The sequence below is a fragment of the Choloepus didactylus genome, chromosome 9, assembly GCF_015220235.1.
Source record: "Choloepus didactylus isolate mChoDid1 chromosome 9, mChoDid1.pri, whole genome shotgun sequence".
NCBI classification, from domain to species: Eukaryota; Metazoa; Chordata; class Mammalia; order Pilosa; family Megalonychidae; genus Choloepus; species Choloepus didactylus.
Genome location: NC_051315.1, coordinates 69,797,049 through 70,085,406, shown reverse-complemented (window position 1 = coordinate 70,085,406; position 288,358 = coordinate 69,797,049). Strand labels below are relative to the sequence as shown.

At 37.1% G+C, this 288,358-nt stretch overlaps 1 protein-coding gene, 1 non-coding gene and 2 pseudogenes across 2 annotated transcripts; 3 read left to right on the top strand and 1 right to left on the bottom strand.

The window, feature by feature from the left end:
• Positions 1 to 104,108: 104,108 nt before the first annotated feature.
• Positions 104,109 to 105,071, top strand: LOC119543762 (annotated as a pseudogene).
• A 48,777-nt stretch (positions 105,072 to 153,848) lies between these two features.
• LOC119543761 lies at positions 153,849 to 166,083 on the bottom strand (annotated as a pseudogene).
• A 218-nt stretch (positions 166,084 to 166,301) lies between these two features.
• On the top strand, positions 166,302 to 264,958 carry CWC22 (CWC22 spliceosome associated protein homolog). Its single transcript, XM_037850050.1, has 20 exons — positions 166,302 to 166,353; positions 191,879 to 192,016; positions 195,421 to 195,488; positions 196,779 to 196,889; positions 210,463 to 210,708; positions 213,811 to 213,939; positions 219,882 to 220,050; positions 220,468 to 220,521; positions 223,672 to 223,807; positions 223,895 to 224,101; positions 224,187 to 224,249; positions 231,136 to 231,240; positions 233,392 to 233,473; positions 249,490 to 249,550; positions 251,770 to 251,847; positions 255,529 to 255,681; positions 257,027 to 257,154; positions 258,878 to 258,979; positions 259,061 to 259,281; positions 264,093 to 264,958. The coding sequence occupies exons 2-20, from the start codon at positions 191,990 to 191,992 to the stop codon at positions 264,677 to 264,679; spliced, it is 2,727 nt and encodes a 908-aa protein (XP_037705978.1). The 5' UTR covers positions 166,302 to 166,353; positions 191,879 to 191,989; the 3' UTR covers positions 264,680 to 264,958.
• A 6,097-nt stretch (positions 264,959 to 271,055) lies between these two features.
• On the top strand, positions 271,056 to 271,158 carry LOC119545092. The gene has a single exon (XR_005219066.1). It is a non-coding gene; the product is annotated as a U6 spliceosomal RNA (small nuclear RNA).
• The last annotated feature ends 17,200 nt before the right edge of the window (positions 271,159 to 288,358 follow it).

Genomic DNA, 288,358 nt, shown 5'->3' with positions numbered 1-288,358 from the left:
CTGGAGGAATGCAAATTAAAACAAATATGAGATATCATCTTATACTTAATAAACTAGTAAACATTAGGAAGCTGGACACTGTCAAGGACTAACAGATATATGGTGACTTACAAATATAGCTATTCTGGGAATAATCCGACTGTCAAAGGAGTTTGCCAGCTTTTCTCTTGTCCATAAGATTTTCCAGGTAGGAGCCACATACCCATTCATTATGTCCCCAAAATTACAAGAAGGCCATATTAAGACTTTGCTTTCTGCTTAAATCATCTCTTTCTTGACTTGAGGATAAGGCAGAAGATTCACAGCACACCTATAACCCTCAGTGAGGACCCAGGGCCTGGGGCCCCTCCCCTCCATAGTGAAAGTGAATGTACAAATGATATCATAAACAAAGCATAAAAACTCTCCTCCCCTGATCACTGTTGATAACAAATCTCCACACCCCTGTGTCACAAGACCCTGCTGAAACTGTTCTCACACCCTTTGGAATCTCTTTGTCCTAACCCTTATAATCCCTTATACTCCCCTGGCTCCCCCTGCTTTTTGCAGAGCACTAACTTCCATCTTCTCCAGCCAGCTGTCACCATGGAACTATCTCTCCTGTCTATAAGTCCCATTAAACTCATGTCTAACTCCATGCCTGGCATGTTCTTTGGTCTTGGGGCTGAGCTGAGTTGGAGCAATTGGCGATCCTGCCTGCCAGGAAACCAAAGAGCCACTGGCTGTAGTGGGCTTGAGTCCTGGAAAGGGAGAATCTGTGGGAAGAATCTCAAATTGGCTTGTGTTGTCCATGTGGGGAGGGGTGGATGCCTTCCTGGATGAATGGAGACAGTGCGAGAGGACGGGCATGCCCTGAAAACCCCAGCGGGGTTGCTAACTGTTTTGAAACAAATAGCAGGACAATTAAGTTTGAGTAAAAAGGAAAGAGATCCCCAAATAGTGGCAGCTATAACATGGTCCCTGTTAGAAGCCTTGCAGATTGCTACTCAGGCAAGCAGCAAAAGCTACTATTTGCCATTTGAGGAGAAAGTGAAACTAGAAAGAGATATGCACCTTGCCCAGGTCTGACTGCCTGCTCTGAGTGGACAGTTAGAAACTCTGTCATGCAGATATGCCTAAATCAAAGGCCATAAGTTGCCTCAGCCTTTATTCCAGAGGATTTTAGCTACTCTGGGATGGGGCCTCAAAGCATGATACCCCACAGAATCCTCCGCAGAAGAGGAAGGGGAGAAAGAATGGGAGGTAGAGAAGGACAAAGAGCACCAACAGGTGTGCCCCATAATACAATAGAAATGAAAGGCATCACAAGATAAACCTCCTGGGATTCAGCAATTCCACCCTCCTGAACAGAAATTAGACATTACTGAGATACTATACCACTGCTGAATTGGACAATTTAGGGCAGCAATAAAGAAAAGGAAAAAAAAACAAAAAACTAGGAAGTCCCTAACCAATTTGCTTCTGAGGTTATGGGACACCAGCACAGAGGGGACATTGCTATCTGTAGTGGAGATGAGCAAATTGGATTCTATTAAAACCCACCCTTCACTATGACAATGCTTGTATGCTACCTCAACTAATGCAAAAACTGCCTCCTTATTGGTGTGGCTGGTTGATGGGTATACAGCTGCATGGCCTAATGAAGGAGATATACTGCACAATACCCTTCACTCGCAAACTTTGCAGCAGCTACAAGATGCTTTAAGGAGGCTAGGAATGAAGCATGCCATTAATGCCACAGCTTTCTTAGGTCTGTACACTGAAGCTTTTACCACAGGATTGAAAGCCATGGTATTGCATACTACCCCCATTCATTACTATGGGCCTCTCATATCTATCCTAAGTCTGCTAGTAGGACAGCCTGTTTCGCTTGCCACTAAGGCTAGAACCAAGCTTGGAGAGTCAGAGAGTCTTCAGAAAAAGGGGATTGGAGTAAGAGCAATGGGAAAGGCTCCCCAGGGGAATGACTGCCCTAATTGGGTACCCACAAGCATGTGGGTGGATCTCATCACTGCAGGCACAGAAATAAAAGCTATAGATAAGCAACCTAAAGCAGTCCTAGTAAAGCTATGGAGCAAACTGCCTAAGGCCAGAGATTTATTAAAGTAAGCTCCCAAGCCTCCAAAGGAGAAAGGAAGTCAGAAAAGAAACTGCCATTCAGAGCCCAAGCCTGGGAACACTCCACTTCCCCATAAGAGGTATGGCAAGTCCCTTTTCCTCTTCAGTAGGGGTGAGGTCGAGATCCCCAGGTGCAAACAATAGCTGGGGATCAGAGGCCACATGTAGAATTGACCATTTATTGGTCCCCTACTAACTAGCAGTAAGTGTTAGCACTTTAGATACAGGAGCTGAATGTACTTTAATCTGTGGGAATGTAGCCTGACTCCATGGGCCAATACTGACTGTAGACGTCTATGAGGGAAAACTATCCAGGCAAAGCAGCACAATCTAACTTTACAGATAGGGAGATTACCACCCCTTCCCCCCCCAAATGTATATGGCATATATTTCCTCTATACTGGAATACATTTTAGGAATTGACCTTGTACAGAATGCTACATTGCAGACCACTATAGGGGAATTCCACCTCTGGTGTAGAGTGATCAAAGCAGTCTTAAAGGGGCAGACAAAATGGTCCTCTGTAAAAGTGCCCTTGCCTAGGAGGGTCATGGCTACAAAACAATGTAAACCTCCAGGAGGGCACTAAGAAATCTCAGCCACTGTTGAAAAGTTGGAGTGGGCAGGGATAATAATACCTATCCATAGCCCTTTCAATAGTTGTATATGGCCAGTATGAGAGCCTGATGGAACATGGTGCATGATGGTACATTATCAAGAGTTAAATTAATACCACTGTTGTATGCTGAAATCCCGAATATCACTGGTTTATTACAAGAAATTAGTACTCAATTGTGTCAATATCATTTTGTATTGGATCTTGCTAATGCTTTCTTTAGTATTTCCCTAGAAAAATCAAGCCAATCCAAATTTGCCTTCTCTTGGGGAGGCCAACAATGGACTTTTACTATACTTCTTCAAGGCTACATACATAGCCCTGCCATCTGCCATGGTCTCATGGCAAAGGATTTGCCTAACTGGAAAAGCCCCTAAAGTGTAACTCTATTTCACTACATCAATGATGTCATGTTAATCAGTAAGGCTCAGAATTAAAAGAAGCCTCAGGCTCATTGCTGTATCATGAGAGTTGGGGATGGGCAGTCAATTATGACAAACTGCAAGGCTCTTGCTGCTCTGTCAAATTCTTGGGTGTTGTATGGTTGGGTAAGACAAAAACTATACCTTCTGCTATAATTGATAAGATGCAACGTTTCCCCATGCTGCAAATGCAAAAACAACTAATGGCTTTCTTGGGGTTGTTGGGGTATTGGAGATATTTTGTTCCTCACTTAGCCCAAATATTAAACCTTCGCAGGTTTTAATTAGGAAAGGCCATCCCTGAGAATGGGATACCTCCCAACAGGCTGTGTGTGAGAAGGCAGAAAGGGCAATAGCACAGAAACAAACCATGAGGGGGTGCATAGATTCAGACATGCCCTGTGAACTGGATGCAGCCAGCCCTGAAATTGGCTTTAGGTAGGGTCTGTGGCAGAGGCAGCATTCTAAATGACTGCCCCTTGGCTTTTGGTCACAGTTATATAAAGGGGATGAACAGATACAGCTCCCTGGAAATGCAATTGAGTGCTGCATATGATACCTTATTGCAAGTGGAGGGATTGTTGCAAAGATGCCCAGTCACCTTGAAAATGGCCATCCCTATTCAAGGGTAGATAACCAACTTTGCTTCTAAGCCATGCTCTGGTAGTGCCCAACTAAGCACACTGATTGTTCTAGTTTGCTAATGCTTCCAGGATGCAAAACACCAGAAATGGATCAGCTTTTATAAAGGGGGTTTATTTGGTTACACGGTTACAATCTTGAGGCCATAAAATGTCCAAGGTAACTGTTCTAGTTTGCTAATGCTGCTGGAATGCAAAACACCAGAGATGGATTGGCTTTTATAAACGGGGGTTTATTTGATTATACAATCACAGTCTTAAGGCCATAAAGTGTCCAAGGTAACACATCAACAATTGGATACCTTCACTGGAGGATGGCCAATGATGTCCGGAAAAACCGTTAGCTGGGAAGGCACGTGGCTGGCGTCTACTCCAAAGTTCTGGTTTCAAAATGGCTTTCTCCCAGGATGTTCCTCTCTAGGCTGCAGTTCCTCAAAAATGCCACTCTTAGTTGCACTTGGGGTATTTGTCCTCTCTTAGCTTCTCCAGAGCAACAGTCTGTTTCCAACAGCCATCTTCAAAATGTCTCTCATCTACAGCCCCTATGCTTTCTTCAAAGTGTCCCTCTTGGCTGTAGTTCCTCTTCAAAACATCACTCACAGCTGCACTGAGTTCCCTCTGCCTGTCAGTTCATTTATATAGCTCCACTGATCAAGGCCCACCCTGAATGGGTGGGGCCATGCCTCCATGGAAATATCTTATCAGAGTTATCACCTACAGTTGGGTGGGGCACATTCCATGGAAACACTCAAAGAATTCCAATCTAATCAGCACTAAAATGTCTGCCCCACAAGATTGCATCAAAGATAATGGCATTTGGGGGACATAATACATTCAAACTGGCACAGTAACACATTAGCAATTGGGTACCTTCACTTGAGGATGGCCAATGGTGTCCAGAAAACCTCTGTTAGCTGGGGAGGCATGTGGCTGGTGTCTGCTCCAAAGTTCTGGTTTCAAAATGGCTTTCTCCCAGGACATTCCTCTCTAGGCTGTAGTTCCTCAAAAATGTCTCTCAGTTGCTCTTGGGGCATTTGTCCTCTCTTAACTTCTCTGGAGCAAGAGTCTGCTTTCAACAGCTATCTTCAAACTGTCTCTCATCTGCAGCTCCTCTCTCAGCTCCTGTGTGTTCTTCAAAGTGTCCCTTTTGGCTGTAGCCAGCTCCTGGGTGTTCTTCAAAGTGTCCCTCTTGGCTGTAGCTCCTCTTCAAAATGTCACTCTCGGCTGCACTGAGATCCTTCTGCTTGTCAGCTCATTTATATGGCACCAGTGATTTAATTTAGACCCATCCTGAATGGGTGGGGTAAAACCTCCATGGAAATTGTCCAATCAGAGTCATCACCCACAGTTGGGTGGGGCACATCTCCATGGAAACACTCAAAGAATTACAATCTAATCAACACTGATACCTCTGTCCACACAATATTACATCAAAGATAATGGAGTTTTGGGGGACATAATACATTCAAACCAGCACACTGACCAAATGGAAAACCTGCTACCATTTCAGCCCTTTGAGTGCAGAAATGCATGAGATTCTCAGACCAGTGTGCTATATAGAGGATTCAATAGCTAAACTTGCTGCACCTGAAATAGCTGTTGAAATGCCCACTATAAAAGGCACAGGTACCATTCCTGAGTCTGCTTGGTCTACTAGTAGGTCCACTAGCAGGCAGCCTCCCACATGGACAGCTATGACAGTGCAAGCCAGTACTGATACCAAATGGTGGGAGACTGGTGCTATGCAAAGCAGTCAGTGGGTTGAGTTAAGAGCAGTGTGGATGGTAATAGTGCATGAGCCAGGAAACACGCTGTCTGTACTGATAGCTGGGCTGTTTACAAAGGCCTTATGACCTGGATGACAACCTGGAAGTGGGAAAAATGGACAGTCATAGGAGGCCCCCTCTGGGGATAAGCATTGTGGAAAGACATCTGGGATGCCTGCCAGTGATGAAAAGTAACTGTTTATCATGTCCCTGCCCACACTCCCAACACATTGCCTGGGAATGTGGAAGTAAATACATGCACATAGGTTTAGAGCAGCACAGCTGAAACAAGAAAAGCAATGGAAAGGCTTCATCGAAAAAGCAGACACTGAAGGTATCAAACCCTATGGCATCTGGCCCAGCAGTTCCAGCTTCCAACCATACACCAGCAGCCAGTGAACATCACTAGAGAGTGCCCTTCATGCTCCCTGTATTGACCACATAGGCTACCACACCAGATGGGATACCTCGGCCAGTCACAAATCTTGATGGACCAGTGGCAAGTGGACTACGTTGGTCCCTTTCCACTCTTGGAGGAGGCGAGGTAAGCTTTTATGCTGTAGACATGGCTACAAGATTTTGCTAGTTTTCCCAGTAGGGAAGGTGAACCAGCGGGCCACCATATGGTATTTGGAAAGAATGAGCACTCTATATGGCATACCTACATAGATAGACAGTGATTGGAGGACCCCTTTCATGGGGCAAATGGTCCAATCCTGGGCCATGGATCAGCATATCATGTGGACATTCCATCTGCCCTACAATCCCATAGGTGCAGTACTTATTGAAAGAATGAATGGTTTATTAAAGAGACAACTAAAAGATGATAAGAGGTCCTTGCAGCAGTGGACTAAAAGGCTTTATCAATAAGCCCTAATCCACCTAAACTCCACTCCATGAGCTGCAGTACAGCTCCTATTGAAATGCTAACAGCAGGACAGATGCAGGCACTGAGAATACAATTTAAAAGGTCAATTGCTTTACAGCCTAAAAGGGGAAATGATAATAATTTGTTGTTGCCTGTGTCTCTGACCTTACAAAACAGAGAAAACAAGGTCAATTGGCCTTGGTGCTGGTCTATGCGATGATGTTGTTTAGGAATCCTAAATCCCCAGGGAATAGGAGTTACCCAAAATATTGTAATAAGACCTCAGTTTATTCAGAAACTGTCTGCTAAAATCATTATTGCCAATCTGGGATTTCCTATTCCCACAGGAACCTTATGCATAACTACGTGAACCCTTCTTATGCCCAGATTAACAACTGATGTAACAGTAGAAGACTCTCAAGATTTGCAGGGGGAAAATATCTGCTATTTAAAACCTCCCATAATATTCCTCTGCCTGGCACCTTGAACCAATGGAACTCTAGCATATATATTGTTAAATCAGCAGGAATTACCCCTTATTGGTCCCCATAAACATCTTTCTTTTTGTCCCTAGCACCCTAGCAAACACCTTCCTTCAGTGGGCCTCAGTGGTAACTCATGCCCACAATCGAACCAAATGTTGGGTTTGCATGGACTTGCCATCTTCAGGTGCTACCAGTCTTCCTTGGACTGTGACCCCTGAGAATTCGACTGCGTGGAATACCCTGCTGGCCTGGCAGAATTCAGAACATACATAATATTGATCAACTATCAGCAGACCCCTTGTCTAAATGGTTTAATTCCGTTTCTTAGCCATGGCAGCATCTCTTTGTGGAGTTGTTATCTCTGTGGGGGGACTCCTAGTGTTCTGCTGTCTCTTATATTGTTGTTGTGGAATATGGGTGTAATGTCTGTCCTACGGTCAATGTAGTCTGCTACGTGGGGGTGGACTGTGGGGACCCAGGGCCCAGGGCCCCTCTCCTCCATAGTGAAAGTAAGTTATTGCACGTAGCCACCTACTTGACAGGGACAGATGTTAAAGGTCATCAGATCTCCCCAGGGGGTGGGGGTGGGGGTGGGAATATACAAGTGGTATCATAAACAAAGCATTAAAACTCCCCTCCCCAATCACTGTTGATAACAAATCTCCACATCCCTATATCTCAAGACCCTGCCAAAACTCTGTTCTCACACCCTATAGAATGTCTTTGTCCTAACCCTTATAAATAACCCCCTGGCACCCCCTGCTCTTTGTGGAGCACTAACTTCTATCTTTCCTGGCCAGCCACTGCCGTGGAACCATTTCCTGTTTGTAAATTCTAATTAAACTCATGTCTAGCACCATACCTAGCATGTTCTTTGGTCTGGGGGCTGAGCTGGGTTGGAACACCCTCTAAAAAGCCCACTTCAAAATCTAACCCCTGACTCTTTTGTACCTCCTAGGCCAGTTAAGGGTTAAGAGACATGCAGTCATCTTCAAGCCATCTGTCTCCCACCATGTCCTTTGAAATTCCTGTATCATGGTCTCATACCTCTTTGGAACGTGGCATCTGTTGCCCTCCTGCTTCATCTAAAATTTCCATATTATCAAACTTTAGCAAGCACATAAAATGGAGTAAAAAGGTTTGCGTTGATTTCTATCTCAGAAGAGGAACAGTCATGACCAAGAGTGGGCCAACTTGTGCACTACACCTGGTTCCTGAATATCTTTAGGGTCCCTTCTAACTCAAAAAGTACACAATTCTAGATATACTAGAATCCAGTCACCTGGTACCTATGTGCAGTGATCACTGAACTTCAAGAGAAAGTTGAGGCATCTATTAATTTAACAAAATATTCGTTATAGTTATGCTTCTGAAAGTATGGTTTAAAAATAATTATGCCTGAAATTTTAACTGATTTTAAAATAAAACTTATGAATAAAGCATAATAATTTACACTTATGGATTTATCCCTCGAAAATTGAGGGAAAGTGTTACATTTCAAGCCTTTATATAACACAGAGTGTCTTTCTCCAAAGAAAAGAGGTTCTTCTAATTTCAGAAAATTAGGTCAATTCCTCTATCTCACCAGTACATTACTTGAGGCTTTTAGAGCAGTTTCTCAAAGTGTGGGCAAGACTACATACCTCAGAATCACCTGGGTTATGTTTAAAATATGCGGATTCCTAAGATCCAGCCCAGACCTATGAAAACAGAATCTCTGTTGATTAGGCCCCAGGATTTTGTAGTTTTAAAGCTCCACACGGTATTGTTGAGCAGTGAACTCTCAAGCTCAAATACTTAATTGTTCATATAAAAATGTGAGAACCACTGTTTTGGAATCTGCTTTGAAAAATTCATTTTTTAATATGGACCAAACAACATCTCTTCTCTAAGTTTATAAGTATCACTTCCTACAAAAAAAAAAAAAAAAAAAAAAAAATCAGCCTGGCTAACTAATGAGGACTTTGGACTAGAATGCAACAAATGTTTTGTTCTCTGTGCCACCATTCCCACCCCTCACCCCCACCTTCGTGAATGCTATCAGTAAATTATTTAAAATTCTCTGTGATAAATTGGATATACAGTAATTCCTTTTTCCTGCCTCAGAGACAAAGCATGAGGTTAATTAACTGCTGCAAAATACTTTTAGCTCCTTAGATAAAGATGTTTTATGTAAGATACTATATTATATATGCAGCATTTTTTCTCTCCTATGAAAATAGGGCTAATTGTTCTTGAGAACTCAGTCCATAGCAGAGAAAACAACCATGACATGGCTTTCACAAGCATTAAATTCACAAGGGCAAAATTTTGTCACAGTTAGTATCAGACACAGTGAATGGTATGCTTTTATTATTTGCACAAATACCACTGCCATCTTGTGGAAAACAGCCATTGTCCTTATCTTGGGTTTCTATTTCATTTGTGTGAAATGGTGACAAGATAATTTAGGTTATCTGCTATGGAAGATTTGTGACTTATAGTCTTAGGCATCCTGGGACCTGTTATCTGTGGTACTCCAGGGCTAAGTGAGAGCACACTGAAGATCAGGTAGAGCTAATGGAAGGAAGGGCTTTATAAACAAGACATCTCCCCAGAGCCTGGAACTATACATATTCCTCAAATGGGGCTTGTGACAAAAATCCTGTTTTTATGTTCCATTTTATTCTGGAATTAGGGTTAAAAAAGAGGGAAAAATTAATCAATGGTGATCATTAAATCCAATGTTTATTGCTCTGGGAAAAATGTCTGTCTGTAAATGTTTGTATTCACTTGTCAAAAGAAAAAGAGGGTTTGCTTACAGAAAATAAATGAAATAAGACCACCAGTCAGCCCTGAATTCTATCACTTGATAAATAATTGTCATATTTTGACAAGCATGGTGAATTTTTAAATCCACTGTACAAAAATAGATTCTCATAGAAGGATGATTCTTTTCTAGTATTTCTCACATTTGTTGAATGGCTTAAAATAGTAATGATGGTTACCTATGGAAAATATGCAAGTGGATTTCATTTATTCCTGAGAAACCTTTGTCCTAAGAAGTAACACTATATGGAACACATATAGTCCTTCTAGTCAGAGATATTTCCTTTACCTCTATAAAACAAGCATTCCTTGAGAAACATACAAGTTTTTTTATTTGTGGGGTTTTTTGCATTTAATTTTTGTGGCTGCATCAGCCTTAGGCAAAACTGTGTATAGATGAAATTTGTCTTTGATACCCTCATCCCCCACTTCTACACTTTTTCTCCACCTCCACTACAAAATATCTTCCTTCAGCTAGGAGTTTTCTCACCTCTGTTTCTGTCCTGGCTTCACCAACCAAGAGAGAACACAATTTAAATCAACATACACAAAAATGTTAGAGACTGAATAAGTCACTCCACTGAGGAAAAGGCACATTTTGGGAGTATTATCAGTCAGTCAGCGTCTAATCCAAAGGATAGAATATCAAAAGATAAATTCTAGGAAACTAGGCAGGGGAAAGAGTTTGGTGATTTTTTTTTTTTTTTAATAAAACCCAAGATGTTATCTAGAAATTTTTTCTAGAAACCAAGACCTCACCCAAATGAACAACCATCTATTCAGCTTATTAACATTTAGAAGTCCAAAAAATACCTGGGCAAGAAGAATATCCTAAGTCCATCAAATAAAATAGTGTCTTCTTACCCCAGCCTCAAATCTTATCTCAGCACAGCATTGCATTCGAACGAAATAAAAATCAGATGCCCCAAAGCCTCAAAGAATCATTGTAACAAAGCTACCACACTAATGAAAAATGTTAGTATTAGGGAAATCTGCGTGTGTGTGTGTGTGTGTGTGTGTGTGTGTGTGTGTGTCTGACAGAAGTATAAGGGAACTCGGTATTTTCTGCATGATTTTTCTGTAAACCTACAACTTCTCTAATAAAAAAATTTAAAATGTAAATAGGAAAGAATAGAATTTGGAAGAAAAAATGCTATCAAGATACTATTTAAGGTGATTTTTTTAAATGATCAATTTAAGCACATATATAATTAATGACATCCCTTATTTCTCAGGTGGGGTTTTCTTCTAATCAACGATCTCTCCTCACACAAAATCCTATGCCAGTGCGAGTTCTGTTCTTATTTTTATTTTCATCAAGATGGTCTTCTGTTGATAGTAGTAAAAACTCTAAATATAGCAAGCTGTAAAAATCTCAGATTCTATCTGTACTTACATATATTCAGTTTCTAATGTTAAAGGCTTCTTAACTGTTGCTATTACCCTTGCTGTCTTATCTTTCATCTCTCTATCTCTTTGCATATCCACATTCTTGCATTGTTCTACACTGCTATGGGGGAGAATCTTCCTGATTAGTCACAAAAACCAAACTCTTCATATGTGTGTTACAATTTGCAAATGCTATAGAGCATCCATCTGGACTGAGAGGGCTGTTTCACCCAATCATTATTCACTCTATGAATATGTTACCCAGATGTCTTCTCCTTTTGCTGTCTGCAAATACTTCTGAAGGCTGCAGTTGAAATACTCCAAGAAACAGTTCTTCTGTCTCAAGATGGTGCTTGACTCCAAAGCATGACTGGTCATATGTTCCTGATCCTTCGACCACTAGTAGCTACTGCCCACTTAAACTTCACAGTTTGCTGGTCAGCTCATGATCTTTCATCTCGTTTTGCCTTTTGGTTTTCCTTGACCCTCAGGTCCCTCTGTTCTCTCTCTTTTCATCAAGTTTGATGTTAGTTAGCCAACCTTTAGAATACAGACATAAAGAATGGCAGCCAGCAGAAGTCTCTCTGGGAATTTCTTCTACTCCATGTCCTTTCCTTTTCCACCCCTACAAGACACACACATACACATTCACACATATCATACATACACACACACACACACACACACCCTCTCTTCATGACCTTTCCCTGTCCTCCTTTAAAAATTTCTCCCTTCTATAACCTCAATGGGACTAGGTTCAAAATGGCCATGCTTATTTTGCAAAAGTTGCAACAGGCATTCAAATTGCTGCTGTCTATACATGCAGAAAGTCATTTTCAATATTTGTTCTTCAATTCCATGCAGTGAATTTTTTATTGTTATGGCATAAGTTTATGTGTATCTCTATATAGCATGCTATACCCTTGTGCTATGCATTTTAACTTATGTCTCTCATCTGTGTCTTGGAGTTTAAAATTAAAGCCCTAGCAATATTGATTGAAAGAGAATCTGAATAAGTTGTTTTGCTTTCTTTTTTAAATAGACAAATCATTACAGATACGACTTCTTTTACATAGAAATTCACATTTTTCTGTGGCTAGGCAGTGCTTATCTTGTCTTTCCATCTGATGAATTGTGTTTCATTTTTGCATTAATGCCATAGAGTTTACTTTAATTGTGAATGTATAATATACTAGATCAGCTATGTAAATATTTTATGACCTCATATAGAAACTATAGCAAAATCATACAGGTACTCGTTTTTCCTCAGCAACCCATATATTATGAGAACCAAATTCTGATAACTCAGCTTTTCTTGCTGCTTTTATATATATAATTGTTCAAACTTATAGCTTTCTTGTTCCATCATTTATTAGCTTGGTTCAAATACTTCCAATTACTAGACTTTACTTAATACAACTCTCTCAATTTTTCCCACTGAATTTAAGGCTTCATTTCTAAAATATCCTCCAAGTTTCATTCATACAGTAGTGCCAATACACTTCAAATTGATTGGCTTCAATCCAAGAAAATAAATGGCAGGAAATTGAAACATGACTTGAGAAACTGTTTGCCAAAACCATTTATCAGATACTTCAAAAAATAAACTGTGGGTCTGATCATTTTTAATTTTCCTTACAATGAACTCAATCTTTGATATGTGTGCTATGTAACAAAGCAAACATTAAATTATTGTTACTTGTTTTTAATTAAAAGGTATGCAAAATATCTCCAGCATGTTCTCTTAAGGCAAATAAAGATGATTGCTCTTTGACATAAAAATGTTTAGGTACATCACACAGTCACAGTTATTTTAACTGTTCCCATATTTTGATTATATGCGTTAAGGTCATTTTCACACTTAAAACACTCTTTAAAGCCAATAAATAAACAAAATAGGCCCATGTCATGGGTGCTTAGTATTACAAGTCAGAGGGGTCAAACTTGAGCCCAGAGAAACAGATTTCAATACTTACAAAAATTTAAAGTGGTGGAATTTGTAGCTGTGAAAGACTATAAAAACCAGTGAAACAGCCTACTTTAAATAATAACTCATTTGAACACATGTATTTTAATTCTGAAATTAAATTGCAAATTAAATTATTTCAGATACAATTTCATTCTTAAATTGAAACCAAATCTAAGAGGGAAGGACGGGGAAGGGTGGTGTTTGATTTTCTAAAGAGGGTACTTTTTAAGTAGCAGGGCCTCTCCCAGACTTGAAAAGGGCATGAGAAAGAAGTGAAAACCATGTACTTTACAGAGATACCAGCTAACTACTGATGGGATGATCAGATCAAGGGCCAAGCTGAAACCATACAAAGGAATAACTGATAAACATATCAAGAAAATAAAGCAGTGGGTTGAAAGGCATAAGCTACTAAATTACAAAGAAAAGTATTAAATGCCTAAATCTGCCTCATTTGTTTTCCACCATGGTAAACTCTCACTTTTGTTTATAGTTTTTAGAATGTTTTAAACAAGTAGGGTAAATTAAAGATACTTTCATCATTGATCATTCCCCCTCCAGATATGCTGACATGTACCAAACACTTTTTCTAATACAAATAAACTCAGTAAAAACATAAAGGAATTTCAAAGTTTCCTTAGATATTGTACATTCTGAGAACAAAAAGGTTCATCCATTTAGTTATTTAATAAACTCATTTATTCATTAAAAAGTATTTAATATATAATTGAAATTTAGTTCCATTAGCAAAAAGTGCCTATATGGCATAAGCTACATGACTCCTTTAATGTAAAACGTTGTATTTATTTGCCATTGTTTTGACTGAAAGCAAGGGGATATGATTTATTTTTCTTTCGATGCTATTGGCTACAGTAAAAATAAGATTATGCTATCTAACAATCTTTCTAAATTTAGTTTTGCTGTGTGTATGTGTGTGTATGTGTACTTTTTGGCAGAGGACTTATATTTTGGATCCTTTCTAATTCCGTTGCCCTCAAAGAACTTTGAAAACACAACTGGGATTTTTGCTGCTTCTTCTTTTAGGAGGAACTACAGTAAAAATTACAGCAAGAAACTCTCCAGTGTTTTTAGTTTCAAACCTCCTACAAAGTACACTTTGACATGTGCCTTTTAAAATGTGCCTTTTAAAAATGCATTTGGCAGCTGAACCTCATTTACCAATATGTACATTATCAGCAGCCTTCCAAAGGAAGAGCATATATTCTAATAAACAAGCATTTATTGGGTACCCTCTCTGTGCCAGACATATTGCTAGGTAAAAAGGATATGGATATGACACCAACCTACCTTAAAGTTGAGAAGCTCATGCCTTTTCCATTGTTTAAAAGTATTACATATCATACACTTACTCATTCACTTATTTAAAAGATATCTAATAATATACTACCAGGTGCCAGTAATGTGTAAAAATGCCTTTTATACATTTCACATAAGCACAGAATAAAGGTGATTAACTTTACCCAGGTGCATCTAAGAAATCCATACAACTATTGGGCATGTTCTAAACAATGCTGTTAGACAAAGAAGGGACTCCTTAATTTTCTCTTATTTGGACATCAAGTTTCTTACTAACATGTCTCAACTCATCCAAAAAAAAAAAAAAACATCAGACCACCCACCAAATGGCTGTCTCTGGGCACAGTTACCACTTGGCATCTGCTGAGATGTGCAGCGAGGGTATTAATTACTGCTCACCATGTGATTAATGTGGCTGATAGTTCTTCAGGAGGTCAGTGTGTTTTGTGGATTTTAGATTAATGATTCCAACTTGACAGAAAACAAGCCACTGAATGGTTACCAGGTGGCAAAAATATTGTATTACCCTAGGCAGAACCAAAGAGGGCAATACAGTAAGAAATCACCTCACAATAGGATTATTTGAAACCCGAGTTCTCTCATATTTTTCCAAACAATCTTAAGCAGAAATCCCAAATGTTTTCCATTTTTATTTTTATGTAACAAACTGACTTTTTACCTGGGCCCTACCAAAAACAAAGAAATGATTTGGAGACAAACACAGATTTGACATCATTGAAACATGGTGAGGGATATCAGCTTAGATTACACAGCATATCTAGCCTTTGGATGGAAGGGGTCGCATAAATGTTAAGTAATTTAACTTTGCTGCTTACATATTTAACTCTTTAAATAGCTTAAGTACATTTATGAGAAGACATTTAGCAGAAGACATTTCCTGAGCTTCCACAGGAAAACCCTAGTAGCATATTGTCTTAAATAAGTACCTACTTTAAAAAAAGAGAGAGAAAATAGTTTGACAGAAGAAAATATAATGGAATATTTTGTTTCCTTTCTCTTGGGGACAGCAACAGCAAAAATCCCAACATATGACCCTCTTACATTTTTCCCAGGTCAAGAGTTCACTGAGGAAGAAGACATTCATTAACTTTTCTTATTTTGCAGCACTTAGCAGAGGGTCCAGTATAATATAGGGACTGAATAATTTTGAGTCCTTTATCAACCAAATCAAAACTATGGTTGCAAATCTGTCCTTTGCATGTATGCTTTTGTGTGTATAGGACCTTGGTCCCCATATTCAGAGTCAGCCAAAAGGCAGACAACAGTTGTACTGAGCATACACAGGCACAACCTGTGAGTCTACAATAAAAACAGAACATACAACCACTTTCCTGAAGGAGTTTAATGTATTTTTTGAGGCAGAATGGTTGTTGGTGGGTAGGAATATTTTGTGTCCTGAGGACTAGAACATTTCATCCCAAAGTGTATCACTCCAAAATGCTGACCTAACTTATGACCCCTCCACTTATGCAACATTTATTATCTTACATAAGATGAATAAAATAACACTAAAATCTCCTATTATAAGTCAGAGTGAGGCTTTTCAGATGTCAGTCTTCTGTGTTATTCTTTAGCTTAAAATGTACAGCTACTTCCACATTTCCCTCAGGGTGAGAGCCAATGTCTGTCCTCTGAGGCCTGTAAGCTCTGGCCTCTGTTACCTTTCTGACCATCCCCCACCCCTTCTTGAACCCTGGCTTTTGCACTGCACTCATTTTTCCCTTTTTCTGGAACCCTCTTCTGACTTCCTCCCAGTGTTCAAGCCTTTGTTCAAAGGTCACTTTTCAAGGAGGCCTAACTCAACCACCCTGTTTAAAATTGGAAACTTCCCATCCCCCAGTCCAGCACTTCCCATACCCTTTATTGTTTTATTTTCTGCACAGCACTTACAAAGTTCTAACATACTAAACATACACTTACTTATCAGGTTTAGGGTTGACCTCCCTCTACTAAAAGGTAAGCTCCACGAGGACAATCTCTTGTTCTCTGCTATATCCTCAGTGTCTAAAGGAGGATTCATTATTGAATGAATGAATCAATCAGTTGTAACCAGTATGGTCTTTGCCCACTGAACCTATCTATGTAAACTGCACATAAGGAGCTAGTAGAGACTGGAGGAAATCAGAGTTAAATATTTTGTTGGGATAGAAGAGTAGGAGATTGCTGAAGAAGTCCCAGTGGGAATGCCCCTTCCCCAGCATTTATTTTATAAAATTTTTATAGGCACCCAACACATTGTATTGGCAAGGAAACACATTTAAATAACAAATGATCCTTATTTTGAAAGCAATTTTAAGTTTTTAAAACAATAATAAATGCCTATGCATACTATAAGGAAACTTACTCGCAAAACAAGACTTTAGTCCGGTCTTCACCAGACGTATTTTTTAAAACCTTTAGGCAGTCTAGTCCTTGCAGAAAAATTCCCCCTCCAGTGTCATATGTATAAGTCAGTGATGTAAAAGTACCACATTTCAGTCACTATTCTAACCTTATATTAAGTGACTAGCTCAGAATCACTTACAGAATAGCTTTTATAAACCCAACAAATATCTGTAAAAGCTACATATATGAAAATTTTATTTATTTTCATAATCAGTTTTGATATTTTATGAATAAAAAGGGATCTCTAGGAACGGAATGTCAAATTATAACCTTATGTTTATAGAAAACAAAGTTCCTATAGAAAGCAGAGTTTCTATAAAAAATAAAGTTTCAAGTTAAGTAGCACTTAACTTGAGAACCTTGTTGAAAACAAATTAAGTGGAAGCAGGAAGCAGTCAGTATCCTCAGCAGTATGCTTAGATTGGATCTAAACTAACATGAATTTCCACTCTATGCTGTTACCCATTTCCTCACACTCCAGATAGCCCAGAATATTCTGGGCTATTAGTGTATAAAAATGGCACAAAAATCTTTACTGCTCAAGTAACTATAAACAGCAAAAGCTGTTTTTCATTCCCTTAGGAAACAAAAAACTGTTAAATCATTGTTAAATCAAACAATATAATTATCATATTTTATGTAAATCTATGATACCATAGATTGTATGATGCATCACTATTCCATTTATCACTAAGAAAGTTTAAAACACTGCCAATTGTAATAATAAGATGCCTTTGATTATAAAGCACATCCTAATTTCAGAGATGTTAAAATGGGGGAAATGTCTGTCTCTGAATCAATTAAATAGTTATTTTCTAGTATTTAAAGGAGATATAACCAGAGTAACCAAGTGTTACCTTTTTCTACCAAGTAAACAGGAAGAGTAAATTAATTACTTGGGTAAGCTACTATTGAGTAATGAAGTTACTGTGATACATAAATTCTGTGATACCTCAGATTATCAAATACTAACTAGATTCAAGAAAATTGTAAAACACCCCAGAATGGAATAATTTGGGCTTAAGTAAGTCATACAATTATTCATGATCCACAAGCTAGCCTGGATCCAAAGGTAAGGAAATTTTAGTTACCAGTCACAAATACAATGCTTCACAAAAAATATAATATTATCATAGGATAATATTGGTCATTTTTTAATGCAATTTTATTAAGATATATTCACATACCATATAATCCATCCAAAGGATACAATCAATGACTCACAGTATCATCATATAGTTGTGCATTCATCGCCACAATCAATTTTAGAACATTTTCTTACTCCCAAATAAAGAAAAAAATAAAAAAGAACACCCAAAACATCCCATACCCCTTATCCCCTCCCGCCTTTATTCATATTTTTTTTTCTTTATTTTATTACTCAACTGCCCATACACTGGGTAAAGGGAGTGTCAGTCACAAGATTTTCACAATCACATGGTCATCATCAAGAATCAAGGATACTGGATTACAGTTCAAAAGATTCAGGTATTTTCTTCTAGCTTTTCTAATACACTATAAACAAAAAAGCGTTCTCTCTATAATGCATAAGAACAACCTCCAGAATGACTTCTCGACGCTATTTGAAATCTCTTGGCCACAAACTTTATTTTGTTTCATTTCTTTTCCCCCTTTTGGTCAAGAAGGCATTCTCAATTCCACATGCCAGGGCCAGGCTCATCCCCAGGAGTCATGACCCATGTTGCCAGAGAGACTTAACACCCCTGGGAGTCATGTCCCATGTAGCGGGGGAAGGTAGTGAGTTTATTTGCAGAGTTGGCTGAGAGAGAAGAGGCCACATCTGAGTAACAAAAGAGGTTCTCTGGGGGTGACTAGTAGGCATAATTATAAGTAGGCTTAACTTTTCCTTTGCAGAAATAGTTTCATTAGGGTAAGCCTCAAGAATGAGAACTTGACTTATTAAATTGGGAGTCCCTAATGCTTGCAAGAGTATCAGGAATTCCCCAGGTGAGGAAGTTTAATGTTTCCACATTTTCCTGCAGTCCCTCAAGGGGACTTTGCATATATATATATATAGCTTTTTTTTTTCCTGCCCAAAATACTATCGGATGTATCAGGGCATTACATTAACTTGTACAGAATTACCAGATCTCATTCCCTGTTCTAGATTCCATGATGTAATTATGTTGTTTAAATAAACTGAATATTGGTCCTGTTTAAGTTCATGTAGTAACTGATATTCTCAAATCATTTTTGTTGGAATTATTAATTTCCACAAAAATGACTTTATCTAATGAAAATATTCACCAATATGATTTTTAATTTCCAATTCTTCTTCATGCTGTGCTCAAATGATAATACTGTCATTTTAAAAATTGTTTTTACAAAGAGCAGGTAAATCACAAAATAAGAAAGATAATGCTTAAAATGGGGAAGGATTTGGCAGCTAAATAGCCAAGTAAGAAAAATGAACATTGCTAGTATGAATACTAAAAGCATTTATGAAATTTCAAGAATGCATGACTAGATCGTTCAAAATGGAAATTATAAACAAGAAATGTCATGCAGCAATTTCATTTTATTCAGAACCATGTAAGTAAATGTACCATTTGATTTAATAATGAAGATATAAAAAAGATAAACTCAAAAAAACAGAGGTTGCAGTAGCTCCTTTCCGTAATGGTGTGTATGTTTTAAAAGAGAGAAAGCCAAAAGATGTAAGATTTAAAAATATTATTCATCTTTTTCTCACAGCAGGGTGGCAGCCGGCTGTCACCAAACATGTTACTTCACTGTTCCCTGATGGAGTACCTTTAAAAGCATGAGATGAATGCAAGTGTTTAATTATTTTAACATATCAACAAAAGAAAACATAAGCAGCTATTGAAACAAATGATCTGACTCCCCGTTAATTGAATATGTTTGTGTCTTTAGACAGAAAGGCACTGATACCTAAAATTTTTATAGTGTCATAGGAATAGAGGCTTACCAATTAAACAACAAATTAGGTTCAATACCAAATTAAGTCTCAAACCCTTTGCCAACACTTCATAGACAAAAGTGTGTAATATCTGCCAGGGACTCAGTGTGTGTTATTTTAAACTAAATCTAAACCATAATTTCAAAAGTTTACTGCTTCTTGATAAATGTTGATTAAATGATGGAGATTACCTAAATTATTAATATATCAACACTGTCTTGGACATGACTTCAGTAACAGAAGAGGTCTCTGGAATGCATGGCACATACCAAACTATAGCATTTTAGGATACCCACAAGCTAACAAGGTATATGAAGTGAACATTAATCCTACAAATGAACCAATTCAAATTGTCCTTAGTTTTAGGCCCTAGCCTATCCCTAAATTGAAATGGAAAATAAAATCCCTTTGATTGCCCATTCTATAATTTGTTTTCCCCAACCTATTTTCTTTCAGTGGACTCTCTTCCCAAGCCTCTTAATTTTCTAACCCTATCTTCCAATTCACAGAAAATGACATGATAAAGTTTTGTAGGGTAAGAACCTCAAAAATTATGTTTTTTAGTAATATTTACATTTCAAAAGGGTATGCCTAGAGAAGGATTAACAATGAATCACTAATAGTGGAATTTCTGGAGATGTTTTTTAGGTCCCCATATGGTTCCAAAAACTAAGTCTTACCTCATTTATAATTTTATATTAAGTAGAACCAGGTTTCATATTTTATATTTCACAACTATGTTTTCCTCCAGCTTTCATTATATCTTTTATTAAGAATTTTACATTGAAACATATAGGACTTTTCAGACTGAATAGAGAAGAAAATATTCACATAGTTTCATGAAGCTCACCTTGTTCAGTACAAAAGTAGTTTTGTATTATAGAATAATTTCCAACTTTTGTTTTCCCCAGTTCTATGGAGTATTTCTGCAGTTTTCAAAGCTATCATTACAGAATATTTTTGTTCTGTCTAATCAATCTGAGCTAATGAGATGAAAATAGCAGCCTTCCATCAAGCTCGATGTTAACTGCATTTTTTTACCATTTGTATCTTTTAAAACAGGGACTGCAGGACTGTAGCCTATGAGCACGTAAGAATATGTAGCCAAAGGCAAAAATGAAAGGCGTTTTTGTGGATCTGAATATTTTAAACTCAGAACACTGACTATATATTTCAGGCTAGAAATTCCTTTTAAATAGCAATAATATGACCATTTTGTAGCCACAGTTTTGGACTGTCAGTCTTAACCTCAAAAAAAAAAAAAAAAAAAGGAAATAAAAAAAAGTGAGGAGAGGGGGAAGGAGAAGAGAAGAAAGGGGAGGTGATGCCTTTCTGTTGTACAACAAAATCTCTTCCTTTTGAATATAAATACTGGCCAAGACAAACCTCCTTTCTTGAAATTCACGTAGGGTATGACACAACCACAAAGATTTCTAAATTGAAACAACTTGGCCACCAATTTAATAATCTAGTGATTCTGAACCCTGGATGTACATTAGAATCACTTGGGAAGATTTTAAAATATACTGATGCCCCAAAGCTACCCCTAGAGATTCTGATGTAATTGGCATATGCAGCCAGAGTATCAGGAGATTTAAAAGCTCCCTAGATGATTTGTATGTGCATGTAGTCAGTTTTAAGCACAAGACAGAAGACAGTGTTATTTCAGACACCTGTTGGAGCTGATTGCACTTGACTGAGCCCCTGCTTAGCGAGACATCTCACCTTAAGCTGAATCTTCCTGGGTTGCCCCACATTTTGCTCGGTGAAATGGAGACAACAGTTGATCACAGTCTTACACAGTACTCTCTGGTCCACTAGTCAAATCCTTTCCTCAGTGGGTTCTGACTCTTGCTGCAGCAGAGAAAGTGATAAACAGCCTAGGCAATAAACCATTGCTGCTATTAGATCGCCTTTGACTACACCAAAGGGCCAGAAACTGCTCCTCAGTACTGCAGAGAAAACATAAGAACAAGGCTGCCATCTTGCTGCCTTCCTGAGCATTTCAATCCTTTTTCTCCAAAAAGAAATGTGTATGCCTAATCATAACCTCCTACTTAATTTACATGTCAGATATGGGCTTAAATATTCTTGTGCAGTGGAGGCCTCGGTGGTGACAGACAAAACCTGAAGGATGAGCAGAGCCAGCCCTCTGTGTTGGTCAAGCCTTCAAAAATTTTCACCCACCTGCCTGCCTTCAAAGCTTTTCATTGAAGGGTTTCAGAACAGAGGTAAGTCAAAATGTGATAAGGCAGTTTCGTTACCAGGTGGGATCTAACCAGTGGTTTTCAAATTGAATATGCATCAGAATCACCTGTAGAGCTTGTGAAACTCTACAATCTTGGGCCCCACTCCCCGAGTTTCTGATTCAGGTGGTCAGGGTTGGAGCCCGAGAATTTGCATTTCTAACAAGTATAAAGGTGATGCTGCTGGTCCAGGGACTGCACTTTGGACAAACTGTTAAAACTGGTTAATTGTTAATAGTTGGTAATCTAATAAATTCATCCAAATTGGTCAGCTGAGGAGGCAGGACTGGTTAAGGTATCTATAGACTAGGACTGTCACAAGGGTCCAAAGAAATTGTCACTACAGAGTTGCCCCTAGATATCTGTGGAGAAGCATGAGGGTATCACAAATGCCAGGTAAGGATGAGAAATGGTTTGGATAAAGATTGGATCATGTATCATCATCTCCCTGGGGACTTCCGTGAGACATGTTATATCTCTTACCAAATACTAAATCATCCCTATCTATTTAGTTTAGGGGGGAGCATACCTGCTTCTCAAGCCAAAATGACATCTGCAATGGATTTTAATCTGAGGATTTTATAAAGACAGTGACTGAAGATAAATTAAATAATTTGCATTCTAATGGCACCATCTAGTGGAAATTCTGGGATTTTGTTGACCATCAAGCTTAGCCCAAAATGGAGGTAATTTGAGTTTTTTGACAAGAAGGAGGTTCCGGTAATTTGTTAATTGTGGTATACTGTAGAAAAGCAAGTAAACAAAAACATTAGATTCTGACTACGAGAAAGACATTTTTGGAATCATACATAATATAATCTATGAAAATAGAGCAAAGCTATTAGCTAAGCAACTTGTATGTGTAGGGAAATGTTCACAAATAGCTTTTCCAGAGTAGACTGTAAAAATAGGCAATAAAAATGGGAAAATGATATATTAAAAACATATTAAACCTGAGCTATGTTTATGTACTCAAGCCTCAAACCTCCTCTCAAAACAACTGATAAATAATTATACAAAAATAAGAGAGCAAAGCTCATGTTCTGAATGAATGTAATAGAATACAAATAACCATGCACCTTATAAATAGTTGAATAAATTGAATTCTCTATTCTCTACTATGGACCCCAGGAAAAGAAAGAGCAAGGACAAAATGAGAGATTCTACTAGGGGTCCTGAAATAGGATCAGAAAGAAAGAAATTCAAGATGTTAAAAATCTACCTCACTGGCCCACGAAGTATTTGTGAAACTCTGCTCTAGGCAAGCTGATAGATAAGGGTAACCATTTCCTTGAGAAGTTTGAACTCAGTGCAATATTAACAGGAAACAACTTTATTTTTTCTAATCACTGCTTCCAAACATGACTGTTTGTCTTCCCTTTCCTGCTTCTAATGATTATCTCAGGCAGATTCCACTGATGTCTGATCACTTTTAGTTATCAGGCTTATGAAACTGGAGACCCAGTGGGGTCTGCACTGACCCTTACCCGTCTCCAACACTGTAAAGCTACCAGTTGTGGAGTGTAGGGAGCCTGGTTGCAGGATATCTGCTCTCTCCCCTCCCATCAAGATCTAGCTTCTTTAATGGATTGAGGTGGGTTACCAGGAGAAGAAAAGAAATAGGGTCTCTTTACTCAACTGCTTTCTGCTGTTGAATGCTGCTAGTTGTTGCCGCTTTACTGGATAACACCACCTAACAACAGAGGTTCTCCTGTGTGGCAGGTGTCCAAATCCTGGTTGTCTAGGAAATAACTGCGTAAGTTCTTCAGAAGGCCCTGAGGGGTCTCCCTGACATGGTAGATCTGACTTATGCAGTCTTTCCTTCCCTCAACTTCCCCCACCAGCTTCCTTCTGCTGGTGCACCCGCAGCCAAGCTGGTAAACAGGACTCAGGTAGAAGTGCTGTCAAGATGACACAAGTCTGGCTACCTTTCTCCACACCCACTCAGACCATGGGGAACATGTCACTCTAAACAGTACAAGTACAGAGTATGCTCTGTTCCATGGCTGCTACCTCTCCAAAGGCTTCTTCACCCTGACTCAGAAAGGCACTTGACTAAACAGACATTCAGGTACGAAAAAGATACAGACTCCCCATCTTTATATCACACAATTCCACTCTCATGGGGCAGGGGGTATGAATCCTCTCTCTCTATGAACAGAGGACTTTCAGCCCCTTTCTCTCCCTAATTATCCCTCCAGAGATTCCCTTATCCTACCCCAAAACTTACCTAGTTGTATTAGTCAAGATCCAACTGTGAAAATAGAAACCTCTCAGCATATATATAAACAGGAAATTTAATGCAGGGAGTTGATCATATAAGACATAAAGAATATGAGAAGCCAAACAATGGACAATATGACAACTAACCCAGAAATTAATGACAGCAAGAAGCCACTGCTTTCCTTAAACTGGAGGGACCCAGGGAGCAGGTAGTATAACTGGGATCTAGGAGCCAGGGGCACTTGCTGGAATCTGGACCAAAGGCAGGCCTGTCCAGCAGGAGCAGGAGCTGCAGAACAGACAGATACAGTAATCTGAGGCAAAGAGGGAGGGGTAGAAATATCCCTCATCCTTCCTCAAGTGCCTTCCATTCTCTAGCTAATGTCTCCCATTGACCAAAACAGTAATAAGCCAACTGCCTGAAGAATCTAAAATGTATGCCCTGCAATGGTCAGCTCCCCTGTGATACAAGGCACAGAAGTGTGAGGAATGGATTGAGTACCACCAGGCCAAGGACTGCACTCCACACTTTAAAAGCAGAAAAACCACTTTGCATTCACACATCCAAATTTTTCTATCTTGTATGGAGGTCACCAGATTTCTTTGAATCTTTATATATACGTTGGAATGGAATGGAGGGACCCTAAAAACACTTAGCCTGGTTTTCATTCCTTGTATTCTAATCACCATTTTTAGGTCAAGAGGAAAAGTCCCTCTCAACATCCTGTCACATGAGAATTGAATGCAGTCTATCCCACTCTATTGCACATTTGTGGTATAATAATACACAAATGCCTTGCTACTACACTGCCACATCCCAAACTGCATCTCATATATATTCATAAATATTGTTGGTAAAATCTTACCTAGCCTATTATTACTTACCCCAAGTGAAATTTTCAATATGTCTAGGATTTTTTAATTACATTTGAGAAAGTACATGTAATCCAGCATAGAATCCCTGAATACATTTCAGTACCTTCAAATAAGGTTTTATTAAATTGTGTTTCTATCTCTTATATAAAGAGTCTCAACACTAATAAATCTTCATTGAATTTTATATGTGTTCAGCACTATGCTTTGAAGGAGAGATAAGTGTCTTAGGATGGGTTCCCAAGAGACAGACTCTGAAATAAAGATGAAGGATGAACAAGTTATTTATTAAGAAGTTGTTCCCTGGAGAAACCAGTCAGGGAGTGGGACAAACAGTACATAGAGGGAAGCTAAGGGTATGTTTCAGAAAGTCATGGAGGGTAGCTTCAGTATGATCCTGCAAGGAACTCTGAAATTTGTAGCAACCTGAAGCAAAGGAGTTGGGTTCTTATACTCCTTAACACATTGTTCATTAGATAAGGAACCTGGGGATGGCTGCCAAAGCTGCATGAGGAGGAACAGAGGGGTAAAAAGGATCCAAGAGATTATGGGTGGAGCACCAACAGTATAATGTGATTTCTTCCATTTACATATTACCCATAGATGACACCGAAATCAACTGGACACCAATATTAGACCACGTATAGCTACTGCATATAGCTTAGTTAGGATACAGACAAAACATACTATCACAGAACAAACATTAAAGTCATTTGGGGATCTTTAAAATCTAATACCTGGCCTCCATCACCAGGCATTCTGATTTATTTGCTATGGGTGCAACCTGGTCTTTGGAATTTTTACAAGCCACCCAACCCTCAGGTGATTGTAATCTTTGGCGAATTTTGTAAACCACTGATCCATGGCAAGAGAGATCAATGTTAACTGAGTTCATTATGGAATCTATCAGGAAGGGAGTGAAGCTTGAAGGGGTTCTTAAAAGATTATTAGAATTGGAATAATAAGAAATAAAAGAGACTGACATTATCAGCAAGAGACGCTGCATAAATTCAAAGGCAAAAATGAGCACAAATGATGAACGAAAATAAGGAAAACAACCTGAAAATTTTTTGGAAAATAAAGTTTTATAGATAAAGTACATTCCTATTGCAGTTGGCCCGGAAATTAAGCAAACTTTTTGGAACTTGACCCAGTGGGCAATCATTGTGGGTTTTTGAATAGAGCACTAAAACGATGAAAGCAGTTTTAAAGAAAAGTATTCTGGCAACAATACAGAAGACAGATCCAAACTGGGAGAGACTTGAGTCAAGGAGTGATGCCAAAAGGCTATTTCAGTCATCTTGGTATTTGATAAGGTCTTCACTAGGGCGGTAGCTGTCAGAATTGAAAGGAAGAGACAAATAAAAGGTTATTTTAAAGAAAAGAAAGGCCTTAGATCTTGGATATAGAAGATACAATAAAGACAAAGGAATTAAAGATAAGTCAAAGCTTAGTAGGCGATGTGAAATATTAACTGATGTGCTTTCTCGACGTGTACTTTAAACCCCTAACCTACCTCCATTTGGACTGGGAGACATGAGGCAGGCTTTGCTCCATTTGGGATGTCAAAAAGGGATGGGAGAAAAAAAAGACAACAAATCCTTTGCTTTAAATTTAAAATAATAATAATAACTGCAGTGTGCATAAAACTCAGAAAGATCTTCAAGGAAAATATGTTTGAAAGCTTTGCTTTTGCCCTCCTTCCACCGTAAACCTTCCCTGGAAAGGAAGAAGGGAATTAGCTGGAAGAAGAGAGCTTAGATACTTAGAGTAAGGACTCTGGACCCTGTCCACCCCCAATCCTTTGCCTAAGTCTTGCGAATCAAAAAGATCCAGAAAAATGTACACCCCCCTTTATTCTTAGGAATCCAAGGATAGAATGGACCAGTTCCCTCCTCTTTGCCCTCCACAATCTCTTTGAGGCCTTTGATGTCACAGGCAAATAGGTCTTGATGACAATCCCGAATCTTGATAGCCCTGGAGTGGGGCCCTCAAGCAAGGAACAGAAATTATCTGAAAGACTGGGTAGCTTAAGGAGGTCAATATCATGGTAAAGAAATATGGCCACAAAATTCCTGTGGTAGGTACCCTCTAAGTATCCAATGATCCTCACCTCCTTAACACTCTTGTGTAATCCTCTCTCCTTGACTATAGGCTAGACTAAGGGACTTGTTTCTAACAAATAAAATACAACAAAAGTGATGGGATGCCACTTCCTAAATGAAGTTACAAAATACTTTGCTTCCATCTGGGCACCTACTCTATTGCTCATTTGCTCTGAGGGAAACCAGCTGCCATGTTGGGAGCTGCCCACATGACAAGGAACTGAGGGAGGCTTCCAGGCCAACAGCTTGCAAGGAACTGAAACCTATCAACAGGCATGTGAGTGAACTTGAAAGCAGATCCTCCTCCAGCAGACCTTTCAGGTGCTACTGAAGCCCCAGCTAACATCTGGATTGCAACCCTGTGGGAGACCATGAGACGGAAGACCTAGCTAAGCCATGCCTTGATTTTGACCCACAGTCTGTGAGATAATAATTGTCTGTTGTTTTAACCCATTAAATATTGGGGGTATTTGTTTCACAGCAATAGATGTCTAATACAATTCCCAACAGTTTAAAGTTGATAAATCAAGAGATGGAGATATTATAGAAGTAATCACCAGAAAAACTAAAAACAGAAAATCCAAAAGTGCTTATCTTAGGAGAATGTCATAGGAGTAAGGCCCAGGGCGGAGGGGAAATGGGGGATATTTTCTTCTCATTTCTTACCCTTCTTTATTTCAATTCTTAAATTTCCATGTGCTATATTGTTTAATGAAAACTATTAAGAAATAAAGGGTCTCAATAACACTGAAATATGAGCTTTACTTGAATAATCAAACAAACATTGAGAAAAATGCCCTAATCAGAGTAAGTATGGGATCATACTAAGAAACCATGTACTGGCAAATACATGCTTTGATCACTACAAAGTGACAGAAGAGCTACACAGGAAGCACTAAGAATGCCCACCCCCCAATTCTCAATAATGTTTCTCTACCTTCAAGTTCCAAGTTGTAAGATCTCTGCTATAGGTCTTGAAACCCCCTCCTACTGAACCATAACTGATGACTGGGACTGGTCAAGAAGTATCTTCCTTAAAGATACAGAATAGAGGGATACTATGATTTTTTAAACAGCTTTTACACCCCCCTTTATTCTTAGGAAGTATAATTGACAGGTAACAAACTGCACATATTTAAAGGATACATTTGTATACAACCATGAAACCATCATATGTATCACCCCAAAAATTTCTTCATGATTCTGTGTAATTCTCCCACTTGAGGTTCCCTGTGAGCCTCCATTGCCCAAACAACCACTGATCTGCCTTATGTCACTAGTTGGCTTTTTTCTTTTCTAATTTTACGTAAATGGAATTACAGTTTGTACTCTTTTTTTTTTCTTTACTCCACATAATTATTTTGAGAATTATCCATTTTCTTGCATGTATGAATAGTTCATTCCTTTTGGTGGCTGAGTAGTGTGCCACTGATTTCATACATGGCAATTTGTTCATACATTCACCTGTGGAAGAACATTTGGGTTATTCTAGTTTGGGACTATTACAAATAAAGCTTCTATGAATACTCGTGTACAAGTTTTTGTGTACATATATGCTTTCATTTCTCTTGGGTAAATACCTATGAGTGGAATGGCAGCCAGGTGATATGGTAGATACAAGTTTAACTTACGAAACTGAAAAACTGTTTTTCAAAGTTGTGATAACATTTTACTTTCCCATCAAAAGAGTATGAGAGTTCCAGTTGTTTCACATCTCACCTACATTTGGTATAAGATTTCTTAATTTTAAACATTCTAAGAAGGATGTAGTAGTATGTCATTGTGATTTTAATTTGCATTTCCCTAATGAACTCAGGTGGTATAAGTTCTCCAAATTTGCTCTTTTATAATATCATTTTTGCTATTTTAGGTCCTTTCCATTTCCATATGAATTTTAGAATTGGCATGTTAATTTCTACTAAAATCCTATGGAGATTCATTGAGATTGAATTAAATCTATAGAACTTGAGAAGAATTACTATCTTAATATTGAGGCTTGCAATTCAGAAAAACAACGAATCTCTCCATTTACTTAACTTTTCTTTAATATCTCTCAGCAACGTTTTGTAGTTTCCAGTATACAGGTCTTGTACATCTTTGGTCAAATTTTTCCCTAAGTATTTCATATTTTTGATGCCATTGAAATATGAAAATGAAACATTTAATTTACAATGTCTGTTCATAGCTAGTACATCCAAATGCAAACAATTTTTGTATTTTGATTTTGTATCCTACAGCCTTGATAAACTCACTAAATAGTTCCAGTAATCTTTTTGTAGATGCCATAAGATTTTCTATTACATGATGATGTTGCCCACATTAAAAAGACAGTTTTATTTGTTCTTTTCAATCTGGGTGTTTTTATTTTTTTCTTCCTTTTTGCACTGGCTAGAGCCTCCAGTACAGTGCACAGAAGTGGTGAGAACAGACATCTTTGACTTTTTCCTACTGTTAGGGAGAAAATACTCTTTTACCATTAAGAATGATATTAGCTGTAAGTTTTTCATAGATGTTTTTCTTTATAAGGTTCCCTACTATTCCAGATTTGCTGAGAGTTTTTATCAGAAATGAACATTGGATTTTCTCAAATGCTTTTTCTGCATTTACAGTTAAGACTTCTTTTCAGTCTCTTAATATGGTGCACTACACTGATAGATTTTCAAACTTTCCTTCCTGGGATAAACCACACAATTATGTTGTATTATCTTTTATATGTGTTTGTTGGATTAGATTTACTAAACTTTTGTTGAGAATTTTTACATCTATGTTTACAAGGGATATTGGTCTGTAGTTTTCTTTACTTGAAGGGTCTTTGTCTGATTTTGGAATCAGCCTAAAGTTGGCATCTAAGGAAGAGTTGAAAAATTTCCCCTTCTCTTCCATATTCTGGAAGAGTTTGTATAGACTTTGTATTATTTCTTCCTTAAATATTTGGTAGAATTCATAAGTTCAGTTGTCTGGGTGTGGAATTTTCTTTGTTGGAAGGTTTTAAACTACAAATTCAATTATTTGTATATTTATTAGGCCACTTAGTTTATATATTTCTTCTTGAGTGAGCTTTAGTAGTTTGGGCCATCCAAGAAATCTGTTCATTGTATCTACATTGTCAAACTTATTGCCATGATGTTCATAATATGTCACCATTCTCCTTTTAGTATCTGGAACATATATAATGATAGCATCCCTCTCATTCCTGATATTGATCATTTGTCTCTTCTCTCTTTTACTCCTTTTTAGTCTTGTTAGAGATTTATCAACATGGATCATCTCAAAGAACCAGCTTTTGGTTTCATTGATTTTTTTTCTCTGTTGTTTTTCTGTTTTCTACTTCACTGATTTCCACTCATATCTTTATTATCTTTATCCTGCTTGATTTAGATTTCATTTGTTCCTCTTTTTCTCATTTTTATTGGAGAAGCTGGAGTCATAGATTTGAGCCATTTCTTCTTTGTAATATAGAGATTTAGTATTTTAAATTTCCTTTTAAGTCTACTTTATCTCTGTATCACAGTATTTGATACATTGTGTTTGCATCTTCATTCAGCTCAAAATACCTTCTAATTTATCTTTTGAGTCCTTTTTTGAACCATGGGTTATTTAGAAGGGTGTTATTTAGTTTCCAGATACTTGGGGATTTTCCAGAGTGTTTCTGTTATTTATTTTAAATTAACTTCTTAAGTGCTCAGAGAATATTATTTGTATGAGGTGAATCATTTTAAATTTATTAAGACTTGCTTTATGGACACAAATATGGTCTATCTTGTTCCATGTGCACATGAAAAGTCTGTGTATTCAGCTTTGTTGAGTGGAATGTTCTATAAACTCAAATAGGACAAGTTGATTGATAGTGTCTTTCAAGTCTTCTACATTCTTACTGATTTTCTGAATACATATCAATTATTGTGAAAGGAATGTTGAAACTTCTGACTAAAATTGTAGATTCATCTATTTCTCCCTGCAATCTATCTGGTTTTGCTCCATGTATTTGGAACTTTTTTTTTAAGTGCATACATTTTTAAGAATATTATATCCTCTTGACAAATTTGCCTGTTATCATTATGAAATAGCCCTTTTTATATATGGTAATATTCTTTGCTCTGATATCTATTTTATCTTATGTTAATATAGCCACTCCAGATTTCTTTTGATTAGTATTAGCATGCTGCATCTTTTTCCACTTTTGTATTTTATGTTTAATATAGATTTCTTATAAGAAGCATATAATTGGATGTAACTTTTTTATCCAATCTGCAAATCTGTGCCTTTTAATTGGAGTATTTAGACCAATCATATTTCATGTGATTACTGACATGGTTAGGTTTAAATCAGGTTTAAATCTATCTACCTTGCTATTTATTTTCCTGTTTCTGCTTCTTTTGGATGAATTAGTTTTTATTTGATTTTATCTCCTCGAATGACTTATTATTTTAACTTTCTTGTATTTTTGTGATTTCATTTATGTTTATAGTATGTATATTTCAGGGTTTATAGTATGCATATTTACTTATCACAGAGTACCTTCAAGTAATATTATACTACTTCATATATAATAATAAAAGCTTCCAAAAGTATACTTCTACTTATAATCTTTCTGGCTTTGTGCTATTGTCGTCATTCATTTTACTTCTACATAGTAACAAACTCTACTATACAAACTCTATTATCTAAATCTCTTTAAAAAATAATTGTTTAAATCAAAAACAATAAAAATGTTGTTTTTTTATTTAAACAATTATTTTTTAAAGAGATTTAGATAATCAAAAAAAAAAAAAGTCTTATATTTACCCATGTGGTAACCATTTCCAGTGGTCTTTATTCCTTTGTGTAGATCAAGATTCTTCTACCTGGTATCATTTTTCTTCTACTTTAAAAGGCATTTCCTATAGTGCAAGGTCTGCTGGTAATGAATTCCTTCAGTTTTGGATGCATAAACAAATAGTTAATTTTCAAATGATAGATATTTTTGTTGAGTGTAGAATTCTAGGTTGACATTGTTTTCTTTTAGTACTTTAACAATGTTACTGTCTTGTAGCTTATATTTTTTCTTTTGAGAAATCTGTGGTCATCTTTATCTTTATTATTCTATATATATTGAGTATTTTGTCTCTAGCTGCTTTTGAGATTTTCTCTTTATTGCTGGTTTAAAGTAATTTTATGATGATGTCTCTGTTGTAGTCATCTTCGTTTCTATTGTGTTTGGAGTTTGTTGGAAATTCTTATAAATTTATAGTTTTCATCAAATTTGAAAAAGTTTTGGCCATTATTTCTGCAATTTTTTTTCTGCAGAACTTCTCTCCTCTCCTTCAGGAACTCTAATTTTGTCACTTGGAAATGTCACACAGTTTGCTCATACATTATTCTTATTTTTGTGGTCTTTTTTTTGTTTCTCCTTTTGGAGGGCTTCTTTTCTAGGTCTTCAAGTTAACTAATTTTCTCTTCCTCAATGTCTAATCTGTCATTAATATCATCAATTTACTCTAGCTTCTTGAACATATGGAATATAATTATAATTATTATTTCAGTGTCTTTGTTTACTAATTGCATCGTCTGTCTCATTTTTGGGTCAGTGCTGTTTGATCTTTCTCATCATAATGGGTTGTATTTTCCTGCTTCATTTCATGCCTAATAATTTTTATTAGATGCTTGATATTATAAATTTTATCTTGTTGGGTGCTTGCTGTGTATTTTTGTATTCCTATAAATATTATTTATCCTTGTTCTGAACACAGTTACCTGGAAACGGATTCTTTATGGCCCTGTTTTTAATATTTGTTAGGGATACCAGAGCAGCATCTTTTTTAAAATTCAGTTTAACTGAGATATAGTCACATCCCATACAATCATCCATGGTGTACTGACAGCTGTTCACAGTACCATCATATAGTTGTGCATTCATCACCCGAATCTATTTTTGAACATTTTCCTTACACCAGAAAGAATGAAAATAGGAATAAAAAATAAAAGTAAAAAAGAACACCCAAATCATCCCCCCCATCCTACCCTATTTTCCATTTAGTTTTTGTCCCAATTTTTCTGCTCATCCATTCATACATTGGATAAAGGAAATGTGATTCATAAGGTTTTCACAATCACACTGTCACCCCATGTAAGCTACATAGTTATACAATCGTTGCAGTTTGATAGTTTCAGGGATTTCCTTCTAGCTATTCCAATACACTAAAACCTAAAAGGGAATATCTATATAGTGTATAAGAATGCCCGCCAGAGTGACCTCTCAACTCCATTTGAAATCTCTCAGCCCCTGAAACTTTATTTTGTTTCATTTCGCATCCCTCTTCTGGTCAAGAACATGTTCTCAGTCCCACGATGCCAGGTTCAGGCTCCTCCCCAGGAGTCATACCAGAGCAGTATTTTGTCTAGCATTAATTTTTCCCCACAACTGAGGAAAGACCCTTCTTAGTATTCTATCTGAACCTTATAAGTCATGAGATATTACACTCTGGATATTGGGATCAGACATTATCTCTAGTTCTGTGAAAACATCAGACATTATTTCCAATAATCCTTTCAATAAGGATTTCTCGCCCTCTAGTAGTTTCCTCACATTCATGCACTAATCAGTTCTGAGATTTGAGTAGGATTCTCTTCAGATCCCCCTAGCTCTCTCTGGGCAGCTCTCTCCTTTGTGGTACATGTGCCTGAAAACGCGAGCCTCCTTACTTCCCTAGAATCTTATCTCTATCTCCTTAGTTCAGGGAGAACATCAGTCTCCATCTTCGTCAGAAGTGAAGGTCTATTAGAGATATAATTTTGGAAATGAGTTTGTTCATGAAAGCAGAAGAATGTTTTAGAAATTCAGTTAATCAGTTTTACAATCACAAATAAATACAAGAAAAAGCAAAATTTTATGGAAAAAAAACATGAAAAAACAAGTGTGAATGCAGGCAGGAAGCTACCTCATGGAAGAAAAGAACACAAAGAGACCAAAAATAGCAATAGAACGTTAAAATATGCATGAGATAAATAAAAACTAGAATCCACACTAAAAATTGAATTAATTTAGAACAAAAACCAGAGAAGCTTTTCAAGAATGATAAAAATCAATAACGCAAAGATAGGCAAAGAACAACAACTCAACTTGAGAAAATAAGTATTAGCAAGGACAAAATGATAAACAGAACCACAGCAAGAGTCAATGAAGAGAAACACTTTCCTGAACTGTATAAAAGATCTGAGCCTGTAGTTTAACAGGGCTCAGTTGTTGCATGCAACATTGATGGGTAGAGATGCTTAGAATTAATCTGGAAAAAAATCATTTCAGGGATGAAGGGAGGAAAGTGTATAAGCATTCAGGAAGAATAAATGCAATTAATATTTTAAATAAATAAAACTCATGCTCCTCTAATATCCTGGCCACTAAAAGAGAGTGGGGCAATATCTAGAGAATTAAAAGGAAAGTGGTTGTGTTGTAAGGTTGTATGCAAAAGCTGTATTTGAAAGGCATCCTGAAACATTATTAAAGAGCTATGAGCATATACAACCCGTTAGCTCTTCTTTTTTTAAAAAAAAAAAAAATGTATGCAAAGATAAACTCTTGTCAATTGAATGATCAATAAAAAATATTTGATAATAAGAAAAATGGGACACCAAAGGTCTGTGGGTGGAAACATTGATATCAGTTAAATGAGTAGAATTAAATCTAAATAAAACATGATAATATTAAACTAAAAGTAAATGTGTGATAAATGCATCATACATAGAAAGGTTCAAAATTTATTTCATTTTTGTTGAATTTGATGAAGACATTACATTCTAGAATGTTTCTGAAAAACTTGAATCAGTAGAAGAGTTTTTCAGTCAACTTTTACTGTGTAACAAACGCCTAGAGCTTACTGGGCTAAAACAATAATCGTTTATTTACCTCATAGTTCTGTTGGTTAGCAATTTGGACTGTGTTCAGCCACCCAGTTTTTCTGTTTTCAGCTGGCCTCACTAAGGCTTCTGCAGTCAGCTGCCAGGTAGGCTAGGGGCTAACTAGTTTAGGATGACCTCTGCTGGGACAGCTCATCTTTGTTCCATGTATTCTCCCCTGTTCCAGCAACATATCCCATGCATTTTCACAAGGCGAAGTTTCTAAGAAAGCAATGGGATGTACACAAGGCCTCTTGAGGTTCAGGCCCAAAATGGGCACAATGTTGTTTCCATTGCATGTCTTAGTCAAAACAAATCACATGGTCAGTCAAGATTTCAGAAGTGAAAAGATTAACCAACTCTTAAGGGAGTTGCAACAGTCTAATGCAATGATAGCATTCTGTTCTAAAGAACTTGTCATCTACATCTGGTCCAGGCACAGCTCTTCACCCAGAGACCTCTGACCTAAAAAGACAAGTTACCTGTTCCCCATACACTCAGCCTACAATAATGAGACAGTGAAAAATAACCACAACAGACCTTTACATTCAAGAAAAAAGGGAACTGTTGAAGGCACATAACAGTCACCATCCACAGAGATTCTGAAATCCAGCCAAGCAAATATTCCTAGATCCTCCTACTCGCAGGTAAGAAATGTTCCTTGATTAAGCCCCAGTTCTGATCCCTAGGAGTGGCTTCCTAGTAAATTGTTTTCCAGTACTTTTGGCTCCACTCCCTGGAAACCTGGGTCCACCCAATAGATGTGCTTTCTTTTTGAATCCTGCTACGTCATCATGAGTGCAATCCTGCTGGATGATGAGAGACACGTGGCCTACCTGCCCCTCTGTCACCACAGCTCACATCAAGTCAACCCCCAGAAGCAGGGTTGCCCTGCTGAATGCATGAAGGACTCCAACTGAGCCACTTAAGCTCAACCTAAATTTCTGACCCACCAAATCTGAGTTAAATAGATGGTTATTGTTTTAAGCCACTTAATTTTATGGTAGTTTGTTACACAGAACTAGTGTGTGTGTGTATGTGTGTGTGTATATAATGTATGTATTACATAAAGTTTAAAACATAGCACATATACACTTTACCTACTACAAGAAGTAAAGGCAAAAATTATAATCCTTCCAAAGAGAGAAAATAAAGTCAGTAGAAACAGGAAACTTGAAACATGATGACAAAAGATTAAGCATATCACTGTTTATAAAAATATAAAGGGGTTAAATCCTTCATGCAAATGTCAAATACTCTCATTCAGTTCAAAACAAATTCCAGCTATATCTGACTCACAAGAAACACATCCAAGATGACATGATAGACAAATGTCCAAAATAAAAGTAAGGGAAAAGATAAATTAGGCAAGCAGAAACAAAAAGAAACCAGGGTTTGCATTATTAATATTATATTATTAAATACCAAAAATTCTCAAAGATAATAATGGTCTCTTTTTTATAAAGGATAAATAAATAAGAAATACATAACAGTTTTGTACTATTATTAGTGAATATCATCAAAATATGCAAACATTTAACAGCAGAAATTAGAAATGCAAGAAAAATTACAGAATAGATGGGGGAGAGAGAGGGAGAATTATTGAACTTGAATCCTATTAATAACACTGTTTTATATATGATTTGACCTCCAATATAAAGAATGTGAATATATATTATTCTCAAGTGAACTTAGAACATGTCTAAAAATTCATCATATAGTAAATAAAGACAATCTCAAGAAATTCCAGAAATCAAAAATTTCAGGAACTCACTTTCTGACCATATGGCAGGGACCATTAGTCAGTAGTCCATGTATGGGCTTCAGAAAATCCATGGACCTCCTGACACAGTATTTTGTATTTTTCTCAGTATTGAGTGCACAGTTTTCATCAGTTTTCCAAACGATCCCATTATCTCCATAAAAAATGAAATTGGGAACTAATAAACACAATTGTAAATGAAAAGTTAAAATCATCGTCACATGAAAATTATTTTTACAGAAAAGAATATTTTAAACATCAGTGTTAAATTTAGTATGAAACAGTTTACAATTACTTTTTCCATTTAATGAACAGATCTATGAAATTGAAAATGTTGTGGGCTTGCTGATGGACATAAAGTCTCAAATTAATTAATGAATAATCCATAAATGAAAGTGTATATTTCTATATTAGAACTTTTTCATTGCAAGTGAGGGAAAAACTGATTTAAAACAGCTTAAGCAAAAAAGAATTGAACAATAATGAAATTGAAAATTTTAGAGATAATCTTGATTCAGAAGCTCAAACCATGTCATCAGAACCCGGCATATTTCCAACTGTTTCCTGATCCATTTGCAGACAGGCTCCTCCCTAACATAGGCAAGAGAGTGTCAGCAATTCCAGAAACGCATATCCTCTCAGCCACCGTTTAGTGGCACATTGCCCCTCCCTTTATCCCAAAAGACTCTGAAAAGTCTCATGACATCTCATTGGCTCTGATGGTATCACCTAGGCATCCTGGAAATAATCACAGAGGACAAAAAAAAGTGGAGATCTGATAGGCCACACAAACCTCACATATCACCCCTGGTCCTCCTCCACCCAAACACTCTTAGTGAGTGAGGAGGGAATCCAAAGTTTTAAAATGGGAGTATTACCTGAAATAGCAATGTGGGTGACAGGAAAACAATGAATGTCATTAGCAATATCACAATTGCATACTATTGAATACAAGAATTTCGTATTTACATGTTGAATGGGCATTATGTTGTTTCTTAGTGGGACTATTTAAATTGGCAGAAATTGGTGTCATAATCAATACTGCTCACATGCTTTTAATATTTCTCATACCTCTCTATTTTCAAAATTAATAGAGAATTCACAGTTCCCAGAAGCTGGTTATTCCATGTCTATTAGGATTCATGGAATAAAACTATCTAAATTCACATTAGCTCATAGTTAATATATTGAAAAGAAATTCAAATAAATGCCCAAATGTTAGCTGTTTAACTAAATCTTGAACTCTCTTGATGCTTATTGTTTAATGATTCACACATTTCAGAAAGCTAAATCAAATCAGAGTAATTCATTGTTCATGCTCCTGGAAGATATTGGAATCTAAAAATAATTGAATTTTTTACTTGCAAATATATCCTCTTATTTATAACTGAAATTTACAATGTATGAAAATTCAGTAGAGATAATTTATGGGAGATAATGAATTCTGAGTACAAAAGTTCAATAAAGTAGAAATGTCATATAAAAGAAAAGGCACAATATAAAAGTAAAAAGGAAGCCTAGCAGACTGGGAGAAAACAAGGGAGTTCAAAAGATGTCTCTAGGAGCTTAACCTCCCTGACCTCAGCATAGCAGAGAAGAAAATAAAACGTATTTAACATTTCAGAATGTATTGTTCATTGAAGGAAAACAAACTAAATTATTTAGATCATTTCAACCAAGACTGGCAAAATCCCAGCCTGTCATAAACTAGGTTTAAAAAGCTTGATACTGCATAAATAATTTATAGTTTCTAAACCAGGAAAGTACTTAATTTGAAATCCTGCATTGAATAGGAGACTGTATATCAACCACAGGGCACCCATATCCCATCAGGAGCTGACTGAGATGCTTTATAAAAAGGCCACCATCATACTTAAAAAGCACAATATTCCATCTCTTTTTTCCTATTTTCAAAAATATAAACCAAACAGGATATTTGAGAAATATGCCACAGCAATTTTTGAGTAAACAGCAGCAGAAACAACCAAAAAACCTACCTATATGCTCTTGTAAGTATTATGTAAGCTATATGCTAAATTACTCTTTTTCTTTTTTATAGGAGGATCCAGTTAATTCCATACTTACCCAAGTCCCATATCCTAAAATACACCCATGATGCAATGTGTCTTTAAAGTGGAGCATGAATTATAAGCCCTTCATGAAGAAATCTGAGTAAAGAATCTTTCTAGATTTTCCTTACATTTTACAGTTTTCTTTCCCACAACTACTTGGACATGAATTTATTTTGACAACTTGCCTTTATCTAGTGGGTCCAAAACATTCAACTGGGTTTTTAATAGAAATATTTCTTTCTTTCCACATTCACGTTTCATTGGTTTATATAACAGCTTGCTTAGATTATGTGATGAAGATAAAAAGTATAACTGACATAAACAGGTTTGGGACCAAGCACAGCTCATCTTTGGTAGGCCTTCAAGACATCAGGGCACCTGGGCAGAGGTGACCTCCAAAGGCACAGCCCTGGCATTTCATGAGTATCAGTCAAAATGTTTGGCTAGGGAAACAGAGAGCATTGGTTATTCTGGCGAATCTTTTAAGTGGAGGTTGGACGAGAACACTTTCACAGTATAATAATAAAAAATGCTACTATCTGTGCAGTTTGCTGTGGACCTTGGCACTAGGCCAAGTGCTTTGCTGACCATCTGTCTGATTAAAATATAACAGCAGGCAATGAGACGTGTGTTCCATGTGATAATGTCCTTAACAACAATAACACACAAGCAGATTAATTTATTTTATTTTTTTTATTAGAGAAGTTGTGAGTTTACAGAGTAATCATGCATAAAATACAAGATCCCCAGATACTCCCCATTATAAATGTCTTGCATTGGTGTGGTACATTTGTTACAACTGATGAAAGCATGTTTTTATCACTGTACCATTAACTATAGTCCATGGTTTAACTTATAGTTCACTGTTTGAATAGTGCCATTTCACGGATTTTTTTAAAAATGTTATTCTATTACCATATATACAACCTAACAATTCCCCTTGCAGATTAATCAATATTTTTTGAAGAGTGATCAAGGTAGATGTTCCAGAGTTCCTTTGCATTTAAAATCCTTCATAATTAGGCCCCAAATAACTTGGCCAATCTTATCTTCCACTATTTTCCTATCTGAACCTGCTTGTATAGCAAAAACATCTAGCCATGACTATGGGATACTGTGCCAGTTTGAAACTGTTATGTACCCCAGGAAAGGCCATGTTCTTTTAATCCAGTCTTGTGGATGTGAACTTATTGTGGGTGGGACCTTTTGATTAGGTTGTTTCCATGGAGATGTGACCCACCCAACTGTGGGTGAGACCTTTTGATTAGATTAGTTCCACAGAGGTATGACCCCGCCCATTCAAGGTGGGTCTTAATTAGATCACTGGAGTCCTTAAGAGAGCTGAGAGCTCACACAGATCCAGATGCTTGGAGATGCTGGGAAATGCAGACAGAAGGACTTATGGAGATGCTAAGCTAAGAGATGAAGCCCAGAGATTGTTCTGGAAAAGCTAGGAGAGGACCCCCAGATGCTTAGAGAGAAACACCCTGGAAGAAAAAAGCAAGAATGCTCAGGAGCGAGAGAGAAGCTAAGGGAGACAGAAGTCCAGAGACACTTTGGAGAAAGCCATTTTAAAACCAGAACCTGGGAGCAAAGTTCCAGCAGAGATGTTGCAGAGCATCAGCCTTTCTTCAGTGAAGATATCATCTTGCTGATACCTTAGTTTGGACACTTTTATGGCCTTAGACTTGTAAATTTGTAACCTAATAAATCCCCTTTATAAAAACCAATCCATTTCTGGTATTTTGCATAATGGCAGCTTTAACAAACTTGAACAGATACAATACAGCAAAGTGGCTAAGAGGGAGGGTTTTGAGCTCAGACTACCTAAGTTTGACTCCATACTCTACATACTGTCAGTGAGGCCATGGCTAAGCTGCATAACACTCAAGAATCAGTTTCCTTATTTGTAAAATGGGGATAATACAATATAGTCATAATAAAATACATACCTCATAAGTGAGATACTGCCTATAAAGTACCAGCCCAAAGCCCGACATACATGTTCCATAAATATTGTCTATTATTATTGTTATATAGTAATTAATTATAATGAAGTTTAAGAACTGAAGGGCACTTGCTTCTGATATTTGCTAACATTTAAAATAGGATGGCTTTGAATGCCCATTTCCTGTCTTTTTTTGAGTTAGAATACACACTTGAAAAACAAAACAAAACAAAAAAAACCTTCCCAACCTCCATATTAATTTACAGCACTCCCACTTTAAAAAAGAAAAAAAAGATTAAATTAAAAATTTACATTTAGGATTTTGGAGTCTGACATGAAGCAACAAGATTTGCCTATGGTCCAGTAAACGACAGTATTAGTCAACATATTTTTTAAAAGTATTTCTCTCACAAACCCTGGGGACTGAAAGTTTGACATGCTGAGCCCTCTTTCTTGGGGCTTGCCCCTATGAAGCTTGTTACTGCAAAGGAGAGGATAAACTTGCTTATAATTGTGCCTAAGAGTCTCCCCAAGTGCCTCTTTGTTGATCAGATGGGGCCCTCTCTCTCTCTAACTAAGCCATCTTGGCAGTTGATCTCATTGCCCTTCCCCCACGTGGGACCCAAATCCCAGGGGTGTAAATCTCCCTGGCAATGCAGGATATGACTCCTGGGGATGAATCTGGACCTGGCATCATGGGATTAAGAACATCTTGACCAAAAGGGGGATGCAAAATGAAACAAAATAAAGCTTCAGTGGCTGAGAGATTTCAAATGGAGTCAAGAGGTCACTGTGGTGGACATTCTTACACACTACATAGATAACACTTTTTAGGTTTTAATGTATTGGAATAGCTAGAAGTAAATACCTGAAACTACCAAACTCCAACCCAATAGCCTTGACTCTTGAAGATTGTATGATAGTGTGGATTGTAAAGGGTAACAGTGTGATTGTGAGAGCCTTGTGGATCATACTCCCTTCATCCAGTGTGTGGATGGATGAGTGGAGAGATGAGGACAAAGGCTGAATGAAAAATGGGGTTTGGATGGGGGAATGATTTGGGTATTCTTTTTTATTTTTATTTTTTATTCATATTCTGATTCTTTCTGGTATAAGGAGTGTTCGAGGATGAATTGGGGTGATGAATGCATGGCTATGTGGTGGTGCTGTGGATGGTTGATTGTGCATCATGGATGATTGTATGGTATGTGAATATATCTCAATAAAACTGAATTTTAAAAAAAAGAAATAATCATGGCATGGCAAAAAAAAGTATTTCAATGTACTTAACATTTGTTTTAAGAGCTTTATATGAACTGCCTTATTCAATATCCACAAAACAACGAGGTAAAGCATTATTATTAACCTCTTTTACATATGAAGAAAATGAATCTTAGAGGAGTTAATAAATTTACCAAAGGAACATAACTGATGAGTGGTGGAGCCAGGATTTGAATTCAATCTGACAGCAGAGCCAAAGTTTTAAAGTTCTGTGCTAAGCTGTGAGGATTTTTTGATTCTGAAGATCAAAAACAATGAAGGCTCATAAGGTGAGCTCAGACACCCCCCAGACCAAGGATGAAGGTTGCAAGGCCTCCTGATAATGTTCACTCCATCCCTACTCCAAATGCTGTTATCACAGGGATATTAGTGACTTCTGTGATGTATTGAGAGGAGAATGGATTTAGGTCTTGGAAAGTAATTGAATTTAAGGAACTTGTAAAATCTTTGTGGAAGTTTTTCTCTCTGAGGTCAGTTTTAGGAAAATACCTGACTCAACATGGCATAGGGCATGTTGAGAACCACAAAAATGTCCTAACTTTCTGATAATAGTCTTTATTGTAGGGCCCGTGGCTGTGGTAGTGGCAAAACAAGTAGGAAATTGGTCCTTGTTAGCTAACAATTACTAAATTTTAATTATAATTAGCATTTTGGTTTTATTACTACTATTATTGTTCCCAGCAGCACTCTACAGTCTTTATTCATGCCATCTCTTTCCCACTTTCACCCCCTGGCATTCTTTATCACTTAAATAAATCTATCAAAATATGCCAAGTTCCACTCCACACAGCTTTTCCTAATAATATTAGCTCACCATGACTGCTCCTAGATGTGGATTCCTATAGCAGTTATTGTCTCCATCACTCCTTGTATTGATGGTTATTTTTTATGCACATTTGACTTATCTCTCTTACACAGAGATTATAAATTCTTTGAGAACTGCAATACATCTTATTTGTCACATCACCCTCACTATCTTTAGTGAAAAAGACATTCAACTAAAATAAATATATTGATTTTTCTACTTAAAGGAAATGTAACTACAGAACAGCAGCACTTACAAATCAACTGACCTTACAGTCTTTCTTATTCTCGATTGCCACCTGCATACCAAAGAGGAGGAAAGGCATCTGTACTAGTTGTGGTGGAACAGGTGAGGAGCAGAGGACTATCTTGTACATTGAAAGATTTAGGACTCCACTTTGAGGTACTTTCCCCTGAGCAAAGAAATTTCAGTACTCCATTCCTAACACAAATAACTAATCACAAAATGAATAAACAGAAGAAACTGAGTCTGTGCCTATTCTCCACTTTATTGATGCTCGAGACCCTTCATCATTATGTGGATTAGGAGTGGCAAGGCCTGCCTATGAAGTAGTAATGACAGCACTTGTGTTACTGAAGAGCCTCTCTCTCTAAATTACACCTCGGAAAGGAAGGCAAGACATGTTAGCTTAATTTTCTTTAAAACTAGAGCTGGTTAGTATCAGAGCATGAGGGTCTCATTTTTTGCATTGACTCTCAGTAAACAACATACAAATAATTATTTAAAAAAATTTTTATTTTTATTTTATAAGACTTGACTCATTTTGAATTTTTTTCAAGTGTAGGATAGCATTAGAACTATTTTAGGATTATTTAAAATAGAGGCAAGCTAATAAGATCCTGCCACACTTCTCTTTCCTTACCTAGAACTTTGATATTTTAACCAAGCACACAGTTCTAAAATTACTTTTTCAAAATAAATATTTTACTAATTTCATTTTACTTTAAACCTTAAGGCAAAAGGCTTATGGGATATTTTAGTTTTCATATACTGGCAAATAAGTATTTCCCCCCCTTTTTAAATTCCAAAATACAGTTTAAGTTATTTTCTAAATAATGAAATAAGCTAGAAAAATAAAATAAGAATTATACCATAGAAAACACAATGGCCAAGAGGAAGAATAGACAAGAGCAATCATTTTCACATATAGCAAAAGATAACAAATTCCTGATGTTGATATTCGTTCGAAAAGATATGTTTTGGTGGTAAACATATCTTTAAAATAAATGTAATTAAAATTTTTGCCTTAAGCTTTGCATTGAAAAAAATATGCACTTACAACAATCTTGAGGGATTTCTGAGAGGTATTTAGTAAAGACTCATATAGTCTTTGATTCAACCTTGAATTCCCTCAACCCAATCCATCAAAAAATCTGTCAGCAAATCTGCCATCTCTGCTTACATCCCACATCTCTCTCTATCCATTTCTCCCTGTCTCCACTGCCACTTCCCTATGCTAAATCACTATCAACAATTATCTCTGGACTAATGACATTACCTCTTTTTAAATTTATTTTTTATTTTTCCCCTCAGTTATTGGTGTTTGTATTTTATTTTTATATTTTTTATTTTCAACATTTTATATAATGAACATACATTATTTAAGTCATAAAAACATCAATAAATTATATATTTAAAAATATATTTAGTTATATATTTTATAAAATAGAAATTCAGCAATTGGCTACTTTCTTTATGTTAACTCATTTATCTGTAACACCAAACTGTCCTTATCAAGCTTGCAAATGACCTCCACATTGCCAAATCCAGTTGTCAATTCTCAAGTTTCATTTTATTTGATCAATTAGCTGCATTCAACACTCTCTTCCTTGAAAAACTTTCATTTGGCATCCAGTACATTCAACCCTCCTGGTTTTCCTCTAACTTCCCTGGCTCCCTCTTCTAACGTTTCTTTACTATTTCCTCCTCTTCTCCCTAACCTTTGAAGTGTCCCAGGGCTCAATCCCTGAACTACTTCTCCCCTCGGATCCCTCTGTGATCTCATCCAGTCTCACAATGCTAAATATCTGATATGTCCTAAAGGTGAATCTCCTCTCCCGTTTTGGTGAAAATTCCCTTAATTTTTAAGAAAGAATGCATCACAGGCAAACTTTTTGAGACTCTGCCTTAAGCTTCACTCTACCTTCACACTTGATAGTTTGGCCAAACATAGAATACCAAGAAATTTTCCCTTTCTATTTATTTTTGCTCTATTTTTGAAAATTTCTCAATGCATATTGTGAATTGAGTTGTAGACCTCAGTTTAAACATACTTGACCTTGGTTCACATTCTGGTGGGTGTGGACCCACTGTAAATAATATCTCTTCAACATATTACTTCAGTTAAGATGTAGCCCATCTGAATCAGGTTGGGCTTTAATCTGGATTATCAGAGTCTTTTATAAACAGAATGAAAGTCAAGTGGAGAGAGAAGTCACAGGGAGCAGCCAGAAGTTAGAAGTCAGTGGAACCCAGAAAAGAACGAAGATGCTGCCATGTGCATTGCCATGTGACAGAAAAGCCAAGGACCACCAAACATTGCTGAACAGCCAGAAAATACTGACCCCAGGAGGAGGCAAGCCTTTTACCCTCTAAAACTGTGAGCCAATAAATTCCTGTTGATAAACCAACTTATTGAATGGTATTTGTTTTAGCAGCTAGGAAATTAAAACATCGTCTAATGCTTCTAATGATTTTTAAATTTCTGTTACCAATTTTTTCAAGAGCTCTTTTTTATTTTCTAAAAGTACTTCATTTATAGCATCCTATTCTTGTTTTGGAAATGTACTATATTATTTTGTGATGCACAATGATATTAAATAATATATGTTTTTTTCCTCTTTTTGGTAGACACAAGGGAGGATTGTATTTCCCCACCTCTTGAAGTTAGCCATATATCTTACTATGGACAAATATTTCAAGAGAAAGTGACTTGCATCATTTCTAAATCAAAGCATTTAAATGTGGAGCTCAAATCCCCAGTTGACTCTTCCTTACCATAGCAATGAAGGAAGCATATATTGATATGAAGATCAAAGCAGCATGGACTGCAGAGCCAATACCTGGAGAACAGCAGCTCAGGAGAGACACCTGGCCCTGCAGCAGACTTTGCATGAGCGAGCAAAAATATTTAGTTGTATTTAGGCATTCAGGTTTGGGGTTGTTACCACAGCATAACTTACGCTTTACTGACTGATTCAATCATGGGTAACACAAGTGGAGTAATACCATTATCAAAAACATCAAGTATGTGGCATTAGCTTAGTGACTGGCAGCAGGTGGGGAAGAAACTGACATTGGAGGCAGAAAAGATGGTAGGTAATCCATGCTACATAGTGGCAAAATATTTGGTACAACTGGGAACTGTGGTAACTTGAGATACAGTGTGTTATTAATGACCTTGTGGTTTCAAAGGTACAAGTAGGAAAATATAGAACTAAATCCTATGATTAGATTTCTGTGTGCAGTGTTTGACAAGATATTACAAGAAACAGATGAGATCAGGAAATAAATGTCCAGCCTTCAAAGAGGAATGAAAAGAATGGGGGAAAAAAATGAGTCCAAAAATGTGAGGACTTGTTTGGTTGGAAGAACAACTAATTTTCAAACTCAAACAGTAAAATATAAAACCAGGAAAGTCTTAAAGCATCAGAAGCTCATTAAAACTCAGCCTTGGCGCCAGCCTACCATGTTTTTAGCTGTGTGCCCTTTCTTGCAAGATCGTAAATAAATTATTTTCTCCTCCAGAACTGGGTGAGCATTTTTTTGTATAATGCTTGTTTCTAACAACTTGGGGGCTCATCCGGGATCCAAAGCTTCAGAGGGGGACCCCCAAGGTGGACAAAGGGAAGGCACGCCCTGCTGATTGAGTGGTCTGACTCCACCATTGGGGGCCCATCTCCAGCAGCTAAAGGGCCCAAGACCAGATGCTTGGATCTGCCAGTTGTGGATGAGAAAAAGGGGAAAAGGGAAAGCCTGCCTGTGGTTGACCAGGCAACTCCGTGCACGGACCAAGAAGAACCATGGAAGTTGAGGTCTGAAGTCAAGTGGTCTCAGGCTGGGAGATGGGGTGGCCCACATGCATGAAAAGGGCACCGTGGACTGCTGGCTCAGACCCCGCCTTTTGAATTTGCTGCCCATCGACATCAGCCCGGCAGCTAGGTTCTGATCCAGTCGTGCAGAGAATCCAAACTTCAACTGATCTGGGAGGGACCCTATCGAGTCTTGCTGACGACTGAGATGGCAGTCCGAACAGCAGAAAAAGGCTGGACTCATTACACATGAGCAAAGGGACCAGTGCCTGAACCAGATGATAAGTATCCAGCAACTCAACCTGAATCCTGGAAAGTGACTCCCACCTCAGATCCCCTAAGAATCACTCTAAATAGACAACAGTTGATCACTCTAAATAGACAACAGTTGAAAGAACATACTAGAAGGGAGGAAGGGCTGGATTAAACCCTGTGTTTACATTGTGTTCTGTGTATAGCTTAATGATGAAATTGCTTGTACTGATCATAATGTTCAATAACCAAGGAGTAACAGGTTCTGCTAAGCTAGTTATAAGTGTAGTCAAAGGCTTAAAGTCTCAAATTGTACAATTTATTGTTTGTCAAGTAATTAGCTGTAAAAATCTAAAACATCAGTGACAACTGAGAGAGGAATATAAGCATTTATGTAAGCAGACTGTTCAAATAGAGAGCAAGATTGTTGGGAGGTGAACATTTGAGAGTATAACTTCTGAGTCACCTGACCCCTGTTATTTAGTGGAACACTGTTTGGTGGACCACACAGTATGAGGGATGGGTCTTACCCAGGTTGGAGGAAAAACCATTAAGGGAAACTTAGCTGGAGTTTAACTCTCCAGTTCAAATTGACCCCAAGGTCATTAGAATACTTAAGGCCAAAGACTTAAAGCAAACCAATAGAAATAGAGACAGGTTATGGAAATACAAATGCCTGAGTAGAATGGGTCAAATATACCATCCAGAGTCTAAACAAGTGACTGTTAATGCTTGTGCAACCAAACAACCCACTGTTCAGATTATGCCCTTCTCCTTGGGGATGAAAAAGCATGAAAAGGAGTCTAAAGGTATAACACTCCTTTTTCAAAATGCTACTCCTGGTAAAAGTTGTAGTACATTGTCCTCCCTTTTCCCTCCAGTCCAGAAGGGAAGTGTCAAAGCCATACCAGCATCACACCTTGGTCCCGGAAACCACTCTGCCGGTCTCTCCAGATGGGAAGAAGGGCTCTGGAATCTTGGTACCATGGCTTTGTGTACACAAGTGTGGAATGTGAGCAAGGATAGTACTGGCAACTTCTCCAGCCTAACTATACCCTGAGCAGACTTCTGGTGGTACTGCAGGAAGGGCATCCTCTGGCCAACACTACTTGAAAAGTGGGGAGGAACCTGTGCTCTGGTTCAATTGGCTATCTCATTTACCCTGGCATGTAAAAGTAATAAGAAGGTACCAATCAAGGCAAAGGAGAAAAGAAAAATGTACAAAATGTACCTGGTTCCTTCAATAAAAAAATTTATGTAGATAGTATAGGGGTTCCCTGGGAAGTTTCTAATAAGTTTAAAGCTAAAAATCAAGTAGCTGCAGGATTTGAATCGTCCTTATTCTGGTGGGTCACCATCAATAAAAATGTAGATCATCAGCTAAGATTTATCAACTATACCAGGGATGACATTAAAGGAATACCAGAACAGTTAGATGCCACTAGCCAAATGGCATGGGAAAACCGAATGGCCCTAGACATGATGCCAGCTGAAAAAGGAGGTGTCTGTGCTATAGTTGGGGGAAATTGTTGCACATTCATCCCCAATAATACAGCACCTGATGGAACTATCACCAAAGCTCTACAAGGCTTAACAGCCTTATTTCAGGAACTAGCAAAAAAATTCTAGCATTAACAACCCACTCACAGAATGGTTGGAAAATCTTGAGAAATGGAAAGGAATTGCAACATCTATTTTAATTTTCCTTATCATTCCAGCCAAAATGTTTAACAATCTATACCCCGCATAAAAAGAAAGATGCCTATGAAAATGTGAAAGCTAAAAGGGTTTTAAAAAAAAAGAGGAGGGAATCTGTAAGAAAGGAATAAGTTTAGCTTTCACATAGAGATAGCACGGAATAGGGAAAATGGAGGCAGAACCAGCTTAAACAAGCCCTGTGGTAAAGGGAAGAAAGAGAGAATCTGCGCCATCTCCTTATATGGAAAAGTAACTATGGTTACTGGAATGTAAAGAGATATGAGGTAAAATCAGAGGTGGGAACTCCCAGCAGAAAATTTAAACTGAATGAACTCTCTTGGATAGGCTGATCAATTCAAAATCTCAATAATGAGCTAGTTGGCTCTCTCAGATAGGCTGTACAAATTAAAATCTCAAAGATGGGCTAGTTCTCTCAGATAGACTGTAACCTCTGTAGTACCCAGCCAATGGGGAAACAGGGAAGGGACTTGTGCATTAGGAATAGGAGATTAAAAGCTTGCCATTCTCTTCCTCTGGCGCACCAGCCTACCATGTTTTTGGCTGTGTGCCCTTTCTTGCAAGATCGTAAATAAATTCTTTTCTCCTCCAAAAAAAAAAAATTATCAAAACCTCTGAGTGGCTTAAATGTTCTTAGTTCACCCAGTAAATTCTTTCAATTGGATAAAACAGCAAAAGGAAAAATACGAAAATTTGCCTCTCACTAAAGCCTAATAAATCAAAGTCTTGGGTTGTTCCTCAGTGAGGAATGCTCCAATCTCTTGCCAGAAAATTGGAATTAACAAGGGAATTAATAAGGAAATACAAGCCTGTGAAGGATCACTCTCAGTTGAGTGCAACAAGAGAGAGAGCTGGAAGATTTTTTACTCAGTATAAACACTTCCATCCAATCTCTCTGTTCTTCAATATGACACCCAGTCCTGAGCTGAGCCAGATGTCACAAAGCTCTCCAAAGAATTATCTGCCAGTCTCCTGCTCAATATATATGTTGTTATTGTCATCTCTCCTCTCATGGTTTTTTTCCCTTCTGAGCTTATCCCCCTTTTATCCCTTCTCTGTCATTAGCGTGGGTTACAAGAGGAAACAAAGATAAACTGATGTGCCCAATCTACCATTTTAACTGGAAGTCTGCAATAGCCCTTAAATTATCTCATTTCCTCTGTAGTGCCCTACAAACCACTCTCAACACTATAGCCAGAATGATCTTTTCAAACATAATCCATATCATTTCCTTATTTTAAATGCTCTAATGGATTTCCATTGCATTAGAATAAAATTCAAATCCTTAGTCATGGTCTACAAGCCCACACATGGTCTGAGTTTTGTACATACTACTGATAACGTCTCATAGCACTTGTCCTCTCATTCTTTAGTTCAGCACTAGATGTTCATGTGTTCCTTGAACATGCCAAGATCATTACACTTCAGGGCCTCTTCGCTTGCTCTTCCTTGTTTCAGCAATCTTCCACCCCTAAGTCTGTACATGGCTGGTTATTTTTCATTTAGTTCTCATCTCAAATGAGACCTCTTCAGAGATGCTCCTAACCATGCAAAGTAACTAATCTACAATACCATGGTTCCACCCCACACCCAGATTCTCTATATCACCTCTCTTCCTCTTTTATTTTCTTCATATTATTTATAATTCTTTGAATTTTCCTATTAATATATGTATTTACATATTCATTATCTATGTCTCCTACCACTCAAACCCCGCTACAAGAATATGTACTTAAGAGATCTTATTTGTCTTACTCATCAACACTTCCATAGTATTGAATATTATCTGGAACAGATTAGGCACTCAGTGTATTTTTAAATGCATAAAAACATGAATGAACAAATAGTTTTTCTGTTACATTCTACATTAGAATTATGTGCTTCATTCATTATTTAACTCCACCAATTTGAAGTTTTAAAAAGTGTGTGAGGGTACCCCTCCCATGTAGCTATGACAAAGTAGCTTGCAGAAGATTCCTGCTGAAAACAAGAAAAAAATGGATTAAAAAAAATCAGAGTGCTATTGAAACATACAAGATTGAGGGACCAAGGTCATAGAATGAGAGGACCACAAATGGGTGAGCCAACATTCTGTGAGCTTATTTTCTCTTGAAACATTTGCCAATTAGAGATTAGAGATTGCAAGATTAAAGACCAGAATTCCTAATAGAGAAGAAACCTTGATAAGAGGTGGAGAATCCAACAGAGCTTTTTGCAATATTATTCCAGAGAAAGAGAAATGTGGAGAACAAGAAAAGGTAAGTGTGAGGAAAAAAATAAATGAATATTGATTGTACTAAACAATAATAATAATGTCTTATAACAGTTTAGATATATGTAGAATTAAAATGTCTGACAAAATAACATGTACGGCAGGAGGGGAGTAAATGTAGTTACAGTATTCTAAGTACTCTAATTGCCTGGGAAGTGAAAAAAAATTTGTATTTGACCCCTTATTAAGTAATGAATACATGTTTTAATAACTAGGGTAATGTCTTTAAAAATAGAAAAAAGAATGTATAACTAACAAAATTATTGGGGTAAAAGGGAATAATTTTAAAAACTTGACTAATCCAAACAATGGTCAAAAAGAGGAGAAAAAAATTTTAGGTATAAAATCAGAAAACAAATGCTGAGATGGTAGATACAAAACTCAAATGAATCAGTAATCACATAAAATGTAAATAGACTAATAAGTCCAATTTAAAATTCTCAGATTGTTTTTTTAAAAAAAACTATTAACACTGCTTACAAGAGGCATGCTTTAAATATTAGGACACAGAGAGGTTGTAAAGACAAGCTTGAAAACATGCAAACATGAACAAAGAGAAACTTAGTATAGCTATTCTAATAAAAGACACAGTATACTTTAAGACAAGAAGTATTTCTATAAATAAGGAGCAATATTTTATAATGATTAAGTTATCATTCCACTAGGAAGACAGAACAATTCTAAATTTATATGCACTCAATTAAAAAAAGCTTCAAATATAGAAAATAAATGCTCAAGAGTGAGAAACTTTAATATGCCTTCCTCAATACCTGATAAAATAGTAGACAAAACATTAGTAAAGATCAGAGAGACTTGACTGTATGTATGTATATACATATATGAATCCAGCCTCCAATAATATCAGGATACACATTATTTTTAAGGACAATGGATCATTTACTAAACTAAAACATTTTCTGGGCTATAAAGCAAAACTCAACAAATTTAAAGGATTGTGATCAGAGTACGTTCCAGAACCACAGTGAAATTAAGCTAGAAATTAATAACAAAATGATAACTAGACATCCCTAAATTCTTAAAAATGAAGGAATAGACTTCTGTGACCCATGAATTAAAGGACCACCCACAGTGAAAACTAGAAAATATTTTCAACTAAAATAAATGAAAATAGAATATATAAAACTTAATGGGGAAGGATTATGGGAAGACGGGGAGTAGGGAGTTTTAGGTCTTAGTTCTCTCACCAAAACAACTATTAAACAGGCAGGAAGTGTCTGAAACAATTATTTTTAAATTTCAGAGGCCAGAAGAACACTGGATGGCATCCAGAGGAAGAGGCTGATAAATTATGGTAGAAAACAGTAAACTGTTCTCTCTGTGTGACACCTACTGGTGCCCAACCCCCATTCTTGTGGTAGGCTGCCACGGGGTCCAGTCCCTGGCAGGTCGCTGGTGACAAAAAGAGATGTAAAAATCCTCTTTCCCAAGACCAGGGGTGGGCGTGGCAGATGACTGATCACAGCTTTTCATTAGAGAATTCAGAATGCTGGGAGGCTGGCATTTATTTATTCCAAGAGAAATAAATATCAATCCTGCTCAAAATCTTCCATAAAACTGAAGAGAAGGGAATACTACCTGTGCTGGTTTAGATGTATTATGTCCCCCAAAATGCCACTATCTTTGATGCAGTCTTGTGTGGGCAGGAAATGTATTAGTGTTGATTGGGTTGGAGACTTTTGATTGGATGTTTCCATGGAGATGTGATCACTCAACTGTGGACAAGATCTTTCATTGGATAATTTCCATGGAGGCGTGGCTCCACCCATTCAGCATGGGCCTTGATTAGTTTACTGGAGCACTATATAAGTTCAGACAGAAGGAGTGAGCTTGCTACAGCCAAGAGGGACACTTTGAAGAAAGCTTGGAAGCTGAGAGAGAAGCTGCAGATGAGAAAGAGTTTGAGTACTGCACTGAAAGCAGACTCTTGCTCCGGAGAAGCTTAAGAGAGGACAAACACCCCAAGAGCAACTGAGAGTGACATTTTGAAGAGGAGCTGCAGCCTAGAGAGGAATGCCCTGGGAGAAAGCCATTTTAAAACCAAACTTGGAGCAGACGCCAGCCACATGCCTTCCCAGTTAACAGAGTTTTTTTCTGATGCCACTGGCCTTCCTTCAGTGAAAGTACCCATTGTTCATGTGTTACCTTGGACACTTTATGGCCATAAGACTGTAACTGTGTAACCAAATAAACCTCCTTTTATAAAAGCCAATCCATCTCTGGTGTTTTGCTTTCTGGCAGCAAACTGGAACAAATTTTCGTACCAGAGAAGTGGGGTGCTGCTGAGTTTGCAAATACCAAACATGTTGGAATGGCTTTTTAAATGGATAAGGGGAAGATTCTGGAGGAACTGTGTGGAACTTGATAGAAAAGGCCTAAATTGCTTTGAAGAGAATGTTTGTGGAAATATGGACTCTAAAGATACTTTTGATGAGGCCTTGAGCAAAAATGATGATTCTGTTGTTGCGAACTGGAAGAAAGGCGATCCTTGTTTTAAAGTGATGGAGAATTTGGCAAAATTGTGTCCTGGTGTCAGATGGAAGGCAGAATTTGAAAGCGACAACCTGGAATACTTAACTGAGGAGATCTCCAGACTATGTGTGGAGGATGGACCCTGGCTTCTCCTTGCAGCTTACAGTAAAATGCAAGCAGAGAGAGATAAGCTAAGAATTGAACTCTTGGGTTCAAAGAAACCAGAAAACGATGGTTTAGAAAATTCCAGGCTTCCAGTGAGTGGAACCCCAGAAGTGTCAGTCCCATGTGAGGATTTAACCAAACATGGAACCCAACTGCCATTTCAGTACAAGCCAGGATTGGAGATGGAAGTATCCAGAAAGGATTTCTGGAAAGTCCTATTGTCTGACAGCTTTGACCCCCATGTGCGTCATGCGAAGCCAACAGAATTTTTGTGAGATCTTTATAGACAGAGCTGCTGCCGATCTGGACTGGAGGAGACAGATAGGAAGATTGAAGGAAAGATTTTTTCAAAGACAGAGCCATGGAGGTTGAGGTCTGGAGTCAAGAGGTCTCAGGCTGGGAGAGCAGAGTGGCCCACATGCATGGAAAGGGTGAGTTTGCCCTAGAGGTCGAGGGTGGGCCTTCCACCTTGCTGTTCAGGAAAGGTGTTGCCACCTCAGGCCTCAAAGAGGGTGGAGCACATTCCCAGGGGACTGGGGAGAGCCTGGCCACCACCTCACTGTGCTGAAGGGGTTGAGTGTGTGCCCTGGAGATGGAAGAGAATCCAGGTGCTGCCCCAATGTTTTGAGGAGAGTGGGGCCAAAAAGGTGGTCTCCCCATTGTGTAGATATGTTGGAGCAGTCACCCCAGCATTTGGAGAGGAAAGGGCTGCCATGTAGGCCCTCGGAAAGTGTGGGAAAGCCACTCTCTCAAGCCCCAAGTATACAACCTTGTTCTGTTAATGACTCTCAGACTTTGAAATCTAATGAAGTTTGCCTTTCGGGTTTTAGGAACTGTTTTGGTCCTGTGAACCCTGTTTTCCTTTCAGTTTATCCTTATGACAATTGGAATGTTTATCCTGTGAATGTCCCTCCTTTGTATATTGGAAGCACATAACTTGTTCTAAGTTTTACAGGTCCACAGTCAGAGGGGAATTTTGCTTTTGGACAGACCACACCTGTAACTGATTTAATAGGATCTTGTACTTAACTATTGTTATTGAAATGATGTAAGTTTTTATGATATTGTGATGGGATGAATGTATTTTGTATATGGAAAGATCATGTCATTTTGGGGTCCAGGGGGTGGAATGTGCTGGTTTGAATGTATTATGTCCCCCAAAACACCATTATCTTTGATGCAGCCTTGTGTGGGCAGGAAACGTATTAGTGTTGACTGGGTTGGAGACTTTTGATTGGATGTTTCCGTGGAGATGTGATCACTCAACTGTTGGCTTCAAGATATGCAAGCAGGGTTCAACACAAGAAAATCAATTAACGTAATACACCGCATAAACAACTCAAAGGGGGAAAATCACATGATCATCTCAACTGATGCAGAAAAAGGCATTTGACAAAATCCAACATCTTTTCTTGATGGAAACACTTCTAAAGATAGGAATAGAAGGAAACTTCCTCAACATGATAGAAGGGCAAATACAAAAGAAACCCACAGTTAATATTGTGCTCAATGGTGAATGACAAAAGCTCCTCCACTGATATCAGGAAGAAGACAAGGATGTCCATTGTCACCACTGAAGGGTACAACACAGGAGATGAAAGACACAATGGAAACATACAACAGCAGATCTCAAGAGGCAGAAGAAAACACTCAGGAACTGGAGAACAAAACACCTGAAAGCCTACACGCAAAGGAGCAGATGGAGAAAAGAAAGAAAAAATGAGCAACGTCTCCGGGAACTCAAGGATGAAACAAACCACAATAATGTACCTATCATTGGTGTCCCAGAAGGAGAAGAGAAGGGAAAGGGGGCAGAAGCAATAATAGAGGAAATAATTACTGAAAATTTCCCATCTCTTATGAAAGACATAAAATTACAGATCCAAGAAGCACAGCGTACTCCAAACAGAAGAGATAGAACAGGCCTACGCCAAGACACTTAATAATCAGATTATCAAATGTCAAAGACAAAGAGAGAATCCTGAAAGCAGCAAGAGAAAAGCGATCCATTGCATACAAAGGGAGCTTAATAAGACTATGTGCGGATCTCTCAGCAGAAACCATGGAGGCAAGAAGGAAGTGGTGTGATAGATTTAAGATACTGAAAGAGAAAAACTGCCAACCAACAATCCTATATCCAGCAAAGCTGTCCTTCAAATACGAGGGAGAGCTCAAAATATTTTCTGACAAACAGACAATGAGAGACTTTGTGAACAAGACACCTGCCCTACAGGAAACACTAAAGGGAGCACTACAGGGTGATAAAAGACAGGAGTGCGTGGTTTGGAACGCAATTTTGGGAGATGGTAGCACAACAATGTAAGTACACTGAACAAAGATAACTATGAATACGGTTGAGAGAGGAAGGTGGGGAGCATGTGAGACACCACAGGAAAGGAGGAAAGATAGAGACTGGGACTGTGTAACTTGGTGAAATCTAGAGTATTCAACAATTGTGATAAAATGTACAAATATGTTCTTTTACAAGGGAGAACAAGCAAATGTCAACCTTGCAAGGTGTTAAAAATGGGGAGGCATTGGGGGAGGGATGCAATCAGCATAAACTAGAGAGTGTAACTAATAGAATCATTGTATTATGCTTCCTTTAATGTAACAAAGGTGACATACCAAGGTAAATGCAGATAAGAGAGGGGGATAGGGGAGGCATCTTAGACACTTGACATTGGTGGTATTGTCTGATTCTTTATTCTACTTTGATTTAAGGTTATTTTTCCTTTTGCTGCTTCCTAGCTGTCATTTTTTTTTCCTCTTTCTTTTGCCTCTCTACCTTCTTTGACTCTCCCTCCTGCCTTGTGGAAGAAATGTAGATGCCCTTACATAGATACTGGTGAAGGTGGTGAACATATAAATGTATGACCATGCAGAGAACCATCAATTATTTACTTGGGATGGAATGTATGGTGAGTGAACAAAACCATATTAAAAATAAAAAGGGTTGATGACAAAACCTCGAGGGCACTTTATTTCTTTTTTTTTTTTTTTTTCATTTTTATTGAGATTGTTCAGATACCATACAATTATCCAAAGATCCAAAGTGTACAATCACTTGCCCCTGGGTACCCTCATACAGCTGTGCATCCATCACACTTAATTTTTGTTCAATTTTTAGAAACTTTTCATTACTCCAGACAAGAAATAAAGTGAAAGATGAAAAAAGGAAAAAAAGAAAAGGAAACTCTAAACCTCCCCTATCCCTAACCAACCCCCCTCAATTGTTGACTCCTAGTATTGATATAGTACATTTGTTACTGTTTATGAAAAAATGTTGAAATACTACTAACTGTAGTATATAGTTTGTAATAGGTATATAGTTCTTCCCTATATGCCCCTCTATTATTAACTTCTAATTGTATTGTCATACATTTGTTCTCGTTCATGAAGTGATTTCTAGTATTTGTACAGTTGATCATGGACATTGCCCACCATAGGATTCAGTTTTATACATTTCCATCTTTTGACCTCCAACTTTCCTTCTGGTGACATATATGACTCTGAGCTTCCCCTTTCCACCTCATTCACACACCATTCGGCGCTGTTAGTTATTCTCACATCTTGCTACCAACACACCTGTTCATTTCCAAACATTTAAGTTCATCCTAACTGAACATTCTGCTCATACTAAGCAAGAGCATCTACATTTCTTCCACAAGGCAGGAGGGAGAGTCAAAGAAGGTAGAGATGCAAAAGAAAGAGGAAACAAAAAAAATGACAGCTAGGAAGCAGAAAAAGGAAAAATAACCTTAAATCAAAGTAGAATAAAGAATCAGACAATACCACCAATGTCAAGTGTCTAACATGCCTCCCCTATCCCCCTCTCTTATCTGCATTCACCTTGGTATATCACCTTTGTTACATTAAAGGAAGCATAATACAATGATTCTATTAGTTACAGTCTCTAGTTTATGCTGATTGCATCCCTCTCCCAATGCCTCCCCATTTTTAACACCTTGCAAGGTTGACATTTGCTTGTTCTCCCTCGTAAAAGAACATATTTGTACACTTTATCACAATTGTTGAATACTCTAGATTTCACCAAGTTACACAGTCCCAGTCATTATCTTTCCTCCTTTCTTGTGGTGTCTCACATGCTCCCCATCTTTCTCTCTCAACCGTATTCATAGTTACCTTTGTTCAGTGTACTTACATTGTTGAGCTACCATCTCCCAAAATTGTGTTCCAAGCCACACACTCCTGTCTTCTATCACCCTGTAGTGCTCCCTTTAGTATTTCCTGTAGGGCAGGTGTCTTGTTCACAAAGTCTCTCATTGTCTGTTTGTCAGGAAATATTTTGAGCTCTCCCTCATATTTGAAGGACAGATTTGCTGGATACAGGATTCTTGGTTGGCGGTTTTTCTCTTTCAGTATCTTAAATATATCACACCACTTCCTTCTTGCCTCCATGGTTTCTGCTGAGAGATCCACACATAGTCTTATTAAGCTTCCTTTGTATGTAATGGATCACTTTTCTCTTGCTGCTTTCAGGATTCTCTCTTTGTCTTTGACATTTGATAATCTGATTATTAAGTGTCTTGGCGTAGGCCTATTCATATCTCTTCTGTTTGGAGTACGCTGCGCTTCTTGGATCTGTAATTTTATGTCTTTCGTAAGAGATGGGAAATTTTCATTAATTATTTCCTCTATTATTGCTTCTGCCCCCTTTCCCTTCTCTTCTCCTTCTGGGACACCAATGATATATACATTATTGTACTTTGTTTCATCCTTGAGTTCCCGGAGACATTGCTCATATTTTCTCATTCTTTTCTGCATGTGCTCCTTTGCGTGTAGGCTTTCAGGTGTTTTGTTCTCCAGTTCCTGAGTGTTTTCTTCTGCCTCTTGAGATCTGCTGTTGTATGTTTCCATTGTGTCTTTCATCTCTTGTGTTCTGCCTTTCATTTCCATAGATTCTACTAGTAGGTTTTTTGAACTTTTGATTTCTACCATATACATGTCCAGTGCTTCCTTTACAGCCTCTATCTCTTTTGCAATATCTTCTCTAAACTTTTTGAACTGATTTAGCATTAGTTGTTTAAATTCCTATATCTCAGTTTAAGTGTACGTTTGTTCCTTTGACTGGGCCATAACTTCGTTTTTCTTACTGTAGGTTGTAATTTTCTGTTGTCTAGGCATGGTTTCCTTGGTTATCCAAATCAGGTTTTCCCAGACCAGAACAGGCTCAGGTCCCAGAGGGAAGAAATATTCAGTATCTGGTTTCCCTGCAGGTGTGTCTTAGAAAATTGCTCCACCCTTTGATGCCTCGGGTCACTGTGCTTTTCTGCCCAGCAGGTGACGCCTGTCAGCCTATAATTCTTGACTGGTGTGAGGAGGTATGGCCGTGTTCCCCCAGGCTCTGGGGTCTGGTTCTGAATGGAAAGGGCCCCACCCCTTTCCTCCTAGAGAAGACAGACCCCTCAGGTAGAGGTCATTAGCATTTCAATGGTCTCGCTCTCTGCTTGTGGTGTCTCCACCCTTCTCAGAGTCACAGCCCTGGAAACTGAAAATGACTGGGGCTTTCTCCACTGAGCCAAAAAAGAAACAGATAGTCCCCTTCAGACCCAGTCCAAGGCGACCCTCCGGCTCTCCCAGGTCAGTCGTCACCCAAAGCCTCTCTCTGTTTTTTGGGGCTGCATACCCGTAGTGAGCAATTCACACTTGCTACTTAAAAACCCAGTTGGAGCTCAGCTGAGCTGTATTTGCTTACTGGGAGAGAGCTTCTTTGTGGCACCACGCAGCTCCGCAGCTCGGGCTATGGGGGAGGGGGTCTCCCGACCTGGTTCCACAGGTTTTACTTACAGATTTTATGCTGTGTTCTCGGGCATTCCTCCCAATTCAGGTTGGTGTATGATGAATGGATGGTCTCGTTTGTGCCCCTGCAGTTATTCTGGATTATTTACTAGTTGTTTCTGGTTTTTTGTAGTTGTTCCAGGGGGACTACTTAGCTTCCACTCCTCTCTATGCCGCCATCTTGCCCGAGTCTCCTCACTTTATTTCTTGTCTGGAGTAATGAAAAGTTTCTAAAAATTGAACAAAAATTAAGTGTGATGGATGCACAGCTGTATGAGGGTACCCAGGGGCAAGTGATTGTACACTTTGGATCTTTGCATGATTGTATGTTATCTGAACAATCTCAATAAAAATTAAAAAAAAAAAAAAGCAATTGACCCCAAATGTGAGGGTCTAAAAAAAAAAAAAATGGACATTTCCCATATAAGCATAAAAAAAAAAAAAGAAATGAATTCCTGATACATGTAGCAACATGGATGAACCCTAAAGACATCATGTTTAGTGACACAAAGGGTAAAATATTGTATGACCTCACTGATTTGAAACAATTAGAATAAGCAAACTTACAGAGTCAGAATGTAGAATATAGGTTACCAAGGGAAAGGGTGTGGATAGGGAGTGGAAAATTAAGTCAGAATATACAAGGTTCCTATTTAGAATGATGGATATATTTTGGTAATGGAATCGCAACACTGAGTACATAATTAACAGCACTGAAGTATATATTTGAATGTGATTTAAATGGGAAATATTAGATTATATATATCGTAACAGAATAAAATTTTTCAAAAAATCCATGGAACTACAATACACATTGAACCATAAGTCAAATCATGATCTATAGTTAATAGTACAATTATAAAAATGTGCTTTCATCAATTGCAACAAATGTTCCACGCCCATGCAAGGCATTGGTCATGGGATGGTGTATGGGGAGTCTGTACTTTATGCATGATTGCTCTGTAAACCCATGACTTCTCTAACAAAGAAAAAAATTGATGAAATAAAAACTTAATGGGATGCAGCAAATACTGTGTTTGGAGGAAATATACAGCCTTAAATGATTATTTTAGAAAAAGAAGAAGCATTGAAATTTAATTATCTAAGTATCTTTCTTGAGAAGCAAGAAAAGAGCACCAGGTTAAACCCAGGAGAGTAAAAGAAAAGAGACAATAAATATATAAACAGAAAATTCTTTAAATGTAGGACAGAACTACAATAGAGAAAATTAAAATGCCAAATGTAGGTTCTTTTAAAAGAATAGTAAATTGATAGAAACACTGATAGGAAAATAAATGAACTGGAGAAGGCTTAAAGTATCAATAGTAGAAATCAAAAAGGAAGATATCACCACAGATAATATAGATATTGGAAAAGATAATTAGAGAATTTTATGAAAAACTCTACCAATAAATTTTAAAATTTACATGAAATGGACAAATCCATAGAAAAGCTTAACTTAGAAAAAGAGAAGTAGAAAAACCTGAATATTCTTATTTTTTAAGATATTTAGTCTGTGATTTAAAACCTTTACACAAAGAAATCTCCAGCTTCAGATGATATCACCAGAGAAAAACATTTAGAAAAGAAAAATCAAAGCTCTGCCTGAATTAAGAGGACAGAGTGAAATATTTCAGGACTTGATTGGCAGAAACATTTGGCCCAGGCAAAGGAGAAGATTAAAGCATGAGAAACCATCAACAAAGAGAAGCAGACCTGGGAATACAAAACAAAGACTTAAAAAAAAAAATCAATCCTAAATATGCTCAAAGAGCTAAAGGAAAGCATGGACAAAGTACCAAAGGAAATCAAGAAAATGATAGATGAACATAAAGAGAATATCAAAGGAGAGATGGAAATTATGGAAAGGAACCAAACAGAGCTGAAGACCAAACAAAAATCAAAAATTCCCTAAAGGGGTTCAATAGCAGATTAGAGCTGACAGAGAAAGAACTGGTGAACCTGAAGATAAACCATTGAAATCGTCCAGTCAGAGGAGCAGAAGGAAAAAAGGAATGAAGAATATGAGGAACCTGAGGGACACCATCAAGTATACCAATATACACATAGTGGGAATCCCAGAAGGAGAAGACAGAGAAAGGAGTAAAGAGACCATTCAAAGAAATAATGGGTGAAAACTTCTGAAATTTAATGAAAGACATGAATATACACATCCAAGATGCCCAATGAACTCCAAACAGAATAAACACAAATAGATCCACACCCTGACATATTATAATGAAAGTGTTGAATGCCAAAGATAAAAAGAGAATTCCAAAAGCTTCAAGAGAGAAGCAAAGTGTCACATACATGGGAACCTCAATAAGATTAAGTGCCAATTTCTCATCAGAAACCATGGAAGCAAGATGGTTGAAAGAAAAAAAAATTGCCAACCAAGAATTCTATATCCAGAATACTGTTTTTCAAAAATGAGGAAGAGATTAAGACACTCCCAGATAGACAAAAGTTGAAGGAGTTTGTCACCACTGTATTGACCCTACAAAAGATGCTTACGAGAGTTCAGCAGGTTGAAAGGGAAGGAAACTAGACAGTAAATCAAAGCCACATGAAGAAATAAGAATCTCCACTAAAGACAATGACAAGGGAAAATATAAATGTCAGTACTATTGTAATTTTGGTTTATAACTCCACTTTTTACTTCTTATAGGATCTAAAAGGCAAATGCACAAAGTATAATGATAAATCAGTGGTTTTGGACTCCTAATGTAGAAACATGCAATCTGTGACAAGAACTACTTAAAGGTGGGGAAGGGGAGGTATAAAGACATAGTTTATGTATACCATTGAAGTTAAGTTGGTGTCTAGGCAAACAAGAGTTCTAAACAGTTTTAGGGTGTTAAATTTAAACCTCATGGTAGCTAAAAGGACAACAATGCAGAATATATAAGCACACAGAGACAGAAATTAGAGTACAGGTAGACAAGATTGAAGAAGGTAGGAAGGATGGGGAGTCAGTGTATAACAAGTGTAGGGTTTGTCTGAGATATGGGAAAGTTTTAGTAACGGAAGGTGGTGAAGGTACTTCAACAGTGTAAAAATGAATAATGCCACTGAATAGTATGCTTGGGAGTGGTTGAGATGGGAACATTTATGTTGTATGCATGTTTCGACAATTAAAAAGAAAAACAATGAACAACTAAAGAGACAATGATAATTAAGTGCAATATTTGATCCTGGACAGGACCTAATAAGGGAGGATAAAAGACCCAACAGACATTTTGGAGGATATATGAAAAAATTGGAATATTGACTGTAAGCTTTATCAAGATTAAATTTCTTGAACTTGATAACTTCACTTAAGGTGGTAACATAAATGAATATCCTTCTTTTTAGGAAATGTGTATGACAGTATTAAGTGTTCAAGGAGCATGATGTATACAACCTACATTCAAGTGTTCAGAAAATGGACTTGTAAATACGATAGATGGATGGATGGATAGACAGAATGATAAGGCAGATGTTGCAAAATGTTAAAGTTGGTGGATCTGGGTATCTGTGGGGGGGGGTATGTTGGAGGTCTCTGTTTGGAGTGTATATTATTTTTGCATCTGTCCTGTATGTTTGAAAGTATTTCTAAACAAAAATATTTAAAAGAGAGAGAGAGAGAGAGAAAGAGAGAAACCACAGTCTTACATATACTCTTCCAGAGGTTACTAAAAAAAGAAATACTTCTCAACTCATTTTATGAGGTCAACATAAACCAAAACCTGGTGAGAATTACAGGTCAGGAAAATCATTAGCTAACCTCTCTCATAAACTTGGATGCAAAATATTAGCAAATATTAATGTTTGCAAATGTTTGCTAAAATATTAGCAAAATAGTAGCAAATGTAACCCAGATACATCTAAAAAGGATAAAACACATCATGACTTTAGTGATTATTCCAGGAATACAAGGCTAGTTTAATATTTGAAAATCAATTAGTGTAATTAACCAAATAACAGAATAAAGGAAAAATTATACAAGCACTCAATAAATGCATAAAAACATTTGATGGAAGAGAATTTTTAAATCTGATAATAAATCTCTATCAAACCCTACAGAAAATTGGTGAATTATTGAAGGCATTTACTCTAAGGACAAGAATGAAGAAAGATGCTCCTAATACCACTTCTATTACACTTTTATACTGGAAGCTCTAAAAAGTACAATAGTAAAGAAAAATAAATAAGGATTGGAAAGGAAGAAAAATAACTATCACTATTTAAATATGCTATGATTGTACACTTTGAAAATCCAAAAAAAATGTCTACCAACTATGAGAATTAATAAATTAACTTGTGAAAGCCAATGATATAGTCAGTATATATAAAACACAACTGTAATTTGACTATATATCATCAACTCTGGAACAAACACCAGTTAAGTGGAATGGTGGGATGAATTTTGAACATAATATAGATCTTTCTCTGTCCTCTACTCTCCCCTTCCTTTCTCTTCCCATCCCTCTTTCAGTCCTCTCTCCCTCTCTCTCCTTTTCTGCCCCCTTCCTCCCTCCCTCCTTCCTCCATCCCTCGCTCTCTCTCTCTCCCTATTTCTTTTTGGCAAGTGCATATGGTCGAATTTGCATTAATTAAATGTGCATACAATGAAACTCCACAGTATTACAGAGTATAATCTACTTCTCAAGAATTATCCTGACAGTTTTTCAGATGGGTGTACATTACTAATGACAAAATCATGCATTCTTTCTCCTAAGCACAGTTACCCCAATTCTATAATGTTGTTTCAATTAGTTTTGGGAAGATTCTCAATGCTATGTTTAACCTTGAGCAACATACTTAGTGTCATCAACTGTAAAGTGGGGATAATAATATTTCCTGTCTCATGTAGCTACTATCACTTAGAAGAGGGCCTAGCAAATATTAAGTACTAAATAGTATTTATTAAATATATAGGTAAATAAAACTGCTGATACCCTGCTATGAGTCCTTTAATTAAATGTGTAACTTGATAAGAAATTCACAGTAAAAATTAAAAGACTCTAATTTTTTATTAGTGTTTCTTTGCAATCCAGTTCAATAAGTTTTCCTTCTAAACACTATACTCTTCTTCCACACCATTTGAGTAAATGCCCTAGGCTGCTTCAGCATTCTCCCCTGAAGCTCTTATTTCAGAAACAGGCTTTAGGACAAGCTCTAAGACAGTTATCTGGTGCATGCCTTTTGAGACAAAGATGTTTTTTCTAGATTCATCACAATGGAAGGTCCTATTGAATTATTCATTCTTGCCAGTCATCTCTGCATGGGACCACCAGGCAATACTCACCTTATTTGTAAAGTACCACCTACAAGTTCCCTTAAAGTACTGGGAAAAAAATCCATGATAAATAATAAAACACCAAGAAGAATAGACCAAAACTAGCTCTCAGCAATACTCATTTCCTAATTATCTGAATGTAAAGGGAGGGAAGAAAGCATCGTATGGTACATACTAACTACACATTAATATAGAAATTCATAGAATATTGTATATATTAAGTTCCATCAAAAACTCCTACATTTCTTATGGATACAAATTAAATAGAATTAATATTTAAATAGTTTAATGCCTAGGTAGCATTCCAATTTAGGATCATTTTATTTCATATCATATTTTACTTATCCTACCTATACATTTCTGTAATGTGGTATTTCCAAATATTCAACTCGGAATCTGAGCTCTTTTCCTTTTATTCCAGGACATTATATTATGTGTTATTTATATAATTTTATAATAAATGATTTTATAATTGGCACTTTATACACAATCCAAATAACCCTAGAGTCCATCCATTGCAGATCCTGGGAAAGGTTGCATTCACAGTTTGCCTCCATTTGTTGGACCATTTGCCCCATCTGCCAAGTAAGTAAAGTAAATGGCCCTGCCCCTTATGTCTGTCTAAGACAGTTGGGAGTGGGGTGGAAAGAGGTCCACATAGGCTGTGAGGTTCCATTGATCAACTGTTCCTGAGGCTGCTGTACTCTGGTAATCACTTTCAGTCTAAACCTCTGTCAATTTAACTTGGCTATAGATGTCACACCAAGTCACTCTCTGGATGGTCCTGACCCAAACTTAGTCTCAATTGTCAGTCCTGTTTCCTCCTCCACTGCTGCCAAAATAGATTTCTACCTTCCACAGCACATCATCCCTAGTCTCTCTCCAACTCATCTTTCATAATGTCCAACTCTCCCATGGGGCCTCTAATGACACAGTTCCCTCTGGTTGGATGCCTATTTCGTGGTCCTCAAATTTTCCTTGATGACCATTTGACTATTCAGAGCTTTCTGAAAACCGCTGGGATGGATCTGTCATAAGACTCGAGATACCCAGCTCTGTCTTAGCTGATAAACCCCCTTACAATTATATTTCATACTATTATTTTACTATCTGTCTCAAGAATTTTGTGGAGCTAGGTTAATACTATGCTACTTTATAAAGTAAAGGAACCCAAGCCTACATATCAACTTTACTTGTGTCATGTAAGTATCATAAAATTGTCATAAAGTGACCTGAGAAATGATCACAAATAGAAAAAAGATTCAGCATGACAATATTTGGATGCTCAATGCACTTCATTTACTTGCTTACTTTTAAGCTGCGACACAACCAAAACACAATAACCAGGTCAAGGGCACATGATACATTGACAGTGGAGGATAGCAGAGTTTCTGAAGTCCATCCACCTGACGGCCAACACAAGGCAAGCAGGTACATTAATGAGAGGTCTCAGAAGCCGGGTCCATTACAGCATCAGTGGAGGGTCCAAAGCCACCAGAGGGAGGCACTGGTCATGGTGACAGCAAGCCTTGCAGCACAGCTTGGGAACTGGAGTGAAGGGTCAGCCTACCTCTACCTAATGCTCACAGGAGTGGTGAATGCACTGGGTTTTCATGTTGATAATGCACTTTTCAAGAGACAGTCCCTCTGGCAGGCATAAAGTGAGTCCGTAGCACAACCTCCCAAGAATGTCTGTTAGAATAGTATGTTTTTCTCAATTTGTTTACATTCTAATTGTGACCAACATGTTTAAAATGTTTTGGGGATTCAAAATGATTAAAATCATTTCAATAAATAACAACCTGCCCAAAGTTAGTTACAAAGTTAATAGACATTGGAAGAAAATAAATGTATCTAGAGAGCTGTCTATACTAGGAAAATCTAAATTCCATAGTTTTATTTTGATGTCTTTTATGTCTATGTGCATAAAGATCTGGTTATAGGAAAGATCACAAAAAGAACGCAGTGGTGTTTTTAATGCTACTTGAAGAAACTAATCTGTGAAAACAGAAAATGCAATTCAAACTTTCTAATTCACACAGCACCTTGTAAACCTTTTTTAATGTATCTAAAATCTTATAATAAAATCTCACAGAGAACAACCATACTGCTCAAAGAAACTAAATTTTCCAAATAATTCTACACACTCTTTTTAATAAAAGAGCTCAATTGCATAATCTTATGTTAAAAATCTGAGCATCTACAGGATTTATTTTAAGAGAATGGGAGACTTTAAGAGCTAAGTCTGTAGAAATACACCCAGAAAAGTGATAGTTTACATGTATTGTAATATGAGCCAATCTCCTGAGGACTGCAGATTTACAACCATCTATTAATCAGAAGGAAGTCTTGTGCACAGAAGTTAACTACCCCCCCCGTCTTTATTGAATTAATTCTATATCATCATAAAGCTTCCTATTTAATTTCTTCTTTGGCAGCATCATTCTAATATATAATCCTTAGCAGGACAGCAGGGAGATAAAATACTAGTGGAAAGAGAAGAAAAAACTGAGGCCACTGGATTTTCCCATTCACAAATAAATGCAAAAGTTTCTTTAAAAACAATGGTGATGGACTTCCTCACCTGGATTTATGCTGATGTTGTCACAAACATTAGGACTGGTGGTTTGATGTGCTGAGCCCTCTATCATGGGACTTGCTCTTATAAAGTTCGTTACTGCAAAGGAGAGGCTAAACTTGCTTATAATTGTGCCTAAGAGTCTCCCCCAGAGTGCCTCTTTGTTGCTCAGCTGTGGCCCTCTCTCTCTCTCTAACTGAGCCACCTCAGCAGGTGAACTCACTGCCCTCCCCCCCTACGTGGGACCCGACTCCCAGGGGTGTAAATCTCCCTGGCAACCCAGGATATGACTCCCAAGGATGAATCTGGACCTGGCATCGTGGGATTGAGAATATCTTCTTGACCAAAAGGGGGATGCAAAATGAAGCAAAATGAAGTTTCAGTGGCTGAGAGATTCCAAATGGAGTCGGGAGGTCACAATGGTGAACATTCTTACGTACTATATAGATAACACCTTTTAGGTTTTAATGTATTGGAATAGCTAGAAGTAAAGACCTGAAACTAGCAAACTGGACTCCTGAAGACGACTGTATAACAATGTAGCTTACAAGGGGTGACAGTGCGATTGTGAAAACCTTGTGGATCACACTCCCTTTATCTAGTGTATGGATGAATGAGTAGACAAATGGGGACAAAAACTAAATGAAAAATAGGGTGGGATGATTTCGGTGTTCTTTTTTACTTTTATTTTTTACTCTTATTCTGATTCTTTCTGATGTAAAGAAAATGTTCAGAAATAGATTGTGGTGATGAATGCATAACTATATGATGGTTCTGTGAACAGTTGATTGTACACCATGGATGATTGTATGGTATGTGAATATATTTCAATAAAACTGAATTTAATTTAAAAAATGGTACAGAAAATAAATAGCTAATATGCATTTGAAAAGATGTTCAACATTATTAGTCATTTCGGAAACATAAATTTAAACTTCCATAAGATACTCCTAAATACCCACTAAAAATAGATACAATTAAAAAGGCTAACAATACCAAATGTTGGTGAGAATGTGGAGTTATGAGAACTCTTCTACATTGCTGGTGGGGGTGTAAAACTATACAATCACTTTGGAAAATGATTTGGAAGTGTCTTAAAAAGTTAAAGTTAAACAAGCTTGCACTATATTATCCAGCAATTCTACTCCTAGGTATTGACCCAAGAGCAGTGAAAACAGATATCCTCAAAAAGAATTGGTCAAGAATGTTCTTAGCAGATTTATTCACGACAGTCAAAAGCTGGAAACAACCCAAATGTCCATCAACAGGTAAATGGATAAACAAATTGTGGTATACACACACAGTGGAATACTACTTAGCAATAAAAGGAAATTAATTACTGACACGTATCAATCTCAAAAAGCAAGTGAGATGCCAGAGGGAAAAAAGAGTACATACTGTAGGAATGCATTTATATGATGGTCTAGAATAGGCAAAAGTAATTTGTGGTGAAAAACTTCAGAGCAGTCATTGCCTTAGGGAGTAGGGAGCTTAACTGAAAAGGGTCATGAAGAAAGTTTCTTGAACAATAGAAATGACCTATATCTTAATACAGTGTATTTTACACAGGTAAATGCATTTTTCAAAATTCATTGAACTGTATGTAACATTTAAGATCTGTGTATTTCACAGTATCACAGTATGCATTTAATGTTACATTAAATTACACATTTAGTGTTCCAAAAGGCCAGAATGTAAGCTTCAACGTTGTAAGCAAGAGGCTATTAGCCATAAGAAATTATGGCATCTACTTTAGCCCTGCTAACCGGTAGAGTAGCTTTCTACTTGTGGATTGCCCCGTAGACCCTCAATCTCTGTATTAAAAAATCACGAAAAGGCAACCAGCATTAACATTTTGACATGTTTTTTTCTCATCTTTTTCCATGCATTTTAATCAGTTGATTTACAATTTTCATTTTTCTTCCCTTAATATATATAAATATTTTGCATTGAATAAAACTCTTCACAAACAATTTTAAAATAACATTGTATTCTATATAATACATATATGATTTTCTTAACCTCTCATTCAATATTAAGGATGTGGGATGTTTCCAAAGTTTTTATATTTTAACTGATATTGTTTTATTTTCTATTAAATACTTGATATTTGAATATTATTTTAAATAATATTGAATGAACATCTTAGTATAAAATTTAAATTATAGTAGCTACTCTTGCTAATTAAAACAAAAATATTATTTCCATGAGACTAAAAATTGGTATGTTTACAGATGGATTTGACAGGTCAGTGCCCATTTAGCCTCTTAAATTTTTAGACTTTATTTCTGATGCTTGTTCTACAAGCAAAACTGAAATGGAGCATTAAGGCAATTCTCAAATATGTGGTAGAAAATAAGTAAAAGCATATTTCTTAACTGCAGCTATCCACATTTGCTATCTCTATTAGTTCCCTTACGGTCTGACTTGGCATGGTAGAACATTAATAGAATATTGTGAACTACTTAGATCTTTAAAATGATATATGCAATAGAATACATATCAGATAGGAGCTGAGGATACAGACAGAAAATAAAGAAAATAAAGCTGGAAATCGGCCAGAATTTCAAAGGACTGCTCTATAGCCAGAACAAAGCAACAAAAGCTCAAGCAGTGATACAATTCAGAAAATACAGAAAAAATGATGAGGGGGTGGCGAGAGGAGAGAATGGGGGAGGGGAGAGGAAGGGAGAAGAAGAGATTTTCCCAATTAATGACATAATATCTAACCCAAATTCATAAGGAATTTTTTAATGTACCTGATGCAATCCACCCAATAGGTACCAGAGAATAAACAAAAAATATTCCTTAAGAGATATCACCGGACCACGCAAATGTCCAAAGTAACCTCCTCCTCTAGCCTATCTTCCTCCTTTCTCTTTCTGCCTAATAAGACCCATTTCTAGAAGTTACATCATATACTCATATATTAAAAGCTCACCTGCTACAGAAAGTAGGATAGAATCTTGTAGCTTTTTACCCGTAGTATGCTATTAATAGTAAGTACAGAAGATCAACTAATTGTCATTGGAGAAAGTGGGAACATCTGACTGAGAGCTGAGCTATAGAACAGCTCTGTAATTATTAACGTGGATGTTGACAAAAGAAAAGGAGGTACAGAGAAAGGAAGACTGTACAATAAGGCTTGGATGACCAAAAGGCTACTGCTAACATTGCTTGGCTCATAAATGGCAGGTCCCAGGCCAAAAGAGACCAAAAACAGGGACCAAAGACCAATAAACAAAGGAGAAGACGAAGGAAGAGAAGAAGGTATGGGTGTGTTCGCGCACAATATGGAGAAGTAGTGGGGTAAAAACCAGGTCTGCAACAAGGGCAGGCTCACATAAAATGAGGAGCTGTATGTAAGAGACAAACTTCTGTTTTGCAGAGATGAAGCCTTGATTCTTACTTTCAGAAGCAATTTTTTTTTGGTTCACCTGTCTCGAATATTCTGGAGAAAAGCCTTAAGCCATAATTTTCACAGGGTAATATTCCAATGATTGGAATCTTTTTTAAAAACCAGAGGGATCAATGAAAGGAATGAAGGAATTTTACATATTTTTAAAACATAGTTTCTTGTTAAATTCTCTATTCTAGAAACTGCAGCATGAATTTGCCCTTGGCATTAAAATAAATTACAGTTTATCTCTTCCCAGGAGAACAGTATTCCTGTCCACTGTGTTCAGTCGGGGTAAACTGGGAACAACAGCTTATCAGATTATACGTATTACTAAATGCATACTGCTTTCATCTGACTGCTTTTCAATCAGAACCTCACATCTTTTGCCAGATATAAATCAGCTTATATAAAGGAGCTTTTGAATTCAAAGCAAATGAAATGTATTTTTCTGGAGACTTTAATTCAATCCTATATTTGATTATGAAATCCAAACTTGCTCACTGTAGTCTACATGGACACAGTATTCTATGTGTCTGTAATAAGATGCTAATTACAAAATATTTGACCTTCGTACTAAACTGAAAAATATTTAGATTAAGTGCCATCCTAAGTTGGAAAAATACGCCATAGTGTTCTTTGCTACTTCCTCCAAATTATATTGTGTAATTATAAACACAGTCTCTAGTTTAATAACCAAGAGTTTTGAAGAAGATGAAGTATTGGTATGAGCATGAGCACATGGAGGAGGAATTGTGTTGGGGAAAGAAAGGAAAGGACAATAGACGACAGGCAATAAAAACTTTGCCTCTCTGATCTCCAGTCTGGTAAACTTCAGAACTAATTCTCCTGGTGACCTGTGGTAAGTTACATCACATCACTGAGTTTCAATGTCCTCAATTATACATATAAAAATATATATATGGTTGAATTTTCCCATATTTAAGATTTTTCATTATTATTCTCAGATCATCTGAGAATACTGTGTACATGCCACACTTGTGCTCTCTATTTGTTCTCCCTATTTTAAAATACTGGTTAATATTTAAATAAGAATAGAAATTAAAATAAATAAAATTAGATACCTCATGTCATCTTTGAAAAGCATCAACTTCATTATTTAACAATTCCTAGTGCAACTTCTATGTCGCAAGCACAGTACAGGACATTAAGTTGAAGATAAATGTGCAGAAAGATAAAACAGCAGGAGGGAAAGAAGGGATGAAGGGAAGGAAGGAGTTTGGCTAATTGGTTAGTTGGGTATTAAAACCTATAACAAATCATAAAATGGAAAGAAAGTGAGCACTCCGCTCTTTAGAACAGTGCTTCCCAAAATAAATACAGTACTAACAAAATACACTGTCATATGGTTTTAGGTGATATACAAAGGAATTTTTAAAATTATTATAAATTTAACATATACATAAAAATAACTACTTATAATTTCAGGCCATTACTGATTAAGATTAGCTAAAATAAAATAAATGAGCTTAATTGAGGTCAATTTAAAGAAATATGCAAAAATAATAATGTAACTGTTAGGTGTAGATGGCAAAAATCGTGAAGGTGACATTTAAATGACTGAACATGGGAAAAAATGAGAAGAGAAGAAAAGCCTCTGATATTTGTTCTGCCACTCTCCTGAGTTCATGGTCTCTTCCATGAGTCTTTTATTTTTTTTAATTCTTGAACTAGAGAAGAGAATCTCATTTCTAGTCTAAGGATTTAAGAATTACATACATGTACACATATCCCAGTCCAGTGTTCTCTCAACACATGGACCCTAAAAATTATCAAACTGTGGACACAAGACAACCTTAAGAGCTTCATGAAAAAAATGATAACTAGAATAACGGATATAATAAAAACAGCCATTTATTGAGCATCTATTCTGTGCCATGCATTGTGCTAACATTATGTATAATCTTTATAACAACCCTGAAAGGTAGGTATTTTTTCCAATTTTACTTAAAGGAAACTGAGGCTTATAGATCTTTAAAATTTTTCTTAAAATAACATTGAGGGCGTAAGGAGTAAAGGACAAAAAAACTTTATAATTATCCAGAAAGAAATGTACAATTAAACAAACAGATTTCTAAACAGTAGCAATGGGAGTCAGAAGACAAAAGAATCCTATCTTCAAAGTGTTGAGGGCTGGGCAGGGGAGGGGGGGTGGTGAGCCTAGAATTCTGTATCCAGCAAAATTACATTTAAGAAATGAGGGAGAAATAAAACAATTTTATAGTAAACATACATTTGCTAAAGGAAATTTTAAAGGATATACTTCAAGAAGAAAAATGGTTCCAGAAAGAATGTATGAGAAAGAATGGCGAGCAAATAAAGTGGTACGCATACAGGAAACTGTGGCAGACATGGTGCTGCACCACTTAAATTCCTTTCAAAGAAGGATTCATTGTCCCAGCTGCTGGATATGCTGTCAGCAAACAACCTTCATCCATCAGCCCCTCAGGGATTGCCTCAGTTGAAATCAAACACCTTGCTCAAGTCAAAGAGCAGTCTACATCTAATAACTGATTGATCAAGATAGGGATACAAAGGCCCATACATTTTGGTCAAACTTGGTGTGGTGATTTGAAACTGTATGTATCTGAGAAAATCATGTTCTTAAAGTTAATACATTCCTGTGGATGTGGACCCATTTTACAATATGACCTATTGATGAGGCTGATTCAGTTAAGGTGTGACTCACCTCAATCTGAATGGGTCTTAATCCTCTTACTGGAGTTCTTTATAAATAGGATAAATTGAGAGACAGAGAGAGAGAGGCTAGAGAGACAAATAGACAGAGACAGAGACAGAGAGACATGGGAGCAAGAAACTGAAATCAACAGAACCTGGAAAAGAAGGGGTTAACAGACACTGCCATGTGGCAGAGGAGCCAAGGATCACTGGCAGCCAGTCTTTGGGAAGAAAGCACCACCTTGATGATGCCTTGATTTGGACATTCTCACAACCTCATACTGCAAGCTAATAAATTCCCATTGTTTAAAGATAACCCACTTCATGGTGTCTGCTTTGAGCAGCCTAGGAAACTAAAACACTTGGGATAACTCTGACAGGCCATTTTAGCTCCCCGTGTGGTCATCCAAGGCTGTTATTAGACCTGAATTACAACTCAACTTGTCCCTCTACCCTATCCTGCTTCCTTTCCTTCTCTTCCACAGATGCTGATTACAAGGGTGCTCCCTAATAAATGTCCTATACTCTAGAAATGATAGGAGGGAAGGAAGAAGAGAGGGAGAAAAGAAGGAAAATTTGAAATTTGTAACCTTCTAAATAATCAAACCTTCTAAATAGCTTTTTGAGTTAGGAAATCAAAACAGAAATCACAAATTATATAGAAACAAATGAAAAATAATAGTACTGTATATTAAAACCTGTGGAATATAAGCCACAGCAATAATCAAAGGAAGATATTTAGCTTAAGATGTACCTGTTGGAAATGAAGAGAATGAAAAATAAATGAATTAATATTAAAACTTCAGAGGATAATAACAACACAAGTTCACACAAAAGTATAAGAAATTAGGAAAGATAAAAACAAATAGAAAAAAATAATAAGTTTCATCAATACAACCAAAAGCTGTTTTGAAAAGGACAATAAAATTTTTAAAATCTTTGCAAATGAGATAAAAATAAAAGATTAAAAATGGTATCAGGAATGCAAAAGGAAATAAAACTACAGATATAGAAAATGTATTTGAAATAAGAAAAGAATATTAGATACCACTTTATTATAATAACTTAGATAATCTAAGTGAAATGAATAATTTTTTTCAATAATTTACATTGTTAAAATTATTCCAACCTAATGGAGAAAATCTGAAAAGGCCAATAATCATAGAATAAACTGCAAAGATGGTCAAATTTCTGTCTCTTAAGAAGGAAGAAAGTTCAGATAGCTTTACCAAATCTTAAAGAAATAATTACTATATAACTAAGTTTTCTTTTTCAGAGCATAAATAAAAAGAAAGCTTTTAAAGCATTCTTTAAAGCATTCTACATGGGAAGCATTACTGTTGCCAAGACCAAGCAAGGATCAGTCAAAAAAAAAAGAAAACTATAGGACAAATGTAATTTAAGGATGTAGGTACAAAAATGATAAATCATAAGCAATTCAAATGCAAAAATATATATGTGCCGGTTTGTATGTACTGTGTCCCCCCAGAAAGAGCCATTTTCTTTGGTGCAATCTTGTGGTGTTGGTGGGGATTAGACTGGAATGTTTGGATTGGGTTGTTTCCACGCCCCACCCAACTGTGGGTGATAACTCTGGCTGGATGGTTTCCATGGAGGTGTGGCCCCACCCATTCGGCATGGGCCTTGATTGGTTTACTGGAGCACTATATAGGCTCAGACAGGGGGCGCGAGCTTGCTACAGCCAAGAGGGACACTTTGAAGAATGCACAGGAGCTGAGAGAGGAACTGCAGTTTAGAGAGACATTTTGGAGATGGCCTTTGAAAGCAGACTTTCATTGGGAAGAAGCTAAGAAAGGACAAAAGCCCCAAGAGCAGCTGAGATTGACATTTTGGAGAGAAGCTGAAGCCTAGAGAGGAATGTCCTGGGAGAAAGCCATTTTGAAGCCAGGGCTCCAGAGCAGATGGCAGCCACGTGCCTTCCCAGATAACAGAGGTTTTCCGGACACCGTTGGCCATCCTCCAGTGACAGTACCCAATTGTTGATGTGTTACCTTGGACACTTTGTGGCCTCAAGACTGTAACTGTGTAACCAAATAAACCCCCTTTGATAAAAGCCAATCCATTTCTGGTGTTTTGCATTCTGGCAGCATTAACTAACTAGAAAGATATATTAAAAAAAATCTATCTTGACCATGTGGATTTTATTCCAGGAATGCTACAATGTTTCAGCTTATTTATCTACTAATGTAATTCACTATATTATCATATTAAAGGATTAAAAGATATAATCATACACGTCAAGAAAAGGCTCAATAAAATTTAACACACATTTCTTTTAAAAACTCCTAGCACAGAAGAAATAAAGTCATTAAGCAAGATAAAGGATATTTATAGGAAACTTCAAATAAACAAATATTTAATGATGACCATAAAAACCATTCCTAATAAAGTCAAGAACAAAACACGAATATCAACTAGCAACAGTGCTTTAAAAACTATACTAGAAATTCCCAATGCGACGAGTCAAAAAAAAAAGATATCAATATTGTAAAGAAGAGACGAAACTATCACTATTTACAAATGAAATGGATGATTCTCAGAAAATCAGCTGAGAAATAATTACAACTAATAAAATTCTGGAGGTTGTCAATACAAGGACCAAACAAAAATTAATGAATTTTCAGTACACTATCAATGATCAATTAAAAAATATATAGAAAAATAGACTCATTGACATCAGAAAACACATAAGAAACCTGGGAAAGAGTCTAATAAAAAATGTAGACCTACATCACATCACTTTTATATTTACCTCTTATTCCATCTAAAACTTATTGAGTATGATGTGAGGTATTGGTCAAACTTTTTCTTTACAAGTATATATTCAATCATACCAACAAATAAATGGGAGAGATATATAGCAAATTCTTAGATGGGAAGACTCTATGTTTTAAATATGTAATTTCTCACCAAACTAATATAAAAATTGACACAATAACAACCAAAATTTCAAGGATGTTTTATAAAACCAAATAATCTGAATCTGAAATTTATATGAAAATAAAAAAGCATGTGAATAGTTAAAATAGACTTTTGAAAAAGAACACAGAATAGAGACTTGCCCCATCAGATATAAAAAATATATATATTTAAAAGCTATAGTAATGTAGGTCTTAAGACACTAGTAACATTTTCAAATCAGTGAGGAAAAGTACACTATCTCATAAACACTGTTTGGACAATTAGCCACTCACTTTGTAGGAAAAGCAAATATACAAATTGTGCCAGTATGTATATACTATGTCCCCCAGAAAAAGCCATGTTCTTTGATGCAATCTGTAGGGGCAGATTGACTAATCTTTTTGATTAGGGTATGACCTGTTGATGGGATTGTTTCTATGGAGGTGTGGCACCGCCCATTCTGTGTGGTTCTTGATTTAATCATTGGAGTCCTATATAAAAGCTCAGGCAGAAGGACCTCAGTGAAGCTGTGAGTGACATTTTAGAGAGCAGCTTAGAGAGACATTTTGAAGACGGCTGTGGAAAGCTGATGCTTACATTTTGGAGAATGCCATTTTGAAACTCAACCTGGAAGCAAGCAGATACCAGCCATGTGCCTTACCAGCCATGTGCCTTCCCAGCTAAGGGAAGGTTTTCCAGATGCCAATGGCCTTTCTCCAGTGAAGGTACACTATTGCTGATGCCTTACTTTGGATACTTTATGGCCCTAAGACTGTAACTTTGTAACCAAATAAACCCCCTGTTCTGGTTTGCTAATGCTGTTGTTTTGCAAAATACCAGAAATGGATTGGCTTTTATAAAGGGAGTTTATTTGGTTACAAATTTACAGTCTGAAGGTCATAAAGTATCCAAGGTAAAGCGTCAACAATTGGGTACCTTCACTGAAGGATGGCCATTGGCGGCCAGAAAACCTCTGTTAGCTTGGAAGGCACGTGGCTGGTGCCCACTTGCTCCCAGGTTGTGTTTCAAGATGGCATTCTCCAAAATATCAGTGTCAGCTTCTAACAGCTATCTTCAAAATGTGTCTCTCAGCTGCAGCTAGCAGTGAGCCCCTTCTGTCTGAACTTTTATAAGGCTCCAGTGAACTAATCAAGACATACCCTGAATGGGTGGGGCCACATTTCCATGGAAACATTCAATCAAGAGGTCACACCCTAATCAAAGGTGTCACTCACAGTTGGGAGGGTCACATCTCCATGGAAACACTCAATCAGAGGATTCCAAACTAATCAACACTAATACGTCTGGCCCCACAAGATTGCATCAAAGAACATGGTGGTTTGGGGTACATAATACATCCAAACTGGCATACCATCTTAATAAAAGCCAATCCATTTCTGGTATTTTGCAACATGGCAGCATTGGCAAACCAGAAGGTAAATGAAACCATAAAGTACAAAAAATTTGAGAATAATTTCATAATTTTGGAGAGAGGAAGATCTTCCCAAGGAAGACAAATGCAGAAATTTTAAATGGAAATATTGACATACTTGAAAATTTTAAAAATGTATACCTTATGCACAAAAAAGGACCAAAAACTTAAAAAATCAAGAAGGCAAAGGAAAGTATATATATAATATATGACACATAAGCTTAAAATCCTAAATATATACAGAATTCCTACAAATCATTAAGAAAACAACAAAAACTCAATAGACAGCCAATGGCATGAACAAGCAATTCTCAGAAGAAAAAACATAAATTTCAAATAAATAGATGGCAAGATACCCAACCTCATCAGTAATCAGGGAAGTATAAATTAAAATTGTAATAAAATTTTTTTTTTACCCAAGTAATTGGTAAAAATTAAATTAGTAGTAATATTTAGCTTTGAAGAGGTTTTGGGGAATAGATATTCTCCTACATTCTTTATCAAAGTATGAATTGGTAACAGCTTTTGGGAGGTCACTTTGACAATATCTGTCAATACTAAAAATGTATGTACCTTTCACCCAGTGGTTCCAATATTAGACATACCCCTTACCCAAAAAACAACCATGCTTCTGTTCTAAGGGGCACATAAAAGAAGTTCATTCCTTTATCATTTGTACTGGTAAAAAATAAGGAACTTCCTAAAGGACCATCAATAACACAAGAATTAAATCAATTACATGAATACTTACCATGAATTGTTTTGCAGCAATTAAAAAGAATGTTAGGGACATTTGCAAACTGGTGTTCATGGAGGCAGTAATCATGATTTGCAAAGGGTGGAGATGACCTAAGTGTACATTGACTGAAGAACGGAATGGTGTACTGTGGTGTACGCATACAGTGGAACATTGAGCAACTATGAGAAGGAATGAAGCTGCGAGACACACAACGAGGTGAATGGATCCTGTACACAGTATTCGAGTGAAGTACACCAGAAATAAAGGCAAACACTTTAATGCCTCACCAATATGGACTAACTACAATGTGTAAACTCAGAATTGAATCTTAGAACATAGCCTAATGTGGACATAATTACTGTACTCGTCCCTAGATTGTAAGCTCTTACAGCAGTTAACTCTATTCCTGAATTGTAATGCCTATCTCTAAACTTTGAGATGCTGATCCCTTAGTGTATAACCTGACTGGTCTCTGGAACAATGCATATCTCTGAGACACCTGAAACTCAGAGCTAGAGCTCGGCAGATATGAATATCAGTATTAGTGCATACAGCCACTGTTAAAAAAAAAAAAAAGCTGAAAAAGAGCCCAGACTTCAATTAGTGATATGAATGAAGCAGGTCTGGTTAAGACCAGGGCAAACCGGGCCAAAGGGTAAAGGTCGAAACTGTGTTTTAAAACTTCAACTTCCATATGAGACCAAGGGAAGAGATGTCTGTTTGGTACAGGATCTATATTTTCTAAACAGTACAGCTCTACAGTCAGTTTGTTCAAACACCACAATTACATGGAACTTTGAATAGGAAGTAAGATATGGTAGGTTAGTATAGGCTAGAGTGAAATAGTGACACATCCCAAAGTAATTTGGGCAGATAATAAAAAATATATTTACAGCCCACCCCACCCAGCCCCGAGGAGCTGGGGGAAGGTGCAGAAGTGTTGGACTTCCTCACCTGGACTGGTGTTGATGTTGTCACAAACATTGGGACTGGCGGTTTGATGTGCTCAGCCCTCGATCATGGGACTTGCCCTTATGAAGCTCATTACTGCAAGGGAGAGGCTGAACTTGCAAATAATTGTGCCTAAGAGTCTCCCCCTGAGTGCCTTTTTTTTTTTGCTCAGATGTGGCCCTCTCTCTCTCTAACAGCCACCTCGACAGGTGAACTCACTGCTCTCCCCCGCTACGTGGGACCCAACTCCCAGGGGTGTAAATCTCCCTGGCAACCCAGGATATGACTCCCAGGGATGAATCTGGACTCGGCATCGTGGGACTGAGAGTATCTTCTTGACCAAAAGGGGGATGCAAAATGAGACAAAATAGTTTCAGTGGCTGAGAGATTTCAAATGGAGTCGAGAGGTCACTCTGGTGGACATTGTTATGCACTATATAGATAACACCTCTTAGGCTTTAATGTATTGGAATAGCTAGAAGTAAATACCTGAAACTACCAAACTCCAACCCAGCAGTCTGGACTCCTGAAGACGATTATATAATAATGTAGATTACAAGGGGTGACAGTGTGATTGTGAAAACCTTGTGGATCACACCCCCTTTAGTGTATGGATGGAAGAGTAGAAAAATGGGGATAAAAACTAAATGATAAATAGGGTGGGATGGGGGGGATGGTTTGGGTGTTCTTTTCTCACTTTTATTTTTTATTCTTATTCTGATTCTTTCTGATGTAAGGAAAATGTTCAGAAATAGATTGTGGTGATGAACGCATAACTATATGATCATACTGTGAACAGTTGATTGTATACCATGGATGATTGTATGGTATGTGAATATATTTCAATAAAACTGAATTTAATTTAAAAAATGGTACATATTTCAATAAAACTGAATTTAAAAAAAAAAAGAATGTTAGGAGGATCCATATTCATTTGCATGGAAAGGATATACATTTACATGAATAGTATGTGTATTTTCACACATAGATTTCTGGTATATTTTAAGTAAAAGAAAACAAATAGAATATAGCTTTAAAAAAGAAGTAAACAGAATAGTTATAAATTGAACCAATGAATGACCTCAAAATTTGTACAAATATATGTAGATGAATAGAAAATAGACTGCAGAAAAATGTTAACCAAACTGTTAAAAAGTGTTTACCTCTGGGAAAAAAAAAATGAGAACTGGGAAGAGAGAAAGCATCTTTAACTTTTACTTCCTTTTCCCACATTGTTTAAATTTTTAACCATGGGAATTCATTTATTAATTATTAAGTAAAAAATCCTTATCTATATAATACTTGATTTGTGCATTATTTTAGGATATTTTATAGATACATTTCCCTCTGAATGATTTCTGTGAACTACAAAATGTAAATCCAATCACAGACTACAACTGAGTACATATAATTTTATTCTTTTTTGGTCCTGTTTCAAGACGCTAACTCACAAATTAAATTTACCAAATAACATGAATATCAATCTAATTGTGTATAAGTTTTCATAAAAGAAAGAGACAAGTATAAATATGGAGATATGAAATTGAAACAATCTCATTTACTTCTGTTAGTAAATGATTTAAAAATTCTAATTGTTCTACAATTTGAGCAGTGTGACTATTATACTGACTTTTGAGCAGTCAGTACTGAATAATAGAAAGGACTCAGCATTTAAGATCAAAGACCTTAATAGTATGTATGAGCTTGGGTACATTACTTAACCTTCCTTATGCTCTTACTAATTATATTTTCTAATTGTATGACTTTAGGTAAGCTATTATATCTTCCTTATGTTCATTTTTCTCTTCTATGAAGTAGGAACAAAAAAGAATAATCCCTCTCATCACACAGTGGATTTAAAGATTAAATGAGGTCACATGCACACAAGTCCTTTGTCATCTGTAAAATAATAACAAAATAATTAATGTGGGGAGTAGTATTTCTTCTAGGTAAAATGGTGCGTGAGGACCAAAACAAAGGAATGAAGAAATTTCACAAATGTAGATTATACCTTTCTGGCCCATGTAATACTAAGTAAAAGAAACAGGCATCCTGTCTTTGTTTCTTGTTATTGTTTGTTAATGTGTAAAAAATATTATTTATTTCTAACTGAGATCTGCTATGCTTAATGAGACAGGAGAATTACAAACTTTTTCTTTCTTAAATTACCCCTATTTAAGAGTGTACACCATTACCACACAAGGGGGCAGTATTTCTTTTAAAAAATTGCTCTACCGTGTAAGTAACAGAGGTGTGCAATGGAACATCTTTATATGATATGATAAGATTAACACATCTTAACATCCATGTCACCTATGACTCAAAGCCACTGAAGAAAAATCATAGTACTACATTTCAGGAAACACCTGAATAATTCCCAAAACAAGAAGCTCACAGATTAACACAGCTGTAGAGATGAAATGTCTGCCAATCAAATAGAAAAAACAAGTAAGTAGTTCAGGCTCCAGCTACTTGATCTGCCTTCCTATTAGAAGCAGGTTAGGGTGGGTGCCTGGTGCTGTTTCAGCAGGAGCAGCAACAGCAGCAGCAGCAATTAGTAGGTGCAAAAGAATCAAAATCATGTGTCACTTTATCACCCTAATAGCGTTCATTTTGGAAATATCCAGGACACTAAATGATTATTTCTCTGGAAACAGGAAGCAGGATTCCCTCCAGAGATCCCCACTCCCACCCCATGCTTACTGACTTATATGAACTCCAGCTTAATAAATATGTATATATCCCCCACTGCTTCTTTTTTATGGTGTCTCTAATGGCATGTTATTCATGGGTCAAGTGGTAGGTCAATAGGAATAACTTCTCTAATGGTCTGGAAAAGTAAAATACATAATACTGCAGCTTAGACTGAAACCACAAATAACTGAAATGATTCTAAATATAGGTCAAATAGCAAAGCAGATCAACCTCCTCAAGAAGACATGGTGTTATCATATCTATTGAGTGCTCACCCTGTCAGGCTCCTGCAAGTGCCTTTTAGCTCATTTAATCCTCTCACCAAGCCTGTGAGGTAGCTACTATTACTAAATCCAGAAGGTCTAACTCTAGAACCTGTGCACTTAATCACTGCATGATATACTGCTTTTCACAAGGCTGTCTCTATAGCCAGCAGACAGGAAGCCTGGACTCCAGTCCTGCCATTGCCACTTAACATTGGGTGAGCCTGGGAAAATTACATCATTTCTGGGCCTCGGGGTCCCCCACCCACCACCATCACCATCCTAAATAAAGGAGTTGGACTAGTAAATGTACAAGTCTTTCTTTAGCTCAGTAATTTATGACAGTTTTCTGAAAGCAGCTGTCAGGTTGATACAAAGTGTAGCATCTTATATTTTTGGACACCTGCCTTCTGTGATCTCAAAAGCAGCAAAGAAAACTTTTTTAATTTCTCAAAGACATACAATAAATCACCAGTTTATTTGTTTAAATAAACTTATGGCTATCTCTTACCTGCTTTTCAGCTGCAAACAGGTTTTGACATAGAGGGTTATGTATGAGTACCATATGCCCATAATTAAATGGGGGTGGGCAGGGGGAGGCTACCATCCAAAGGGTGCCAAATATGGAAGTTCTGGATAGTAAATATGAACATCATCTACTATACTTCACAGCTATGACTTTAGCTGGCTCCAATGCTTCCACTAGGATTTAAAGGTGACAGCTTTGAGAAACTTTATAACGTAACATAACAGAAATAGGATATGCTTTAAAGATATTCTGACAACTGTAATTGCTGACCTTTTCATTACAATTTTGAAAAATTTAATGCAAAGCACTGAGGTATTATTCAGCAATCTTACAATCATTTTAAGAGGTCTCTGGACATTCTAACAGAATATCAAGTCAGCATTAAATTATACTGCTGAATTCATCAAGAGTATTAAAATTGCTTCTTAAAAGCATAATTTCAAACTAGCCATTACAACAAACTGAAGAAAATAATTCCTTCTTTTAACACATTTTTCAATTCTTACTATCTTCAGTCCTTTGAGATACTGAAACAGTTTATTTCTGCCTGATATTTGTTCTGTTCAGAGATGTTGCCAGAGGCTTATTTAAAAAAAAGAATATTTTTTCAAATAAAAAATAAAATTCAGAGTCCACTATGTATTAAAACTGCTAAACTTTCAGAGTTGAAATCATTTTAAGTGGTTAGAAATTGAGGAAACTGTAATTTAAAAAAAAAAAATTTAACATTTTATGATTTATTATTCTATTTGTTTATAAACTAGCAATATCATCCCAGCAGACTTTGAAGTTTCTGATGCATGATTTAACATTAGCCTTTAATGTGAATGCTATTTAGACAACTATAAATGTTGTGGAACAAGCTTCATCAAAGCTGAATAGTGTTCCTTCTCTGCCTTAACAACTAATTTCCTGTCATCTGATATATGCACAAATCCAAAGCTCAGTAAAAGTCAGTTCTAGATGATGGTTCTAAGGACTAAAAATATCCTTTCAGAGGTTGAGCAACACTAGGAGAAATTTTGCCATTCAGTTTATGTTGTATTTTCCCACCTGGAAGTGAAGTAGTGGGCATGATATCTATATAATATAAAAACAGTAAGAACTTTATTTCATTACTATTATAACCTGACAATTCTACAAATGTTAGGGGGTAGACATTATTAATTTTAATTATCTTTAGGATCTATGTTTTGCTGCCTTTATTTTTTATAGCAATACAGTCAAAATGCTCACAGAATTCTCTGAAATCCACTCAAGTCTAATAGTTCTCACAAGGCATATTAAATCAGACCGGAAAGCTTTTTCCAGAGTCATAAACTAAACTAGAAACCAGGATCCCAGATAGCAATAATATAATGAGCAAACTAGTGTTGTTTGCGCCAAAATTAATTTAAAAAGTTGTTTGGATTGATTATTAGCTTGATTTGAACTGCATTTAAACAAAAAAAAAGTATGTGCAGGCAAACATAATCAACTTTAGTAAACTTCTAAAAGATAACATTATCATGTAGATTATATTTTTTCTTAAGCTGTTATGTTTGAAAGGAAGAAAGGAAACTAACAGTTGTTATATTCCAGCTAAGTGCCAGAAACCATGAATTATTTCATTTAATACTCATAAGTTTCCTGCAAGGAATAATATTATTTTCCAGAAATTGCAGATGAGGACCTTCAGACTCGAAAATAATGGTGCTATGCTATTTGTCAATGTGTCTAAAATGACTGACCAAGGAGTAACAATTCTTTCCATAGCAAATTTCTAAACTCCTTAGGTAAAATATGCCTGAAGCAAGTGATTAATTTGGACTATAGAAGCCATAGAATTAAATGACAAGAGGCTGCCATGCAACAAATGTGTATCGAGTGCCCAGAGAAGCCTTCATTGCGGATTGGACTAAAAACAATGCATAGTCCCTTCCCTTAAGGAGCCCCCATAATTTAGGACAGATAGAGAGAGCTACTCAGAAGTTAAGCACTAACTTATGCTTCCATAAACATCCAGTGACAGGTATGCTCTAACTCAAGTGTCTCCCAAGTGCCTTGTAACTATAAATAACTACAAGTTTTAATCCTACTTCCAGTCCTCGATGACATCTTCTAGGTTTCTTTTATACCAATACAAACCAACCTCTCTCGAAACACATTGCTGTTCCTTAATGATTACAAGGGCTCTTGGACCTCTTCCTCAATTATAGAATAGCAAGATGCAGTTACATGAAACCAAGCTTTATATATATATATATATATATATATATATATATATATATATTACAGCAAGAAAGCTAGTACTGCTGCTGGTGCTATACACGATGTGGAGATTAGATGTAATGGTGGTTCTGTGGTATTATTCGAGAGATGTGAGAATAGGTTCTTTTCCAGTCTCCAAAGAGCTCCTATAATTTCACTCATACTCATTCTTTTCATTAGATCTAGAACAGAGATGATGAATACATGGATGTGCCTGCTTTTCCCTCCTGTGCCATAGTAGGCATAATTACCAATTTTCAGATGAGTAGGTCAACACCTTAGGGTGCTTGCCAATACAGCATGACAACCCTTCTCTTGAAGATGGCTCACCTGTTTCTAGCTGCCATCTACTTGTCAGCCCTGATGGAAACAACCTCTTAAAATGTAAATATCCAAATCAAAAAAGGAATTGCCATAAAAGATTCCAAATAAAGACAGTGCTGCTAGTTAGAGAAAGAGACACTATTCCAGCTACCTCCAGACCGTCACAATAAGCAGAGAACCAAAGCTCATTCCCTGGCCAGGTCTACTGCCTTTCCCAGGCAACTGGAACTCCAATCTGACTTAAACACTATGCACTACCTACGAGTGACAGGAGCTCAGTGTGAGGTCTGATCCTGGGGCAGCTTTGGAGGGCAAAGATCAACCCTAGAGCCATTTCTAGAAAGAGCAAAGGGGGTCAGCACAAGTTGCTGCAGATCCTACTTGTGACAAGGCAAAGCAAAGAGATCTCACTGGCCATAGCATTAAGCAACACGCCATGTTACCACCTTTGGCTTCAAACAGCCACCACCCCTAACCCTTTACACTCTCACAGGCAAGAAGACCTTTAATCTATCAAAATTTAAAAAAAAAATTAATGCATAAGTTTCTCTTTTCTGTGTCTTTCCAATGTTGGCAGAATCAATTCCCAATTCCCAATAATAGATATCTCCATGTAAGGATAAGCAAACAAAAATGAGCACATAAAAAGCTTCAGTTAATGAAAGTCAAAGTAATGCTTTTTTGACCATATCTCCTATTATTCTCCTCTGTATTCTCTGCTTTAGCCACACTATTTTCCTTGCTGTCTTGGAATATAATAGACACACTCCTGCTACACTCCTGCTACAGAGCATTCGCAATGGCTTTTCCTCTGTATGGGCAGTTCTTAAGCTATCCACGTGGCCCATTGCTTAATGCCTTTGATCAAATATCACCTTCTCCAAGGACCCCTCCCTGACAAACTATTTTAAATGGTAACCTATTTCCCCAGTGCCTCCCCAGCCAGTGCCAGCAATCCCCCTTACCCTGCTTTATTTTTCATGATATGTACCATGTTATAGTTATATACACTATAGGATTTACTTATTTATTGTTGTGCGGGAAAAGAGTTAACATAGCAGACTTGATGTTGCTCTTTAGAAGGGCCTGCTTTGGGGGCTGGCCATTGGCTGCACCTAGGAACTCAGATTTTGGAATTTTCTCTATTTTACTAACTGATAAGGCTATTTTGTATACCTGGGATGCTGAATCCCTGCTGTAACAGCTTGCTTAGACTGTATATGGCAACAGTGTGATTCATGGTGAATACCTGCTTTCTTTCTTTTTGGTAATTGCAGCTGGTCACACAGGAAGAGTGCCTACATCACCACCCTGAATGAAAATTGCACTCTGAGTCTCATGAGAGCTTTCCTGAGCAGGAACACTGCCTATATGTTACTGCATTTCAATGCTAGAAGAAGATGTGAGTTCATTCGGTAAATCTTTGTTGAGTGCCTATTATGTGGCAGATATTGTTCTATGCATTGGGGATGGACACATCAATAAGCTAAATAGATATAAATCCCTGTCAATAGGGATCTTATATTCTAATTGGAGGAAAAACTGTGCAACTGTTACCTCTCACAACCCTGGGGATAGAACTTTAGAAGCTTATGCCTAGACTCCTTCTGACCCTGCCTGATGTATCTTTTCCCCTTGCTAATCCCATTGTGTATCCTTTCACTGTAACAAACAAGAATGTAATACAACTGCCTCTGAGTCCTCTGAGTCCTTCCAGCAAACCACTGAAAGTGTGGGTAGTCATAAGACCCCCAAAAATAATTATGCTCATTGCTTATTGTTTCTTCACCCAGTAGAATGTAGGCTCCCTAAGGGCAGGGAATGGTGTCTCTTTCACCCACTGCCTAGAACAGGCCTGTCACATAATGAACACTCAATAAATATTTGTTGAATGAAGGAATGAGAAACAAAGACAATATTCCCCTATGAAATAGATTTACTTTTAAAATAATAAGTACTTAAAATATTAATTCACATTCTCAAAGATCATTAAGGGGACATTGCACCTACAAGAAGAGACCCTCTGCTATCAAATAAAACTATTTTAAAATGAAAAGCAAGAGCTGAGTTACAAACATTATGGTGACAGCAAACAGCAGACGCATATTGCAAAAATACCACAAATGTGAATGAAATCAGCTAAATGAATTCTCCTCAAACTCAGAAGAAAAGGACAAAGAGATGAACATAGTAAGTAAAAAGAGAATTTAAATTTCAAGGGTGAAAATTATAATCATCCAAAGGGAAAAATCAAGTTACCTGTACCATACATGGTAGGCTCATATTAAGTGATCACTGACTGAATTGAATAAAACAGGGAAAAATCAGATTGGCATCAGCTGTCTACTATTCAAATATAAAAGCAATGGACAAGTTTTAAGAAAAAAGATAGTGTCACAAGAATTCAATAGACAGGCAAGAGATCATATCTGAGGGAAATAAAAAGACATTCTGATATTCAGTAGTATAGAAAGTTTAACAATTACGAACTCTTCCTAAAACAAAATTTAATCAAAGAAATAATCCTGCTGACTAAGAAATTAATCAAATAAACTCAAGTGACAGAAAAATCAGCACCATATAAAATCATAAAGCAATAGAGGCGTTTCTACTTAAGTAAGGATTAAGATAGGGATTTAACTATCACAGTTTTAATATAATTTTGGCCAGGTTTGCCTCTAATCTTTGTGAGTTCTGAAACAAGAGAACAAATGGAGGCCGATATACCATATGATTACATAATTAAAAGTTATAAATCATAGTAAAAAACTATTCAGTAAAATATGTTCTATCCCATACCTTGACAAATCTAACTCATGACGCAGATGAGGGTCCTTCCCAATACAGCATGACAGTCCATCTATTGAGGGTGGCTCGCAGGTGCATCTCTGGTCTGCAACTTGTTTCTAGGTTTCATATACTTACTATCCCTGATGATAAAAATAAATTAAAACTATGTGTGAAACTATGATTTTATATGTCTCAAAAATCATCAAAATATCAAAAAAACAATTGTATTTAATTATTAGCACAAACATGTTGGTATTATGTTGATGGAACAGAGATATTTGAATGAGTAATAAATAAAAATACACATATTTTATAAATTATTGATTTATTCCATAAATCCATATTACTTTAATTTCAATAAAATTCTTTCACATAATTTGTATCCAAATTATTAAAAATTTGGACAGTAACATCAAATTAGAAAAACTTTCCTGAGTAACTATAGATCTCAGTCATTTGTTTTGTTGTGTTTTTTGTTTGTTTTTTGACATTATCAGTTGGGAGAAAGCTCACTTTGCTATGACAATAAGAATTGTCAATAAGGTCTTAAAGGAATGTTTGGATTCAGAAATGTCCATGAATTTTTCATATTATGTTTAAACACTGTAATGGGTCACATATTATAAATTATCATTACAGAAAATACTAAAAAATATTTTATGTAAATTTATAATACATTGCAATTTTCACTATCTTTAAAGCAATATTCAGAGTCATACAGTAATGTTAAGAATAGTTATTAGTTTTTACATGTTATATCTAGATCTACATATATACCAAATTTAGAGTATTATCAGTTGTTTCATATTGCAAAGTATTCCTCAGCTGCCATGTGCAATTGTTGTGAATACTGTGCTAATTCATAAGCACCTCCAGAACTATGAATTAGAACATGCAGTAAAAGAAAACGTAAGCTCAGCACCACTGATAAATAAAAATTCATTATAAAAGAATCTGTTATATCCACGCTATATGACAGAGGATTTTTTTCAGTTAATTAACGTGTACCATTTTCCAAAGCCTCCTTGTACTCCAAAGCAGTGTCCATAACCAATGTTGGCAGTGGCACAATCCACAAAACTTTCTCTTGGCTTTTGCTTAAAGGACATAGAGCAAAAGTTGGGGAGAAGCATTTCTGTAGGACCTCAAAGGTGTTAGAAAGGTGATGTTAAGATTATAGGCTATATTGTATCAGCATTGAGTACAGACTCTCAATGGCAGATGAACTCTTAGGCTCTTAAATAAATTTACTTTTGTGTGTTCTTGAGATATGCGGAGTCCTATGACATGTGAATCCCAAGCAGAGGGTTTTCTTGCCCAGCTCTCAGGGCAATACTGATTTTGGTAGTGCTAACCATTGTTTCTAGATTTAGAAAAATAGAAATAAAAATTTTGGAAAGAAGAAAGTGAAATTCTCAATGTCTGCCCATGGCTATCTGCCTAGAAAATCCAATTTATTGATGGAAAGGCTATTAGAACTAATTATTTCAATAACCTGTCCCCTTATAAATGTTTTGAAATCACTAAATGGATACTAATAACAATCAACAACAAATGTGAAAAAAATGATGTAATTCACAAAAGCAATAAAAGCAACAAAAACCCCATTAAATACATGTGAATAAAACAAAGAGTTATATGAGGGAAACAATAAAACATCAATAATGGTATTAAAGGAGAACTGAGTGAATAGAGAGATAAATCATGTTCTTGAATGGTGTGCTGAATCATTCTATTTTCAACTTGGCTCAGCTAGAACTATTTATCCAGCTCCTCTTCTCTGCATGTTTCTGTGTTAAAATTGGCCAAAAGAGGTATTTGCAAGGGATTTGGGAAGTGGAAGTGAAGCAGAAACTATTGCTCTTTGAAGCTAATAATAGTTTTCAGTGACAGATACAGAAGTTTCTGTGAGTTCTAGCTTGTCCTCACTCTCTTCTGTTCCATATTCAGCTCTTTTTCTGACTGCTGACCCTACTGACCAGCAGTGGCCCTGACCCATTACCAGACACTTGGATACAGACCAACATGACTGTGATAGGTAGTCCCCAAAGATAACTATCATCATTGTCTTCCCTTTCTGGGTGCATATAATATTCCTTCTATCAAGAGGTAGAATTTGTTTCTTCTGCCCTTGATTCTGGGGTTGACTTGTAACTTGATTTGACCAACAAAAGCAATGCTGTGCAGCTCTGAACTCAGCCTTTAAGACACCCATCACTTCCACCTTTGAATACTTACAAGCATGCCACCATGCTTTAAGAAAGCCCAAGCTATATAGCTGGAGAGAAAGGCCATGGAGAGAAGACCTAAAGCATCCTAGCAACAATGAGCACTAAAGTTCCCAACATGTGAGAGAGGCCTTACTAGATACTTTAACCCAGCTCCAGCAGAGCTCCCAGTTGAATATGACCACATGAGCAACCTCAACCTATGCTACATGGAGCAGAACTGTCCAGCTGAGTCTAGACAATTCACAGAATTTGGAGAAATAATAAATTGCTTTTGTTTTAAGCACTAAGTTTTGAAGTAGCTTGTTTCAAAGCAACAGGAAAATTAGAGTGAAAGACATACTGTAAAGATGACAATGGTATTTTTCCCCTGAGTCTTGATAAAAGTATTCAAAAAGTCATCTGTAAGAATATTGAGTGACAATAGCCAATAATTCTATGAAAAATAAAATAATTAGGAGATGCTTGTCCTACCAAACACTGAAACATTTTTAAACTTTGGTAATCAGAAGAATAATAATAGCTGTCATTTATTGACAATGTCTCAGGCACTGTTCAAAGTATTGCCAGGACAAATAAATATTATTCATGCTTCCAGCTGAAATTCTGAAAGTAATTTTCTAAGTTTTTATGTTAATAATTACAGAGCATCAACACTAAACCAGAATAACTGAAAAGAAACTCACTAAAGCTACAAGTTAACTTGACCAGGTAAGACTATTAGAATTAGTTAAGATGAATTACATTTGTACAAAAACTGGGCCTATCCATGCATTGAATTGAATGAACAATCTTAGAACTGAAGAGACTTCACCCTTCAGAAAAGTTTCGTAAGGAATCTAAGACAACCATCACTCTCTTTTTCGGAAACAAAAGATCAAGAGAAAAGAACAAATATTCCACAATTTCAACCACCTTACGTTTTGCTCCATACCATTGGGCATAGCAGGGAAAGAGTCACCAGGGGAGGTAAAAGCATGATCTGTCTGCTTAGCATATAAACTTTGCTACCCCAGGTGGGAGGAAAACCCATCCCTTGGCACAAAGAGCAGATCTTATATTCATTTATTAAAGCTGAACAAAGCCTTCGAGAGCTTAGAGTAACACATTCATTTATTTCACAGATGAAGATACTGATATCCAGCGAGTAATGTGACTTGCTTAGGATCATATATTGGTGCTAAAGCTCTTCACCAAGACCCCAACTCCCACTCTACCCTAAAGTGATTCCTTCCCTTTACTCTTTCTACACCAAACCCACTGGAGAAACACCCTTGTCAGCCCATTCCTAATTCACTTTTATGCAACCTAAGGAAGGCAGAGAGCAAAGGCAGAAGCTGTCTTGCTCACATTGCTTCTAAGCACCTGGCACTATTTCTCTCCATAGAACACATTCAACAGACAACGATCTGTTAGTCAACAGTTATGATAAGTGTATGATAAACATTACCATCCTCAACACTACTTGGCAAAGGCGAGCTATTTTTAAAAGCAATTTTGTTTGAATATCAAACATCCGTTAACACGCAAGTATTGACTTTTCTATATATGCTAATAAAATAATCTTATTCTTTGAAATTAAAGATTTGTTTTTCTAGTGTAACAGTTTTTGCTTTCACAATTGATATAATCATTAAATAGGAAGAGTTGTTTCGCTTCATTTATCTCCAAGAAGCCAGGGTGATAATTTATAAACTAATGATTAGAATGTTCTGAGGCAGTCTGCACTTTGCCTGAAATGCCATTTCGTCTGCAGGAATGTGACTCCCAGTTCATGAAGGCACATTAAAACCAGGTTTCTTTATTTAGAGATACCTGTTCTCAAAAGGTGATGCCAGGATAAGATTAAAATTCAAAAGAGATCAGACTGAGTTACTAATGAAATGGTGCTTCGGGATCATTGGTTTTTATAGCATCTTAAAGAAAATCCCTCTGAAGCCTTCACACTGGTCAAAATATGTACCATGTCATAATATTTACTTCTCTAAATAATTCTTAAATTAAAAAATTAATTGTATACTACTCATGTTTATAGAAATTGTTCTGTCCTCAGAGTCACAGTACAGGGTTATAGAGTTCCCCTGATCCGGTCCTTCACTCTGCATGGACCTGCATTTTACTCAGCTTTCTTGGCAGGAAAGCATCTATCAGTTTTTTCTCAACATTGACACCTGAACCATTTGGCTAGGAAAATCATTTGTTCAGAACTATTCCATCATCTGCTGTCCACTAGATGTCTACAGCACCCCCAGTCAGAAAGAGAACCAAGAAACATCCTCATTTCTTAACTCAGGGCATGTGCCAGGCTCCACCAGGTTGCTCCTCCCACCATGCATGGCCTAGAAACTTTCTCAAGGCAGTAAGCTGGAGCAATCATAGGGATTACCTCATTTGTTTCCCATTTCTCAGGGATAAACTATCCTTCATTGTCTGCTCTCCAATATCTTGAAAACCATTGTTTCACATATTTTGTACAATTTTCTGTTTATTTCCAGCAAGAGGGTAAATTCAGTCTCTGTCACTATAACTTGCCTGGAAGCAAAAGTCAGTAATGAGCTTCTTTTAACTTAATATATATATACGATTCTGACAAAAAAAAAAACAAAATGAAAACAAACAAACAAAAAAACAAGACAGAGGCTTTGGTGGAGATAAGGAAGAAAGGAAACATGAGACGGGGGGAGGGGAGAGGGCATTTGTGGGGCATGAAAACACAGAACAGGAAACATTGGACGCTAACCTGCTCCAACTCCCAAATATTTTTAGGTATGGCTAGGAAAATAAGAGTTCAAGAAACTTAAAGGTTACATCTAGGCTTCTATTTATGATTTAGCATTTACAACAACAAAGAAATAACTCATTCCCTAATACTACCCAGTCTATACTACACAAATAAGAAACTACATAAAGTCACCTCCTTTAGGTCTGATGCTCTATAAATTGTTCTTAGGTCTATGTTTGCAAATGTGCAGCTCTCTGCAAGGCAGCCAAAAGACAGGGCATAAGCTTCCACAATGCCCTGAGTTTTCAGGCACCCCTCTGTTCTGTATCTTGACCCTCACCTCCTCCTCCCATCATCCTCCTCAATATCCCTGGAGCACGTAATAGCTATCTAACTGACCAAAATCAATCCCTGAATGATAACTGTCATTGTAGCCTAACTAGTTTCTTAACTCCTTCCCTTGAAGAATAAAGCAAGCAAGCATAGTGCTCCAGCCAGACCCAACATCAAGAATACACCAGGCAAAAAGTTCCCTATGAATTTTAACAGGGGCTTACTTACCAAACAGGCAGTTGGGAAAGGAAATCAATGATCTGAACAAACAAGAGGAACAGGAGTGCCTTACATAGCTCAGCAGAGCCTCACTAGGTTTGGTTACAAGGAAGCCTCAGCTGAGCCTCCTGAATGTTGATTTCAGCAGCGCTTCATGAGAAGTTGCAAAAAAAAACCTCATCTGAATCTTGTGAAAGTTGATTACCAACAGTGATAATGCTCAATGAAATTCAATGTCTGTGCTCTAGTTACTAGTGTGCTGCGTGCTCAAGGCTCCACCCTTTTCCCTAAGGGAAAGGGTAGGTGCTGATCCCTGGGCTGCCACAATCTACCCCCAAGTAGCAGTTTGCATTGGCCATAGGACAGACATTGTAACTATATTCTACAACAACAGTATAAAGGGAACAGAACATTAGGAGCCCCCACACATAGAGATAACAACTTCACAAAGTGAAGCTACCATGGCCAAGAATGGAAATTAAACCATTCTACTGAGAATTGATAAGACCTGTGATTTCAGTCCTTCTTTTCTAGATTTTCTGATATATTGAATTCTGTCAGTAGGGTACTCCACACAGTCCAATTCACAGGGGTCATAGTCCAAGGCAGGATGGTGGCACCCAATAATGGCAGTTCAGCATTGAGATTTATTGTGACAAAGTGTTATCAAAATCAGTTACAGACATGGTTTGTCCTAAAGCAAAATTCCCCTCTGGCTGTGGACCTGTGAAACTTAGAACAAGTTATCTGTTTCCAATATATGAAGGAGAAGCAGTCATAGGATAAACATTCCCATTGCCATAGGGAGAAATTGGAAGGAAAACGGGGGTCACTGGACACAAACAGTTCCAGAAATCTGCAAGGCAAACTCCATTAGATTTCAAAATCTGAGAGTCATTTATTTTCAAATACCATATCTTTTTCTCCCTGAATTTGCAGGGAGCTTTCTGGGATTACATCCATTGTTAACCTAAGGATAATGAGTGTCCATAAAGTCCTACATATAGATCCCTGGGGTATGGAGGTCCTGGATTAACGACATAAATCCTAAATTTTGGGTGACCCCAATACCCTGTGGACTTAGGATTCCCAACCAGCATGGCTGCATTAGCCAGGATGACAGCCCCACCTTCTAATGCTTATGGTGTACGTAAGAGCAAATTATTTTCATTACCTCATTGTGGTTGTAATGTTGCCAGTCCTTTTACCTGAATTCACAGCACTTGCAACAGCACTGCCCCCTTGCTAAACTCAATGGGGGTAGGAGTGGCTGCTCGAGGTCCTGAATTGAGGCTGGTGAGGACTGGCTATAACCAACAGGTCCACTGCTGCAGGGATTGTTTTCATCTTTTAGTGGCTCTTTCAAAAGCCCATTCATTCTTTAACATGAAACACAGTTACCTTTCACATGTGGCAGGCAGCCTAGATGCTTTTCCACATTTCTTTCCCTCATAAGGGGTAGCCAACAGCAGCCCATTGCCCTTGCTTCCACATGACCATCCACACTGTTAAGCCCTAGTACACTGCCCAATTGTCATACGTCTCCCGGTTCGTGAACAATGACCATCCATAGAGCCCTTAATTCAGCCCATTTGCTGCTTTGCATAGTCCCAGTTTCCCATCATATAGCCTCCATGCTAGGTTGCACGGCTACTGTCAACCGGGTGTCAGGCTGCCTGTGTGCTGATCCATCAGTGTACTGGACAGACACCAGTATACTGCCACATCCATCAATGGTGGGCACAGAAACAGCCATGTTGCGGGACCAGCAGGCAGTAGCAAGTATTGTTCTTCCACTTAGGAAACTGGTCCTAGAATATCATGCATTCCTGCACTTAAGGAGCTATTGTTAAATACACTGCATTACAGCAGATAGGCTTTCCATTTCGTCAGAGTGCTCAGCTGAGCACTCCCTGAATGCAGTTTATTTGCTGTGTCTTTTATACACCCTTGTATGGGGATGGCAGTGCACAATGATACAAGGGATTTTTGGGTTAGTCCTTCAACTTGTAGCTTGCAGCAGGGCAATATAGGCAGCACACAGTTGTTTTTCGAAGGGGCTATATGGTAGCTCAGCCCCTTTCCAAAGCTAAGACCAAAAGCCAAGGGGAACTCACTTTGCCTGTTGCCTTTACCACAGGCCCCACCCAAAGCCATTATCAGTACTAGCCACATCCAATTCACAAGGCATATATGGGTCCACCCCATTAGGTTTTGAGTCTGTGAATGGTTCCTTTAGCCTATTCAAAGGCAGCCTTCTGTGGAATGTCCCATTCCCATGTTTTTCTTTTCCCAACTAGGACATACAAAGATTTTAGGATTTGTGCTAAATGGGATATAAATAGTCCCCAATACCTAACAAACCAAGGAAAGCTGTTAGCTGTTAAGGAGTATGTGGGGTGGGATAATCTTGTACTTTATCAACAACAGCAGAGAGAATAGTCTTAGTGGAGGTTTCCAATTCTGAAAGGAAAGTTCTTGCCAAAATAACTTCAACAATATTAATAAAATAGAGTGACATCTGCCAGAGGTTTCCACATTTTTAAATCTTGAGCTACCAAACGTGGCAAACGGTGGAACCAGGAAGATATCCTTGTGGTAGAATGGCAAATGTCCTCTGTTGTCCCCACCCCACCCAAGTGAAGGAACTAACGAAAGCTAAAAAAGACATTAGTAAGATCCAATACAAAATGAAACTGGCCCTCTTCAGGTAAGATGCCAGAACAGAAGAGGCAGAGCAAACTTCAACTCCATGAAAAAAACTGGAGAAAATGCAGAGAACACCTGGGACAATGGTTCCAGGGTACAAGCAGTCAGAGAAGGATCTCTAAAATGCATAGCAGTGACTTGGATGAAAAGGTAGAGAGATTATGTCTGAAAGGACATGGTGAGTTTATTTATCTGGAACCACCAGGGGCTGGCATTTGCAAGCAGGCTGCCAAGCAGAGGAGGGAGCAGCTCCCCAATCCTGTGCATACATCTTAGCAATTAGCTGGGGAGAGAATCCTTCTCAGCTCTGTGGCCAGGAGCTCCAATGAGGGAACTTGGGGAACAGAGGACCTGGGTTGACTATACACAGAAAACATGGTGTATTTATTCTTCCACCATAGAAGACTGTGGTGGGCACAGTCAAGAGGCAGGAATAAGCAAGGGTGCCACACAGAGGCACCAGGAGCCTCTCCCCAACCCCAGAGGTTCACGGGCTCATGGTGGACAGGGACTGGAGCACATTTGTGTTGGAGGGTGAGATGTCCAGTCCCACAGCCTGAGAGTAATCCACTCAGAGGCCCAGAAATCACCACACCCACTGTGCCATTTAGTGGACTCCCTGACAAACTGCACAGGGCCCATCCTCCCACCCCCAGGGCTGATGTTCCCCAGTGCACATGGAGAATGGCTGCAGTGATTGGATTTCAATCTGGTTTGGACTTTGCCCAGAGTGCAGCTACAGATAGGAAAAAGTTGGCATGAGGTTAAGAGGTGGATCGAGAGTGCCTTCTGCTGGGAAGACAGGGAAAGTACACTCTAGAAGCTGTGATTCTGCCAAATTCTATATAAATGTTCAAATAAATCTGCATTTCCCAAAATAACCTTAGTAAGATAAGCAAATGCCCTGAAGTAAACAGAAAATCATAAATCACATGAAGAAACTAGAAGATATGGACAAATCATATGACCAAATTAAAAAGCTGGAGGAAACAGAGAACTTAGAGCAATTAATCAAAGAAGTACATGTAAATCTGCAAAACAACTTCAATGGGTTGGCTAAAAACATAAAAGATATCAAGAAGACTCTAGAAGAGCATAAAGAAGAATTTGAAAGAGTAAATAAAAAATAGAAGATACTATGGAAATAAAAGATACTGTGGATCAAATTTTAAAAATACTAGAGACATGCAACAGCACATAAGAAGAGGCAGAGGAAACAATAAGTGAACTAGAGTGCAGTGCAATTGAATGCAAAGGCACAAAAGAACAAATTGTGAAAAAAATAGAAAAATTTGAAATTGATCCCAGGGAAATGAGGGACAACATGAAATGCACAAATGTAAGAATCATTGGTGTCACAGAAGGAGAAGAGAAGAGTAGAGAGCTACGAAGAGTATTTGAGAAAATAGTTGGGGAAAAGTTCTCAACCCTTAAAAAAACATAAATATGCAAATCAAAGAAGCCCAATAAATTCCAAAAATAATAAATCCAAATAGACCCACTCCAAGACATATACTAATCAGATTGTCAAATGCCGATGAGAAGGAAAAAGTCCTAAAAGCAGCAAGAGAAAAGAGATACACCAAATACAAAGGAAATCACATAAGACTAGGTGCTGACTACTCAGTGGGCACCATGGAGGTGAGAAGGCCCATATTTAAGACTCTGAAAGAGAAAAATTGCCAGCCAAGAATTCTTTACCTGGCAAAGCTCTCCTTCAAAATTGAGAGAAAGTTTAAAATTTTCACAGACAAATGCTGAGAGAATTTGTTAACAAGAAATACTACAGGAGTTCTAACAGCTGAGGAAAAAAAAAGGGAGAGTTCTAACAGCTGAAGGAAAAAAGGGCACAGAACTGAAGAGAATTAGTAAGGATAACTTAAGGGGAAAAAAAAAGAGGGGGAAAAATAGATCTGACAAATAAAAACCAAAGGATAAGATGTTTGGTTCAAGAACTGCCTTCACAGTAATAACATGGAATGTGAATGGATTAAATTACCCAACTAAAAGATACAGATTGGCAGAATGGATTAAAAAGTATGATCCATCAATATGCTGTTTACAAGAGATTCATCTTAGAACCAGAAACACAAAGAGATTGAAAGTGAAAGGATGGAAAAACATATTCCATGCAAGCTGAAGCCAAAAGAAAGCAGGTGCAGCAATACTAATATCAGACAAAATAGACTTTAAATGCAAAGATGTCTTAAGAGACAAAGAAGAACATGATAGATTAATAAAAGGGACACATCACCAACAAGAAATAATAATCATAAATGTTTATGCACACAATCAAGGAGCTCCAAAGTACATGAGACAAACATTGGCAAAACTGAAGGGAGCAATTGACGTTTCTACAATAATAGTAGGAGGCTTCAATACACCACCCTCTCCTATACATAGATCAACCAGACAGAGGACCAATAAAGAAATTGAGAACCTAAATATTGTGATAAATGAATTAGACTTAACAGACATATATAGATTGTTACATCCCAAATTACCAAGATATACATTCTTCTCTAGCACTCATAGAACATTCTCCAGGACAGTTCATATGCTGGGGCACAGAACAAGTCTCAATAAATTTAAAAAGATTGGACTTCTTCAACACACATTTTCTGACCATAATAGAATGCAATGAGAAATCAATAACCACCAAAGAATCAGATCTTTCACAAATATATGGAGGTTAACAACACACTCCTAAACAACCAGTGGGTCAAAGAGAAATTGCAACGCGGAGTATGACTCCCGGGGATGAATGTGGACCCGGCATCGTGGGACTGAGAGTATCTTCTTGACCAAAAGGGGGATGCAAAATGAGACGGAACAGTTTCAGTGGCTGAGAGATTTCAAATGGAGTCGCGAGGTCACTCTGGTGGACATTCTTATGCACTATATAGATAACACCTCTTAGGCTTTAATGTATTGGAATAGCTAGAAGTAAATACCTGAAACTACCAAACTCCAACCCAGCAGTCTGGACTCCTGAAGACAATTATATAATAATGTAGATTACAAGGGGTGACAGTGTGATTGTGAAGACCTTATGGATCACACCCCCCCTATCTAGTGTATGGATGAGTGGCGGAATGGGGATAAAAACTAAAGGACAAATGGGGTGGGATGGGGGGATAATTTGGGTGTTTTTTTTCACTTTTATTTTTTATTCTTGTTCTGGTTCTTTCTGATGTAAGGAAAATGTTCAGAGATAAATTGTGGTGATGAACGCATAACTATGTTATCACACTGTGGACAGTGGATTGTATATCATGGATGATTGTATGGTGTGTGAATGTATTTCAATAAAACTGAATTTAATTAAAAAAAAGAAAACAAAAAACAAAACAAAAAACAAAACAAAACAAAAACAACAACAACAAAAAAAGTAACATACAAATTTATCCTTTGAAAAATAAAGAAATCAACAATTTTAATGGCTGTAAAATATTTCATCATACTAATGAATCATAATTTGTCATTTCAAAATGGAAATCATTTATTGCTGGTAATAAAACTCATGAAAATTTAAAAATATATTAAAATACAGAAAAGAATTAAATAGACATTTAAGACTTTGTAATATTTTAAAAATAAATGGAATAGTTTTTACTTAATACATAACAGCAATCCTGTCTCCTAAACTCTAGGACTTGTATCTCTAACTGCCTATTAGACATCTTTACTATATATTTAACAGGCATTTAAAACTCAGTAACGTCCACTGAGAGATTTCAAACGGAGTCGAGAGGTCACTCTGGTGGATACTCTTACACACTATATAGATAACACTTTTTAGGTTTTAATGTATTAGAGTAACTAGAAGTACATACCTGAAATTATCAAACTCCAACCCAGTAGCCTTGATTCCTGAAGACGATTGTATGACAATGTAGCTTACAAGGGGTGACAGTGTGATTGTGAAAACCTTGTGGATCCCACTCCCTTTATCCAGTGTATGTATGGATGAGTAGAATATGGGGACAAAGACTGAATGAAAAATAGGGTGGGATGGGGGGGATGATTTGGGTGTTCTTTTTTACTTTTATTTCTTATTCTGATTCTGATTCTTTCTGGTGTAAGGAAAAGGGTCAAAAATAGATTAGGGTGATGAAGGCATAACTATAAGATGGTACTGTGAACAGTTGATTGTACACCACTGAAGACTGTATGGTATGTGAATATATCTCAATAAAATTGAATTTAATAAAAAAAAAGAAATTGCAAGAAAAATAGGTAAATATCTAGAGAATAATGAAAATGAGAACACAACATATCAAAACCTAGGTAATGGAGCAAAGGCTGTGCTGAGAGGGAAATTTATAGCTCTAAATGCATACATCAGAAGGGAAGAAAGAGCTAAAACCAAGACCTAACTGAACAACTGAAACAACTAGAGAATGATCAGCAAACTAACCCTAAAACAAATAGAAGAAAAGAAATAACAAGGATTAAAGCAGAAATAAATGATATGGAGAAACCAAAAACAATAGAGAGAATAAATAAAACCAATAGTTGGTTCTTTGAGAAGATCAACAAGATTGACAAACCCTTAGGTAGACTAACAATGTCAAAAAGAGAGAAGATACAAATAAAATCAGAAATGAGAGTGGGGTCATTACTATGGATCCCAAAGAAATTTAAAAAATCATAAGAGGATACTATGAACAACTGTACACCAAAAAACAAGGCAACCTAGAGAAAATGGACAATTTCCTGGAAAACATGAACAACCTAGACTGATCTGAGAAGAAATCAAAGACCTCAACAAACCATTCACAAGCAAAGACATACAATCAGTCATCAAAAATCTTCCTACAAATAAAATTCCAGGGCCAGATGGCTTCACGGTGGAATTTTACCAAACTTTCCAAAAAGAACTGACACCATTCCTGCTCAAACTCTTTCAAAAAAATTGAAAAATAAATAACTACCTACTTCATTTAATGAAGCTAACATCACTCTAATACCAAAACCAGATAAAGATACTACAAGAAAGGAAAACTACAGGCCAATTTCCCTAATGAATAGAGATGTAAAAATTCTCAAAAAAAATACTTGCAAATCAAATCCAAAGGTGCATTAAAAGAATTATACACCACCACCAAGTGGAGTTCATTCCTGGCATACAAGCGTTGTTCAAAATAAGAAAATCAATCAGTGTAATACAACACATTAACAAATCAAAAGGGAAAAATCAAATGATCATCTCAATAGATGCTGAAAAAGCATTCAAAAAAATTCAGCACACTATTTTGATAAAAAATACTTCAAAAGGCAGAAAATAAAAGAAACTTCCTCAATATGATGAAGGGAAAAGTGGTGGGATACAAGATTAATGCACAAAAGTCAGTAATGTTCCTATACACTAATAATGACCTAACTGAAGAGGCAATCAAGAAAAAAATTCCATTCATAATAGCAACTAAAAATATCAAGTACCAAGGAATAAACTTAACCAAGGATGTAAAAGACTTCTACAGAGAATATTAAAAACTTTACTAAAAGAAATCAAAGAGCACCTAAATAGATGGAAAGATATCCCATGTTCACGGATAGGAAGGCTAAATGTCATTAAGATGTCAATTCTACCCAAACTGATCTACAGATTCGATGCAATTCCAATCAAAATTCCAAAAACCTACTTTGCAGATTGGAAAATCTAGTTATCAAATTCATTTGGAAAGTAAAGGAGCCTCAAATTGCCAAAAACATTCTTTAAGAAAAAGAATGAATTGGGGGAGGGCTTACACTTCCTGACTTTAAAGTCTACTATAAAACCACAGTGGTCAAAACAGCATGGTACTGGCATAAAGATAGACACATTGCTCAGTGGAATTGAATCAAGAGTTCAGAAATAGACACCCAGATCTATGATCAACTGATTTGTAATAAGGCCCCCAAATCAACTGAACTGGGACAGAACAGTCTCTTCAACAAATGGGGCTGAGAAAACTGGATATCCATATCCAAAAGAATGAAAGAGGACACCCTCACAACCTATACAAAAATTAACTCAAAGAGGCTCAAAGACCTCAACATGAGACAGTACCTTAAAACTCTTAGAAGATAATATAGGCAAACATCTTCAAGATCTAGTAATAGAATCCAGCTTCTTAGACCTTACACCCAAAGCACAAGCAACGAAAGAAAAAATAGGTAAATGGGAACTCCTCAAACTTAAAAGTTTCTGTGCCTCAAAAGACTTTGTCAAAAAGTTGAAGAGGCAGCCAACTCGATGGGAGAAAATATTTGGAAACCATATATCTGATAATAGACAGATATCCAGCAAATATAAAGAAAACCTCCAACTCAGCAACAATAGTACAAACAGCCCAATTATAAAATGTCCAAAGGATTTGAAGAGAAATTTTTCCAAAGAAGAAATACAAATGGCTAAAAAACACATGAAAAAATGTTCATCTTCACTATTAGGGAAATGCAAATCAAAGCCACAATGAGATATCTCACACCAATAAGAATGGCTGCCATTAAACAAACAGGAAACTATAAATGCTGGAAAGGATGTGGAGAAATTGGAACTCTTATCCACTGCTGATTAGAACGTATAATAATGGTATACATTATTATATATGTATTGTATGTAACTTATTGTATGTTATCACTAATGTGATCTCCCTGAATAATGCAAAATTGGTGCCTTATAATGTAGAATATAGGGGACCTAGAGATAGACAGAAGCAAGAGAAGGGGGAATGATTATCTAACATGTACAGACCTGTTAATGAAGTTGAACTTAAAGGTATGGGAATGGACGGGGGAGGTGATAGTTCATTAATGGGATTATAAGTATCAGTGCCACATTGAAGGTGAACATGATTGAAAGGGGTTGTTTAAAAGCATGTATCCCACAGATCAGCACTGCAAATATAAATAAATGCTTATATATCTATGTTTATTTGCTAATGCTGCTGTTACACAAAAATACCAGAAATGGATTGGCTTTTATAAAGGGGGTTTATTTGGTTACAAAGTTACAGTCTTAAGGCCATAAAAGCGTCCAAGCTAAGGCATCAGCAATAAAGTACCTTCAAGGAAGGATGGTCAGTGGTGTCCAGAAAACCTGTTAGCTGGGTAGTCACGTGGCTGGTGTCTGCTCCCCCTTGCTCCTGGGTTCTGGTTTCAAAATGGCTTTCTCCAAAACATCTCTCTCAGCTGCAGCACTGAGCTCCTTCTGTCTGAGCTCTTATAGGGCTCCACACTTTTCCCTAAGGGAGGGGGTGAGTGCCAACCCCTGGGCTGCCACACATGGGGCAGAAAATTTTTTAAAGTAAATTATAGCTTTCTGCCCATTGATGCCACTGAGGAAACACCACTGAATTCTTTCCTCCCACTGCTGTCATGTCTACGTCTGAGTCTCCTAAAGAGCCTGAACAGCTGTAGAAGCTTTCATTGGAGGGTTAACCTTTGATGAAAGTCTTAGGAGCCATTTTGAGCATTGGGACTGTTTGATAGTGAAAGACCAAACACCAAATGCTCCAGAGGCTTTGGGTTTGTCACATACTCTACTGTGGAGGAGGTAGATGCAGCCATGAATGCAAGGCAACATAAGGTGGATGGAAGAATTGTGGAACCAAAGAGGGCTGTCTCAAGAGAAGACTCAAAGACCAGGTGCTCACTTACCTGTGAAAAAGATCTTTGTTGGTGGCATTAAAGAAGACACAGAAGAGCATCACCTAAAAGATTATTTTGAGCAGTATGCGACAATTGGAGAGATTGAAATCATGACTGACTTAGGTAGTGGCAAGAAGAGAGACTTGGCTTCTGCAACCTTTGACAACCATGACTCTGTGGATAAGATTGTTAGCCAGAAACACCATACTGTGAATGGCCACAACTGTGAAGTAAGAAAAACCCTGTCTAAGCAAGAGATGAATGGCCAGTGATTCATCCAACCAAAGATGTCAGAGTGGTTCTGGAACCTTGTGGTGGTTGTGAAGGTGGTTTTGGTGGGAATGACAACTTTGGTCATGGAGGAAACTTCAGTGGTCATGGTGGCTTTGGTGGCAGCCGAGGTGGTGGTAGATATGGTGGCAGCGGGGATGGCTATAATGGATTTGGTGATGATGCAAGCAATTTTGAAGGTGTGGAAGCTACAATAATTTTGGCAATTGTAACAATCAATCTCTAACTTTTGGACCCATGAAAGGAGGAAACTTTGGAAGCAGAAGCTCTGGTCCTTATGGTGGTGGAAGCCAATACTTTGGCAAACCACAAAACCAAGGTGGCTATGGCAGTTCCAGCAGTAGCCATAGCTATGGCAGTGGCAGAAGGTTTGAACTACTGCCAGAACACAAAGCTTAGCAAGAGAGGAGAGCCAGAGAAGTCATAGGGAAGCTACAGGTTACGAGAGATTTGTGAACTCAGCCAAGAACAGTGATGGCAGGACCTAGCTGCTACAAAGAAGACATGTTTTAGACCATACTCATGTGTATGGGCAAAAAAACATGAGGACTGTATTTGTGACTAATTGTATAACAGGTTATTTTAGTTTCTGTTCTGTGGAAAGTGTAAGGCATTCCAACCATGGGTTTTAATGTAGATTTTTTTTTTTTTTTTGGCACCCATGCTGTTGTTTGCTAAATGTAATAGTCTGATCATGACACTGAATGAATGTGTCTTTAAAAAAAAAAAAAGTAAATTATCTTCTGGATGAGTTTAGACAAATTAGAATTTTAATAGTTGAATGCAATTTCCCAATAATGACAAACATGTTATCGTTTACATGTCCGGTGATCCTCACTTTAGAAGAGTACTAGGACCCCAGTCTAAATGCATCAGCAGGCTAGACAGAAAGGCTTTTGTAAAATAACTGACATTGATTCATTCCAATGAGGGTAAGTGAATCTTCTCTAGTGCCTGCCTATGGTTAAAACTAATCAGTCCTTATCAATTTTATTTGAAAAAACACTAAATTTCTGCCATCTGAATGTTAATCCATGCAAATCTCACAGATGTTATTTGAATGAACAGGAAACTGTCAGCATGGCTCCGTTTAAACAGCATGTTGCTTGGACTTCTATGCATGACAGAGCAGGGTTGAAATGTGGCAGGTGTAGATACGCCAGATGACACACTGAGTCAGACCATGCTCAGGGGGATAAGTCTGATAATGCAAGTCATTAAGGGGGAGAAAAAAAATACCAAATAATAAATATGTTCTCTCTAAAGCATAACCTTAATTACTGACTTAGAAGAGCAAAAATAAGACCATGCTTAAGAACTGGGTTGATACAGAGGGCTGCTAGGAAATGGCACAATATAACAAAGCAAGCTCTCACCTGCCCTTCACCCAAGGAGGAAAGTGGTGTTTAAGGCAGCATTTCTTTAAGAAGTGGCTTAATGTGTGGCATTCTGTGTATGGGGTAAATGTCATTCCTATACCTTCTATATACATGCACACATTTGAATCCAAGTTCATGTCATTCAGAAACATAAGACACAAGCACCATTAACTCTTCCTCACGTTTAGCCACACTTAACTACAATCTCTATGCTGTTCACCTACGTGTTTGAGTTCAGCAATTGCTAAGACAATTATAAACAGGGCACGATGTACAAAATGAATCTTCTTGATGCTTGTAAATTTAGTTTTCTGCTAAAGGTATGGTATTTGGTAAGATTTAAGCCTTTAGTTCCTATATGCCCTTCAAGTAGCACATACTCGCCAAATCCCTGCTGGGTTAGCCCAGGCTAGAAGACTGTGTCACAGTTTCTTGCTTAGTACTCTAGTCTACAGCTTAACAAGAATTATGAACCTGATTAATCACTTGAAACCGCTTTATAAAGAGACGGAGTCCTGTCCCCTGGATTCTCAGCTACAGTACAGAGTCTTTTTGGGAACAGTGTGATTATCTAGAAAATTGGGTGTGATGCCTGTTGGCTTTGTATGTCATCACTACCTAAATCCTCCTGCTGCTATCTACCATCTTCCAGAATGGACCACCATTAGCCAAGGTTTACTCTGAGTATTAGGTTACTGACTACCAAACTTGAAGGCAAACCCTAGAGCAAGGGTTCTTATCTTAAGCCCCACAGACCTTTGGATGGTTCATGGATGAATTTCATGTAATCTATGAACCCCTAACATTAATTTTATATAGGTAATTTTGAGCATTGGCAAATGCATTTGCATCAAAGTCTCAAAGGACCCATAACCCAAAAGAAGTTTAAGATCCACCATCCAGGAGGGAAGTCCGTCTTTCCTGTCCTGTTCCCTCCTAGTTTTACTTTCTCTACCCTACTTACAAGCATCACTAACATCTCATCAAGTAAAATAAATGAGTCATGCAGAATTAAAACAATTTCAAAGCAGGCGTCACAGGTCAACCACATCATTTCAAAATGTCCCCTTTACTCCAATTTCTTCATATTTCCCATTTGCAGCCAAGAAAAAACAGCAACTGCTATTACTTAATGGTATGATATTCTGAAACATCTCCATAATGGATTTTTAATTGATTTTCACCTAATTAAAATATTTGGTTTCTATTTGCACAGGATGCCAGTGGAGGATATCAATTTTCAAGACTTCAGCGACATGTTTTAAGTTTCTTTTCCTTTGCTTGGCTTTTCCTGTTGTGTTAAGCTAACACAGTCTAAAGGGGGAAAATGTCCTAACTTATTCCAAGTTGACATCTAAGAATATAAAGGGATGATAATTAGCTTTTTTACATGACTAGCCATTCTCACACTGAGTTTGTGATCTTCAGAAACTGAAACTTTAACTCACAACTCATGACTTACCTCAGTTCTTACTGATTTCTATTGGATATCAGTCACCAGCAGAACAAAAAACACTATTTTCTGATTAAATTTCATTTTCAAATCAAATAATTAACCTGTTGATTTCTTTTTAACGGACACTGCTCTTCAATCTATCTGTGTCTGGCTGTCTCCACTTCTTCCTAGAAATGAAGCTAAGACAGCTCACTATTTGGTTGATTCTGTGGGGAAATCATCAGAAAAGAAGAGACAGTGGAGGAATTAACCTAAGCTCTTTTTCTTTTTCAGTTTTTTAATTTATAGCCAAAATAGTAAATCTAACCATGGAATTGACTAATAAAAGCCAAAAGAAAATAGATGACGTGGTGGGTTACAACAAGAATAAGGTATAGATGTGAATATCCATATAGTAATATTTTTATTTCATTATATTTAAAATGATAGGCATTGTATTAAGACAAAATGTATGTATTTTAAATCCTAGTGAATAAGTATGTGTTTTCATTTATTAAAATTTAAATAAATTATATTTAAAACTGCAACTTTCAGTTGAGCTATTTTTTAACTGGAAAAAAATCACAGCAGTCCAGGGCTATGTGGGTATGTATGCCAGAATTTGTTTTGTTCTATTTTTTGTTGTTGGTTTTCAAAAGAGCAGTGTGTGTGTGGGAGGGGGGTGGGTGTATCATCACAAAAATCTAAATATTATATAGAAAAGTGTTCCAACAGGGAACTACATTCAGCATTTCAGCATCATTTGTCAGTACAGAGAAAATCTGGGATAAGAGAATGAAAGGAGGTAGACAAGTAGTGGAGAATTCAGGCTATGGGGCTAACTTTAGAACTGTAGCTGAAAAAAAACAAAAACAAAAACAAAACCTATGGTGCACCAAAGCACGCCTTTCTTCCCTTTCCCTAAGATACAGCTATGAAAGGCTTCAACTTACATGAGCCCAAGAAGTAAGTAAGAACAGACCTCTTCATACTCCATTTCCAGCCATGAAACTGTAATCAAGCCATAAATGTCTTCACAATTGGGTAACCAACATAAATAACTGAAACTGTCATATATTTAATAACAGGGAGTGGTGGGGATTATGGTAAACTGAAAGCCTTCACATTGAAAGAAAATAAAAGGCTAACTTGGCCAAACAAAACACATGTCCAGAATAAACTCAATTGCGGCACATCAGTTTGCTCCCTAAGACCTCCTTCACAATCCCAGCTCCAATTTTCTTATGCAGTTCTTGTGACCTAGGGAGGGGCTTCAGCAGAATATGTCATGATGGCAGTCTTGGGAACTAGAATCAGGGGCTTCTGGTTATATGGATAAGGCCTCTGTCTTGGTCAGTGCCCTGTCATCCCCATTCTGATCTCCCGAAAGCCTCAAGAATTGGCCAAGCTACTTCTGCTTTTAGTGTGACATCTTTTGCTTCATTCTAGGGCTTTTTCCTGGCCCAATGAGAAATATAATACTTTCATACCATTTACCTGTCCTCCTGGTCTTAAAGCAAGCATAGAACTGTTTCTGTGGTTTTTCTAAAAGTTTTCCTTTTAAAACATGACTTAAAAGTTCTTTTACTACATACCTAGTTTTTTCTCATTCTTCTGCTTCAACTAGTGGGAAATATAAAGATGGTGTTCCAGTTTGCTAATGCTGCTGTTATGCAAAATACCAGAAATGCATTGGCTTTTATAAAGGATGTTTATTTGGTTACAAATTTACAGTCTGAAGGCCATGAAAATGTCCAAATAAAAGTATAAACACAAGTATACTTTCACTGAAGGAAGGCCAATGGCATCTAGAAAACCTCTGTTAGCTGTGAAGGCACATGGTCGGCATCTGCTGATTCCAGGTTGTGTTCCAGCTCCTCTCTCAGCTCCTGTGCATTCTTCATAATGTTGCTCTTGGGGCATTTTGTCCTCTTTTAGCTTCTCTGGAGGGAAATGTCAGCAAAAGTCTGCTTTCAATGGCCATCTCCAAAATATCTCTCTCAGCTGCAGCAGCTCTGAGCTCCTCCTGTCTGTGAACTCTTTTATAGGACTCCAGTGATTTAATCAAGACCCACCCTGAATGGGTGGGGCAACACCTCTGTGGAAACAATCCAATCAAAGGTCTTGCCCACAGTTGATTGAGTCACATCTCCATGGAAACAATCAACAGGTTCTAACTTAATCAACACGGATACATCTGCCCCCAAGAAAACTACACTAAAGAACACGGCGTTTTGGGGGACATAATACATCCAAACTGGGACAGATGGCATAGGTGATAATGGCAGGTTAATGGAGAAAGAATCCCTAAGCATTTCATAAGAACATTTTGTGCACAGCCTCTAGGTAGGAATATGAATGGGAAAAGGGAAGAGTTGTAGAGAGGTGATGGGAAATGTTCAATATGAGGCCAACCTTGAAGCTGAGGGAGGGCAAGGGTAGAAGAGGAAACTGCTGCCTCAGTCGCTTATGACCTTACACTTCCTCCCACCTCTCTTCAGCCTTTCTCCTTTCTGTTTCCATATATCATACATGAAAGAGAAGGAGATAATGAGAAATGGATGAGAAGATTTTGAGGAAACATGAAGAAAAGAAAAACACATGGGAGAAAATCTCTTAAGCTGGAATAGCAAGAAGGTGGTAACCTGAGACCAGGACACTATTTGTGTGTGACCACTTTGATGAATGGGAGATCCATTAGCTGGGTAGACAAAAGTCTAATACTGCCCCAGTCATTCAAGCAAATTTTTCACAGTCTCCTACTTATATCCACAATAGGCACTCTGTAAACATCAAATCAGTGATATTAACTAGGCATTTCCAAGAAACTATCCATGCTTAGTCATTGTTTTATTAATGGTTTCATCCTATATCCTGCATCAGTGACATAGTTTCTATTGCCATATAATTACAGACTCAAACTCCTGAGATTAACATTTAAAATATTCATTTGGCTTTAATCACAACCTCCATATGTGTGTGTCTGTGTGCATGTGTGTGTATGTTTATTCTGACTGGCTTATTTTACTGAAGTCAGGAAAACTTATCTGCATTCCTTTAAAAAATAAATAATGAAATTAACTGAAAGGCAAAAACTCTCTTAAACAATGAACAAATGAATCCAACAAAGTAAGGAGAAAGTGAAAAGGCAGTACTTGGTCTGTAGTATTCATTTCTGTAAAACTAATCAGAGAATATTAACTGGCACCTGTGCTCTTCACTGTTTCAATGGAGAAAAGGAAGTCAACATCTCAGATTGGCAATTTTGCTTGGAAACCTCCCAGAAATTTTTGACATCAATATTACACATGTTTTCTGCCAGCTAAAATTGTGCAGTATTCTCAAGGATTAAAGTATTCCAGGCAACTACATATGCCTTGGAAAAAAATGAAATTGTGGTTGGTTATTTTTTAAGTGGTTAATTTAAGAATGTCTTAAGCAAGCTTAATCACTAAATATCCATTTCAAAATCTCATAAACATTTTCCAAATCACTGTTTAGGGCCATTGAGAATGAAGAACCAGAAATTTCTCCATTATCCAAAACATAAAATACTTGAAATAGTTCTGAATAGTTTACTACATAATAACTTTATAAACTTGAGCATTTCTAAGAATTATTAAAGCCATTTCTTGTTGATCTACCATAAGTTCATCTTTTCATCTGCTATAAGTCCTGGGCATTTGGAAACACAATCAGGAGGCATTACTCTGGAAGGACAAATCCTACTTGCTTAGAACCCTGGAGGATGGTAGAGCCTTGAAAAGGACTCCACAAACACTGAATTGAAGAAAAAGAAAAATGGGTAGGAAATTTCCATCCCAAAGCCACCACAATGTTCCTGACCCCCTACCCCTCACTCAGTATCACATAGCTTGGAAATTGCTCAGAGGCAGTGACCTAGGCCCTGCTCACTGTAGGCAGAGGCTACAGAACCATTTGCAGCAATGACTTGGAACCCCATGCATATCCAGCCACAGGAAACCAAGGTTTCAGAGACCCAGAGCAGAACACAAGCTGCTGAGGAGTGCTGCATACAAAACGGTGCCCAGGTGAGGAAGAGGAAAAGAAAAGAAAAGAGAGACTGTGGAGAGAGACCACGGTCTCTGGCAAGAAGTGATGTGCCCTCACTAAATCCAATTTCTCATAGCCGCACCACATAAACACAAAACTGACTTTTCTGGAGTGACCCACCTTTCTATATTGACTCCATCTGGCTCCCAAAGATGGGATAGCCTAAAGGGGAAGAAAACAAAGGCACAGAAAAAAAGAAAAAGGGGTGGGGGATGGTAAATTGAACTGCTGTAAGATGGAACAGGTTACAGAACTGAAAAGTGTGAGGAAAATGGGGCACTGAGTGAGGTAGAGAATTTAAACAAATCACAGGAGCTAGGGAGAAAATTCTGTACAAAAACAAATAGAACAGATCAAGATTTCCAGATACGGAACAGATGAAAGGAAGATTTCCCCTGGAGGTGAAACAACTGCACAAAAAGTGCAATCTTAAAAACTGAACTGCATATCCAGGGCAAGAATCAAATGAAGAAGAGCTGCAAAAATATGAACAGTTAAACCTGAGCTATTCTGAAGGTCTAGAATAAGCTAGACCAAGCTTCAAAGAACAGCCTTAACACAAATCAACAATAAAACCCTAGACAAGAGGAAGAAATTGACCTTCAGAGTTAACTTATCAACATAATCATATGCCCAGACTCAGCAAAAAAATTACAAGCCATGCTAATAAATAGGAAGATATGCCTCAGTCAAGCAAACAAATTAAAACTTTAGAGAAGGCTCAGAAGTTGGAAAATTAATTAAAGATGTTCAGACAAATCTCCTAAACCACTTCAAGGAGAAGAAGGAAAATGTGGATAAAAAGCTAACAGATATTAAGACGACAATGTGTAAACATGAAGAAGAATTTGAAAGCATAAAAAGAAACATAATTATGGTGAAGAAAAGCACAGTAGTCAAAATTAAAAACACACTAGAGACATACAACAGCAGATCTGAACAGGCAATAGAAAGAATTAGCAAACTAGAAGACAGGAAAATCAAAATCATACAGTCAGGGGACTCAGGCAAGATGGAGGCATAGAGAGGAGTGGAAGCTAAGTAGTCCCCCTGGAACAACTACAAAAAAACAGAAACAACTAGTAAATAATCCAGAATAACTGCAGGGGGACAAACGAGACCATCCATTCATCATACACCAGCCTGAATTGGGAGGAATGCCCGAGAACACAGCATAAAATCTGTAAGTAAAGCCAATGGAACCAGGTCGGGAGACCCCCTCCCCCATAGCCCGAGCTGCGGAGCCGCGTGGTGCCACAGAGAAGCTCTCTCCCAGCAAGCGAATACAGCTCAGCTGAGCTCCAACTGGGGTTTTAAGTAGCAAGTGTGAACTGCTCACTACAGGTACGCAGCGCCAAAAAACAGACAGAGGCTTGGGGTGACGACTGACCTGGGAGAGCCGGAGGGTTGCCTTGGACTGGGTCTGAAGGGGACTACCTGTTTCTTTTTTGGCTCACTGGAGAAAGCCCCAGTCATTTTCAGTTTCCAGGGCTGTGACTCTGGGAAGGGTGGAGACACCACAAGCAGAGAGTGAGACCATTGAAATGCTAATGACCTCCATCCCGGTCTGTCTTCTCTAGGAGGAAAGGGGTGGGGCCCTTTCCATTCAGAACCAGACCCCAGAGCCTGGGGGAACACGGCCATACCTCCTCACACCAGTCAAGAATTATAGGCTAACAGGCATCACCTGCTGGGCAGAAAAGCACAGTGACCTGAGGCATCAAAGGGTGGAGCAATTTTCTAAGACACACCCGCAGGGAAACCAGATACTGAATATTTCTTCCCTCTGGGACCTGAGCCTGTTCTGGTCTGGGAAAACCTGATTTGGATAACCAAGGAAACCATGCCTAGACAACAGAAAATTACAACCTACACTAAGAAAAACAAAGTTATGGCCCAGTCAAAGGAACAAACGTACACTTCAACTGAGATACAGGAATTTAAACAACTAATGCTAAATCAATTCAAAAAGTTTAGAGAAGATATTGCAAAAGAGATAGAGGCTGTAAAGGAAGAACTGGACATGTATACGGCAGAAATCAAAAGTTCAAAAAACCTACTAGTAGAATCTATGGAAATGAAAAGCACAACACAAGAGATGAAAGACACAATGGAAACATACAACAGCAGATCTCAAGAGGCAGAAGAAAACACTCAGGAACTGGAGAACAAAACACCTGAAAGCCTACACGCAAAGGAGCAGATGGAGAAAAGAATGAAAAAATATGAGCAACGTCTCTGGGAACTCAAGAATGAAACAAAGTATAATAATGTACGTATCATTGGTGTCCCAGAAGGAGAAGAGAAGGGAAAGGGGGCAGAAGCAATAATAGAGGAAATAATTAATGAAAATTTCCCATTTCTTATGAAAGACATAAAATTACAGATCCAAGAAGTGCAGCGTACTCCAAACAGAAGAGATATGAAGAGGCCTACGCCAAGACACTTAATAATCAGATTATCAAATGTCAAAGACAAAGAGAGAATCCTGAAAGCAGCAAGAGAAAAGCGATCCATTACATACAAAGGAAGCTTAATAAGACTATGTGCGGATCTCTCAGCAGAAACCATGGAGGCAAGAAGGAAGTGGTGTGATATATTTAAGATACTGAAAGAGAAAAACCACCAACCAAGAATCCTGTATCCAGCAAAGCTGTCCTTCAAATATGAGGGAGAGCTCAAAATATTTTCTGACAAACAGACAATGAGAGACTTTGTGAACAAGACACCTGCCCTACAGGAAATACTAAAGGGAGCACTACAGGGTGATAGAAGACAGGAGTGTGTGGTTTGGAACACAATTTTGGGAGATGGTAGCACAACAATGTAAGTACACTGAACAAAGGTAACTATGAATACGGTTGAGAGAGAAAGATGGGGAGCATGTGAGACACCACAAGAAAGGAGGACAGATAACAACTGGGACTGTGTAACTTGGTGAAATCTAGAGTATTCAACAATTGTGATAAAATGTACAAATATGTTCTTTTACGAGGGAGAACAAGCAAATGTCAACCTTGCAAGGTGTTAAAAATGGGGAGGCATTGGGGGAGGGATGCAATCAGCATAAACTAGAGACTGTAACTAATAGAATCATTGTATTATGCTTCCTTTAATGTAACAAAGGTGATATACCAAGGTGAATGCAGATAAGAGAGGGGGATAGGGGAGGCATGTTAGACACTTGACATTGGTGGTATTGTCTGATTCTTTATTCTACTTTGATTTAAGGTTATTTTTCCTTTTGCTGCTTCCTAGCTGTCATTTTTTTTTGTTTCCTCTTTCTTTTGACTCTTACCTTCTTTGACTCTCCCTCCTGCCTTGTGGAAGAAATGTAGATGCTCTTGCTTAGTATGAGCAGAATGTTCAATTAGGATGAACTCAAATGTTTGGAAATGAACAGGGGTGTTGGTAGCAAGATGTGAGAATAACTAACAGCGCCGAATGGTGTGTGAATGAGGTGGAAAGGGGAAGCTCAGATTCATATATGTCACCAGAAGGAAAGTTGGAGGTCAAAAGATGGGAATGTATAAAACTGAATCCTATGGTGGGCAATGTCCATGATTAACTGTACAAATACTAGGAATCACTTCCATGAACCAGAACAAATGTATGACAATACAATTAGAAGTTAATAATAGAGGGGCATATAGGGAAGAACTATATACCTATTACAAACTATATACTACAGTTAGTAGTATTTCAACATTTTTTCATAAACAGTAACAAATGTACTATATCAATACTACGAGTCAACAATTGAAGGGGGTTGGTTAGGGATAGTGGAGGATTAGAGTTTCCTTTTCTTTTTTTCTTTTTTCATCTTTCACTTTATTTCTTGTCTGGAGTAATGAAAAGTTTCTAAAAATTGAACAAAAATTAAGTGTGATGGATGCACAGCTGTATGAGGGTATCCAGGGGCAAGTGATTGTACACTTTGGATCTTTGGATAATTGTATGGTATCTGAACAATCTCAATAAAAATGAGAAAAAAAAATCATACAGTCAGAAGAACAGATAGAGAAAAGAAGAGAAAAAATTTACCAGTGTCTCAAAGACTTGAGTGACAGCATAAAGTTCACAAAAATATACATCATGGGTGTCCCAGAAAGAGAAGAGAAGGGAAAAGGGGCAGGAAGAATATCTGAGGAAATAATGGCCAAAAATTTCCCAACTCTTATGAAGGACATAAATAGATACGTATAAGTAGCACATCATACTCCAAACAAAATAAATCCTAATAGACATACTCCAAAACACATACTAATCAGAATGTCAAATACCAAAGATAGAGAATTCTGAAAGCATCAAGAGAAAAGAATTCATCACATACAAGGGATCCTCAATAAGACTAAGTGCTGATTTCTCATTAGAAACCATGGAGGCGAGAAGGCAGTGGTATGATATGAGGTAATAAAAGAGAAAAACTGCAAGCCAAAAATGAGGGAGAATTAAAATTATTCACAGATACAGATCCTGAAAGAGTTCATCAACAAAAGCCCTGCCCTACAATAACTGCTAAAGGGAGTTCTGCACGTTGAAAGGAAAAGACAGGAGACAGTGGCTTAGAGTAGTGTAAAAAAATGAAGAGCTTCAGTAAAGGTAACTAAAAGAGTAAATGCAAAACCCAATAGTACTGTATCCTCTGTATGAAACTGTATTCTTTAATATCTAAATGAGTCAGAGTACAATTGAATAAGAAGGCAGCATTTTTCTGGTTTGCTAATGCTGCCAATATGCAAAATACCAGGAATGGATTGGCTTTTAAAATGTGGGTTTATTAGTTCACAAATTTACAGTTCTAAGGACACAAAAATGTCCAAACTTAGGCATCAACAAGAGGATACTTTCACTGAAGAAAGGCCGATGGCATCCAGAAGACCTCTGTCAGCTGAGAAGGCATGTGGTTGGCATCTGCTGGTCCTCTGCTGCCACATTGCATTGCTTTCAGCTTCTGATTCTGGTAGCTTTCTCATAAGCATCTGTGTCAGCTCTGAACTCTCTTCAAAATGTCTTGGTCTTTTATCCTCTCATACAGGATGCCAGTAAACTAATTAAGACCCACCTTGAATGAGTGGTCACACCTACATGGAAATAATCTGATCAAAAGGTCCCACCCTCAATTGGATGGTTCACATCTCCATGGAAACATCCTAATCAAAAGGTCCCACCCACAGTAAGTCTCCATCCGCAAGATTGGATTAAAAGAACATGGCTTTTTCTGGGTTACATAATAGATTCAAACCATCACAGGCATATTTCCTGATACTGTATATGCAAAAAATAAAAAAGTAATGTGGGACAAAAACAACATAAAGAGGGTAAAGAGAGGGATAAGGGAACAGAAAATGTGTAGGTTTTTGAAGCTAAGTGGGTAACTTTTCAAATCAGTAGGTTATAGACATAGGTTGTTTAATACAAACACCAGGATAACAACAAAGGAAGTATTTTAAAAATACACAGAAAATGAATTGAGGAAGGGATCTGTCAGAAACATCACAATAGATCAACTATACAGAAAAGGATGCTGCAAAAAAGAAACAGATGAAAAGATATGACATAACAAACCAAAGGACAAAATGTAACTCTTTACAATAATAACACTGAATGTTAATGGATTAAACTCCCCAGTCAAAAGACAAAGAGTGGCAGAATGGATAACAAAGCATGATACAACTATATGTTGTTTACAAGAGACTCGCCTTATATCCAAAGGCACAAATAAGTTGAAAATGAAAGGATGGGAAAAGATCTTTAGGTCAAAAAAGTGGAAATCCACCAAGAAGACATAGCAATCATAAGGATTTATGCACCTAACTACAGTGCCCCAAAATATATGATGCAAACACTGACAAAAATGAAGTTAGAAATAGACACCCCTCCAATAATAGTTGAAGACTTCAATACACCATTCTCATCAAGAGACAGACCATCTAGACAGAAGACCACTAAAGAAATAGAGAACCTGAATAATATGATAAATGAACTAAACTGAACAGACATACAGAACATTACATTTCCAAACAGCAGAATATACATTCTTCTCAAGGGCACCAAGATCATTCTCCAGGATAGGTGACATGTTGGGTCATAAAACAAGTCTCAATAAACTTAGAAAGATTGAAATTATACAAAACATTATTTCTGATCATAATGGAATGAAGCTTGGAATCAATAACAGGTGGAGAACTGGAAATCCATAAATATATGGAAGTTAAATGATACTCTATTAAACAATCAGTGGTCAAACAAAACATTGCAAGGGAAATCAGAAAATATTTTGAGACAAATGAAGACAAGAATGCAACATATCAAAACTTATGGGATGCAGTGAACGCAGTGCTGAGAGAGAAATGTTTATTCCTAAATGCTTACATTAAAACATAAACAAGAGCTAAAATAACAAATCTTACTGAACACCAGGAGGAACTAGAAAAAGAACAGCAAACTAACCCCAAATCAAGCAGAAAACAAGAAATAACAAAGCATAGATGAAATTGAGAGTTAAAAAAGAGAAAATTAACAAAACCAAAAGTTGGCTCTTTGAAAAGATCAATAAAATTGGCAAACCCTTCACTAGACTGACAAAGAAAAAAAGAGAGAAGCTACAAATAAATAAAATCAGAAATGAGAGGCGGGACATGACTACTGACCCCACAGAAATAAAAAGGATCACAAGATGATACTATAAACAACCACATGCCAACAAAGTAGGCAACTTAAATTAAATGGACAAATTCCTAGAAAGACAAGAACAACTTAGACTTATTCCTCAAAAAATAGAAGACCTCAGCAGACAAATTATAAGAGATTGAATCAGTCATCAAAATCTTCCAACCAAGAAAAGCTCAGGACCAGACTGCTTCACAGGTGAATTCTACCAATCATTCCAAGAAGAGTTAATACCTATCCTGCTCAAACTCTTCCAAAAATTGAAGAGACAGGAGCACTACCTAACTCATTCTATAAGACCAACATTACCCTAATACCAAAGCCAGATAAAGATACTTACAGGAAAAGAAAATTATGGACCAATATCTCTTATGAAAATAGGTGCAAAAATCCTCTTCAAAATACTGGCAAATCAAATCCAACAGCAACTCAAAAGAATTATTCACCATGATCAAGTGGGTTTTATCCCTGGTATGCAAAGGTGGTTCAACACAAGAAATGATGTACTGCACCACATTAACAAAACAAGGGGGAAAACCTAAATTATCATTTCCATTAATACAGAAAAGGTATTTGAAAAAATTCAGCACCCTTTCTTGATAAAAACACTTAGAAAAATAGGAATAGAAGAAAACTTAACTTAACATGATAAAGGGCATATAGGAAAAACCCATAGCTATCATACTCAATAGTGAGACTGAAAGATTTCCCTCTAAGATCTGGAACAAGATAAGGATGCCGACTGTCACCACTGTTGTTCAACATTGTACTGGAAGTTCAAGCAGAGCAATTAGGCAAGAAAAAGAAATAAAAGGCATCCAAATTGGAAAAGAAGTAATACTTTCACTATGTGCAGAGTATACGATCCTATATATAGAAAGTTCTGAAAAATCTACAACAAAGCTACTAGAGTCAATAAAAAAATTCAGCAAAGTGGCAGAATACAAGATCAACATGCAAAAACACAGTAGTGTTTCTATACACTAGTAATGAGCAATCTGAGGAGGAAATCAAGAAAATTTCATTTACAATAGCAAATAAAAGAATAAATATCTAGGAATGAATTTAACCAAGGATGTAAAGGACTTATACACAGAAAAATACAAAGTCTGCTTGAATAAATCAAAGAAGACCTAAATAAATGGAAGGACATTCTGGGTTCATGGACTGAAAGACTAAATATTGCTAAGATGTCAGTTCTACCCAAAATGATTTACAGATTCAAAGAAATCCCAATCAAAATTCTAACAGCCTACTTTGCAGAAATAGAATAGCCAATGATCAAATTTATTTGGATGGGAAGGGGCCCCAAATAGCCAAAAATATCTTGAAAAAGAAGAAGGAAGTTCTTGTATTTATTGTAATGTTGCACTTCCTGACTTTAAAGCACATTACAATGCTACTGTGGTTAAAACAGCATGATACTGGCATAAAGATAGATATACTGACCAGTGGAAGTGAACTGAGTTCATAAATAGACCCTCACACCTATGGCCAATTGATTTTTGAAAAGGCTGCCAAGTCCACACAATTGGGAAAAACAAATCATGCTGGGAGAACTAGACATTCGTATACAACAGAATGAAAGAACACCCCTATCTCACACCATATATAAAAATTAACTCAAAATGGATAAAGGACCTAAATAAGATCCAGGACTATAAAACTCCTAGAATAAAATGTAGGGAAGCATGTCCAGGATCTTATGATAGGCAATGCTTTCTTAGACTTTATTCCCAAAGCACAAGCAATGAAAGGATAAAAGGATAAATGGGACATTCTCAAAATTAAAAACTTTTGTGCATCAAAGGACTTTGTCACAAAAGTAAAAAAGGCAGCCTACTCAATGGAAAAAATATTTGGAAATCACGTTTCCAATAAGGATTTAATAGCCAGAATATACAAAGAAATTCTGCAACTCAACAAAAAAACAAACAAGCCAATTTTAAAATGGGATAAAGACTTAACAGACATTTCTCCAAAGAGGATACACAAATGGCCAAAAAGCACATGAAAAGATGCTAAACACCACTAGTAATTAGGGAAATGTAAATCAAAACCACAATGAGATACCATTTCATACCCACTGGAATGGCTACTATTGAAAAAAAAAAAACAGAAAATCATAAGTGTTGGAAAGGATGTGGAGAAATTGGAACATTAATTCATTTCTGGTGGGATTGTAAATTGGTGCAGTCTCTGTGGAAGATAGTTTGACAGTTCCTCAGGAAGCTAAGTATAGAATTGCCATATGACCCAGCAATCCCATTACTAGGCATACACCCAAAAGAATTGAAAACAGGGATTCCAATAAAAATGTGCATGCTAATGTTCATAGCAGCATTATTCCCAATTGCCAAAAGATGGAAGCAACCCAAGTGTCCATCAGCTGATGAATGGATAAACAAATGTGGTATATACATACAATGGAACACTATGCAACTATAAAATGGAATGAAGTCCTGATGTGTGTGACAACATGGATGAATCTTGAGCACATTATGTTGAGTGAAATAAGCCAGACACAAAAGGACAAATAATGTATGATCTTTCTAATATGAACTAATTATAATAGCAAACTCATATACATAGAACCTAGAATAAAGGTTTATAGGGGATAGATTGGGGGTAGAGAATGGGGAGTTTATGCTTAATTTGTACAGAATTTCTGTTTAGGTTTATTGTAAAGGTTTGGAAATGGATGGTGGTGATGGTAGTACATTATTATGCATGCAATTAACAGTGCTGAATTATGTATGTGAATGTGATTGAAGGAGAAAGTTTAGGATCATGTATGTATGTTACTAGAATGGAAGTTAGAAGATAAAACATGAGACTGTAAGAGTGAACCCTTTTGTGAACAACTGACTGGGGTTAATTGTACAGGTATAAGAAAGTTCCTTCATGAATTATAACAAATATATGACATTAATAGAAGGTGTTAATAATAGGGTGGTATATGGGGAAAAATACACCTAATATAAACTATGGACTAGAGTTAATAGTGCTATTTTAATATTCTTTCATCAACTGTAACAAAAGTACCACACTAATGCAGTGTCACTAAGAGGGGGATATATGGAAACACTGTATTTTTTATGATTTTTCTGTAAACTTACAACTTCTTTAATTGAAAATAATAGTAAAAATAATAGTAAGACATATTTTCACAGGCCTGTGTATTGGTGTTTTACATGAGGCCTGTGAAAATATGTCCCATTATTATTATTATTACTATAATAATTATGTGAAGCAATTAAACATGTAAATTGCTTCACACAGTACCTAGAACACAGAGTCTCTTAACAAATGTTGGCTACTACTGCTAAAAAAAATAGTACAATTATAAAAAGGTGCTATCATTAATTGTAACAAATGTTCCACAACAATGCAAGGTGTTGGAGGTGGGGTAATATATGGGAATTCTATGTTTCATGCATGTTGTTCTGTAAACCCACAACTTCTCTAATTAAACAAATTTTTTAAAAAAGAAGCTTCACTCTGATTTAGATATTAAAATTTCATCAAGTAGCTGTGCAAATACAACAAAGGACAAAAGATCTGAATAGATCATTCACAAAAGAAGAAATGCAAAAACCCAATAATCATATCTTAAAAGGCAGCATATGTTGTTCTTTTCTTCTCCCAGAATTTCTGTGGCAATTTCTGTGGCAGAGCCTCCTCTTGATTGCAATCCAAACCTAAGAAGGACAAGATCTTCCCCAGATCATTGCTGAATGGGGGTCTGCAAGTATTCAATGTCATCATCATGGGGAGGAAGGATCAGGAGGGAAGACAGGATTAAGGAAGGGGAGAAGGTATGATTTTCAAAGGGGATAAAAGTTCTTTTCCTCCAGTTGACCTTTACAGAAAGAAAGAAAAGGATTAACATAAACCAATCCAGAAGGATCTGTTCTCTCTTTACTTCCCCTGGAAGAAGAAAATAAGGAGAGACTTAGAGAGGGGCCATTGGGGTGAATGAAGCCTTGAAGTGGGAGATGGAAGAGAGCTCAGGCCTAAATCTACCCTAGACCTTAATCTAGAATTAAAGTAATCACTAATGTCTCAGATGTAGGGAAACAAAAATGAAGCATGAGCAGATGTCCCAAATACTGTCACAAGTGACTCAAAGGGCATTTGAGATTTTGAGAATGATACTTGACTCTAACTTGCACAAATAAAAAGTTCCAACTCTGAAGTCATACAAGAGCTGAAATTGGCTCCTCCTTTCTACTTCCTTGTCCCTTCCTTCCAACACACACATAAAATACTGCTTTTTCACATGCATGTCCTCTAACTTTTTCAATCTTTTTTAAAAAAATCATATTTTTAATAGAATATAACATATATACATAGACGTGATAACTTTCCAAGTACAATTTAACAAGTTGTTAGCAAACTGCAAAGAATGTTATGGGTTACAATCCCACAGTTTCAGTTATTTCCTTACTGTGAAATATAACATATATATGAAAAGGTGACAAATTTCAAATTACAATTTAACAAGTAGCTATAGAACAAATTTCAAAATATTCTGAGTTATGGTTCCACCATTTCAATTCTTTCCTTCTAGCTATTCTAATACCCTAGCAACTAAGAAAAAGAAAATCATATAGAGATTCAGTATTCATAATCCTTTGCTGAATTCCATCTTGTCAGTTGCTACATATTCCTCTAGTTTAATCACTTTCCTGAACTTCAGGGATGTCTAGGCAGTGACCACCCTAACTTGTTCATGTTGAAAAGGGGTGTAAACTTTATGAGAAAAGGGGACACATCTGGTTGATGTTATTGAAGAGGCTATTGCCTATGGGTTTGGGGACTTAGCTGTCATAGGAGTTCTCTAAAGGATTTAAGTTACTAAAGAATAAACTTAGTGAGTGAAACTTTATTTATAGAGTCTCAGATAGGGATCCAGGTATTCTTTAGGGTTTGGGGGACTACTGTTGACTTGGGCTTATCATACTGTGTTCATTTGGCATATCTAGGTGAAGTTTTATAGGAGTAACCTCCAGGACATCCTCTTGACTCTATTTGAATTCTCTTAGCCACTAAAACCTTATTTTGCTGTCTTTCTTTTCTCCCTTTTGGTCAAAAAGGCATTCTCAACCACTCTATGCCAAGGTCAGGCTCATTCCCAGAATCCATGTCCCATCGACTCACTCACCTGGGGGTCCTGTCTCACATTGGAGGGAGGGCAATGAATCTATTTGCAGAGTTAAGCTTAGAGAAAGAAAGTCCACATTTGGGCAACAAAAGAGGCTCTCTGGAGGCATAATTATAGGTGGGCTTAGCCTCCCCTTTACAATCATAAGTTTCACCAGAGCAAGCCTCAAGATCAAGGGCTTGACCTATAAAGTAAGGGGTTCCTAAATTCACATAGCATATGTCCATGATAATCCACCCATATCTCATATTATCATCACTTCATTGTACAATTCTCATCGCTTTCCATTTTAAACAATTCTCATGACCCAAAACACCTCGTAGCTCTTTTCAGCACTTAATTATTTGGCCCTAGTATTTGTGTGGTACTAGTATGGTATTCCTATTAATTATAGTCCCCAGTATGCAATGGGTAGATTGCAGTCTTAATGTAGTTAAGAATTCTGCAGACAGTGCCCAGAGGCATGTTTTTTTCATTCTTTGGGACCAAAGATGTGGAACAACCTGTTCTAGGGGAGTCTGGAGCTTTGGAGACAGTCCTTTGGGTATTATTTTTACCTCACATGGACCATATCACCTCTAGGATAACTCTAAGGACAATTAATCCCTGAAAGAACACTCCCTCCTAGAATTATTGCTACACTTGAGGCATTGAAAGGGTCCTTAAAGATTTCTAAGTTTCTGAAGGCTCATTTCTCAAACCAGAAAGCTCTATTAGCAACACAAAGTGAATGCTCCCTGGAATCTCTGCATTTCCAAGAACTTATCCTGAGTAACCATGGGGAGCAGTATATGAGCTCATGGAGCTCATTTGGATCGTAAAAAATGATAAATGTGCACTATTACTTGTGGTCATGGGATGATGCAATCTACGAACATATCCGAGAGTAACAAGTGGTGTACTTAAAAATTAATTAGCTAATAAATAAAATTTTTGGCTTTTATATGTCTGAAGGTCCAGAAATTGGTGATGCCCAGTGATGTCAACAGGACAGAGTGAACTGTAGGCAAATTTATGAAAAAGCAAAAGTTTTCTTTGGCTCCCTCCAAACAGCACTTGCTTTATGCTTTGTCTCTTTCTGAAGACCCCCTCATCACTCAGATACCTCTTAATGACTCCTGGTGGGTTGAGTACTCCTGTGGAATGTCTCACTTGGATTAGCCAGCCCCAGGCAGGGCCATATCATCTGGGTCCTTACTTCACATCCCCTTCTAATTAAAACTTACCTTGTCATATATTCTACTCTTACCGGACTCTTTATTTTCAGCTAAAAAAAAAACAAAAAAACAAAAAAACTATTTTATTACTAAGATGTAAAAGCCCATGAAGCATTATTAGTCATTGATTCTAGTTCTACTAAACACTGTTATATTTTTTAAAAACTCATAAGAGCCACAGTATTTTTCCATAAGACCCTTTGCCGGAGTTAGTGACCAAGCAATCCTCAGCAGCAGCCCCACTTCAAACACCTCAGTAAGGATATATGGGCATACATCAAGGCACAATGTCATAGTAAGGGCACACAGTGAAGCCACCAGGAAATCATACCCTCATCAGTACAATCAGATAGACCCTTTTATGGATAGAATTAATGGATTACAGAAATCTAATGTTTCATCCTGCAATTTTTTTCTCTTTTGATAAACCTTTGGTAATCCAGTCTTTTGCTTCAGGACACCTCTGACTATAGTTAGCTGAGGGGGCCAGGGTACCACCCTACAGAAAGAGAGGACTAATCTGGGGGCTCAGACCTGGCTCTTGTGATTTGAAGTGATTGTAAAAGAAGGTATTTATGTCTACCTCACCTGGGGAGGAAAGTGGAAAGAGATTCAGGGAGGAAGCCCTGTTTAATAATTAAGAGTGCCCTTGACTGGGGGTGTTCTTCAATGTTATCATTCCTGAGAATTTAAGTACCAGAGGGTGTGTGGGTTTTGTAGAAGCAAATAGTGTTCTAGGGAGTTACCCAAAGCTTTTTTCCCCCCAACAATAAATCACATTGTTCTGGACATCAGCTTTTCCTATTTTTGTTTTGTTACTTCTACACACAATAGCTAAGCAAGAAATCTCTCTGTCTCCAGATCATAAATTGGATTTCTCTTTGTTTTTAGCTTTCAGTAAGGTAAGCTAATAAAAGCTTTTCTCTCTTTCTTCTGCCTGAATCCAAAATGGTGGGCACCCCCCTCCCCACCTTTGATCACTGGAACTTAGAGCACTAGAAATCCAGAGATTCAGTAGTAAACAATCTTCACACAATACGTCCATAGGTGTTGAGATGGTCAGGACTTTGCCAGTGGGGACCTTTCACCTTGAACCATTTTTCCATTAGGACACAAGCTGAGTGACCATGGTCTGTGTGTTTTAAGGGCCTAAGAAAAGCGAGACTATAACAAAAGTTACTGGCTCCAAACAAAACAAAATTCTTAATTAAATATCTACAAAATAAATTTAAGTTCATTAATTATTAAAGTTAATAACCATTTTATTGCCCTGAAGAGCAATTTGTAGGTTAGATTGTCTCATTTCAAAATAATTCCTAGTAAGTAGGATAATTCTTTAGAAATCAAATCTAACCATGAATTAAACAATTTCAGAAACAAAAATATAAAAAGCGTTTAAATTCTATTTACTGCACAGACATTACATTTAACGTGGCATGTGGGTATACATGTAATGTGTCTTATATGATGTCAGGTAGGATTTCCAAAAGTGCCAGGGGCTACCAAAGTTTTAAAATAGCCCTGCTTTTATTATGCCTTTCCCCACAGCATATGCCCAGATAACCACTTTGCCAGTAAAAAAGCAAATGTGCAGCGATTGACTTCCTCTGCCTCATTGATTTTCACTGTCATTCATCTTTACTCAACATATCTTGGTTTCTAGGGACTCTTAGTTCCAGCTTTCTTGTTCAGGTTTTGATCATTAATTCTTTAATTGGCACCTTTCACACACTGGGGTTTATCCTTTCATGTAAAGAATAAGGAAAATGTGAACAGATGAACCACTAAGAAATTAACTCATTCTCATGCAGATAATCTTTATTAAGTGAAAATATCTTGTGTCAAGAAAGAGGAGTTAAAGAGTCAATCTATGAATGACTGAAATGAAATTAGGTATGGTATATAAATTATTCTTCCTTCAGCTAAAACTGTAGCTGTCCTAGTATTTAAATTTGGATGATCCAGATAGAAAGTTAAGGGAAAAAGACTTCGGAGACAAAATGTCCTGGGTTTGCATCCTTTATCTTTCATTTACTGGTTGTGTGATCTTGAACAATTTGCATAACTATCTGGGCCTCAGTTGCCTTATCTGTAAAAAATGGGGATAAAAAAATTACGCACACATCATGATATTATAAGGAAAAAAACGAGATATATGCCTACAATAGTAGGCCCTAAAAAAAAGATTAATTTTTCTACCTTTTATATTCTGGAGACTCAATGTGAAATTATGTCAGTAATGACACAATTGGGCCATTCAAGACATGTTGCTTCTTTGATCCCCAGTAACTAAGGAGATTTATTCTCCATTTGTCCAAATACCAGAGGTATATCAGACACTACTGGTAGACTACATATATCCCTCCCTAATCCCCCCAACCCTTTATGATATGTAATGAAATAGTTCCATTATAGCTCCCTGTGCAAATTAAGAATACCCTAAAGAGAAGGGCACTTGCTGGAGTACAATGTGATAATAAACAGGCAATAGGCCCTTCAAATCTGCTAATAATAGAATATCTTCTAGACATTCTTCTCTGGTGTAGCATTGCACCTACAGACTGCCTTATTTCAAAGGGATGCTGTGAAGAATTAATGATCTAATAGAAACCCATATTTAGGAACCCTCCTCTAGCAACAAAATTAGTATGTCAATTTTAGTAATTATAGCCAAAGCAAACTTCACTTCCTTTTCCTCCATTTGATTTTCAATGTAAATTTCTCTACCTTAATAATTATCTTAATCTCCATTCTATAGTTTAATATACTACCACTATCCCTTGCTGCCTCCAAACTTCTCTGCTTCTTCTATCTCTGAAGGAGAAGATGACAAGTATGGCTTTGAGAGGGCAGGGTACCCTAGTTAACCCCTGACTGTCATTACCTATGAAGTTTGGACATGAAGGATGCTGGAGGGTACACTGAAAAAACAGGATGAGATTAGGGTGAAAAGGATTAAGTGTACTGCAGGGCTGGCCCTCCAGGATGGGAGGCAGTCATCAGACCAAATCATGCAGCAATGAATGTGGCAAACTCAATTGGTCAAGAATGGCATCATTACCCGAGGAAGTTCAGCTGGTAGTTTGGCCTGGCTACAACAATCTTCTTATGGGAACATTTCTCAGACACAGGCAAAGGGCAAGACTCCTTGGAGGCCTAGTCAAAATGGTGTTCCAATTGCCAAGGTCTTAGAAGGGCAGAAGAGCCCCAGCCAAGGGCAAAGGGTTCAGTAAAGAGGCTGGAGTGCAAAACCAGGAAACCAAGGCTGAAATCCCCTCATGTTGGACTTTGCAGATACAACTAGGATTTGGGGAAGGGGTAATTGAAAATATCAAAGCTCACTTAGCACTAAGGTTCACCTCAGACATAGCAGACCTAGAGCAATCATACTATTTGCAGAGAGTTCTGGGTCTGGTGACAAGGTGATATGCAAACATTTAACAATTAGTATCGAATGTGCCCAACCATCAAAACAGACAATGGTTATAAATACACTGTCTAGGGGTACCCCATAAATACTCATTGAATAATACCCTTGTAAGGTAGAATGACTTTAGTCCAAAATAACTTAAAATCCCAATTTCAACTGTTCTAACCTAAAACACTAAAAGTATTAATCATTGGGAGCAGGGGGGTGGGCTTCTATCGCATTTTGGCTGGCTGAGACAGTACTTTATTGTTTGTAACAATTCTTCACATCACAAAATATTTAGCATCCCTGGCCTCATGACTAAATGCAGTAGCCCTCACCCAGGATTGCTCACATGTTTCCTCATATAGTGGGCAAAACAAGCCTTGGTATAGAACTGCTACTAAGTATTCAAAAGTAGGTTTCGGAGGAACCTAAGATGGCAACCAGGTGAGACAGAGACAAAAACACCTCCATGGAAAACACTAGATAAAAAACCAGAAAGGACCCAGAACACCACTTCCAGAGTAGCACCAGCTGGACAAGTTCTGCTAAAGCCACAGGGAATGTGCGTTTTGTGAAACCAGGAGTCTGCATTCTGAAACGAGTGAGTGAGTAGGCTGAGTCCCTCAGCCACGCTGTGGTGTGGGGAAACAGTGGGTTGGCGTTTTGAAAAAAAAAAAAAAAAGGAAGCCTGGGAACAGCTGCAGATAAGACGGGAGCAGTCCGGACTAACGCCTCGGTATCTGGGGTGGAGGATACCCCTTCCCACACCCACTGCTGATTGTCTTGGCTCCAGGGGAGCAAAGGGGAGATGCACGACTTGCAGCCGTCTCCCCAGCAGGTGGGGCTACTCCTGCCCGCGGCCGAACACACAGCACAGAGCCGAGCCAAGAAATCCAGCCTGACAGGGAGTCTTTCCCGCAGCACCGCTCACACGACACAATATCGGCTGTGGACAGTGGCCTTGAATACACCCACAGCTGATTGTCCCGGAGCTGGGAGAGTGGAGCTGCGCGGAAAGGGGGAAGTTAACGCGTCCCATTCAACCATCTTTGAAGCGGGCTGGGAACACCCCTACACAGCCCGGCGGCCCAGGGCTTCCTTGGAGGCTGGCGCTCACTTGTGACATGGCACAGCCCTCCCCTGCCTCAGCAGAGGTCCTGGAAAAGCACAGCAGGGAGGGGGGAACTGCTTGGAAATCCCAGGGAATCTACGCCAATACCAAGGACTTTTGTGTCAGCAGCAGAGAACAGCCTTAAATCTCCAGGAACACCTGGGAGGTTTGATTATTAAACCTGCCCTTCCTCCATAACCGCTCATGCACATGCCCCTCATTGAGGGGAGCCAACACCAGCAACACACCCAAATTAAGTGCACCAATTGGACCCCAAAAGAATCAGATCCCCACACACCACAAAGTTGGGGAGAACTGACTTGAGGGGAATAAGTGACTCACGGACGCCATCTGCTGGTTAGTTAGAGAAAGTGTATGTCACAAGCTGCAATTCTAACAAATTAAAGATCAAGTAAAGCAAATGCCAAGAGGCCAAAAACAACAGAAAATCTTAAAGGATATGATAAAACCAGACGACATGGAGAACCCGAACCCAAACACTCAAATCAAAAGATCCAAAGACACAGAGTTCCTGGCAGAATTAATCAAAGAACTACAGACAGGCAATGAGAGCATGGCATGGGATATAAAAGACTTGAAGAAGAGCATGGCACAGAATATAAAAGAAGACCCTAGAAGAGCATAAAGAAGATATTGCAAGAGTAAATAAAAAAATAGAAGATCTTATGGAAATTAAAGAAACTGTAGGCCAAATTAAAAAAGACTCTGGCTACTCATAATACAAGATTAGAGGAAGTTGAACAACAACTCTGCCTCCTCGAGGAGCACAGAACAGAAAATGAAAGAACAAAAGAAAGAATGGGGAAAAAATCTGAAAAAATTGAAATGGATCTCAGGGATATGATAGATAAAATAAAATGTCCAAATTTAAGACTCATTGATGTCCCAGAAGGGGAAGAGAAGGGTAAAGGTCTAGAAAGAGTATTCAAAGAAATTGTTGGGGAAAACTTCCCAAACCTTCTACACAATATAAATACACAAAGCATAAATGCCCAGCGAACCCCAAATAGAATAAATTCAAATATACCCACTCCAAGACATATTCTGATCATACTCTCAAATACTGAAGAGAAGGAGCAAGTTCTGAAAGCGGCAAGAGAAAAGCAATTCACCACATACAAAGGAAACAGCATAAGACAGTAATGACTACTCAGCGGCCACCATGGAGGGCAGAAGGCAGTGGCATGACATATTTAAAATTCTGAGAGAGAAGAATTTCCAACCAAGAACACTTTATCCAGCAAAACTCTCCTTCAAATTTGATGGAGAGCTTAAAATTTTCACAGACAAACAAATGCTGAGAGAGTTTGCTAATAAAAGACCTGCCCTACTTCAGATACTGAAGCGAGCCCTACCGACAGAGAAACAAAGAAATGAGAGAGAGATATAGAGACTTTTAACAGACATATATAGAATATTACATCCCAGGTCACTGGGACACACGTTCTTCACTAGTGATCATGGATCTTTCTGCAGAATGGACTGTATGTTGGGACATAAAAATAAGCCTCAATAAAATAAAAAATTAAAAAATGAATTTGTTCAAAGCACATTCTCTGAGCACAGTGGAATACAAACAGAAGTCAATAACCATCAGAGATTTGGAGAATTCACAAACACCTGAAGGATAAAAATGAGGGGGAGATGAAAATATTCCCGGATAATCAAAAGCTGAGGGACTTCATCACCAGTAGATCAGTCCTAAGCAGGCTGAAAGGAAGGGACACTGAACAATTCACTGAAACCACATGAAGAAATAAAGATTTCCAGTAAAGATCACATGGTAAATATAAAGACCAATACTACTGTATTGTTGATTTATAACTCCACTATTTACTTCCTACAGGATCTAAAATACATAAACTGTAATGATAAATTGGTGGTTTTGGACTCAATGTAAAATATGTAATTCTTGACAAGAACTACATAAAGGTGGGGGAATGGAAGAGTATAGGAACACAGTTTACGTGTCCTATTGAAGTTAAGTTGGTATCAAAGAAAAACAAGATTGTTATAGATTTAAGATGTTAAATTTAAGCCCCATGGTAAACACAAAGAAAGTATCAGAGAATATGACCAAAGAGATGAAAAGTAGAGCAGGGGTTCCAAAAAGTGGGGGAAGGAGCAATGGGGAGTTAAGAAATGAGAGTAGGGGTTTTGGTTTGGGGTGAAGGGAAACTTCTAGAAATGGATGGTCGGAAGGTGATAGCATTGCAACATTCTAAATGTGATTAATCCCACTAATGGAATGCTAGGGAGGGGTGGAATAGGAAGATTTAGGCTATATATATCTTTCCACAATTGAAAAAAAAAAATTAGACAGTCTAAATAGATGATAATTAAATGCCAAGGATGATCCTGGATGGGATCTGAGGTCGGAGGAGAGGAGGCTCAAAGGGACACAGATGGGACACAAGAAAAAAAAAAAAAAATGGAAATATAGAATGTAAGCTTTATATCAATGTTGAATTTCTTGAACTTCTTAGCTGCGTTTAATGAGATTGCATAAAATAATGTTTGTGTTCATGGGAAAGGTATATGTGAATTATATTGTTTGTTCAAAGATATGTGCAGCTTGCTCTCTTATGTTCAGAGGACAGAGCAATAGATGATGGGTGTTAGGGAGGGAGAGAGGAAGGGGAAGAAAGAGACAGTGGTGTGACAGGATCTTAAAGGTGACGGATCGGGGTATCGGGGGAGGGGGGTCGGGGTATGATGGAGTTCTAAGTATGGGGTTTGTATTGTTTTTACAACTGTTCCTGTAAGACTGAACTTATTTCAAAATAAAATTTATTATAAAAAATTAATTATTAAAAAAAATACAGTGTGATGTGTAGAAAGGGCATCCTAGGCTGAGGTAACAGTATATATAAAGGCTCTGTGGGGAAAGCATGAGAGAAGTTATTTCTATATTTCACATTGAATTTTGGACTGATTTGTTAAGTAATAGCCTTCATTCTTTCATACAAGTTTTTGATGCTTACTGTCAGAAACACTCATTGAAGACATTCTTTGTGCCAAACACTGTTGTGCTGGTTTGAATCCATCATGTCCCCCAGAAAAGGCCATATTCTTTGATGTAATCTTGTGTGGGCAGATGTGTCAGTGTTGATTGGATTGTAATTCTTTGAGTGTTTTCGTGGAGATGTGCCCCATCCAACTGTGGGTGATGACTCTGATTGGATAATTTCCATGGAGATGTTACCCCACCCATTGAGGGTAGGTCTAAATTAAATCACTGGAGCCATATAAATGAGCTGACAAACAGAAGGAACTTGGTGCAGCTGACAGTGACATTTTGAAGAGGAGCTACAGCCAAGAGGGACACTTTGAAGAATGCACAGGAGCTGAGAGAGTAGCTGCAGCTGAGAGACAGTTTGAAGACAGCCATTGAAAGCAGACTTTTGCTCCAGAGAAGCCAAGAGAAGAAAAACACCCCAAGAGCAACTAAAAGTGACATTTTTGAGGAACTGCAGCCTAGAGAGGAACGTCCTGGGAGAAAGCCATTTTGAAACCAGAACTCTGGAGCAGACACCAGCCATGTGTCTTCCTAGCTAACAGAGGTTTTCCGGACACCATTGGCCATCCTCCAGTGAAGGTGCCCAATTGTTGATGACTTACCTTGGACACTTTATGGCCTTCAGACTGTAACTGTGTAACCAAATAAACCCCCTTTATAAAAGCCAAAAAAAGAAAAAAAAAAAAAAAAGTAAGTTTCATGTCAGGTTTAATACAGATGCCCTTGAGGTCAGTAGTAATTTGGTCACTTCAGTTTGTTCAACTGTTCCTTCCTTCATTAGCCAACTTTGTTAGATGCAAAACTCCTCATCAAAATACTTGCAAATCAAATCCAACAGCACCTAAAAAGAATTATTCACCATGATCAAGTAGGTTTTATCCCTGGTATGCAAAGGTGGTTCAATACAAGAAAATCAATGAATCTACTGCATCATATTAACAAAACAAGGGAAAAAAACACATGATCATCTCCATTGATGCAGAAAAGGCATTTGAAAAAATTATGCATCCTTCCTTGATAAAAACACTTAGAAAAATAGGAATGGAAGGAAACTTACTCAACATGATAAAGGGCATTGTGCCAGTTTGAATGTATTATGTCCCCTAAAATGCCATTATCTGTGATAATCTTGTGTGGGCAGACGTATTAGTGTTGAGTAGATTGTAATTCTTCGAGTGTTTCCATGGAGATGTGACCCACCAAACTGTGGATGATAACTCTGATTGGATAATTTCCATGGAGGTGTGGCCCCATCCATTCAGTGTGGGCCTTGATTAATTTACTAGAGCACTATATAAGCTCAGACAGGAGTGAGCTTGCTACAGCCAAGAGGGACACTTTGAAGAATGCACAAGAGCTAAGAGAGTAGCTGCGATGAGACAGATGGAAGACGGCCGTTGAAAGCAGACTTTTGCTCCAGAGAAGCCAAGAGAGGAAAAACACCCTAAGAGCAATTAAGAGTGACATTTTTGAGGAACTGCAGCCTAGAGAGGAACATCCTGGGAGAAAGCCATTTTGAAACCAGAACTCTGGAGCAGACGCCAACCATGTGCCTTTCCAGCTAACAGAGGTTTTCCGTACGACATTGGACATCCTCCAGTGAAGATACCCAATTGTTGATGCATTACCTTGGGCACTTTATGGCTTCAAGACTGTAACTTTGTAACCAAATAAACCCCCTTTTATAAAAGCCAATCCATTTCTGGTCTTTTGCATTCCGGCAGCATTAGCAAACTAGAACAGGCAAATATGAAAAACACACAGCTATCATACTCAATGGCTGACAATGCTGAAAGACTGAAAACTTTTCCTGTAATAGCCCCACCACAAAAATGGCTGCAGCAGTTCCAGACATCACATCCCTGCCACACTGTCCAGAAGGAAACAGCATCTTTCCCTTAGCATTTCCAACCAAAGCCCCAAGATTCATTATAATGGCACTATCTGGGTCACAACCCATCCCTAAACCAAGAATCGAGTCCAGAGAGATGGAATGCTTTTATTTGTCTAGCCTAGATCTAATGATTCTCATCGAATGAGTAGAATGAAATTGGTTTCCCCAGAGGGAGATATAACCCCCAAATGAACATTTAGGGCTATGGTGAAGAGGCAAAGGTGGTCAACAGACACTAGGAATATAACCAGCAAATGCACACAATGAGTGCTATTCAATTTTCCAGTCCACAACTTGTTTGTTACTAACCAATGATAAGACTAAAAACTTGCACCAGCACATAAATCAACTATATCACTAGGTACACAGTTTAGTTCAGTTGATATTTATTTAATAATAAGACTGTCTCAATGATATTGACATCATATATGTCCTGATGTGACGCACTGAGAAAAGAGCACATCACCACTTTTGTGGTGTTCCTACCAAAACTGTACATAACCTGCATCTAATCATGAGTAAACATTAAGCAAATCCAAACTGAAGGACATTCTACAAAATAACTGGCTTGTACTCTTCAAAAATGTCAATGATACAAAAATCAAAGAAAGACTCAAGAATTGTTTCAGGTTAAAGGAGACTAAACAGACACAGCAACTGAAAGCCAAGCATGATCCATGTCCAGGGACATGTCTGGGAAAACTGGCAAAATTTGCATAAGGTCTGCAGTTTAGATGACAATATTATATTAACATTAATTTCATGTTAACTATGCATAAGTTATACAGTTATCATGTTAACTATACATGAGTGGTTATATAAGAGAGTACCTTTGTTTCAGAAAATATACACTTAAGTATTAAGGGTAAAGAGACATCTTTTTTTAGAATCACTTTTATTTGAAGTTCTGCTAAATTTTTTTCAATTCAGTTTTATTGAGATATAGTCACATACCCTACAATCATTCACAGTATACAATCAATTGTTCACAGTACCATTTACTAACAAAATCAATTTTTGAACATTTTTATTACTCCAAAAAAAAAATAAGAAAAATACAAGTAAAGAACACCCAAACATCCATCTCCCTATCTGCCCTATTATTCATTCAACTTTTCTTCCAATTTTTCTACTTATCTGTCCATACACTGAATAAAGGGAGTGTGAGCCACAAGGTTTTAACAAACACATAGTCACACCGTAAGCTATATAGTTATAAAGTTGTCTTCAAGAATCAAGGCTACTGGGTTGCAGTTCAACAGTTTCAGATATTTCCTTCTAATTATCCCAGTACACTAAAATCTAAAATGGGATATCTACATAGCACGTAAGAATAACCTCCAAACCTCTTGACTCCATTTGAAATCTCTCAGCCACTGAAACTTTGATTCATTTCTCCTCCCCTTTTGGTCAAGAAGACTTTCTCACTCCCACAATGCCGGGTCCATGCTCACCCCCAGGAGTCATGTCCCACATAGCGAGGGAGATTTACACACCTGGGAGTCATGTCACACATAGTGGGGAAGGTAGTGAGTTTACCTGCTGAGTGGGCTTAGAGAGAGACAGGCCAAATCTGAGCAACAAAAGAGGTTAAGAGACATCAGTCTTACAGCTTCCTCTCTAATGATTCAGAAAATATACTTGGGAAGAGAGAGGGACTGATAAAGTAAATAGGGTAAAATGTTAACATTTGAAAAATCTGGGTGAAGGATGTAAAAGAATTCTTTGTACTATTCTTAACTTTTCTGTAAATCTGAAATTATGTGTATTTAAAATTTTTTAAAAACAAAAGAAAATTTCAGAATTCACAAAAAGCAGCCATAATGAGGGTGAGCGTCCACTCAATTATTCACTCAATACGCTTAAAATGCATATATAATTTTGCAGCTACTTCCTCAAAGTCTTATTCTTATTTTGGGGGTGTATAATTCGACATATTTTAAAAGTGGATATGTATGAAGAATTTCAATTATTTCCCATATAAATGCTTTCCTTCACAGGGAGCCAGAAAAACAGTTATATAGGCACAGTCCTAAAGTGTGCAAAGTGATTTTACACTCACTTCATGAAATCTGGCATTAAAATAAAATTCTGCTATACTTTCAGAGAAAGCTCTTTAGAGATAATATTGACACCTTTAAGTTGCCAGTCCAGAAAAAGATTAAATGTAAATTTACTGGGGCTCAGGGCCCTGTAAATGTCCAGGAGTCTCACCTACAGCAGTATCTCCAGGGAAGCCCTCTCTAAACTTTGGTCCAATATTGATCATTGCAGAGATGCCTACTGGTACTTGACTTATGGTGATTGCCACTTCTGTGCCATGCTTGGAGGCAATGAAATCTTTGCCAACCTCAGAAAATCAGTACCTGATGCCCAGCCACCTTTAGAGCACCAGGCAGCCATTTTACCTGGTCATCTCACTATCTTGCCACTCCTTGAGGTACTGCCATTGAATGCTGCGCAAGTTTCTGCTACTTGCAGACTCAACCACTTACGTTCTTCCATCTTTCTTCCCAACTATGTCAGCTTCCCTAACCCTCCACTACAGTATACTCCACTCCAGAGGTGCCAACCTGCAGAAAATGAAAGCCAGGAAAGACTTAAAGTAAGTGACTTCTACTTTCAGACCAATCACAAACTCTCCTTGAGGCAAGGGAAGCATCCATCTATCAATAGGCTTAAAATGGGAGAAATGGAAATTATACAAACAACAAACCTAATGCATTGTCATTTCACATCCACTAGTGAAGAACCTCTATTGTGGAAGAGAAAAAAGAATATTTGTTTAGTTATCTTCCTGATAGTGTCCTGTGTAACCAGTTTACCCATTTTTAGTTTGCACTGGAGTAGAACAGTGCCAGCCATTGTTTTAAGTGATTTTAGCGAATGTTTTGGTTCCTTGACCACATCCCTTGGGACCTAGAGAGGTCGCCTGAAGCTTGGTGGACAGTTCTGGGATGGCTTCTTGGAAGAAGCCTAAGGCCTTTCTCTGAGTGCTTGAGCAAGAATGGCAGGCAGGTTGCAAGCTCTGAGAAGTTAACTCCACCAGGAACAACCCTTAGACAGTGAAAGACCCCTTTGTCTTCTTGTTATTAGTTAGGGTTCTCTAGGTAAACAGAACCAACAGGAGATATCTGTAAACATGAGATTTTATAAAAGTGTCTCACACAACTGTGGGAATGCAGGAGTCCAAATTCCATAGGGCAGGCAGCAAGCTGGCAACTCCGATGAAGGTCTTCAATGAACTCCCCAGGAGAGGCTGCCTGGCTGAAGAAGAAGTGGAAGTTCTCTCTCTTCTCCCTTAAAAGTCTTCAAATGATTGGATTAAATCCAGGTGACTGAAGTCTCTCACTGGGGAACACACGCCCTTCACTGATGTAATCAGCCACAGGTGCAAGCAACTGAATGATGATCTAATAAACCAGCCTTCTGGTTTATTAAACAGTCACAAATGTCTTTGCAGTAATGGTTAGGCCAGTGCTTGCTTGACCAGACTTGTGGGCACCATCACCTGGCCAAATTGACATATGAACCAAACCAGTTCACCCCTTGTCAACTTGGTACCTATACACATCACCTTAAATCATACTTAATCTCTAAATAGAACACAATAACAGACATATGTTTCGCTTAACAATACTCAGCTGTCCTGTGTACAACTGGAAATGCTCTAAATCTCTCCAGAATAGGGTGCAAGTCCTTGGGTAACATTTACTCTTAAACTTGATATCCTATAACTTAAATACTGTGGAATGAACAATATAACTTATGTTACATGATCAGGGGATAAGCAACAGAAGAAAACAAAAATGTTTGTTTTATGGACAAATAAAAATGTACTCATAACAAAACAAGGAGGAAATATTCATGTCAACATAGTCCTCATTTCTGTAACTGGTCACGTGGTTGTAGTTCATATTTATCACTACCTTCTTCTACCACCCATTCCATGTTCCCTTTACCCTCAGCAAGCACTTCAGCTGGCTGTGGTTCTTTGCCTAGTGGGGTGACCCAACCTTCATTCCTGAAGTTTCTGGGCCTTTGGTAGTCCTACCTGGATTGGGATGTTGCAGTTTTCCATTGAATTTAATCACAGGGCATGGTAGTACTAAGAGATGCCCTAGGGGATCTTCTGTATTCCAGGAAAACTCTTCTTTACCTCCATTGTGTAGCTGCAGTACTATTTCCCCTTGATAGTCAGGATCAATCACCTCAGCCAGTACACTAATCTCCTTCCTTGCTTGTTGATTCAAAGGCATGAGAAGCCCAAAATGGCCAGACGGCAGTCTTAACTTCTGGTTCAACGGAATTATTGTGTGTCTCCTGGCAGGAGCATTCCTCCTTTGGGAACTAAGACTTGTAGACCAGAAGACTTAAGGTTGCAGGGACAGTAAGCAAAAATTTTCCTAGTGGATCACTAGGAGTGATAGTGAGTAGTGCCACTTCCATTTCCACCCCTTGATTCCTGGACCCGTGAATCCTGGCTATGGGAGAAACAGCCCCATAGAGTGGACACTGATGCAGAGAATACGCAGCCTCCGGGAGAACACTGTCCCAGCACTGCAAGGTATTGCCCCCTAGTCGGCACTGTAATTGAGCATTCAAAAGGCCATTCCACTGTTCTATTAACCCAGGTGCCTCTGGATCATGGAGAACATGGTAAGACCAGAGAATTCCATGAGCACGTGCCCATTCCCTCACTTCATTCTCTGTGAAGTGGGTTCCTTGATCACAAGTAATGCTGTGTGGAATACCACAATGGTGGAAAAGGCATTCCATAATCCAGAGAGTAGTTTTGGCGGAAGCATTATGTGCAGGAATGGCAAATCCATATCTGGAGTATGTGTCTATTCTGGTTAGAACAAATCACTGCCCCTTCCATGATGGAAGTGGTCCAATGTAATCAACCTGCCACCATGTAGCAGACTGATTACCTCAGGGAATGGTGCCATATCAGGAACTGAGTGTGGGACTCTGCTGCTGGTAGATTGGGCACTCAGCAGTGGCTGTGGCCAGGTCAGCCTTGGTAAGTGGAAGTCTGTGTTGCTGAGCCCATGTATAGCCTCCATTCCTACCACCATGACCACTTTGTTCATGATCCCATTAGGCAATGACAGTAGTGGCTGGGGAAAGAGGCCAACTGGTATCCACAGAACAGGTCATCTTATCCAGTTGATTATTAAAATCTTCCTCTGCTGAAGCCACCCTCTGGTGAGCATTCACATGGGACACAAATCTTCATGTTTTTTGCCCACTCAGAAAGGTTTATCCACATACTTCTTCCCCAGACTTCTTTGTCACCAATTTTCCAGTCACATTCCTTCCAAGTCCCTGACTGTCCAGCACAACCATTAGCAACACCCCATGAATCAGCAAAATGAACAACCAGGTGCACTGCTCGAAGTTCCACCCACTGGGAGGACTTCTCCCTCACTACTGTCCGTCAGGGACATCCCAGAGAGGGGCTGCAGTGCTGCAGCTGTCCACTTTCGGGTGGTACCTGCATATAATGTAGAACCATCTGTAAACCAGGCCCAAGTTTTCTCTTCCTCAGTTATCTGATTGCAAGGAACTCCCCAAGAGGCCACAGCTCTGGGCTGAGAAAGAAGATAATGTGGCAGGAGTGGGGGCCATGAGCATTTAGGCCACTTCCTCATGTAATTTGCTTGTGCCTTCAGGACCTGCTCAAACCCTATCTCATATATACCATTTCCATTTTATGATGGAATGCTGCTGTGCATGTTCAACTTTATGGCTTGGCGGATCAAACAACACCCAGCTCATAATAGGCAACTGAGGTCTCATGGTAACTTGATGGCCCATGTTTAAGCATTCTGTCTCTATGAAGGAAGGCCCAATAGCGGGCCAAAAGCTGTTTCTCAAAGGGAGAGTAGTTATCTGCAGAGGATGGTAAGGCTTTACTCCAAAATCCTAAGGGCCTGCATTGTGATTCTCCTATAGGAGCCTGCCAAAGGCTCCAAACATCATCTCTATTTGCCACTGACACTTCCAGCACCATTGGATCAGCTGGATCATATGGTCCAAGTGGCAGAGCAGCTTACACAGCAGCCTGGACCTGTCGCAGAGCCTCATCTTGTTCGGTCTCCACTCAAAATTGAAGCTTTTCTGGTTACTCGGTAAATGGGTCAGAGTAGCACACCCAAATAAGGAATCCAAAATCCAAAGAGACCAGCTAAGCATTGGGCCTCTTTTTTGCTCATAGGAGGGGCCAGATGCAACAGCTTATCCTTCACTTTAGAAGGGATATCTTGACCTGTCCCACACCACTGGACACCTAGAAATTTTACTGAGGTGTAAGGCCCCTGTATTTTTGTTGGATTTCTCCCCCATCCTCTGACATGCAAATGTCTTATCCACAGTTCCCACAGTAATATCTGACCTACAGAGAAGGGTGACTACAGAGTTCTTCAGGGATGATGGAGCTAGTCTCACAAATTTATTCCTCACAGTCCTAGTGAAAGGTGTGCCCTCTAGACATTCCTGGGGTGTGTGAGCAGGTCTTCCATGATAAATTCACTCTAACATTCTGATCTCTAAGCCTTTTGGTCCCCTCCTATACATTAAACCGGGGCAGTTCTGGCATTTTGACCTCAGGTAATGTCAGCCACCTTTTGATCCATGTTTCAGCCAACCACTCAAACTGTTAATGCCCTTTCTAACCCTCGAGTTACAACATCGAATGCAGAATCTCTGCTTAGTGGGCCGATACCAATAAATTCAGCCTGATCCAACTTCATATTCCTTCCACCATTATCCCATGTCCTTACTATCCATTCCCACACATATTCCCCTGATTCCTGTCTATGTAAATTGGAAAATTCATGCAGTTCTTTCAGTGTATAGCATACTTCCTCATGAGTCACACTTTGTACCTCACCTTTCGGGGCCTGCTAGTACTTTAGTCTAGTTATAGGTCTTGAAGAAAAGAGTGGTGGTGAGGGTGGATCATGAAAATAATTAGAACTTATCCTTCAAGCCAACTACCTCAGGATATTCCATTGCAGTTTCATCTGCTGAAACACGATTAATCTCTCCAGAGGAGTGAGGGCTGCTTCCTCAGGGGAGGTGATTACAAGTTAGCAGGCACTGAAATGTTAATCTCTTTAGGAGGTTGGATGGCAGGCTCCTCAGGGCAGACTAGGGGTCAGAAAGCTGTTTCCTTAAGGCAGACTGGAGGTGGGGTGGGGGGTGGGGGCTGTTTCCTCAGGGTAGACCATTACTCGTATAGCTAGCAAAGACTCAGCAGAATCCAGGGTTCCAATGTGTCCCCACTGCCACCATTATCAATCCATATGTCCCCATCCCAATTTTCAGGATTGCATTCTTTTCCAATCAATGCCTTTACTTTAACAGCAGACATCCTGCAATGTTGAGATTTTAGTTTATCTTGTAAATCTGCTACTCGCACAATGAGACTCTGGGTCTGGTTTTCAGAGATCTCAAGTCTGTGGCCACAGGAAATAAGATTTTCTTTCAGAGCACACATAGAAAACTTTACATCTGTCATACAGCATTTAAGTTTCAAATATTAAGCCTTCAGTTCATCCCTTTCTCTTACAACTGTATCCAGCATATCTAAGAACAACCAGCCAACATCATTACACCTCTTAACTCCACAAAACTGTTAAGGTGTCAAAAACCCCATCACTCAGAGCCCTGCCTCAAACAAGAGTATGATTAGGAAAATCAAATGATAATATTTTGCATATCTCCACTGCCAATTCACACCATGGACTGTCAGTACCATCTTGAATATTGGAAATAGAGTCATCAGTGCCTTTGAATCTAATCATAGTAGTAAACCAATTGTAAAAGCTCATTTTAAGAATCTGTTTCTAATGTCACTCCTGGTACCAAGCTGTATTAGTTAGGGTTCTCTAGGGAAACAGAGCCAACAGGAGATATCTGTAAATATGAGATTTTATAAAAGTGTCTCACACAACTGTGGGGGTGCACGAGTCCAATTTCAGTAAGGCAAGATGCATGAGACCAAATTCCACAGGACAGGCAGCAAGCTGGCAATTCCAATGAAGGTCTTCAATGAACTCCCCAGGAGAGGCTGGTTGGCTGAAGAAGAAGTGAGAGTTCTCTCTTTTCTCCCTTAACAATCTTCAACTGACTGGATTAAATCCAGGTGATTGAATTCTCTCATTGCAGAACATAGGCTCTTAGTTGATGTAATAATCAGCCACAGGAGCAATCAATTGACTGATGATTTAATAAACCAGCCACAAATGTCCTTGCAATAACAGTTAGGCCAGTGCTTGCATGACCAGACATCTGGGCACAATCACATGGACAAGTTGACACATGAACCTAACCATCACACCTCTTAAGGGACAATTCTAAGGTATATTCTGTGTACTATCCAATATAGTAGCTACCAGCAACAGGTAACAATTCAGCATTTGAAATGTGGCTGGTCTGAATAGATACGCATTGTAAGTGCAAAATACACAACAGATTTCAAAGACTTAGTATGAAGAAAAGAATGTAAATCATCTTATTAACATTTTTTCATTGGTTACCTATTGAAAACATATTTTCACATATTGGGTTAAATAAAATACATTATCAAAATTAATTTTACCTGTTGTGTTTTTTTTAATTCAATTTTATTGAGATATATTCACATACCATGCAGTCATACAAAGTGTACATTCAATTGTTCACAATACCTTTATATAGTTGTACATTCATCACCAAAATTAATTTTTGAACATTTTCATTACCACACACATAAAAATAGTAAGAATAAAAATTAAAGTGAAAAACAACAATTAAAGTAAAAAGAACACTGGATTTTTTTTTTTGCCCCCATTTTTCTACTCATCCGTCCATACACTGGACAAAGGGGAGTGTGGTCCATATGGCTTTCCCAAGCACATTGTCACCCCTCATAAGCTACATTTTTATACAATTGTCTTCGAGATTCATGGGTTCTGGGTTGTAGTTTGATAGTTTCAGGTATCTACCACCAGCTACCCCAATTCTTTAGAACCTAAAAAGGGTTGTCTAAATTGTGTGTAAGAGTGCCCACCAGAGTGACCTCTCGGCTCCTTTTGGAATCTCTCTGCCACTGAAGCTTATTTCATTTCCTTTCACATCCCCCTTTTGGTCAAGAAGATGTTCTCCATCTGTTGTGGTTTTTGTTTTGTTTTGTTTTTAACTTTATTTACTAGAAAATTTAAAATTACATATGTGGCTTGTATTATACTTCTATTGGAAAACAGTATAGGTCTACTAAAGGGCTTCCAACAGAGATGAGCTGTAGTTGCCCACACTAACAACCCAGTCTTTAACACACCCATTATTGAGCTTCCTCCCTTCCCTGTCTCATTTCCCCACTTCCTCACTGCATCCCAGAATCACAAAACTACTTGTACCCACATCCTTTTCTCATGATTTGAACTTGGGGAAACCCAAGTTTAGATGGTGATAATCATGAAAGATTCTTTCTGATTATGGAGTGAAGAATGAGATGTTTCCTGCTACTAGGCAAGGAGAGACATGGGTGGAAAACTCTCCCTTGGCCTACAGAATCTACCTGGCAAAATGAAATCATCCCTGAGTTTAAGAGGCAAACTGAATTAGGGAAGACTCACGATTCCTTTCAGATCAGCTTAATTTTTATTCCTTTTTCAGCAAACCTGAGAATTCCTCAAGCAATTTTTTTTCAAGATTGACACCTGAATGACCAATTATGAATGTCTGTAAGCACTTGTTTTTATTCATTCAAAAATAACACAAATTGATATAAATGAGGGGTATCATAGCATTCCTTCTTGAAAGTCTTGAGGCCTGGCTTCATTATCTTCTGGCATTTAGTCTGGCACAGAAGTAAGAGGCAACTTTGATTTTTGTTCTTTCTAGTTAGCCTGGCTTTTCTGTTGTGTATTTATAGGATTTTCCTTTGTCCTATGTCTTAAGACCCTTTTTATTACAACATAAACCAAATTGAGCCAAAAAGGGTTTTTCAGAGACTGTTATTGTCACTGATGATCTATTCTGATTTTTGCTTTTAGTAGAGTCACCCCCACTCCTACCCCCACCCTACCAAGTTTTTGTAGTGCACATGGCCTCACAGATAGTTCCCCTCACAGATAGTTCTATAAGATAGAAACAGAAGTGATGTATGTAACTTCCGTTTCAAGAATTTAAAAATGAAGTCGTTGGCCCTTTTTGCTCCCCTTCTCCCACTTCCTGTGAGCTAGTACCTGGATATGGCACTGTCCCAGCTTCAGCCAGGCACAGCCAGGATGGATGAACCTGGGCTTCTCAATGACCTCCTGGAACAGTCACCCCACCAATCTGTACAAGCTGGGGTATAATGCAAAAGAAAAATAAACTTCTGATTTTGGCCATTGAGTTTTTTTGATCTATTTGTTACAATCACCTAACCTACCTTGCACCCTACCTAATACAAAGGGGTAACTGATTATAAAGAAACAAGTCTGGAGATACAGAGTCAAAACTAGAAAGTCACCAAGAACCAAGTCAGTTTCTGTCTATCTCCATCTCTGATTTTTCTCTCTCTTTCTCCCTATACATGGCATTTTGTCTCTATTTCCTTTTGTGTATCTATTTCATTCTGCTTTCTTCAGATTGGCTTTTTATCTTTTCTATGTAACTACACCCCCAAGTTTGCATACTCCTCAAAGACTAACTAGTATTCTCTCTGGCCCAATTCCAAGTTACTCCAGGGGAGAGAATGTGATTGTCTCACCATGGATTTGGTGTCTACCTAGCTTTAAAGAATCAACCATATCCCCAAACACAAAGTCAAACAGTTCAAACATGGCTATTGGAAGTTGTGAAGAGTATAGTTATTATAGAAATAGGGTCATTGTGATCACAATCACTTTGAAAAGTGTTCAGTCTGGCTTTCTATACTCCTCCTCTTTGAATATTTGCAAAGAAAGGTATTCTACCTTAACCTCCAGCCTCCCCTCACCCCCATCACCATGTCTAGGTAAATAAGGACTGGATATAATTGTTCCCCTCATACCTGCCAGCTTCTAGTATACAAAAGGCACCTTCTTTAAGTGTCCTTTGGTTACTGTGGTCAACCAAGACACTGGAGAGATTTCCCAGTTCCTACTATGGTACAGTTGCTAGATTAAATACAGGATGCCCAGTTAAATTAGAATTTCAGATAAAGAATGAGAAATTTTTAGTATAAGTAAGTCCTGTGTAATATTTGGACAAACTTATACCAAAAATTATTTTTTGAGTATCTGAAATTCTAATTTAACTGGGCATCTGTATTTAAATATGTTAAATCTGGCAACACTTAATCTATAGAAACTGTTCTTTTTCCCTTAGCTTCAGAAGTTAACTTCTCTGCTACTATTCTCCAATGATACTATTTTCATCTTTTTCTAGATCCCTAGTTCCCACAGGCTAACATGCTGCTTCCTCTGAATGAAAGTTGTAGAAAGAGGGCTGCCTCCCCTTTATGATCAGATGGTAGCCATCAAACTTCTCCCTGGGATTAAAGGGATTCCCAACCCTATCATACTCAAGAAGTTAGCTCAAAGTACTATTCCATCCCTACAGAGCCACTTTCATTTCTCAGCTCCATTCTGCTAATAGCTTGGCTGCACTATTGGGAGGCCCTTAGTTTACTTCACTGATATTATATGATTCTCTCACATCCAAGTGCTGCACCACAATTGCATTATCCTGAATAGAAGCTACCAAATGAAACCTGAGAACCATGTCCCTTTTTGTGTAACATAAACAGAGAATCCAAGAAAATGTTCAATCAATCCTTTACTTCAGGTCAAATAATAAATTCCAGCTCACCTAGAGTTCACAGGCTGGTGGAACTAAGGAGTGGGTTTCCTATTCCATTCAATTTATTAAAGAAAGTGAAGATGTTTAACTAGGAGCAAAGGCTATTATAAAAAAATATAATTGATATCTGTCTTTAGACATCAGATGATCCAGCATATAAAAAGAGAATTGGAATTTTATGGAGCATTATGTCCCCTAGAAACATTAATTCAGGAATTGTAATAGAGATTCTAAATATGGTAGTTGAATGGAGTTTGGCTTAGATAAAACCAGACTGAAGTGTGTGTGCCTATTATTCTAAGGATGGACAAAAATTGGTATTTGGGAAAAACAGCTTTTGGTTAAGGAAAAAAATGAGCCTTTAGGTTATGCAAAGCAAAGAAGAAACTGGAAACAAATTTACTTGAGATAATGAGAAATGAATCTTCTCTGTTTTTCTCATGGACATGTGTTATCTCTGCAGAGATTATTAGGATTTTGGCTGGTTTCTGCTTTCTTTGAGAAAGTTGGAGAGAAAGCAGGTGGAGGCCCTGGACTCTGAGATAGAGGGCAATCATCCGGGGGAAATGAGTTAAGCCCTAGACCAGGGCAGCAAGGCAAAAGAAAAGATAGAAATGAACTGCTGAGGAGGCTCTTTGGAAGGGCATGACTAATGGACTCTAGGAGAAATGGCTCCTAGTGCTTTGTTTTAGGCTTTCCTTTTCTGAATTGTAATTATTGACTCATATATGCTTCAGTAAGTCTCAAAAAATGCCACAGCTGTGCTTTGGGGAATTAAGGGTTAGGAGCCATATCCATGTTTGAAACCTAACTACACTGGGAAGATAAACACTAACCAGATGAAATGTTTACAAGATGTTAGTAGGTGATGAACAGAGTAGCCTGAAGCCATCATTTTGCAGAGAAAAGTGAGGAACAAACAGCCAAAAATAATAGGCCAAGGTTTAAGGAGCCTGGCACAGTTTAACTAACATACTAACTACTTTCACAGGTTATCTCAATTCATTCTCAAAACAGCCACATGACATAAGTAATATTATTATCCCTGCTTTATAGGTAAAAAAATTGAGGTACTTGCTAAAGATCACACAACTGGTAGAGTAACATCAACATGTCAACATAAACCGCTACAGAAAACTTCTCCCCAGAGATTTAACAACAAAATAATAATAATAATAATAATAATAATAATAATAATAATAATAATTCTGACTTGTTCAGAACTCTGGGGAAAGGTATAGACTGGAGAAGGACCTTACAAAAGCCAAATTGAAGAAAGAGAAAAATATAGGTAGGAAAATTCCATCCTGGACCAGCCAGTACTCACTCCTCCCCGTCACTTAGTCTCAGCTCAGGAAGAGCACAGAAGCAGCAGCCTGGATCCTTACCATCTCTCATTAGAGACACAGACTATAAAACCTCTCAGAGCAGTGAGAGAGATTCCCACCATTTGGAGACTCAGGAGACAGGGGAGGATGTTTCAAGGCCCAGGTCAGCAAGGGATCAAGAGTCTCAGAAAATGTGGACAGAGACTGTGTTTCCAGACCTGGGTCCAAAAGCTCTTCCCTCACCCTTGAAGGAAACAACAACAGGTGGCCTGTTCCTTGCCTGGGGATGGCTGAAAACTGGCAGCTGGGAGAATCCTCTGCTACAAGTAAGGTGGGGAACACAGACCCACATTGAGTCAGATTGGCTGACAAAGTGAGGGCACAGGAATCCTGCAATTTCAGTCCTGCCCCGTCAGACACAGCCAGGGCTCCAGGAGGTAAATCAGCCCTGCTGGATCACACTCAGCCTTGGCTCCATCCTCCTTCTGAGGATGATTAAGTCACCAAACAGCACCATCTGCTGGACAGACTGGAAAGCAAAAGGGAATGGCAGGGCTTCTCAGAGACTCTCCAGACCCTATCCCAGACAACTGGAGCTAGTCTACAACCCCTGCATGGGAACCTGGCCTAGTTTTGTTGAGAAATCTGAAGGACCCAACGGTTAAAGCAAGGCCCTAAAATAAACCCAGAGCATGCTGGTGGTGAAAAACAGTACCAATAGGAACAGACTTGTTTTACCCACACACAGAGACATTGCTCTGGTGCCCAGTGCCTACCCCAACCCCTAAGGCAGGCCATCCTGGGTGCCCAGTTTTAGGGGGAGCCCGGGGGTCAGAGCCAATGTGACAATGGTCCAGCTAAAGAGACAAAGAACATATAGAGATCAAAGCCAAACAAGAAAACCCTAGGCAAAAGAAAGAAAATGACCTCAAGAATAAACTAATCAAGAAAACCAGATGCCTAGACAGCAAAAAATCTTGAGTTATACTAGGAAGTACAAAGGTAAGACACAGTCAAAGGAACAAACTAACACTCCAACTGACAAACAGGAGTTGAAATAACTAATTAAAGATGTTCAAACAAATCTCCTAAATCAAATCGAGTTGAAGGAAAATGTGGCAAAAGAGATTAATTATATAAAGAAGACACAGGGTATCCATACAGAACTACTCAAAAGCTTGAAAAACAAATGGCAGAACTTATGGGAATGAAATGCATAACAGAAGAGAGAAAAACACAATGGAGACATACAAGAGCAGATTTGAAGAGGCAGAGGATTAGTTAACTAGAAGATGGGACATCTGGAATCCTACACATAAAAGAAAAAATAGGAAAAAGAATGGAAAAATATGAGCAGGGTCTCGGGGAATTGAATGACAACATGAAGTGCACAAATATGTATACATGTTATGGGGGTCCCAGAAAGAGAAGAAAAGTGAAAGGGGGCAGAAAGAATAACTGAAAAAATAACTGCCCAAAATCTCCCAACTTTAATGAAAGACATAAAATTACAGGTCCAAGAAGTGTCACATACCCCAAACAGAACAGACCCTAACAGACCTACTCCAAAACACTTACTAATCAGATTGTCAAATAGCAAAGATAAAGAGAGAATTCTAAAAGCAGTAGAAGAAAAGCAATCCATCATATACCAGGGAAGTTCTATAATATGTGCAGATTTCTCAGCAGAGACAGTGGAGGCAGGAAGGAAGTGGTGTGACATATTTAAGATATTCAAAGAGAAAAACTGCCAACCAAGAATTCTATGATGATGAGCTGTTTGTGTATAACCCAGTCGGCCCCTGGAACTCTGGGTATCTGTATGACACCTGAGACTCAGACCTAGAGTTCAGTAGCTATGAGTGTCAGCATTACCCCATGCATCAAATGTTAAAGGAGCTGAAAAGAGATCAAACTTTAATTAAAGATATGAAGTAAAAGGACTGGCTCAGAAACTTTGTATTCTGCACAGTCCTTCTTACTGTGCCATGTGCTTGGTAATAATTCCTATTTACCAGACTAAGGGGAAAAGAATGATTTTGACTGTATTTTAAAACTTTGACTTCCGTGTGAGACCAAAGGAAGAGATGTTTATTTTTAGAAAATCTATATTTTCTGTAGCATGCTATGTAATGTAACTTGTATGGTCAGTTTACTCAAACACCATAATTACATGGAATCTTGAATAGGGGGTGAGATCTGGTTGGTTTGTAAAAGTTAGCATGAAATCCTGATATTTCACAGAGCAATTTGGGCAGAGAATAAAAAGTATTTCCAAAGCCCCCTTGAGGAACTGGGGAAAAATTAGAAATATTAAACTTTCCCACCTGAGGAATTCCTGATATTCTCACAAGCACTGGGGACTACCATTATAGTAGGCCAATCCCTCAATCTTGGGGCAAGCCCTTTTGTAGCTTGTTACTGCAAAGGAGAAGCTAAGCCTACTTATAACTGTGCCTAAGAGTCACCCCCAGAGAACTTCTTCCGTTGCTCAGGTGTGGCCTCTCTCTCTCTTAGCCAACTCTGCAGGTAAACTCTCTGCCCTCACTCCTACGTGGGACATGACTCCCAGGGGTGTAAATCTCCCTGGCAACATGGGACATGACTCCCAGGGATGAGCCTGGACGTAGCATTGTGGGATTGAAAATACCTTCTTAACCAAAAGGGGGGGAAAATGAAACAAAATAGTTTCAGTGGCTGAGACATTTCATATAGAGTCAAGAGGCCATTCTGGAGGTTATTCTTAAGCATTATATACATATTCCTTTTTAGTTTCTAGTGTATTAGAATTGCTGGAAGGAAATACCTGAAACTGTTGAACTGTAATCCAGTATTCTTGTTTCTTGATGATGATTGTTTTAACTATATAGCTTTTATGGGGTGACTGTTTGATTGTGAAAACCTTGTGTTTGACACTCCCTTTATCCAGTGTATGGGCAGGTGAGTAATAAAATAAAGACAAAAATAAATAAATAAAATATGGGGGATAAGGGGTATGGGATGTTTTGGGTGTTCTTTTTTATTTTTATTTTTATTTTTGGAGTAATGAAAATTTTCTAAAATTGATTGTGGTGATGAATGCACAACCATATAATGAGACTGCGAGCTACTGATCATATTCTTTGGATGGATTACATGGTGTGTGAATATATCTCAATAAAATTGCATTAAAAAAAAAAAGATCACACAGCTAGTAAGTGGCAGGGCCCAGGTGTAAATTCAGGTAGCTTCATCTCAGGGGCAGTCACCTTAACAAATATGATAACCAGTCTTTTAGGATGGGTTTCTGCAGCAAGTACATATTCCTGTGGGTTATCATAAATCAGGAGGGAAATCTGATAAAAGACACTATATATCAAATCAGGCCTTTGACTTCACAAAAGCTTCCAACTACACAGAAAATTTGGATGGAGAGAACAATTTCCTAAACTTTGTATTCTGCACAGTCCTTACTGTGCCGTGTGCTTGGTAATAATTCCTATTTACCAAAGGAAAATAGAAATATGAGGAATATCCTTTATTTTTTTTATACCTACATCTTCCAATTCATTGAACACTGACTTTTAGGCCATCTAGTCAGCATTTTTCATAGCACAGCTCTGACTGTCTGATATAATATTTGTAGCATTCTAAAACAGTATTAACTTATTTGTTGACTATAGTTATAAGACTTAAACATATTACAAGTGATAATAAATTTTAACTCAATCTAAAGCTAAATCCCAGGCAGTAAAATCCCATTATTGCTTTTTCAGAGGCACTTTCATTCTGACTTAATCCAAGGATTAAGAACAAATGTTGTAGGATCAAATAAGATTGTAGAAACCATCACTCAACATGATAAAGTTTGGCCATTTTCCTTCATTGAACTGTTTTTCAAATGTTCATAATTTTCAACAAATTGCTCATTCAAATGAATTAAAAAACAAAGAACTTTTTAATATACTATACCTGATTTAAGCAGGTTAGAGGTCAGCACTTACCTAACTCTTCCTTTCCTGGACTTGTTCTATCCCTACTGTTTTTCCAAAATAGTTGGTCTCCACCCCAAACTTGGTTTCCAAAAAGATCTAGGCTTTTGGAAACCAAACCAGGAAGACAAGCAGGCTTTCCATTTCTCATTCTGACACACTCTTCTCCTGGGGCATAAGCAAAGCAAACCAACTGTTTGCTTTGCAGAAAGAAATTCCTTCCCAGGAGGAAAAAAATGTAAATATCTCAAAAATATTATTCTGCATATAAGTCATCATGTTTAGCATTTTACATATATTATCTCATTTCATCCTTAACTCTATAAGGTAAATATTATTATTTATTCCAATTTTGGAGTTAAGGAAACTGAGGCTTGATAGGTTGGTTTACATAGCTGTTCTGAGGGACAGCCTCTGAGATGGCCCCTGATGATCCTCCCACCTCCTGGTATTCATGCCCTTGGGATCCCCTCCCCCTGAGTGTGGGCTGGCCCTAGTGAATCGATTCTATCAGATGGACTATGAAAACAAATATGGGAATTCACTTTCAATGTTAGGTTATGCCCTCTCACCCTTTCTTGCTTGCTTGCTCTGATGAAACCCAGCTACCATATTGTGAACTGACCAATGGAGAGATCCACTTCAGTGATAAGAAACTGATGTTTCTGGCCACAGCCATCAAGGACCTGAGGCCTTCCAGCAATCATGTGAATGAGCTTGGAGGGGGATCCTCTTGAGATGACTGACTGATGCCCTGGCTGACACCTTGATTGCCGCCTTGTGAAAAGAGCCTAGGTTAAGAGGATCCAGCTAAACTACACTGGATTCTAGACCCACAGAAACTGTGAGTTAATAAATGTTCCTTTAAGATGCTAAATTTTAGAGTAATCTATTATGTGGCAATAAATAGCTGATACAGCTGGTAAATTTAAGCCTAGATAATCTGGCTCTGGACATCATGTTTTAATCACCATATTTTACTACTTCCTAGGACTTGAGATTGATCCTCTCAGCTTTCCTTACAGAAGCCAACATTTGCAGCCAGGTTAGTTAGTCAGGCCTAGCATGCTCCCTCCTGCTTCCCAGTGCCCAGGTAGTGCTAAGATTCTAGCACATAGCATCCACAGTAATCAACTCTTTCTCTTGTCCTCGTGCTTGCACAAGGTCATTACTGATACTTAATGTTGGATTATGACTCAGAAATACCAATTCTTGTTACCATTTCATTTACTTCTCTGTTTCCCCTACATTCTCCATTTTCACTGCTTTTATGCTCTTCTTTGCTCTTCTCTTTTCTTAGACCCCATTTTCCTCTTCATCCTTACTATATCTCTCCTGTAAGCTTTTCTATTGCTCTGTACTCACTTACAGAAGGCAGTGCTATTTATTTTTGCAAACTTTAACATTTGTCTGAAAAAGAACAGCTTTCTGGAAACACCATCAGAAAGAAAAACACGGTCAGGGGTGAAGTGAGGAGTGAGTGCAAGGGAATGCTCTTCTCTAGTGGGTTTTTGTTTTTATTCCCACCCATTCCCCTATCAAAACATCCCCTGTGACAGTTAAAAGTTGTTAGCCACCCCAGTTAAAGTGTTTTTGTAGAAACTGTAAGAAATAGTTCCAAGAGTACTTTTAAGTTATTACTTGTGGGTTACATAAGCACCGGAGACTCGTTAAATCATTCAAAATATGATATGAATTGAGTCACACAGCAGTGAGTCAAAGCTTTAGCTTTTCAGTGTGACTAACATGTTCATCTGAGATTTAGACACCCTAGGAAAAAAACATATCTTAAAGAAAATTAATTAAAGAATATGTTTTATTCCTTCCAAGAATCTATAACAAAACTTTAAAAAATATAGCTATAATTATTCTGAATTTGGATTACTGTGCTTTTAAATATAGCTGTGACAGGGCCAGTCACATTACAAATTGGATATGCAAAGCTAAGGTAATCTTTATTTGGTTTAAACTACTCTTATTTTCCTCAACGCCCACACCCACTAGGTTATATAGAGAAATAATTGCGGAGTCATTCCCCTAAACTCAAACAGATAGTATGATTTATTTTTTTTAACAATACATCATTCCAATAGTTTATTTTTGTTAGTAACAGGAATATTTTTTCAGTAAATTCAAGTAATTAATTTTGTAACAAGGAATGATAACTAGAATAGATCTGGAAAAGTTAACATTCAGTATTATATTGAAAATTCAGGGGAAAAAAGTGGTTGACAGGAATACCACCTACCTTTTTGAACCAAACAATGTTATAATAAGCAGATTCTGAACAGTAAACTGTATCTGGCTCTTTCATATTTCAAATGTAAAAGTATCCTGATAGAAAAAAATTCTGATTTTTGGCATCTATTTATTTAGATGCTATTACAGTAAAAGTCATTATGTGGACGGCAGAATGTAGCTAGAGAAAACCTAAGTAATACACATTTAGAAGAAATTAGCTTTTCCACATGAAAAAAAATCAACAAGCAAATAAACTGAACATGATTATAGTGACTAACGCAAAAATACAGAGTACAATATGATAGTTTTCAGTTTCTTGTTTGGCACATCTATTAAAAAATTTTCAAACATTCTAACAATATAACACTAATATCTACTAAAACCAACTACCTTACAATAGTAAGATCCCCAAATTAGCTCAGGTAATTATTAACATCATAAAAACCAATTCCCATAAGAATTCTGTAATGAAGCATACCCTCTATACAGTGGTCCAAGCACAATTTATAAATACTGAACTCCACAATTCCTTACTGAATTTCGTGGATCTTCCAAACAGACCCACTTGTTACAACTTTAAAAAGAACGGAAGGCCTTCATACATGTCAGATTTTAATTTTATCCATTCATTAATTTTCTGCAGTTGTTTTTTCTTAATATTTTTGAAAGTCTTATCATTTTTTCTTCATTTCTATGTATTTCAATCCTTCCAACTGCAGCTGATCCAGCTTTAATTTTGACTTTCATCTAGAGGTATATTTTCACACATTACAGGATTGAATCTAAAGTAGGTATCAGGGGGTAATAGACTGTCAAGCATTATATGGACTTCTGTTTCTGTAGCACTGTTGATAACACTACACAGTTTGGCTTTCAACCTTTTGCATGTCATGGTGTTTCTCACATCATTCTCATAATGTCCAGTGCCTAGGGACAGTATGCAGTCTAATGGGACATTTGGACAAAGACATTTACATTTGTACATTGCTAATGTTGAAGGGTTTTTCAGAAGAAAACCTCCATTTTGATGAAGATCAATCCCCAATGCATACTCTGCAAAGCAGCCTGGAGCAGACGAGGCTCTAATGGCCTGCCACATTTTATACTGACAGCCTCCCAAATAGTGAGAGTGGATTCCAGGAAAATGACCACAGTTCCTGTTTCGGTTTGCTAAAGCTGCTGGAACGCAATATACCAGAAATGGATTGGCTTTCACAATGCGGATTTGTTGGTTCACAAATTTACAGTCCTAAGGCCATGAAAATGTCCCAATTAAGGCATCAACAGGACGATATCTTCTCTGAAGAAAGGCCGATGGCATCTGGGGTTCCTCTGTCACATGGGAAGGAACATGGACGGAGTCTGCTGGTACTCTCCCGGGTTTACTGTCTGGTTTCTGTGGCTTTCTCTAAAATGTCTCCAGGCTCCTGTCTTAGCTTCTCTCTTAGCTTCCCCTGGGGACAAACTCTGGGTTACATATCTTAGCTTCTCTGAGCTCTCTCTAAAATGTCTCTGCCTTTTATCCTCTTATAGAGGACTCCAGAAAGTAGATTAAGACCACCTTGAATGAGCAGGGTCACTTCTCTATGAAAACAACCTAATCAAAAGGTCCTACCCACAACAGGTCTATCCCCACAAGACTGGATTAAAAAACATAGTCTTCTCTAGGGTACCTAACAGATCCAAACCAGCACAGTTTCTGAATACAAATGCTTTCGGTATTATCCCTCTGCTCAGTAAGGTACTTACCGCAGCTACCTTAGGACGTGTGGGGTTTCTTGATGTTTCAATCATTAGTGCAGACCCCATTTTATCTTTAAGAATAATTTCCCAAAGTTGACTGTCATAAAATGTATGGCTCCAACTCATTTTGACGGTTCCAACAATGATATTTTGTTAAAATGCATCTGATCCTAATTTTTGATAGTTTCTCACATTCATCCATGGGCATATGAAACAATCCCAACCTGAAAACTAATATGACACATGTTCTTACAACACAAATGTAATCAAAGAGTTGATGAATTGGCTTCTGAGGAAGTTCAACTAATTTTCGCAGTATCTGAAGAATAACCACATCTCTTGTTCCTTCACCATTAGTTGTGAGAATCTGAATTCCTTTCCCTTTAAATGGATCCATGTAGCCAATTAAAACCAAAATTTCTCTAACTGCAGCTTGAAAAGTTTCAAGCTGCAGTTAACAAATACGGAATAACTCTTTCCTTGACAGTCACTCCTTTGCCTTCAGGAAATTCTAGAAGATGAAAAGTCATTTTTCAACCCTATTAATGCAGAATTTGGATGAGTTGTTGTTCTTAATACTTGAACCAATGCCTGGGTTCTGTTATCAATACATACCCTTGCAGTAATCTTTTCTTGCTGAAGAGATAAGTGCTTTTTCTCTTCTGCAATTTTTTTCTTTGCTGACAGCCTGGTCTCTTCCTGGTCTCCAGAGTTTTCGAATTATACTTTAATTTGGGAACAAGTCCAACAATGTAACTACCTAATAAACCTTGTATACTTCAGTGGGATGAGAAAGTTAGAAATACTTTGTCTAGTAGAAACTGGAAGAATCTTAGGTGTCTCACTGTGATCTGCAGGCTCCTTAACAGTATCTAAAGAAGATTCTGAACCTTGCCTCTTGGCAGTCAGGATGCCAGGAACTGGAAAACTGAATTTCCCATCTTCTTAAAGTTCTGATTTATCCTGGAAATGTTTACTTTCCTTTTTTTTTTTTAGCCATTTTTTCCCTCATGTTTGAAGTATGAATTAATACAGTTTGATAAAAAATTGAATGACTCTCCAAATTTTGTAGTTATGCTATTCGTGTAATGAAAAAGGCTTTGTTTACCTATATCTTCACCTTTATCTATGATATGTCTTGTGTGGAAAAGAACTCTAGAACTCTTTTCTGTTGATTTGCTACTATATTTTTTCAAAGTTATGATGGTCTGTTTAATGTTTTAACCAGCCACTATCTGATATTTTTCTTAATATTCCATAATTGCACTAAACATGAAATCATTTCATTCTGTTTGCCAAAATCAGCCTTTGAAACAGAGTCCAGAGTACTTTTAATACAGGATATATGAATGCTCACTTTTTTAAGTTCCTTAGGAGCAGAAGTACTAAATTTCAAAATTCCAGTATGTAACCCATGTAACCATTTGGACAGTAACAGTGCTTACTGCAAGAACATGCTTCCTTTTTGGTCCACTTATATCTTATTTTGTTTGTATGAAAACTACTTCTTTGTAGAATTATGTGGCTTATTCTCCAGCAATGTTTAGGTGAGCATAAGAAATGCAGTTATTTGCTTCTCTGCTTCCCATAAAGACTTCTTGCATTTCAGAACACAGGCCGCAATTACTTCAGTGGCAGTGGGGTCTCACCTCTTCCAGGCATTGACATCTGCTGCAGCCGGACTGCATCAGCTGAGCTTCTAACACAAACAGAAGAGTAGTGGCCAGGGCAGGATGGTATGATTTAAACAACCTCTTTTTGTATTTCTCATGGTAACTCAAGTCACATGTTATGTGGAATAGTCCTTCTTAGCACTCTGCCCCCTCCCCATCCCTATTCTCCTGCCCACTATGAAATGCCAATAGTACCCTTTCCAGGCATGGTAAAAACCCAAACCACCTTTACATATACCCAAACACCCCTGAGGGTCAATACTGCCCCCTCCCCCAAAAAACATGATTTAGCCCACCAATTTCAAGATTTTAAATAAAGCTACAGTATTAAGATAGCATGGTATTGGTGTAAAACTAGACCTATAGATGAATAGGACAGAAAAGACAGTCCAGAAGTCAACCTACATATTAACAGCCTATTGATTTTCAACAAAGATGCCAAAGGTAATTCAAAGTGGAAAGGATAGTCTTTTCAACTAATGGTGCTAGAATAACTAGATACCAATTTGAAACAAAAAGAATCTCAATCCCTATCTCAACCACATACAAAATTTAATTTGAAATGGATTGTAAGCATAAGTATAAAAGTTAAAACTATAAAACTTCTAAAAGAATACCTAAAAGAAAATCCTTGTTACCATAGGATAGGCAAACATTTCTTAGATAGAACACAAATAGAATAGATCATAAAAGAAAAAATAATAGATGAGACTTGATCAAAACTTAAAACTTCTGATCTTCAAAAGACATTGTAAAATAAATGAAAAGACAAGCCGCAAACTGGAAGAAAATATTTACTATATATATCTGACAAAGGACTGGTATCTGCATTATATAAATAACTCCTACAATACAGTAAGATGATGACAAAGGACCCAGTTTTAAAAACAGTCAAAAGATTTGAACAGACTTTTCAAGAAATATGAATAATGGTCAATAAGCACATGAAAAGATGCTCAACATCATTGGTCACTAGGGAAATACAAATTAAAACCATGATGAGCTATGATTAGATATCTATCAGAATGTTTACCAAAAATAAAAAATTAAAAAGACTGATTAAAAAAAAAAACTACCTGACAATTCCAAGAGCTAGAGAGGATACGGAGTAACTGAAACTCTCATATACTGCTGGCAGGAATGATACAGCTACTTTGGAAAACAGTTTGGCAGTTTCTTATAAAGTCAAACTTACACCTACTATACTACTTAGAAAACCCACTCCTGGGTATTTACCCAAGAAAAATGAAAGCATCTGTCCATATGAAAACCTGCACACCAATGTTCATAGCAGATTTATTCATGACAGCCAAAAACTGCTAACAATCCAAATGTCCATCTAAAGGAGAATGGACAAATTTGGTATACTGATGCAACAGAATACTACACAGCAATAAAAAGGAAGGCATACTGATCTAGGCAACAACATGAATGAATCTCAAAGCCATGATGTTGAGTACAAGAAGCTATATCCAAAAGAGAATATAGCGTATGGTTCCATTTATATGAAATTTTAGAAAAGGGAAATCTAGTATCTAGTAACAGAAAGCAGGTCTGGACCCAGGAGTGGTGCTAAGGGATTCAGTGCAAAGGGGCATAAGGAGACTTTTTTAGGTGGCAGAAATGTCTATAACATGATTGTATTGATGGTTACATAACTGAATACATGTCAAAATTCACTGACTCATATGCTTAAAATAGGTGAATTTTAATGAATATAAACTATCCTTCAATAAAGTTAATTTTTTAAATTGGGGTAAAAAATCCTAGTAGTAGTCAAGCATTTCAGGTAAACCTTCTAATGTGTCAGACTCATCTCTCCCCACTTCTTCTCCAAGACTGCATTTCAGTTTTATAGAAGTGACTAATTAGTACGGATCCTTAGATCAGTGCAGTGTCCCTAGGTCTTCTGGTCTCCCAAGTAGTGGTCACTGCTCACCTGTGGCCTTCACAGCCACTGTCACTATCTAGGGTCATTCATGAGCTGGTCTTAAAGTCAACCTTTGTTGATATATGATTAAATGAGAATTCTCAAATGTGACACTTCAGGTATTACCTTATTGAATAATTGATTTGTCCAATTATATCTTGGTAAAAAGGAGGCCATATTCTTATTGATTCTATGCCAAAAAAAAAATGATGTTGCTATGAAAGTATGAAGACTCAGTAAAGGAATCTGTTTCTTTTTTCTTATGTGTCTAAGAATTAGATCCTCAAAGCACAGTATACTAAGTTGAAGATCTGTAATAGATTCAGAAGAAAAAGAAAGGGTTCTCTCATGTATTTACAAAAATGGAACATTAAAATAATACAAAAATTATCTAAATAAATAATGATAAAATTTCCCTTGTTAGTTTAGTCAGTTCACTGTAATTAATTCTTATTCCATTAGACCTTGTGTCAAGCATCTTACTTTAATGAAGTACATCTGCTTCCTGACTGCAAAGAATCCTGGATCCTGACTCAGTCTGCTAGTACAGCTAGAAAGTTTATAAAGAGATTTTAGATTGGAAGCCTATACCCAATTTTGAAATATCAAAAATTCAGAATACCTAGTACACTCTTTTCCACAGAACCCTGAGACCACTGCCCAAAGTAGTCTCCAGGCAAGCTCAGAAGGAAACAGGAACTTGTTTGATAATGAGACTGAATGACTATGGTTAATTATTACAGTCCCAATAATATCAGAATGTAAGAGAGTAGAGATCTGCATTTGCTACTTCATAAGGGTCTAATCAGTGTTTCCTCTGAAAGTAAAAACTTTTTAGGGACAATGAGAGCCATGACAAATCTCCAGGATCTTTCCTTAAAATGTACAGTGTCTAAAATATTTATATTAATATTTTACCTGTGTAAAATTTTACCTATGGAAGGCAGAGCATCTCTTCTGATTTAAAACTTCTTCCCATGCAACACAACTGATTTGAGCTCATTAAGAAATATGGAACCTGGAAGTGTTTAAAATGAGAAATTTTATGTTGTATTTGTTATCAGAATAAATCTTTTAAAAATTTTTAAAAAAGAAATAGGAACTACCAAACAAACCTAATTATTCCTAGCCTCTCTTTAGTGCTAATACTTAGTGTGGCAGGTATAGAAATGCACTGCTCTGACCCCTCTTCAAAAAAGGATTTGTGGTTTCCAACTGGTATATCCTTCAGGTCTACCTCAGCTTTTGAGCTTAAGTCATATTGTTCTTGGGTAGTCCCAGCCAAACAAGACTGTGTTACAAGGGGCTAGACTTTCACCCAATGCAGTTCTCTTCTACTAAACAATACTTGCTCTGGACCTCTCTGTTGGGCTGTCAAAGACTTTGTCAGATCTGCATCATGGTCTGATGGTTCCTACTTACCAACTGTGTGTCCTCCTTTTTCCTTTTACATTTGTTACTCCTAAGAATTCCTTTTGCACTCCTGTCTCAATCTCAGTATATGCTTTCCAGAGGATCCAACTGACAAAGTGGTACCAGGAATTATCCAAGAAAACAAGTGGTAAATTGGGATTTTGAGAATGAATCACTTAACTACCTAATTGGCAAAGGGGCCCCCATCCTGGGTGGTATATGGGCACAATTTGTCCCTGACACAATGTGGTAGTCCAATTGCTAAAACTTTTCACTGGTAAAGCAGGCTGCAACATAATACTGGATAAAGGAGAGTTTATTGACTTGGGGGCACTCTTGAGATATGGAATTTAACAATTAGGCAAAGATCTAAGGGAATAGAGCAAATTCACTGTAGGGTGACTTCAAGAAACCAGGAGAAAGTAATGGCCCACAATGAGGAAAACTGAAATGCCTGAATTGCCATAGCTAACCATAAAGGAAGGAAGTAACAAGCTCAGGAAAATGGGCATGATGGAGTAAGTGTGAGGCCAGAAAACCTACCAGAAAGCTATTTTCCACAAGAAGGCCCAGAGGACACATCATTCCCCAAGGTCTTCAGGGATGAGTTTCTAAGAGGGGCACTAGCATCACCAAGATTTCCAGTATCAATGCTGGCTCTCCTCTATAAGTCAAGGCTCTCACAGAACTTGGTTCATTAATAACAGTGAAGATGATGATGCCCTGAAGCAATAGAGCCTGGGGTAATACTTAGCCCCCAGAAGCTAGGGGATCACAATTATTGCATAATTACGATCCATAGTGAATATCCATAATTATGAGAAAGCAAGAATGGAAAAGCAGGAGGCTGAGGGTGGTTACCCCCAATAAAATGTCACAATCTCTTGTCCAGTTCCTGGACATGGGCAGTTTTCAAACCACTGACTGAAGACTTCACTGGGTCTTAGAAAGAAAACTCTTACAACACCATGTCAAGCATATTGTGTAATGATTCCCTTGGTATTTCCCTAAAGGGACCCAATTCCACTTACTTGAGTGATTGTGACACTCAGGACTGACACTCAGAAAAGGGGCATACTCACACATTTCAAGGACTATTAGATACAGGGCCAGAACTGGCATTGATACCTGGATATTTGAAACATCATCATGGCTCTCCTGTTGGAGTAGAGGCATATGGAAGTCAAATAATAAATGAAGTCATGGCTAAAGTCTGACTCACAATGGATCCACTGGATTCAAAGGCCAACCCAGTGGTCACTTACCACGTCCCTGAGTGTATTACTGGGACTCACATATTTTTCAATTGGAGTGACAGCCATATATGTTCACTGGCCTGTGGAATAAGAGCTAACACACTGGGAAAGGCCAATTAGAGACCTCTGAAACAGCATCTCTTGGCCAAGAGAGTAAATCTAAAACAGTATCACATTCCGGGGGATGGGTGATAATAATGACACACTTAAGAAAGTAAAGGATGCAAGAGTGATAGAGCCCATATAGGGGACCATATAATTCACTAGTCTGTCCCCTGCAGAAACCAGATGAATTAGGAGAATGACTGTAGACTATTGCAGGTTCAATCAAGTAGGAGCCCTAATTTCAAGTGCCATGCCAAAACAGGATAGCATGGCCTCAGGTACATGGTATGTGGTCACTGAATTGAAGAATTTATTCTTCTCTACCCCAACCAAGAAAGACAATTAGAAATAGTTTAGGTCTGCATGAAAGAAATGAACAACGTACATTGGCAAATTTGCCCCAGGGCTGTGTTAGCCCTCCTATTCTTTCTAATAACATAGTCTGAAGCAACCTGGACCACCTGGAAATCCTGCAGAAAAATCATATTGATCCATTATATAATCAACATCATGTTGACTGAATAGGTTGAGCAAGATATGGCTAGCATGTTGGAGGCTTGATAAGGAAAATATGCTCCAAAGAGTGAGAGATTAACCCTATGAGGAATCAGAGACCTGTCCCTTCATTAAAAGGTTTTAGGGCCAGGGTTCAGAGAAGTGCTAGGATATCCCTTCCAAAGTAAAAGATGAACTGCTGCATCTTGCATCCCCTACAAGAAAAAAGAAAGCACACTGCCTAGGAGGCTGCTTCAGGTTCTGGAAGCAAAATATTCTATACATAGGGATATTTTTCTGGTGACATAAAAAGTTGCCAGCTTTGCATGGAACTTGGCACCTTGGGAAAGGGCTTTGTAGCAGTTCTGGGCTGTAGTGCAAGTAGCCTTGACAGTTGAGCCATATGATCTGGCAGGCTCTATGGTATTAGAAGTGTCAGTTGTGGAAAAAAGATGTAGTATGGAGTTTCTGGAAATCTCAGTGGGAGAATCAGGCCCCTGGGTTTCTGAATGAAGGCCATCCATCTACAATGGAAAATTGTACCTCTTTTTAAAACAGCTCTTAGTATGCTACTTAGAGGGGATGCTCAATGATGAGATAGTAAGTGACGCATTATGAAACATGTTTTTTTGGACCCACCATGTCACAAATTCTGGGGGCCACACTGCCATTTATCATAAGATAGGAGTGTTACCTTTGAAATGAAGCAGAAAGAAGACCAGAGGGTACCAGAAAGCTACATGAGCAGGTAACACGTGCACATCTCCACATCACTGATCATGGTTGCACTAACACTCATCCCTAAGCTCATACTTATGGCCATATGGGGTGGGAGGTGGGATCTCCAACAACCAGCTGAATGGAGAAAGAACTTTAGCCTAGTTTATGGATAGATTACCTTACTATGTCTAGTAAAGCCGGAAATGAACAGCAGCTACATGACAGCCTCATTCAGGATGGGATAGCATTGAGGGAAAATCTTCCTTATGGGCAAAGATTTGGGTGGTACACTTAGTCATCCACTTTATGTGGAAGAAAGTGGCCAACAGTTAGAATATAGACTTACAGGCAATGTCAATTAGTGAGGCTGGCTAGGCAGAAGCCTGAAAAGTAAAAGATTAGAAGACTGAAAACAAAGTAGTCTGGGTTAGAGGTATATGGATATACATATGGCTGCAGGTACAAAATGTGAAAATCTTTTGGTCCACCAGAAAGTACACATTACAAAAGTGGCACTAAACTAACTAGCAGCAATGATTCAGTTGGTTAGTGTTATCTTGTCTTTGTCAGTGGCCACCACAGTGCTGGCACAATGGGCACATGAACAAAGTGGCAATGATGGCAGAAACAGAGTCCATGCATGGGTCCATCAGTATGGAGCCAATTTATCATGGCTGACCTACCTACTGCCTCCTCTAATGTTCAGTCTGCCATTAACAGAGAACCATGCTGAGCCCCTGATGTGACACCATTCCTTTAGAACATACAGTCACTCAGTGGCAAGTTGATTACATTTGGCCCTTTCCATTTTGGAAGGGAATCTTCCAGTTATGTAAAATCTCATGGAAATGATACTTATTTTGGATACACATTTGCATTTTCTACCCACTAAACCTCATCCAGCACTATTACCTAGGGTTTACAGAGTGCCTTATCCACATGCATGGAGTATCATACAACATAGCATCCAACCAGGGAAACTGCTTTAGATCAGTGGTGATGAGAACTGTGGATTTTACTGGTTGTATCACATACTGCATGCCCCAGAAATTGGAATGGAGCACTGGAATGGCCTGTAGTTCAAGCACCATCTAGAAGGCAATACTGGGCAACGATGAGGTACCTTTTCCAGCAGACCTTAATATGGCACAGGGCTCTTAACACACGAGTCCATGAACCAAGGGATGAAAACAGTATGAACAGCCCCACTTAGCAACATTCTTGATGACCTAATGGGGGACTTAGTGTTTTCCATCCCTGCAACCCTGAGCTGTATGGAATGGGAGATCCTAGTCCCTAAAGGTGGCACATTTCTTGTTAGGGGACACAGCCTAGGTCTCACTGAAATAAGAGTTTCAGTTGTTGCGTGGGCACTTTGGACTTCTTGAGTTCAGGGACTAGTTGGCAAGAGTCATCATCTTGGAAGGGGTAGTTAACTCTGATCAGCAGGAGGAGGTAGGCTTGATATTATAAGAGTATGTGTGGTATTCAGGTGATCCACTTGGCCACCTCTTGGTATTCCTTTGTCCAATAGTGACTGTAAAGGACCGGTGCACCTTTTACAACAAATTTAGCTATTTAGTTTGTCAGAGGTGACTGCTAAGCATAAGGGGAATTTAGAATGAATGGTAGAGGAAAGAGACAGTGAGTCTAGTGATAGCCTCAAGACCAATTACAAAGATGGGAGCTGTAGTTTGTGCTACTCTAACTTCCCTCTTCTAAGTTTCTCTTCAGGAAAAAAGACCCACTAGGAACCCTGGGAGAACGACTCCCTGAATGTGCATGGAGAAGTAGATCTGTATGGTGCAAGAAGTCGACTGTGACAAACACAGAGATGTGCTGCTCAGATACTTCTTCAAGAAAGGACTTGTTGCCCAGTTACAAGGAACGTGGTTAGGTGACAGTCTTCAGTTGTTAACACTTTCAAATGTGCCTCAGGTTTTGAGTCGAGGTCACACTCTTCTTGGGGTGGTTCCAGCCAATGACTGATCAAGACTGTGGTACAAGGGTCTAGCCAATTAATCCCAATGTGGGACTCCTCATCTTTGCTCTGGATTTCCCCTTTCAAGTTACACCTGCCCAATCCTGCTTCTTCCTTTTTCCTTTCACCTTTTACATTCCTAACTCTATGTTTTCTGCTTTTTGGAGGAACCAACCTAGTCTTTTTTGGCTCCATCCAACTCTCGTAGGCTCAATCCTACTTTCTTATTTCTATCAATAACTGTAGAGGTTATCCCTTTCAGATAGGGATACAAATGTTTGCCACATTCATCTCCGGTGCCCTCTATTGGTACACGTGAAATCTATTCACTAAAATATTTTAAGACATCAAAATGCACTTTTAACAAGGCTAAATATCTTAAATATGAATAATAATAGATAACACTTATTATATATAAAGCATTATCTTAAATGCATCATGTGTATTAACTAAGTCAATTCTTGAAACTACTCTTTGGGATGAGTACTATTACTACTCCTATTTGACAGATAAAGAAACCATGGCATAGGGTGTAAAGTAACTCGCCCAAGGTCACTCAGCCAGGAAGCAGTTGATCCATGATTCAAACATAAATAGTCTGGATCCAGTGTTTTTAGTATTAATCACTATACTCTTCTGACTCTTGGAAAGAACTGGCAGCATAAGCACTCTAAAGATGTAATAGAGAAGTATTCAGAAAAACCGAGCCTGGTTTATACAAAGTTAGGGAATATAAAGAAACAGTTGTTTTAGGAAAGGATAATTCCCCAACAGTAATCAGCAATCGAACCTGCATACTTTGTTACTATTGAAAAGTAAAGCGTAAGGTAACAGTTTGATGCCCTACCTCTGAACTCTAACAGACCGCTATTTCCAACTCTGCAGGACAATCTCCTTATCCTCACAAATGTATTGCCAGCTGGTACCTTACCTAAGATAGAAGCATCATCTTCTCTCCAGAAGTAGCTAATCGGCATTACTTCACTCTATTTATGATTCTACATTCCTCCTATTCACTTGGGCTTGAAATCTTGGCACTTGGTAGGCACTAAATATTTGGGAACTTCGGTTAATAGGCACTGTTAACACAAACTAGAGCGAGAAGTCTTGAAAAAGCTGTCTGCACTTAAGATTTTCACAGAAAAGTGATTGTTAAGGACTACTTTTTGCCAACTGCAGAAAAATACTTTTAAAGTAAATTTTCCTAAACCCTAACCGCTACCAGCATTCCTCCCAGATGTCTGACCGTGCTCTCCGACTTATCAGAGCTCAATTCCCGTCGTACATTGCGGCCCCCTCAGCTTGAAAACTAATTTTGCGCCTTACGTCATTTCCGTCCCCACAAGCGACGGATGCCGGGTTTTGTAGTTTCTATCAATTACTCTTTTGTCGCCGCTTTGGTAAGAGGAAAATGTGGCCAGATTGACTGTTCTGAATCTGGTATTACGAGGTGGTATTTAAAATAAACTAATAGTATAACATATTAAAGCCAACAGCGTTACTTTTTTATATATGTAATGTTCCGCCTTTCTTTCACTGCTGGCGCCTGGGAAAGGGAAGTGAGGTATATCCGGTGTAATGGCAGCGCGGTGGAGCTCTAGGTAATTACCGAACTCCGTGGATGCGCCGCAGGCAGCGAACGGGAATGGGGGTGGCGCGTCGGGTTGGGTGGGAAGTTAAAGGGCTCAAGAGTGGGTGCGGTTCCTGTCGTTTGTTCTTGGGCGGTAAACTGCTGCCCCACCCGCCGCGGGCCGGCCCGGAAGGTGGGGGTATGAGCTCGGGTCGCGCGGAGGAACCCGAGCGAGAGTGGAGGAGGTTGTGGGGAGCTCTCACCTCCCGTGTGCGGACGGGTTTATCTTTCTTGTGAGAATTCTTGGGCTGTTTTGTTTTGTTTTGTTTTGTTTTGTTACTGAAATCCAGCGCCATCGGTGGTTCTCCTTTCTTATGGAGTGTGGTTCGGGTCCCAGAGCCATGGAGGTGGGATTGGTAAACTGTAGTTGAATGAAAGATGGTCGTAATTCCACTCTCCTGCCCCATTCCGGCTTAATGTCCCTGTGATTGTTTCTGAAAATCTCGTTAGTAGTTTATTTTTCTTTACTTGCCCCGCAAACACTGATGCTTCTCAGTGTTTTTAAGCCTGGGGACTTAAACTTCCTCGTTGTCCTTTGAGTACTTGAACTACCTCCAGTAGGGTAATAACTCACAAATTTGGGCCTCCAGTCTTCACCTCTCTTGTGAGCTACGGATCTTGCAACACACTTGCATATAATGGTAATTTAATAGTTATTTTCACTGAATCTAACCGCAGTAACCACTTTACCTAATTTCACTTACTCCTCACAGCAATTCTTTGAGGTAAGTGAAGAAGGAAAGATACCAGGAGAGGCTATTCGATATGTAAATATTGGGGTGATTGAAAGTGCGTTAAGAATTCCCTTTGCATATTTAGGTGTTCACAGAAAAGGAATAGAAGATAGACAAACCAGCAAACTTGGTCTTCAGAAAACCAGTTTACCTCCCCCTTCTTGATCTGTATTTAGACTTCTTTGTTTGAGGATGACCTGTGAACTCAGGAGTTAATTTCAATTATCATCCTACTACAGAAAAGCAGCTTAAGAATTGGCATTAAAAGTGTGGTTATGACCATAAGAAGTGTATATCCTTGTTGCAGCTATATCTGTAGGAGGAGAGATACCCACTTGTGTTGATGCTGGATGATGCATAAGCCAAAGATTCTAGTCTTGGCTGGGCACCTATTAGATCTTTCACCTGGAGCAAGTTATGTAACATCTCTAATATCACTTTCTCATCTAAAAAAATATGAATTATAGTAATATCTATGTCACTTGGTTGTTTTAGTATGAAAGAAAATATAATGCATATGAGGCACTAAGCACAGTGACTGGTATATGGTGGAAGCTTTTATTACTACTACAGCTGATGAGTTCCCTCTGTGCTTCTCAGTTCTTGTCCCTTGGTTCTGAATGTTACCCTTCCACTTCTAAGTGCTCAGACCATTTTTTATGGAGCCTCTCCCAGCTCATTTGGCTAGAACTCTGGGACTCTGCCTTGCTCATATTTTCTTTCCTATAGAGATCAAGAACCTTGATCTAATACCATGGCCAGTGGTTCTGAAAGTATAATCTTCTGAACTAGCAGCATCGGTATCTTGTTGGAGCTTATTAGCAGTGCAAATTATTGAGCCACTCCTGTTGAATCTGGAACTGCAGGGAATAGGTACCTATCAGTCTGTTTTCTAACAGACCATCCAGGTAGTTCTCATGCCAGTTAGTTGAACCACATCCCCTAGATATCTGCTGTGTATTTTGCTTTTTTGTTGTTTTGGCATTCCACTCCCCCATCCCCCATCAACGTGATTTGCTGCTCTCCTTGCTCAAAAGTATTTGATCCTTGGCCAGACAGTTTATCTCCATTATTATGGCCCCACTCACCTCCTCCCTTAGGTTAGTTCAACTTCAGCCACTTGAGTGCAGACACTTCTTAGACTTCTAAATTATCTTTCCTAACAGCTTTCCTACCTCTGCCAGTTTTCTCAACTACTGAATTGTTAGCAGTTAATTCTCCGCCCTGATGATTATACATTGCTAAGTGATCTATAATAGCTTTTGCCTAAGACCACCTGAGGGAGGACACTTTGGCATCATGGAGAATTCATAATGCCCATGCCCTAACTTGAACATTATTTTCTGTTCATTTGCCCACTTGGATTTAGACTAAATTTTGTACTATCTGGTATATCCCTAGATTGGTATAAGTTATGGCTGGTCTAGAGTTAGTCTAAGAAAGTTTTTGCTAATACAGCTGATCCCACCTATGATTTCGAGGGCTCCCTGTTGCATTTCCCTATCTTTCTGTTTTAAGTTTGAGAATCCTAGTCTGGGAGGGTATGATGATTCATATATGGTTAAGGAACAGTAAGGTCTCTGTCATATTAGTTCAGCAAACTCCCAGACTTACTAATCTTTATCTCAGTATTTATATTTCCTGAGTGACTTAGGAAGAGACATTTCATTGTCTGCAACAAAGTGCAAACTTTTCAAAGCATTTTCTTCAAACATAGTATAAAACCATGTAATCAAGAGAAGCAACGATGGATTAAAGAAAGCCTTTGCTATTTGTGACCAGGCTCAATTTTAACAATCCCTTCCTAGTGAACAGATACCAAAAATAGGATATGGGCTGCCTTGGCCTGGGGATGTATAAAGAGCTCTTGTGATTGAAGAATAGATTAACTAATAGGAGGGAAATACCCATTGGTAGACTCAGGTTTAACCTGACTTTGAGCCTAAAACATTAATGAATCAGACTAGACAAAGTTCAGTACTACGAACTGAAAAGTAAGCTGTGAGTCCTTCCCTTCCTGATTAGTTTATCAAGACAGCTTTATTCTAGACCTGGATAGATAAGTGGTGACAGGAGCCTCTGTAGTGGAATGTAGTGCTGTGTGTCTAGGGACTTCACAAATTTCTTAATTTAGGCCAGGCACCTCCAAGTTGTTTTCTTTAAGACTGTCTCATTATGAGATCTTCCCTAAATGGAACCTTCCTCCAACCCCCATGTACAGTGGCAGTAAGAATGAGAAAAAAATAGGACAGGTGTGATTCTACATCCTGTAAACTGAAGTAGAATCCACAGGATTTGGTGACTGACTGGGAGTGAGAAAGAGGAAACTGCCATGTGGAGAGCTTTATAGATGTCTTAGACAGAGAACCAGTTTGAGGTAGAGAGGAAGGAATGATGAGTTACAATTTGGACTTAGTTTGGAGAAGCTTTGGGACATCTGCATGGAGGTTTCTATTAAGCAATTGGACATAAGGATTTGGAAGTCTGTAGAGAAGATTGGGCTAGAGATAAAGGAATTCTCATATATATTAGTTGAAGATTGGAGGGTGGAGATGGGGAATATGGTGAAAGAAATGATCATTCATTCATTCATTTAACAAATATGCATTGGGAACCTGTTATGTTATGTATACAGCAGTGAACAAAACAAAAATCCCTGACCAAAGATTGAACTCTGAGTGATGATGAATATTAAAGGAATAGACAGAGAAAGAGAGAGAGGAGGAAACCCAGGTGAACATGGTATTTCTGTAAGAAGGAAGTGGGTTAGCAGTACCGAATGCTAGAGCAGTGTCAAATAAAAGAAGAAAATGGAGATAGCAACAAGGAGGTCATTGTGTAACCTTGGTAAATACTGTGGAGTAGTGGGGGTGGAAAACCAAATTCTGGTGGATAAGAGGGTTTAATGGAAGGTTAAGAATTGGAGACATCAAATGCATACTCATCTATGAAAAAAAACAAAACAAAATTCAGCTGTGTAGGGAAAGAGAGTGGAACTAGAGGGGGCACAGGATAAAGGGAATTTGCCCCATAAATGTAATAATTTATTTTTAAATAAATCAGTAAATGAGTTCAACATTTAGAATTTTGTTTTTTAAACTGACTTGAATGGAAATCAATACTGTACATCAGGAAATAGCTGAAAAGAATTTTGAGAGAAACAAATGTGGACAAATTCCTTTCTCATAGAGCCTATATTCTGGTGAAAAGGAACACATTAGGTGATCTTCCTCGGCATTAACAAAGTAATTTTTAGAAAATTTAATGGCATAGCCCAATGATCATATCACTTACTCTTTGATTTCTTTGGTACTTAAACATAGACTGAAGTGGACTGGCTTCATGATGTATGAAGTGAATATGAGAGAATACTTCCTTCCAATTTACAATGGGTAGTTTTTAGTATGGATATTGCTATTAGTGGATTCATCAAAATGACAAGACCTTTTACGTTACGGCTTTTTTTTTTTAAAGTCATCCACATCTTACTGTCTTAAGATCTTCCAAAATTGGGGCTATCTTCCTTGCCCAAAGAGTCAGAGACCCATCAAAAGGTTTTATATTGTATATATTCCTTCTCACTTACAAAATCCAAACAATATACAGATACTGTCTGTACAGCTTCCAGCCTTTTACTTGATCATGTAATCTTCAGTCATTCAAAAGGTTCTGAGGCAAAGAATGCACCTCGTGTAGGCAATGACTGAGAAGCAAACAACAGGGAGTAGAGGTCTGCAATTCTTTATTCATAGTCCAAATAGGTTGGAGCTATGTGTCTGGGAAAAAACAAGTTCTTAAACTTAATCCATTCCTGTAGGTGTGAACTCATTGTAAGTAGGACCTTTTGGTGAAGTTATTTCAGCTCAGTCAGGATGGGTCTTAATCCAATTATTGGAGTCCTTTATAAGCAGAATGTAGTGAAGACAGATAGAGAAAAAGCCCCAGGGAGCAAGAAGCTGAAGATCGGTGGAACCTGGAAAAAAGAGACGCCAAGAGAGGCTGTCATGTGCCTTGCCATGGGATTAAGGATAACCAGCAGCCAGCCTTAGAATATCACTCTTCATCAGAAACCATCACCTTCACGATTCCTTGATTAGGACTTTACCTAGCCTCAAAACCATGAGCTAATAAACTCTCATTGCTTAACCCAACCCATTGCATGATATTTGCTTAAGTAGCCAAGGAAACTGAAACACACCCCTACTGAAGTCTGGGGCAATACCCTCTAATCAAATGCATTGACATTTCTGTAGCGCATCATGTGAAGAGCCACATTAAACCCTAATCCTAAATCAGTGCAGGTTAAGCTTTGCTACCAATGAGTTTGCCACAAGCTTCAAAAAATATTTGTATTTTCAGAACTTTTCCAATTTCAGAATTGCAGATAAGTGATTGTAGACCTGTACCAGGTGACTTTTCCAGAAAGGGACAGGAGAGTTCTGACCTTTTTATTTTCTTGAAATTTTGAACCTATGTGAAATCATGTTACAACATCATTTCTCCTTGTGTAACATATGGGACAAGTTTCTCACTAATACGTACATATCAGTGCTCCTTTGCATTCTACTTAGTAACAGCAGGCTTGGTGAATTTCAAACACCAAGTGCTAAAAAAAAAAAATAACAAAACCTTAGTTGTCCAATGGGGAAAACGGTAATGTTAAACAATATTCAAAGCTAATATCTGGTTTAAATCTGTTCTAAATGCAAAAATGTAGTAAAGGTGGTGATAGGGAGTTCTTCAGGAAAATCCCAAACAGAGCTCAAGCCTGTGCCCTTTCCAGGTAACGATTTTCCTTCCCAGGGGACAGATGAGAGTAATAGATTAGCCGCTGCTCTTCAGCAATATATGATGAGCTTGCTGTGTCCTTTCCATGTCTGTTCTGAAGAAAAACAACTTGCTTGCTGTTTTTTTGTTGTCTCCCTTTTTTCTTTAACATATTTATGGTAGTATGTTCTAGTGAGTTCCTCTAACATGGGTCAAGGACAGCTGAGACACAATGTTAGAAGTATACTGCTGCTGAAATGACCAAGAGTGCATTTCAGCCATTAGTTGGATATTTTCTCATTTTCTAAATTTTTGACATAGTTGCAGACTTTATAATTTCATGGCTTCCCGTTAACAGTCTACAGTGTTCCTTATAAATGTTACTAAATATTTTCTTTTGTGATGCTTATTGTAACAGATTTTAAAAATCTTCATCATTTTTTTTTATTCAGATTGTTCAGATACCATACAACTATGCAAAGATCCAAAGTGTACAATCAGTTGCCCATGGCACCACCATACAGCTGTGCATCCATCAACACAATTATTTTTTTTTTCAATTTTTAGAATATTTTCCCTACTCCAGGAAAGAAGTAGACAAAAAAAAAGGAAACTCACATCCTCCCATACCCCTAACCACACACCCTCCGCCTTATTTTTTTTCTTTTTTTTTTTAACTTTCCCTTCTTTTATAAATCAACTGTATGAAAAAAAAGTTAAAAAGAAAACAAACATACAATAAAAGAACATTTCAAAGAGACCATAGCAAGGGAGTAAGAAAAAGACAACTAACCTAAGATAACTGCTTAACTTCCAACATGTTCCTACTTTACCCCAAGAAAGTTGCATAATATAGCAACATTTCTGTGAACTTGTTCCTACTATATCCATCAGAAATTAACAGACCATAGTCATTCCTGGGCATCCCCAGAACGTTAAATAGCTTATCTGTTCTTCTTGGATTATTGTTCCCCCTTCCTTAATTGCTCTCTATTGCTAGTTCCCCTACATTCTACATTATAAACCATTTGTTTTACATTTTTCAAAGTTCACATTAGTGGTAGCATATAATATTTCTCTTTTTGTGCCTGGCTTATTTCACTCAGCATTATGTCTTCAAGGTTCATCCATGTTGTCATACGTTTCACGAGATCGTTCCTTCTTACTGCCGCGTAGTATTCCATCGTGTGTATATACCGCATTTTATTTATCCACTCATCTGTTGAAGGACATTTGGGTTGTTTCCATCTCTTGGCAATTGTGAAGAATGCTGCTGTGAACATTGGCATGCAGATATCTGTTCATGTCACTACTTTCCGATCTTCTGGGTATATACCGAGAAGTGCAATCGCTGGATCAAATGGTAACTCTATATCTAGTTTTCTAAGGAACTGCCAGACTGACTTCCAGAGTGGCTGAACCATTATACAGTCCCACCAACAATGAATAAGAGTTCCAATTTCTCCACACATCCCCTCCAGCATTTGTAGTTTCCTGTTTGTTTAATGGCAGCCATTCTAACCGGTGTTAGACGGTATCTCATTGTGGTCTTAATTTGCATCTCTCTAATAGCTAGTGAAGCTGAACATTTTTTCATGTGTTTCTTGGCCATTTGTATTTCCTCTTCAGAGAACTGCCTTTTCATATCTTTTGCCCATTTTATAATTGGGCTGTCTGTACTATTGTTATTGAGTTGTAGGATTTCTTTATATATGCAGGATATCAGTCTTTTGTCAGATACATTGTTTCCAAAAATTTTTTCCCATTGAGTTGGCTGCCTCTTTACCTTTTTGAGAAATTCCTTTGAGGTGCAGAAACTTCTAAGCTTGAGGAGTTCCCATTTATCTATTTTCTCTTTTGTTGCTTGTGCTTTGGGTGTAAAGTCTAGGAAGTGGCCGCCTAATACAAGGTCTTGAAGATGTTTACCTACATTATCTTCTAGGAGTTTTATGGTACTTTCTTTTATATTGAGATCTTTGGTCCATTTTGAGTTAATTTTTGTGTACGGGGTGAGGTAGGGGTCCTTCTTTCATTCTTTTGGATATGGATATCCAACTCTCCCAGCCCCATTTGTTGAAAAGACCATTATGACTCAGTTCAGTGACTTTGGGGGCCTTATCAAAGATCAGTCAGCCATAGATCTGAGGGTCTATCTCAGAATTCTCAATTCGATTCCATTGATCTATATGTCTATCTTTGTGCCAGTACCATGCTGTTTTGGCAACTGTGGCTTTATAATAAGCTTCAAAGTCAGGGAGTGTAAGTCCTCCCACTTCGTTTTTCTTTTTTAGAGTGTCTTTAGCAATTCGAGGCATCTTCCCTTTCCAAATAAATTTGATAACTAGCTTTTCCAAGTCTGCAAAGTAGGTTGTTGGAATTTTGATTGGGATTGCATTGAATCTGTAGATGAGTTTGGGTAGAATTGACATCTTAATGACATTTAGCCTTCCTATCCATGAACATGGAATATTTTTCCATCTTTTAAGGTCCCCTTCTATTTCTTTTAGTAGAGTTATGTAGTTTTCTTTGTATAGGTCTTTTACATCTTTGGTTAAGTTTATTCCTAGGTACTTGATTTTTTTAGTTGCTATTGAAAATGGTATCTTTTTCTTGAGTGTCTCTTCAGTTTGTTCATTTCTAGCATATAGAAACATTACTGACTTATGTGCATTAATCTTGTATCCCGCTACTTTGCTAAATTTGTTTATTAGCTCTGGTAGCTGTATCGTCGATTTCTCAGGGTTTTCTAGATATAAGATCATATCGTCTGCAAACAATGACACTTTTACTTCTTCTTTTCCAATTTGGATGCCTTTTATTTCTTTGTCTTGCTGGATTGCCCTGGCTGGCACTTCCAGCACAATGTTGAATAGCAGTGGTGACAGCGGGCATCCTTGTCTTGTTCCTGATCTTAGAGGGAAGGCTTTCAGTCTCTCACCATTGAGTACTATGCTGGCTGTGGGTTTTTCATATATGCTCTTTATCATGTTGAGGAAGTTTCCTTCAATTCCTACCTTTTGAAGTGTTTTTATCAAAAACGGATGTTGGATTTTGTCACATGCTTTTTCAGCATCTATTGAGATGATCAATTGATTTTTCCCTTTTGACTTGTTAATGTGTTGTAATACATTCATTCATTTTCTTATGTTGAACCAGCCTTGCATGCCTGGAATGAACCCCACTTGGTCATGGTGTATGATTTTTTTAATGTGTCTTTGGATTCGATTTGCAAGTATTTTGTTGAGGATTTTTGCATCTGTATTCATTAGGGAGATTGGCCGGTAGTGTTCCTTTTTTGTAGCATCTTTGCCTGGTTTTGGTATTAGATTGTTGTTAGCTTCATAAAATGAGTTAGGTAGTGTTCCATTTTCTTCAATGTTTTGAAAGAATTTGAGTAAGATTGGTGTCAGTTCTTTCTGGAAAGTTTGGTAGAATTCCCCTGCGAAGCCATCTGGCCCTGGGCATTTATTTGTGGGAAGATTTTTGATGACTGATTGGATCTCTTTGCTTGTGATGGGTTGGTTGAGGTCTTCTGTTTCTTCTCTGGTCAGTCTAGGTTGTTCATATGTTTCCAGGAAATTGTCCATTTCTTCTACATTATCCAGTTTGTTGCCATACGGTAGTTCATAATATCCTCTTATAATTTTTTTAATTTCTTCAGGATCTGCAGTTATCTCACCTTTTTCATTCATTATTTTGTTTATATGGGTCTTCTCTCTTTTTGATTTTGTCAGTGTAGCTAGGGGCTTGTCAATCTTGTTGATCTTCTCAAAGAACCAACTTTTCGTGATATTTATCCTCTCTATTGTTTTCTTGTTCTCTATGTCATTTATTTCTGCTTTAATCCTTGTTATTTCTTTTCTTCTACTTGGTTTAGGATTGGTTTGCTGTTCATTTTCTAGCTTCTTCAGTTGATCCATTAGTTCTTTGATTTTGGCTCTTTCTTCCTTTTTAATATATGCGTTTAGTGCTATAAATTTCCCCCTCAGCACTGCTATTGCTGCATCCCATAGGTTTTGGTATGTTGTGTTCTCATTTTCATTCGTCTCTATATATTTAGCAATTTCTCTTGCTATTTCTTCTTTAACCCACTGATTGTTTAGGAGTGTGTTGTTTAACCTCCAGGTATTTGTGAATTTTCTAAGTCTCTGATGGTTATTGACTTCTAATTGTATTCTACTGTGGTCAGAGAATGTGCTTTGAATAATTTCAATCTCTTTAAATTTATTGAGGCTTGTTTTATGTCCCAGCATATGATCTATTCTGGAGAAAGTTCCGTGAGCACTAGAAAAGTATGTGTATCCTGGTGATTTGGGATGTAATGTCCTGTATATGTCTGTTAAATCTAATTCATTTATCAGATTGTTTAGGTTTTCAATTTCCTTATTGGTCTTCTGTCTGGTTGATCTATCTATAGGAGAGAGTGATGTGTTGAAGTCTCCCACAATTATTGTAGAAACATCAATTGCTTCCTTTAGTTTTGCCAGTGTTTCTCTCATGTATTTTGTGGCACCTTGATTGGGTGCGTAGACATTTACGATTGTTATTTCTTCTTGTTGAATTGCCCCTTTTATTAGTACGTAGTGGCCTTCTTTGTCTCTCAAAACATCCCTGCATTTGAAGTCTATTTTATCTGAGATTAATATTGCTACACCTGCTTTCTTTTGGGTGTAGCTTGCATGAAATATTTTTTTCCATCCTTTCACTTTCAGTTTCTTTGTGTCCCTGTGTCTAAGATGAGTCTCTTGTATGCAACATATTGATGGTTCATTTTTTTTGATCCATTCTGCGAATCTATATCTTTTAATTGGGGAGTTTAATCCATTTACATTCAACGTTATAACCGTGAAGGCATTTCTTGAATCAGCCATCTTATCCTTTGTTTTATGTTTGTCATATATATTTTTCCCCTCTCTCTATTAATATCCTTTATTGTACCCATACCGAATCTCTTTAGTACTGAACCTTTCTCCAAGTCTCTCTGTCCTTTCTTTGTTTCTCTGTCTGTAGGGCTCCCTTGAGTATCTCCAGTAGGGCAGGTCTCTTGTTAGCAAATTCTCTCAGCATTTGTTTGTCTGTGAAAAATTTAAGCTCTCCCTCAAATTTGAAGGAGAGCTTTGCTGGATAAAGTATTCTTGGCTGGAAATTTTTCTCACTCAGAATTTTAAATATATCGTGCCACTGCCTTCTCGCCTCCATGGTGGCTGCTGAGTAGTCACTACTTAGTCTTATGCTGTTTCCTTTGTATGTGGTGAATTGCTTTTCTCTTGCTGCTTTCAGAACTTGCTCCTTCTCTTCTGTGTTTGACAGTGTGATCAGTATATGTCTCGGAGTGGGTTTATTTGGATTTATTCTATTTGGAGTTCGCTGAGCATTTATGATTTGTGTATTTATGTTGTTTAGAAGATTTGGGAAGTTTTCCCCAACAATTTCTTTGAATACTCTTCCTAGACCTTTACCCTTTTCTTCCCCTTCTGGGACACCAATGAGTCTTATATTCGGACGTTTCATATTATCTATCATATCCCTGAGGTCCATTTAGATTTTTTCAATTTTTTTCCCCATTCTTTTATGCTTTCATTTTCCATTCTGTCATCTTCCAGGTCACTGATTCGTTGTTCAACTTCCTCTAGTCTTGTACTATGAGTGTCCAGAATCTTTTTAATTTGGTCAACAGTTTCTTTAATTTCCATAAGATCATCCATTTTTTTATTTAGTCTTGCAATGTCTTCTTTATGCTCTTCTAGGGTCTTCCTGATTTCCTTTGTATCCCGTACTATGGTCTCATTGTTCATCTTTAGTTCTTTGAGTAGCTGGTCTAGGTGCTGTGTCTCTTCTGATCTTTTGATTTGGGTGCTTGGGCTTGGGTTATCCATATCCTCTGGTTTTTTCATATGCTTTATAATTTTCTGTTGTTTTTGGCCTCTTGGCATTTGCTGAACTTGATAGGGTTCTTTTAGGATTTGTAGACCAATTGAAGTCCTTATCTCTAATTTATCAGATCTACAGCTTCGTGGAGTACACTTTCTCTAACTAACCAGCAGATGGCATCCACGAGCCACCTGTTCTCCACAAGCCAGTTCTCCCCTGCTTAGCCTTTTTGGTGAGTGGGGAAGTGAGTCTTGTGGGGTCCAATTGGTGTACCAAGCTTGCGTGTGTAGTTGGTGTTGCCTGCCCTGTATATGGGGCGTGTTTCTGGGCAGTCAGGGAGGGGGGGTGGCCCTAACAATCAAATCTCCCTGGTGATCCTAGAGTTTTAAAGCTGCTGCAATAGTCTAATCCTTCAGTTCAGTCCTGCCACAGTTTGTCTCTGCCACTGACCCACAAGTCCTTGGTATTGGCGTATGGCTCCAGAGACTTGCAAGTGGGCCCCTCTTCCAGGCCGTGCACCCCGGGTCCTCTGTTGAGGGATGACTGTGCTATGTCACAGGTGAGTGCCGTCCCCCCAGGGCAGTTCTGGGCTGCTGGGCTGTATAGGGAGGCTCCCAGTCTGCTGAAATGATGGCTGAATGGGGCTTTGTTAATTCACACTGCTCCACCTTCCCAACTCTGGGACAATCAGCTGAGGTTGCAGGGAAGGCTAATGTCCACGCCCAGTTTTGTGGTGTGTGCCTGTTATTTGAAGCACTTCCGTCACACTGGGTTGTCTGGGGCAGCTCTGGGCTATGGGGCTGGCGATGGGCAGGAGTGTTTCCTGTCCACCAGGATGATGGCTGTGAGCGGACACCCCCCTTTTCTTGGGAGGTTGTGGTGTTTAGTGAATTTTCTCGGCCACTGGATTATTGCGTTTTGTCTCAGAGCTCTCTTAGTTCTGCTCTTGACTTGACCTGCCCAAATTGCAAGTCTTTGAAGCTTTCTGTATTGGGCTTCTTAGAGTAATTGTTTTAGAAAAAGAAAAAAGGATTAAAAAAAAAAATGGGTTATTGAAATAAAATGCTAAGAGACAAAGCAACCAGGGCCATTAAGGAAAGGTCCACAGGGCAGAGAGATCAGCTTTTCTTCGGGATTTGCATATGTGCCTCAGGGCCTGAGCTCTGCCCTTCCCCTTTCTATGTTCACCAGAACTTCAAAAATCCTCCGCTTTTATTTTGGAGTTTTTCGTGTTATTTATTTTCTATACCTGTCTCCTCTCTGCTGGGCTGGCTGCTCTCAGATTCTCTGGTGTCTGGTCTCAGTCTATCTATGGTTGGAGTTTGGATCAGTAGAATGAGTTTCCGATAAGGCCTGCCCTTGCAGTTCTCCCTTCTCCTTCCCGGAGCTGACGGCCCCTCCTCCCATGGGACTGAGGCTGGCAGGGACGGGCACGGGTCCCCTGGCCGCAAAAACCTACAGATTTCACTGATCTCAGCAGTTCCACGTTTTCATGAGTGTTGTATGAAGTATGCCCAAAGTCAGATTGCTCTGGTGTCCAGTCCACGCAGTTCCTGGCTTTCTACCCCCCCCATTATTGATACATAGTTTTGGTATAGTACATTTGTTACTGTTGATGAAAGAATGTTAAAATACTACTAACTGTAGTATATAGTTTGCAATAGGCATATATTTTTTCCCTATATGACTCTGTATTATTAACTTCTAGTTAGTGTCATACATTTGTTCTAGTTCATGAGAGAGATTTCTAATATTTGTATAGTTAATCACAGACATTGTCCACCACAAGATTCACTATTTTATACATTCCCATCTTTTAACCTCCGACTTTCCTTCTGGTGACATGTGTGACTCTGAGCTTACCCTTTCCACCACCTTCACACACCTTTTAGCACTGTTAGTTATTCTCATTACATGCTACCATCACCCCTGTCCATTTCCAAATGTTTAAGTTCACCCTAGTTGAGCATTCTGCTCATAATAAGCAACTGCTTCCCATTCTTTAGCCTCATTCTATATCCTAGTAACTTATATTTCATGTCTATGAGTTTACATATTATAATTAGTTCATATCAGTGAGACCCTGCAATATTTGCCTTTATGTGTCTGTCTTATTTCACTCAGTATAGTGCCCTCAAGGTTTCTTCATCAACCCATTTCTTTTAAGATGGTTTTGTTCAAACATTATACATTCCATCCTGAGTAAACAATTCTTGGTTCCCTGTATTTATGTATTGAGCACCATCGCCACTCTCTATATAAGGACATTTCTTCTACAAAGATGGAGGGAAGAGTCAAAGAAGGCAGAGTTGCAAAAGAAAAAGGCAAGAGAAAGAAAAACAAACAAAAAAACTTGATAGCTAGAAGGTGACAAAAGGAAAGACAGCATTAACCTAAAGTAGAATAAAGAGACAGCGTCACCAATGCCAGGAGTCCCATACCCTTCCCCTGTTCCCCACCCCCCCATATGCATTCAGCTTTGGTATGTTGCTTTTGTTACATTAAAGGAAGCATAATACAATGTTTCTGTTAATTCTAGCCTCTAGTTTGCATTGATTGTATTTTCCCCCCAATCCCACCCTATTTTTAACACCTTGCAATGTTGACATTCATTTGTTCTACCTCACGTAAAAACATATTTGTACCTTTTATTACAATCGTTGAGCACCCTAGGTTTCCCTGAGTTACACAGTCCCAGTCTTTATCGTTCATCTTTTGTTCTGGTGGCCCACATGATCCCAGACTTCCTCTTTCAACAATATTCACAGTCATCTTTGTTCAGTGTACTTACATTGCTGTGCTACTATCTCCCAAAATTGCTTTCCAAACCTGTCAGTCCTGTCTTTTCCTTTCTGTCTGCAGTGCTTCCTTTAGTGTTTCCTGTAGAGCAGGTTTCTTGTTCACAAACTCGGTCATTGTCTGTTTGTCAGAGAGTATTTTAAGCTTTCCCTCATATCTGAAGGATAGTTTTGCTGAATATAGGATTCTTGGTTGGGGGTTTTTCTCTTTCAGTATCTTAAATGTATCACCCCACTTCCTTCTTGTCTCCTCCATGGTGTCTGTTGAGAAATCCAAACATAGTCTTATCAAGCTTCTTTTGTATGTGATAGATCATTTCTCTCTTGCTGCTTTCAGGATTCTCTCTTAATCTTTGATGTTTGATAAACTGATTATTAAGTGTCTCAGCGTAGGCCTATTCAGATCTATTCTATTTGGGGTACGCTGCACTTCTTGGATCCATAATTTTATGTCTTTCATAAGAGATGGGAAATTTTCATTGATTTTTTCCTCTATTATTGCTTCTGCCCCTTTTCCCTTCTCTTCTCCTTCTGGGACACCAATGACACGTAAATTCTTGCTTTTCGTTTTGTCTTTAAGTTCCCAGAGACGTTGCTTGTATTTTTCCATTCTTTTCTCTATCTGTTCTTTTGTGTGTAGACTTTCAGTTGCCTTGTTCTCCAGTTCCTGAGTGTGTTCTTCTGCCTCTTTAGGTCTGCTGTTGTATGTTTCCAGTGTGTCTTTCATCTCTTGTGTTGTGCCTTTCATTTCCATGGATTCCGCCAGTTGGTTTTTTGATCTTTCAGTTTCAACTTTATGTACGTCCTGTGTTTTCATTATACAGTTCAGCTCTTTCACCATATCTTCCCTAAACTTTTTGAATTGACTTATTATTAGTTGTTTCAATTCCTGCATCACAGTTGAAGTGCAAGTTTGTTCTCCTGACTGGGCCATAACGTCATTTTTCTTGGTGTAGGTTGTAGTTTTGTGTTGTCTAGGCATGGTTTCCATGGTTACCCCAATCAGGCCTCCCCAGACCAAAATGGGCTCAGGTCCCAGAAGGAAGAAATATTCAGTATCTGGTTTCCCTGATGGTGTGTCTTAGAAAATTGGTACACCCTGTGATGCCTCCGGTCACTGTGCTTCTCTGCCCAGCAGGTGGTGCCTGTCAGCCTGTAATTCTAGACTGTTGTAAGGAGGTGTGGCTCTTTTTCCCCAAGTTCAGAATGAAAGGCAGGTAGTAGAGCTGGGTCCCACCCCTTTCCTCTTAGAGAAGATAGACCCACTACACGGAGGTTATTAGCATTTCAGTGGTCTCTCTCTGCCTGTGCTATAACCTTGTCTGGGTCACAGAACTGGGAACTGAAAATGGCTGAGGCTTTCTCCCCTGAGTTGAAAAAGGAACAGAGCTAGTCCGAGGTGACCCTTCAGCTCTCCAAGGTCAGTCGTCACCAAAGCCTCTGTCTACTTGTTGGGGATTCATACGTTGTAGTGATAAGTTCATACTCGCTAATTAAAACCCCAGTTGGAGCTCAGCTGAGCTATATTCACTTGCTTGGGGAAAGCTTCTCTCTGGCACCACGAGGCTTTGTAGCTCAGGCTGTGGGGGAGGGGTCTCCCGATTTGGATCCGCAGTTTTTACTACAGATTTTATGCTGTGATCTCGGGCATTCCTCCCATTCAGGTTGTATGATGAGTGGACAGTCACGTTTGTCCCCCTGCAGTTATTCCAGATTATTTACTAGTTATTTCTGTTTTTTTCAGTTGTTCCAGGGGGACTGCTTAGCTTCCACTCCTCTCTATGCCGCCATCTTCTGCCACTCCATCATTTTTTAAGTAGTGCTCCCACAAGGGCTGCAACATCTCTTTATTGTAAAATACCCTCCCTGCTAAGGAAAGCAGGTGTGATTTTTGCTGAGTTACTTCCTTGTGACAAGGAGATAGAAATTTAATAATTCATCATAAAATCTGCATCATACTAAGAGCGGTGAGAACTAGGAACTCTAAACAGGAACTCTAAACAGGAATTTCCAGTTAGTCTTAAGTATCATGCATATACATGTAGAACCCTCAGAATTTTCCTATAGACATATCTGTATAAATCTGGACAGTGATAGTACTTCAGAATTATTTTTTTTTTAAACCACAGTAGTAGTCTATAGTATTGTTGGTTTCACACTTACATTTTGGGACACAGAAATGTAACAGATTGTACTCAATTGTTAGAAAATTGTTTGATGATGATTGAAAGGGCAAAAGGGGAAACATGACAATGACTTGGAAGAAAGTGTGTTACATTTTAAAAAGTAAGGTAATTTGAAATAAAATACGTAGATATCTATGCTTTAAGAAAAAAAAAAATTTTAGGTAGGTTGGGAGAAAGGGATCTTAAGACCCAAAAGGAAGTGGAAGGAAAATGCTAAATCTTGATCAGTAGTCAAGTGATTTTATTTTCTCATATTGTGTCTGGTCACGGTGAGTTCTGGGTATGCTAAGGAAATAAAGGAATCCTTAAAGTTAATCTCATGCATGTTTGAAAAGAAGTAGTGCTTCATTGTATTAACATCACAATCTTTGAAATATGGAACTGTGGAAGAATGGGTGAGTTTAGGATAGGAAAATTTTCTAGAATAGAGACTATACCTTTTTATATTTTATACTTGACCAATTTGGCATCAATTTATTAACATTGGCATTTTCATTCAGATTCAGTATTTAGACGGTTTTGGCATCAGAAAAACCTGGCTTTGAATTTTAGCTCTGTTATTTACTAGCTGTGCTACCTTAGACAGATTGCTTCAGCTTTCTTCATCTCAGTTCTCACATTGCAAAATAAGGCTAAAAAAATCACCAAAGCAGGGTGATTATAAGAATTGCATAAAATTATATAAATGAAGTACCTAGCATAGTGTCTTTTTCGCTGCAATAATTTATCATTATTTTTGTTATTGTTATCGTAGTCTAAATGATACATTTCTGACTTATAAAACAGGAAATGTAGTCAATTAAGCTCTGGATGTCTCAGGAACATAATTTCAATGTAGTGTAGAATCAGTTATTGTAGATTAAGTTAGTTTGTTGCAGAGCTGATGTATACATTGACAGTCCCCCATTTGCTGGCCTTTGAACAGTAGTGGTTGGCTTATCTTATCTTTTCACGTTACTTCTCTTGGGACACTCACCACCACATTATTTTAAAATAGTTTTTTATCAGCGGACTAAATGTTATGTAGTTGAAGAAAATTCATTTAATAGTTTATATATTATCAGCATTGGAGTTTAGAGTATTTCCATTATCAACTTGGACATAATATTTAGGTAACAGGTGAACTTGAAATGAGTTATTTTAGGTATGTGCTAAAATAAGTTCTGTTGGGTAGGCAATATTTATGTATAAGAATTTAAGTAATTGCAAATGTTTAAATCCCCCTATTCTCAATTTTCTGTCATGATGTGTGAATGAGAAATAATTTTCAAGAAGTTCACAATCTAATTGGATTAGAAAGTGTTTCTCTTCCATTATTTTGTCCACTATGTAGAGATAAGAACCTCAGTCCACCCCAATATTAGAAGGGAGGCTGGGAAGAAGATATCAATGACTTGAATTATAGGTGATTTCAGATTAACACAGGGTTCTATATAAACAAATCACTTTCTAGAGTAGGATAAGTTTTTCAAATAACTGATTCATTAAACAGGGTCCACACATTACATTTATGTCTCAAATCTCTTTTATTCTGTGACATTTGTCCCTTCTTTTCTTTCTTTCTTTCTTTTTTTGTTTTTTGTTTTTGTTTTTTTGGACAAACTGGGTCATTTGGCTACCAACCAAAGGCCACTTATAACATACCTGTAGTCAAGGTTAAGTTTATTAGTTTGCTGCAGCAAGGGAGAAAGCACACTATGGGGAATTGTGAGGTGGCTCATAAGGGCGGGTTAGGGAAATGAACTTACAGAGTTTGCAGAGATTGGGCAGAATTTTTAAACTAGAGTTCTAGAACAGAGAGCGGTCGTATCTTTACAACACATAAGAATATGCAGAGATCATTTTTTGTTCTTACTTTGGGACAGATGGGTCTTAACAAACTAGAAAAAAGAATTTGAACTTAGATAATCCATGATGTTGTACATGATGACTTAGATTAGTATATGTGTCTATTTTTGCAAGTTAGGGGAATCCATTTTAAAATTATTTCTGTTTCAGTTGTCAGTTTTCTCATAGCTGCGATGAGGTTCATTTTTCATTTTATCAGTACCTTCTTCAGTTGCTCAGACTAAGCTGAAGAATGGACCATTATCTTCTGGAAATGTGATCATTCCACATCTGCATTGTTCATTGGATTGTGATTGTGTTTCACCTTTGTGATGGTAGTAGTTTTGGTCTCTGGTGACTGGCTTTCTTGTTTTTTATATTGAGTTATCATTTGTTGAATTGTTTGGCATCACAGTGGCTGCCCGGCAACATGTAAGACTCTGGAAATCACACATTTGGCCATTGCAATATAGATAAACACTGTGATGCCAATTGTCATGTTATTCCTTATCCTCCATAATCTATTTCAGTCTTCTTTAGAAGATAACCAAGTGACTTTTCCTATTAATTTGGGTATGGATTATTTAACTTTGCCATTATCTGAAGAATTAGTCCCATAGCTGGGGATTTGAAGGATACGGATCTTGGGAGTACCTTGACTAAAGGGTATGATTGTCTACTAATCTTTTAGATTTGGGTTATCCATTATGGTAACCACGAGCCACTCGTGGCTATTTATATTTAAATATAAATGTAATTAAAATTAGATAAAATTTAAAATTCATTTTCTCAGTCGCACTAGGCACATTTGATGTGCTCAATAGCCACATTTGGCTAACGGCTACTGTATTGGAGTGGTGGCTACTTACAATGCAGAATGTGAACCTTTCCATTCGTGCTGAAAGCTCTCTTCTGCAGCCAAAGAGGGAAGAAAATAACTGATAGAAATAATAACAAAAATATGCCTAAGAAGCACTTGGCAATCAGTGGTTTCTAGCATTGGGGAAGGGAAGGCCTTGTTCTGATAGTCTTGGGCAGAAGCAGTCATCTTCACAATATTTTCTGCTTCTAGACCAAAAGAATTCTGGAAATCATTCACAGGTGATGCTTGGAGATGACGGCAGCAGTATCTATCAGTTTATTTCCTGTAAAATTAATAGTCAGTTTTATTGAGATGTATTGTACAATCAGCTGTTTACAGTGCCATCATATAGTTATGCATCCATCACCCCAGTCTATTTTTGAACATTTTCCTTATACCAGAAAGAATCAGAATAAGAAATGAAAGTAAAAAAGAACACCCAAATCACCCCCCCCATCCCACCCTATTTTTCATTTAGTTTTTGTCCCCATGTTTCTACTCATCCATCCATACACTGGATAAAGGGAGTGTGATCCACAAGGTTTTCACAATCACACTGTCACCCCTTGTAATCTACATTGTTACACAATCGTCTTTAAGAGTCAAGGCTACTGGGTTGAAGTTTGATAGTTTCAGGTATTTACTTCTAGCTATTCCAATACAATAAACTTATAAAGTGTTATCTATATAGTGTGTAAGAACACCCACCAGAGTGACCTCTAGACTCCATTTGAAATCTCTCAGCCACTGAAGCTTTATTTCGTTTCATTTCACATCCCCTTTTGGTCAAGATGTTCGACTGAGATTCTTTTGATATTCTTTCTGGAAGACTCAATTCCCGATTGTAGTTTATAGAAGAGACCTTTACATGAATGTAAGGAAAAGCAGAAAATTCTGTGGACAATAAGTAGTACTGGTTAATTTATTATAATAATTAACAATAGACTAGAGGAGAGTGGAACTTCTATTGAGGTATAATACAGTATTGATTTTATAAGGACTTAGTCAGTGCTTTTCCTGGGAGTAAGAACAAATTATGGACAGTAATGAAAAGGACAGTTCTCCAGGCCTTTTCCCATAAAGTGTATTCCAGATCTTACCAACTGACAAACATATTTAAACCAAGAGGCAAAATTTTTTATGTTATTTCAGTCTTTGTACATCAATGTATATATTTTTTCAACCTGAAAGTACATAATCATCACATTTTATTTATATGTAGTAAACCTAGAAAGGCTCACCTTACTTTTCATGTATTTTTTTTCTTTCTTTTTCTCTATTTTTCATTTTTGTATTCATTTGAAGGATGACAAAAGTATTTTATAATATATTCTGTCATCTGGATGATTTCATTTTAGTGCTTGAATTTGTTTTTGCTGTCATTTTGCAGTAGGTGGCAATACTTTAATTTTCATGGTCTAATGAGAAAATAAACATCCCTTTCTATAATATGTATATGAGGTGTTTGTGCCAAATAAAGAACAAATGGTGTTTTAGCATGTCTGAACAAATATTATGGTAGTTTGGATAAAGAGTAGTAGGGAAAATTGAATCCTCATAGTATAGTACATCTTAAACTCAAAAGAACCTATGCTGTGGAGGTCAGTGCCTTACAAGTAAGAATTTTTTTCCCTATAAATTGTGTCTGTAATTTTCTCAGGTTTGAAAATCACTGATACAAATAGTCTTCTCTGCATGCATCTACAAGCTTCCCACCAGTGAGTTAATAAAGACTGACTAACACATATTGAAAATGTAAATTAAAATTTATATATCTCTTTCCAATAGCTTTATGACTGAGTTCTTCATTTTAAAGTAGATAGGCTGTGGGGTTTCTGTGGTTTAAAAAAATACTGAGAACCAAGGTTTCTCAGCCAGAGGTGGGAAACTGAGGAGACTTGAGGGATATTTACATATTGGAATCACCTGGAGAAAGCTTTCGTAAAACAAGCATGCCCAGGCCTACCCCCATGCACGCACATGCACACACACACGTGCATTCTGATTTAGTAAGTTAGATGTGGGCCCCAATATATGTATAAGTAATTCTCCTATTGAACAAGTTTTCATAATTCAAATTGGTTTTTAACACAGTTACTTACGGAATCAAGTTTTACACTATGATCTGAAACTGGCATGTAGGTAAAAGACAAACCAGCCCCTTTGCTTTAGTGGCTTAGTGCTTTGCTTATTATTATAGATTTACTTCTTTTAACTAGTATGCAAGCTCCATGTGAGCAGGGAATTTTGTTAGGATTGTTCATCGCTATCTACACAGTGCAAAATAATGGAAGTGCAGTAAATATTATATGTTGAGTGAATGTATGTATAAATAATAATGGGTGAAGTTAGAAATGATAGATAATTATGCTCGTGGAAGTAGACAAAAATGCCATCACCTTTGAGCAAAAATAAGGTGAGTCAAGTTTGAAGTTTTATGGCCTTACATTCATAGCCATAAAAACAGGATCTTTGAAAATAGTTGTGCAATTTGTGTACGACACACAGATGTGTTGTTGAGGAGGCAGGGGCCTAAAATCCAACTTAAAAAAGCCTGTGCCTGCTGGGTGTATCCACTTGGGGTTGGGGTAGGACCTGTGTTTTTTGGCATGAGTAGTTTCTCATTAATATTTGACATAATTGATATAGTTACACTTAGCTGTGCCATCTTGTTTTCTATTTGTCTTCTCTGTTTTTTGTTCCTTTGTTTCTTCTTTCCTGTCTTTTTGTTGTTCTTATTAAGTATTTTTTTACAATTCCATTTTAATTTATCTGTGGTTTTTTTAGCTGTATCTCTTGGCATTTGTTCTTCAGTCCTTGCTCTAGGGAATACAGTATTTATTTTTAGCTTACTTAGAGTTAGCGTTGTACTGTTTCACAAAAAAAATAGAAACCTTGCACATCCTATGTCCATTTTAGTCCTCCCATCCTTTATTCCATAGTTGTCATAGATGTTAACATTTACATACATTATGAAACCTCTCAGGACAGTGTTAAAATTTTTGCTTTAAGCACTGCTGTATATTTTAGATAAATTAAAAGAAAAAATAGTCTTACATTTCCTGAGAAATTTACCTTTTCCATTGTTCTTCATTCCTTTCTGAAAATCTGATTTCCATCTGGTATCATTTCTCTTCAGCCTGAGGAACTTCTTTAGCATTTCTTGCAGTGTAGGTCTGCTGGTGGTAAATTTTCTCTGTTCCTCTTAACTATAGTTGTTGTTTTAACCAATAAATTGTCTTTATTTTTTTCTTGATTCTTAAGGACTGTTTTTCACTGGAATTCTGAGTGAAGAGTTTGGGATTGTTTTTTGTTTTTGTTTTTATCTTTTAGCATGTCAAAGATATTGTTCCATTGTCTTCTGCCTTCTTTAGTTTTTGATGAGGTGTCAGCAGTAATTTGAATCATTATTTCGCTGTATGTAGTGTGTTGTTTTTCCCTCTGTTGCTCTCAGGATTTTCTCCTTATTTTTCTCTTATCTCTTTTCAGCAGATTGACTGTTGACTATGTCTTTATGTGTGCAGACATGGTTGCTTTATATTATCCTGCTTGAGGTTTTCTAAGCTCCTTCAATCTGTACTTTTATGCCTCTCACCAAATTTGGGGAAATTTTTACTTATTTCTTAAAATATTTTTTCTGTCTCATCATTTCCTCTCTTTTCCTGTTTAACTTTGCACATATATTAGTCCTTCTGATATTGTCCCACATATCCCTGACCATTTTTCTCTCTGTTCTTTAGATTGGACAATTTCTATTGATCTATCTTTAAGTTCACTGACCTTTTTTCTCCATTCTGTTGTTAAGCCTATCCAGTGAATTTTTTATTTCAGATATTTTATTTTTCAATTCTAGAATTTGTTTCCCTTTTATCATTTCTCTTTGCTGAAATTTCCTGTTTTTATTCTTTGCAAGTATATTTTCCTTTGCATCTTTGAATACAGTTTTAATAGCCTAGTTTAAAAACCTAATATGCTAATTGCAACAGCAGGATCATCTCAGTGTCAGTTTCATTGATTGTCTTTTCTCTTAAGATTGGGTCACATTTTCTGATAAATTATTTTTAATTGTATCCTGGATATTGTACTGTTATGTAATAGATACTCTGAATTCTGTTACATCCCTCTGAGTAGTGTTGACCTTTTTTCCTTTTAACAAGTATTTAACATGGTTGGATTTAAATTACAAACTCTGTCTCTTGAGTAGCATCTCAAATCTTAGTTCACTTTTTTTCCTTAAGGAGAGGTCTATCTTGCCATGTGTGTTGGTCCAAGGGTAGTCAGAGATTTGGGGAGAGTTTATAACCAGAATGTGAGATTCCCCTTCTTTAGCTGTCTCCACTGGGATTCTCCCTCACTTTCCAGCAGCTGTGGTTGCCTCAAACCTGTCCACTTGTTCTTCAAGCAAGAATGACTACATGTTTTCCATTAAGGTTTTCACCCCCCATGCATGGTTCATACTGCTAAAGCCAGCAGAGAGGGAGTAAGTTGCACATATTGTTCCTTTTTTCCAGGCATCTTCTCCCCTCTGGACGCATCTAGAATCAGTCTGGTTTTTTTCATTCTTCACTTTCTTCATTTTACCTTCTTTTTATTTTATTTCTGTATTTTTGTCCGGTTTATGATTGTTATCTGTAGAAGGATTAGATCCAGTAGGAACTTCTTGGCCATACCACAAGTGGAAGTCCAGGTGCCCTTTTGAAAAATTTGCACAAAGGTGCCACAAAGCTACCCAATGGTCTTGGGAATCAAAACGCCTCTGTTTTTTTTAATTCTTTTTGGAAAATAGTATAATCATTGCATGTCCGAAACTTTCTAGCCTCTAACGTCCTCTTTCCCCGTTGAGACAATTTTTATGATTTAACTTGATAGCACAGGGTCTACTAAGATTGTAACTATTGCACTGTTTTAGAATAGACTGTTTTGAGTAGTGGAAATGTCTCTTACCTCCCTACCACTACTACAGAGTCTGATTCTAAAGTTATGTATAGCAAGTAACTGATTCTAAGGTTTTTGCAATTGTTTATCTGCTGTGTAGAGTTGCTCTGATACTGAATTCAAACCGTAATTCATAATTGTGGAAATAGTAAGGTGCCTAGACAGACTGGTCTGTTATATGACTATTAGCTATGAGCAACTTTTTAAGGAAAAAAAAAAAAGTTTGGGACCAACTTGCCAGTCCAAAACAAGGCTGAGCTTTGCATACAGCTACATTAGTAACTAAGTGAAGAAACAGGCTGCATGTAGGCTCATTATGTTAAGTTAGGCACATTGGTCTATTTAACAGCAGCTACAAGTGCATAAGCAGTGGTATGCTTTAGATGCAGTTATGTTCCATGGATTGGTAAATTTGTAAAGAATTTCATGTATGTTGTTTTTACTAATTTTGATACCATGCTAACCATTGACTTACTGATTGGTATATATCTCCATCTGCATTAAAATGATAGCTGTTCTACAACAACTCTATATTGCTTTATAGAATGTCAAGGCTATTTATGTATTAACATATCTAACCTGTAATCTAGTGAAAAAAACACTTAACTGGGGGTCCTTAGGCTGGCTAGGTTTCTAGTATGGGTTTGCCTCAAACTGGTATCATAACTTAGAACATTGAAAAGACTTAACCGACCTTCCATGTTCTCATCTTTGAAAAGAAGGAATTGAGTAATCTGTAATGCCTTTTCTAGCACTCCGCTTCAGAGTTTTTTTCTTATTATTCGATTATTTTAGAACTGAGCACAATTCTTTCTTCATATAACTATTGATTCAGCATTTTGTAAAAATTACTAAAATTCACTTAAAAGATGGATATCTATAGATTTTTTAGCATTTAACATTGATGACTCTGAGCCAAATAGTAAATTCTCAAATGTGTGTATCTGAAGCCTTGTGCCTTTGATAAATCACACTGAGTCATAATTATTTTAGTTTAACAACTAATATTTCCATGTAATATACATTTATCTCCAAATGATCGTTATTACAACAACATCAGTTATTTCATACTTTGTTTATATAGATACACTGGATGTTTTATACTGACTTTATGTAGTAACTTATAAAATTATTTCCTCAGTTCCCTTGTTTTTATAATATCATGATACTATTTTATGATGTGAGTTTAGTTCACTGAGAAGGTTTAGATTATCAAATATCTGTTTTTAAGTACCCTTTGTTCTTTTTGGTCATTATGGTAAAATGTCTTATCCTGTTTAGTATTGTTATTATTTGCTCTCTTGTTTACAGTTTCTTTTCTAATAATATACCTTAGGTAAACATATGGAACTATTTAAGGATTTATTCATTCTTTAAATTTCACTATTGCTTACATCTATGCTTATTGGTCAAGAAATATGAGGTGGTCAAATGTCTTTTGTGTTGAAATAATGTATTGTTATTTCATACACATTTTTTTCAGGGTTTACAAAGCATACTTTGATGTATTTTATAGGTGACATTTGCAGACAGAAAGAGTAAACGGTCAAGGAATTCAGATTCTTGGATACTTGCTGTTTGCAGCAACTTAAGAAGCATTTGATTCATTGGTTCAACTGGCAGCAAAATGAAAAGTAGTGTGGCACAGACAAAAGTAAGTGTTTGAAATTTTATAATAGACAAAGTAAACTTACAGTCATTTACCTATCCTTCAAACAAAAACATGTGGTTCTGTCCTAATTATATAAATTTGAAGCGGCATCATACACACAACTAATTTACAGTTTCAAATGTAGATACTTGGCCATATGGAAATAATAGTATACAAGAGGGCAATTGAGAGAACATGCAGGGAGTATGTGCGTGTGTATGCACACATCAGCACCTGCATGAATCAAGAAAGTATGTGAGTGAACACAGGCAAAAGAAAAATAAATAGCAGTGTGGGGGATTTTACCATTCTCTTCAAAGGGCATACTGTCCTAAATGACAATGAAATGGAAGATGAGTATCTCCTTCTTCAGTTGGCTTTAGTCCCCACATGCCTGTCACAATGTGAACCTCTTCTTGCATATTTCTTATGCATAGATGTGTTCTTTATGCTGTGCTTTATTTTAGACATTATACATTCATTTATTTAACAAATATTGAATTCTAATGGCAGTTTGGGTAAAACGGCAAACCAAGCATTCTTGCTCTCATGAAGTTTGCATTCTAGTTGGAAGAGACAGAAAATAAACTATAAACTTAATACATAAGTAAATTATATGGTATATTAGAGTGTTAAGTGCTAGACTTGTGCTATGGAAAAAAGAAATAGGATGGGCCATACAGGTCACAAGAAGGAAACCTGGAGAGCCATAGTCTACAAGGAGAAGGTAGAGGATTCTGAGAAAGACTTAACATTTCTCTCTCATATAATAGTTATCAGCCTAAATCTCTGAGTGCCCTTGTCTAACATGGCTCAGTCAAGAGCCAGGGTTCCACAGAGAGTCTCCTCCCAGTTCCTAACACAAGGTCTGCTACCTACTGGGACCTTGATAAGTTCAGTGTAATGTGACATTGGACCCATGAGTACAGTTCCCAAAGAAGCAGATGCAGAACAATATGTGATAGTATTTAGTGATAGCTGGGGCTAGCTTTGGAGACAGTGAGTCCTCTGTCTCTGGAGATATGCATGTCTACATGGCAGGGAGGCTGGAGAGGGGCTCCTTGCACTCCACAGAGATTAGAAGCAAGGCAGCAGACCCTGCTTTAATCTACAAGTCTATCAGTTCAGTTTACTGAGCACTTACCATGCAGCAGGCCTCTTACCTGGTGCCTGCTATCGAAAAGCTCATACATTATAGGTTCTTCTTTAAGAATAAGGTTTAGAGGAGCAGAACTAGTTGAGAAGAGGAAGGGAGGTGAGTCTATATCTATATAATCAAATAAAAATACACTTTTCCCTTTACTGATTCCAAGACCTAGGAAGCGATGTGAAAGAGAAGGGGGATAGGGCTGGCTTGTAGATCCTTACAGTTGAAAAGAAAAGAAAATGGAATGGTTTGCTTTTCAGCTAAGTGTACTCACAGGCAGAGAAAGAGTTTTAAAAGTAAATGGAGTCACTAGTTCTTAGTACTGCTCTGATCTCATCTCCTGCTAATCTCCCTTTCTCATAATCTGCTCCAGCTGTGCTAGATTCTTTGCTATACCCTGAACATGCAAGGCGTGTTCCTGCCTTAGAGTCTTTGTCTTTGCAGTTCCCTGTCTGGCAAGCTATTCCACCAAAGAGCTGCATGGCCAACTCCTTCATCTTCAGGTCTCTTCTTAAATGACTACCTTTTAAATGGGCTCTACACTCACTTCCCTATTAAAAATTATAAACCCCAGTGCTCCTGATTCCACTTACCTCTTCTGTGGCATTTCCCCTCTCCAAGAGGGGTTGTGTTCAGTCAGCCTGCCTCTGGCCCTCCCAGCTACTTCTTAGTTTAGCCTACCTCCGTCTTTCCCCAAGCGGGTCCATTAGCTGGGATTAGGCCCAATTCTGACCTCTTGTAAAGCTCAGATTTTCTGATGTTCGGTGGCACATCCATGAGGTTCATGAGACTTCAGTTGACAATTGCCTGTTTTTCCTCAGAGCCTCACTTTTACTTCCTTAGCAAATTAGAAGCAAGTTCCCTACCTCTTCTAGCCTATCCTCTCCTTTGCTGTCAGAGGCTTGTTACCTACTCCACTCACCTCCTCACACTTCTCTGTATATGCTACCTATGTATGACCACATGGTATTGTATATACAAATCTATATTTGTTTTACTGAAAGAGACATTTAGAGAATTTTAAAATTTTGACTATATATTATTTTCAATTACTGCACTAACTTAGATTCTAAAATTGGATAAAGGAAATGGAGAGATTCAGGTTATTATTATTTGGATCATATCCCAAAAGGATTTTTTAACTTAATGAAATCCTATTTATCCATCAAAACCCAGTTCAAGACCCCTTTACTTATTGTTATCCCTCAGGATCCTGTGCCACAGTGACCTTCCCTTGCACAAGATGTCCTGTTAGCACTTAGTCTATGCCAGTCATTTGTTAGTTGGTCATATTTACAAACCTTTCTGATTCACGACGTCAATATTTCTGGTTTCTCTCTCTTGCTCACAACAGATGTTACGGAAATGTGTTAAAAATCGTTATCACAGAATTGAGGCCTTTTCTCTAATGTAATCAAAATAATTGCAGTGCCTTGTAAAAAAAAAATGTTGACAGTACAGCTTTATTTCTCTCTCTCTCTCTTTGTGTCTGTCTTCTGGGAACATATAATCTGATATGTTTAGCTGTGGGAATCTTTATAACCATGTCTCGCCTACAAGATAATCATAGGACCTGTATCTCAAGAATCATGATTTTTAATCCCTAGGTACTAACATAGTGCCATACATATCAGTCACTAAAATATAGTTTGGCAAAAATAAAGATGAATTTTATAAATATTTCTCTGTAATATAGAGCCAGTTTCTCTAGTTATTTGTTTTAATCCAGGTTTAGTAACCTGTACTGTTAATGTAAAGTTTCATAAGGAAAAGAGATATATAAGTAAGTGCAGTATTGTAAGACTTGAGCGTATTCACAATTGCGAGCCTTTGCCAGAAAGCATCTGGCCCTCGGTCTTTGTCTTTTTCACCAGTAGAAGCATAGAAGCCCTTTATAAAAAATGATGTTCTATGAATATATAACTTACTACATTGGAATAAAATATAAACTGGATGACATTTAATTGTGAGAATTATCTTCGCCTTTTTTTGTTTGTTTGTTTGTTTTTTGATTTTAAAAATGCGTTTGATCCATCATGGAAATAGGTATCTGCCATGGACATTTACTTTGGATGGCCTGAAAATTTTATTTTATTTCAATATTGCTTAGGTAATATAGATTATTCTTATGATAAAAAAAGTCTTGAAATAATTTCTGAAGTACTTAAATTTTCTCAGATACATATTTTATTGTCTATATGTTTTTTTAACATTACAAATAATTTTTTAAATGTCCCTCTCCCCCTCCCTGCCTTGAAAGAATTCTTCTGGTCTTGACAGAAGAGAAAACTATAGTTCTTATCAGAGGAACTCCTCTCCAGAAGACAGGTAAACAATTTTATATGTTTTGAAAGCAATTAAATTTTTTTTATAATAAGTCTACAAAGGAAACTCCTAGTTCCTTATTTTAAGGTGAACAACTTTTTGATGGTTTTTATAACCAGTATTGGGCTTTAGGAGGAACTAGCTTTGAATCTCTGTTTTGGGAGTATCTAATAAATAATTCTGGATTTTATGTAATTGTTTTAGTGAAAGGGAATGATTTTAATATCTCAAATACTAAATAGAATGGAAGTTTTAAAATGGAATGCTATGCTGAAGTTACATTATTTTGAAGTGCTGCTTCTCTGTTACTGCTGTCCTTTATATTGACATAGCTTTTTAGTTTATAAAATATTTTATATCCATTATATCATTTTGTCATGATTATGTTAAGATCAAAGATCCAAAAATGTTACTGTTAATGTATATCATGCATTCATATCAGGACTTGAGTAAGTAAGCTATGTATAGTAAGCTATGATCATTGAAAATGTACCAAGGGGGAAGCATCCTTTAAACTTATTTTTGTGTTTCTGATTTCTTCCTTATTCCCTATATACTTTCTTCTTTTTCCACGCTGCCACATTTGTTTAGAAACTTGTGCTTTATGACCATCAAGTTAGTTGCCATTGTTTGGTACTACTTACTACATTTCCCCACTCGTCTTTGCCCTATTCTAAAAAAACACATTTGTGTGTTTGTGTAAGTTACTTGTATATTTATATAGTTTATTGATTATGTTATTATGCTGTGTATTACATTTGTATGTATTTAACTTACGGTTCTGATATTACTGACTTTGGGGATTAAAATAACAAATATTTCGCTGTTCATCCTTGTATGCCAAGAATTTCAGTCCATTTTCACTGCTGTCCATTTAATGCAGTTTCATGAAATATAGCCTTTTGGAGTGGAAGCTGACCACATTGGTCTCATTTGTACAGTGCTTTGATAAAATGAGCCAACTAAACGAAAGGAGTAATTTGTAGAGCATGGCCTTTTTCATGTTAGCTGTATATGATAACCAGATATATGGCTTCTCCTAAGTAAAATCTGAATCAGAATGAACAAGATGAAGGGAATTCCGGGAGTTTTGTTGTACATAAGCAGAAAGATTTTGTAGTCCTTACTGAATAAATGTGTGCAAAGTGAGCTGTTTATTAAAAACAGTTTGACAAGACGTTGTTCGGTCATAGGATTGCTTTAGTATTACCAATATATGACTTTCCTGAGTTAAGTATTTATAACACAGTTGTTTCCAACTTATAATTTTTGTTTTCCTATTTTATATGTTAGATATGCAGAACAAGAAAGATCCTCCCACGATAGAGATTACTTTGATTACAGCAGGTCAGACTATGAGCACTCAAGAAGAGGACGTTCTTACGATAGTGGCATGGAATCACGGTTAGTACTGGGTTTTGCAAGATTATATTGGTTTAAATTTTCTTTATGCTTTATAATAACAAAAACAATAATAATAGTAGCTAGCATTAATTGGATGTTCTTAGGTGCCAGGCTTTCTGATAAGGAGTTCATGTGGATTAACTTCTTATTGCAAGAAATATGTGAAGTAGATACTGTTATGTGTGTTTTACGCTGAAGAAACTAGAAAAATTGAGCAATTTATTCATGTTTATGAAACATAATAGTGGCAAGCCCAGGTCTGTCTAACTCTAGAGCCCAGGCTCTTAATCATACTGTATTGCACACGAAGTTTGCTTATGTGATTTTTTTTTTTTTTTAAAGATTCTTTACTGAATGAAAGAAAGTACTTTATATTGTATGTTGTAGAATGATCTAAATTTGTTTTCCTGCATAATGGCAGTGGGATATTGAAAGTGGAGTTACCAATCTGGAGTTTTTTCTAAATATAAATGATTCTTATTTGAGTCTTGGAAAACTTCAAGTACCTACCTGTTCCTACTGCTAACAGGACCTGCAGTATTTACCTGTTTGAGAGATGGATAGGGAACTGAATAGAGGGCAGGTAACTTCCTCTTCTAACTAAAGAACGTTAGGATGGGGCATTTAGAAACTCTTAGGGACAATATTTAAGGTGTCAGATATAAAGTGCCATTCATGTTCCATTGAAAATTAGGCAGAATATTGTACACCATTGTTACCGGATCTATGTTTATTTTATTTCTTTTTCTCCCTTGGAGAAATTAGTAACAGTTTTTACAATGAGAATATTAGAAGGAAGTTACATTTAGAAGACCCTTTAAAAAACTCACTAAAGGTCCTCTATGTTTGCTCAGGAGCAGGTAGAATGGAGGAGAAAGACATCCCCAGGTAGAAGCAATGGTAATATCAAAGAGAGTGGGTAGGAGGGTGCCTAGAATGATCAGTATAGGGAAAAGAGGTTAATTGGAATTCTACAGGAGATGGAAATATTCTCCACTGCTTAAAACAGAAGTTACTATTTGGTAATATGCTATTAATTTGCATGTATCCATGCTTTTCAGAAGAGTAGCAATGCAGTCAATTTACTAGTCATTTAAAGTTGGCCTTAGGATGTCTGTGTTTGCCCTTTCAATGAGGCAGTGTTACATAGTAGAAAGTGTATAGACTAAATATTCATGTAGATTGGAGTTCAGATCTCAGTTACTAGTTATACAAACTTGGGAATATTTCTTACCAAGTTTCTTCTGAGCCGCAGTTTCCTTATCTATAAAATGAGGATGAGAATATGTGTCTGGTCAGGTTGTTTTAAGTTAGGAAAGAACTTCTATACTACTACCATGTCTCAAAACATGCTAACTCCTTTTTTTAAAAAAGCAGTTTTATTAAAGTGTATTCACATACCATGCAATCCATCCAAAGTGTAAAATCAGTGGCTTTTCCTATAACTGCAGAGTTGTGCATCCATCACCACAATCAATTTTAGAACATATTCACTACTCCAAAAAGAAAAACCCCAAACCCTTAGCAGTCACCTCTCAATCCCTCTATCTTTACCCAGCGCTACATAACTACTGTTCTAATTCTGTCTCTTGAGATTTATTTATAGTTACATTTATGTAAATGTAATCATACAGTATGTATTACTTTGTGTCAGGTTTTTTTCACTTGGCATAATGTCTTTATTTAATTCATTTTTATTGAGATATATTCACATACCATGCAGTCATAGCAAACAAAGCATACATTCAGTTGTTTGCAGTACCATTACATAGTTGTGCATTCATCACCAAAATTAATTTTTGACATTTTCATTACCACACACACAAAAATAATAAGAATAAAAATCAAAGTGAAAAAGAACAATTAAAGTTAAAGTAAAAAAGAAAACTGCGTGCCTTTCTTTTTTTATTCCCCCATTTTTCTACTCATTCATCCATAAACTAGACAAGGGGGAGTGTGGTCCATATGGCTTTCTCAATCACAATGTCACCCCTCATAAGCTACACTTCTATATAATCGTCTTCAAGATTCATGGGTTCTGGGTTGTAGTTTGATAGTTTCAGGTATTTACTGCTCACTATCCAATTCATTAGAACCTAAAAAGGGTTGTCTGTATTGTGCGTAAGAGTGCCCACCAGAGTGACCTCTCGGCTCCTTTTGGAATCTCTCTGCCATTGAAGCTTATTTCATTTCATTTCACATCCCCCTTTTGGCCAAGAAGATGTTCTCCATCCCACGATGCCGGGTCTAGATTCCTCCCCAGGTGTCATATTCCACTTTGCCAAGGAGATTCACTCCCCTGGTTGTCAGATCCCACGTAGCGGGGAGGGCAGTGATTTCACCTGCCAGGTTGGCTTAGCTAGAGAGAGAGGGCCACAGCTGAGAAACAAAGAGGCATTTAGGAGGAGGCTCTTAGGCACAATTATAGGGAGGCCTAGCCTCTCCTTTGCAACAACAGTCTTCCCAAAGGCAAGTCCTATGGTAGAGGGCTCAGCCTATCAAACCACCAGTCCCCTATGTCTTTGAACACATCAACAACCATCCAGGTGAGGAAGTCCAACACCCCTGCATTCTCCACCAGCTCCTCAAGGGGGCTCTGCATGTTTTTTTCATTTTTTTTTAATTAACTTTTTTAAAATCAACTATATAAAAAAAAATTTAAAAAAACTTACCCTAAAAAAAAATTTCAAACAAACCGTAACAAGGAAGTAAGAAAAAGACAATTAACCTAAGGTAACTACTTTACTTGCAACATGTTCCTACTCTACCCCAAGAAAATGACCTAATATAGCAACATTTCTGTGAACGTGTTTCTACCATACCCATCAGAAATTAGCAGACCATAGTCATCCCCAGGCATTCCCAGAACTTTAAATTTACCCACGATAGCCTATCTGTTCTTATTGGGTTATCATTCCCCCTTCCTTAATTGCTCTCTATCGCTAGTTCCCCTACATTCTGCGTTATAAACCATTTGTTTTACATTTTTCAATGTTCACATTAGTGGTAGCATATAATATTTCTCTTTTTAAGCCTGGCTTATTTCGCTCAGCATTGTGTCTTCGAGGTTCATCCATGTGGTCATATGTTTCATGACATCGTTCCTTCTTACAGCCGCATAGTATTCCATCGTGTGTGTATATACCACATTTTATTTATCTTCTCATCTGTTGAAGGACATTTGGGTTATTTCCATCTCTTGGCAATTGTGAATAATGCTGCTATGAACGTTGGCGTGCAGATATCTGTTCGTGTCCTTGCTTTCAGATCTTCTGGGTATATACCAAGAAGTGCAATCACTGGATTAAAGGGTAACTCTATAGTTTTCTAAGGAAGTGCCAGACTGACTTCCAGAGTGGCTGAACCATTATACAATCCCACCAACAATGAATAAGAGTTCCAATTTCTCCACATCCTCTCCAGCATTTGTAGTTTCCTGTTTGTTTAATGGCAGCCATTCTAATTGGTGTGAGAGATGGTATCTCATTGTGGTCTTAATTTGCATCTCCCTAATAGCTAGTGAAGCTGAACGTTTTTTCATGTGTTTCTTGGCCATTTGTATTTCCTCTTCAGAGAACTGTCTTTTCATATCTTTTGCCCATTTTATAATTGAGCTGTCTGTACTATTGTCATTGAGTTGTAGGATTTCTTTATATGTGCAGGATATCAGTCTTTTGTCAGATACATGGTTTCCAAAAATTTTTTCCCATTGAGTTGGCTGCCTCTTTACCTTTTTGACAAATTCTTTTGAGGTACAGAAACTTCTAAGCTTGAGGAGTTCCCATTTATCTATTTTTTCTTTTGTTGCTTGTTCTTTGGGTGTAAAGTCTAGGAAGGGGCCGCCTAACACAAGGTCTTGAAGATGTTTCCCTACATTATCGTCTAGGAGTTTTATGGTACTGTCTTTTATATTAAGATCTTTGATCCACTTTGAGTTAATTTTTGTGTAGGGTGTGAGGCAGGGGTCCTCTTTCGTTCTTTTGGATATGGATATCCAACTCTCCCAGCCCCATTTGTTGAACAGACTGTTATGTCCCAGTTCAGTGGCTTTGGGGGCCTTATCAAAGATCAGTAGGCCGTAGATCTGGGAGTCTATCTCTGAATTCTCAATTCGATTCCATTGATCAATATGTCTATCTTTGTGCCAGTACCATGCTGTTTTGACAACTGTGACTCTATAATAAGCCTCAAAGTCAGGGAGTGTGATTCCTCCCACTTCATTTTTCTTTTTTAGAGTGTTTTCAGCAATTCGAGGCATTTTCCCTTTCCAAATAAATTTGATTACTAGCTTTTCCAAGCCTGCAAAGTAGGTTGTTGGGATTTTGATTGGGATTGCATTGAATCTGTAGATGAGTTTGGGTAGAATTGACATCTTAATGACATTTAGCCTTCCTGTCCTTGAACATGGAATATTTTTCCATCTTTTAAGGTCCCCTTCTATTTCTTTTAGTAGAGTTATGTAGTTTTCTTTGTATAGGTCTTTTACATCTTTGGTTAAGTTTATTCCTAGGTACTTGATATTTTTAGTTGCTATTGAAAATGGCATCTTTTTCTTGAGTGTCTCTTCAGTTTGTTCATTTCTAGCATATAGAAACATTACTGACTTATGTGCATTAATCTTGTATCCTGCTACTTTGCTAAAATTATTAGTTCTAGTAGCTGTATCGTCGATTTCTCAGGATTTTCCAGATATAAGATCATATCATCTGCAAACAATGACAGTTTTACTTCTTCCTTTCCAATTTGGATGCCATTTATTTTTCTGTCTTGCTGGACTGCCCTGGCTAGCACTTCCAGCACACTGTTGAATAACAGTGGTGACAGTGGGCATCCTTGTCTTGTTCCTGATCTTAGAGGGAAGGCTTTCAGTCTCTCACCATTGAGTACTATGCTGGCTGTGGGTTTTTCATATATGTTCTTTATCATAGTGAGGAAGTTTCCTTCAATTCCTACCTTTTGAAGTGTTTTTATCAAAAGGGGATGTTGGATTTTGTCAAACGCTTTTTCAGCATCTATTGAGATGATCATTTGATTTTTCCCTTTTGATTTGTTAATGTGTTGTAATACATTGATTGATTTTCTTATGTTGAACCAGCCTTGCATGCCTGGAATGAACCCCACTTGGTCATGGTGTATGATTTTTTTAATGTGTCTTTGGATTCGATTTGCAAGTATTTTGTTGAGAATTTTTGCATCTATATTCATTAGGGAGATATACCTGTAGTTTTCCTTTTTTGTAGCATCTTTGCATGGTTTTGGTATTAGATTGATGTTACCTTCATAAAATGACTTAGGTAGTGTTCCATTTTCTTCGATGTTTTGAAGTAAGATTGGTGTCAGTTCTTTTTGGAAAGTTTGGTAGAATTCCCCTGTGAAGCCATCTGGCCCTGGGCATTTATTTGTGGGAAGCTTTTTGATGACTGATTGGATCTCTTTGCTTCTGTTTGGTTGGTTGAGGGCTTCTTTTTCTTCTTCGGTCAGTCTAGGTTGTTCATGTTCCCAGGAAATTGTCCATTTCCTCTACATTATCCAGTTTGTTGGCATACGGTTGTTCATAGTATCCTCTTATGATTTTTCTAATTTCTTTGGGATCTGCAGTAATGTCACGTTTCTCATTCATTATTTTGTTTATATGGGTCTTCTCTCTTTTTGATTTTGTCAGTCTAGCTAGGGGCTTGTCAATCTTATTGATCTCAAGGAACCAACTTTTGATGTTACTTATTCTCTCCATTGTTTTTTTGTTCTCTATATCATGTATTTCTGCTTTAATCCTTGTTATTTCTTTTCTTCTACTTCATTTAGGACTGGTTTGCTGTTCATTTTCTAGCTTCTTCAGTTGATCCATTAGTTCTTTGATTTTAGCTCTTTCTTCCTTTTTAATGTATGTGTTTAGTGCTATAAATTTCCCCCCCAGTACCGCTTTTGCTGCATCCCATAGGTTTTGGTATGTTGTGTTCTCATTTTCATTTGTGTCTATATATTAGGAATTTCTCTTGCTATTTCTTCTTTAACCCACTGATTGTTCAGGATCGTGTTGTTTAACCTCCAGGTATTTGAATTTTCTAAGTCTCTGATGGTTATTGACTTCTAATTATATTCCATCATGGTCAGAGAATGTGCTTTGAATAATTTCAATTTTTTTTAATTTATTGAGCCTTGTTTTATGTCCCAGCATATGATCTATTCTGGAGAAAGTTCCTTGAGCACTAGAGAAGAATGTGTATCCTGGTGATTTGGGATGTAATGTTCTATATATGTCTGTTAAATCCAATTCATTTATCGGATTGTTTAGGTTTTCAATTTCCTTATTGGTCTTCTGTCTGGTTGTTCTGTCTGTAGGAGAGAGTGATGTATTGAAGTCTCCCACAATTGTTGTGGAAACATCAATTGCTTCCTTTAGTTCTGCCAGTGTTTCTCTCATGTATTTTGTGGCACCTTGATTGGGTGCATAAACATTTATGATTGTTATTTCTTCTTGTTGAATTGCCCCTTTTATGTAGTGGCCTTCTTTGTCTCTCGTAACATCCTTGCATTTAACATCTTATTTTATCTGAGATTAATATAACTACTCCTGCTTTCTTTTGGCTGTAGCTTGCATGAAATATTTTTTTCCATCCTTTCACTTTCAATTTCTTTGTGTCCGTGTGTCTAAGATGAGTCTCTCGTATATAGCATATTGATGGTTCATTTTTTTTTGATCCATTCTGCCAATCTATATCTTTTGATTGAGGAATTTAATCCATTTACATTCAGCGTTATTGCTGTGAAGGCATTTCTTGAATCAGCTGTCTTATCTTTTGGTTTATGTTTGTAAGATATATTTTTTCCCTCTCTCTCTCAATGTCCTTTAACGTACCCATTATGAATCTCCTTAGTACTGTACCTTTCTCCATATCTTTCTCTCCTTTCTTTGTTTCTCTGTCGGTAGGGCTCCTTTTAGTATCTCCAGTGGGGCAGGTCTCTTATTAGCAAATTCTCTCAGCATTTGTTTGTCTGTGAAAAATTTAAGCTCTCCCTCAAATTTGAAGGAGAGCTTTGCTGGATAAAGAATTCTTGGTTGGCAATTTTTCTCTCTCAGAATTTTAAATATGTCATGCCACTGCCTATTTGCCTCCATGGTGGCTGCTGAGTAGTCACTACTTAGTCTTATGCTGTTTCCTTTGTATGTGGTGAATTGCTTTTCTCTTGCTGCTTTCATAACTTGCTCCTTCTCATCACTATTTGACAGTCTGATCAGAATATGTCTTGGAGTGGGTTTATTTGGATTTTTTCTATTTGGAGTTCGCTGGGCATTTACAATTTGTGTATTTATGGTGTTTAGAAGATTTGGGACGTTTTCCCCAACAATTTCTTTGAATTCTCTTCCTAGACCTTTACCCTTTTCTTCCCCTTCTGGGACACCAATGAGTCTTAAATTTGGACGTTTTATTTTATCTATCATATCCCTGGAGGTTCTGGGCTGCAGGGCTGTAGGGGCGTTCCCAGTGTGCTGAAAGGATGGCTGAATGGGGCGTGTTAATTTCCCCTTTTTCACACAGCTCTGCCTTCCCAGCTCCGGGACAATTAGCTGAGGGTACAGGAGAGGCTGTTGTCCCCACCCGATACTGTGGTGTGTTTGTGTGTTGTTGGAAACACTTCCCATCACACTGGGTTTGGGGGCAGCTCTGGGCTGTGGTGCTGGCACCGGGCAGGAGCGTTCCCAGCCCACTGGGAAGATGGCTGTAAGGGGATGCCCCCCTTTTCTTGGGAAGTTGTGGTGTTTAGCAAATTTTCTCAGTCACTGGACTTACTGCTTTGTGTCTTAGAGCTCTCTTAGCTCTGCTCTTGTCTGGGCCCAAACTGCAAGTCTGTAAGGCTTTCTGTAATGGGCTTCTTAACTAATTGTTTTAGAGAAAGAGAAAAAGATCCAAAAAAAAAAAAGATCTCTCCTTGCAGATCTAATGGGCTATTGAAATGCTAAGAGACAAAGAGATTAGTGCCATTAAGGAACAATCAAGAAAGCAGAGAAAGCAGCTCTTCAGACAAGGAAACTTGCCCTCTGGATTTGCATATGAGTCTCTGTTTGAGCCCTGCCCTTCTCCGTTCTGTGTTCACCAGAACTCCAAAAACTCTCTATTTTTATTTTTGGGTTTTTTTTTTTGCTGTTTTTGCTAGTCCTGTCCTCTCTGCTGGGCTGACTGCTCTCAGATACTCCAGTGTCTGGTCTCAGTCTGTCTCTGTTTTGGAGTTTGGATCAGCAGTCTGAGTTTTCAGTAAGAGCTGCAACTGCAGTTCTGCCTCCCCGTTCCCAGTACCAACGGCCCCTCCTCCCATAGGACTGAGCCTGGCAGGGAGGGGCACGGGTCCCCTGGCCACGAGAACTTACAGATTTTGCTGATCTCAGCTTTTCACCGCATTCCTGAGTGTTGTATGAAGTATGCCCAAAGTCAAATTGCTCTCCGGTGTCCTGTCCACACAGTTCCTGGCTTTCTACCTTTTGCCCTTGAAGAGTAACTAAAACCTACACCTCACCACTCCACCGTCTTGACCTGCCCTTCAGCGTAATGTCTTTTTGTTGTTATCTTTTTTTAATTAGAGAAGTTATAGGTTTACATAAAAGTCATGCAGAAAATATAACATTCCCATATACCAGCTGTTGACACTGCATTGGAATGGCTCCTTTGTTATAATTCATAAAAGAATGTTAAAAATTTACTGTTAACTATAGTCCGGTTTGCATTAGGTGTATTTTATTCCATACACCACCCTATTATTCACACCATGTAATAGTGATGTTCATTTGTTATAGTTCATGAAAAAGCATTCTTACATTTGTACTATTAACCACAGTCATCATCCAATATAGAGCTCACTGTTACACAGTTCCATGTTTCATCCTCTAGCTTTCCTTCTAGTAAATTACACAACCCAAAACTTCCCTTTTCAACCACTTCACACACACAATTCACTGCTGTTAATTACATTCACGATAATATGCTACTATCATCACTATCCATTTCCAAACCTTTATAATCAACCTACGTAGAAACTCTGTACAAATTGAGCATTCTCTACCCCCATTCTATCTCCTGGTAACCTATATTCTAGTGTATAGCTGTGAATTTGTTTATTATAATTAGTTCATATTAGGGCAATCATACAAAACCTATCCTTTTGAGTCTGGCTCTTTCATTCAACATAATGTCTCAAGGTTCATCCATGTTGTCTCATGCATCATTCCTTCATTCCTTTTTACAGCTGAATAATATTGCATCATTACGTATATACCACATTTTGTTTATCTATTCATAGGTTGATGGGTACTAGGGTTGCTTCTCTCTTTTGGCAATTGTGAATGATGCAACTGTGAACATTGATATGCATATATCTATTCACATCCCTGCTGTCAGATTTTCTGGGTATATACCTAATTGAAGAATTGTTGGATCATATGACAATTCTATTCTTAGCTTCCTGAGGCACCATCAAACTGTCTTCCACAGTGGCTGTACCATTTTACATTCCCAACAGTGAATGAGTGTTCTTATTTCTTCACATCCTTTCCAGTATTGTAGTTTTCTGTTTTTTTAATAGTGGCCATTCTAGTAGATGTGAAATGATATCACATTGTGGTTTTGATTTTTATTTCTCTCATAGCTAATGAAGTTGAGCACTTTTTCATGTACTTTTTAGCCATTTGTAATTCCTCTTTAGAAAAATGTTTATTCATGTCTTTTGCCCATTTTTAAATGGAGGATTTCTTTATGTATTTTGGGTATCAAACCCTTATCAGATTGTGGTTTCCAATTGTTTTCTCCCAGTGCTCAGGCTGCCTTTTCACTTTATCGACAAAGCCCTTTGAAGTACAGAAATTTTTAATTTTGAGAAGGTCCCATTTATCTATTTTTTTTTTCCATTGATTATGCTTTGCTTGTAAAGTCAAAGAAACCATTGCCAACCATAAGATATCAAAGATTTTTTTCAGTACATTTTCTTCTAGGAGTTTTATGGTCCTGGTTCTTATATTTAGGTTTTTGATCCATTTTGAGTTCATTTTTGTATAAAGTGTGAGATTAGGGTCCTCTTTTATTCTTTTGCATATGGATATCTGGTTCTCCCAGCAACATTTGTTGAAGAGACTGTTCTGTCCAATTGAGTAGACTTGGCAGCCTTGTCAAAACTAGATTGGCCATAGACTTGAGGGTCTATGTCTGAACTCTTGATTCAGTTCCACTTGTTAGTATATCTGTCTTTTGGCCAGTACCATGCTGTTTTCACAACTTTAGCATTGTAATATGCCTTGAAGTTAGAAAGCGTGAGTCCTCCAGCTTCATTCTTTTTAAAGATGTTTTTGGCTATTCAGGGTCCCTTACGCTTCCAAATAAATTTGAACATTTTTTCCATTTCTACTGAGTGGGCTGTTGGAATTTTGATTGGGCTGCATTGAATCAGTAAATCAATATAGGTAGAATTGACATCTTAACCACATTTGTCTTCCAGTTCATGGACATGAAATGTCCTTCCATTTATTTGAGTCTCTTTGATTTCTTTTAGCAATGTTTTGTAGTTTTCTGTGTACAGTCCTTTACATCTTTAGTTAAATGTATTCCTAGATATTTTATTCTTTTAGTTGCTGTTGTAAATGGTATTTTTTTCTTGATTTCCTTCTCAGTTAGTTCATTACTAGTATATGGAAACACTATTGATTTTTGCATATTGATCTTTTATTCCATCACTTTGCTGAACTAATTTCCTAGCTCTAGTAGCTTTTTTGTGTATTTTTCAGGGCTTTCTATATATAGGACCATATCATCTGTAAAGAGTGAAAGTTTTACTTCTTCCTTTCCAGTTTGGATGCCTTTAATTTCTTTTTCTTGCCTAACTGCTCTAGCTAGAACTTCTAGCATAATGTTGAATAACAGTGGTGACAGTAAGCATCCTTGCCTTATTCCTGATCTCAGTGGAAGAATTTTCAGTCTCCCACCACTAAGTATGACATTACCTGTGGGTTTTTCATATATGCTCTTTATCATGTTATGGAAGTTTCCTTCTAATACTATCTTTCAAGGTGCTGTTATCAAAAAGGGTGCTGGATTTTGTCAAATGCCTTTTGCACATCAATTGAGACGATCATGTGGTTTTTCCCCGTCAATTTGTTAATGTGGTGTATTACATTAATTTATATTCTTGTGTCAAACCACCTTGCATACTGGAATAAAACCACTTGATCATGATGTATAATTCTTTTAATGTATTGTTGGATTTGATTTGCAAATATTTTGTTGAGGATTTTTGCACTTATATTCATCAGATGAATTGGTCTGTAATTTTCTTTTCTTGTGATACCTTTATCTAGCTTTGGCATTAAGGTGATGTTGTCTTCACAGAATGAGTTAGGGAGTATTCCCTCCTCTTCAATTTTCTGGAAGAGTTTGAACAGGATTGGTGTTAATTCTTCTTGGAATGATTGGTAGAATCCACTTGTGAAACCATTTGGTCCTGGTCTTTTCTTTGTTGGGAGGTTTTTGATTACTTATTCAGTCTCTTTACTTGTAATTGATTTGTTGAGGTCTTCTATGTCTTCTAAAGTCAATGTAGGTTGTTTTTGTGTTTCTAGGAATTTGTCCATTTCATTTAAGTTTTCTAATTTGTTGGCATATAGTTGCTCACAGTATCCTCTTATGATCCTTTGTATTTCTGTGGGGTTAGTAATAATGTCCCTCTCTCTTGTTTCTGATAATATTTATTTGCCTCTTTCTCTCTTTGTTTCTTTGTTAATCTAGCTAAGCGTTTGCCAATTTTATTGATCTTCTCAAAGAACCAAATTTGATTTTTCTAAGTCTATTTTTTTTTCTCAATTTCACTTATTTCTGCTCTAATCTTTGTTATTTTGTTCCTTCTGCTTGATTTGGTGTTAATTCGCTGTTCTTTTTCTAGTTTCTCCAGTTGTGCAAGTAGGTCTTTGATTTAACTCTTTCTTCTTTTTTAATGTAAATGTTTAGAGGTATAAATTTCCCTCTCAGTACTGCCTTCACTGCATCCCATAAATTTTGATATATTGTGTTCTTGTTTTCATTCATCTAGAGATATTTACTTGTTTCTCTTGCAGTTTCTTCTTTGCCCCACTGCTTGTTTAAGATATTGTTTAACTTCCAAATATTTTTGAATTTTCCAGTTCTCAGCCTGTTTTTGAAATCCAGCTTCATTCCATTATGGTCAGAGAAGATCCTTTGTATAATTTCAGTCTTTCTAAGTTTATTGAGACTTGTTTTGTGACCCACCAAATATTCTATCCTGGAGAATGATCCATGTGTACCTCTGAAGAATGTGTATCTGGCTGTTGGGGGTGCAATGTTCTGTCTATGTTTGTTAGGTCTAGTTCTTTTGTCATATTATTCAAGTTTCTGTTTCTTTATTGATCTTCTGTCTAGATATTCTGTCTATTGATGAGAGTCATGTTTTGAAGTTTCCAGCTATTATTGTAGAGACATCCTTTACTCCCTTCGGTTTTGACTGCTTTTTTATTTCCATATAGATTGTCTCAATATATTAAGGCAGACTATCTCAAATTTATCCTTCAGATTTAGCTAAAATCTATTCCGGTTCCTGGTGATGCAGTGCTAACATGAAACTTACTTTTATCTAACTATATTTCTGTAACTCATGATTGCACAAAGCAAGAACAGAAGGTTCTGCAAGTTTCCAAGGCAATATATGTAAAAAAAAAAAAAATAGCTAAGTGGACAACTTTTCTCTGGGGAAAGATAACAAAAAGCAAGGACTCACTTTCCTGTTTAGTTTAAAGTTTCAGGGTTTCAAAGAAGAAGACTGATTGTTTGGAAATGATTAGCTTAAGAAGGATAATAGCCTTCATTAGTAAGGAAGAGTTAATTTACAGCTAGAAAGTAGTTGGAGTTGTTTTGTTTTTTTTTTTTTTTTTAATGTTTCACAAAACCAGAAGCTTCTAAAAGCCTGAAATTTCTAATAAAAACACCAGTTTTATCAAGAAACAATTTCAAATATTACATTTTTTCTGAGTCTTACTCCTAAAATTGCCTTTATTGAAGATGAACTCTGATTTCTCCTCTATACAATTTATGATATATATCACACCCCGTCTTGTCCTCTTAAAACCCTATTTTCATGTCATTCCTAGTCAGAAGCATTTAATGATTTCTCTATCACCTTCAGTTAAAAAAAAAACAAAAAACTTAAACTCTGTTGCTTGTCTTTCAAGAGTCCAAAACAGTTTGACTGTAACTCATCTTCCCAGCTATCAACATATATAATTATTTATTGTTACCTGGTTATTCCACTAATTCTTGCCTGAATACCCCTGTTCATTTTTGAGTATTTATTCCCTCTTCTCTTAACTAAGTTTCAGAATGCCACCCCTCTTCTCCTACCACCAATTTAAATCCTTTTACACCTTCAAGATCTAGTTTAAGTTACATTTTCTCTATGATGCACTTCCTCAACCTTCCTCCTACCCTGATAGAAATTTATGGTTTCTCTCACTAATTTGTTTTGTAGTTCATTGTAGGAATGTATTTTATATTGTCTTTTCTCCTTTTTTCAAATATTAATATTACAGAAGTAGAGATCGAGAAAAACGCAGAGAAAGAGAAAGAGAGATGGACCGGAAAAGGTCCCGGAAATCCCCGTCTCCTGGGAGAAGAAGTCCAGAACCATCGGTAACCCAGAGTTCCTCTGCTCAAGATGAACCTACTACAAAGAAGAAGAAAGATGAGTTGGATCCTCTCCTCACTCGTACTGGTGGAGCATATATTCCTCCTGCAAAGCTCAGAATGATGCAAGAACAGATTACGGATAAAAACAGGCATGTTGATATTGCTAAGTATACAAGGCAGTGATATCCTCATTGATATATATATATATATATATGTATATAGTATATACAATGCCCTAATTGACCTTGGCTGTTGAGAATTTACATTAGGTGACAAAATAGAGACTTCAAATTAAAGACTTCTTTCCTTTTTTACTCTATAAGCTGCATTGGAGCTCTGCATACTACTTTCCCTTGCATTAGCCCATAACTTCTTTATTTTTTTACATGAATCAGTTTAAAAACTTGCAGAAAAGAGCATTTATCTTTCTTTTTTTGTAATTTTCAGACTATTATTCCTTTCATAGTTGCATGCATGCCTTTTAGTAGTGACCATTTTTCATAATAATGAAGAGTACTGTGGATATTGTAAACTTAAAATGACTCTCTCAGTTGGGCTACAGCTGCAGTCAGCAAACTTTTTCTGTAAAGAGCAAGAGAGTAATATATTTTAGGCTGGGGGTCATATGGTCTCTGTTGCAAGTACTTAACTTTGCTGTTGTAGTGTGAAAACAGCCACAGATAGTATATAAACAAATGAGTGTAATTGTGTTCCAAGAAAACACAGGCAGTAGATGGGCCTAGTTTGCTGACCCCTATACTGATGTATAAAACTAAGTTGTGACTTCTATTTTTCCTCCTTTTCTTAGACCGTAGAGTGTTAGAACATAATTTTTGCTAATCTAAGACAAACAAAAAATATATACATACGACTATTCACACTAAAAACACACATTCTTCCGTTTTCTAAAGAAGTAAATTGTGGGGAACTATATAGGAAACAGCAGCTAAATTTTCAAGACTGTTCTCTAGTGGAATGAGATGATAAAGATGGTACTAGAAATAAGGTCCCCTGTTGAAATGGTCACTCAGTTGCTAGGTAGTTAGTAAAAAAAGATTGGGATAGAGGGTAGCTAAGCTTTAAGAAAACATAATTACAGGTGAGCCAAGTAGTTTTCCCACATCTTTTCATGCATATTTTAATAACAACTTGAAAGTGCTTGCAGATATTATGTAAATGAAACATAGGTTTATTTCAAGAATTAATTTGGAGTAAAAATGTCATTTATATAAGGTAAACTATGAAAATTTGAAATGAATTGAAAAAAAATTGAGAGCTAGAAAAAGCACATTAGATGACATTAAATTCACATCTAATGAGATTTTCTTTATGTGTCATCATATTCCAGCACTTGGTAGTGACATCGGAAGTGTCTGTTGAAAAGGAATTAGGAGATGGCTTCTGGTTAGTGGGAGCTTCATGATCTGTTAGTCATTTTACTCTTAGAGAAGGCAATGGTGGCAGCATTAGTGAGGAGTATTTGCCATCTCTAATCCAGTTCAAAGCAATCCTAATTATAAAAAACTAGAAACATTGTTATTAATCCAATTCTGTCTTTCTTATAAAGTGGGCAGAGGAGAGTCAGATATATATGCAATTTTAAGCAGAATTCTGGAAAATAATTTTGAAGTCTGTTCATAGGCTTGGTAAAGGTAACAGGAGAAATGAAAGTCTTTAAGAGTAGTCTATAATCTTGTTTTTCAGTAGATACTTACTAATCAGGTGAATTGTAGATTTTCTAACTGTACTTGATACAGTCTTTTGATCAAAGTGTATTAAGAGGTTGTGATTATTTATCACCAATATCTTATTGATTAGGCTAGTTGTTAAGCATAGATCTTATTTCTCTAGAGACAAACCAAAGGGCTGGAGTAGGAAATCTATATACAATAATAAACTGACTGAAAGTCCGTCTGCTTTCTATCTCCACCGTCTACTGGCAGTTCTAAACAATGCCAGTGATACTCTTTCCCTCCAGGGCAGACAGCTTTCACCATCCCTCCTTGGTACACTGCTCCAGAGTAGGGATTCTTAACCTACAGACCTTTAAGAGATCATGTATAGTATTCAGGAAATCCATGAACATGGATGGAAAAATAAGTAAAGTTTACCAATCTCTAACTAAAATTAGCATTTCCTTCAATTAGGAATGTAAGCAACAGACCATAGTATTGCAGATATCTCATAATATTTTGATATCTCATTATGTGACATATCTCAATATTTGACACCTCGATATATTATTTATGGCTCTTCTACTTTGCAATTATAGTAATTATGCCTACCACCACATTTTGTAAGAAGCACATAGAATAGTGTATCAAACTTTTGTTCTTTCATGTTTTGAAAACTGTTTCATTATGATTGGTGTCCTTTGTAGTCCTAAGTACTTATATAATTCCAAGAAGTCCATAGGCTTCACCAGACTGCCAGAGAGTTGCATGAAAGAGAAAAAGATTTAAGAATTCCTGCAACTGAAGTCATTCCACAAAGAAATAATTATTTAAACCGATGAATTGTATAGTTTTAAAGGACCTTAAACTTTATGAAGTTCAATCTAAAGAAACGCAGTTAGGCTAAATAATGTAGTTAAGATCTAATTATTACAAAAAAAGAAAAAGAAAACAATAGCATAGCTATCTAACATTCATGTAAGTGTTCTTTATAATATTTAGAACATTCAGCCCCAAAATTCCATATAACAGTTGCTTTTCCTGTAACTATTACAATTTCTCTATAGTTTAAAATGTGTAATTTTGTTGCCTCATCATTTTTATGAGAAGGGACATAATAAAAGTTTCCTCTTTATGGCTTATAATACTCATGTGTTTCATATTATGTTTTTTTCCCAAAAATAATTACTTTATTTTTAAGTTTCATTTCGAGATAAGTTTAAGTAAATGAAGGTTTATAATATAAAATGAATAAGCATTGAATCTGACCAATAAAGGAAACTGTTTTAAATTGTTGTAGATATGGACATAAGGACAAAACATTGTCCTTATAATTTTACGTTATTGAAGAGAAGCAGTCACTGCTTAAGCATCATATTACAGAATATTGAATGTGGGTTAGGAGATACTCTCTTACTACATAATCACCATTATTTTTATGCGTTTTTGGGTCATTTTATCATGTAGATAATGTTAAAAATAAATGCTAAGTATTTTTCGTGTTCACATTGTAACCTCTTGTCATGTAATTTTTTATGTTCTTAAATTTTAATCTCTTTTAAAATCAATTCTTTTTAGCTTAGCATATCAGAGAATGAGCTGGGAGGCCTTAAAGAAGTCAATCAATGGTCTTATCAACAAAGTCAACATCTCTAATATAGGTATTATTATTCAAGAGCTTCTTCAAGAAAATATAGTTAGAGGAAGGTAAGCACACCTATTTTTTTGTAGTATTTCATAGCAGTTTTTTCAAAGGAACATAGTATCTACATGAACAATAAGCGTTGATTAATTGTGTTACTACATTTCAGAGGTAGGTGAGGATATTTCTTTAAAATATAGTTCTTATAAAAATATAAGCTACTCACAAATAACTTGTACCTCACTATTAAAGTTGCGTGGAATTTTTGTTTTTCGAGAAGCTTTGATGTCACATACTGAGTTTTGCACAGGAATTTGTTTATTGGATGCCTCAAATAATGTAAATCCGTGAGGAGTAATGAATGTTAAATATTTATGGATAAGAGCTACCTCAAACCAATTTAATTTATAAAGAAAGCAAACAGAATGTCAAAAAAATGGGAAAGATCAGCAATAAGTTTTAGAAAAACAAAAGGTAATGGCTTACCATTTTCTTTGTGGTTTTAAGCAGTTGGTGATGTTTTAAAGAGTTAGGAAATAGAAATATTCTATATTCTATTTATTATTTTATGATTCGAGAGCTGTTTTCTCAAGTCATGACCCTGATCCATCATCTCAAAAAAAACATTGACTGGGGATATAAGGCAAAGTGGAACATGCTTTGGGTGTTACAGGAAGTTGACCAGGAGGCAGCCACTGCCTCAAAAGTAAGTAGAGTCCTCAATTTTACTTAGAAAGAAGCAGATCAGAGAAGTTAAATAATTTTGCTTGAGATCCTCAGAACCACAATAGAACCTACCTCTTAATTCAGTGATCTTATTACCCAAGTGGCTCTCCGTCAAAGAGGATAGTGCCTTTTTGAGGAGAGGATCCCTTTCTCATTAAAATCTTTTATTTTGCTGAGGATTATCTATTAATGAAGCATAGATTTCTGTTCTGTCTCTATTAACTGTGTAGACTCTGTTCCTTTGGGTTAATCATTTATTTTTTCTAGTACCTTGCTTTTGCATAAATTGTGACTGTAAGATTGATGAAACAGAATAGGCAACCAGAGGCAATAGTGAGTTTCTAGCCTTGGAAATCACCAAAGATAGAAGAGCAAACATTTCCCTAAATGTTTCTGAAATATAGGCTTACCTGAGGCAGGAGGCTGGAGAGATGTCTTTTCATACCTCTTTCTCATAGATTAAAACATGTTTTATTTTAAGAATAAGGGGCTCTACACATATTTATCAATTTGAACCCAGGCAGTCTGGCATAAGAGTCTGTGCTCTGAATCACTGAGCTATCCTGCTTCTCTATATTTATTAAATTAAAGCAGCCTTTTCCAAACTGATAATAACTTTAAAGAAAGATGCACTTTGGAAGCTCTAAAATCAAGTCCACCTATTTTCTTGATTATTGGAAATCTCAGACATTTTAATATACTAGTGGTATTGTGAGTCTTCAAGAGATTGTTATTATATATAGTACTAATTAATTGCCCAAACTTATTTAGCAGTGAAACCCTTTGGAGAAGATCTTATTAACAGCTTTGTCATGATGTTCATGGGAATGAAATTTGGGAAATTTTGTACATTGACTTGATGTCATTCCTAAAAGTTTGGCTAATAAATATGGCCATATTCTTATAATACCAAGTTAAAATTGTCTTACAGCTAAGTAGGGAAAAAAGAAAAAGGTAAAATTTTTCCCTCAAAATTGACCCAGATATTTTTCATAATTCCATTAAAAAGTTTCATAAATCCATGAGAAGTGACAAATGTTTTATTACCAGCTATAAAACAGTTAGGTTCTAGGCCCTGTGCTTAATTTTTTTTTTTTTTTTCATTTTTATTGAGATTGTTCAGATACCATACAATTATCCAAAGATCCAAAGTGTACAATCACTTGCCCCTGGGTACCCTCATACAGCTGTGCATCCATCACACTTAATTTTTGTTCAATTTTTAGAAACTTTTCATTACTCCAGACAAGAAATAAAGTGAAAGATGAAAAAAGAAAAAAAGAAAAGGAAACTCTAATCCTCCCCTATCCCTAACCAACCCCCCTCAATTGTTGACTCGTAGTATTGATATAGTACATTTGTTACTGTTTATGAAAAAATGTTGAAATACTACTAACTGTAGTATATAGTTTGTAATAGGTATATAGTTCTTCCCTATATGCCCCTCTATTATTAACTTCTAATTGTATTGTCATACATTTGTTCTGGTTCATGGAAGTGATTTCTAGTATTTGTACAGTTGATCATGGACATTGCCCACCATAGGATTCAGTTTTATACATTCCCATCTTTTGACCTCCAACTTTCCTTCTGGTGACATATATGAATCTGAGCTTCCCCTTTCCACCTCATTCACACACCATTCGGCACTGTTAGTTATTCTCACATCTTGCTACCAACACCCCCATTCATTTCCAAACATTTAAGTTCATCCTAGTCGAACATTCTGCTCATACTAAGCAACCACTCCCCATTCTTAAACCCCATCCTATATCTTGGCACCTTATATTTCATGTCTATGAGTTTACATATTATAATTAACTCCTATCAGTGAGACCCTGCCATAATTGTCCTTAGTGTCTGGCTTATTTCACTCAGTATATTGCCCTCGAGGTTTTGTCATCAACCCGTTTTTTTTTTAATATGGTTTTGTTCACTCACCATACATTCCATCCCAAGTAAATAATCAATGGTTCTCTGCATGGTCATACATTTATGTGTTCACCACCTTCACCACTATATATATAACGGCATCTACATTTCTTCCACAAGGTGGGAGGGAGAGTCAAAGAAGGTAGAGAGGCAAAAGAAAGAGGAAAAAAAAATGACAGCTAGGAAGTAGCAAAAGGAAAAATAACCTTAAATCAAAGTAGAATAAAGAATCAGACAATACGACCAATGTCAACTGTCTAACATGCCTCCCCTATCCCCCCCCCTTATCTGCATTTACCTTGGTATATCACCTTTGTTACATTAAAGGAAGCATGATACAATGATTCTATTAGTTACAGTCTCTAGCTTATGCTGATTGCATCCCTCCCCCAATGCCTCCCCATTTTCAACACCTTGCAAGGTTGACGTTTGCTTGTTCTTCCTCGTAAAAGAACATATTTGTACATTTTATCACAATTGTTGAATACTCTATAGTTCACCAAGTTACATAGTCCCAGTCTTTATCTTTCCTCCTTTCTTGTGGTGTCTCACATGATCCCTACCTTCCTCTCTCATCCATATTCATAGTTATCTTTGTTCAGTGTACTTACATTGTTGTGCTACCATCTCCCAAAATTGTGTTCCAAACCACACACTCCTGTCTTTTATCACCCTGTAGTGCTCCCTTTAGTATTTCCTGTAGGGCAGGTGTCTTGTTCACAAAGTCTCTCATTGTCTGTTTGTCAGAAAATATTTTGAGCTCTCCCTCATATTTGAAGGACAGCTTTGCTGGATATAGGATTCTTGGTTGGCAGTTTTTCTCTTTCAGTATCTTAAATATATCACACCACTTCCTTCTTGCCTCCATGGTTTCTGCTGAGAGATCCGCACATAGTCTTATTAAGCTTCCTTTGTATGTAATGGATCGCTTTTCTCTTGCTGCTTTCAGGATTCTCTGTCTTTGACATTTGATAATCTGATTATTAAGTGTCTTGGCGTAGGCCTATTCACATCTCTTCTGTTTGGAGTACACTGCGCTTCTTGGATCTGTAATTTTATGTCTTTCATAAGAGATGGGAAATTTTCATTAATTATTTCCTCTATTATTGCTTCTGCCCCCTTTCCCTTCTCTTCTCCTTCTGGGACACCAATGATATGTACATTATTGTACTTTGTTTCATCCTTGAGTTCCCGGAGACACTGCTCATATTTTTTCATTCTTTTCTCCATCTGCTCCTTTGCGTGTAGGCTTTCAGGTGTTTTGTTCTCCAGTTCCTGAGTGTTTTCTTCTGCCTCTTGAGATCTGCTGTTGTATGTTTCCATTGTGTCTTTCATCTCTTGTGTTCTGCCTTTCATTTCCGTATATTCTACTGGTTGTTTTTTTGAACTTTTGATTTCTGCCGTATACATGCCCAGTGCTTCCTTTACAGCCTCTATCTCTTTTGCAATATCTTCTCTAAACTTTTTGATTTGATTTAGCATTAGTTTAAATTCCTGTATCTCAGTTGAAGTGTACATTTGTTCCTTTGACTGGGCCATAACTTTGTTTTTCTTAGTGTAGGTTGTAATTTTCTGTTGTCTAGGCATGGTTTCCTTGGTTATCCAAATCGGGTTTTCCCAGACCAGAACAAGCTCAGGTCCCAGAGGGAAGAAATATTCAGTATCTGGTTTCCCTGCGGGTGTGTCTTAGAACATTGCTCCAGCCTTTGATGCCTCAGTTCAGTGTGCTTTTCTGCCCAGCAGGTGATGCCTGTCAGCCTATAATTCTTGACTGGTGTGAGGAGGTGTGGCCGTGTTCCCCCAGGCTCTGGGGTCTGGTTCTGAATGGATAGGGCCCCACCCCTTTCCTCCTAGATAAGACAGAGCCCCCAGGTGGAGGTCATTAGCATTTCAGTGATCTCGCTCTCTATGCTGTCTCCACCCTTCCCCAAGTCACAGCCCTGGAAACTGAATATGACTGGGGCTTTCTCCACTGAGCTGAAAAAGAAACAGATAGTCCCCTTCAGACCCAGTCCAAGGCGACCCTCTGGCTCTCCAAGGTCAGTCGTCACCCAAAACCTCTGTTTTTTGGGGATTCGTACCTGTAGTGAGCAGTTCACACTCGCTACTTAAAACCCCAGTTGGAGCTCAGCTGAGCTATATTCGCTTGCTGGGAGAGAGCTTCTCTGTGGCACCACGAGGCTTTGCAGCTCGGGCTATGGGGGAGGGGGTCTCACGACTTGGTTCCACAGGTTTTACTTACAGATTTTATGCTGTGTTCTCAGGCATTCCTCCCAATTCAGGTTCATGTATGATGAGTAGATGGTCTCGTTTGTCCCCCCGCAGTTATTCTGGATTATTTACTAGTTGTTTCTGTTTTTTTGTAGTTGTTCCAGGGGGACTACTTAGCTTCCACTCCTCTCTATGCCGCCATCTTGCCCCGCCTCTCTGTGCTTAATTTTAACTTCTTTTCCTTATACACCCACTCTGAAATGTAGGCTCAACAAGGTTAAGCAGCCAGTAAGTGGCCTACCCAGAATAAACAGGTTTGTGTGACTCCCAGGCTCACATTCTTTGCATTTTGCCTGTTACCCCTTTAGTTCCCTCTCTTGTGTGGGCTGAGATCTCTTTCTCATTTTCTAATCTAGTGATTTAATTGTCATACCAAAGTGTGAAAACTGTTAAATAATTATTTGTTATTGCACTGTTTAAAATAACACTTCTGTTAGCCCACTCTATTAGCTCTCCTTTTCCTCATCCAATGCATATAGAAACATGGCCTTTTAAAAATGAGTTAGAAGTGGAGTGTTTTATTTTTCTGATATTGTTTTAACATTCATCCTGCAGTGCTTTTATTGTCTTTATCTTTCAAAAGAATATTCAAAGTCTTCAGTTTTATTTCATTAAAAGAGACAATTTTATATAAATGGTGGGCTCATAATGAAAATTGTAGGTTAAATCTAAATTTAGTACTTATGAAAGAGGTCTTGAATTTTCCCGTGAATTTTTTGAAAATGTTAAATTATTTCTAAGAAGTTTAGAAAATTCAAGGTCATAATTAGATATAACAGGCAAGAGCAGGAAAAAAAGGAATTATATTGAAAGAAAAAATTTGAAGAAAAATTTGTAGATAAAAATCATAATCTATTTAATAAATGAACAAATTCGGGTTTTGTTTTCTCAAAAGAAGTATTTATTTATTAGTAAGACAAATCCAGATGAAGTGGTGAAAAATTGGCCCTGATAATAGCTTTTGTGTTTATTTACACAGGAAGAATATTACTGGTATTTTAAATGAATTTATATTCTTTCTTCTAATTGTATTGGTAATTATTGTCTCCTATTTTTTTTTTCTTCCTCTTTAAAACAGAGGACTGCTGTCCAGATCTGTTCTGCAAGCACAGAGTGCTTCTCCAATCTTCACCCATGTTTATGCAGCACTGGTGGCAATTATCAACTCAAAATTTCCACAAATTGGAGAATTAATCCTCAAGAGGTTAATTCTTAATTTTCGAAAAGGCTATCGAAGAAATGATAAGGTATATATGATGAGTTTGAATGTAGTCTGCCACATAAGGACAGACTAATAAGCTAATATAAACAGTTTCTACATAGGAGTGTTTTAAAAAATTGTATGCTTCATCAGAACTTTTTTTGTTCTACTGAATATCCCTAGTCTCTAATGATGATGAGTCACAAAAATTATAACTACAGAACTGTAACCAGCCAGAAATGGTACTCTTCCACATGTGTTACTTTTTTTGCTGGTTGTTTTTTTTTAATCGTATGTGTGTTTGTATTGTATTAGATTTTATCTTGTAACTTTCTTATAATATAAAAATTGACCTTGTGCATTACATATTTTAAGTAGTGTGTTAGTAAGCTGTAGAGACTACAGAAAAATGAAAATTGGTTTTAGTTTGTAGATTAACTTTGTCTCTACCTTTACTTTTCAGCAACTTTGTTTGACTGCTTCAAAATTTGTAGCACATCTTATTAACCAAAATGTGGTAAGTAGTTATCCTCAAAGCTAGTTCCTATTCAGTAGCTTTAGAACACAGGTTGATGCTACTTCAGTGACATATCTCTTGTTTTGTTTGATTTATACTTCTTGAGATAAGTATGTTGGTTGATATTTTAGTGTTTAAAACTACAATAAATGCATTTAATGTTCTTTGATGTAAAGACAAACGAGAGCACTTGTAAATATTTTATCAAGTTGATCTAAACTCTTAATACCGCACATGGTTACTTGACCACAGATTTTTCCCTCAAAGAATGTAATTTAATCATTTTTATAAAAAAATAAAATTGATACCTCTTGGAGACAGAAGAAGATGGTGGCATAGAGAGGAGTGGAAGTTAGTTAGTCTCCCTGGAACAACTAATAAACAACCAGGAACAATTAGTAAATAATCTGGAGTAACTGCTGGGGGACAGCAGTGACTGTCCACACATTGTGCACCAACCCAGAATGGGAGGAATGCCTGAGATCGCAGCATGGCGTCTGTGAGTAGAAACTGCAGACCCGAGCCGGGAGCCCCCTCCCCCCACAGCTGCCCAAACTGCAAAGCCTTGCTGTGATAGGGAGCAGCACTCTCTGAACAAGTGAATATACCTCAGTCCAGCTCCAACTGGAGTTTTAATTGGCAAATGTAGACTGCTCAGTGCAAGCTGCAAATCCCCAACAAGCAGAGGCTTTTAGTGACAACTGACCTCGAAGAGCCAGGGGACTTCTCTGTTCCGGGAAGGGGAGCCCAGGGGAACAAGTGCTATCTCTGGCTGATGGGTGAAACTGGGGGCCATGAACTGGCCCTGAAAGGGGGCTTTCTATTCCTTTTTCTCTCTCTCAACCCAAGCAGCTTAGCGGAGAAAGCCTCAGCCATTTTCAATTTTCAGCACTCTGATCCAGACAAGAGTGGAGATAGCAGAGTCAGAGAGACAAAGAACCTATTTAAATGCAGATGATAACTCCCTAGAGGATATATCTTCCCTAAGAGGAAGAAGGTGATTTGCCCAGCTCTACTACCTACCTTCCATTCAGAACCAGACCCCAGAGCCTGGGGGAAAAGAGCCAAAACAGAAACTAAGCAGGCCACACCTCCTTATACCAGTCAGGAGCTACAGGCTGCCAGGCGCCACCTGCTGGGCAGGTTGGGGTAAAGCACAGCAGCTCGAGGCCTTACAAAGTGTGTCAATCTTCTAAGACACACCCTCAGGGAAATTTGATACTAAATATTGCTCCTTTCTGGGACCTGAACCTGTTCTGGTCTGGGAAAACCTGATTGGAGGTAACCTAGGAAACCAGATGCATAGACAACAGAAAACTACAACCTGTTGCAAACTATATACTACAGTTAGTAGTATTTTAACATTCTTCCATGAACAGTAACAAACATACTATACCAAAAATATGAATCAGTAATGGAGGTGGGGGTGGTTAGGGGTATGGGAGGAATTGAGCTTCCTTTTTTTGTCTTTCTTTCTTTTCTGGAGTAATGAAAATGTTCTAAAGGTTGAAAAAAAATTGTGATGGATGCACAGCTGCATGATAGTACTGTGGGCAATTGATTGGACACTTTGAGTCATTGGATAATTGTATGGTATCTGAACAATCTCAATTAAAAACTAATAATAAAAAAATTGATACCTCTTCTTTCCTTGTACCTGGTGTTCATGAGAACCTAATAAATATTTATTTATTTTTATCTGCAACAACAGATATTTTTAAAATCAGCTTATAAAATATAGTAGATCAACTGCTTTTAATATGTTTTAAGTGCAAATAATTTTATCATTTATTGCTCATACTTTTTTGCTTATTTTTTGTTCACCCACTATTTTAGAGTTTCTATTTAGATTCTGCTAAACTTGAAAATAGTAAAATTGCTCTTGGTCATGCTCAAAGGTTTTCTTCAGATATGTTGTTATCATTTTTAATTTAATATCTATGTTTAAGAGGAAGAATTTTGAAGTCATACATTCTCATTTCCATGACTCTGTGACAGTAAAGAACGTTTACTTCTTACCTAAATGAAATTCTTTCCAGTGTTCACACTTAGGAACCTTTTAGTTTTTAACCTAATTAACACTTATTTATACTATTACATGATGACTTGGTACTTAAGGTCCTGAAAACTTAATTTCACATGTCTGTAACAGCACAGATTATATGTTTCAGTTTTTGAATATCTGTTAGGCTTATATCAGAAATATTTTTGGCATTGCCACAACACAGTTAAAATGATAAATATTTTGCATCTTCCCACTACGGAAAAGGGTAATGTTTTCTTATCACTGATGTAAGACTGTTTGACTTAAAAAAATATGGTTTTTTGTTGTTACGCTCAATGTGAGGAAGGTATTCTCCTTAGTCAAGATTTACACTGCTCCTCCTTCCCATCTCAAATAGTTATACATATGTATATACTTATACATATGTATGATGTTTTGAACATGTTTCTAGTTCATTTTCTTTCCATAGAAAGCTTCTTAGAGTTTTATTCCTTCTCTGGCATTGTTTATAAAATGAATTTTTGAACATAACCAGTGTGAATAGTTTTATTTAATTAAAAAAATAAAGAGGAAGTATTGAAAGTTGTCATTGTGTACCAGAAACTTAAGATATTTTCTAATAAAATTAATGTCCATGTAACTTTACAACTATTTGCTCTCTGTCAGAGTTGCTAATTCAGGGTGAATTGGGAAATGTGTATATACAGTTACAGTCATGGAGAAGGATATTATAAAAAGAATCTATTACTCTTCTTAACATGATGATTATGAAAATAATTATATTAAAAATTAACCATTTTTAACTTCTATTTTGAGGTTAATTAAACGATGGTATTTCCTGAATATAATGTGTGAGAATATTTCTTCTGAAGATAAGACAAATAGTTGTATTTGGTGTAGCATAGCAAATTAAGATTTTTGGGGACAATCATCTGGAAATTCTTAACAGATGTATAGTGAAAGTGAAAGAAAATTTGTGTCCCATGTTTGGTATATTTCTAGGTACATTATAAAACTTTGCGTATCATATGTGTTATATTATCATTGCAATAAACAAATTAACTAATGTTTAAGCTTTCTATCAACAGTAAGTTAATATATGTAAAAGCATTTTCTCTCTTCTAAATGTTTGCATTCTGTTTAAGGCACATGAAGTTTTATGCTTAGAGATGCTCACTTTGCTCCTGGAAAGACCAACAGATGATAGTGTTGAAGTAGCCATTGGTTTTCTCAAGGAATGTGGCCTCAAATTAACAGAAGTGTCACCAAGAGGAATTAATGGTAAGTGTATTCTGGCTTTGATATTGAGCATTTTTTTGAGTATTATAATATTTATTGCTTATTTTATTGTCTATTCTTTTTGTTTAGCTATATTTGAACGCCTTCGAAACATTCTCCATGAGTCTGAAATTGACAAAAGAGTTCAGTATATGATTGAAGTGATGTTTGCAGTACGTAAGGATGGATTTAAGGACCACCCTGTTATCCTCGAGGGACTTGACCTAGTGGAAGAAGATGATCAGTTCACCCATATGCTCCCTCTAGAGGATGATTATAATCCAGAAGATGTTCTTAGTAAGTCTGGGGCAGAAATTGGGAAATGAGGCACCAAAAAATGTAAATATAGAATATAAACATAACTTTAATTTATTTTTTTAAGATGTTTTCAAGATGGATCCTAACTTTATGGAGAATGAAGAGAAGTACAAAGCCATTAAGAAGGGTATGTAGAATTTTTTAAAAGAATTATTTTTGGATAAATAGAAGTGAGTTTGGGAGTTATATAATACTGATGAAAAGGAAATATTTATATATCACTTGTTCTTCCCCCAATCCCCCTTCCCCACCCCCGTAAAAAAATACCTCTTTTCTTCACTGTTTCCCATGCATCATTCTTCTTTCTAGTGCCTGCCCATGTGTCTTAGTTTGCCAGGGTACTATGACAAATACCACAAACTGGTTGGCTTAAACAGCAAGGATTTTTGTCTCACAGTTTTGGATACTAGAAGTCCAAAAGCCAGGGTGTCCACGATATCACCCTTTCTCCAGCAATCTGTAACTCAATCTCTGCCTCTATTAAATGACTGACTGTTTCCTCTCTCTTATTCAATCGTATTCACTGTGTCCAAGTTTCCTCTGTTTATAAGGACTCCAGTAATATTGGATTAAGGTCCACCCTGATTCAGTTGGGCCTCCTCTTAACTAATAGGATCTTTGAAGAGCCCATTTACAAATAAGTTCACATCCACAAGATCAATTAAGACTTGAGCATGTCTTTGTAGGGGGCATGATTCAGTCCATAACACCATGGTATTACTACATTCTGAATTATTTACTTTATTGTCCCTTTCCTCTTTCTCTCCCTTTAAATTGTCTGCAACCTTTAAGTCTCACCCCTCTTAAGAAATATTCGTAGATTACTCACACCCTGTATTAAACTTCTCTACTACTTACAGTCTATGCCACCCTGTTTAATATTCAGTTAAGTATTTTACTTTATTGTAAAGTGCTGTCTTTTATTATTTCTTGAGGGCAGGTTGGTATTTATCTCTGTTTCCTGATAACATCAATCACAATGCTAGGTACTATATCAGTGCCTTATAAATATAAGTTAATTATTATCATTTGTACATCATGAGTATCATGCCAGCACCAATTTTGGTCAGATTTTGGCTTATATTTTTTCTGCCATCACTAGCTAAGTGATCTGGAGCAAGTTACTTTTTTGATGTAAGGATAAATGTTACTTGTTTGTGTAAAGATAAGTATTGTATTGCCGCAAAATAAATGTTCACACAATGATAGCTTTTATTATTATTTTCACATTTGTGTCATTGTGTTTCTTTAGAAGCTAGTACTCATTTTATTGGTTTATTTCACTTGGTTGTGATTTTACCTTATTGTACTTTAATCTCCCAGGAAGAGAGGACAGAGACCTCAAGCTCTGCCCTTCCTGCATTCCATGGTACAGTTCTGCTTAAAAGTAGAATGTTGAAGTGGAAAGTAAAGGTGCAAGTAGTTTTCCATTTCTGTATCATCCTTATCATCCTAAAAATCTGGTACAATAGGTTCCTCTTTTTAGTTTCTAATTTCCTAGGGACATTTCACTACAACTAACCAGATTCCTTTTTCTGTTATAATTTAGTTTCCAGATATGAAGAACTCCTTAGACTCATTTTGGCTTCTTTTCTTATGAACCTCTTTTCCTGCAGTTTCTCTAAAAGATGCCAGATGTTTTGTGGGATTCATATTACACCTGGTGTAATATTTTTTAAAGCTTGGGAATTCTTCATACATTTCTTTAGTGTCTAGACATTTAGCCAATACCTGGAAAGTTACACTTTCCTTTATTATAGCAGTTCTCAAACTCTTTGGTCTCTAGATCCCTTTACACTCTTGAAAATTTTTGAGGACTCCAAAAAACTTTTGTTTATGTGAGTTGTATCTATTGATAAGTTACTGCATTAGAAATTAAAGCTGAGAATTAAAAAAAATTAATTCATTTAAAATTATAAAGCCAGTACATGATAATATAAATTACATATTTTTATGAAAAATAACTTTTACAAAAAAAATTATTGAGACGAATAACATGTCTGATAGTTTTGCAAATCAGTTTAATCCTTGGCTTAGTAGGAAGAAGCTTGATTCTCATCTCTACATTTAGTCTATTGCAATACTGTTTTGATTAAAGTATATGAAGAAAATCTAGCCTCACAGAAATGTAGTTAGAAAAGGGAGGAGTACTTTAATAGCCTTTTCAGATAATTACATGTATTCATCCTTGATAATAATGCCAATATTCAACAGATGGAAATTTTTTAAATCTTAATTGTGGTACGAAATCTAATATTGTATCAGTGAACTTTTCATACTGTGTTGCATTAAAATCCATTAGTTTGCCACTAGTGTGTCGTTTACTCATACATGGTTTTGTATCAAGTTACACTGGTTATTAATAAAAAATACTGATTCACTGAATTATGCATATCTTCCCAATTTTAGCATGTCATTACACAGAATCATAAAATCACATTTGTTAATATTGCCTATCTCATCACAAAAGTCTTAACTATAAGGAGCTGTCAGGCTCACAGTGATCAATACAAGTTTTCCAAAATTCTAATTTTCTCTTGAAAACTCTGATTTTATCACGGAAGCAGATACCATTGGTTGTTTTCCTTGAAATGATAAGCTCACTTGTTTTTATTTAAGAAAATGTCTGCCAAATACCTAGCTACTGTAGTTTGTCATCCATTCTTTCAAGTTAGAATGAAAAACAGCTAATTCATCTCACAACTCAGAAAGTTGCACAAGTGCTTTTCCTTGAGATAATTATCACTATTGTACATCTGTCTTTAATAAAAGTGCTTGCAATACACAAACTTTAATTTTTGTCACTCAGATTATTATAAAGGCCCATACATGAGGGCTGAGATTTAATAAAACTGTTTCTTCATCAAGGACATTCTTAGGTGAAACTGGCTTTTTTTTTTCCCTATGGCTAGAGTGTGGCTTTAGAACTCAGTGATGACTAATGCAGTTTGGTGCCCTTATATGTGCTAGGGTTGTAACAGTTTTAACTCCTGTTGCTTTGGACCATCATTGCAAATGTGAGTACAGCGAAAAAGGCAGATAATGTCTTGGTGTTATTGTGAAAATAGGCTTGACCTCACAGACCACCTAACGGGTCTCAGTGATCTCCCAAGTGTTCTTAGACTACTTTGAACACTACTGCTGAATTCATTCAGTTAATGAAATCCATTTGTCATTGCCTATGTAATTCTAATAAAGTAGATTCTAAAGTAGAGAGATGAGGAGAGAATGATATAAATCATTAGAAAATACATTTGACCCTCATTTGTTCATAGAATGTTGCTTTGGACCTGGCATAAAAAAAATCACCACAGCAGGAAGTGAGCACAGCTTTAGTAATTAACACCTTGAAATGACCCAGGTGTCCTTGTGTTTGGGGACTTACAGCATTTGGGAAAACAGCAGGAGTGCCTGTTTTCCTACTATTGCATACTATTAATAGTTTCCTCTTTGTAGAGACTCAGACTCAGACAGTCATAATAAATAGTGATAAAGTAGACACTACACATTGCTTCTTGAAATTGCATTTGTTAGACATATCCTTGAGATTTGTGTGTGAGATATGGACTGAATGACAACTCTGCCTTTCTCAAAACTGATTTGTTCCTCGCCTTCTGGAGTTCTTTCTATGGCTCCTGATTTGTACTGCTGGGATAACTTCAAAGAAATCAGAATTTTCCCAAAAATGAGTTGACTCCAAAACTTTCTATTAAAACTCTGATTATAGCTTTCTGTTCTTCAGCTGTGTGGTAGACAGCCCTCCCAGCCAACTAACTGTGCAAGAGTGGCAACATAAAGCAAACCCATGAGCCATAGTGGTTTCACAGGGCAATTCCTCACAAGCTTGGGCTTTAAAAGAGAGCAACCCGAAGAAGAAGAGAATGGGAGAAAGAAAATGAAGGAGTAAAAGCCAGCAGGTGGAGAGACGACAGAAGATGGCAGCATAGAGAGGAGTGGAAGTTAGTTAGTGTCCATGGAACAACTAATAAACAACTAGGAACAGCTAGTAAATAATCCGGAATAACTGCTGGGGAACAACTGTGACTCTCCACACATCGTACACCAACCTGGATTAAGAGGAATTCCTGAAATTGCAGCATAAATCTGTAAGTAAAAACTGCGAACCCGAGCTGGGAGTCCCTCCCCCCATGTCAGCCCAAACTGAAAAACCTTGCTGTAGTAGAAAGCAGCACTCTCTGAACAAGCAAATATACCTCAGTCCAGCTCCAACTGGGGTTTTAATTAATAAATGTGGACTGCTGAATACAAGCTACAAATCCCCAACAAACAGACAAAGGTTTTTAGTGACGACTGACCTGAAAGAACCAGAAGACTCCTCTGTCCCATGAGGGGGTACCCAGAGTACCGGGTGCTATCTCTGGCCAGCGGGTGAAACGGGGGGGTAGGCCGTGGACTGGCCCTGAAAGGGGGCTTTCTGTCCCTTTTTCTTTCTCTCAACCTGAGTGGCTCAGTGGAGAAAGCCTCAGCCATTTTCAATTCGCAGCATTCTGACCCAGACAAGGGTGGAAATAGCACCAGCAGAGAGACTATTCAAATGCAAATGACATCTCCCTAGGGGGTGTATCTTCCCTAAGAGGAAAGAGTTGGCGCCAAGCTCTACTACTTGCCTTCCATTCAGAACCAGACACCAGAGCCTGGGGGAAAACAGCCATGGGCCACACCTCCTTACACCAGTCAGGAGCTGCAGGCTGACAGGTACCACCTGCTAGGCAGAAAAGCACAGTGACTTGAGGCCTCATAGGGTGTATCAGTCTTCTAAGGCACCCTCAGGGAAACTGGATACTATTGCCTCCTTCCAAGACCTGATCCTGTTCTGGTCTAGGAAAACCTGATTGGGGTAACCAAGGAAACCAGATGCCTAGATAACAGAAAACTACAGCCTACACTAAGAAAAACAAAGTTATGGCCCAGTCAAAGGAACAAACTTAATCTTCAACTGAGATACAGGAATTGAAACAACTAGTGCTGAATCAATTCAAAAAGTTGAGGAAAGATATGGCAAAAGAGATGAAGTGTATAATGAAAACACTGGGCATACATAAGGGTAGAAATTGAAAGTTCAAATAAACAACTGGCAGAATCTATGGAAATGAAAGGCACAACACAAGAGATGAAAGACACAATGGAAACATACAACAGCAGATCTCAAAAGGCAGAAGAAAACACTCAGGAACTGGAGAACAAGACACCTGAAAGCCTACACACAAATGTACATGTCATGGGTGTCCCAGAAGGAGAAGAGACGGGAAAAGGGGCAGAAGCAATAATAGAGGAAATAATCTCAATGAAAATTTCCCATTTCTTTATGAAAGGCATAAAATTACAGATCCAAGAAGCACAGTGTACCCCAAACAGAATAGATCTGAATAGGCCTACGTCAGGACACTTAATAATCAGATTATCAAACGTCAAAGACAGAGAGAATCCTGAAAGCAGCAAGAGAAAAGTGATCCATCACATACAAAGAAGCGTGATAAGAATATGTGCGGATTTCTCAGTAGAAAACATGGAGGTAAGAAGGAAGTGGTGTGATATATTTAAGATACTGAAAGAGAAAAACTGCCAACCAAGAATCCTATATCTGGCAAAACTGTCCTTCATATATGAGGGAGAGCTTAAAATATTCTCTGACAAACAGACAGTGACAGAGTTTGTGAACAAGATACCTGCTCTACAGGGAAAGACAAGAGTGAGAAGTTTGGAACACAGTTTGGGGTGATGGTAGCACAAAGTCACATATGTTACCAAAAGGAAGGTTGCAGGTTAAAAGATGGGAGTGTATAAAATAGTGAATCTTGTGCGCAATGTCCATAATTAACTGTACAAATACTACACTTAGTAGTATTTTAACATGCTTTCATCAACCGTAACAAATGTACTATACCAATACTGTGAATCAATAATGCAGGGGGTATTGTTAGGGATATGGAAGGATTTGAGTCTCTTTTTTTTTTTTTTTGTCTTTATTTCTTTTCTGGAGCAATGAAAATGTTCTAACAATTGGGAAAAAAAAGTTAATTGTGGTGATGGATGCACAGCTGTATCATGGTACCATGGGCAACTGATTGCACACTTTGGTTCTTTGGATAATTGTATGGTATTTGAACAATCTCAATTAAAAAAAACTGATTATAATAGAAATGCAAAAGTGAAGTGTTGGCCTGGTTTATGAAATATTTTATCAAGCTAATAGAGCACATGCAGTTGAGCAAAATATAATTTTAGTTTATTTCATTGGTTTACAATTATGATAACTAGTTTCAGTCTCTAGTTTTTATCACTTATTTTCATCCAATTCTGAATGTGCATTGTATTTTAAGAACTGATAATCTAATAAAGTGCCCATTTTACCAATTTTCTTAAAGGTTTTTAAACTTTTTAACAGCTCCAGTTTTATTTTATATATCAAGTCTTTGGATTCATCATAATGTTCAATTTAATAGCTATATATCTTAATAAAAGTATTTTATTTGAAGAAAACAGTAAAGTATGCAATTATTTCTTCCCTTTGTCTTTCAGTGTACATTCTTAGCTTAAATTCTTGTCTGTATTTAGACTTAGCTTTTCATAAGACTGTCTTCTTTCTGATGATAAAATAATATTTTCATTCCAATATGCTCATTTTTAATCCTAATTTATTTTTTAATGCCCTTGCTCTTTTGGAAAACCATCATCTATTTTTTCTTTGTGCTTCTCATCAACTCCTTGTTTCATGGCCACTTTCACCTGGCAGAAGAATGATACACATGACTCTCTTCAGTCAGTGCTTTCCAGTTGTAATGATACACATGACTCTCTTCAGTCAGTGCTTTGCAGTTGTAATGCTTTCTGACACCTAGGCAATAACCCAAGACCCATGCAATCATCTTTGTTTGTTAGTAAACTGTTGCACTACTGTGGATTTCAGTGAACTGAAAATTATCTTCTCAGAATAAGACACATGTGTATCACTTGCTCATTAATATTTTCCTAAATTTACCTTGTTCTTACAGAAATTCTTGATGAAGGAGACAGTGACTCAAACACAGACCAAGATGCTGGAAGTAGTGAAGAGGAGGAAGAAGAGGAGGATGAAGAGGGAGAAGAAGGTGAAGAAGGTAAAAGTATAGCCTATTCAAATAATAATATAAATATCCTAACAATTAGTTAATACTAATTAATTCACTAGAACAGTGGCTCTCAATAAGGGGTAGTTTTGTCCCCCTACGGACATTTGGCAACATCTGGAGATAGTTTTGATTGCCACAACTGATTGATGAGGTGCTACTGGCTTCTGTGGTTGAAGGCTAGAGATGTTGTTAAACATTCTACAAATTACAAGACTGCCCCCCACAACAAGGAATTATCCAGCCCTAAATGTCAGTATTGCTGAGATTGAGAAACCTGGCACTAAGAGTATTAAGTAAGAAATTCATTTTTTAACAGCATAGTTTTTATTTGGCATTTTATGCCTTTGATTATATTATAAACTATGAAAAAGTTACATCCATGTTGTGTGTCATTTATATAACCCTGCCAAGAATATAACAGATGAGAATGACTAGATATTTGCTATTAATTTTGGCAAAATAGAGTGGCAAGGCCAAAAGCTTTATTTGTTCAGAAGCAAGCATAATCGTCTTCTTCCAGTCACATTATTTCACAGAAAAAATATGCTCAGAACTTTGCTTTGGTTAAGTCTCAGTTAAAACCTCACAGCATACGTAAAGTGGTCATTATTTACATGTATTACATATTTCAAACCTTTGAAAATGTATCTTTTCCTTTTAGGACATTTGCATTTTAGTTCTGTCTTAGAGTGTAATTGCCCTTACTTCTATAACATTTTATAAAAATAAGCATTTTTTTTCCAATGTCTTTTTTATTGAAAACATCTTCTGTCCATGTATTGTATAGTTCTTTAGAATGTCTTTGTTTTATGCGGAAATACTCTTTAAATAAACTATTCAATATTTATAAGGGAGTTTTCATGCATTATACCATAAAAAATTTTGACAAATAGATATGTTGGGCCCATCCAACCTGTCACAGCGATCCAGTGTCCTCTGAAAGTGAATTTCTACATGTTCCAATTCTTCCAAATTATGAAGATATTATCAGGATATTCCAAAGTAATATTTTTTTTATTTTTTTTAATTTTTTTAATAATTCAATTTTATTGAGATATATTCACATGCCATGCAGTCATACAAAGGATACAGTCAGTTGTTCATAGTACCACCATATAGTTGTGTGTCCATCACCAAAATTAATTTTTGAACATTTTTATTACCACGAACACAAAAGTAATAAGAATAAAAATTAAAGTGAAAAAGAACAATTAAAGTAAAAAAGAACACTGGGTGCTTGTTTTTTTTGCCCTGATTTTTCTACTCATCCATCCATGCACTGGACAAAGAGTGTGATCTACATGGCTTCCTCAGTCACATTGTCACCCCTCATAAGCTACAAGTTTATACAAATTGTCTTCAAGATTCATGGGTTCTGGGCTGTAGTTTGATAGTTTCAGGTATTTGCTGCCAGCTATTCCAATTCATTAGAACCTAAAAAGGGTTATCTATATTGTGCGTAAGAGTGCCCACCAGAGTGACCTCTAGGCTCCTTTTGTAATCTCTCAGCCACTGAAACTTATTTCATTTCATTTCACATCCCCCTTTTGGTCAAGAAGATGTTCTCAATCCCACGATGCTGGGTCCATATTCCTCCCCAGGAGTCATATTCCACGTTGCCAAGGGTATTTACACCCCTGGCTATCAGATCCCACGTAGTGAGGAGAGCAGTGATTTCATCTGCCAAGTTGGCTTAGCTAGAGAGAGAGGGCCACATCTGAGCAACAAAGAGGCATTCCGGAGGAGAAACTTAGGCACAATTATAAGCAGGCCTAGCCTTTCCTTTGCAGTAACAGTCTTCCCAAGGGCAAGTAATATTTCACCAAACAGTAGCATGAGTGTAGTCTTTAATAGTCTAAATAAGCAGGTAATACCAAAAACAAAGATACTTTTACTGGTTTGGTTCTCAACTTCTTGAAGAAACAAAACTTACTAAAATACTGTAAGATATGGTTAAAGACTTGAAAGTTACTCTGAATTATAAAAATTCCTAATTTGCACAGTAGAAAAGAATATTACTATTATTAAACTCTGAGAGATTCTAAATAGATTTAGGAATAAAAAATTATTATTGTAAAGAGATACATTTTCATATTTATTTTTATAGTTCTTAATTTTGTTATGCTTAATTTCTTCCAGGACAAAAAGTAACTATTCATGACAAAACAGAAATTAATCTGGTCTCATTTCGTCGCACAATTTATCTTGCTATTCAGTCAAGGTAAGTTACTATAGCACAATTTTTTTTTTTTTTTTTTTTTTTTAAGTTTTGACGGGGTGTACAGGGAGATTTAAGAATGCGTTTTAGAATCTGATTCACAAGCTACCTGCTTCTCTAATCCTATTCCAATTTCATGTTCATCCGTAGATCCTTGCTGGAAGAGTGAATTGTCTTTACTTATTTGGAAGGTCCAATTGTGTTACATAATTAAATATTTTTTAGCTGTGTCTTTTCCTGTGGTTAAATATCACTAATAAAAACCTGAACAAAACTTTCTTATAGAACTAGCTCAGTATTTAATGGTATAGTAGAAATTTAATGTTTTCTTTTTTTTCTGATTCTGGTTCTAAGCAGAGAAGTAGTTACAATAATTTTTAGGCACTGATTCGCTATGCACATGGAAAATAATATAAATGGAAATAAGAATTAGACTTTGAAGAAGGTTTTGAGGGCCCTTTGAAGTAATATTAAGTAAAAACTACTACAATGTCATGAAAACAAAACTGTTCACTTTGAAGCCAGTAAGTTACGTTTTGAAAAGAAATAAGAAATTTAAATGTTTAACACATCTGTTGTTTTGTATGTAAATCAACCTTTTGAGTTAGTGGACACAGTGTTTACATGTTACACTGGAGGAGGAATGTTTTCTCAGTTTTGTTTGGTTACTAGGTTTTGTATATTTCCATAATATGATGTAATAGTAGTAATGATTCATAAGTAGGAATCATCTTGTTTTCCTCCTGTCTGAAAATTTTTTGGCTTTAGTTTCATCTTCTAATAGAAAGCATGTTAAACCATAAAACATTGGTTAGAATTTTTTTGCTTTATCCTTAGTTATTTCTTTACCTTTCACATGAAAGTAAACTATTAAAAAAATTTTCATACAAACTTGAAGTAGAAGATGAGAAATATTTTTAAATAGAGTCTGGCCTTTTCATTTGACCCTCTTTGTACATCCAACAATAATCAGTTGTGAACAGTAGATTTCACTGTTTTAATATTGCTGTTAACATTAAAGTTGAAGAGTTATAGAGAAGATCTTTGAATCATTATTTAAAAGAGACTTTTTTAGTTGACCTAATCTTGATAATTTCTGAATCACACACAAGAGTTGGAAAATTAAAGCATTAAGAGATAAGTGACATAACTGTGGAACTGTAAATCCTATAACCTTGATTCATGAAGATGATTGTATAACTATATAGCTTTTACAGTATGACTGTGTAATTGTGAAAACATTGTGACTAACACTCCCTTTATCCAGTGTATGGATAAATGAGTCAGAAAAGAAAGACAAAAAATAAATAAATAATGGGAGGGGATAAGGGATATGAGATGTTTTGGGTGGTTTTTTTTTTTTCTTTTTTTTTTTTTTTTTTTTGGAGTAATGTTCAAAAATTAATTGTGATGAATGCACAAGTATTTGATGATAATATGAACCATTGATTGTATACTTTGGATGATTAGTATGTGAATATATGTCAATAAAATTGCATAAAAAAATAGAGAGCAGGACAGCCACTGTTATGTAATGGCACCAATCCCAGTAACATTAACTACTGTTTTATGTGGTTGTATTTTTTTTTTCCTTAAACTTTTTACTCTTAAATAATTTCAAACTCACAGGACAGATGTAAAAATAAAACAAAACTCATACAGAGAACTCCAGCAAACCACCTCCCCAGATACCCAGATCCACCAATTTTAACATTTTGCTACGTTTTCCATATCATTCTATCCATCTATCTAATATGTTGATTTTTTAAGAGTCTTCAGTCACTAAACACCTTTTTTTTTTAATGAATTATATATGGGGATTTATATACTAAAAAGTTTATACAAATTTATAGAAAAGAAACCCAAGAAAGATAAAGGACATAAAGAGAAGATTCATACAATGGGATTGTAAAACATAATGAAAGATCTTAGTTATTAAACAAATATTACTCTAGACAAAGAACTGCCATTATTTGGTCACTAAATTCCCAAGTTGGTATACTTTCTTTAAAAAAAAAAAAAAATTAGTACTCAGTACTAATGATTCTGAAATACAACTAAATGTTATTAGTGTGGGTTTAAATTGGTAATCTCTTGTGGATAGCATTTTGGTGATGTGAATCAAGGCCCTTAAACTGTCTATGTCATGATGGCATGTGATCCTTTTTTTTTTTTCATAATTGTATTTCCTAAAGAAATATTGACAGAATTATATACAGAACTGTTCATTGAAAAAAAATTGGACCACAATTCTACAATTTCAGCCATTCCCCCACTGTGAAACCCAACTCATACCCAAAAAAGGTAACAACTGTCAATGCACAATCCAATAAGTAGTCATTTAGGTTTGCTCTCTGAGTGCTTATTGAATTGTACTTTGAAAGTTATCACTGTTATGTATATATGTTAGATTTCACAATAAAAATGTATTTTTAAAAAATTGGAAACAGTCTTAATTGTCCACCACACACACAAAATGTCCTGGTTAGCCACCATTGAAAACGAAGTTAATGGAGGATTCTTATTGATATGGGCAAGTAGCCTGATAAAATGGTAAGGTGGGGGGGACCATGTACAACGGTGCCTATAGTACTATCTTGACCTGTATAAATAAGTGGTTTCTAGAAAGACTGCATTGTTTCAACAGTGGTTTCCTGAGGAAAGGTTGAATTAAAAGTTTTCTAATGTCTATTTTTTCCTTTTTTTTTTTTCTTTTTTTTGGTATTTTCCAAAATTCTTATGTTTAGTATACCAAGCTGGAAATCAAGAGCGCAATATTATCGTATCTAGTGGGTGTGAGGGCATTTGTACAAATAGTTAACCTTTAGAAATCTTGTGAACAACACTAAGTTCTAGCAACTGAACTATATGGAAATTTTATTTTATAAGTTGGCTGATCTCACGAATACTCTTATCTTCTATTGTTAGGGTGCCTTAAATGGCCTTTTTTTGTTTACACAAAATATAAAACTACGTAATTGGCTTTCCTGTTGAAAATAATGCATTCCTGTTTGTTCTTGCTTTTAAATGAGATTCCAGTCTGATTGCATTATTGAAGCAGTACCATCAAAGGGAGATGGGATTACCATGTCTCTACCAATTTAAAGTTTCTTCCCTTGGAGACATCAACAAAACCCTTTGTAACCACAGCTTGAAAGCTTATGTCATGTAAAGATAGTAATTTGGCAGACATCCTTTTATTTTATTTGCCCTTCCCTCAGTCTCTATTAATTGTTTTAAATCTGGAATTTATTTTGGCTTAGCCCGCTAAGATAACTAAAATATCAAGCAAATTTAATTCATTTACAATTGGTGAAACTTCAAAATAATCTTCGTGTAAGAATTACCATATACTTTTAAAATGAAACAAGAACAAGCAAAATAGACTGTCATATAGTTAACTTCCATGATACCTATTACATAAAAAGGAAAGCAGTGAAACTTAAGAACTTTCTCTGTCACCTACTCAGCTAGTTTTTCAGAAATGTCAAGGTTTTTCTGAGAACCAATTTTGTAGTGAAGATAGAAAAGAAAAAGTAACATTTTTCCTTTAATCTTTTTGTTATCACTATGTTATTGAAGTTTGTCAGTACAGTTTTAGTAATTTAATCGTAGGTCTTGATACTGTTTAATTTTGCCTGTTACACAAGCTCTTTTCTGGTAGGTTTTTTTTTTTTTCATTTTAGTTTTTTTTGTTTTTGTTTTTTTTGTCATTGTTCAGCTGCCTTGTACCATCCTGGATTATTACCCTGTAGTGCTTACGAAATCCAATAAGTAATAGGAGCAAAGAAATACAAATGAGCTGTAAAACTAAAGTCATAATCATTATATTTCACTGGGCAATGATTTTATACTGTTGTTATCAAAAGAATGGAGGTTTGAGCATTCTACAAAAGGTGCCAAATATATTAGCTTTATTTATTTATTTTTCATTGTTAGAGAAGTTGTGGGTTTACCAATCAATCATGCATAAAATGCAAGATTCCTGTATACCACCCTGCCAGCAACACCTTGTATTGGTGTGGAACATTTGTTGCAATTGATGATAGCACATTTTTATTATTGTACTATTAATTAAAGTCCATGGTTTAAATTAGGGTTCACATTTTGTGTAAAGTAGTTCTATGGATTTTTAAATTTTTATTCAGTTACCATATATACAATCTAACATTTCCCCATTTAATCATATTCAAATATATATTTCAGTGCTCTTAATTGCAATCACAGTGTTGCTATCATCACCACCTTCCATTACCAAAACATTTCCATCATTCCAAATATGAACCCTGTACATTTTTAAGCCTTAACTCCCCATTCCCTATCCCCACCTCATCCCCTGGTAACCTGTATTCTAGTCTGACTCTGTGAGTTTGCTTGTTCTAATTGTTTCAAAACTGTGAGATCATACAATATTCTCCTTTTTGTGTCTGGGCTTCTTTCACTCAACATGATGTCTTCAGGGTTCATTCATGTTGCATGTAAAAGGACTTTAGTTTCCTTTTTACAGCCGAATAATATTCCATTGTATGTACATACCATATTTTATATAACCATTCTTCAGTTGATTGACACTTGGTTGCTTCCATCTTTTGACAATTGTAAATAATGCCACTGTTAACATCAGTGTGCAGTATCTGTTCAAGTCCCTGCTTTCAATTCTCTTGTGTATATACTGAATAGTGGGATTGCCGGATCATATGGTATTTCTATACTTATCTTTCTGAGGAACCACCAAAGTGTCTTCCACCATGGTTGTACCATATTGCATTGCCCCAAGCAGTGAATGAGTGTTCCTATTTTTCTCCATCCTCTCCAACACTTGTTATTTTCCATTTTGTTAATAGCAGCCATTCTAATGGGCATGAAATGGTATTTCATTGTGGTTTTGATTTGGATTTCCCTGATGGCTAATGGTGTTGAACATCTTTCATGTGCTTTTTAGCCATTTGCATTTCTTCTTTGGAGAGATGTCTGTCCAAGTCTTTTGCCCATTTTTCAATTGGGTTGCTTGTCTTTTTGTTGTTAAATTGAAAGATTTCTTTATATATTCTTAATATTAAACTTTTATCAAATATGTGGTTTCCAAATATTTTCTCCCATTATGTAGATTGTCATTTTACTTTCATGATAAACTCGTTTGAGGAGCAAACATTGTTAATTTTGATGAGGTCGCCTTTGTCTATTTTTTTCCTCTGTTCCTTGTGCTTTGGTTATAAAGTCTAAGAAACCATTGTCTAATAGAAGGTCCTCAAGATTCTTCCCTACATTTTCTTCTAGGAATTTGATAGATCTAGCTCTTACATTAAGTTGTTTGATCCATTTTGAGTTAAGTTTTTATATGGTGTAAGGTAAGGGTCCTCTGGTTTTTTTTGCAAATGAAGATCCAGTTTTTCCCACTGTCATTTGTTCAAGAGACAGTTGTTTCCTACCTTGTCAAAAATCAGTTGGCCATAAATGTGAGGGTTGATTTTTGATTTCCCAGTTCTATTCGATTGATCTGTACATCTGTCCTTGTGCCAGTACCATGCTGTTTTGATTACTATGGCTTTGTAATAAGTTTTAAAATCAGGAAATGTGAGTCCTCCAACTTCATTCTTCTTTTTCAATATGACTTTAGCTATTTGGGACCTCTTACCCTTCCATGTGAGTTTGATGATTGGCTTTCCCATTTCTGCAAAACAGGCTGTTAGAATTATGATTGGGATTGCCTTGAATTTATAAATTGCTTTGGGTAGTATTGACATCTTAATATTTAAACTTCTAATCTATGAGCATGGAATATCCTTCCCTTTATATAGGTCTCCTTTAATTTCTTTTAGGAATGTTTTGTAGTTTCCTGTAACAAAGCCTTTACATCCTTGATTATATTTATTCCTAGATATTTGATTATTTTAATTGCTATTGTGAATGGAATTTTTTTCTTGATTTCTTCTTCCGATTTTTCATTGCTTGTGTATAGAAACACTACTGATTTTTGGGTGTTGATCTTGTACCCTGCCACTTGGCTGAATTCATTTTTTAGCTCTGGGAACTTTGTTGTGGATTTCTCAGGATTTGCTGTATTTAGAATCATATCATCTGCAAATAGGAAAAGTTTTACTTCTTTATTTCCAGTTTGGATGGCTTTTATTTCTTTTTTCTTGCCTAATTGCTCTGGCAAGAACTTCTGGTACAATATTGAATAACATTGATGACAGTGGGCATCCTTGCCTTGTTCCTGATCTTAGAGGGAAAGCGTTCAGTCTTTCACCATTAAGTAGAATGTTAGCTATGCTCTTTTCTATATGCCCTTTATCATGTTGAGGAAGCTTCCTTCTATTCCTAGTGTTCTTAGTATTTTCATCAAGAAAGGGTGCTGTATTGTCAGACATCTTTAATGCTTCAATTGAGATGATCACGTGGGTTTTTTTCTTCATTCTGTTAATGTGCTGTATTACACTAATTGATTTTTTTATGTTGAACTAACCTTGCATACCAGGGATAAATCCCACTTGATCACGGTGTATAATTCTTTTCATATGCTGTTGGGTTCAGTTTGCAAGTATTTTGTTAAGGGTTTTTGCATCTCATCTGTTCATAAGAAATATTGGTCTCTAATTTTCTTTTCTTGTGGTATCTTTATCTGCCTTTGATATTAGGGTAATGGTGGCCTAATAGAATGAGTTAGGGTGTGTTCCCTCTTCTTCAGTTTTTTTGAAAACTTTGAGCAAAAGTGGAGTGAAGTCTTCTTGGAATGTTTGGTAGAATTCCCTGTGAAGCCTTCTGGTCCTGGGGTTTTCTTTGTTGGGAGGTTTTTGATGACTGATTCAGTTGCTTTGCTAGTAAATGGTTTGTTGAGATCTTCTACTTTTTCTTGAGACAATGTAGGTAGTTTATGTGTTTCTAAGAATGTACCTGTTTCATCCAGGTTTTCTAATTTATTGGCATACAGTTTTTGATAGTATCCTCTTATAGTCCTTTTTATTTCAGCAGGTTGGTAGTAATGTGCCCTTTAAATTTCTGACTTATGTTATATGTATCTCTTTTTTTCTTTGCCAGTCTAGCTAAAGGTTTGTCAATTTCGTTGATTCTTTCAAAGAACCAGCTTTTGGTTCTCTTGATTGTCTCTTTTGTTTCTTTGTTTTCTATTTCATTTATCTCTGCTCTAATCTTTGTTATTTCCTTCTTTCTCACTTTGGGTTTAGTTTGCTCTTCTTTTTATAGTTCTTCCAGTTTTGAGGTTAGGTCTTTGATCTGAAGTCTTTCATCTTTTTTAACATAAGCATTTAGAGCTATTAATTTCCCTCTCAGCACTTACTATGCTGCATCCCATAAGTTTTAGTATGTTGTATTTTCTTTTCATTCACCCCAAGATATTTCCTAATTTCACTTCTGATTTCCTCTTTAACACATAGGTTATTTAAGAGTATGTTGTTTAATTTCCACATATTTGTGAATTTTCCATTTCTTTGCCTGTTACTGATTTCTAGCTTCATTCCATTGTGGTCAGGGTATATATTTTTTGATTTCAGCATATTTGAATTTATTGAGACTTGTTTTGGTCTATCCTGGAGAATGATCCATGTGCATTTGAGAAGAATGGGTATTCTGCTACTTTGGGGTAAAGTATTCTAAATGTCTGTTAGGTTTAGTTGGCTTCAAATATTGTTCAATTCTTCTATTTTCTTATTGCTCCTTCTTTCTAGATGTGCTAACCATTATGGAAAGTGGTATATTAAACTCTGCTATTATTAATGTAGAACTGTGAGTTTCTGCCTTCAAATCTGTCAGCACTTGCTTCATATATTTTGAGACTCTGCTATCAGATGTATATGTATTTATAGTTGTTACATCTGCCTGTTTGAATTGTCTCCTTTATCAGTATAATAATAACCATCTTTGTCCTTTGTAACTGTTTTTGACTTAAGGTCTATTTTATCCAATATTATTATAGCCACCCCATCTCTCTTTTGGTTACTACTTGCATGGTATATTTTTTTCCATCCTTTCACCATCAGCCTACTTGTATCTTTGACTTTAAGGTGAGTCTCTTGCAGACAGCATATAGTTGGGTCATGCTTTTTATTTTTTCTCACAATCTCTGCCTTTTGATTGGCAAGTTTAATCTATTTACATTTAAAATCACTACTGATAATACAGGGCTTTCTTGTGCCATTTTGCTATTTAGCCTTTGTAAATTTTATTCCCATTTTTTCCATCACTTCCATTAAAGCCTACTTTTACATTTGTTTGCTTTTTGGTGTTGTACCAGATTGAGTGCCTTCTCATTTCCATCTGAATATATTTTTCATCTGTTTTCCTTATGGTTACCATGGGGTTAAAATTTAATATCCTAAATATATAACAATCATATTTGACTTGATACCTGTTTAATTTCAATAGTATGCACATAAACTTTTCCTATACCCCTCTGCACCCCACGATTTTTTTTATTCCTTTTACCACTTGTATCCTTGTACATTGTATGTGCAAAAACCAAGAGTTATCATTACTTTTCTTAACAAGCAGTTAAAATTTCAAATTTCAAAGTACAGTATGAGGTACAGTTCCACAATTTCAGGTATCTCCCTTTGGCTATTCTAATTCACTAGAAATTAAAAAGAAATATCTATATAATGATTCAGTAGTCATAATCATTTGTTAAATCCTAGCTTCTCTGTTACAACTCCTCCCTCCCATTTGATCTCATTTGATATCCAGTATACATAAGGAAATTCTACAACTCGACAACAAAAGGACAAACAACCCTATTATTGTTAGTTTTTGTGCATTTGTATTTTAGTGCCTGTGGAAAGTATGAAGTGGAGTTACATACCAAACAGTACAATACAATAATACTGCCTTTTATAATTACCCAAATGGTTACCTTTACCTCTGGTCTTTATTTATTTATGCTGCTTTGAACCACTGTCTAGTGTCCTTTCTTTTCCATCTGAAGAACTCTCTTTAGCTTTGCTTGTAGGGCAGATCTAGTGGTGATGAATTCCCTCAGTTTTGTTTATCTGGGATGTCTTAATCTCCCTCATTTTTTAAAGATAGTCTTACCAGGTATAAAATTCTTGGCTGGCAATTGTTTTCCTTCAGCACTTTAAGTATTTCATCCCACTGCCTTCTTGCCGCCATGGTTTCTGTTAAGTTGGCCCTCAATCTAATTTGGACTCCCTTGTATTTAACACGTTACTTTTCTCTTGCAGCTTTCAGAAGTCTCTCTTTGTCCTTTGCATTCATTTTTGTAATCAGTATATGGCAGGGTATATGTTTCTTCATGTTTATCCTGTTTTTATGTTCTCTGGGCTTTTGGAATATGCATGTTCACGTCTTTTGCTAAGTTTAGGAAATTCTCTGTCGTTATTTCTTTGAATAGTCCTTCTGCCTATTTTTCTCTTCTCCTTCTGGGACTCCCATTATGCATATGATGCACAGGATGGTGCCTTACAGCTGTCTTAGGCTGTTTTCACTTTTAATATTTCTTTTTCTTACTCCTCCACAATTTGACCCATTTCAAGTGTCTTGTATTAAGTTTCACTGATTCTTTCTTCTACCAGCTCCAGTCTGCTCTTGAAACCCTCCTGGGCATTTTTCATTTCATTTATTGTGGTCTTCAACTCCAGTAGTTCTGTTTGGTTCCTTTCTAACATTTCTGTCTCTTTACTTAGACTCTTATATTGTTCATTTGTTGTTTTCCTGATATCCTTTAGTTCTTTCTCTGTACCCTCCACATCTCCTTGAGCATTTTTATGACCATTTTATTAAAGGCTTTTTTTGGTTTGTCCACATTCTGGTCTTCTTTGTTGATGTTTTCTGTAATTTTATCCTCTTCCTTTGGATGGGCCATCATTTCCTGTTTCTTTGTCTTATACTCTTGTTACACACTGTACATTTAAATATTTTAAAATATTAATTCTGGGATTTACTCCCTGAAATGTCTGTTTTGGTTTTGTAGCCAACTGGTGATAAGACGAGGATTTTCTTCAGCTTCAGCCCTCCTATCAGGAAGTTCTACCCAAGGCAAATGCAGTGTGCAGGGTTACCCTGTCTTTTTGGGTCTCTGTCTTGTCCTTGGCTTTTACTCATTGTTTGTTTTAGAGGTTCCTGTTTACAGGAGTTTGATTGTCCCCTCTGTTTCCCAGAAGACAGACCTCTCTCGCAGGTATTTGAAGTCAGCAGCCCTTTGTCCGAGGCTGTCTGCCGCTATAGTTGTTTACATTCCTTTCGTTGACTCACATTGCTTTTCCCTAGAGTGCAAATTATGAGAGGACAGTCAGCCCAGAGAGGACTCTTCCAAGTCAGTCTTGCCCAGATGAAACAGTGTCATGGACCCACAAAGTGGGCACAGACCGGCTTCAAAGTGCCCTGGGGAGGAGATCAGGCAGGGCATCAAAAGTTTCTCCGATGGCTCCCCAAAGCTGAGCTTTCCTGGCCTGCTCAGCAAATGCAGCCCTTCAGCTGTCTCTCCTCCATAACCCTTTAAAGCACTTTGTCTTTAAATTTTCCACCACCTCTGCCCCTGTCTGAGGAGGATGAAACAGTGGTTGCCACCACCTTTGGGGTGGTCTAAAGCAGTAGCTGCCCTCAGAGCCTCTGGTCCCAGCAATCCGAATTTGCTAATCAAAAGCTATAATCAGTGATCAGTGTGCCCACCCCTGTTCTTGGGGAAGAAGATTTTTATGTCCCTTTCTGTCACTGGCAGTCTGCCAGGGACTGGACCCTGTGGAGACTTGGCCAAAGAGTGGGATATGGGCACCAATAGCCACCACACAGAGAGACAGATTTATAGTTCTTTATCGTAATTTATCGTCCTCTTCCTCCTGTTCTTTGGATGCTGTACAGTATTCTTCTGGCCTCTAGAATTTCAAAATAGTTGTTTCAGACAGTTCCTGCCTGTTTAATAGTTGTTTTGGTGCAAGGACTGAGTCCTAGAGTCCCTACTCCATCTTCCCTGAAAGTCCTATCTATTAGCTTTATTCTTAAATCCAATTTACATTGTTTGATAATTTTCTTAAGTGCAGTACATTGAAGATATTTTCAATTCAGTTCATATTAACATTGTATAAAAGCATATTTTTATCCTTGTAAGTTACTTTGGTTATCTTAGTATTTTTATACATAGTTCATAGAAAATGTAGAACCCAAACTAGTACAAGTGGTGATTGAGAACTAGTTGTCATGCTAGGTTCCTCCAGGATCTTTCATCTCTTGCTGTCATGAATCAGGAGAAGTAGAAATACTTACTGTGTTAGTCAAGGTTCTCCAGAGAAACAGAATCAACAGGAGATGTGTGTATGTCTGTGTGTGTGTGTGTTTGTGTGTGTAAATATTAAATATATGTAAGGATATATAAATATATATATAAATATATAAATATTAAAAGATTATAGGAATTGGCTCACATGACCATGGGGATTGGCAAGTCTAAATTGTGCAGGGCAAGCTGCAATTTGTAAACTAGATGAAGATGAAGTTGAATTCCCCAGGAGAAGCCACAGGTTGGAAAATCCAATATAGTTGACTTTAAATTCCCCAATAGAAGCTGGCTGGTTGGCAGAAGTAGAGACAGATTTTTTTCTTTCTGACTTCCGAAATCCTCAGTTCTGCTTTAAAACCTCCAACTGATTCGATGAAGACTCCCCTTCTTGCTGAGGGCAGTCTCCTTTGTTGATTGTATATGCTATCAGCTGTAAATGTTATCAACTAACTATAGTTGGTAATCCATCTACGAAATACCCTAATAGTAATCAGGACAGTACTTGCTTGACCAAACAACTGGACACAATAACCTAGCCAAGTTTACTCATGAAATTAACCATAAGAAGCCTTTTTTAATGAAATTTGGGTGAGGAAGTATAAGTATTCCTGTGCTCAAGTCCTACTTCTGGGACTATGTGGCCTAGAGCAAGTCACACAAACACCAATCAGATTGTGACAGTCAGATTTGTTTGTCTCTAAGTACTTCTGAAATCCTAACCATATGTAAAGTTAAATTGGAATACTATCCTATTGGTTTTTTCACCTCCAGTTATTGTTAATAATTTAGATGTGCATTTGTGACTAATGAATAAAAATATATTTTCTTAAAAATTTTAGCTAGATAAAAATATTTGCATTAACATTTTAAAGTTTTTATTTGTCTTAGTCTTTTTGTTAAGCAATCAGTAATCCTACCTATTTTATTTAAGCTTTTGGGTGTGGTTATTTTTTTTCTTCCTCAGGTTTATTTAACAAATACCAGAGCTTAGTTTGCTAAGATTCATAGAGCTATATAACAGAGCAGCTGGCTCTCAGGAAAAACCTTAAGTGTTAGATAGCACTCTTCAAAATCTGTACCCTGGGACCTGGTCACGCAGAGAGTACTTAGGTTTGTCCTTTGTTACTGTATCATCAAATTGGAAAATTTAATAAATTCTTTATCTGCACTTATAATCCTCTAATATTTTAAGGAAAAGATATTGCTAACACGAAGAATTTACTACAGGTATACTTTGGTGCTAGGTTTGGAACTAACTACAGAAGAGCATTTGATCAGCATAATATGATTGCATAGATAAGAGGAACTTAAAACACTTGTGTATTTTATTGCTTTGTTACTGTAAAATGAAGGAAACCATGCATGGCAGAAGTCCTTTTATCAGACTCTCAGACTAGTTTTTGTTTAAGGTTGTTTGATTTGGAGGAATAATAAAAATCTCTTTTTTTACCTTTTTAAAAATTGAGATACAATTTACATACCAAAAAATTTACCTTCCTAAAGCATATGAATCATTGGTTTTTACTTTACTCATAAACTTGTGCAATGATAACCCCTATCTAATATCAGAACATTTTCATCACTCCAAAACTAAACCAGTTACCCATTAGCAGTCATTCTCCATTCCCCAACTTACTTTCTGTCTCTGGATTTGCCTGTTCTGGAATTTCATATAAATGGAATCATACAATGTGACTTTTGTCTCTTGATTCTTTCACTCAGCATATTGTTTTAAAAGTTCATCCTTGTTGTAGGGTGTATCAGTACCTTATCCTTTTTATGACTGAATAATATTCTAGTGTATGGATATACCACTTTTTTTTAATCCATTCCTCGGTTGATGGACCTTTTGATTTTTTTCACATTTTGGCTATTATGAATAATGTTACTATGAACATTGCATATAAGTTTTTATGTAGACACATATTTCCATTTCTCTAGGATTAAAATGAAATTCAATCTAGAATTGGAGTTGCTGTGGCATGGTAACTCTTATGTTTACCTTTTTGAGGAACTGCCAAAATGTTTTCCTAAGTTTCTGCACCACTTTACATTCCACCAGTAATGTATGAGGGTTCCAGTTTCTCCACATCCTTGCCAAATATATATATTTTTTTTGTCTGTCTTTTTGATTATAGGTGTCCTAGTGGGTGTGGAGTGGTATCTCATTTCTGCTTTGATTTGCGTTTCTCTACTGACTTATGGATGTTGAGCATCTTTTCATGTGCTTATTGGCCAATGGTATATCTTCCTTGAGGAAGTGTCTATTCAGATCCTTTGCCCATTTTTCGGTTGGGTTGTCTTTTTGTTAAGTTGTAAGAGTTCTTTACATATTCTGGATATTAGTCCTTTATCAAAAAAAATTTGCAAATATTTTTCCCATTCTGTGACTTAACTGTTCACTTTCTTGTTAGTTCCTTTGAAGCACAAAAATTTTTAATTTTGATCAAGTCCAACATATCATTTTTATTTTGTTGCTTTTGCTTTGGTGTCATATTTAAGAAACTGTTGCTTAATCCAAGGTCATGAAAGTCTTCCAAGAGTTTTATAGTTTTAATTCTTACATTTAGGTCTTTGATCCATTTTGAGTAAATTTTTGTATATGTTGTGCTTTTGGGCTCCAGCCTTGACACTCTTGTTGAAAACCAATGGATAAGTTTATAGGTTTCTTCACGGCTCTGAATTCTATCCCATTGATCTCTGTGTTTATCCTTATGCCAGTACCATGCAGTCTTGATTACTGTAGCTTTGAAGTAAGATTTGAAATTGGGAAATAAGAATCCTCCAGCTCTCTTGTTTTTCAAGATTATTTTCACTATTCAGGGTCTCTTGCATTCCATGTGATTTATTAGGATCATCATGTCAATTTCTGAGAAAAGGGCACCTGGGATTTTGATAATGGTTGCTAGAATCTCCAGTACAGTATTGCATAGAAGTGATAGAAGCAGAAATCCTTGTCCCTGTTCCTGATCTTAGAAGGAAAACTTTCAGTCTTTCTCATTAAGTATCAGTTTAGCTGTGGGTTTTTTGTACATGCACTTTTATCAGATTGCGGAAGTTCCCTTCTATTCATAGTTTGTTGGAAGTTTGTATCATAAAAGGCTAATAACTTTTGTCAAGTGTTTTCCTGTATCCATTGAGATGCTCATGTGTTTGTTTGTTTTGTTTTGCTTTTTCCTTTTACTCTTGCTGCTTTCAAGATTGTCTCCTTGTCTTTAACTTTTGACTGTTTGCATATGATGTATATAGTTGTAGATTGTGGATCTCTTTGATTTTATCTTGTTTGGAATTTATTAAACTTCTTGGCTATGTAGATTAATGTTTTTCATCAAATTTGAGAAGTTTTGAGTGATTTTTTTCTTCAAATGTTCTTCCCCTTTCTCTCCTCTGGGACTCCCATCATGCATATAATGTTATGTTTGATGGTACTCTCTGATGTCACAAATCTCAGGAACTCTTCAGTTTTTTTTTTCTTTCTCTTCCTCACATTGGATCATCTGAATTGGCATAGCTTCATATTCTCTTATTCTTCTGATTGCTCCTCTAATGGATTTTTATTGATTGTATAAAAAAAAAAAAAATGCACCCAGGGAAAGGCAGTTCTCATTGGGCTAACTCTGACGCATGACAAATAAAGATAAACCTTTTGAGTGAGGGTCTTCAGGGAACTATACAGCAGCCAAGTGATTAAAGTTTGAGGAGATTGGGACTTTGAAGGTACTCCAATCTGTTCTACCCTCTCCAGTGGTTGCCAGGCTGCGTTTTCACCATGATTATGGGCTATTGGTTTTTAGACTACCGTGGAACTGGTAAGGGTGAAGGATCGGGTATAGGGCAAGCTAAAATGTCAGAAAGTACACTATTCTTACCAAGACTTAGCTGTTTTTCTTGACTTGGAACTCCCTGGATTTCTGCACTCCTTTGGCTAATTTCCAGAGTTCTGAGAAAGCTGATTCTGATACTTTTGTCCAGTGTTCTTGTTTCTTGGTCATATTTTCATAAACATTTTGTTTTGCTTAAACCACATAATGCATATTCTTTCACCAGTCTTCTGATACAGATTTCAGGCCCTGATATAGTTAGTCTTTTGAAGTTCCATATCATTCTTTTATAAGCCTTACCCAATAATCAGTGATTTCCATGACCAGTTTCTTTAAAGTAAAATAAGATCATAAAGACACCTACAAAGTCATTTGGGTTCAGAATCCTTTCATATTTTACATTTTTTTCCTAGTCTCATAAAAGTGAATTGCCCACATCTTATTCATCCATAGTTAACTTACAGATTTATTTTATTTTGTCTTTCCAAAGAAACAATACTTTTTTCTGTATTTACATGTAATTAAAATTCTCAGTTATAATAAAAACAACCGGCACACACAGGGAACACTTCCCTCTTGGTATACATGCAATTCACTTGGTTGGAGAAACATGGCTGCTTACTGGGAAGTATCTTACTAGGCAGGAGTGTTCAGCATCCCCCACACTTTAGTTGGTACAAGTTAATGGATTTTGTTGATTAATTTGCCAGTTGCTTTAGGGGAGGTTAGGAAAGTTTCTATGCTACTCAAATATATTTCAGTTAACTTTTAGTTATATTTTTTTAAAGCCATATTCTTGTAAAGAGCATGTTTTTCTTTATATACAACAGTAAATGAAATTATGTAAAAATATTATTCAAAACAATTACTAAAGTAAGATTATTGTGTATAAATGAGTACTACAGTTAACTATGCTGTAAGCTTTTAACATATTGTGGCCATTTTGTCTTCAGTTTAGATTTTGAAGAATGTGCTCACAAACTGCTGAAAATGGAGTTTCCTGAGAGTCAAACAGTAAGTTAAAACTTTTGCTTTTCTATTAGGAAACATATTGGTTATAAAAATGTTTAAGACAATTAAGAAACAGGTTTAATGAATTGAAACAATAACTCAGTACTAAATATGTCCAGTGTACATATTTTTAATGTAGGTTTTCTGAAGTTTTAAAATTAAGTCCGAACTTAGGAGTCCTGTGGTGTTTCACAAATGCTGCTTGCTCCAGCAACTGCTTGGATAGGATGTGGGAAGAGAATGAACAGTCCCTGGAGCACCACATTTTATATAGAATCTCTGAGTGGATACCTATAAATTGAATTGTAGCTTAAATGCAATAAGAAATTTGCTCTTTAGTGAATTACCTGGTCCATTTTCTTTGTGCTCTAAGCATTCTTTTGTGCTGGAAATTATAAAGACCATAGCACATGTAGTTTGATTGCTCAAATTAGATATGGAAGAATCTGTGTTATTTTTTTCATTCATTCATTTATTCAACAAAAATGTATTCAGCACATATTACATGTAAAGCACTCTGTAAGATGTTGAGGATTCAGTGATCCATAAAGTACATGTGGCCCCTCTTAACTTTACGGGGCTTGTGGTCTTATTACTCAGTACGCTTTGCTATTTAACGTACCATAGATTCCTAATACCAAGCATAATAAAGACTGGGTTGAATAGATTATCTTGGCTTTTTTTTCTCTAAGTCTTTTCTCATATATATTGCTCCATACCTGTCTACATTTTAGGTTCTTAGAACCTGAACCAAGGCTTCTGGAATTTTCTTTTTCACACCTTGCTTTATATGTGGTAGACATGGCACAGATGCAAAGCAAAGTCTGTTCCATTTTTAGTTCTTCTAGATCTTCTCAACTCTGAGCACATTCACTATTAGGTATAAGTTCTTTGTCTTAAGACTTTAAATATGGTCTGTTAAAGGGGTTGACACACTGTGGCTCCGATCCACAAGTTGTTTTGTTGGAATACAACCACACTCATTTGTTTATGTTGTCTATTGCTGCTTTCACACGACAGCTGCAGATTTGAATAGTTGCAATAGACTATACGGGCTGTGAAACCTAAAATATTTACTACATGACCCTTTACAGAAAAGGTTTCCTGACCTTTTCTAGAATATAGATTTATTCTTGAAATGCCATGGTATGGAATTTTGAGAAAAATTTTTTTTTTTTTTTTTCAAATTTAGAAGTTTTTTTTTCTCCTTTTGAAGTTTGCTTATTGTTGTAGTAATAATGGCTTACCTATTTGTACTCTGACTTCACGTGACATCATTCAGAAATAAATTGGCAAATTAAATTTTTAAAATTATAATTGGGACTGAAATTACTATATGATCTTGTCACATTATTTGAGGAATATAATTAAACCATTATAAATTTTATTAATATTAATCTAGAAGATAGTGTTCTAGAACTCACCTCAACATATTTTGATAACATTTAGAAGACTGTCTTAGTGTATCTATTTTAATGCATATGGTTACTCAAAAGACTCACCTAAAATCACTGTAATACTTAATTAAAATGTTAAAATATTTAATTATTGTAAGCCACAGGGAATAACTCTTGTAATTGTATTTAGTCTGGGAGAGAAAGTAATTTGTTTTGCAAGTAATGCTGACTTTATTAGCAATGCTGTCAGCATATTACCATGTTTTCTTGTTTAAAACCCAATTAACTGCTATATTATTGTAAAACACAAAGTTGGTAGAAAAGTTAAAATGCATTTTAATATATCAAGTTAACATAATGTGGCAGAGTTCAGAAAAGCCTCATTTTAAGTTTTCAGTGTGATATAACTTGTCTCGTTTTGCCTTTTCATACTAACTAAATATATTCCTTGGTAATTGAGATGTTCTGTTTGGGAGATGTACTGTTAGATGTGATGCTAGTGAATCTATATTTAAAGAATTCTTCATGGAATCCTTTTAGAATATAGAATCATCAGTCTCTCCCTGTTTTATCTCTTCCATATACAAGTTTTCTTTAAGTGGTCCGTACTTATATGAATTAGAATTTTATAATCAGCTTAATTAGTGTGAATGGTTATAGAGGCTGTCAGGCAGACAGAAGTCTTTAAAAACCTTATAAGCTTAAAAGATTTGCTCTTTGTAAAATGTTATAGAAAAATTCTGGCAGCCTCTATCATACTGGTAAATTATCATACAGCATGGAATCCTTGTTTTGAATCATTAAAGCAATTTTTTTTCCAAATAGAAAGAACTCTGCAACATGATACTTGATTGCTGTGCCCAACAAAGGACATATGAGAAATTTTTTGGCTTATTAGCAGGGGTGAGTTCCAGCCTTGTTTTTCATGTTGAAATTTAACAGAAGCACTAACTGAATTATTGCCACCAACACTGTGAATTAATGTCCCTGCTTTGTGGTGTGGGTCTAATAAAACACCATAACTACTAAAAACAACTTGTTCTCCCCTTTCTTCAGATTTCCCATGAGTGGAACTTTTTCCTTTCCTTTCCTTTTTGAAATGCTTTTGCTTTGCCAATCACTTTTTTTTTTTTTTTTTTTTTTTTTTTTTTTGGAGGAGAAAAGAATTTATTTACGATCTTGCAAGATGGGGCGTCCAGCCAAACACGCGGAAGGCTGGCGCGCCAGAGGAAGAGAATGGCGATGTTTAAATCTCCTACTCCTAATTCGCAAGTCCCTCCCCTGTTTCCCCATTGACTGGGTACTACAGAGGTTACAGCCTATCCGAGAACACTAACTAATTCATCTTTTGAGATTTTAATTTGTACAGCCAATCCCAGAGAGCCAACTAGCTCATTATTGAGATTTTGAACTGATTAGCCAATGCCCCCCCCCTAAATTTTTATTTTTTTTGCTGTGAGTTCCCGCCTCTGATACTACCTCATGTCTCTTTACATCAGGCAGATTCTCTCTTCTCTTTGTCTGGGGCTTGTTTAAACTGGTTTTGCCTCCATTTCCCTTATTCCATGCTGTCTCTATGTGAAAACGAAACTTATTCCTTTCTTACAGATTCCCTCCTCTTTTTTTTTTAAACACTTTTAGTTTTCACATTTTAGATTCTCAAATTTGCTAAGGGCTTTTTTACATTCCTCATCGTAGGGATCTTTCTTATTTTTGATTCTAGTGGTTTTGATGGCTTTTTGAACTAGCCTTTGAGCACACGGGATTATGTAGCACCCAGCTGTTATAAACATTTTGGCTGGAATGATAAGGAAAATTAAAATAGATGTTGCAATTCCTTTCCATTTCTCGAACCAATTTTCCAACCATTCTATGAGTGGGTTGTTAATGCTAGAATTCTTTTCTAGTTTCTGAAATAAGGCTGTTAAGCCTTGTAGGGCTTTGGTGATAGTTTCATTAGGTGCGGTATTATTGGGGATGAATGTGCGACAATTTCCCCCAACTATAGCACAGATGCCTCCTTTTTCAGCTAGCATTATGTCTAGGGCCATTCTGTTCTCCCATGCCATTCGGCTAGTGGCATCTAACTGTTCTGCTATTTTTTTTAATGACATTCCTGGTATAGTTGATAAATTTTAGCTGATGATTGACATTTTTATTGATGGTGACCCACCAGAATAAGGATGATTTAAATTCTGCAGCTAATTGATTTCTAGCTTTAAACTCATTAGGAACTTTCTGGGGAACCCCTATACTATCTACAAACATTTTTTTATTGAAGGAACTAGGTACACTTTGTACATTTTTCTTTTCTACTTTGCCTTGGGTTGGTACTTTATTACTTTCAAATGACAGGGTAAATGAGATAGCCAATTGAACCAGAGCACAGGTTTCTCCCCACCTTTCAGGTAGTGTTGGCCAGAGGATGCCCTTCCCACAGTACCACCAGAGGTCTGCTCGGGGTATAGTTAGGCTGGAGAAGTTGCCAGTACTATCCTTGCTCACATTCCACACCTGTGTACACAAAGCCATGGTACCAAGATCCTGGAGCCCTTCTTCCCATCTGGAGAGACAGGCAGAGTGGTTTCCAGGACCAAGGTGAGACGCTGGTATGGCTTTGACACTTCCCTCCTGGACTGGAGGGAAAAGGGAGGACAACGTACTACAACTTTCACCAGGAGTAGCATTTTGAAAGAGGAGTGTTATACATTTAAACTCCCTTTCATGCTTTTTCATCCCCAAGGGGAAGGGCATAATCTGAACAGTGGGTTGTTTAGTTGCACAAGCAAACAGTTACTTCTGTTTAGACTCTGGATGGTATGTTTGCCCCATTCTACCCAGGCATTTGTATTTCCATAACCTGTCTCTATTTCTGTGGTTTGCTTTAAGTCTTTGGCCTTAAGTATTCTAATGACCTTGGGGTCAATTTGTACTGGAGAGTTAAATTCCAGCCAAGTTTCCCTTAATGGTTTTTCCTCCAACCTGGGTTAAGACCCATCCCTCATACTGTGTGGTCCACCAAGCAGTGTTCCAAGGATAACAGGGGTTAGGTGTCTCATAAGTTATACTCTCAAATGTTCGCCCCCCAACAATCTTGCTTTCTATTTGAACAGTCTGCTTACATAAATGCTTATATTCCTCCCTCAGTTGTTGCTGATGTTTTAGATTTTTACAGCTCATTTCTTGACAAACATCAAATTGTACAGTTTGAGACTTTAAGCCTTTGACTACACTTATAACCAGCTTAGCAGAACCTGTTACTCCTTGAATATAGAACATTATGATCAGCATAAGCAATTTCATCATTAAGCTATACACAGAGCACAATGCAAACATAGGGTTTAATCCAGCCCTTTCTCCCTTCTAATATGTTCCTTTAACTGTTGCCTATTTAAAGTGATCCTTAGGGGATCTGAGGTAGGAGTCACTTTCCAGGATTCGGGTTGAGTTGCTGGATACTTATCGTCTGGTTCAGGCACCGGTCCCTTCACTCGTGTGTAATGAGTCCAGCCTCTTTCTGCCGTTCGGACTGCCGTCTTAGTTGTCAGCAAGACTTGATAGGGTCCTTCCCAGATCAGTTGAAGTTTGGATTCTTTCCACGACTGGATCAGAACCCAGCTGCCAGGCTGATGTCAATGGGCAGCAAATTCAAGAGGCAGGGTCTGAGCCAGCAGTCCACGGTGCCTTTTTTTTTTTTCCATTTTTCACACTATTGTGAAACTGCACACAATTGCCCAGCTTTAGAGTACACACAAACTAGAATACGCTTGGTCCGTGCACGGAGTTGCCTGGTTAACCAGAGGCAGGCCTTTTCTTTTTCCCCCTTTTCTCATCCACAACTGGCAGATCCAAGCATCTGGTCTCGGGCCCTTTAGCTGCCGGAGTTGGGCCCCCAATGGCGGAGTCCGAGACCGCTCAATCAGCGGGGCGCGCCTTCCCTTTGTCCACCTCGGGGGTCCCCCTCCGAAGCTTTGGATCCCGGACGAGCCCCCAAGTTGTCGGAAATAAAGTGGTACCTGTAAGGGAATAAACGCTCTCTCGGTTCTGGAGGAGAAAAGAATTTATTTACGATCTTGCAAGATGGGGCGTCCAGCCAAACACGCGGAAGGCTGGCGCCGCCAATCACTTTTTCAGAATTTTTTGAAATTCTGCATGCTTTCTAACAGTTTCCCAATAAAGGACAATTAAATGCTGTCTTGGAAAATCTCAAAGCAGTTTCTGAAGTCAAATACATGTTCAAGCAGCACAAATCAAGCTTGAACTAAATTATCTTTTAAATCCAAACTCCATTTCACTGAGTAGAAATGTATTTGTAGCATATGCAAATGTATGTGTCTATGATTAGCTACATGTGAAACTTTGTTTTAGCATATAAATCCCAGATAGATAGGAACTATATATATTAATTTTTTTTTGAGCATCTCATCAGACAGCATAAAAAAATTAAGTGATATGATATGTGTTGTTTGAAGATAATACAAAATAGCTACCTATTTGTGATTCAGTAAATTTAGGAAGATTTAATATGTTCATAATGGTGTGTCCTTTCCATTTTTATTGACATTTGATATCTTTACTTATTAGCGTTTTTGCCTGCTAAAAAAAGAATACATGGAATCTTTTGAAAGTATATTCAAAGAACAGTATGACACCATCCACCGCTTGGAAACAAACAAATTGAGAAATGTTGCTAAGATGTTTGCTCACCTTTTATACACTGATTCACTTCCTTGGAGTGTAAGTAAATGGTTCAGTATTTATTCTTTTTTTCTAATCCCCTGTTATTCTCAACTAGGTATTAAGTATAATATAGCTATACTTTTCTTATTTAGGAAATGAGCTTTAAAAAGAAATGGCTAGCAAATGTATACCATGACCACTATCTTTGAGATTATATATGGGATCAAAAAGCTGAATAGACTATACACACACACACTCTTACATATGAGAATAAGAAATACCATCCTAGATTATATTACCAGTGCTTTTTAATAGTGATGGCTTATGTACACAAACATGCCTGCACACTCATATATACATACACCACTATTTTGGTGGCATTGCTTCTCTGAGCTGCTCCTGTTTTCTTTGGGAGTAATGTCCATGATTCCTCAAATTAGGACATCAGAGGAGTGATTGTCCTAGCAGGCTGTGTCGTTTTACCAGTTGCTGAAGTACGGTAAGCCATAGGGAGGAGTTCTTGCAGTTCTTGATAAAAAAAAAAAATATGCACTGGTTTGGAATTTGCAATGCATTCATTAAACTGTCCTTTAGTATACAACTACTATTTGTTCAGCAACCATTTGTGGAGCCACCCACTATGTGCCAGTCACTGAGACAGGGGCTTGGGATCCAAAGTGAATTAGATATTGCCACTTCTTTCAAGGAGCTTACCACATAAAAGAAGAGGTAAAACATACCCAATGATAGCAATAATAAAAAAGTAGTAAGTTAAAAGAAAAGCAATGTTGCTAAAGAAAAGAGTTACATTGTAGAATACCTTAATCTGAGAGTAGAATGAGGCAACAACATGACTTATCTAATAAACATTGGCTAGATTTTTATATTACTCTTAAGTACTAATTTTGTCCAGCTACATTAATAGGCATTTGTGAGCTGACCCAGTAGTGATCATTTCCAACTTCTTGATTTTCTCTTTGGAAAAATGAAATCTAAGTTTTAAACTGTTGACTAACAAATGAAGCTGCTTTTCTTTTTATTTGCCCTTAAAAATCTCTCCATGAGCTTCAGTGTTTGAGCCCCCATCTTAGTATTCAGAATAAGCTATCACTCTTTTTTTACTCTTTTCATGTATTATATGTGCTATACAAAACATAATGCTCTAAGATGCATTTTGCCTCAAACCATCATACATGCCACATTTTGATGAGTGAGGTTTAGGAAATAGCAGTTTTTGCTTCAACATTATACACAAAAGACACAGTATTCCTCAAGAAAGAGAATGAATATTTCTGTAGCATCTTAAAACATTGAAAATTAGTTTGAAAAGTAGTCTTAAACTTTGCTAAGGAATAATACATATCAGCAGCTTAAGGGTATCTTTTTTTTTTTTAATTTTCAGGTTCTTGAATGTATAAAGCTGAGTGAAGAAACCACTACATCATCCAGTAGAATTTTTGTCAAAATATTTTTTCAGGAACTGTGTGAATACATGGGTCTTCCCAAACTTAATGCAAGATTAAAGGATGAGTAAGTATTGTTAAGCATTTTTTATTCTTCCTGTGTTTCCCCCATTTTTGCAGAAGTAAGTCCACACTTGGTTGTAAAAGCAAAAGAGTTAAGCCCAGTAGGACTTTGTTCATCCTTTAGTCACTACCCTCAATCTCCTGTTCTTTGGCACAGGACAACATGCTACTTTTAATGGTGATTTTTTAGTCCATGTGGAGAGAATGATGCAGTATTAATGCCTCTTTATTTAGTTAGAACAAACTAAATTATTTTTGTATGTTCACTGGAATTCTCTAGTATTGAGTATTTGCAGGTTTATTTTAATTTTAACTCTAATTTTGAGCCTTAGAATGATAATTTTTATTAATAGAAAATTGTGAATCTGTGCAGATACATATCAATTATGTAATCATAACATTATTACACTCAACTAGAGTTTTATTCCAAGGCTACAGAATCCCTTTCTCAACTTCATTTCCTTTTTTATTTAGATTGTCCATTGCCACTTAGCTTCTATTTCATTCACACTGCTAAAATCATCCTTTCAGATATCTCAGAGGATGTGAGGGCGATCTGGCTGTGACATCTGTCACCCCATTGATCGCCAGGGTTGATTTGGCTGATCTGGCTGGCTAGGCCCTTCCTCCCTCACCTCTCCATGTGCATCCCTCCCAAAGCTGCGCCCTCGGTCGAAGAGCACGACCTTCCCTGCTAGAGGAGGACCGTTCTTCGGTCAAGGGTATACGAGTAGCTGCGCTCCCCTGCTAGAACCTCCAAACAAGCTCTCAAATATCTCAGAAACCACCTGCCAAATCCAGTAGTCTCTCTCAGTCCTCATGCTGCCTGACTTCTCTGCCTCACATATTTGGACACTTGCTCACGGTGGATTCTCACTTTTTTTTTTCATTGTACTTCTCTTATTCTTAGTCTCCTAACCCCTCCAATATTAAAGTTCACTAGAAGTCCGTCTGAGTTCTATGTGCTGTCCCTGGGCTACCCCATCCACTTCTCTTGGCTTCATATACTTACTTGGTCTCTGTCTACTTTCCAGGCTCATCTACCTCCCTCTCCAGCAAGCATTTTTCTAGCTGTACTAATTGCCCAGCTTGTTAAGCAGGGCTGGCTCTTTCATGCTTCCTTGCCTCTGTTTCCACTGTTGGAAATCCCTTACATTTTTTTTTCTGTCTAGCAAGCTCTTAATCATTCTTCTTAAATGTCACATCTTTCTGTGAAACCAATTTCCCCGATTCCTCTGGTTAGTCATCTAGTCATGGCATTCAGTACATGTCCAAAGCCATGTTGTACTGTTAATGTTTTTCTTTGTTTCTAGAAGCTGTGATTACATGCTCCTTCATTCTTGGAATCTCCCTTTTATTGGCCATTCGTCCTCCTCCCTGAGTGCCTTACACAGTGCTGTATATGCATTTATGTATATATGTGCACAGTTGTGTTTTTTTTCCTTTTCTCTGCATACACACACACACAATTTACATACGTATACATATATGTGTATAAAGGTCGGAAAATAACTTCACTGTTGTCTAATTATAGAAGTTTAACAAATTATGACTTGACCCTACTCATTTCATTTAGAAAGCATGTAGCCTAACCTAATGAATGACAGAAACCACTTAGTTTATGTTCATTTGCTACTTAACATAGAGAAAATCTGAAAAATGATTGTTTTAAGGATTTTCTGCCTTTTACTAATAAGCAACCTATTTTCTTGTTCATTTTTTTTTAGAACATTACAGCCATTCTTTGAAGGTTTATTACCCCGAGATAATCCAAGAAATACTCGATTTGCCATCAACTTCTTTACATCTATAGGTCTTGGAGGTTTAACGTAAGGTTTATTTTCAGCTTACAAAATTATCTCAGAGTTGCCTTTGAAGCAGAATCTAACAGAGATTATGTTTTTAAATAGGGATGAATTGCGTGAGCATCTCAAAAATACACCAAAGGTCATCGTGACCCAGAAACCAGATGTTGAGCAAAATAAATCCTCTCCTTCCTCTTCCTCTTCTGCATCCTCCTCTTCAGAGTCTGACTCCTCCGATTCTGAATCTGACAGCAGTGACAGCAGTTCAGGATCTTCCAGTGAGGAGAGCGATTCTTCAGCTACCAGTAGTCATAGTTCTGCCTCAGGTATTGAAATGCATTGCTAATTTATCTTGTACTTTTCTAACAAATATATATTGCTAGTGATATTTATCATGAGGGAAAAAAATAATTTGATTACTTATTTAATTATTTTAGGGTTCAATTGTTTAAAAGCCACAGTTAATAATTTAAATGATCATCTAGTGTTGTTGCAGTCTGTAGAATATAACCACATTTATAATGCTGAGGTTTTTTTCTAGAATCCTCTTCATACAATTGAACATATTTCATTGGCAGATAATGTATTTGAGTGATGATGAAAATGTCGTTCATAATGTCTGTAACCTAGTTTATAGGAGCCTTCTGACATTTACATTTTTTAAAAATTTTAATTCTTTCTTTATAATAGTAAAGTTGTAAGTTAGGAATTGGCATATACCATACATGGAGTGCACACCTCGTATGTATATGACTATACAAATTTTCATAAAGAGAACATATCCATGTAACTAGCACCCAGATCAAGATTTGCCAGCACCCCAAAAGCCCTCCTGTACCCTTTCCCAGTTACTACCACCCTTCCCATCCACTTCTCCATGGCAACTCCTCTTCTGATTTCTAAATCCATTCATTTTACCTGTTTTTAATTTCAGAATTATACATTACAAACTCTTTTATATGTTGCTTATTTCTTTCAGTATTGTTTTTGTGATATTCATCTGTACCATTGCATTTGATTTTAGTTCTTTCATTTCACATTGCTATATAGTTTTCCACTGTATGAATATACCACAGTTTATGTGTCTTTTCTACCCCTGATGAATATTTAGGTTTACGAACAGTGCTGTCGTGAATATTCTTATATGTATCATTTGGTGACCACATACATACATACATACACACACACACACACAGAGACCCACACATAGACCTACATATACACACTTGCAGATTTCAGTTGGATATATACCTAGAAGTGGAATCACTGGTTCAGAGTGTATGTGTATTTAGCTTTTGTATATACTGCCAGTTTTCCAAATGGTTATTCCAATTTACACTCACACTAGCCATGTGAGAGTTCCAAAACCTTCTGTTCTCACCAACACTTCAGATAAGCCACCTTTTTCATTTTAGCCATTCTGATGGGTATACATTATGGTTTTAATTTGCATTTCCTTGATCACTAATCACATTGATCACCATTTTGTGTTTTATTGACCATTTGGGTATTTTCTATTTGTTAAGTGGCTGATAAGTCTTTTGCTCATTTTTTTATTGTTGTCTTTTGTATTGATTTGTAGGAGTTCTTTATGTATTCTGGATATATGTCTTTTCTCTCATATATGTATTACAAATAATTAGTCCTACTTTTGTCTCTCCTGCCCTGCAAGGTTGCCAGAAGCTCTGCTGGTATCTGTGTCCCTCTGTAGTAGCCTTGTTCCTAGCAAGACCCCAAATCAGCAAATGTTCCCAGGGAAAAAGTGGCTGTAAAACATCAGCTTGCTTTTCCATGGTTCTGTCCTCTCCTGAGTCTTGGCCCATCAGTCTTTGTTTTTTCACCAGCTCTCTGAGCCTTTATTTATTTATTTTGTAACTTTTTATTTTGATTGAATTTTACTCTTGTAGAAAAGTTGCAGAAATAGTACAGAGAATTCCTACATACTAGTTACCCTGCATAACCATAGTTCAATAATTAAAACCAGGAAATTAATATAGGAACAATACTGTTATCTAATTTATTGATCTTATTTGAATTTCACCAGTTTTTCCACTAATGCCTTTTTCCCTTTTCCAGGATCCTACTTGCATTTAATTGTATTTCTCTTTAGTCTCTTAGAATCTATGATACTTCCTCATGCTTTCCTTGTTTTTAATGACCATGACACTTTTGAAGTCTACTGGTCGTACATTTTATAAACTGTCTCTCAGTATGAATTTGTCTGATATTGTCTTATGATTAGAACGCGGTTATGCATTTTTGGCAAGAATACCACAGAAATGATGTGGTGCGCTTTTTAGTGCATCTTATCAAGGGATTCATAATACTGATTTGTCTTGTTATTGGTGTCATTAACCTTGATCACTTGGTTAAGGTAGTAACTTCTGGGTTTCTTTGGAGAAAGTATTTATCTCTTTTGTAAAAGTAATAAATACCTTATAGGGAGACAATTGATGGCAAGCAAATATCCTCTTTCTCCTCAAACTTTCACTCATTAATCTTGGCGTCCGTCTTTAGATCTGGTTTGTACCAGTTATTACCATGGTGTTTGTCTAATGGTAATTTTTCTAATTCTCTCATTTCTTCTACATTTATTCATTGAAATTCCTCTGTAAAAAATAGTCTTCCCCTCTCCCCCATTTATTTATTTATTCATTGTATATTTATATCACTATAGATTCATGGAAATTTATTTTATTCTATGGGTTAAAATCCAATACTGTCATTTACTTTGTTCAGATTTTCTAAAAAGGTCTGTGTTGCTTTCCCTAAGGTCAGCTCTGCTTTTTTCCACCATAGTATCTTAGTATTGTCCACTCATCCAAAATGTGTACCATTTTTTGTTGTTGTTGTTGTTTTTTTGTTACGCCATTTTTCAGAGAAGCAGCACTTTTCCCTGTAGCCTTAGGTTAGGGACACACTCTTGTTCCCTAGCTTGTTATCCTTCAAGGTGTTTTAGATATTGTGTGGGATCCAGAATTGTGGGGCTCTAGCATTTTATATTATCAGAGCAAGATTCCATTTACTCACAGGAAGTCTTATTTTTGAATTAAATCGTACCAACACTGTTCATTTAACATTCATCTCTTTTAATTCTAAGGAATTTCTTTCATGGTATCGGCTTTGAGAACAGATGATAACACAGCATGAATTGCTGCAATAAGGAAGCATGCTGATTCAAAATTAATTTCCTTTGTCAAACAATTTCAGTACAGGACTTTTTATTTTATTAATAATATATCAAATATCATAAAAGCAGTATGAACTGCTCCAAAATTAGACAACTGTAAAGCACACTTAACCAAATGAGAGGAAATCTTGTATTGTTAGATGGGTAGGGTTTTAATGTAGTGTACACTGATTGTAGTGTAGATTCAGGTTGGAGAGACACTGCTTTAGTGCAGAGCCAGATGGTTTCTGCTTGGGTAGCTCAGCTCACTTGAGCTGCTTTATAGGAACCAGAAAAGTGCATCCTTAGTGCAAACCAACTGACTATATAGTGTGCCAAGGCTAAGCATTTGGCAGAAGAAATAGAAGTTGGTACAGTGAGATTTGGGTAGAGCTAGAGCAAGGATAGTCAATTTTCCACCATATTTTCTTCTTTCCATATGATTTTTCACAGAAGTATTGGTCATCTTTGTGCCTTTGATTTATGTACCCAAAATATATAACACAGAAAGCGCTAAAATTTTGAGAAGAGTTTTCTCAGAAACCAAACCTTGGTGATTCATGTAAAGCTTACAATTGTATGTCTTAATATAGTTTCTTTCACTACTGCAGTTAGCACCTCTCTGCTAATACATGAGAGCAGAACTGTTGCTTTCATAGAAAGAGTTTTTAATTGAAAAATATACATACATGTTGTTTTTTTATAATGTTTTCTTTTTTTTAATAATTCAATTTTATTGAGATATATTCACATACCATGCAGTCATACAAAGCATATAGTCAGTTCACAGTACCACTATATAGTTGTGTGTCCATCACCAAAATTAATTTTTGAACATTTTCATTACCACACACACAAAGGTAGTAAGAATAAAAATTAAAGTGAAAAAGAACAATTAAAGTAAAAAGGAACACTGGGTGTTTTTTGTTTTTTGTTTTTTGTTTTTGTGCCCCCGTTTTTCTATTCATCCGTCCGTACACTGGACAAAGGGGAGTACAATCCACATGACTTTCCCAATCACACTGTCACCCTTCATAAGCTACACTGTTATATAATCATCTTCAAGATTCAGAGGTTCTGGGTTGTCGTTTGATAGTTTCAGATATTTACTGCTAGCTATTCCAATTCATTAGAACCTAAAAAGGGTTATCTATATTGTGTGTAAGAGTGCTCACTAGAGTGACCTCTCGGCTCCTTTTGGAATCTCTCAGCCATTGAAACTTATTTCATTTCATTTCACATCCCCCTTTTGGTCAAGAAGATGTTCTCCATCCCACAATGCTGGGTCCACATTCCTCCCCAGGAGTCATATTCCACATTGCCAGGGGTATTTACACCCCTGGATGTCAGATCCCACGTAGTGGAGAGGGCAGTGATTTCATCTGCCAAGTTAGCTTAGCTAGAGAGAGAGGGCCACATCTGAGCAACAAAGAGGCATTCGGGAGGAGACACTTAGGCACAATTATAAGCAGGCCTAGCCTCTTCTTTGGAGTAACAGACATACATGTTGTTAAGCAAACCCAATTGTCCCAATTCTTAACACCATTATGAAGTGGTATCACTGATTTGTGTGATCACTGTATTTTGGTTATGTACCAGATCTGACATAATGTTTTATATGACACAAATGCACATGGGCTGGAATTTCAATTCTAAGTGAAAATGTACCATTCTAATCAATTTCACAAAATCTTTTACAATGTTTGTTATGGTTACTTTATTTAAAGTTCCTATTTTCTGTCTTGAGTCTAATGATCAAAACTGTACTTTGGTAACTAATGTTGAAATATATTGTTTACTCTTTGAAAATCATACATTTTGTTAAATGTTTTGTCATCAGATTTCCAATCAATTCGGCTTTGCTTTCATTATGTTTTGATGAATAAACATAGATATCAGTAAATATGATTTGTAAAATGATGAAATTGAGATTGAAATAACTGACTGTGTTTCATTTTACATGTGCAGCTAAAGATATAAGAAAGAAGGCACAAGGGAAAGCCAGAAATAAAGAAATAGATAAATTGATCAGGAAACAACAAACAAATGATAGGAAACAAGAGGAAAGAAGACCAGGACAAAGGCACCAGGAAACAAGGACTGAGAGAGAAAGAAGGTCAGAAAAACACAGAGATCAAAATTCAAGAGATCCAAATTGGAGAGATCCCACAACAAAATACACTTCAGACAGAAGGGTGCCATCTGAACGAAATAGTTACAGTAGGGTTGTGAATGACAGAGATGACGAAATGCACATAGATTTCGAAAATAAGCATGGTGATCCCAAAAAGAAGAGAGGAGAGAGAAGAAATTCTTTTTCTGAAAATGAAACGCATAGGCACCAAAATAAGGACAGTGAAAATTTTAGAAGAAAAGAGAGATCAAAGTCAAGGGAAAAAAATAGAAAACATTCAGGCTCTAGAAGTGATGAAGATAGGTATCAGAACGGTGCCGAAAGACGATGGGAAAAATCTAGCAGGTACTCTGAACAGTCCAGAGAATCAAAGAAAAATCAGGATAGACGAAGAGAAAAGTCTCCAACAAAGCAAAAATAACCCTACAAAGCTACATAAACTGAACATGCCTTACTTTCGGCCAAAATGAAATATTTTTTACACTGAATGACGAACTTTATAGAGAATTCTTGCATAAGGTACCAGTTTGTATTTTGTAATTTTAAAATGTCTTCATTTCAACATGTTTTATAATTGATACATCTCAAGGCCCTACATCTCGAGGCCCTCTGCATAAACTTATTTGAAGAGAAAAGTTTCACAGAGAGGGATGTAAGTCTTGCTTATATTTTGTGAATAAAATATCAAATGCTCATTGAATCAGTGGTTTTTTTTCATTGACAAAAATATTTTTTTCTGATAGTGTTTCCAGTTTTTTATGGAACTACTATAATGAATTACTAGTAACTTTTTTATTTGTAACTAAAGACCAAAAATGAGGAAACATTTCACTTTAACATTTTTGCTTTCTGTTAATAAAATATTAGTCATAACCATTTTTAGGTGGTCACACATTTTTTTTTTTTTAAGTAGAGGATTTAGTCAAGTTTCATGTTATGTCTTGAACAAAATAGGCATGTTTAAGTGTTTTCACAAGTGTTCTGGTAAAGCTAGGTATATATTAGTTTTTAAAAAGATGCATAGATAGATAATTTATAATTAGGACTTCTCCCAGTAACATTTCTTCTCTAGACTGCCAGACAGCATTTAATTGAAATTCTTTGTGATTAGTGCTTTTTCTTAGGCTTGAAGCTCTGTCACTGTTTGTGAGTTAATGTGTACTTAGTTTTTAATTTGGATTAATAGGTCTTTGGAAAAAATAATAATCATGAGAAACATGTACAGCCTAAGTGTGAAATAATTTCAATTTTTTTAATAATAATTTTAAGGGTTTCCATCATTGTAACCCTCACCAATTAAAGTGTGACCATATTATTTATTACCTTTGAAATAAAATATTGCATTTGAGATCTTAGATTTTCTGACAGAAATATACATTCTTGTGCTTACTTATTTTTAAAGTACCTAAAATCCATTTTAGCCAGTGTCTAAGTTTGAGAGTAATGGGACAGCCATCTTAATATTTAAATGGCTTTTAAGCATACTCTGATTCAAAATGTTTTCTGTTTTGTTTTAAAACCTGACCACAAGTAACAATAAAATCCATATAAAGAAAGAAATTTTAGCCTCCCCTCCTCCAGAAAACATACTAACAATGTGGCAGCTCAGAAAAGGGTATATTTTGTCCTATCTTGGTAGTTAAAAGGTGATGAGTAGCATTAGAAGTCATGGACATAGTGTATTTTACAGAACTATGAGCTTAGCAAATTGAATTTAAGGAACACATAGGTTATGAGTCCTAAAGGAAATTTAAATAAGAGGTTTTTTGTGTTAACTGAACATCACCATGATAGGAGATTAAAAAAAGAGGAAAAACGGACTGGAAATTTTAGTTTATTTTCTTCACTTTAACTTTAGTACGTAACTTCTCTTATAATGTTAAAATTAAGACTATAGAAAGTTATTAAAATAGGTTACTTTTAAAACATAACTAATACTTACTGAGCTCCTAGGATGTGCTTAGCCCTGTCCTAGGAAATGAAACAATGAGCAAAGCAGCCTCCACTCTTATGGGTATCATATTAAGGTGGGAGTGGAGGTGTAAGACAATGAACAAATAAATATATATCAGGTGGTGATAAGTGCTATGAAGAAAAGAAGCAGGGAATTGGGAGAGTGAGGTATATGGATAGGGTGGGTGTTATTTTGCACACGAATAAGATGTCATTTACCCAGATACCTGAAGAAATTGAGGCAAGAGCTCTGTGAACTGTGGAAAGAACCTTCTAGGCAGAAGGAACAGCTTATTCATAAATATTTAAGATTCCAGGTAAATCTTGCCTGGAAATTCTTAACGTTTTCTATTCTACTTAATTAGGATTTTTTTTCCTCCTCACTGGTTTATTTACTTTTATAAAAGCATTTAGCAAAACACCTAACTACTTTCAAGCAGAAGTATTTGATGAGTGTGAGTCCTATCAAGTTAAGGTGAATAGGAGATAAGATAAAGAACTGACTGTTCTGCCTTCACAATGCATTTCTATAGCCTCATGATGTGTTCACATGTGTCGTCTGCCACTCAGATTTTTCACCTTCATCCTTTACAGTCAAGAAACATGTTACATATACTTTCTATTTCAATTTTTTGCACTATTTTTAGGATTAGCGCTTAAGTATCAGCTGAATTATTGGTATTTTATATGACTTACTCATTATTTTTCAGTTTCTCAACTTCTTGCCTCGAAGGTTCTATTCCTCCGTCTTATCTTAGCCACCTACTCCCATGAAATCCCCTTTATATTGACATCAAAATCCATACCACCTCTGAAATCTCTCCAGGCATCACCTCTGACCAGTATCAAACAAGCTCACCTGCTTTAGTACTACTACTTTAGGAATCCTTTCACCTCATCAAAACTTGTAATCCACTGAATTTACCACTCTATTAAAATCAGTTACCCCTCGCCTTTTCTTCGCTTTCCTTATTCCATGGTCCATCAGTAAAATAACTTCTTTGCAAACACCCTTAAACCTTCACCCTCTTTACGTAACTGTCAAATTCACCTGGCAAAGGGCTCAACCCTGACTGAATCCAACTCTTCACCTACTCTTGAGCAGCTAAACACTGGTCAACATTGCTGGATAAAAACACAGCCAGGTTCACAAGTCTCAGCTACAAATCTCAAATGAGCAGATCTGCATTTCCTAATTATGTTTGCTTTCCTACTCTTCAGAGTCAACCTATATAAACCCATTCTCATCCACCCCAAACATCACACACTCACTCTGTTTCTCAACTAGGGACCTTTGTATTGTATTGGAAAATAGAAATCAGACAGGACCTCCTTCAATTTTCTGCCACCAAACCATTTGCTTGCATCTGTGCCCAAATTCAGTCTCTTCCTTCCTGTTCCTTTGTCTTTCAAAGGTCATTCTTCCATTTGTGCTCTGGATCCTATCCTTGCCTTTTCAAGGATTTCAGTAATCCCCTCTCCTGTAGGATCCATTTTTTCCCTCCAGTGAATCATAGAAACACATTCTAGTCCAGTTATTTCTCTGCATCGCTCCCTAAAACTTGAGCATAGACTTGTCTGTAGTCCTCTGCCTACATATGTCCTGTTCTTTCAGCTCCATCCCACTGAGACTGCTCTTGTCAAAGTCCCTAGTGACCTCCAACTTGTCATATGCAAGACACTTTATCTGTTCTTACTTGACCTTTGTGGCATTTGACTTGGTTAACCACTTACTAACTTCTGAAATACTCTAGAGTCTTTCATAATATCACATTCTTGTTTTTTTTTCTCCTTTACCAGCCACTTGCTTAATCTCCTTTGCTCTAGATTTACCAAGACTTAATGTTGGACACCCTCTCAGCTCTGATTTGGGCCTCCTTTTCTCTGTGGGTAACCTCTTTCAGGCTGTAGCTGTAACTATCGTCTATACACAGATAATTCCCAAATCTATTTCTTCTGCCCTGGCATTTTACCCACAGTTCTAGGATTCTGTATCTAACTGCCTGCTTGACATTTCCATATGGGTGTCTGATGTAATCATCTCAAATTTAACATGACTAAAACAACCATCCATCACACTGCTGAAGCCAAAGTGTAGGATATTCAGACTTGAATTTGTATGCTTCTGTTTCCTTTAGTACTACTCTAGTCAGAAGCACCATTGTGACTCATTTGTCTTTCACCTGGATTACTGCACTAAAATCCTGACTGGTCCCATTTCTACTTTTGCCCCTCTGTAGTCTTTCTTCAAACAATATCTTAAGTGGCCTTTTAAAAACAAATTAATTCCAAATTTTGTATCCTGATTTTAAAAGCCTGCAAGATTTGACTCTATCCTATCTTTTATCCTTGCCACCTGTAGTCCAACCATGTTAGAATGTGTTTCTAGAACATTCCAAGCAAATCTTCATTCTAAGTATTTTTGTGTCCATTTTTTCCCTCTACTTAGAATAGTCTCTGTTCATTTAGATCTCAATTTATTTGCTATCTTTTCTGGGGTGACCCTATTCAAAACAGCCACCCACCCACTCACTTTCAATCCCATTGCCTCCTTTTCATTTATTTATAATACTTTCCACTGTCAGATAGCTTTCTTATTTGTATTTTATTTATCTCTAACCACACCCTCTTCCTCCCATTGTAATGTAAACACCATGATATTAGTAATAACCTTATTTGTCTCCTTCATTGCTATCTATCCAGCACCTAAAACATAGTAAGCACATAATAAATATATATGGTTTGAATGAATCAACTAATTTAACTCTCAAAAAACAACCCTATGAGAATTGGTACTGTCCTCCATACTACAAGAGAGAAGTGTGAAGTCCAGAGAGGTTTATTAGGCCCAGGCCACAAAGCTGATAGATAAGTAGCAGGGCTAGGTTTTAACCCAGGTCAGCTTCATCCCAGTACGTTATGAGATGAATAAAAGCTTGAGAGAGAAGTATTTGATTACCAGCTCTGCCACCTAGCACCTGTGTAAACTTGGGTAAATTATTTCACCTCTCTGATCTTCAGATTCATCTTTAAAACATTGTGTTTTCCTTACACAGTTGCAGTGATGATTACATGAATAATGCATTCTAGAGTCCTAGGGTAGTATATAGCACTAAGTGGGCATTCAACAAATATTAGTTTCCTTCTTTCCCAAAATGCAGCAAAGACTTTGTTTTTAGAAGAGTCAGGCTTATTGACTGGCTCATTATGATTACTTTGTTTCATCCCATCTGTAAAAGCATTAAACAAAAAACAAAAGACAACTTAAAATTGTGAAGAAAATAGCTGCATAGAAAATTAATGGATTTTTCTGGCATCAAGGTGTGACAAAGAGTAGTTCTCCATTGCTTTTCTCCTATCATAGGCCTTTCCCAGATGTATATATTCTTTTAGCTCAAGTAGCCTGCTTCTTATACCCCTTATTTCATATTTCCCAAATGAATTGTCAGATTTTAAAAATTTTGCTTATCTCTAATAGCTATGAGTGAATTTTTTATTCTTTCCTTTAAAACTTTGTTAAGCCATTTACATTTTAATTCAACTGGCATGTTTATTTTCCTAATTCATGTCTGCTGCCTCATAATTTTACTATCATGCATCAAGATGTTTAAAATCTTCATGCTTTTTTCCCCCAATCCATTCCTCACCTTTTACAACGTAGTCAATCTTCCTTTCTGTCTGATCTTTGAAATTCTTTCAATCTGTCCCATGCTTATTCCATGGAATGCTTCAGTCAAGCAAACTTTCTTTAATATCCAGTGATAATTTAGGAGATAGCCTTTCCAGAGTGACCTCTAGGAAACCGCTGTTCCCTTAATATGGACATCTTCACATCATATACTTCAAAACCTAACTGAAACACACCCAAATGGCTTTCCTGGCTATCTCCATTCTAATCTCTTCTGTGTCCCCTCAGCGTTGGTTACACTCTACAACTTCCATTTGTACTCACCCATATGTTTCTTTTTAAATGCCCTTAAAAACCTTTGAGTTTTTTAGTATGTTGCATATCACCAATTAGAACATATACTTCTTAAGGTTAGCCCTATCTATATATTTCTGGATATATAAGTGAGGACAAGTCTCCTTACCACTATCACCCACCCTCCCCACCACCTAAAGGAATCCTACTGTTGAGTTCACATGAGATCAGCTATGCAGTCAAGTGGAAGAGGAAAGGAGATACTCAGCTACTTTAAGTCACAGGGTGTGCTAGTCTGTGGGTACACTACAGAAAAGAGCTCAACGTTTGTGGCTAAAGTGGAGATGCTTGCTTTTAGAAAAACAGTCTTATCAAGTAATTTATTACCAATAGATTTGAATGCTGTTTGGATAAATGCCTATTTAAGTCTGACTGGGTTTTAATCTCAACTTTACCAATTGCTGGTTGTTGACCTTTAAGCAGGTCCTTTAATCTCTGTATCTCAGTTTTCTTATCTGTAAAATAGCATAATAATACCTCCTTCAAAGGATTAGTGTGTGTGGCCTGCTTAGAACAATGCCTGGAATTAGTGCTCAGTGTGCTATTGCTGTTTTACCTTTGTCATTGAAGCTGACATAGTCCCTGTATACTAGGAATTGCAAACTCACATAGCCAGGTGGATAGCACAAATGAGCCAGAGCTAACTGGGTAGTGAATTGGAGTCATTTAAAAGCAGCAACAGATGCTCAGCTTCATCCAATCCTGACTGCAGGAAAGCAGGTCTAAGGTTGATGATCTGCTGATTTTAAAGAGAATTAAAGAATGAGAATTTTTTATGTAGCTTCTGATTTTTAAGTATTGACAATGATTTTCTTTTTTTTTTTTTTTTTTTTTTTTTTTTTGGTTTAAAGCTAGGTAAAGGGCTCACTTTGGTGACACATATACTAAAATTGGGGCAATACAGAAAAGATTAGCATGGCCTCTGCACAAATGATACACAAATTCATGAAGAATTCCATATTTTTTTGGAATGATGGAAATATTTGTTAACGGATAATGGTGATGGTAGCACAACATTGTGAATGCAATTAACAGCACTGAAATATATATCTGAATATGATTTAAAGGGAAAATGTTACACTGTACATATGGTTACAGAATAAAAATTTGTTTAAAATCCAGGGAACTACACTACACAGAGAACCCTAACTTAAACCATGGACTTCAATTAGTAAAACAGTTATAAAACTGTGCTATCATCAATGGTAACAAATATTCCACCAAACAAGGGCAAAAATTATACAAGCCAAACAAAACAACAGTAAAGTAACTTTTGAGTAGTTTTGAATCCTCTCTAGACCTTCAAAAACTTTCACTTAATATTGAAATGACAAAGGTCATGTTTTAGTGTCTGCTTGTGGTAGATTGAAGTGTGTATCCCAATTTAGACATGTTCTTAATCTTAATTCACATTCCTGTGGGTGTGAACCCGATATAAATAGGATCTCTTGAAGATGTTTTTAGTTAAACTGTGGCCCAACTGAATGAGGTTGAGTCTTAACCCAGATTACCGGAGGCCTTTATTAGCAGAAGAAATCCAGACACAGAGAAAGCCTCAGGAAGAGCTGGAAGCTGAAAGGCAATGGAACCTAGAAGAGAAAATAGAGGACAACACCATGTGATGGGAGGCAGGAATACAAGCCAAGGAATCCCAAGGGTCACAGGCAGCCAGCATCAGAATGTTAGACTTTGGGAAGAAAGCATCACCTCCCCGACACCTCAATTTTGGACTTCTCCTAGCCCCAAAACCATATGCCAATAAATTCCCATTGCTTAAGCCAACCCACTAAAATATTGCTCTTCCTGATAATGGAAGGACCTCTCTGTTTTTGTTGAAAAAACTCATTTACTTTGCTAACCTCAGCAATTGGCTCTAGCTAAATCGTGTGAAATTTTTACAAGTTTTTATTCTGCTCTTCGTTGGCCTACTCCCTCCCCATAATTCCATGTGTCCAAAATTCAATGTATTTTTCCCTCAAATTGGCATCTCGCCTAATTTTCCATGATTGGTTCCACAGAATCTCCCATCACTTTTGAGTTTTCAGTGCTGCTTACTAACTTGGCCTTTGAAAAACTGGCACTTGTTCCCATCTTCCCATGCAAACCGCTGCCACTGTAGTTCTGGGCCTTTTTACTTTTTACTTTGTGGCTGGACTGTACAGTAGTCTCCTGTTCATCTACTATTTGCCAGGTACTTCCCTAGTTGCTGAGGATGTAGAGATGAACAAACATGGCACCCATCCTTGGTTGAGCCTAAATTTTTGCAGGGGGAAACAAAAATAATCAAGTTAAAAAAAATAAAACTTTTACTTTGACAAATTTAGATATATGGAAAAGCTGAAAGAATAGTGCCATGACCACCTGTAAAATGTCCACCTAGATTCAAATTAATCTTAAAGCATTACCTTTACCCTGTCACTTCCTCTACTTTGCAGTCCAGTGACTCCCTCTCCCTTATAGGATAAATGTAAATTTCTAGCCTATTATTCTTGTTTCTTAGCAGTTCAAGTTCAACCTGTCTTTCTTAATGTTTGCTCTAAGAGCTGCCGTTATCTTATGCAATACTATGTCACAGGCATTTCTGGGTGTCTAATTTTTACAACAATAGGAAGGTAAAAAGTAACCCAATTTTATTTACAGCTGAGATGATTCTCACACTGATGTCTACCTAGCTAAGATGTGGCAGATCCAGGACTCTGTCAGTAATGTTTTCCTTAATGACAGGTGAAAGCAATTTTTTCTTAAGGTTGCCTGTTGTAGTCAGACTGGTTATTCGCTGCTTTTTCTCATCTTCCAATTTCTGTCTCCTCTTATCCTCCAGGTGAAATGTTCTTTTCTGTTTGCTTATCCAAATCCTTCAAGATTCAACACACATTCACTTCACAATGAAGTGTTCTCTGATCTAGAAGATAGCTATGACCTTTCTTTCCTTCTGTAGCATGTGATGCAATTGAAAGCACACATGATAATGACCGTGCAATTGACGCTTATTATATTGGACAATGAGATAATTTTTATTATTTATCTTACCCTTCTAAGTAGACTATATACATTCATTCAGGACAGGAATTTTGTCTTAGACATTGCCTTTCCCTCTGTACCTTGTTATGGACAAAGGTTTCTCAATCTCAGCACTATTGACATTTTAGGCCTGTTAATTCTTTGTTGTGAGGGGCTGTTCTATGTGTTGTAGGAAGTTTAGCAGCATCTCTAGCCCTACTCAGATGCCATTAGCACCACCCTTGTTGCTGACAGGGCGACACTGAAATGAAACACAGACACAAAGTCCAGATTTAAGGGAGCAGGGGACCCACTGCATCGTATGCCAAGTGGGTGCTGATGCACCTGTGCTCCAGTTATTTATTCGTTTGTTACACAAAGCTAGACTATGCTACATGATCAAAAGCATTCAGGGTCTCTCAGATATTAATCTTTACATCCTGCTGCAGATAAGAAGGAACAATCTGGGGTCAATGGTTAACGCTGCTGTCATAGTCACAAGACACACATCTTTACAAGGCGTGCCTACACGGCGTTCCATGCAGCCTTGTGGCCCAGCGTTCCAGGCCACCACCCCAGACATGGTCTAAGTGACATGAAAAGCTTGGTTCCCCACACATCCTCCCAGTCCTGACAATCAAAAATGTCCCTAGATATTGTCAAATGTTCCGTAGGGGACAAAATCGCCTCCAGTTGAGAACCACTGCCATAGACTTAGCACACAGAAATACTCTTTGGTGGATAGCACTGATAGTGCTTGTTTTGTGCCTTATCACTGCTATCCACCCATACAAAGCCATATCTGCTTCTACTGCCCCCTTGGCTTAGTGAGGAACTCATCATTTAATATAGTGGTGGACTTTTTCACTTGGCAAGATATTCTAATATGTCATTCTAGGGAAGACATTCTGGTTGGCATTTTGAGAGGCAGGTCTTCTGCAAATGGAAGCATGATTAACCTGTTATAGTTGCCACAGACAGATTCTGGTTGCTCACTGAAGCTGTTTGTTATAACCAAAACCTATCTTAGGAATGGAAAACAACCAGCTGAGCCTATTATATTATTTTTAATCTTATGTTAGAGAATTAGGTTGTCCAATATCAAAGCATCTTGATTTTTTTTGACCAGAATGCAAAGTCAATTTTTAGTATCTACTAAATGGTCATAATATGCTAGCCATTATACAAAATGCCAAAATGTTGAGTTCCATGTTCTTTAAGGAGAAACAATATTAAAAATGTACATTGTGCTGGTTTATATGTATTATGTCCCCCCAGAAAAAGCCATATTCTTTAATGCAATCTTATGGGGGCAGACATATTAGTGTTGATTATGTTGGAACCTTCTGATTGAGTGTTTCCATGGAGATGTGACCCACCCAACTGTGAGTGACACCTTGATTAGGATGTGACTTCTGATTGAATGTTTCCATGGAGGTGTGGCCACGCTCATCCAGCATGGGCCTTGATTAGTTCACTGGAGTCTAATAAAGGGGCTCACAAACAGAAGAACCTCAGAGCTGCAACTTACAGAAACATTTTGAAGACAGCTGTTGAAAGCAGAGTTTTGCTGATGCTTTGGAGGTACTAACCCAGAGTTTGCCCCGAAAAGCTGACACAGAGACGTTTTGGAGAATGCCATTTTGAAACACAACCTGGGAGCAAGCAGATGCCAGCCACGCGCCTTCCCAGTTAGCAGAGGTTTTCCAGATGCCTTTCTCCAGTGAAAGTACCCTATTGTTGATGCCTTACCTTGGACAGTTTCGGCCTTAAGACAGTAACTTTGTAACCAAATAAGCACCCCCCTTATAAAAGCCAATCTATTTCTGGTGTTTTGCAAAACAGCAGCATTAGCAAACTGGAACAGACATTTATTTGGATGACAAAGTTGTGACAGCTCTTACTTTTTTCTAGATTGCTGATTTGCAGACTATCTCCAATTTAAAAAGGGCACAATGACATTGAGGCATGGTGTTGAAATTGCTGTTTTACCTCACTTCCTCTCTTACACCAAATGTATATTCTCTATCTATCTGTCTATTTATCACCATTATCTATCTAATCTCGATGGACCACTGCTTGAGGAATGAAGTAGTCACCTTACTAGTTAACTGTGTTTTGTGGGTCTTTAGAAAGACTTCATATTAGCTTTCACATCATAAAAAAAATGTGCTATATGCCAAGTGTAGAAAGTGTGAAGAATTATAAGGGGAAAGAGTTTGTGGCAAGAAATCTAAGGTAAGTCATTTTTTATGACTGGAAGTAAATCCTTAGATACAGTGAAAATTCAGAGAAGAGCGGAAATTATAGGTCTCTTTCATGTAGCAGGTTGTTAAAAATATTGAAAGGAAGAAAGGAAGGAAGGAAGAAAGGAAGGGAGGGAGGGAGGGAGGGAGGGGAGGCTTCAGGTCCCAGTTTTTCCTAAAAAATGGTACAAATGGATACCTGCAATAATTTAGATTTCTACAATGATTATGTGCAAAAAGCATCTTAATTTTTGATCAAACATTCAGTAACAGGCAAATGTAAACTGGATTACCTGGTTGTTTAATCAGTAATTCCATGTATTACAAGGCCTAATAATAGATTGGGCAAACGGAATTGAATCTGCTGTGAGTCAACTCCCACCCTAGAAATGGGAAATCCTGGAATAAGTACCTCCAGTATGAATTAGGAGTCCTTGTTTTGAATCTCATACTTTATATAGCCGCTGTTTTGCTTATCCAGAGACCTTTCTTCCCTAAAACTATTTTTATGGTCTATATATGTGAAGCCCTTGTGAGGGCAGTAAAGAGCATTTGTTTAGGTTTTGTTTTTGTTTTTGTTGTGTTTTGTTTTGTTTTTGTTTCTGTTTTTGTTTTTGTTTTCTGTCTTCTCTCCAATCAGATAATTCTGGTGAGCCTGGCAACCAAAGAACTCCCTGGCCTGGCTCTACATAGTGCCTGGTACCCAGGAGTGAGCATGAGCATGTGACCTAAGCTGGACCAATCAGAATCCTTCTCAGTTTGGAACTGAAGCACAAGGCCCTTTCTAGGGACATGCAGAGCAGGAAAGGTGTTTATTGAAGCTGGAACATATACTGCTATGTTGAAACAAACCTTCTGCAATAGGAGAATATCAGTGCAGCTAAAAACGAAGCAGAGACCAGATCGGGGAGAGGGAGCAGGCATAGTCCTAGCAATTTTATTTGAGTTCCTGAACTCAATAAATAGTTGAAGCTATTTATACTCCTAGACTTCTCAGTTATATGAACCAATTAATTCCCTTTTCAAGTTAAGCTACTTTGATTTGAATTTGTATCACTCGATACAAAAAACATCCATATCAATTTAGGGTGATTTGTGTTAATGGACAGGTTGGAAATATTTGGGGAGTAAAGACAGCTTTTCCCATCTTACTATACGTTTGTTTGTAGCCCTTCCTTTTGACTATAGAAGAAAATAAATATAGACCCACCCAATAAAGGTGGCCTGTGGAAAAATATAACCCAGGACCTTTGGGGGGCTGTTAATACTTTAAGGAAACATCTAAATGAGTGATTTACAATGAAGTTAATTTTATCACTAGAAATTAGTGCTCTATTTTTATAAACAAAGGCAAGCCTTCCTTTCCTACAGCACCCTTCTTGGGCTTGGAAATGTGCTGTGCAGATGCAACAATTTAAATCACAAACAAAAATTGGTTTCATATTACCAGTGAGAAGGACTAACTGCAGCTATTTGGGGAGCCATTATTACCTACTTTAAGCTACAAAGATACTTGAGCAGATTACCTTAACAATTAAAGTATTTTCCCGATCATTTTACAATATGAAATACTGAACCATAAGAACACTGCAAATATTTACGATCTTCTTACACAATATAAATGTAGTCTGAAAATTCCATTATACACAAATACATTCAGAGACCTTTCCTTGAAATATAGAAAGATTTTGAAAAGTAATTCTTACCACTATATTCCTCAAGTTTTGAGGACTATTTTGCTGGTGTCCTAAATATTGTTTCATGTCCAAAATCAGAGAAAACAAAGCTGTTATGAACAGTTATCCAATACAAAGAGGGGAAAGAGAGGAGGGGAAATTGTGCTCACAGTTAATGAACGATACCACCTCAGTAGTGCTCACATTGGATAGGGGCAAGTGAAGTGATCAGGTGAGGCACTGGAGAGGGGCAGACAGTTACTGGTGAAAAGCATCAGCAACTATTATAGACACTTCTTAGAGGAAGGAAGTTCAATTTTACATTTCCTTGTATACCCAGGTTCAAATCCCAAACCTGTCTTGTAGGCACTCAGTAAGCATTAGATGAATGAATGGACCAACAGTTAAATTATTTGGTGTTCTTCCTAGGCAAAATAATTTTATATACTTGGGAATTCTTGAGGTTTTATGAAATTTTAAGTGCAGGGTCAATTACATTTGACCCAATTGGGCTCCAAATTTAATACTTTCTGGGAGAACAAGAGAAAGTAGAAGGCAAGAAAACAGCTTGAAACTTAAGGCACCAAAATGAAGATAAAATATATGCATAAAAGTGTGTTAAAGGAAAAAATGCATAGATGTGGTGAAGTATAAATGAGCACAATCTGTTCAAGAAATTGTTTGACAGTATCCACTAATTTTGAACATATATATTCCCTGAGTCAGCAATTCCACTCCCAGGCATATACTCAACAGAAATATGTACATATGTACATCAAACGAGAATGTTCAGAGTAGCGTTTATTCATAAAGCCCCAAATTGGAACTACCCAAATGTCCATCAACATTTGTATATTTGTATGTGTAAAGAAATTGTGTGATATTCATGTAATAGAACACCATACAGAAATGAAAATGAAAAAAGCCGCAGCTACATTCAACAACATGGATGAATTTAAGAAGCATAAATAGTGAACCAAGAAGTCTGACTCAGAGGGATGAACATTTAACAATCACACCTATATGAAGCTGAAAACCAGTCAAAGCTAATCTAGGCAGAAGAGTAGTGACATTTGAGAAGGAAAGGGGGATAATGTTGGGAGAAGGCATAAGGAGATTACTGGAGCTCTTGTAATGTTCTATTTCCAGACATGGGTGTTAGAAACAAGAGTTTATTCATTTTGTGCTAATACATTGAAATATATTTATGCAGGATTTGCACACTTTCTGTTCAATAGCACAGCAAGTTTAAAAAAGGTATTGATGTATAAAATCTTCTATAATAAACTATACTTTTGACCTTTTTCCAACTCAAATACAGCAGAAATTATTGCATCTTGTTAACTATAAACAAAGATACATGATGTGAGAGATTGAGTTTTTATCTGAATTGTAATTAAAATTTCAGCAGCTCTGCAACAAGAATATATTTTTATACCTCTGTGAAAGATTTGGGTCTGGCATGTAACTTGCTTTGGCCAGTGGAACATTAGCAAACATGATGCACACAGAGGCTTGACTACTTATTGTGCATTGGGGCTTGCCCTCTCTCAGTGCTGATAACACTTCCACCACCAAAAAAATGAACCCAGGCTAGTTTGCTAGGTGATGAGAGATAAGTGGGCATCCCCCAAACTAACCTTGAGCCAACTGCCACACATGTCGGTGAGGCCTTTCTGGACCAACCATGCTGCTAAGAACCAGACATGTGAGACAGACCAACTAGAGGCCTGTCAAAACCACAGAAATTTAAGAACTAATAAATGTGTGTTGTTTCAAGCCATTAAATTTTAGGGTAGTTTGTTATATAATAAAAGCTAACTGATAACATACAATAATGTTCCCCTGAACTTTTTGCACAGAGACTAGCAATAAATCACACACTACTAACACTTAATAAATGTGGTGTTTCTTTTTTTGTCATAATACTTTTTTTTATTACAATATCCAAACAACTGGGTATGCAAGTATAGGGGATCTCCAGACACCTTCTTCAATCTTAGGAATGTGCCATCTCAAGACTGTATATTTAAACTATAAAGAAGTTTATATGTAAAGAAAAAAGAAAATGTGATGTCTCTATAAAGATTCTGTCTCTTACTACCAATTTTACATATTCTTTTGTAAACCCTGAAAAATATCCCTGTAAAGCAAATAATATATACATACAAACACATATATATTGTATGTGTGTGTACATAAATGTAAAGTGTTGGTAGCTCCCCTGCCTCAAAAATCAGTTGTTTTCCTTAACTTTCTATATTAGTGCCAACAAACATCTACAGATATAGATTACTTTGAGAATTCGAAACATAACTGTGAAATTCAAACAAGCAGAAAGGTAAAAGGAAAAAGCATTATGTGGATGGTACACTTGAGGGGTAAATTACCAAAACATTCTGTCTTCGTGAGTTACCAACTCCCTTTTTTGCAGACTACCGTCCAAGGAAATTTCTTTATTGTAAGCACAGCCCCAAGTGCCCTGGATGAATTTCCTTTACTCCAATGTCACCTGGTAGTTTATGTTATGTTCCTCTCTTTCACCCACCTCCCATCACAATTCTATTACCTAGTAGAAACTTTCATTACACACTACCATTGTCCTCAACAGGAATTGTCCCAGGAGAAGCAGAGAACAAAGATGTCAAAATCTTGGCATCAAAAGCTATAGTTCAAGAATAAGGCAGAAATATTTGTAAGAATGTGTGATGAGGCAAAAGCAGTTATATCAAAATTCTCTGAACTTCAAGGGAGAACAAAGTATCTCATGTAAGTTTGGGAATCTCAGAATTGAGGAGTACAAACCCTATTGCCCTTCCAGGTTGCCTGGGACTGTGATAACTCTTCAGAATTCCTTATATCACTACGGCACTGCAGAGTGAATTAGAATTGTTTGAATACAATGACTAGGAAAAAGAATCTTAAGAAACCTTATAGATTTCTTGCAAGGCTCAGTCAGGAGAGGGAAGTAACCTGAGAACCTGTGAATCTGTGGGGTTGGGCTCCATTAGAGGGAGAAAACACAGCATCAGATATAGTGTAAAACATACAACTACAGGCTTAGATCAGAACTTGGACATTCCAGAATGTGCACATGTGAACGAGTGTTGATAATTGAAATATTCCAGGGTGGACTCATGGCAATCAGACTTGATGCTAAATAAGCCTTTGGACTTTATTTTCAATTTAGGGGAGAAAATGAGGCATGAGAAAACCATGACTTAACTGGATTTACTCAAAATTGACCATATTAACTTTTCTGTCATGAAACAGGATGGGGTTCAAAATAGAGTAGGGTGAAAATTAAAATTGCTTTACTTGCACACCCAAGTATGTAATCTGGAATGGTAAGGTTGTAGATCTAATTCAGGGTCAGATCATTGCAAGTGTGGTAAGCCATGCTATGCGGAGGCACTGAGGAGCTTTAAACTTAGGGAGTTATAGGATCAGATCTGGTTTTAGGAATCATTTCAAAGCAGTGTGCAGAGTGGATTGAAAACAGGCTGAATTGGAAGAGGGAAACTACATGAGAGAGGAGGGTGGTGAAGAAGGACTGGGAAAGGAGACAAGGATTCACATTTAAGGGGCCTTGCTTAGGGTAAGTTTCACTCATTAGATATAATCTCTATTATAGTATATGAAACTTCTATTTTATTGAAAAATAACTTGATCAAGAAAAGATTGAGGACCCATGGGATCAATTCCAATGTGATTTAATCGTAGTCCTGCCTGGAGACAGAAGAAGTAACATTAACTCACCTAAAGAACTTAATTTTGAATAGGAGGATGTTAAGAGACAGAGTCTTCTGTTGTTTCTGCCCCTTTTGTTTCCACCTGAGATGTAGACTGTAGAAAGTCAAAAGAAAGCATTACCTCCACCCTAACAACAAGAACAAACTGGATAACTTACAAGCTTATAATTTTATTTTGTTTCTGTCAGGCACATTAGAGAGTTATGGATGCAAAGAAACCTAATGAACTAAGAAACTTCATGAACTATAGAAACTGCGAGAAGAGATCCCAGCTACTTCATCCTTGGGGGAATAGTGGGAGAAGGAAGAAGATGCCATAAAAGTGGGTAAGAAACAAATGACTGAATTTCTGACACATTTTTAAAGACTGAGTAAAAGCTGGCTTGATGATTCAGAAACCCTAAGAGCCCTGCACACAAAGACAGTTTGCAGTTCACCCATCAAATCTTTCTCTTAGGGCTTTATTGAGTAATCAATAGAAAGACTGGGGAAAGGACAGGAGAGTGAAGAGATTCAGAAGAACAGGTTGAAGTATAAGGGTAGGAAAGGGGAATTTAGAGAAACCCTCAAAGCACTGAGGGCTTTACACGAAGAATAGAGTGGCTTTCTATGACAAGGGAAGAGGCTGGAGAGTTGAGAGACATCCCCTGCTCCCCTGAAGCACGGTGTACTGTGGCTGCTGAAGCCAGAGAGCAAGTCAGGAGAACTTTGAGAAAACGTCCAGGCATTCCAGGCCTCGCAAGAATAAGGCAGCAGCTACAGGGGGCTGAGAAAGGATTTAGAGAACTAAGAGATAACCTCCTCAAGAAATGTACACCAGGCATGCTGAAGGAGAAAGTCAAGGCTAACGTCAACAAAACTTCCAGTCCCTCAGATCTTAAGCCATGCTAAAGAAAATGTTCTAATCCTGCCCTCATTCCTTTGAAGTCTGTAGTGAACTAAACATAACTAAAGCACTAAAAAGTCTATATTCATCTCAATTTCAGATAGCTTAACTGATCCCCTTTCACTGGCAGCCTAAGAAAGGGTATCTTTTCCCAGGTGAAAATTTTATTTGTCTTGGTTTCTGTTCATTTGTACACAATGTAATCATCCAATACAAAAAAATTAAGAGATATACAATGAAGCAAGAAAATATGATTCATCATCAAGGGAGGAAAAAGTCAATAGCACCAGACTGAAAGATGGTACAAAGTTTGGAAATATCAAATGGAGTTAACATAACTATGATAAATATGTTAAGGAACTAGTGGAAAAGGTGAACAATATGTATGAACAGATGGGGAGTATTAGAAAAGCTATGGAAACTATAAAAAAAGAGCTAAATGAAAATCCTAGAAAGGAAAAATATGATGACTAAGATGAAGACTTCTTTTATGGACTTACAAGCAAATAGGACGTACTCGAAGACAGGACAGTAGAAATTACCTAAAATGAAAGACAAAGAGAAAAATGACAGAGAAAAATGTGGAGCACATATGTGATTTAAGTGGGACTATCAAACAATCATATATGTAATTGAAGTCATAAAACAAGAATAGAGAGCAAATGGGGCAAGAAAAGTCCTAAATTAATGGAAAATATCAATCCACACATTCAAAAACTCAGAAAACCCTAAGCAGTATAAATGCAAAGTAAATCACAAATAGATATATCTTTTTAAAACTGCTAAAAAAAAATCAAAGATAGAGAGAAAATCTTAAAAGCAGCTAGAGAATAAGTAATACATTACATATAGGGGAACAACAATGAGAATGTTGACAGATTCCTCATTAGAAACAATTGGAGGCCAGAAGAATGGAACAATATCTTTAAGTACTGAAAGAAAAAACTGCAATTTAGTGTTCTATATCCCTCAAAAAATAATATTGAAAAGTGAAGGTGATATAAAGATATTTGCATAAAGAGAAAAGCTGGAAAATATTCATCTTCTACAGATTTGCAACAAAAGAAATGCTAAAAGAATTTCTTCAGGCTGAAGGAAAAATATGTCAGATGGAAAATCTACCAGATTTTTTAAAAAGATACAGGATAGAAATACACATATTCAAATTTCATTTAAAAACTATTGCTTGTTTAAATATAAAATAATAGCAATATATTTGGATTTTTTTAGCATATGTAGAAGTAAAATCTGTGACATGAATAGCACAAAAGATAAGAGGACAGTAATTGGAATCACACTGCTAAGATACACTGTTAATGATAGATAGGAAAGATAGACTGGAAGATAGACTGTGAAGAGTTAAAGATGCAATTTGCAACCTCTAGAGCAACTGCTAAGTAACACAGAGTCATAACTAAAACATCAAATGAGAACTTAAAATAGAATACTAAAAAAAAACTTCTTTTACCCAAGCGGTGATAGGAAGAGCGAGATGTAACAAGCAGATAGGACAAATAGAAATCAAAGACAAATGTGGTAGAATTAAAACTAAATCTATTCAATAATTACATTAAATGTAAATGGAGTAATAAACTCCCCAACTAAAGTCAGAGACAGTCAGCCTGGATAAAAAGTTGGACACAACTATATGCTGTTTACCAGTATGACACTTTAAGCATAAGACACAAATAGGTTGATGGTAAAAGGATGTAAAAAGATACACTATGCAAATACTAAACAAAAGGAAACTGGTATTGCTATATTAATATCTGTCCTTTCAAAACAAAGAGTATTACTAGAAAAGACAAATATTCATAATAATAAAAAAATTAGTCAAGGAAACATGTTTGCACCTCATAACAGAGCTCCTAAATACTTAAAGTAATTGGTGTAGTGAAGTAGACAAATTCACAATTATAGTTGGACATTTTAGCACCCCTTTCTCAATAATTGATAGCGTGAGGTGACAAAACATCAACAAGGATATAAAAATTGGAAAAACTCTATCAACCAACTTGATCTAATTAACAATTATTGAAGACTATAGCCAACAACAAGAGAATACACATTCTTCTTATAATTGCACATGGAACATTTACCAAGATAGGCAGTACACTGGGACAAAAAAAAAAAATCAGTCTCAGTTTCAATACATTTTAAAGAGTAAAATCATGCAGAGTGTGTTCTCTGAACACAACAGTATTAAATAAGAAATTAATAACATTCAGATATTTAGAAAAATCACCAAATATTTCAAAAATTAACATTTCTAAATAACTCTTAGGCCAAACATGAAATCACAAGAGAAATTAAAATTATTTATAACTGAATGACAATTTCAAAATTTGTGGCATGCAGTGAAAGATGTGGTTAGATTTAAATTATACCTTTAAATTCTTTTTCTAGGAAAAGGAGTGCATAAATTGACTTATGCTTCCAACTTGAGAAGCTAGGAAAAGCAGAGCAAATTAAATCCAATTTAAGTAAAAGAGTGAAATAATAAAATAGAAAATGGACAAAAATGGAGAAAAATAAATGTTAAAAATTGGTTCTTTGAAAAGATTAATAAAATTGATTAGTGTCTAACAAAACTAATCAAGAAAAGAGAAAAAGCACAAGTTTCCAATATCAGAAATGATAGAGGGAACATTGTTTCAAATCTTACAGATATTAAAGGACTAAAAAAGATATTATCAACACTTTTATGCCAATAAGTTAAATAACTTATTGAAATAGACAAATTCCTTCAAGGACACGAATTACAAAAAAAATAACATGACAAGATATAGAAAATCTCAATAGTTTTGTCTGTTAAATAAGTTAAAACTTTCATTTAAAACAGAATTTAAAATGACCCATAGTTTCAGAAAATAAAGGAAGAGGAAACACTTCCAAATTCATTTTATGAGGCCAACATTCCTGATGTCAAGACCACACAAGAACATTCAAAAAGAAAACATTACAGTCCCTCTCCTTCCTGTACCTAGATATAAAACTCCTTAACAAAATTTTAACAAGTTGAATATAGCAATATATTAAAAGGATAGTACATCATAGTCAAGTGTGATTTTCCTAGGATTGCAAGTTTGGCTTGTGTGATGGTTTGAAGCCATTATATACCCCAGAAAAATCATGTTCTTTAATTTAACCCATTCCTATGGGTGTGAACCCATTGTAAGTAGGATCTTTTGGTGAGTAGGGTCTTAACTTAAACTGAGATGTAACCCACCTAATTCAGAGTGGGTCACAATACTTTTACTGGATTAAGAAGATAAAACATGGGGGGAAAAGCCAGAGAAGCTCAGAGAGAAAAGCAAGAGAAGCCAAGAGACGACACACAGAAAACAGAAAGGACCACCGAAGCCAAACACTGGAAGCAATGAAACTCGGAAGAGAAAGGTGAGACCAGCAGACATCTCCATGTGACAGAGGAGCTGAAGATTACCAGTAGCCTGTCTTCAGGGAGACAGCATCACCTATTGATGCCTTTATTTGGACATTTTCACAGCCTCAAAACTGTAAACTTGTAAGCTAATAAATCCCCATTGTTAAAAGCCAAGCCATTCCTGGTATATTGCATTTTGGCAACCTTAGCAAACTAAAACAGTTTGATATATGAAAAGCAATCAATACAATAAAATCATATTACTAGAAAGGAAAAAACTATGCAATAATTTTAGTAGATGGAGGAAAAAGCATTTGACAACTTCAACACCCTTTCATGATAAAATGTTTCAGCAAACTAGTAATAGAAATGTCCTCTACCTGATGATGAAGGGCATCTGTGCAAATCTACAACTAATATCACACTTAATTATAAAATACCACTTTGCCTTAAGATAGGGAATATGCAAGGATGTCTACTCTTCCCCCTTTTATTCACCATTGTACTAGAGGTCCTAACCATTTCAATAAAGCAAGAAAAAAGTAAAATCTATAAAGACTAGAAATGATGCAGCAAGGCTATTTTTATTTGCAAATGATGTGATTGTGTATATAGAGAAACATATAATCTACAAAACTGATCTACTAGAACTAATAAGTGCATTTGATAAGTCATAGGATGCAGTCACTACATATAAAAATCATTGTATTTCTATATACCAGCACAAACAACTGAAAAATGAATTTGAAAAATACAATTAAAATGGCATCAGAAAATATGAAATATTTAAGGGTAGTCTTTTTAAAAGACATGGGAAATCTCGACACTGAAAATTAAAAATATTCCTGAAAGTAATTAATGAAGACCTAAATAATTGGTGAGATAGAACATATTCATATATTAGAAGACTAAATACAGTTCTCTCCAAATTGATCTATGGATTCAATATAATCACAATCAAAATCCAAGCAAAAATTTTTTATAGAAATTGATAAGCTGATTCTAAAATTTATAAGGAATACAAAGGCCTAGAATAGCTAAAATAATCTTGCAAAAAAAAGAACAAGAATTTATTTATTCTGCTTGCCTTTGAGACTTACTAAAAAGTTACAATAATCCAGACAATCTGGTATTTGCATCTGGATAGACAAATAGATCAATAGAACAAAATAGAAATTCAAAAACATTATACTTAATACCTTCTCATTTCACTGTATATTACTAATGACAACCTATTTTAGACCACTTAAAATAATAATTATTAGTTAATTAAAATATTTTTAATACTTTTCACAATAGGAGACAGTATTCAGGCTTAAGCATATTACAAGACTTTTTATGTTAGAAAAACTGAAGCAACTTCCAATGAGATTTTTTTGTTTGTTTTATTTCCTTCTTTTACTTAAGTGATTGTGGAAACTAATTCCATGGTAAATCCAATTGGGGGCTTCAAAAAGTCTTTATATTCTCTTTAAGATTTGAATATTCAACTACTTATTAAAAAGCCTAAGCAAACTCTCCTACCTAAAAACCTACCTCAGTGCTTCCCTTACCAACAGGCCATATCCTAATTCTTTCTTTAACTAAACATTTGAAGTCAAAAAGTAAATCAGTCTTTGTTTGAAACAAATATAAATCTCAGCAGTCTCATTATAATTTTACTAGTCCCAGATCTCTAATTAATTTGTCATTAAATATAATCATAAAACTGAAATAATTCAGTTTAATAATCTGCATAAGTTCTAAAGAGTAATTAAAATGCTTCATTAATTCATTGGAAAGTGGATGCTATGTTTTACTCACAGGATGAAAAACATCACCCTAAGGAGGCTTCCCACCTTGGCATGTAGTTTTTAGAAGATTTTTCTGTTTCTCTATAAGTAGAAACTAAGTTCCTGTATAATAGAATCATCTGAGTTTGCTATCTTATGCAAAGAAATTTATCATGTTGGGAAAATGTAAATACTTCCTTTTTTAAAAAAAATCTGTTTATTGGTGCTATTGGCTAAACAGGGACCTCTTCACCTCATAGTGGGGACTTAGATGGAGATACAGAGAGACTGCACTTGAAAGGACGGGTTGAGTTTGGCCAGGACTGCCACCAGGGACTGGCAGCTGGAGCCAGCTGATGAGTGCAGGAGGGAACAGCTTTCCATGCCCTGTGCATGCATCTCAGCAGTTGGCTGGGGAGATAACCCTTCACAGCCCCGCAGCCGAGAGCTCTCATGAGGGAACTTGGGATTTGGCAGTCTTGTGGTGACAACACTCACTCTTCCTCCATAGAAGTCCATGTTATGCACAGCCAAGAGGCAAGGATGCTGCACTGAAGTGCCAGGATCCCCTCCCCAACCCCAGAAGCTCACGGGTGCATGGCAGACAGGGACTGTGGTGCAATTAAACTGGAGGGTGAAACATTCAGCCCCACAGCCCCAGAGTGGTCCACTCACAGTCCTGGGAACTTCTGGACCTTCTGTGCCCTGGAGCAAACTCCCTGCTAACTGCAGGGCCTGCCCCCACCCACAGGGCTGGAACTCCCCAGTGTACATGGAGAACTTGTGCGCTGATTGGATTTTCACGTGGTTTGGACCCTGTGTAGTGCACAGTCAAAGTTGGGGGAGAGCTGGCTTGAGAGTAAGAGGTGGCTCAAGAGTGCCATCTGCTGGTAGGGCAGGGAAAGTGCACTCCACCAAGCTGTAGCTCTGCCAAATTATAGATAAATGTGCAAATAATCCTACATATCCCCAAATAACCTTATCAAGATAAGCAAATGCCTTGAGGCCAAAAACAGAAAATCATAAAGCACATAAAGAAACTAGAAGATATGGACAAGCCAAATGGCCAAATTAAAAAGTTGGAGGAGACACAGAACTTGGAGCAATTAATCAAAGTACACACCAATCTCCAAAACAACTTCAGTGAGTTGGCTAAAGATATAAAGGATATTGAGAAGACTCTAGAAGAACATAAAGAAGAATTTGAAAAAGTAAATTTAAAAATAGCAGATCTTATGGAAATTAAAGATACTGTTGATCAAATTAAAAATATCCTAGAGATGCACCACAACAGATTTGAAGAGACAGAAGAAAGAATAAGTGAACTAGAAGACAGAGCAATGGAATACAAACACACAAAAGAACAAATGGTGAAAAAACCTGAAAACTTTGAAATGGATGGACACATGAATCACACAAATATAAGAATCATTGGTGTACTAGAAGGT

Coding starts and splice junctions, on each gene's coding strand:
- CWC22 (XM_037850050.1), top strand. CDS start 191,990: ATGAAAAGTAGTGTGGCACAGACAAAA. Junction 195,489..196,778: donor AACTCCTCTCCAGAAGACAG/GTAAACAATTTT, acceptor TTTATATGTTAG/ATATGCAGAACAAGAAAGAT. Junction 210,709..213,810: donor CAGATTACGGATAAAAACAG/GCATGTTGATAT, acceptor AATTCTTTTTAG/CTTAGCATATCAGAGAATGA.